The sequence below is a fragment of the Symphodus melops genome (genome assembly GCF_947650265.1).
Source record: "Symphodus melops genome assembly, chromosome: 11".
Lineage (NCBI taxonomy): Eukaryota > Metazoa > Chordata > Actinopteri > Labriformes > Labridae > Symphodus > Symphodus melops.
The window spans coordinates 21,320,616-21,606,627 of NC_136701.1; the positions used below are offsets into that span (position 1 = coordinate 21,320,616).

A 286,012-nucleotide genomic window follows, 5' to 3' on the forward strand; every position below is an offset into this window, starting at 1 on the left:
GTGTGCTTTTTTTTTTTTTACCTAAGCATTTCCCATACTGATGGCTTCATTAATATGCACAGCTTTGCTCTGAGGAAGACAACCCCCCCCACCCCACCCCGGTCTTTGGGCAGTACAATCAACCCTAAGTTGCTCATGCTCTTTGGCTGTGTGTGAATGTGTATGAATGGGATTAGTTGATGGACTCTTTACATACCATCAGTACGGTGTGACTTGTGGTATAAAATCACTTTGACAACTCTATAACACCTCAAGTCCATTTACCACCGTGTGTTTTCTGTCTTCTACACTTTGATGCTGTTCGACTTTAAGGCCATCTGAACACGTTTCAGCATCATTACTGATGAGTGGGAAACATGTCTGGTAAAACGTTATTTGTGCCGTTACATTTTGAAGTCATTTCAAATCATTGGCCATTTTTTTTTTTTTTTTTTTTGCACTTTGTGATTTTTCTTCTGCTCTCCTGCTTTGCTGCTGTAACACTGTAGATGTCTCCGGTTGTTCGATGAATAGAGGATTATCTTATCTTATCTTAAAATGTAACAAAAGCAGGACCAGGTGTATCTTCTGGCTCAGGATGAATCTGTCTGTAAAAAACCCCCCAAAAAACCCAGTAACTCTGCCAGCCAGAGGACGCGAGTAGGATTGACCTCCTTGTTTATGAGATATTGATCGCTGCCATATGAGGAACCCTTGTTATATAACTGCTTCTCATGCAGCCCATAACTGGATGCTGAGTTAATACAAACAGAGGGCCGCTGCATGGCTAACAGCAAGTGTAAGGACAGGGAATGAGCATATACACACACTGTGGAAGGCTGACCAGGAGAAGGGCTGCAGAGCAATTTTTTTGAGCTGGTGTCCATACATCCTGCATCATCAGACATGATGTGCAAATGGATGCAAATCATTAACCTCAGAGGGAAGTTACATTTCCCTGCTTTCCCTCCTAAAGTGTTATTTTATTGTTACTGGATGGCTGGATGACACCGCCACATCATATTATTGAGACATGTGTTATAGTCCCAGATAAAGCTACAACACATGATGCAAAGAAAAAAGTATTCTTTGTTTATACGCCAAATGACAGGAAGGTCATTTCAAACTAGATTAACCCTTTTATGTCAGACCCGGTTAAGTCAACACATCTCGGTTTCTGTTTCAAACGTTGTCGTGTGGGAAACATCATCAGCCGCTGCACTCACCTTCTCGCCTCATGTTCCCCCCCCAGCACTGATGCAGTTCAGAGTTTGAAGTGCTGCATGTGTTTTTTTTATCCTGTTGGCCTTTTGAGTGTGTCTCTACTTTCTAGGCTTTGCATGTGACCGAGTCAAGATCGAATCAGTATAGATGAGTTTTTAATTCTGCCATCGACAGGCGGGGCTGGACTGAGATGAGTGGCGTTGGCCTGGCTTACAGGAGCACTTGGATTGAATTATTGCTCTTTTTCTAAGAACAACTTGGATGTCGTTGAACTTATCTCCAAGTTTTTATCTTGCACACTCTGGCAGTTGTACTGTCCCTGCTGCTATTTGCATGACTGTCATTTGATTAAATTAAAGTGGAGTGCAGCTGTATGTGGCTGACGGATGTTACAGTCCTTCATCTGACCGCTGATGAAATAGACGCTCAGCTCCTAAACATCTAACATCGTGGCGTTGCAACCTTTTCCAGGGTCTGTGTGGTTGAAGCCGTGTGTATCACGTCATGTCCTCTGGGTCGTCTGCATGTGCTGACCCCTGCTGCTCTTGTGTCTCTCTCCGTCCACCTTTCCAGGTTGAATGTGTTTTCCTCCCGCCTCGACACCATGAGTACCATCTCGCCGACGGACTTTGGACAACTTGGAGATCCAGCAGCAGTACAATGACATCAACAACCGCTGGGACCTGGCAGCCGAGACGGACTGGGATAATGAGAACAGTTCAGCACGCCTCTTTGAGCGCTCGCGCATCAAAGCCCTAGCAGGTAGGCTTCAATGTTCAACCGCCGGCTTTTGTGTCCACGGGATGGATAGTGAAGAACACATCTGACCTAAAACACTGGATAACACGTTCAAATTGAAACAAATGCATGAACATGTTTGTTAATGTGGTGAGTCATGAAATGAAAGAAGCAAAGGCAGCTTATTATCACACCATTAGCTTGAATTGATGGACACATTGCTCTGCAGGGCTCCGTTAAGTCGTGCTGAGCTGAACAGTATAATGTGAGTGATGATTCTAACAGCACAGTCAAAATACATCCCCCACCATGTAAAACATTCACTAATACAAATACAAACTTCTACAGCCATACAAATACTGTTGGTGCTTAGTGATGAAAGAGCTGCTACATTTCTCCAGTTCATAGTTTTTTTTTTTTTTTAAGGCCTGGTTGATCATCAGTTGAACTGGAAATGGTTTAAATTGAACTCAGAACTTCATGCCTCAAAAACTGAACAGAAAATGAAGTGCCCACTGAAAGTGTACAAACTCACATGTGATTGTTTTAATGAGCGAATGAAGGGTATAACATGAAGAATGAGTACTTTACATATAAACACAGGGCTTACATTTTTCAGGCGCTGCGCCTGAACTCAGGCGTGAGGCACGTGGCGTGGAATAATTACATAATTAACCCAATAAACACAAAAGAACCGGTTATTTCTATCTATAAATATTGCCAGTGCTGCAGTGCTGATTCAGGAAATGAAAGCTGTCCTGCTATCCTGTGGGCTTGAGTGGCAGCAGCTCGTCAGCATTTGAATGGATAACTGTGCTGTGATGAGGGGCGAGAAGGCAAGGAAAGAGAACCCTCACCTACTCTGCCGAGGTTCTTTTACACCCATTTAAGAATTATCCTCTGATTTGTTCGGGGATATCGAGAAATCACCCAAACAGACATTTTTTTGCCAACTGCCCTTGAAGCAAAAATGTTTCAGGCTCAGGATTATTTTTTCACTTTAAGCCCTGTAAACATGTAGTGGAGCTGTAATTTTGGCCGAATGAATTGTGATGAAATATTTCAGACAGTCCTGTTAGAATTGTATTTAAAGGTGTATGTGTGGGCTTCCTGCACCGTTTATGGAGAGATAGGACAGTGGCTGGAAATCAGAGAGAGATGATGCAGTTGAGACGACACATTTATTTCATCCATCATCATGTTCTCGGCTCCACTATGATCCCTATTTCTTTAAGATCATGAGCAACAACAGTTAAAATCACAGATTGCACGAAGAGACAAAATCACAGGTTGCACAAAGTTACAATAGCCTCTGTAGGTGGAGGTACAAACTTTATTCCCTCCTGTCCCAAAAGGCTCAACTCTGCCTTTATAGGGCAAGACAGAAATACTTCCAAAATGAGGACAAAGGCAGGCGGCTGTAGAGTCAATTCACCAAAGAGCAATAAGCTGTGATGGAATGAGGTGATGAGACTAGACGCTGATCTAGGTCGGATACACTCTTTACAAGTATTTATCGACACTGAAACAGAAAATCCGCCGCCGACAATATTCTCAAAGCTCCATAAAGTCTCTACACGTCAACATGTTTAAAGAACAATCGTTTCATGAGGACATGGACTTGATTTGTTTCCACTCAAACTGTTCACATTTAGTGATCTAAGGGAAACTTATGTCGAAGTATTTTTTAACACGATGCTTCGATCTGTCCTCGGCGTCCTTTTTTACAATTCTGCACTTCACCAGTCATCCTTCCATGTTGTCCTTGTCCATCAGTCCATCCTGTTTGTGTGTTTCTTGAAGTAAGGATGTTTGATCCTGGCGACACATCCTAAAGATAAAGTCGTCTTTTTTTCCTTTTCGATTGTTAAAAACAAAAAAAAACAAAAAAAAAAACTACAGGTTGCAGTATCACTTTAAACCCAGCAGGGGGGAGCAACAGGCAGACAGGCAACCTGACACACACAGAATTTCACACACAGGCAGCAAAAACCTTGTGCTCTTCTAATCTTTGTGCACCACTGTAGTCAAAGTAGCTCTGAAAGATAAACCTCATTTCACTTACAAATCCAACACGACTCATTACCCCGTGCCAACATAAAACACACTTTGACAGTTTTGTTTTTTTTCTTTTTTGCATTAAAATATTTTCTTTCTTCCCACCATGTAATTACATGGTGGTGTGAGTGCTTCTGTGAATACCTGTGATACCATTTCAGTTTGACAAGTATGGGCTTGATGTGCACATTCTTTGACATGCTGGAGCAGTCCCCCCCCCGGCACAACTCCTGCCCACCTTTTACAACTAATCCCCACATGTCAAGACCTTCTGCATCCTGTAAGCTGCTGCTTACTTACACTTGCCTCTCACTGAAACATTGTGCTTTTCTCTCTGTAATATGATCAGCTCATTTCCTGCTTCACACCCTTTACACTCAGATCGACTGCAGTCATTTTACTTTTAGAGTGACAGCAGAGGCTGCCACTTGTTTCACCATAGCAGGTTTTTCTATGGTGAGTAAATATAATAGCATGTTGCTTGAATAACCCTGTATTTACTCCCTTATACTGCGTGGGTGTGTAGCAAGGCAAGCGGTGCAAATTAGCCTCTTTTTTTTTTTTTTTGAAGTGATGGCATGTGTTGCTTTCAAACAGTAGCGTGGTGTTTCTTATAGGAACTTCCCCCTGTATGGACGAGAAAATGTTTTTTTGCAGCATCCACCTGCTTTCATGTTATTTTCTCTCTATATATCCAAATCGTCATCATACGCCATCTGTGATAAAGAAATAATCCCAGAGACTATGGCTGAAGTGTGTCATGTGTAAGTATACAATGAGCTCAGAGAAAACACAGAACCATCAAAAAAAAAAAAGAATCAGAGACTTCAATCTCTTCCTTCTTTTTACATTCATTATACTGAGACTTTGTGAGAACCCGACTTGCTCCAGGGGGATTCCCCTTCAGATCACATATTTACTGTCAGTGTTTGGAGTGCGGTCAGGCCTTCAGCCCTCCCTATGGTTTGAAGACAGGCTTGTGTTGTAGGATGGAGAAAATGTACACGGATAGATCTCTCCTTTCTCCCTCTGGTAGTGCTTTACTCCCCCGACAGCTTCTATCTGCCTCTCCTTCCTCTCCTCTGTGTTCACCACGTCACACCAGACCATCATTAATTATCATTAAGCCCTGTTTACTCTGAGCAGGAGTTTCTCCCACATCTCCCTCTGGCAAACTCTCTCTCAGTTTGTTGTCGTGTTTCACAAGATTCAGAGAATAACTGTAAAGCCTGTCTGCTTTGTTTATTTCCTAATGTGTCTAAAAGACTGATGGCTTTTATAAGGAGCTAACCACCATAAATTAAGATGCTTAATCCAGAGATACAAACCAGCCTCTCTTCTTCATTAGAATCGTAATGTTTGATATGTGCCGAATGGGAGTTGAAATGGCCATCACTGAGGTTGACCACTTCTCTGCCTGTGACCAAAGCATATCATCTGTTCCTCCGAAGGAAGTGTGTTCTCTTTGGATCTCATTAGTCCAGTCCCCCCCCCCCACCCCCCCTTCAATAAAAACCCAGTAACAGAAAGCCTGGAGCATTTTTGTCCGCTAATGAGACCCGTCCAGATGCTCCCAGCTCATCATGACAAACAGATCAAAACAACCCGAGCAGACCCTTTTACCGCTGCCCCCTGACCTCACCAAAAACCAGTCTGCTTGTAAGACCTTTGGCCTTAATCCATACTGTGTTTGCAGTCGTCTGTAATTATTGCACACGTTTGTAACTTAACTGCTGCATTTCTTTGCCGTGTTAATAAGTTGCTGCTTAACTTCTGAAGCGAATGCATTCTCTTTTAATGCAGACTTTCTGCTGATGGTTCCTTGGTGAAGCTGCTTGATCGTTGTATCGATGGAAGTCATGTGCACATAAACAGAAGAACTTAAAAACCGTGATGACTGGTTGTGGTGTTATTTTTCTTTAGTGATGGGGAACCTGCAGTGTAAGCCAGCCGTTCGACCTGGTGTGACGTGCTCCAGAGGACCAGACTAACATAGAGAAAATGAAACGTTTTCCCAAAGCGCACCTTTATTTGAAATTGGAAATATTAGATTACCATATAAAACATTCAAAAGCTCATGTGAGGAATTTTGGGCTGGTTATGGAGGATGCCTCCATGTAACACAAGACCATGAGTGAGGGGGGGTCGATCATTCTAAAGTAGACTACAAACAGCCTTACTGACCTTACATACTCCTTATTCATTGTGAAAGATTCATAGACTAAAAACTTTTTTCAAACTTGAAGGACAAATTCAGAGTGTTGTTTATCCATGAGCAGCTCTGAAATCACTGCAGACTGAAAAATCCTCCCAGGAGCCTTTAAGGGACTTTTCTTTTTAATCATGGGCGCGAGAAATGATTTTATATTTCCGTTCCTAATCTAGTCAGACATAATACTGTTATTCTATAATTGTTTTAATCAAGGTAATGACTCTCTTCCACCCCCACCTTCACCAACCATCTGCCTGATAAATGCGCACACACACACACACACACACACAAAGTTCACCATTTCAAATCTTGTTGAGGCAGGAGGGGGCTTGTTATGTTTCTAAGACTGACTCAACAACTTCCTTCCTGTCTCAACGCCTTATTGAGAGGCAGACCATGTGAGCAGGAAAAAGAAACAGAGAGAGAGAGAGAGCAGGTGTTATCTCAGAGAGTGAAAGAAACGAGATGAAATCGCACAGCGAGAAAACCGGATAAGAGGACTGTCATGATACACCTTCTTGGCAGGCCACACCCCGCGGCTCAGTGGAATTAAGGTGGAGTTGAATAATCCGCCTCCAGCTACACTGACTAAAGAACTCTTAATGGTTTAGTCCACCTCTGCACCTCGTCCCTCCTCCCATCCCTCCATGTTCCTCCTTTGTGCTCCTCCCTCAAACACACCTTATGCAAATGCATCTATGTTCAGACGGCACAGCAGGCTTTGTTTACACAGCTATCCGACCACAGCCGGTTAGCCTCCTCTGCTGCGCTCTGCTCCAGCAAATGCGTGTTCAGGGTTTGAAGGGAAGGCATAGCCAGTATTGTGTTGCTATAACCACAAGGGAGTGCAACCAAAAGCTTTGACTTTGTGCTGTGGTAAGATTTTCACAGGAGGAGGTGAAAGAAGAGAACATTTTGTTCCTATGTTTTGTTTGAAATCATTTTTTTGAGAAAGGAAAAACCCTCCACCCGGGCATCCACTGCTGTGTTTTCATTGGACAAGGTGGGACACACAGTGAATGAAGAAAAGATTAGGCGCCAACACTACAGCATTGTGGTAATCTATTAGAAGAAGGATAGTCCAAGGCTTTTTGGATTTAACTTTTTTTCCCCCCCTCGTTGTGAAGGGTCGGACACTTTATTTCTTTTTCTTTTTTTGTTGGAACTATTGCTTTTACCGTGCTATGCAGGAGACCTCCCATTCATTCTGTATCTGAGAGGACTATATAGGAGAGATCCAAAGCAAAGGCCATGGAGTTGGACCACAGGGACAGAGAGCCCTGCTTGTCCCCAGCAGCGTTTGTTAATCAGGTGCAATACTCCAACATCTTGGAAGGAAGGTTTAAACAGCTGCAAGGTAAGAGTCAAAAGTTCCACGTGGATTTTAGCTGAAAGGAGACATTTCTGTCGGTTAAAGAGAGTAGAAAACGTTGCTCTCATGGTTTGTTTAGATAAGCCAGTTAAATGTATTTGAACACACAAGTCGCCTTGACGTCAAGGATGAGAGACTTTTCTGCTGCTTCTGGAAACAAAGAGTTTTTAATGTGAAGATTGTCGTTCATATTTTTCCTCGAGTGAGCGATCCAACCTTCCCCGACGCTTTGAGCTCTGAAAAATCAATTCTGTGGAAGTGGACTAACGAGCTGGAGCTCTACTGGTCGTCCTACAGCATATGTTCAGTTGTAAATAAGTCTTCAAATAGCTCAGCGTTTTTCTGGCCTGAGTGGCTACCTGTGAGAGACTGAAGACACCCCCCCTCCCAATCCGGTACTATTTCAGAGCTTAATGTGGAGAGAGTAGAGGAGTGCCATAGTAGACGCTCAGTAGGCTTCAGCTCAGCTCTAAAGCAGGCCAGCAGTCTGGCACCTGATCACTGGGCCACCTGTCCTTCTTATCTCATTACAATGCACAGCTCTGTCTCTGGCTAAAGCCGGTAAGGTCTGTGACGTTGAAATCACAGAGGGCCCTGGTATAACATGCCACCTTGGAAATGATGGAACACAAACTCAAGTTTAAATCTCTCTGTTTAACCCAAAACGTAAAGGATTCATTCAAAGAGAACTTCCTGCAACTCTTATCGAAAAAAAAGGTTTGAAGTGTCGGATGTATATTACACATCTTATTTTGTGACAGCTCCTGTTTGAACAACTTCATAGACGTGTGGTGCATTATGAAACGACCTGTCCTTGTGAGGGTTTAGGCCTCTTGGTAACAGGCCACATGATAAAGTATTTGCAGTACCTGAGTGCTCGTGCTTTAGTGTATGAAACTGGTATCACTGGTGTGCCTGAGGATTGCAGTGTTTTGCCAGCTTCCGGTCCCTCCCTGGTGACTGTCTGGAATAAAGAGTTGTCTCGAGTGCACTTGTGGAGCGAGTCTACTCTCTCTGCATGTTTGACATTCCATCAGTGGACACACAATTTTCACCTCCTGCCATGTGTTTCATCTTCATTGCCACAGATGAAACGACACGTTTGACTCAAGACTTGTCACTTATGCGAGGTGACACCTGAGTAATAAAATCTCCTGACAGCCCCTAAACTCCTCACTTGAGATAATAATCACTGAAGAGATTGTATCTTTTTTTTCTGCAAGATTCCCATCATTGTCACACTAAGTCATGCAGCCTCGTACAGAAAATAACTTTAAGGTGCATACTTCAAAGTGCAAACGCTTCGTGCATACTTGTCTTTCTAACTCGTCAGGCGAGAAAACCTTTACCACACTGTAATTTTAGGGAGCACAGATCTGTCACCTAAATCGTGCTGACAGGACTTAAAACCACTTCCTTACAACACGAGGATTGTGAAATGAGCTGCAGAACTCTATAAGTATGAAATGAATTGAATTCAACATGCAGACTCTTTTAGGTTTAGGTTATTTCTGTGCATGAATTGACTCATGATCGTGTTTGCTGCACACACATACTCATGAAAACACAGTTGGCAACTCCCACTTGTATTTCCAGTTTGTCTGCCCTTGAGGTTCACTCCTTGTGTCCCTCCCTCCCTCCTCACGCTAGATGATGATAGCAGCAGGACTAACAGATCAATACATGTGCATATAAATAGTTTGGTGTCATTACCCGAACTTTAGACAAATGGAATCAATTAAAAAGATGGGCTTGCTCTAATTTGAAATAATTGTCTTATTTTTCTCAAGGTTCGTGCTTTTATAAAATTTCTCAAATCAAAAAGCAAAACAGTTCACTTCCATGTAAAGTTAAAAACATCTTCAATGAGGGATGTGTGTAGAAAATGGAGGAAAAACAGGACTGTAGGTCTTTTTCCAGCCATGAAAGCACTGTACACATGATTCATTACGTGACTCATTGGTAAATGATATCTAACTTGGTGAAGAATGAAGTCGGTAACTAAATAACTACAGCCGAAGGGGACAGGTTTAATGAAACACTGGCCCACATGGTAAGATTGAAGTGAAAGAAAAAAGCGTTATCTGTGTGCAAAGGAACAGGCTTTGTTGGCAGATGGAGGGACAGTTGCTGCCTTTTAATAGCTTTTTTTCCTTTTCTTTTTGGCTCACCCCCACATCATACCCATGAAATCATTCATGACCAATTAAGGGAGCATATACATTATTGCAACGCCTGGCATAACTGTCTGCACATGACGCAATCCTTCTGTCGCAGGAAAAAAAAAAAAAACTCGATGGACTTCATATCACATATACTTCACATTCTGCTGGAGTATTGATTCTGGCACCAGGTACTACAGTGTGTCAGTTTGGACTTCAGGTCTTCATCCAAAGGGTCACTCACCTTACACCCTCTGAGGCAACCACCGCTGACTTCAGTTCAGACTGGCTCCCTGCAGGCATTAGCGGTGAGACTGTTCAAATAGAAAGTACTTTGACAAAGCTCGAAGAACTTTTTTGTTTGCTGTCTAAGCCTTGAAACACAAACACATGAAAAAAAAGGAAAAAATTGAAAAGCTGTCCAAATAAAGTCTGCAACTTAAAATCCTCTTTATGTTCAGAGTTGACTGATTTCAAGCTGCCATACGTAGCTGTGTAATGTCTCTCCACCTCAACAGTCATAACTTCTTCATGTAATTCGTTCTGATATCTTCATTTGTCAAATAAAATGTTTATTTTTTATTTTTTATGCTCAGTCAATGCTTAGCCATCTGGGTCAGAAGCATGTTTTAATCTAATGATTTATTTAAGGATATGAATGGAGACTAGAGGAGATAAACGTCACATTTTGGTCAGGTTTCAAGAGCCGTAGCACGCTATGAATCCAACGTTGAAACTTAATATTTCTAACACTCTTAGTGAAAGCTCGGCCTCCTGTGGCCTGCAGCTGTAACTCAGAGTCGCATTACCTTGGTGAGGAGGGTTCACCGAACGTACACACACACACACTCTCACACACTGAAAACACTTTCTTGTTTGTTCGGTTTTACCAATATTGACAGTGTCCTGCTGCAAGGGCTAACAGCAAAGTGCAGTTTTGGAAGCTTTAGGATAATTATAGTCTTGTTGACATTTCACACCCTGTTTGTGAGCAGATGTTATGGCTGTTAGGTGCCTGCTTCCGGCTTCATTCTCATGGGATTGGCCTTGGCCATTCCCCTCCTCTCCTATCTCCCCCCGTTATCAGCCCCAGCTGCAGATGGTGCAGAGAGCCGTGACCTGAAGGGCATGAGCAGTGCCTTCAGTGCCTGCAGAAAGGGGAAGAAGAGGTTATCCTAAGAAAGCTCTCTTGTCTTATTCACCCCGTCAGGTTTTGTCATTGAATTTACAAACCCTATAAGAGTTGGGCAAAACGCAGTGTCTTGCTATACTTTGAGGCCTCAAACTGTTGAAAGTGTAAAATTAACTCATGCCACATGTGGCAAGGCGTCAGTTTCACCACAGGCCTACTTTCAAAGTTGTACGCGTAAAAGGAGGGCAGTTCCGCTTCTGTAGGAAGGGAAGCTTGTGCATCTGTTTGTGCAGACTTTTAACTTTAAGCTTTTTCATGTGTCGGTGCAGACAAATATCACTGGACAGATGATATGCACAAACTCCATTACTACCATTACTACTTGTCAGTGGGTTGTGCCAAAAGCACATTTTCCAATTTCCAAGTCTGATGAGTTCATAATACTTTTATGTTAAAGAAGCAAATGTACACTTTGCAGTTTTGCATTAGTTGATATCATTGACATCATTAAATAACATTAAATAAAGTACATTTGTTGCCAATCTTCACATTGACTTTTTGGTCCCTAAGAGAAAAAAAAACACGTATGAGTGTGTCCTTTTCGTCAGGATCATCTTTACGTTCAGAGAACATCATGTATCTTTTTTTTTCTCCTGTTCTTGAAACATATGAACAAATACCAACTCCTCCTACAACCACTCATGCATGGGTTGTTCTCATTTTTTGCATTGCTCATGAACCCCATGACATGTCACACCAGCCATATAGCTGACTCTCTGCTCAAACCCCCCACTGATGTCAACAGAGACATGTAATCATCAGCTTACAGGCAGCTTTTGGCTGTCTGAGTTTGGTCGCTCCTGTACTTGTTAAATGGACTGGACTCTGCTCTGTATTCTCAAACATCGAGACTCTTAGAAGATGATGGTGCAGAGTGATGCTTCGTTTAGTTTCTGTTGGGAGCATTTATGCTAGCTAAAGTAAAGTCAGGTTGTTGTTTCATGTGCGTACTCTGTAGGTGTTCGGAAAAAATCAAGAGGTCAGGTTCAGAGGTTTCCTTTAACTGCAGCTCTTCACTCAGGTCGGGAAAGCCCCTCTCACCTGCCATGTCATATTTGTGTTTTCACTCATAGCCTCCGCCTCTTCTTCTTTTTTTTTTACAACTGAAAGACAGAGGGCTGACAACGTCGGTGCCATTTTTAACTTTTTATTGAACATTGACAATACGAGTGGTGTGAAAATGATCTCCTCGTATCATAACGGACTACCGCTGCCTGCTGGCATGGAGAGTTATTTCCTCTCACGCATGTGCTGAACGTACGCGGTGGTTGGATGACGGCTGTAGTCTTTGTTGGTGTGTTCAAGTACAATTTTTTTGGCGATGCCACAGGCGGCCTTTGTTGCCGTTTGCTTGGTGCATAAGGGCCTTAAGGCTGCAGTATTTAAATCCAAATGCAGTTTATACATAGTGCGTCACGAGGGAACTGAATAAAGGTGTATGTTAAGGATTTAGAGACTAAAATAACCAAATGTGACCATTTATCAATATTTAATTAAAATGTTGTATAAATGTGTCACAGTTTTACTGCTTTTTTTTTAATTAATTTTTTTATGAAAACAATATTTAGTAGTAAAATATGAGAGTAATGTCCCCCATACCTTTCTCCCATACCTTTCTCTTGTTTTACACTCCTTGCTAAACGAGAGCAGCTCTGACTCCCAGCTTCCTGTACCCTTTGGCACAGAACCATAATCTTGTCTGTGTGGGAATGTCCAAGAGAAGGTCATTAAAGCAGATTAAAGCCAGCAGATTGATGGAAGGAGTTTACTCATTCTTTCTTTGGACGGGTTGACCAGAGGAACCCGTTACGCAAGATCAGGATTGGTGAGATACAGTAGGTCAGTACTTTACCATGTCGAGGGCTTTACAAGCGTGCTAAAAAGGGAGCAAGGAATACCTAGTAGGGAGAAAGGTGTGATCTGGGAAGAACATGAAACGAGATAAAAAATAGTTTGCAGCACTAAATGATGACCAACCAGCCCATGCTTAGCCCAGTGCTGTTGGAAATGTAAAGTGGACAAAATCTGCAATATGCATTTGTTGCCAGTGTGTGAAGTGCTTACGATGGTGAGCTATTTAAGGATGGAGTCACTCCTTGTCCTCTGTGCTGGACTGATGCCACTGAAAGCCAAAGTGCAGTGTCATGCAACACACCATCTATCCCTCCACCACTAAGACTCCTTTTCGCCTCTGTGATGGACAAACCATGCTGACATTGTATGTGTGTTTCCCACAATATTCATTCAAACCCATTTCTTAGATTTTTCAGGTATGTTGAATGTGCGTCCCTCTAGTAAATTAGGGTGCAACCTCTTATTGAAAATCTGCAGCTTCTCAAGCTGTCGTTTTCACATTTTTCTGCAGCTGTTATGACGACTTCTAAAGCAAGGCATTTTATTTGCGATCTGGTCGCTGTGTAAGAAGCAGCTGTTCACAAACTAATTCAAAATAGAGAATAAACGACTGTTTAACCTAATCTTAAAGCGTAACCTTAGCTGTGGGGGTGGGGAGTTCCAAGTCCATCGCCCAGGTACAGCATCACTCTGTCGGAGACGCTGCTTCTTGTTGGGGGCCGCAGATTTCTGTCGATGAGGTGAGATCAAATGTAAGGTAGCCGTAGCATCAGGAGATTATCTACAGCGTAAACACTGATGGTTAAGGACATAATCCTCAATTAGTGATGATCAACAAACTCTGGAGTTGCTGAGAGCTGATTAAGCGAGTCAATGCCTCAGCGTTTATTCCCAGTCTTACTACAACTTTTCAAAGAAGAAAACGTCTTGTGTATTTATACAGTACTAGAGGAGTACAGAGCCACCAAGGCAGCAGTTCATATATGACGTCATGCTACCTCAGCTGGCTCCCTTCAAGAACAGGTTGACCACTCAATGGCAAACCAGCAACGCCTAGACTTAATCTAATTACAATCTATGCCAGCAGGACACCTTCCGCTCAAACAGCATTCTGCACCCTGTCTGATATGTCAGAAGCCTCTGTGGGCTTTCTGTAATAGTTAACCGTTGTAAAATGGTAGGACCTGCATGACAGTACAGTTTAAAGATGCTCTCAAATTTAAGAGTACTCAGCAAAATGGGAAATGCATTTCACAATAACGGTGTCATCACGATAGAAATCAATCGTTTCTTCTTCTTTTTTTAATTTGTGGCAGAAAAGGAAAACAGGAAAGACGTTTAGTATTCTCTTACCACGTTGTTTATTTTCTCTCAAAGACACCCTTCGTCACTTCTTCAAAACTGATTGACTGAATCTTGTTGAAAACGACCACTGAACCGGGTTGAGAAAAAAGTCATTCTATGGGAGGAAAGTCAAAATGGGAAATCTAAGTTTACAGTTGTGCACATATTTGAATGTTTTTCGTGAAAGGATTTCTAAACTCTAAAAGTTAACCAAGACTTCAGTCCGTGATGTGATGTTATTTTCCGTGAACCTTCTCCCACTGAGTTCATTCATGGTCGCTGCATCTGTCTCCCTTTCATCACCAAACATGAACTTAGCATCTAGGATCCACAAAGAAAGGATTAAGTCTGGAGGCATATTTGCTCAGATTACCGTCAGATACTCATCGTTATCAACACAAGCTTGTTTTGGTGGTTAAATGAGAGAGGAGCAGGACCAGAGACAAACATGTTCAAAATGACTGGACGTGCCCAAATATGCTTTTGAAACATTCAGTAATGCCTTTAACCACTAGTTCAGATCTGCCATTGGTAAACAGTGGAGGAAAACACTAATCACTTGTTTTTCTAGCTCACACACACAGAAGTTCAGGAAGGACAAGAAGAGCTCCAGGACAGTCAGGGCTGTTCAAAAACAGCCCTGAAGGCGTATCTCTGTCAAACTCAAAAAAAATAAAAAAAGATTTCAATCTAAAAAGATATTTAGATGAGATGTTACTCATAGTCCAGTTTGAAGAATTATTTGTGTTTTAATGGCAGGAAAAAAAGACTGTGTGATTTAATCCAACATTTTAAAGAGAGGTTCAAACATGTGATCTGCTGGATGATAGGCTAGGCAAAGTGTGTTTAAAGGGTAGTTATATCACATCTTGCAGCCTAAAAAAAATGACACAGTGCGTTAACATGTGGGGGAGTTGTCCAAATTTCATGGCAGGCATGCTGTGTCATTTCAGCTTTTTTGTTTCCCAGCTAAAAGTATGCAAGATTTGCAAAAAAAACGTCAAACTAACAAGTAATTACACGGCCTGCTTTCTGGAGCTCCTGTTTTTCGCCCCTGTCTTTGGCTCGTCCTCTCATTGTGTAACAATATTGGCAGGCTCTGCAGGTATTTCGAGTGACGTGCGACTTAAGACATCTGACCACATTGAGGAGAAAACAGTCCAGTCCTTTATCTTTTCTTACCGTCACCCATCAGGGTTTATTTTTCTTTTAAAAATACACGAGCACGATTATCAGCATTCATTCAGGTGAGTTCCAAAATAAGAGATCATTTCGACATGGACGGACAAACATTACAGTTGACATTTCCTCCCATGCTCTAGAAACACAGCATTACAAATGTCACATTGTAAGTGGAAACAGCTGCACTGCGTTTGCCTTTATCGGCTGTGGCTGCAACTGATGATAGCTTTGTGTTTGTCTGCCATAATGAGCAAACACATCACAGACCGGAGTCTGTGTTTGACTTGTCCTGTGTTCTTGTTCAGTAGCCTTGTCATTATGAGCAGCACAGTATGAGCAGGGGAGAAGCATTTCTTCTTTCGGACCCCCCAACCAACAGCAGCACTGCCTCCTCCTCAGCGCTGGGTGCTGTCCCAACACGACCAGGCGTCGGGAGGAATGTAGATCCTCCACCTCACCGGAGCTCACCTGGCACAGCACTCAGTCTGGCTCACTGACAACTCTAAATGACAAAGTGATTGTTGATGCTGGAATAATTATTTACTGTAGTACATGATGGAGATCAGAAGAAAATCCAAACTGGTTAAAGCGGATGGTATAAAATAATGACTACAGAGCTCAAACAACAAGAACACTCCTGAAGTAACACTGAAGTAATAGGAGACTATAGGACTGTATGTTCCATAGTGGCTGGGTCAGTGTGATGCCAAAACATGATTCTGTTTTTCTATTGTCCTCGATTCCCAGTAAACCATAAGGGACACATTTCCTGGAGACAAGCGGACTGTTTCTGTCTCAGCTCCAGCCAGCTGAAAACACCTGAAGGCTGAAGGCTCACCTGCTTTAACCCAACAGATCTTTGCATCTTTAACTCGACAGATTTGATACAGCCACCAATATTTTCAACAGCACGGCAGAGAAGCTCAGCCGTCATCACATGTTTGTACATTCATATGGAGTCCTCAGCCATAACGATTCATCAGGGCTGTCTCATGAAACGTATTCATTTGAATACATCGCTGTTACATCGCTGTGACACCGTCCACCTATGATCGCTTGATGTTTGGAGTTAGCACAGTCACAAGTGAAATCTCTTTAGGACAATCATACTGATGTTATTAAGCTGTGGCTTCAAGATATTTGACTGTAATGCATAACACGTCCCCCCCCCCCCCCCCCCCACCAATTGTGTTCCCAAGCAGTAGAACGGCGAGGTACATGGCGAGCAGGATTCTTTGTAGCTGCACGTATAGAACGCTGCTCTTAAGTTTCTTCTGCGGACAAGTGCAAACACAAATGTTGTAAGAACCAGTTATTCCTCAGCCTTGATCCAGAAGCTGCACGACAAAACAAATAATGAAACAATATATTAGTGTAACGTTGGTGTTCTTGCTGGTCAGCGCACTTCAGCAGATGGTGCTGCCAGGAGAAGTGCAACCTCAGCATTTTCTGTCTGAGCAGTGAGCAAGGATTACAAAAAAAACCAACAACACATTTTTACAAAAACAGTCTCAGAGATCTTCAAGTCGAGGCTGGCTGTAAAAAAAAAAAATCACAAAAGAATACGACAGTCCAAAGAAATCCAGATATGCTTGGAGTTATGCTTGGAGCTTCATTATGGGCATTAGTGGAACATTAACTCATTAAAGTATCTATACACAGGACTACGAGTGAGTTAACTGACATGACTATCAGACAGCTGATAGATTCACTGTAGTAGCTCATGACCAGCAGTCTCTTTTAGTGTGTGTCTCTTATATCAAAGGAGATAGACGGAGGAGTAACTGTCAGCTTGCAGCAGATCAAGTGTAACGTCCGGTGATGTTACTCCACCCCACAGAGGTTGTGTGATGTTTCTTCATCTGTTCTTTTTTTAGATGGCAGTTAGATACGAGTTCATTGCATAACACGATGTGTTTAGTCACCGACCAGTTGCTCAGTCATTTGAAGTGGTTGAACATTCATGAAGTAACCTAGAGCCCCCATAATAAAGCAGGAACAGTTATGACTTTCTGAGCTACTGACCGCCTTACGTTTACGACCCTTCAGACACTTTAAATGCAAACAGATGTTTTTAGTTTTTATTGGTTTATTCCACGTGTCCTGCCGGTGATTGATTGGCTTTGTGATTTCATCTGGCGGGTCTCCTTTGAAAATGACAGTTTCCCAACTTTCTTGGCCTTCACTATCTCCCGCTGTTACATGAAGTGCCTTGATATTTGGACCTTGTCTTTTAGCTTGAACACGAGAGGACAGCTTCCAGCAGTAAGCTTTCTGCAAGACTATTTTATTCATCAGCAAGTGAATGCTTTTGACATTTACTTGGTTCATTTATTTATTTAACGATTTAAAACCACATTGTCTTGGCAGTAAAACAAAACAAACATCGAGGTTTGCTTATGTTCATTTCAGTAATAAAGGTAAGAAACAGGAGAGTTTGTGACTGAATTCAGTTTCTTCTTTAGATAATTTCGTTTTCTTACTTCCTGATAAAACTGAAGCACACGAGTTGTGCAGCACGCTGGTGTGTGTGTAGCAGTGCAGGGATGTTATGCAATGTGCATGATACCAGTCACAAAGCAAACATGGGTCTCCTCTTATGGATCGTTCTAGTTCTCGTGGAGTACAGTTTTAAATTCATTTAAAATGTTGTTTTCAGAATGACTGAATATTTGATTCATTTGCTTATTTTCATTGTTGTAAAAAAATAACCTGTCGTTACCACACTTATGTTTCATGTCGGCCTGGACGAGTTCATCTCAAATCAATATCTCGATTAATTGAACATCGATTACATTTAATGAACAATTGTTTCGTTTTTTCTGTCTATGATTAAAGCTGGGATATTTGTTCTATTGAAAGAGTACATATCAAACTATTTGGTGGTTATTTATTGAATATTTTTAACTGAAATCAAAGCATCGCTTGGAATGAAAACGACACAGTTTAGTTTTAAAGTAAACTTCTCCAAAGCTGTACAAAATAAACAACTTAGATTTCTTACTGTTTTTCCGCAGTGTTTACATTTGACTTCTTTTTTGTTCGGTGTCGTCTCCCCTAAAGACAAGGTGTGTCCAAACGATGGACACTGCTTCAATATTGCTGATTGGACGTGTCGCCATGGGACTCCGCCCATTGACGAGATTAAATCGATTAATGAACGTCGATGATTTTTCGATGAATTGCCCAGCCCGAGTTTCATGTCTCTTTTCTACATGTAGCATTGGTTTGGGTTAATTCCTCTGATCCTTCTGTCCTAAAGGTTGGTCTGTGTTGGACGCAGTGTATTTAGTACACCACTAGAACAGTGTTGTCAGAAGGTAGAGGGAGACCTTGTGTCCTAGAAATGAGGTCACCTTGTTAGGTCGCAGAGCAGGATTAGCTTCTTACTCCCCTGGTCCATATGTCTGAGCTGCTGCCACGGCTTAATTTATCGTGGAACTTTTTTTAGTCCCGCTCCAAAAGAGAGCAGCAAATAGCTCATGAAATCCCCTTCCCTATGTTGTGCAATTTTTGCATCGTCACTTTGTTTTCTTGTAAACTCGCATCATTGGAGCAATCAGCAGTGCGCACATGAGGAGAGCCAACAGGAAACTAAAGAGTGTGAAGAGTGAAAACCTCTCCCTAAGCTGTCAACGCTGTGATCCAAGAGACTTAATGGCGTAGCTTATCTGTGAAATGAAGTGCTCAGGACCAGAGCTTAAGTCCTTATGATTTACTGTCACCTCAGTGTGTCGGACAACACCACTGTTTGTTTGGAGACAAATTGATTCCTTATAATTATTTATGTCCCCGACAGCAGCGACGTTGAAGATGTCTCAGGCTTCAGAGTGTTATCTGGGTGACTCCAGCTTCTCTCTCCCCCTGTTGCGTGCTTTGCAGATGAGCGTGAAGCGGTGCAGAAGAAGACCTTCACCAAATGGGTCAACTCCCACCTGGGCCGAGTCACCTGTCGCATCGGCGACTTGTACACCGACCTGCGAGATGGCCGTATGCTTATTCGCCTTCTGGAGGTGCTCTCCGGAGAACAGCTGGTCAGTATGGCACAGAAAGCGTCCTTTTCTATCCTAACTCTGACCCCTTCCCCTCACTGTCACCTTCATATTGCACCACAAGTCTTTTGGATGGAGGATTTCATGTGACTCATTTCTTCTTTCCTAAAGCATGACTTCCTTCTTCTTTGGATCTACTTGTTGTTGTTTTTTCTATTTTAATGGCAAACATTTATTTTGTGATCACTTTTGTTCAAGAATTCTAACACACAGTCTTAATTCTTTTTTTTTTCTTTTTTTGCTCAACACAGCCAAAGCCCACCAAGGGGCGCATGCGTATCCACTGCCTGGAGAATGTCGATAAAGCCCTGCAGTTTCTTAAAGAGCAAAAAGTCCATCTAGAAAACATGGGCTCACATGACATCGTGGACGGGAACCACCGTCTCACCCTGGGTCTCATCTGGACCATCATCCTTCGCTTCCAGGTAACATCCAGTGTAGCCTTGGGGTGTAGCCTTGCTCATTCCACCGTCAGCACAGCTGCTACATTGTTTGACCTTTTTCAGACTGAGAGTGTCTCTGCATGTAGCCTCGTCCATCCTCAGGCAGCTCATAAATATGGTGAAATAGATCAATTATTCTGTCACGATTTAGAAGGCAATTCAACATGCTAGACGTTCACATGGGGCCTTCTTACCGACACGTTTTTATACAATGTGAAAGAAAAAAAGAGGTAAATGTAATTACGTAGGAATGGTGTGCATTTATGTGTATGTCTCTGCTAACAGATCCAGGACATCAGTGTGGAGACAGAAGACAACAAGGAGAAGAAATCAGCGAAAGACGCCCTCCTGCTTTGGTGCCAAATGAAAACTGCTGGGTGAGAAAGAAGTGGGAGGGAGGGCGACAGTACACAGCATAAACTCTGTTAATGCATTAAAGATATATTTGATCGTTTGGGTTATTTCTGGTTTTAATGAAGTTTGTACTGCTGATTCGTTCTGTGTTACATTAATGATTAATGACTCCTGATCTGGTCTTTGCAGATACCCCAATGTCAACATCCACAACTTCACCACCAGCTGGAGAGATGGTCTGGCGTTCAATGCCATCGTGCACAAACACAGGTCATTGACTTCTTCCTGTACTCGATGTGACATACCGTTCCCTGTTAGGCATTATATGCTCACATTTAGATATTGAACAGGTCTTTTTTTATTCTTAAAATCTTAAAGGTGTCAGCCAGACTCTTTGATAAATCAAACAGCACCTGTCGCTGAACCATTTCTCTTCTCGGGGGTGTTTTTTTTTTTTTTTTTTTTGTATTCTTTTTTCTATTTAGGTCTCCTTACTCCTCTCATCCTTCAAAGCAATGAAAGGATGAACATAAAATGGGGAGTAAGATGACCTAGATCACAGAAATAATAACCCATTTATTTTCTATGAAGAGCCATGTTTGGTAACTCACTTGCACACCCTGCTGGTGTAGTGCCATATACAGCACATGTTAGGATTAGTAGTTTGCCTCAAAGCCAAAGGTGCAGCCTTAACTCCTGAGTCAAAGACATCAGCATTGTTTGCAACATTGAATGCCTAACTGATACCTGAGACCTGAAGTCAGTGAGCCATGGTATACCCGTGTAAACCATGACTACAGATCAGGTCTTAATTCACACGACACACTAAGTCTCCCCAGCAGTTAGCAAAAGAGCCTTTTTCTCTTCTCATTCTAAAATATCTGCAGTTCATTATTTTTTAGATTGAAACGTTTGTGAGGACAGTACATTTAAACTCATTATTATTGGTCGTTGAATCCAATTCAGGACAGAATAAGAAATACTAGTCAGGAGCAGCTTGCCTAATCCACTCATGGAAAACCTGTTTTCATGCACATGTCTGTATGTTATTCAATATGATTTGGTCTGTAAACACCAACATGCACTTGAGTTGCACAGGCAGCTGATATTGTACATCGACCTTTAACATGTTGCCTTTAGCTTTCACATGCCACCCAGTGCAGTCTGCACTTATTGAAGCTTTAATTGTTCTCTGGCCTCTGCAGACCGGACGTGATTGAGTTCGACAACCTGAAGAGATCCAACGCTCACTACAATCTCCAGAATGCCTTCAACGTGGCTGAGAAGGAGCTGGGGCTTACCAAGCTGCTGGACCCAGAAGGTGAGTGGGTAAAGCTTCGACGAAAACATGAAGCCTTCCTTTAAGTCCTGCTGACGGTCTGATGCTGCCCACTGAGGCACTAAGCTGGTGTCTGTTGTCCCAAAACAGCTTGATGTTTAAGACTATGGAGGATTACTGGAATTAAATCTATCTTAGACAACACTACATCACGTGTCGGCTACACTGACACCTCAAAAAGCGTGTCCCAAAGACGGTTACAGTTTGGCACCTTTAAAGCTCTTAAATTGTGCTGTTGATAAACTTAGATGTGTTGTTTGTGGATTCGGATGTTTGCTGTTTACATAGATTCAGAAAAGTAAATAAGATGCACATGGATCTTGCTTTCTTTTGTTCAGATGTGAATGTTGATCAGCCTGATGAAAAGTCCATCATCACCTATGTGGCGACCTACTACCATTACTTCTCCAAAATGAAAGCCCTGGCAGTGGAGGGCAAACGCATTGGCAAGGTGAGCTGCCTTTCTTGTGTTTTTTTTTTGTTTTTGTTTTTTTAGTGTGAGTACCGATGTAAATGCTTGTACGCTGTTTTACGACGTGTCTCTTTTGCTTGCAGGTGCTGGACTACGCTATTGAAGCAGACCAGCTCATAGACAAGTATGAGACTCTTGCATCAGAGCTGCTGCAGTGGATTGAACAGACCATTGGGACGCTCAACGATCGACAGCTAGCTAACTCGCTGAATGGAGTGCAGAACCAGCTTCAGGCTTTCAACTCCTACCGGACTGTTGAGAAACCTCCCAAGTAAGACAAGCAACGCTTAAACAGAGTAACCAAGTCAAGGAGCCAGTCCCTGTGATTCATAAGGATCCAGTGTGGAAAACTATTCAGTATGTTAACACATGTGATGTGCGTCTCCACAGATTTACAGAGAAAGGAAACTTGGAGGTTCTCCTCTTTACCATCCAGAGCAAGATGAGAGCAAACAATCAGAAGGTCTACATGCCAAGAGAGGGCAAACTCATCTCTGACATCAATAAGGTGCGGCCTACTTTTGGTTATGTTGGGTTAAACAAAGGCGGCCTCCGCAAGAATGCAGTATTGGTACCCTGATGGCGGGATGTTGTTGACAAACTTCCTCTTTTTTTTCTTTTTTTTTTGATGATGATGATGCAGGCATGGGAGCGCCTGGAAAAGGCAGAGCATGAGCGAGAGCTGGCGCTGAGAAATGAGTTGATCCGTCAGGAGAAGTTGGAGATGCTCGCCGCACGTTTTGATCGCAAGGCTGCCATGAGAGAGACGTGGCTGAGTGAGAACCAGAGGCTGGTGTCTCAGGTAGAGTGAGAACATTGGTCCTCATAGAAACAAAAGGCCAGATATTATGCTATCATCTGACTATTTGTATTCTAATCTTATTCCTGACTTAAACACAGTGAATAGTTAAACAGTGCTAAGCTAACTATTCTCTGTATGTAGGATAACTTTGGGACGGACTTAGGAGCAGTTGAAGCTGCCACCCGTAAACATGAAGCCATTGAAACAGACATTGGGGCCTACTGGGAGCGTGTGGCTGCTGTGGAGGCGGTTGCCAAAGAGCTGGAAGCAGAGGCCTACCATGATGTACGACGAGTCACTGCCCGACGGGACAATGTACTTCGACTCTGGGAATACCTCAAAGAGCTTCTAGCTGCACGCAGAGAGCGTCTGAACGCCCATCGGGACCTTCAGAGACTGTTCCAGGAGATGCGCTACATCATGGACTGGATGGCAGACATGAAGGTACTGCGACTGTTCTGCATTGGGACATTATGTTAGCTTTGTTTTTTTTGTTTTGTTTTTTTAACAAAATGGAATTCAGTTAATCCTCTCATTGCATTTTGTTGTTGATTGACACACGTCACACACGACAGCTTTAGTGACTACACCGAAAAAAGGACCATTTAAAAGCCATAATTAGCTTCATACTGGCCCAGCTTGAGCTGTGCTGCCTGTCATAGTTGGCTTTGCGCTTCAGTCCTTGGGAGTGTTTTCTTCCGTCACGTGGTTGAATTCCATCATGTTTTGATATTATACACAGCTGATCTAAAAAAGCTGGCGTTGCTAAAGGCACTTATCTGATAATCAAGGACACAGAATAGGCAGTTGTGCGGCTCAAATTGGTGGCCTGGGCCACACCTAAAATCTGATTGGCCACCCCAAAAGTTAGAGAACCACTGGTGTTAGCAAACAGCCACCACCTTGATTGTTAAGAGCTTTGACCTCTTCTGAAATATGTTTTTTAGGTTTCCTCTGCATTACTACATTTATAAAAGATAAAAAAAGAACGAAGCTGGGATGGAAATAGAATTTGTCTGAGTTTATTTGTCTCAGGTTGATGAACTCTTACAGTGATTTAGTCATCCATCACCACATAATGAGAACGCTTGTACACAGTTTATCTATGACAGCATTGTCTCACTGTCATCTAATAACTTTCTGCTCAGACTGAATTAATCTTCTCTGCCTTTATTTGAGTAACGCTCTTGTTCATTGTTTGTTCAGGGTTACAACATGTTGTGGTGCCACTGAATATGACTTTAATGCAAAAATGTTACCGAATTATTAGTTTGAAGTCTTCCAGATTAACATACCTGTCAAATACAATTCAATTTGAAAAAGACAAACAAAAATCATTTGCTGTGTTTCAGAGTCGTCTGCAGTCTCCAGACAGTGGCAAACATTTGCACGACGTGTTGGATCTACTGCAGAAACACAATCTGGTAGAGGCTGACATTTCAGCACAGGCAGAGAGGATCAAGGGAGTGCAGGCAGCTGCACAGCGCTTCACTTCCTATGAACAGGGTGAGTTGACTAAAGCTCTGTACAGACCGTGCAGCCTCAGTCCGACCTGTTTGTATCCCACCAAAAAAAGTAAAGAGTTTCATCATTCCTTTTCTGTTCATCAGCCTACAAACCCTGTGAACCAGGACTAGTTAGTGAAAAGGTCGACCAGCTCGGCGATGCCTACGAGGAGCTCGGTCAGCTAGCTGGGAAACGCAGAGAGCGCCTGGAGGACTCGCGTCGCCTCTGGCAGTTCATGTGGGATGTCGGGGAGGAGGCTGCGTGGATTCGAGAGCAGGAGCAGATCCTGGCCAGTGGAGACTGTGGCCGAGATCTCACCTCCGCCCTTCATCTGCTCAGCAAACACGAAGCTTTCAGAGATGAAATGGCCGCTCGCTACGGCCCACTGAGTAACAGCATCGCAGCCGGAGAGGCTCTGGTCAGCGAGGGACACTTTGGAGCTCCTGAAGTCAATGAGAGGATTCAAGACATCCGTGCACAGTGGGCACATCTGGAGGAGGTGGGTGGCGATCGTGATTCTTTGGATTTGAAAAGTGTACAGTAAATGTTTTTGTTTATGTTTGTCTAATGTTCTTGTTCTCCCTCCACCTCAGACCACTAAGCTCAGAGAGCAAAATCTGAAGGAAGCAGTTGCCCTGCATCAATTCCAGACAGATGCCAATGACATGGAGGCGTGGATCATGGAGACTCTTCGGCAGGTGTCCAGTCCAGAGGTTGGCCACGATGAGTTCTCCACTCAAACTCTAGCTCGCAAGCAGAGGGAGATAGAGGAGGAGATCCAGAGCCATCATCCCGCTATTGACTCCCTGCACGAGCAGGCCCAAGCACTGCCACAAGCCTATGTACATTACCCTGAGGTATGTGTGCTTTGTCTGTCATGCTTGTTCAGCGATGACATGCTGTTTGTTGCTCTAACTTCATGTTTACCGCTTTGTGAAGGTGGAGGGCCGCCTACCTGCTATTGAGCAGCGCTATGAAGAGCTGGAGTCTCTGTCTGCAGCTCGCCGCCAGGCTTTGGAAGGTGCCCTGGCCCTCTACCGCATGTTTAGTGAAGCTGGCGCCTGCCAGCTGTGGGTGGAGGAAAAGGAGCAGTGGTTAGACAGCATGGAGATCCCGACCAAACTGGAGGATCTGGAGGTGGTGCAGCAGAGGTCAGTCTTTTGGTTTGTGGAAGAGAAACGTATTAATACAAAATGAAAATACATAATTCATTCATTATGAACTATTCTTAACCCACAAAACCGTAAGTTTGAGAAAATGAAGTTTAAAGTTTGAACCTTTGAATCAGTCCGTAAGAATCTAATCTAATCATGTCATTACATTTGTGAAACCAAATGAATGAAAAATAAATGAGTCAGACAAAAGAAGCCACTGCTTTTTCTTGCAAATAAAAATTTGTTGTTTGAATTTGGTTCAAACTTTTCAGAATGATTTAATTGATCCATATTATTTATGGCTGCAGGTTTGAAACATTGGAACCCGAGATGAACAACCTGGGCACTCGTGTCACTGATGTGAACCAGGTGGCACAGCAGCTGCTGAGTTCAGACAACTGCAACAAAGAGCAAATCCATCAGACCCAAGACCAACTGAATAACAGGTCAGAGCTGACACATTAGGACAAGTTAAACCCACTTAGTTACTCATACACCTATGTATACTTAATGAGCACTGTTGCATTCGAGACTAAAACGTTACATTTGGTTTGATCTCTAGGTGGAAGGAGTTTGAAAAACTGGCTGGTAAAAAGAAACAAGGCCTTGAGTCAGCTCTTAACATCCAGAATTACCACCTGGAGTGTAATGAGATCCAGTCTTGGATGAAGGAGAAGACCAAGGTGATTGAGTCCACGCAGGGCCTGGGCAATGACCTTGCCGGAGTAATGGCTCTGCAACGCAAACTCACTGGCATGGAGAGAGACCTGGAGGCCATTCAGGTAAGGCAAGGTCACATGCAGTGTGTTACTGTTGAGAGAAGGGAATAAAACAAGCGAGGCAATAATGAATCCAAATCCAGGTAAACATGCTGAGATATCTTGTCATCACTTCATCATTTAACTTGTTTTATTTCACGTCTTCGCAGGGCAAATTGGATGACCTGAAAAACGAGGCAGAAAAGCTGGCCGAGGAACATCCAGAGCAGGCTGCAGTGATTCAAGGACGCCTGGCAGAGATTCAAGAGGTGTGGGAGGAGTTGAATGCCACCATGAAGCGGCGCGAGGAGTCACTTGGCGAAGCAAGCAAGCTGCAGGGCTTCCTCAGGGATCTGGACGACTTCCAGTCGTGGCTGTCCCGCACCCAGACAGCTGTGGCCTCCGAAGACATCCCCACCTCTCTGCCCGAGGCTGAGAGTCTGCTCGCCCAGCACGAGAGCATCAAGAATGAGGTGGATAACTATAAGGAGGACTACGAGAAGATGCGGGCAGTTGGGGAGGAGGTGACCCAAGGCCAGACGGATGCCCAGTACATGTTCCTGGCACAGAGGCTCCAGGCGCTGGACACTGGTTGGCACGAGTTGCGTCGCATGTGGGAAAACCGGCACAGTCTCCTGGCCCAAGCCTTTGATTTCCAGAATTTCTTGAGAGATGCAAAGCAGGCCGAAGCTTTCCTCAACAGCCAGGTAAGGAAATGACACCTGCTGCCTTTGCTGGAGAAAAATGCTCTCACTGAATCATGATTTTTTTCAAATGTGCAAATGTACAAATGCATTATTATGCAACTGTCAGAAAAAGTTCAGGACAAGTTCAAGAGTCTAAATTCTCCCTGGTTTAAACTTGTCTGTATACTCCCAGATTCCAACGGTTCTAAATATCCTAATCACATCACTTAAAGCTATCAGGACAAATATTTGGGATTGTATAATTGTACATAAAAAATGTACATTCCTTTCTTTCTGTGTAGGAGTACGTGCTGTCCCACACAGAGATGCCCACCAGTCTGCAGGGAGCAGAGGAGGCCATCAAGAAGCACGAGGATTTCCTCACCACCACAGAGGCCAGTGAGGAGAAGATAACTGGTGTGGTGGAAGCCGGACGGCGCCTCATTAATGACTCCAATGCAAACTCTGATAAGATCCAGGAAAAAGTCGACTCCATCCAGGAAAGGTTAGAGAGCAAGTCAAAGCTGGGGAAAGCATCCGTTTGTTTACATGTATAGTTGAAAGAGTGGCTCATTTAGCGTTCTCCTTCCTTCACTCCAGGCATCTGAAAAATAAGGAAGCTGCAAACGAGTTACTGGCGAAACTCAAGGACAACCGTGAACTTCAGCACTTCCTCCAAGATGGACAGGAGGTACACGTGTTCAAAACAAAGATGTTTCTGTTTTTAATAGAAACAACTTCTTGAACTATAAAACTTGTGTCGATCACTTGTTTCCTTTTATAATTATTAACACTATGCTGATGGATATCATAATGCTTTCTCTTTCTGCAGCTCACATTATGGATCAATGAGAAGATGCTGACTGCACAGGACATGTCCTACGACGAGGCCAGAAATCTGCACAGCAAGTGGCAGAAACATCAGGCCTTTATGGCCGAGCTGGCCTCAAACAAAGACTGGCTGGACAAGATTGATAAGGTATGGTTATTTTTATATGAATTTCTGTCACAAACGAGTAAACACATTCTGAAGATTTTTTTATTTTTTCCAAATGGAAAAAATATTTGACTTTTCAATTGGTAAACCATTGAAATACACAAGATAGTGTTGCATAAAAAAAAAATAATATTAATAATTAAATGGGGACAATAACCCAGCTCTCATCTTGTCAAATATGTTCATAAAGAAATGTAATGTTGTCTTTGTTGTCTGAAACAGGAGGGTCAGGCGCTGGTGGCTGAGAAGCCAGAGCTCAAACCTGTTGTCCAGCAGACCCTTGAGGACCTGCAGCGTCAGTGGGATGAGCTGGAGGGCACCACGCGCACCAAGGCCCAGTGTTTGTTTGACGCTAACCGGGCGGAGCTCTTTACACAGAGCTGCTCCGCTCTGGACGTCTGGCTGAAAAACCTGGAGAGCCAGCTGCACAGTGACGACTACGGCAAAGATTTGACCAGTGTCAACATTCTGCTTAAAAAGCACCAGGTAGAGCACGACAGATCCCAACTTTAATCTCCATAAGCATTGTTAAATAACAGAGCTAGAATAGCATGTTGCGTAACCTTGTGCTTTAGTATCATTAAACTCTAAATGGGATTAAAATCGACAAATGTCTTCTGGTCTAACATCTTTGTCACACCTGGTGTAGATGTTGGAGCACCAGATGGAGGTCAGAGAAAAGGAGGTGGAGTCCCTTCAGTCTCAGGCGCTGGCCCTGACCCAGGAGGACGCAGGAGTGGCTGAAGTCGACGGCCAGCAGAGACGAGTCACTGACAACTTCTCCGGCCTCCAGGATCCACTTAAACTGAGGAGACAGAGACTCCTCGCCTCTAAAGAAGCACATCAGTTCAACCGAGATCTGGAGGATGAAATCGTGAGTCGCATAACCTGACTGACTTCTTCAAGTGAAAATAGTAATGTATTCAAAGTATGTATTTGTTTTGAACTAGGTTTTGATGCTAATATTTAATTTATCTGTTTGTCTCTCAGCTTTGGGTGAAAGAGAGGATGCCTCTCGCAACATCCACAGACCACGGAAAAGATCTGCCGACTGTACAGCTTGTAATTAAGAAGAACCAGGTACAATGTTGAAATCGTTCAGAAGTAGAAAATGAAATTTCAGATGAATTACACACTGGTGCATTCACGACACCCTGTGGATTTTCTGAACCAGACATTGCAGAAAGAGATCCAGGGCCACCAGCCTCGCATCGATGACATCCATAGGCGAGGCATGACTCAGAGCCAGGTGGACGGCGATCGGCAGTCTGTCCTGGAGGAGCGTCTCGTTGAGTTGCGGGACCTCTGGGACCAACTGATTGCGGAGACGGACAAGCGTCACGCCCGTCTCATAGAAGCCAACCGCGCCCAGCAGTTTTATGCTGATGCAGCGGAGGCAGAAGCGTGGATGGGTGAGCAAGAGCTTCACATGATGTCAGAGGAAAAAGCTAAGGTGAGGAAAAAAAGTGAGAGAGGAGCTCTTGGTGCCGGTCGTTTCACTTTTGTGTTCATGAAAAAAAAAGTGACGACTTCCTGTTTTATCTATCAGGATGAGCAGAGCGCACTCGTGATGGTGAAGAAGCACCAGACGCTGGAACAGGCACTTGAAGATTACGCACAAACAATTCACCAGCTGGCCAACAGCAGCCGACTCATGGTCACCAGTGAACACCCAGAGAGGTGAGAGAGCAGAATAAATCCTGATCAGGGTCAACTGTGAAAACGATGAATTCCTCTCAAATCCATTCTTACTCACGTGTTCATCCACACAGCGAGAGAATCACCTTACGGCAGGCCCAAGTCGACAAGCTCTACGCAGGCTTAAAGGACCTCGCTGAGGAGCGCCGGGGCCGCCTCCAGGAGAGATTGCGGCTGACCCAGCTGAAGCGGGAGGTGGATGACCTGGAACAATGGATCGCAGAAAGGGAGGTGGTTGCTGGCTCCCACGAACTAGGACAGGACTATGAACATGTGACTGTGAGTTTTTCTTTTCTGAGTCACACACTTTGGAGACATGAGGTCTCAGAGAGATTTAGCCGAATTAATCATATTTCTAACTCTCGCCCTGGTTTTCTTTCCACAGATGCTCAGGGACAAGTTCCGGGAGTTTGCTCGTGACACCAGCACCATCGGCCAAGAGCGCGTGGACGGTGTGAACGGGCTGGCAGATGACCTGATTGAGTCGGGTCACCCTGAGAACGCCAGCGTGGCTGAGTGGAAAGACGGGTTAAATGAAGCCTGGGCCGATCTTCTCGAGCTGATTGACACGCGCACACAAATGTTAGCAGCCTCCTATGAGCTGCACCGCTTCCATCAGGATGCCATGGAGGTGCTCGGACGTGTTAAGGAGAAGAAGGAGGGGCTGCCCTCCGACCTTGGGCGTGATCTTAACACCGTTCAGCATCTACATAGACAGCACAACACATTTGAAAATGACATTCAGGCCCTCAGTGGACAGGTCAGATATTTGTTTGAAGTCATATCCATGTGAGATTTCGCAGAGAGCCTCGAGTGATGAATCTGAGCGTCTCCTCTTTGACCCTTTTAGGTGAACCAGGTACAAGACGATGCGGCTCGGCTGCAGAAAGCTTACGCAGGGGAGAAAGCGGATGACATTAACAGGAGCGAACATGCCGTCACCTCTGCCTGGGAGGGTCTGCTCGAGGCCGGTACAGCCCGCAGGCTCCTCCTGCTGGACACTGTGGAGAAGTTCCGCTTCTTCAACATGGTGCGCGATCTGATGCTTTGGATGGACGGTATCAACCTGCAGATCGACGCACACGACAGCCCCAGGTTAATGTCATATTAATGCTCACTGGAATCTTAAAGGTTTTCTTATCAAGTGTGTTTAACTTCTTTCCCTCCTTTATGTTTCTCAGGGATGTTTCTTCAGCAGGGTTGGTCATTAATAATCATCAAGACATCAAGTCAGAGATTGAGACCAGAGCAGACAGCTTCACCGCCTGCAATGAGATGGGAAATACTCTCATCAACAACAATCACTATGCAGCTGATGAGGTAATGTACTGCAGCTCGCTTTCTTGATCATTATTTAACATTAGTTCTTTTTACGTTTCCTCGTGTTAATGGATGTTTCTTGACTCACAGATCCGAGAGAAGCTGACCCAACTCCAAGAAAAGAGGGACAGGATTAACAAAAATTGGCAAGACAAGATGGATCATTTACAGATTGGTACGCCTCGCAGTTTATAGAATATTTTCCGCAGGTTGTTTAACCATGAATTAATGTTGTATGGAGAAGTAAAGTGATGGTGCTCATTGTTGTGGACACGACGGTACAGTGACAGTTCGAGGTGTGTAAACAGGTCCGCTTTGAAGGCCTCCATTTTAAAATGCAAAACAAAGACGAGGCTGCCCACACAAATATGACAAGTGCTGATCATGCCAGGGAGTGTTGTTTAGTTCTTGGTTGGTCTTCATGTTGTAGTTTTGTGTTGCTTTGCTGCACAAACACAAGCCAGTGAAATCATTAAAGCCTGCGTTTAGTTTTTGTCAAAGATGCTCTTTTTAAATAATTTCTTGTCCCTCTCTTTCTGTCTGTCTTTCTTGTTGTCTGTCTCTCCGTCTCCCGCCCTCCTTCTCTCTGCCTCTCAGTGCTGGAGGTGCTGCAGTTTGGACGTGACGCCTATGTGGCGGAGTCGTGGTTGGCAGGTCAGGAACCTCTTGTGCGAGCGGCTGAGCTGGGCCGAAATGTGGATGAGGTAGAGAGTCTAATAAAGCGCCACGAGGCCTTTGAGAAACTTGCCGCTGCCTGGGAAGACCGCTTCGTGCTGCTGGAGAAACTCACCACAGTAAGAAGAGAGAATTTAAAAAAATGAAACATCAGGAATGGTTCAAAGTGACATTAAAAAATGATTTCAGGAAGGAATTCCCCTCACTAATGAGGCATGAAGTTTAGATAGCACTACTGAGATCCTTATTTTACAGCTGGAAGAGCAAGAGATCCAAAGGAGGCGAGAGGAGGAGGAGCGAGCCCGACGACCCCCGACCCCGCCCCCCGCTGAAGAAGTTGCACAGACCGAGACAGAAAGTCACGTGCACGATTCTGCAGCCAGGTAAACCACGGGGTTAGCTTTTTTAAATCAGCTGTCATTTTTCTTATTGTCCTTAACGTGTTCTTCACCCCGCTCCTAAATGCAGAACCAGTCTGGACCAGACCACGCTCAACCAGTCGGTCTCAGTGAACGGAGTCCACAGCGACAACGACACGTCACAGGTGAGACACGCGTGTCCGGATGATTCCAGCGTCAGAGCTCGAGCATGAAATGTCGTGTGAAGTCTTTTTTTTACATGTTGTCCGACCTCATCTTTTACATCATGACATTTCTATGTAACAAGTAGAATCACTTTTCACTCGTGATATTTCTGTACATATAATACATGTAGTAACTGTATGTCTCTGTGTCTGTGTGTCGGACACTAATTAACACATGTTTTACACAGAGTGTGTATATTAAGTAATGAGGATACTTTCAGTGTTTATTTAAACAATCTGTTTTTAAAAATGTGTGTTTTGGGTATTATGATGATACATGTTATCAAGTCTCTTGTGTTGAAGCTCTTCTCTTAAAGAATCGGTGCCTCCAGGAGTTAACAGAGAAAAAAAACCTCACGTCAGGAACGCTGGCTTCTTAACATTTTCTTATTGCGTCTTTACCAGCAGTCGTTATCGCTATCGTTGTCAGTGGGAAAGAAATCAGAGCCTAAACGTGTGTGTAAGCCAAAGCAGCCGGAGCGTGTGAGTACAAAGACATGGACAGCTTTGTAGCTCCTCCCACACCCCACCACCCGCCCCACCCGCCCCTTCACAGCCTCCACTCAGCTCCTGGTCAACTGCAGTCCTTTTTTTTTTCTCTTTTTTTTTCTCTTTATGGTGAAAGCCATCGGCTTCTGTCACAGATGCAAACCATCGCTTTATTTATTCATGCACCACACGACGCATGATGCTGATTCATGAACAATGTGCTCTTATTGACCAGGACTGGCGTGATTTTAAATGTGAATGTGGTGGTGATAACTGTGGCTGTGGAAAGTCATTTTTATATGTAGCTTGTTTTAGTCGTTCTCTGTATTTGTAGTCTTTCTATCTGTAGTCCATCCCTGGGCAACTGCAAACTTCTTATGAGCTGATACTGCTTTTTACTAGAGCCACAACAGAGTACTTTTAAAAACTGCCATCTTTGTAAAATAAAACCTTGAGTATGACATCCAGAGGGCCAATATTCCCTCAGAGATGTGTTGGAGTTAAAGCCTTAGAGACTGTCTGTGCTTCGTGGTACCATGTAGAGTGAAGCGTTAATGAAACTCATCATTAAATAACTGCAGAGATGATCTGTTCTCTGCTCCAAAGTGTTAAGTGTCTGTTGTTGTTATTGCAGAACGCACGCTTCACTTATGTGTGCTTATTTTACCTCTGTGTCTTTAGTGTCTGTCATTGTCCTGTGTTATGATGTTGACTGTCTGTGCCCATGTTCAGCTGTAGGTAATCAGTGTGATCAGAGCAAGCCTCATCATGCCTTTCCATGTCTGGCTCTTAATGGTTGATTTTGCTTCTCACTGCTCCTCCAGCCTTGTGTTTCCCTCCGTTCTCACCACCTTTTGTGTTCCGGTTTGAATCGCAGGGCTCCGAGTCGGACTCCGCGAACGGACCGGGTAGGGACAGCGGGCTGGCGTCTTCTCGCCTTGAACCGTCCGCCACGTTACCGAGCAGGGGCGGAGCAGATTCTGAGCCAGAAACCATGGAGGGGATGCTTTATCGAAAACAGGAGATGGAGTCTCACAGCAAAAAGGCAGCTACCAGGTGAGCGTCGATGTAAGGGGAGTTGGTCGAGTACAACAAGTAACTGCTTTTAGTTTCGCTCTTAATCCCATTTCTCTGCTCCCGTCAGGTCCTGGCAGAACGTGTATTGTGTCTTAAGAAAAGGAAGTCTGGGTTTTTATAAAGACAACAGGAGCGCTAGCAACGGCATTCCGTACCATGGAGAAGTACCCATCAGCCTCGGGGAGGCTGTGTGTGAGGTGGCCCATGACTATAAGAAGAGGAAACATGTATTCAAGCTCAGGTATGTCGAGACTTGGCAACTAAAAACCTTAGAGTGAATTTACTAAAACAAAAAGCTTAACCCAGCTAACGGTCTTCTTCCTCTGACTGACTGCAGGCTAGGAGATGGAAAAGAGTTCCTGTTCCAAGCAAAGGATGAGGTGAGAAGTGAAGAACAGAACTGTTTCTGAGGAATTAAAAAATAAAATATATATTTAAAGAAAGAATCATCTGGATTGTTCTGACTGAACAACAATGTCTTGTGTTTTTCACTCTTAAGGCGGAAATGAGCTCCTGGATCCGATCCATCCTTGGCTCTATTCCAGCCGGAGGAGGAGACTCGCCCGGAGGTCCACGGGCGCTCAGTCGTGCCATGACCATGCCTCCCATCTCCCCCAGCTCAGGTGATGCAGGAGGAGTTACCATGCGCAACAAAGAGGGGAAAGACAGAGATCGCGAGAAGAGGTTCAGCTTCTTTGGCAAGAAAAAATAGAACACTTTTCAAATCATCGGCGAGAGCGATACATGTCGAAATTTCAATGAACTGAAGCAGGCACAAATGAATTGCAAACAGGTCCCACAAACACACTGCTCTCAGCGCAGGCCCCGAGGAATTTGTTGACAGCTGCTGTACGTGGCTTAAAGAGAACTTTTCTTTTCTCTTCTCTTTGATTCTCTCCCTCACCAGTTTTATCTGTTAGTTTCTTTTTCCTTCAGCCATTCAATACTTCACAAAAATCTGCACACGACACCCTCATCCACTTTCAGCTGTCAGTAACAAGTACGGCTGGCATTAGCAGGGATCCAGACCTGGTTCAAATCCACCAAAACGTCTTCTTCCAGCGTGAATCATTTCAGTGAGTCTTTACTCGCTGAGCCGTTTAGAGGACACTCGCTGAGAAATGGATGGTTGCTTTCTGTTTTTATTTCTCCTCTTCCAATCTTTCTCTCTTTGAAAAGGATCACATCAGTCTCTCTTTCTGTTCTTTGTATTGATGGTATTAACCTGACCGATATTATTGCTGTTATTATTATTATTATTATTATTTATCTTGCTGGTTTGAAAAACAGACTAATTCGTACGACAATAGATAATCTTGATTCATGTTGTGGAGAGAAACAACTTTGGTTCATCTAGTGGAGAATGTTGGGTTTTCCCTTTGTATGTATTATTATTATTATGATTATGATTTTTTTTTTAGGAATGAGTTTTTGAGGTGTTTTGACAAAAATAAAGCTCAATCAGTTTTAGCTGTTTGCAGTAAGTGATCACAAGTGAAATTGGGAAAATGATATATATATATATTTAATAAGTGGTTTTATTTTTTATTTGATTGTTTTCTTGCCTGTATCTGACTATTTCTTTTGAGTGATCGTTTCTGCTTGATTTTCCATTTTCTTTCTTTCTTTTTTTTTTTTTTTTCTGTACAAAGCAGAGAAGATTAGTTTTCTAGTGTGTGTGCGTGACTGCGTGTGTGCGTGAGTTGTGGTGCTGTGGATTTTGCACGTTTATGTTATTGATCAAACGTGGCCAGATGAATGCTGCTTTAAGCTCCGTGAAAAAAAAAAAAAAAAAAAAAGTGGACAAAATATCGAGGCACAAACGCAGACGAATTTGACAAAGAATGATTTCATACAGTTAGATTTTTCTTTGCTTTTGGGTTTTATTATATGTCAGCTGACATTACCAATGAAGTTCATCGGGACGGTTCCATTAGTTCGGTTTTAAGTCTTCTAACTTGCTGTTCTTTCTCTACTGGTGTGAAGGCATGGGGATAGTTTGTACACAAAAAGCTGAAGCACATTTTCCACAGACTGGGAGCAGGACAGACGGACAGCTGGCAGGTGAAGAGAGGGACGTAGAAGTGAGACTGGATAGGCGGTGAAGGATGCGCGTAATGTGCTACCAGACGTACAGAGGTGTACTGAGCCTTACTTGAACCCACTACAGATACACTGAACCCTTTTTTTACAAGCCCATCCACCATTCAAACAGTCCTGAAGGAAGCCTTTGTAGTACCAAGAGGAGTGTTCAAAATGTGCCCTGTGGCAATGATCTAATGTATGTCAGTGGATTATATATGCAGGTACAATAAAAATCAACAGTAAAACCTCTGCTTTCCGGCGTTTGCAGAGATGGAGAAGTCCTAAATCGTCTCTTAGATGAGCTTTGAGCTTGTGCGTTTATGGCATGACTTCATGTAGGTTTATTCTTGTATGTGTCTCATCTTGCTGTCTTTTCTCCTCTGTGTCGATGTGCTCTGAAAACATGAGATCGCTTCATATTCAGGGCTGGAGATCAACGAATCATATGTAATTGGCATTTATAATCAAAAACCATGATAATGGCAATCAAATATAGTAAATGTTAATAAGTGATAGGTGTCAGCTAGTTTCCTAAATTACTGTACGAGTTTAAAGTCAAACATAAATAAACTGTGAGACTGTAGGCAGTAGTGCAATTTATATCAATAACTTGAGACCATTAGATCGGTTGGTCATCGTTAATAAGTCAGCCACTTAATTTGCCTTTTCTAACTGCCAAAATGCAACAGAAAGTAACGGGGAAACAATTGAGTTTAACAGCTTAATGGATCATCTTTCAAGGAGGTTGCAACTTATCATAACAAATATTTTATTTTTTTTTAATCTTGAGAGGAACTCTTTAAAGCTGGATGTGTGTATCAGTCCACAGGAATGTCGCATTAAACTGAAACTGCTGGAAGCAAACCTGTATTTGGTTGCAGTTTCAACAGGTTGGCCTTATTTTCCAGTCCCAAATGAATGTGGAACCAGTGGTCGAACGCTCAAATCCAAGATCCTCCAAGTCGGGGACAAGAGATACCAGAACATCCACTTAGTGTCTGGAAGAGTCCAGTCAAGGTGGTCAGGACACATGGTCAGAAACCTTCTCAAACTGACCGCCTTGTATCAGTCAGGCTTTGAATCTTGGTTGTATGATCACAGCCTGAGACTGAGCTACAGCGTGGTTACCGAGTAAATAAGGTCATTGCATACATGAGTGAGCCGATGCAGTTAGCATAGATTGTGCAGAATTTGAAGGAGGAGTCATTCTTCCCCGGCGTCTGAGCTGGTTTTAGTGAATAAAGCTACCTTTTCTCGACTCTGGACGTCGAGCGCTGCGTGTAGTTGGTGTTCGGGAGTTCAAGTCCAAAGGTCACACAGTGTATTTTCTTATCAGCTGATTTGAATGTGAATGATTCAAATTAGTTTGGCCAAATTGGTCATGTGAAGCAAAAACATTCCTCTCACACAGTACTGGACATACTGCACATGAGCTGTCTCTCTCTTTTACTCGAACGCCCACATCAAATACAGTACTGTATATTTAATGCAGAACGACCCCGCTGATCCTGGCTGCGATTCGATGTTGCATACTGCATCCTTTTCCAAATAACATTGTGCTACAGGTGAGCTTTGACCAGAACATGGAAGGTGTGTATTATTGATGTCAAAGAGATGAGTTTTTGGTTAAGACAATACTTGTAACTATGGAGTACTTAATGAAGAAAAATAAACAACTTTTACTTGTTAAGTATTAGATATGGGTGAAACAGACTGGTGACAATTTGAGCTTCCTTTTTTTTAGCAGGCAGGATATTTGCTGTCTATAGTGGGAGCTTGTATTTTTTCATCCAGTGGTCTTTCTTGCAGCATTTGATAAGCCTGTCCTCCTACCTTCACCTCTGATTACTTTTGACCAATGTCTGTTCCTTCCTCTGCAATTCAGAGTTGTTAATACCACTACTATTATTAATTGCTATTATTACATTATTGCTACTGTTGTTACTATTACTACTACTGTTACTAATGCAACCTATTGCAAAACTTGTAACTGCTGTCCATTTTCAGGTACGTGTCTGTGATAGCAGACCCTTCCACACGATGTCAGTGTGCTGTGGAGCATTTTCATTACAAATGGAAAATAATGTTTGTTGACTTGTGTATCTACATCTAATATTAGGAATAATAAAACGTGGTTTAATCAAAATGATTATATTGGTGTGTGGATTTTCATGATTTATAAAAAGTACCCATAGATAGATAGATGGATGGATGGATGTACTTTATTGAGCCCAAGCTGGGACATTGTGGTGTTCCAGCAGCAGGACATCAAACACACAGTTAGAAACAAAACAATATAACATGGAATACAAAGTAGAAGAGCAGTAAAAATGTACACAATATAAGAGTAAGAATAATATATACACCAGGATTTACTCCCAGCTGACTCCTGCCCACTTTAGTTTTGTGCCATCAGATCAACTCTGATATGATCGTGACATCTCTGTCACTTTATAATTCATCCATTTTCCAGTGCAGTCACATGGTCAGCAGTCTAAGCAGAGACGCCCAGATTTCCCTCGCCACACTTCAGACACTTCTTCCAACTCTTCCGGTGGGACCCTAAGGCGTTCCCAGGCCAGCCAAGACGGAGGGGGAGTGTGTAGGGGTTGGTTTGAAAAAGGCCCATAGTCTCTCTAGCGTGTCTTGGGTCTTCCCCAAGGCCTCCTCATGGAGGGACATGCCTGGAACACCTCCCCAGGGAGGCATCCAGGGGGCATCTGGAACAGCTGGCTCTTCCTTGATGACCCAAAGCTCATGACCATTTATAGAAAGTATAAATGTAGCCTAATTCTATCATTGCAAAGTACATGAATACATTGTATTGACATAATGCTTATCAACGTCACAATAATGAGGGGGTCCTTGGAAAAATGTGTCACTTGAAAGGGGTCCAAAGTTTTCGAGAACCCCTGCTTTAAACACGGTATAGCCAAAGCCCCACCAGTAGAGGGCGCAAGGTACCCGTCTTGTGTTGCTCTGCCTACAAGTCCTGACAGAGGGCACAAATTACCCGTGTACACTCTTCCCGTGTGTTAAAGCAAGATGGCAGCTGTTGTTGAGAATGTTGTGAAACTGTAAGTGTTGGGACTTTTTCTGTACACACCTTACACCTGGCTCGTTGACATACACCGAGGTGACGTCTTTGCGGCTTTAGTAGACTCTACACCGTGTGGTTCGCTCGCTTAGCAAACACTTCCATTGACTTATACTGGTAAAGGTTAGCACGCGCAGGTCGGACCGTCGTGTGTGTTCACATCATGTAATCTAAGTGTAAGTTAGCAGTACACACAGATTACTTTACTGAATCATGACTTAATGTTATTTAACATAAGCCAGTTTTATATACAATGGATATACTTAATGTATCGTTCTCGTTAAATAGCAACTGCGGCGCTAAGTAGCTAGCACGCTAACAAGCTAAAGAGAGTGAAATTGTGTTTTAGCGCCGATAAATACTTTACAATTAATGCGAGAATGTTCTTCAATATGGTGTCCTCAAAGTTGTTATTCTTAAGAAGTAACTCTTGGGAAAATGTAAAGTTTCCTGTCACCCTGTACCTGACTTTCCTGTACTAAAAAAAAAAAAAAAAAAAACGTGCTTCCACTTCCGGTGATTTCACCTTGCGATAACAGGACGTTTTATGATTTCAATTTAAACAATTAAGATCTGGTAACCATAGTAACATGTTTGCTTGTTCAGCTTTACTGATACAAATTCTATTTTTTAATGGGGGGAAAATACACACTTTCTATTGTATCTGCTGTGCCTCAGGTATTACACAATACTTTAGATTTAATTTTTCTAAATTCAGAAAAAAAAATTTCCACTACTAACCTGTCCTGGAACCGTTTAATCTTTAATATACACTTAATGTCTTCATCCAATAGTTAAATGTACTCATGCTGTGCTTGTTTGCATACAGTTTTAACAATTTGTTGTTGATAGTTTCAGACGTCTGTCATGTGTTTATTACTAATGAACGTATCCAATAACAGTGAAAATGCATAAGGCAACCGTGTCTGTTTAAGAGACATGAAATGAAGCGTCTACTCTGTGAACAGCTGCTGTAGGCTAAGGCCTTTTTTTTCTTTTTTTCTACAACCAGGCTAATCATGTCTCAACAGTTGCAGTCGAACTGAGGAGTGCCTTGCTCCAGGGCAGCCTGACAGCCTCAGTTCAGATGCAGCTGTTGCGCGAGGAGACTATTTATTTATGTCCCGCCACTAAAGGAGTTGAAGAACAAGTGACATCTTTGTAGTCATGAGTCTGTGTATCTGATATTGAAGAATTAGCACACAGCCCTGCTTAAGTGGATTTAATGTTGAAAACATCACACCAACTAACTAACGACTATTCTGACTTCGAAGCTCTCTGTTATTGACATACAAACAAAAGGCACCTCCTGCTTTTGCACTGTCATATGTGCTTTTGTCAGAGGTACGAAGATGTTGTTTATCTGAGGCGGCAGTACAGTTCAGAGAGACAACTTCAAGCTAAAATGACAGAGTTAAAAAGGTGTGAAGTTAGACGGCCCTGTTGTTGTCACACCTGCTGATTGTGCTCTTTTAATCACTGGCTCTTTTCTGATTTTGTGTGTGTTAGGTTGGGAGAGCAGTACTACAGGGATGCAATGGAGCAGTGTCATAACTACAACGCACGGCTCTGTGCTGAACGGAGCGTTCGGATGCCTTTTCTCGACTCTCAGACCGGTGTGGCGCAGAGCAACTGCTACATCTGGATGGAGAAGAGACACAGGGGGCCAGGTGAGAAGCAAAAGCGTGAACTAAAAAAATATGTCAACCCAGCGTGTGCCCAGACAAATCTAGGGAAACCGTAGTCGAAGATGAATGTGTGTGAATTTTATTTTACTTTCTGAAAGAGTTTTGGACATTGTGAAAAACTACAAACAATATAGAGCAGCATCCACTGAGCCGTACAAAATGTTTTTAATGTGAAAACATGATTCTACACATTGACTTGTTTATTATTGGATCCTGGATAATATAAACTTACCTGTTTCTAAATGACTATGCTTTATTTTGCTTACAATGTATATCATGTTGTGGTCATAGAAGTGCAGATTTTTCTATCGTCATAAAGCTGACATGTTCAGTATTGAATAAGATGGCTCAGTGTCACGCTGACGGACGTGTTGTGGTGTCCCTCAGGCATGGCCCCGGGGCAGCTCTACACCTACCCATCCAGGAGGTGGAGGAAGAAAAGACGATCTCATCCTCCCGTGGACCCTCGGCTCGTCTTCCCTTCTGTTAAGTCAGGTAAGACCCCAGCTCATTTTTCCCCATGTCAACCTTTATGTGTTTTTTTTTTCGTTTTCCTGTGTGGCTTAACCCATTTGTGTTTTCTTTTGTAGAATTGGATGTCGGACTGAAGAAAGATGCTCTGTTGTCAGCAGACGGCAGCAGCCTGGAGGCTCTGCTGAAGGGGGACTCTCTGGAAAAACGGACGGCTGCAGAGCTGCGAGGGTCCGAGGAGGACTCGAACCAGAGTGATTACACAGGAGGCCTGAATCCCGCCACTCGGATTAGAAAGGTTGTTTGTTTTCTAAACTTAGGTTTTAAGAGCGTCACAATACCAGAATGTAATTCAACAATGTTAATACTATGACAACAAAGGCTTTTAATACGTTTTGTGTCACGTCGTGCATAATCGCAGACTCACTGTCCACTCTGCGTTCGCTAAATATTTAATCCTATTCTCAGTAAATATCATTTCCCCCCCCCCCCCCCCCCCCCCCCCGAAAAGTATAAAACTTCTTGGGCTTTTGTACTGAAGGTGGACAAACGGAGGTGTGGTGCTCTGTGTTTACGAGCTGCTGACATCACAACACAGAGGCTCGTCGATAAACGGCTCGCAGAAAGCCGAAAAAACCTTATTTCTGTGTTGACACAAGTCAGAGCATAACATTTCAATCACAGGTGTCGATATTATCAATGCACCTCTTTCTCCACTTTGTAAGATGAGCTACAAAGCTCTGTAGACCGAGAAAAGCGAGTGCTGTTCGACCACGCTTTATTATCGGCTAAAATCCTACAAAAACTCCTGAATGTATTCTTGCAGTCGATTTCTGACTTATTTGCTTTCCTGTAGAGAGTAGTTGAGCCGGATGACTTTCTGGACGACCTCGATGATGAAGACTATGAGGAGGACACGCCTAAAAGAAGAGGCAAAGGAAAGGGGAAGGTAAACGGAAGCAGCAGGCTAAAATGAAGCATCCAAACTCTTCATACGTTTTCACCCGCCTGTGTGTTGACGTTGTTAAACGTTTTCGCTCTCAGGGTCGAGGTCCGGGCAGCACGAGGAAAAAACTGGACACGGCAGCCCTGGAGGACAGAGACAAGCCGTACGCCTGCGACAGTGAGTCCGGATTGGGGAGGGTAGAACATGTTAACAGGTGTGATGTTGGGTGTCATGTTTGTAATCCAATCAAAGACTTTGACTGAGCCTTCAGTCTTTATCACCTTCTCTCCATCCTTATCTCTTTCTCTTCTTGTCTCCACAGTCCTTCTGCCTTTTTGTTTTTTTTCTTATTGGACATTTTGAATTAGATTTTTTTTTTCTAAGCTAATCTCGGCTCAGTTGTATTTTACTCGTAATCATTATGACGTCATACGTGTCTTTAACTTGCATTTCTATGTGCAGGGGGGAAGTGCTTGTTTTTCCTTATTCTTCAGTGTTGTCATCTGTACTGCTTGATTTGTCTTTTCCTCTTTTGTGAAACATTTTTCACTTTCAGCCGGGTTCTTAGTAATGACTGACTAAACCTCTGTCAGTCTATTTCCCTCCTGAGTCTCTTCTGCTCTCTCTCTGTCTCTCGCTCTCTCTCTCTCTCTCTCCTCTCCCTCTCTTGTCTCTTTCAGACACTATCAAACAAAAGCATATTTCAAAAACTTCTGAACGAGGTATACTTCTCTCATTCCTTTTTATTCTAATCTGCCTTGTGATGTGTCCTCACTGAATGTTTTTTCTCTCTCTGTCTGTTACCAAGTAGACTTGCATCGTGTGTGGATTAGCTCTTAGTGTAAATGGGGTTTTTTTCTGCACAATTTACTGAAAGGTCTTTAGCTAAGCTTAAAAAAAGGTCAGAGCCACGTAATTATCCAAACTACAAAAATACGTATTCAGTATGGTATGAGCCGTGTCAGTCTAAAAGAGATAAACTGTGGTCTTTGAAAGTGTTTTTCCATCTCAATCTGGCCCTGAACTCCCCACAGATTTAGATAAGCTACAAGCTTCATCTGCTGCTCTTTTTCCCTCTCTGTGCTTTGTCTCGCTTCTTCATGCGTGCTCCTTCACTGTACTAGTTTTTTTTTTTCCCCCCCCCTGTCCTCGTCATCACCACCTCTGCACCTTGTAAAGTCTCATTCCTCTCTCCATGTTTTAGAGTCAGCCCGCTGCTTAGGGTTCCAGTCAGTTTGATGCATGTTTAACCATTTCAGGTCGTATTAACTCTCTGCTGCTGTGCATCACTTGGCATGCTACCAGCTTTATCTGTAACGATTAACTTTTCAAAAAGAACAACAAGAAAAAAGATTGTCAATCCTTGGAGGATGTTTCAAAACATGTTAAGAGAAGTTAACTTTGAGGAAATGAAAATGAGATCAGTTCTGGAATTGAAAGAAGAAGTTCTTTGTCTTTGGGTGTTTCTCACACTCAAACAAAGGTGACTCACAGTTAATCCTCCAGAAACAGACGTATATTTCTTAAGCCTCTTTCACATGTGCTCTCCTGAACATTAGTCCATTGGCCCCTAAGACGTGCTGACGCGTCATTCCCTGTACTGTTGAAGAGGAATTAGTCAAAGTCTCCAGAACACCACTGATCATGGATTTTATTAATTTGTTCCTTGTTGTCATATCCGTTGTGTTTTCTGGTTTTGGTGGCAGTTTGTGGGAAGCGTTACAAGAACCGTCCAGGCCTGAGCTACCACTACACCCACTCCCACCTGGCTGAGGAGGAGGGAGAGGAGAAGGAAGAGGTGGAGGTCAACGAGCCGGCCCTGCCACCGCCCAATGAGCCCAAAAGTAAGCAACCATTTTTCTACATTTCATCATCAGTTCAGAGCAGAGCTGAAACCTGATTCTCTGTGGATGTGCTATATTTATTTATTTTTTTTCTTCCTCAGCTCCAAAGAAAGGTCCAGATGGTATCGCATTGCCTAATAATTACTGTGATTTCTGCCTTGGAGACTCCAAAACCAATCACAAGACTGGCCAATCAGAAGAGCTGGTGTCCTGCTCCGACTGCGGGCGCTCAGGTATGTTCGAACAAACTGAGAATTCATGCTGCTGACAGTGAGCAGAAACCTTTTCAGCAAAGTGAAAGACGCGGTTGTTCCACACGCAGGGCATCCCTCCTGCCTGCAGTTCACTCCCGTCATGATGGCCGCAGTAAAGACGTACCGCTGGCAGTGCATAGAGTGCAAGTGTTGCAACATGTGCGGCACCTCCGAGAACGACGTGAGCACACCCTGCATTCGAAAAATAAGTCTGTGATGGAAGTTACACAACATGCTGAATTGTTCTTTCCCCCCCCCCCCCCCCCCCATTTGTTTCAGGATCAGCTTCTGTTCTGTGACGACTGTGACAGAGGCTATCACATGTACTGTCTCAATCCACCCATGGCTGAACCTCCGGAGGGTGAGTTCACCACACACTGATCAGTTTCAGTTCCTTTCATTTCAGGATGGTAAAATCCTTTCACACATGCACAACTGACTATTTCTACATTGATGAAGTCAGATTAAGAGCGAGGCTGTTTGCGTTGACATATGAATCAAAGATGAAGGAACATGTTTGGCGGGAGGGGGGGGGGTGTAATGCATTTGTGAAAATAGCTTGTTGTCCTTTTTCTGTCTTTTTCCTCACAAAAATTCTAATTAGTCCGAACAAAAACAGCTGTCAAATATCATAGAAACATTTTATGCAGACGATGTAAGGTGATATTTTGAGACTCATTGCGACTCATCCATTTCTATCATGAAGAAAAACCATCAACATCCATCCGCACATGTAGCATGGCTTTCCTTTATAACTTGTTTGGCCTATGGAAATGCATCTTTCAGCCTCTCTGACATTAATTTTCTTCTATTTTGTCCTTCAGGGAGCTGGAGCTGTCACCTATGTCTGGACCTCTTAAAAGACAAGGCGTCCATTTACCAGAACGCTCCACAGTCGTGATGGCCCCCACTTCTGCACAAAACTCATCACTCAACCGTCCCCGGCGGCAGTTTAATGTTTACCCTGAAAGATAGATGACAAACTCGTCTGACGAGCTGACCAGGGAGGGAGTGTGTTCAGAACAGACAGTGTGAAAGAGGAAGTATCCCTTACCAAACTGGCCTCACTTAGTTCAGATATGACTGTTGCACAGTTCCAAGCTCAGATTCAGACTCATCACTTTTTATTGTAACATTCTTTGCTGCACATCTTGAGCAGTAGTAAATTTCAACAAGATATAAAGCATATTAAGCCAAAAGGTTCCTTTCTGTTTAGTGTTTTACACGTGCGCCTACAAAGAGTTGCTAAAAGCTGGTCTCTTTTTTTTTTCTCGCAATGTACTGATTTTATGACTAGAGCAGAAATAGAGCTTGGAATAAAGTAGCATGCCTCTGCTTGCTATCAAAAAAAGAGACATTTTATAATATTTATATATTTCTATGGTATATAATAGTGTTAAATATGTACAAATTGGATATAAGATTATTGGTGCCCATATTACTATAAAAAAAAAATAAAACCATGTTCTTCTCTGGCGCTACTGAAATTAGGTGATTCACTTGATAGAGTCAAAGGGATCTGCTGACACTGTAAATTTGATTTATTTTATTTTTTTAAATCTCATCCACTTCTACTGGACTCCATCATGTAATTGTTAAGGTGGATTTTTTTAACAGTCGAAGGAATTTTAGGGATGCCAGGTTTGACTCGTGGCTTGTCCAGCTGTACAAAGATCCAGAAGTCAACTTTAAGCTTTTTTTTATGCTTTGGAACTTTTATGACGTAGCAGTCTTTTCACCCTGGTCCTGAAGACAGCAGAGACAGAAAGCAGATCTAGCCTTCTTTTTTTTTTTTCCACAGAAATGTGATCATAATCGTTATTCCAGTCAAATGAAAAACAAGTCCTATTTGTATTATCAGACAGTTAAAGGGGATAAAACACCTTTATTGCTGTGTTCTAGCAGTTTGACGATCATGCACCATATCCAATATCTGTTAATGTTGTGACACCACTAGATTTATTTAATGTAACCGACTTCTATTGGACCTTGTAGATGGTCACCTGATGGCAATATAAGAGCTCCTGTTGGATGCTGGGATGACAGGGACCGATGGCAGAGTCACGTTAGGCTCTGATGGAAGATAATGTGCTATCCTGTGCGTCTCCAGAATCTTCTGTAACAGATTGGGGACTGTGGCAGCACTTATAGACGGCTCCATATTGTTATAGAAAGAGATTATAATGTGTTTATGTGTAGTCCTATGGAGAATCGGCTCTCTTTGCTACTGCTTGCGTAGTTTTATTATGCAATGATTTCCTTCTGCGGCAAGGCTACAAGAAAACAGTCTAGCTGAACTGCTTAAGCAGTTACTATACCTCAAACAGAAACAGTATTTAAGGGATGGAGGGATGCTGTGGGTGGATTGGACAAAGGCAGCGCAAACGAATCCTTATGAAATGTGCAGTGTCTGCTTCAATAACTGCAAACTACTGTTAAACAAGTGCATGCTCAGTAATTGTCTGCACTTTCTTATACTACGTGGTTGTCTCAGCATTAGGTCAGCAGAGGTGATGGGATGTGGTGTAATATAAATTAACCATGCTATCATGTTGTTTCAATAGCCGCCTAACATTTACTAAAGCATTACTCAAGTTAACTCGGTTTATTTTCTCATCACATTTAAACTTAGTTCTTTAGAGACAGTGGCTACTAGAATATCTTGCTGGTTGTTTTCTCTTCATGGATGATGTTTGCGTACTTGATGTGTGGGACATTTTGGGACTTAAGTGGATGTTGCTTTCTAGTTAATCCCATGATCCAGTTCTTGACTGAGCCGCTCTCTTCCAAAGCTTGAAACGAAAAGCAAAGCCCATAATGTGATTAAGAGGCAAATAGTGGATTTGAACCTGCGACACTGGATGGTTCAGTCGTGATGGACCCAGCATCCAACTTCAAGGTTTTACTCCGAGCAAAGCCATAAAAAAAGGGGAGTCCATCTGTTGTTGTCAAATTATATTTGTAATATCCCTTTATGGTTTAACAGTCTGCAGCTTTGGGAGAGAATAGTTCATCGAGTTTAAAGAAAGATCATCGGTTTGCAGATTAGGTGAACTCTCTTTGGGTGGAATTTGATTTGAATTGTGATGGAAATGTTTATTTGTAAGCAATTTGTCTTCAGGAAAATAAACTACTAGGCACTATACTGCGTTTATCTGTCTCTCTATCACCATTTCACAACAGCATTGGATGAATTTGTGATGGGTTTGGATTAAATTATCTCTCCCCGTCACACTGAAAAGACTGTTTAGTTGATCGGATAATGTGCAGGACTCTGACTAACTGATTCAATTGTGCATAAAAAAGACATGGAGTTCCTCAGGGCTCCATTCTGGGTCCTACTGTTTGTCATTGTAATTAGTAATCAGCTCCATCTAGTCATCAAATCTTTTTTTCTGGCTTACTCCATTTGATTGCGGTCATGAACCAATGAGCTCTTTCTCATCATTTAACCTTTTAACGCCTACAGCTGCATGTCACGATCATTCAGCCAACAGAAAACAGAAGAAAAGAGAGGAGTTGTTATTGCACAGTTGTTTTTATTGGACTCAAGATACAACAGTTTTCTATGATCTCTTAAGATATCAATTTTAAAACTAAAAATATTCTACCTCAAAGGTCACAGCAGAATAAACGGAACATTCATTGACCACTGTGCAAACACAAGTACCGCAGATCAGCTGTATTCATGACACGTATATTAAGATTATTTCTACATCTGAGTGACCAGAGCTTTAAAGCAGAGTCTTTAAAGCACAGCATGTTAGCATCACAATATTCATCACGTCTCTAAATCTAATAACACGATGCTGGTTAAGTTTAACAGGATCTAAATAGTGATGGTGTACCTCAGGATGCCTCAATCAAGAATATTGGTTTAATTTCAAATTTATTTCCATTTGATTCATCGGTCAGTGAAAGAAAGTGAAGTCTTTATTTTCAAAGGGAAACCGCAGTTTATCTCGATGAGCGATCCCAGAAAGAAAGACGAGTTAAAACTCACGAAGAAGCTCTAACTTTTGAGTTGGTTTGATCTTAGACTCAAGAATAAGTTTAATTCAAGAAGAACTGTTTAATGATCTCTGACTGAACTACTTCATCCTGTATTTATTTTTATTTGGGGCACAGGATTTATTGGATAATTTTTCCCTTTTTTTTGTTTTAAATAATACACCAGTCCCCACTGATTGACTGATGACATTTGGCTTTAGATTCCCATTTTCAGTACGGCATGTAAGTGCTTGAAACACTGGCCAAGGTCTAAAGAAAAGATGCTTTCAGGGCTATTGAAATAGAGTGATAAACATTTTGATCAGAAACAGCTATCTGTCTATTATGTACATTAATGACGAAATAAATTAGAAGATTGAAAATGCAAGATACGGTAATAATTTTTATCAAACCCAGTAAGTTTGAAAATAAAACTAAATAACACTAGTAAAAGACTGCATTTAAACATTCTAGCCTTTTGAAAAACATACTGGTTTCAAACTGTAAACTTGAGTTTCAATTTCCACAGAAATCAGGTTGAGTTTTTCAATGAAGCGATACTAATCTTAGAGCTGAAAAGATTTTAAGACACAACTAGCACTAAAGTGGGCGCACACGATGTGCTCCTCTCACATAATTACAGCCTTCACTGAACAATCTGACAAACTATGCATTCACTCTGCTACAATTATTCACTTAAAGGCAAACATTAAGTATATGTAAAAAGAATCAAAACACCACAAAACTAGTCTCTTTCAGACATTCATTATTGTAAAACTGTAAATTGACCACTTAAAAACAGTAAAAAAAAAAAAAAGTCGACAATAATTATACAGCCATTTGAAGAAAAAAAAAAACGTCAAAAATATCGCCCTTCTGTGGAATATTTAGTCTTTGCTTCATCCTATTGTCTGAAAGTGTCTATATTTCATATTTCATGTATGGACAGAAGAAAAGAAGATATATATTGGAGATGGAAAAGCAGCATATTTTGCCATACCAGACACACACAGATATAGTTAATGTAGACGTGAGGACACAATGTGCTGATCTGACAGAGAAAATATTCCACCAAAGGAAACTTGTTCCACAAAACGTTCAAGAAACAAAACATTGATTGTCGTACCTAAACGTGAATTGTTACTACAAACCTGCACTCGGAGTCATCAAAGTTTGAGACACTCAAAGAAGAACATGATATATATTAGATTTCATAGTTAGAAGTTCTCTAAAAATACTGTAACACTAGTTTATCTCTTTACGTACATTAGCTGTACCAATACTTGCTCATAAGCTGTGAGGCAAAATCATCGAAACAGAATCACCATAATGTGCATTTTCTTATCAGTGTATTCTAAAAGTCTTCTGACACACACACACGCACACACACACACGCAGTGTCCTACAGCAGCTCACCGTCTGTTCAGAGGTGTATCACTGGAGTTCAGTGCTGCATGCAACATTTGAATGCATGTAAATATTTCCACAGTGACGCTGGGTCAGCTGGGATGTACATTCAAACACACGTACGGCCAACAGACAGTGTTTTAAATCTAACTACAGACCAAAGTGTGACATGGCAGATTAAAGATTTTTATAGACCAGTTCATGTTTTTATTTTTATTTTAAAATTGGCCTCTGAAACTATGATAAGTGCATTACATATAAATAGTTACAAAATTCCAAAATCCATTATTAATTTGATAAATCTGATGAACAAAACATTCTATCTGATCTGTGACTTGATCAGATTCTGGAGTTTATTTCCTTTATGTCACGTGGTGGTTATCTCTTTTTCTGAAAATAACACCTGCTACTGTCTGGAACCTGTACATGCTGTGCCGTGCAGCAAAACAAATCAAATCATCGGTCCACTCGTAACTAACTGATAATGATTCTGTGGATACGAGGTGGCAGGTCGGAGCAGGTGTTGTTAATGGGATCTACAATAAATAGGTCCCGTTATTACTCTGCTCTGCTGCAGCTGCTTTCAAAAAATAAATGAAAAAAAGAAATAAATAGTTTCCTCGGTGATGTTGCTGCTTCCCGCCTCTGCAGCTCTGACATCCCTCACTTATTCTCACTGCATGTTTATTAAGAGGATGATGTGCACAATCCATGTTTAGAAACAACAAACAGGAAGTGTGGGGTTTTTTTTTTTTTAGAAACGTTAAGGTTTAGAGACCCTGTATGTCAAAACTTATTTGCTTATTGCTTTATCATTTATTGGAAAATTATGAAGCACAAGCGGTTGAGATCTGTAGCGTGCTAGCTACTTCGCTGGTGAGCTAACTGAGTGCAGCTTTGGGCAAAAAAAAAAAGCAGAAAATGACTCATGTCTAACATAATCGAATAAATCTGAATATATATAATCCAAAGTGGTTATTGGATTCAAAGTGAAATAAATTATTAATACTAGACACTAAACTGTGAAACAATCGAGCGAATGAAGACCAGTTCGATTGTTTTTTAAAAGTCATATTTTTGTTGATGTCCCTTCTATCTGCCATCTCATTTATTTTCATCCGACATATTTAATACTTGGAAGTCTGCTACTCGTGGTGGTTGTGTACAGCAGCACACTGGTGTCACACGATTCTTTAGGCTTCATGAAAGAGGACATGTTAAAACAAAAAGTGGGTACTGAGCATGTGCTGTGAGTGACACAGATGCTTCACATCTGTCCAAAGAAGATGGAGCAGAGCAGGAAGATGGCATAGAGAAACAAGAGACCCAGACCCAGCCGGCGATCCAGCTTCCAGCGGTTCAGATGAACACTCATCACCTGAGAGCAGAGAGACAGGAAGTGTGAGGAAGCGAATGTGACAACATGGTGAGAACATTTTTCAGGGTTGAAAATAATCCAGTTATTATTTATAGGCGTTAATTAACCATATTTGCAGGTCCATAAAGTGCACAAAGATCTCACTGGTTTCATATCTCTCTCGTGATATAGACGTCATCATCGCTGCCAAATCATTTTCCTCACTAGTACCTGCTGAATCCTCATATCAGCTCACCCTGATCTCACTCAGAAATCTTATCAGGATGCTGGCAGGAAAAGTCAGGATTCAGTCAGGGTCCGTTCCCACATTCAGCCCAGAGAGTGCCGTGCTAGTACAAAAAGTTTACTGACTTATAAAAGTAGGAAGCGTGTGCTACCAAACACTTCCACAGTAGACATCATGGAGCAGCTTTAGGATTCATTTGGATTTGTCTGTCATTCTGTACATGTAAATCCAATGCTTTTCTTTAGCATAAACTCTACAGAGCCTAATCTCTGGTTCACAGTGACAATTAGCTACGTAGCTGCTAACTTTAACAGTCAGCCATTTTGTTCTCCACATGTTAATTTCCTTACAGTCAGAAACACAGAAGCCAGCAGCAGGATGACAGAATACACCAGGCCCTTGTTATTTATCGAGATCTGTGGGTAGAAAAAAAACAAACAAAGAGAGGTGTCTGAAATGTACGCTTCGATGGCTTTCTAACACACATCACATCAGTAGACCATGAAAATCACTGACAAAAGGAAGACTGAGGAAGATGAAGTGTTAGCATACTGTGGATCCGTGTTCCACCACAAGGGTACGCAAAGCCCAGGGGAAACCCAAACCCAGCAGGATGTCAAAGATATTGCTGCCTATGGAGTTAGATACTGCCATGTCCCCCATGCCTGAAAGAGAGAGGAGACGTGAAGGAGAGATGCTGAACACACCGAGGCAAAGGAAGAAAAGACAAAAGCTCTCAGGTATAAGATTCAGAATGCAGTTTTGTACCTTGTCGAGCTACAATCAGACTTGCCATGCAGTCTGGCACGCTGGTCCCTGCAGCCAGGAAGGTTATGCCCATGATGTAGTCTGGGATGTCAAGTGTATAGCTGATAATAGTGACCTGAAACATTACATACAAACGTGCGTCAGGCTGTAAATATGTCTTTCAGTTCAGGAAGGGAGCCTTTGAAGATTCCTTACCATCCACACCATGAGGTAGGAGAAGATGGCGATCCACAGGGTGGAGACCGCAAAGGTGACCATGAACCAGCGGTGCCAGCGGGGCAGAACACAGTTAGGCACAGTGCAGTAGAGCAGGAGACCAAGAGGCCATGTGATCACCCACTTCACACGTGCACAGCAGCTTCCTGTGAGGAGCAGATATTTGAATCAAGACTTTCATCAACCATCATGAGATGTTACAGACATTTAAGAAAGAAGCTTTCTCACTCAGCTACCTGTTGGATGGAAACCTACACTAAGTAATAAGTCAGTGCCTTTAGTCCATTTTGATTCAGTAAGATGAATCTCAAGCTACAGTCGAGATCTGCTACCCTCAGATTCACTGTTGCAAAATAAGTGATACATTTATTTTTTTTAAAAGCCTTTTTTTTATGTTTTTTTTTTTTTTTTTTTTTTACTTATCACTGAACATGAAGTTATGGAAAGAAAAATCCTACTGACCTGTTTCCCATGTGTGTTTTGACACATCGCTTAATTACTAGTTCTGCATCTCAATGCGACTTTACAGTTTGTTTGTATCTTAGTGAATACACACTGTGAAAACATTTTGACAGAGTTTACCTCTAAACAATTCTAACCCTTACCAAAGGCAGTGATGTCTTTGGAATAAGAATACTAAAGAGATTGAGCGGGTGGATTGAGTTACCTCCAGCTTTGCCTTCAGAGGGTCAGACTTCATCATGGATCACTTTATTACATGAAATGTCTTCTTCTCCGGTAATTCCCATTACAATGCTGGGAATTTCTTTTGTGCTTGATATTGCACCTCTGGCTCTCACATTAGACTTTTAAAGAGAGCTCATGGATTTCTTGTATGCAGATGATCCATTTTTATAAATGATCCCCACAGAGTAATAATTCTACAGTATGGAGGAGGAATGTTGTTGTAGGTTAATTCTACTCGCTGGTTCTTCCTCACCTGGTATACGCACTGGACTGAAAATACCATCTTCATCATCCTCCTCTTCCTCTGCCTGGCTCTCTCCAACCCCAGGTTTGTCTCCTGACTCTGCGTGTCCCATCCCGTGTCCTCTGCCTCCGTTCTCCAGGCTGCAGGAACCCGTCCTCTTCAGGCTGTTGCTGGTCGACCCGGAGCTGGCCTCGCCGTCCAGCTGGCTCTTTGACCTCTGGATCAACCTCTGTCTCTGGGAGGAGGAGAGAGAGAATCCATTCACAGCATTTCCAACATGGTGACCACTAATGTTGAGCTTGGGCTTCAGAAACCCCTGAGTGACGACGACGAGACACGTTAAGTCTTTTACCTCACTGATGAGCATCCGTCCAGCCATGGAGAGTCTGGTGCGGGGGGAGAAGTGAGGCGTGATCATGATGCGCAGGCCGGCATCAGAAAACGACAATTTGTGGGGGTTGAGAATGAGAAGCTCATCTACCATGACGACCGGAGGAGGATCCTGACCATTCGCTTGGCCTTCGAAAGGTGGAAACACAGGCACCATGACGTTTCTTTAACATGAGGCACAGTTTAAAAAGAACCACTGTGCAGACGTGAAGCAGCATCGAAGAAGCTCCTCAGACCTTTGTTGATGAGCACCATGGAGGTGTTGCAGGCCGAGGGGTCCTCTCCCATTTTGTCGTCTCGGTGACCCTCTGACGCGTGGCAGCACGGCCTGGAGCTCCTGACCTGACGCATCGCAAACGCCCTTATCCGGGAATTGAACCTGCGAGCAAACATCCCAGATCCGTTTATTCTCACATCTGCACACAGTCAGACTCCTCGACAGTGTTTAGACATGACGACTGAGGATTTGGTAAACTTACTTCATGATTATAATATAGATTCCATACATGGTCATGAGGAGCAGAGCCTCCCACCTGCACAGAAAGAAGCACAAGTCGAAAGGTTGGTGGCTGGAGCAGAAGTGAACCACGATTACAAGAATGAAAACTGCAAAGTAATAGAGAATGTCCAATGAGTCATATTTAACATGAACAGGTGTTTTTCTTATTTCAGGATAAGCAGTGAGAAAACACTCAGTTATCCTGTAGAGTTTGAGTTTATGTGGAGAGCGCAGCAGCGTGCAGGAGATATAACCAAACAAAAAGTCCAGAGTGAACTTCTTATCACTTCTTATCACTTCTAAACATGATTATTCAAAGCTGCTGCGTCTACAGCTGGACGCCCGAGACAGTTCAGCATGTAACATTATGAAACACACTGAAATCAACATCGTCGACCATCAGCATAAAGATGAAGTATTACGTTGTTATCATTAATGTCTGTCAGGTTCAGCGATTTACTGCCTTTTTAAAAAAATAAAAATAAAAAAAATAAAAATTCTCAGCGAATACTCCCAGAGAAGTGGTGCAAAACACTGTCGAACACACACTACTTCAACGTGTTCAGGACGAACGTAGGAGCAGAGGAGGGAGGCAAAACGGAACGAAACAGAAAAATCCTCACAAGTGCTCTAAACTTTTTCTTTTTTATAAAAAGTTCCACGTTGCAATTTAAAGATATTTGAGATGACACAAATGTGTTAATCAGTGTTTAAAAGAGAACAGTGCGGTCCGCCGTGGATTCAGGTTTTTGGTTTATTTCATCAAAGTAAATCATAAGTCTGTTATTTCACGCGACACCTTTCTACATCGCCTCGAGACGGGACAACACACGACCACACTGTCTTTATGGAGTTATACATTCAATCAAAAAGAATATTATTGTAATGAACTTTAACTTTACTTTAGGCTGAAGAGAAAAACTCCACATGAGAGCTTAGAAAGGCTTGATGACTCCTTTATAAAAAGTGTCTGCTGCAGACCTCCTCTTGAGACGCAGCACTAAGATAACAAACAAAAAGACAAAAAGAAGCAGCTCTGTGTTCTCCTGAAGCACTTGAAGCTCATCAGCAGCTGTTCCTCGTAGCCCAGACTGACCTCTACTGCACATGTGAAGACCGGATCCTCACATGATCCGAGGATGCAGTCAATGGAGGAGAAACACTCTCTTTGTGTTCAGAGTGAAATACACCAGACATCGCTTGGCACACTATGATTCAATTAACAGGCTCCTATATATCACCCAGGAATCCTCCGCTAAAGCTGACATTAAGCGCATGAATAAATCCACCCTTTCATTTAAAGCACCGACACGGACAACAATGGAGAGCCTTCGTTTTACAAAGTAGAAAACATTCAGGACGGACAGCTGAGAGCAGCTACAGTAAGGACGGGTTGAGAGTTATAAATGAACCTGTTGCTGCACTAAATAAGACGACCTGCATACATTTTCTGTGTTTAGTCAATCCTCTAGTTTCTCGAGATCAAGACTCATTTATATTGTATTCCCTCTTTGGTGTGGCCGAGGCAGCATGGTGGTCTGACCTGACACATCATCACACCTATGACCAGCCTTTTGATTTGTTTTGTAGATCATCAGAAATGTTCCACATTATCACAGAACTGTGACAAACGAGACCGTTATGAGAAAATCAGCGTCTCTATCCAGAAAAAATAAATCATCAAAATATGATTAAACTCGACATTTGTCTACATAGAGCTTTTGTACAAAATCAATCTAAATGCCTCAAAGCACTAAATAATACATGTGGCTGCTCCAAACAAAGTTCATCTAAATGTAACCTGTTCCCTGTCACCTCTGCTGACTGAAAGCAGAATGAAGAATCAATCTCTCGTTAGCGCTCAGATCCAAAGTCATTGAATGTTGCAGCTGATGACACCTTCATGTTCAGGATCATAAAAGCAGGCACTACGCCTGTGTGAGGGTCACTTTGCCTTCAATCAGAGAGAGGACAGTAAACAATAATGCGTACATTATTGATTCAATACTTGAACTATTCCTAAAGCACCTTGTTTTGTACTCACCAGACAACTATGGCATCATAGATAACCTAGAAAGAAACAAAGCAGATTCTTTACCAATGTAGGAGCCTTTCAAATCTTGACTGATATTGGTCTGATTATTTGGATAAAAAGCATGTGGTCTCACCATGATGAGCGCCAACACAGAGAGGATGTAGTAGGAGGAGTCTCTGAAAAGCGACCACCATGTCAGCACCACCGTCTGCAGAGGAAAGTTACAGGTGTCAGGTGTTTCCATCGAACAGAAACGGCTGCATCAGAGTGTTTCGTAAAGTTTCTCCCACCTGTCCAGCAAAGATCCCGCTCAGGCCGATGATGACCAGGATGTTAAAGACAGCTGAGCCCACGATCGTACCCACGCCGACGTCCCCTTTAGTGATAAAGACACCTAGGGGAGAGGTGTAGAGGAAGACATGTTTGTGCTTTTAGAATCTGGCTTTGTTTTTCTTTAACGTGAGTTAAGTCTGTGAGTCTGTGGGAGGTGAGTCATCTCACATCTGTTTCTGTGGGCTCATTTCTTTTACTTGGACATGTGCAAGCTCACAGAGAAACTCACATTAACCAGATCTGAATTTGGAGGCTCTAATCTCCAAGAAAACACCTCAAACAAATTAAGGAAATCCCCTCAAAGATGTAAAGTTACACTCTGCTGACATCTCCTGGATGATTGTGGCACTGCAGAGACTGGGCGATCGAGAACACATTCCAAATAAAGGTCGGAAAAAAGTCTTTTTTTTTTTTTTTTTTTTTTGGAGCACACTTTCCCAAAACTTCCACAACGGTGACTTGGTCCTGATTGTCTGAGGCACTAACCAATGAGAGAGGTGAAAAGCTCTGGAGCAGAGCTTCCTGCAGCCATAAACGTCGCCCCGGCCACATCTTCACTGAGCTGCAGGTTCTGAAAATCAAATTAAAAAAAACACCAGATTAAATTAACACTAAAACAACGATCTCTTGAACTCCGCTGGTTCTGGTTGCTGCTGTTCCCTCACCTCAGATATTTTCTCGAGGGAGGGGACAAAGTAGTCGTCACAAACGATGGCCAGTGCGTAGAACATGTAGATGGCCTGGAGAAAAGGCACATATTTAGCTTCTTCTAATGATACTGTAATATCTCAGTGTGGTGAGTCAATAAAGTGGTGTCAGGTGACAGTGTGTGAAATACTCACACATAGCACATGCAGTAACACAGCTCCCTTCTTTCTCTGCTCCTTGGTGAAAATGTCCTCTGGAAACTCGTGGATGGCTGCGGTGAAGATAAACAGAATGATGAGCATTTCCCCAACGAAAACATACATTTTATTTAATTTGCTATCAAACACAGTAACATTCAGCCAGCTGCAAGATCATATTTGTCAATGAAGAGTAAAAAATAAAAGCCTGAATTCAGGGAACGAGTTACATGAAGTGTCAGTCTCATTATGAGCATCTAATTACTTCAAACTGACCAGAGCGATGCAAAAAAAAAAAAACTAGGTGTAATGCTGAGTGCCTTTGTTTTTTAAGAAAAGGTAAACCCACATCATCATCATGGAGACACACTGGTTGTGTTGCAGTGAAGACTGAGACAGGAAGTGAAACTTGCAGCTGCTTCCTTTCCTTCCCCGAGTGTAAAAGATTTTTTTTTTTTTTTTTTAACCGTTAATGTCGACTCGGCCTCTCTGTATTCCCCTGTCTTTAGAACAGAGAGCGTGGAGACTGGGGTACATTGCCAATTTACAACTCTGAGCCGAGCCAACTCAAACTACAGGGGAGGGTGGAGCTATTAATAGCTCCTCTGCTGTGTGAGACAACAGTGGGTTGACATGCAGACAATGAGTACAGTCGTCGGCGTGCACGCTGCGCGACGGCTGCATGCTATCTGAACACCAGAGTGCATGAATCAAGAGAGGGTCTCCTGTGAGCGGGGGCTCGTTGACTCCGAGGTGTTAGAGAGGAAGAAGAGAAGGCCACACGGGCCTGAGGAGGAGAGGAGCTTTATTTGGCTGTGTTCAGTTAGAAAATGTAAATGTTTGTCTGCTATTGTTTACACATTTGTGTCCATGCCAGAGAGCAGCACATGGTTTGGGATTGCCTGTCGAGATGCTCGATGTGCTGCTTATTGTGCAACACTTTCAAGACCAACAAGTGATTTAGTCAAGACTTCTTTTCCAAAAGAATATTACATTTTCCTCTTTTAGAGAACATAATAAAACTATTTACACATCAACAACACATCCAAAAATGCAGATGATTCATCATGACAGAAAGACAATAAAGCATATTTCCACTAAAATACAAAAAAATTCCACATCATCATAAACAGCTTTGACATTCCTCCGTAATGAGTCGACTCATCTTTTTGGCTCAGCAAAACTCACACTTTACCATCAAAGACATCGTGTACTTTCTATTGTAATTTCTCGAGGTCTTTCTATCCATGGGTTCACATTGCAATGAAGGAAAAAAAAAAGAGGATACATTCAATTTAAAAAAAGTATTTTTCTTGAAGAGGAGAACATAAAGGACAAAAAAGCACAAAAACTTACTAACTATTTTGATTAAAATGTTGTATATTAAATATCTGAAGGCATTACAGACGAGCGTTCAAACTTTCTGTCATCGTATCCCACAATAGATGCACCCTGAATGTGAAGATGGATGCTTTGAGGAGTTGCTCTGGTGAAGGCTGTTGCTATGGCGACCCTCTCCCTGGGGGCTTTTTTTTTTCCACGGGTGGCAGAAGAAATCTGAAGGCAGGGCGATTACATGAACAGTGAGAAAGGGGGGAGGTGAATATGTGTTTCCCATGGTCAGGGTTCATGAAAGATTAAAAAAAAGAAAAGTGACAGCAGCTCTGGACCTCAATGTCTAAAAATATTTATTTTCCCTTACAAACCCTCAGGAGAGGTCTGAGGGGGGGGGGGGGGGGGGGGACAGGCAGAGGGCGGGTTAGCTGAAGGCTGCCGGACAGTAGGGATACACAATTAATCTCAACTTGACTGTTGTCTTTATTCATCACTATATTTAAAAAATGTTTTGATGTAAACAACTAAAGCTTTCTTACTCTGTGTGACACAAAGGCTCCACCTGCAGACAATCTGGATGAAGAAAGTTTAAATTTAAACGAGCTAATTAGTTACCCTCAGAATAAGATAAGATTGACTTTATTGATCCCTGGGAGGGGAAATTGGGTGTTTACACTCTGATGAACATGCTGCACACACACATAGTGCCTGTCCATAGGATCCTGTTTGTGCAGGTGTATATTTCAGCCTAACGGATGTCAGAGTGACGGAGCTGGCGGAGGGGGGGAATTCAGTGCCTTGCTGAAGGGCACCCCAGCAATACTCAGGAAGTGGTCTGGCTTCTCTCCAGCTACTGCTGCCCCATATAACAAACCAGTTTAGTGGTAATTATAACTTTTGGGATTTAATTTGGATTTAGGAGAAACATAAACAAACACAGGTCTTGAGTGAATCATTGACAACAGCAGAAATCAATTAAACGCTGCATTAAAGATTTAATACTCATTTAATTGTTCTTAAAAACACTTCACATCTTTATTGCACATTGAACCCCGTCATCACACTCACAGCGTTTATATGTTTTTTCCACATTGCGCAGACCTACTGGACAGGGATAACCTTAAGTATGCTGTTTCTTAACACAAGATCGGAAACTGAAACACCCACATCAAAGACGATCAAACATCTGCAACCACCTGAGTCATCCGAAATAAAAGCCAGATGTGCCATCATCTTTGCAGACCCAGTAGTTCTGCAATCAGAGAGGTGAGCAAAGATCCAGGCTGTTGTGTAAATGTGCGGTGACCCTGACAATAAAAGACTTGATCCTCCCTGTTCTGTCCTTTAACACATGACATTACAATAAACTCCTTCACAATAAAGCTGATTCTGAAACTCCCCTGTATGAAGCAACTGATACATCTGGAGTCATAGATTAGAAACTTCCACATGACGGGGAGAACGTGAGTTATTGTTGCGTACGGAGGCTGTGTGTTTATTCAAAATAGAAAATCAGTCGTCTCTAATGTGAAAACTGATCGAGCAGTGGAGATTGAATCGATACCTCACAATCCAAAATGTAAACGTTTGAGTGCCCGTGTTTGTTTAGAGAGACAAAAACATCTACAAATTAAAACATCCCTCTCAAACATGTCCAAACTGTGGATCACTTATCGACTCTTTACGGAGGATATGAACGCCTTCGTATTAAGACTCCTTATTAAGACTCCTTATTGAGTCTGCTGAAAAATACAAACAGCAATATCACTTTCAAAAAGATTGGACAGAGGGACAGTCCCCAGCCTGAAAAAATAAGCAGTTACAACTCAGAGAACTTGCCTGTTATGTTTCTACTGAGCCATTTGTTTAAATGTTGATTTTAGTTAAGAACATAAATAAATCATCTGTCATTCACAGGCCGTATCAGGAAACATATTTGTTCTCCTCGAGCTTCGTCAATTCACTCATCGTTTTTAAAATCTTATACTGATTGATGGATCTCCTTTGTTACATGCTAATTAAGTGACATTAAATAATAGATGTATCATCAGTGTAGAGGATAATCATTGCTGGGGGTTGGTGCAGGATTTACAACAGAAACGTACTCAAGAGATGGAAACAATACTTAAACTCCACACTCTACCATAAAAGCCAGGAGGTTGATGTTTAAAGAAGAAAGTGTTTGCCAAGAGGCCGGGAGTAAATCTCCTCTAATGTCTCTGCTTGTAGCCTTAACACACAGAGTGTCTGCTGGAGAAAACTTTATTAGCTTTTAGTTGAGTCCACGCCAACCTTTAAAGCAATGATAAAACATTCCTCCTCATTCAAACTGAAGTCCGGCTTTAAACAGTAACTCGTTTATGTTGGTGTTATTTTTGATCATGTAGTAGAGACTGATAGCAGTAGGTAGAAAATGCACCTTTTATTTTGGACTGATTTCTGTTCAGAATAAAGATGTCAGATCAATAAATTATGCTCAGCAGTCGAATAAGGTCGAAGTCAAGCAGGAACTCTTTGAGAGAGCGTTAGAGTTGAAGGCTGCACTACGGTATACAGTTTGTGAAATGAGGGGCTGAGCTGTCTGAGAGTCGATCTGCTGCGGGGGGGGGGGGGGGGGGGGGGCTTCAGTGTGGATGAATGAAGGGGCCGGTGGGCGGTGCAGAAAAATGTTATCGATCTGGCAGTCAGTGGGGTTTCATGGAGTCAAGCTGAGGAATCGACTGGAACGTCGAGTAAAGTCAAACTAAACCATCATTGGGAGGATCGAGCAAACACACAGACACACACACCCACGCACTAACACACGCTAACACACACTAACACACAGACCTCTGCAACACGCCTGCATTTTTCATGAGGAATCAAAAAATAAATATTTCATCCAGGTGTGTAATGTAAATTCAATTATGCATTTGTTCTTTGATTTGCTTTCCTTTGAGGCAGTTTGAATGCACGTCTGATGAAACAACAGCAGGGCTTCAAACCGCTCGCCTATCAATAACAGCACTGCACGTCGTGTCTCACACGAGAGAAAGAAAAAGACGCTGCACGTGTTGAGTTATGTCTTGTCCATCATCACCTCCTTGAGCTCTGTGAGGGAGGAGGATTTAAAAGACAAAGTCTTTAACCTCTGCCTTTTATGTAGAGTCACTTTAGTGGACAAAAAGGGAGTGACCAACTTTACTCTGCTTCAAATTTTCCACAACATGACTTGATGTTTTCTTTGTGCGACATCGACAATCCGACCAGCGTGACAGAAGTCCCAAGACTGTTCGAAGAAAGTTTCTGTCACATAACCTGCCAGCTTCTCTTTCTTGATGCTTTCCCATAAATGTTGCTGTGGAAAAAAACTATTCTCAGCTGACCGTCGCCTGCCAACATAAACAACATAACAAGCCTGGACGGCGACACACAGTACGAGCCTTTTACCTCATTTACATCACTTTGATTCATTTGCCCAACACCATCGCCACCCCGAGCCCTCTCCTCTCTCCCCTCGTTCTATTTTTAGGCCTTTTTCTTTGCACTTTTAATGCTTGAAAGACAGAATTGACTGGGTTTCAAAATTTAGCATTCAGTTGCCTAGCAACAGCATTCCCCGGAGGCAGGTCACACCGTCTCCATCTTGTTATGCAGTGTAGGGATGAAAAGAGGAGAGAGCCTGAGGCTGGATTTTACTGTGCAATACTCAAGATAATATCCTGCGAGGTCTGGGCCCGGCTCTCTAATCACACGACCAGTTATGTAATCACTTTCAGGCAGCATGCTGAGGAAGAGGACGGCACTCACTGCTGGGTCTAATACTACCTGTCCAGCTTCTTCCCCCCCACTGCTCATCTCAGGTCAATTACCACAGTGAAGTATCCAGCCTGAGGCACGCTGGTGCCTTTGTGAGATATAATGAGGGAGATCTGTTCACAAAGAAACTCGATCAAACGTTAAGTGTGTTATCAGGTAGAAAAACACAAACAGCTGTGTTGAGCACATTTACAGAAGCACTGGCAGAGAGACGCCGAGTCTCATCCCAATTTTGTTAGGAAACATTTCTAATGTAATATCACAGGAGAGGATGTGCTGACAGCTGGGTGCTTGTAACATGTTCATTTACTGAATGGTAAGATTTGTTGTTCCTGAAGCAGAACAAATGATTTATTACCAATTGTACTGATCATTGAAGTTATTTTTTAATGAAATATCGGCTCTTGCATAGATATTTATCAACTATGAAAAGTTGCTTCAGCCGATCCAAGAAGCAACCCTGAAGGGCTGAGAATGAAGCCAAAGCAACAAAACCTGCAATTCCTTGGCTGACCACTTGAGGCTGACTCTGAAAGCGAGTCAATTTCCATTAAACATCATCGTATACCGCTCACATAAACAGCAAGATTTAACATGTTTACAGCCTGTTGCAAATGTTGTTAATGTTAAACAATGGAGGGTGTTTTTAATGCACATATGGGAGAATTAATGTAGCGTGCTGTTCAGGTTTTAAATTACCAGGCCATCCAAGAAGTTTGTACTTTAACTTCTTCAGTGAATGTATTCGTAGATGGATGGATGGATGGATGGATAGATAGATAGATACTTTATTGATCCCGAGGGAAATTCAAGGGAAATTGTAGTGTTATCTAAGCAGTTATCGTATGTGAATGGTGAATGGTAAAGGATGAACAAAATAATTGTGTATATCTATCTTTAGAGAGATATCGGCCAATACGGAGATATCAGATTTTTTCACTCCCCAATATCGAGTTGTCCCAAAAATGTCATATCATTCAGGGCTGAATTTTTTTTAATGTACATACTAAAGCTGCATTCTGCAATATTTAAACAGTCAATCATATCATTCACTTTTTATATTGGCTGTACAAAAAAAGGACTATTCCAGCAGCATGCTGCTTGTCACTTCATCTAACGCCTACTCCTAATGAGGCATTAACAGATGACAGTAAATACATCAGAAGTCTGCTTTCTGATGGTTTGGTCATCAGTATTCGTTTCAGTCTGTTTCATAATGTCTTAAAAAAAACTCCTCACAGAAGCTTCATCTGCTCATGAAATATGTCTGAAAAGGTTTTCTTTGTTTCCCAGTGTCATCTATCTCCACATCCTTGAAAGATTTGAATAATTCATCGTGTGTGTATATTATTAGGAGGCAGTACACCTCAGGTGGTATTTAGGAGTGTGGTTCTAACAGGCTATTTGCATGATTTATTATTTACATAACTGTATTTATACAATCCCATGACATTACGCTTCAAGTTTTATACTCTGACCTCAACAATAGCCATGTAGTTAGCATATTATGCAGCCAATCGCAGACAGCCTGATATAATTAGCACTGGAGTAAATGCAAATGATGTGAAGATGCAGCTCTTTACTCTGTCAGCTAGGCAAAGGATTCTTCATTGAGCAGCCTTGTTATTGTATCTACTGTACTCCGTGTTATCTCCCCACACAACAATAAAGAGATTTCCTCTCTGGTCTGAATTTTTTATCATAAAACTGTCAGCGGTGATGAATGTCAGCCAAGCAGCTAATCAGCCCGAGAACCAGAGGAGCAGAGCTTGTAGATTGTCTCTGTGTATTCAAGCAACAATCACGAAGAGCAGTTTGAATCTTTTCAAATTATTTAAGGAGCAACCAGGACTCAGAAATCACATTTCTAAAATCTAATCTAAATCTCAGTGCAGCAGCCTCCTCTCATACATCCACAAGATTGACACTGACTATACACTCCTCCACGACGAACACACAGTCCCACGTGAGCTTGAGTTCACCTGCAGAGGAGAGACTCTACACCACATGATCAACAATCCCATAACCTCCAGATGATCATGAATTAATAAATCAAATATTTTAAAATAATACAGCCTCAACCAAAAATGACTCAAACCTTTATAAAGCTTTGATTCATTGCTTGAGTTACTGTTATTAATGTTGCCAGTCGATCAGTGCTGTGCAGACTCTGTCTCCATAATGACATCATCCGCAAAGGGAGGGTTAGGGTTAGGGTTAGGGTTAGAGGGAGGTGGTGACACATTGTCCATCTTTATATATTCTCAATGGTTTGATCGAGAAAGCAAACGACGATTGACTCACCTGCTCTGGGCTGATCCAGGCTCTGGTTTTCTGGCGTCTCCTGCATCAACCTGCGAGTCCATCGCAGCGTCCCATCGTTCACGTCTGGGTGAAACCCAGAAGACGTCTCCTCTGTTCCAAAACAACATCAGAGTGAGTTAAATGCAAAACCAGTTTCAGTTAGATCCACACATTATCTCCACAACCTCTACAAAGTTGTAAGTAAATGTCAGAATCGCTGACATTCAGGGAAATTAACCGCCAACTATTTTAATCCTTCAAACATCAAAATGTCAAACATGACCTGGAACCAGTTCCTCAACAACGAAACGTTGCTCCTCTAACACGACATTTGAAGACACGTCATTGTTTTGTTTACCATCTTTCACTGAAGAATAAATTAGTGTTAATGAAATATACCAAAATACATATTTAATAAAATATCATACTGAGCCAATACAAGAGCCAAGGTTGTGTCTAAAAAGGCTGTGATGGTCCAATAGTGTTGAATCCTATACAATAACACAAAGTCCTTTATGATTACGGCTTTATAAAAAACTCAAAGAAGTCGTGGCTGTGCTTTAGTGTCAAATGACTTTTTGTTGATCAGATAATCTATTTCAGCCAGGGCGAGTCTGCAGAGGAAAATAAACATGAGACAAAAAAGAGACTTACTTACTAAAATACCCAACATCTCAATGAGATAGTCTGGGTTTCATATTACAAACTATTCACTTGTCCTTAGAAAATCTTCCCCCCATTGTTGCCTCATTTTTCACATGCAGTAATTGTCTCCAGAGTTATTCTTGACCCAGCAGACTCAGGCTTCATGTTTCTGGCTCAGGGAGATAGTAGCTTGTTCTGTAATACGGTCCATGCTGCCGTCAGCTGTCCTGAGCCATCAGCACACACATCTTTATGGTGTTTATTTCAGCCCTGGATTTCATTCCTTGATGGCTAATCTCTGTGCGGGTATCAGTTTTTACAGCTCTACTACAGAAGTAGCCGAGGAAAACTCCCCACAGATAGATCTGTCTCATCATCTCTATGACAGAAGAATGAAAAATAGAGATCAACCCCCCAGCCACCCACAGCGATCGTTGCACTAAGTGCAGGGAAGATAGTGAGGCGGTTATTACACTTTGTACTTCACACCGTTCTTTTATTTGAGAGGCAGCTTGGTGTCTGATGCATTTGGTGATTGTCAGGCGCTGTAGTGTCTCTTTGTACATTACACCTCAATGAGCTCATTTCACGAGGGCAGCAGTTCGTGGCTGAGAGGAGACGTGAAGGCTTTCATGTCGAGGCATCAAGAGGAGCTCCACTCATTGGAAATTCAAAGGGCTTTCAGAACAGACAGTTCTGCACCAGTTTCACACCTACAACTGAGGGATGGCTCCAGCATGCAAACCAAATCAGGTCGCATTTGAAAAGGGAAGCAAAAACTATGTTCTACTTAAGATGTATAATTTCAGATTAACATTTCATGGACACATTTTTTTTTTTACTTCTTGACAATTTAAAGATTGAATGGTAAATCCATGACTGTCTTACACTGACTTACCGAAAGCTTTGATCTTGTACAAAAGAAAAATGATTCTAGTTAAGAGTTCCTACACCAAGATCAAGTCATTACCAAGACCAGAGAGTGTCAGGACCGAGAACAAATCAAGACTTTAAGGTGCTGAGACCAGAACCGAACAATAAACTCACTCTATGATCACTTTAAAGAAGAAAGGAAAAAAAAACAAGCTCTTTACCTCAAAAAGACTCACATTTAGGTTACAAATGTTTCAAATTGTAGAAGAGCCAACTTACAATTCATGATCAATTTATTGAGTTCTCTCTTCATCTGGATCAAGTAAAATCAGTATTAAACAGTGAGAACAGGGACAAAGGTGACAGTTTAAGATCAGTAACGACTTGAATATACTGACTCTTTTTTGTCTTTTCTTAACTAATACCCTGTGGTTTTGCATTGGCTTCATTTTTTAACACCACAAGTTACAGCTTGGATGAAACATCAGAAGACTGCTTAGATGAGAGAAAGGTGAACTCGTCTGGATTCTATCAAGGTCAGTGTTTGGTTCAGGTGTAGTTTACCTTCAACAGTGTTTCCCACACTTTGTCAGGCTCTCTCCTTTTGGCCAGTGTCAAACTTTATGACAGTGTTTTACTTTTTGTGATATAAGGCAAGACGGTTTAGCTCTACAATTATGTGTTTTATTGAACCAAAAGATAACAAGCTCACAGATTTTCCATGCCCCGACGACTGTCTTCACCCTGACCTTTGACGAGAAGTTACGTATAACTTTGGTGATTCATTGTTGAAACTTTATTGTTCCACCAGATAAGACCGTCTGCTGCAGGCCTTGAATGTAAATATAGAGGAAATAGGTTACAGAAGGATCAGTGACGACAGCTGCTGAAACTTGAGATGTGGTGTTTGTATGAAAATATTTTAATCCTGCTGCCACATTCCTCAACATAAACACACTGGACCATTGCATTAATGAAAGTGTGTACTATAATTCATTATTCCTCTATCTACACAACAGAATTATATAATGCAAACTTTGGGAGCCCTCCATGCTGACGCTCTGTGTGACACATTGTTGGGATATTTGGGATAATTTTTTAAGTGGGACGGGGAAAAAATTCTTGTTGCAACACATGGAGTGAACAACTGTGTCCCTTCTCCCACCGTCACATAAAAACAGTTCTGTATTTCTGAAGGCCGCGAGGGAAAGAAGAGTCATTTCAAACATGAAATTCCAAACCCTCAAACTATCATCTGTTCCATTCAGGAAAGTACAACCACTGTTGCCTCCATCATAGCAGAAACAAGACATTTGATCCCATCAATCAAACACTGACTGGACGGACCGGCTTCCTGCGCTCTTACCCCAAACAGATTCACCGCCACACAAGCGAGACTGCAGTCAGTGGTAGTAAATATCTTTGAATGAAATCCTCTTTCTTTGGTGTTTTATCAAGGTAAGCACATGTGCTTCTAAAATCTGTTTTTATATTCAGCCCGTGTAGAAAATGTCACAATGTCTATCTATATTTGATCTTAAACAGTTCAAAATAAAAAATAACAGCGTTGAGGAATCTAAGGCTTTCTTCAGACTGCCGCCTAAATCCGATTTTTCCCCACATCAGATCAGAAGCTGATCTAACTGACTGACTGTCCACATTACAAATTGCAAGTGACCAGATCCAATCTGCCTGTCCGTACTGACATCGTCTGATCCACATTGGTTTCTATGGTAACAGGTTAAGCCCAGAAAATATAACCTGTGAATGATCACAGAGAAGTGTGTCTATTTCTGACACAAAAAAATCTTGTGGAGCAGTCTGCTGTTGTTTTGCTCCTTCTTTGTTTTTATTCTTGCTCTGATCTAGGTCGTCGTTGTTAGTGTCCATGGTCTAACACTGCGAGTGACGCAGAAGACACATTCGGATCGCATTAAAAACCAAGATGATCAGATTAAAGCCGATCTGTGGGAATCAGATTTGAATCGCATTCTTCTTGTGTCCAGACTGGCAAAAAAATAAACGACATACAATCTGGATGTGCTAAAAATCAGATTTGGAGGTGCAGTGTGAAGAAGGCTTCAAAGCTTAGATCAGAATAATGTAAATCAGAAATACTGTTTTCCCAAATAAAAAAGAAATACAATTCACTACTGACTGAAGTTTGATTGTGGTTGTTCTGATGATCTAAGTTTTAAAAGAAAAAGACATATTTATCTTCATCACTTGCTCCCAGTCCTTCTTTTAAGCCCAATACAGACTGCTATTACATGGCGAGATATTTACGTCACTTTGACTTCTCGCCTTCAGTCTGCAGAGGCGTAACGGGGGGAAGAAGTGGTCCGTCTTCTGACCGTCTTCGGAGGTAGTAACAAAAGTGTTACAGAGGCGAGACAGTATCACCGGAGCCAGGAGGCAGCACTGTGTGTTTGTGCATGGCTGTGGCTGTGTGTATGTGGAGCACCCTTCATTTCCTCTTTTTGTAATACCTTCTATGACTTAATAAAACGAACAAACCATCAATCAAACACTGCTTAGTTTCCTTTAAAAATACTATATATACAACAAAATGTGACCGAAATTATTATTCTTGTTTTATTCTGGTGTATAAATACAAATAGCTTGCCTTCAGCTTATTCATGCTTGGTTGGTTCCCTTTTGGAAGGCATCAAAGAAAGCGTTTTCACTCTGCTGATTAGCTCCACATCCCTTTTAGCGTTCATGCTATAGTTTTCCTTCAGGTTATCCAGCCTACAACGTTACAGTCACACACTCAACACTCTCACAGCATTGTTTCTTGTCATAACAGGTGATAGCTGCAGTGAAAAAAAAAAAAAGCTCTGATAAACCTGACTGTATGGCCACATAGCTAATGCAGCGGTGCATTACAAGCTTATAAGTAAGGGAAGGGAACAATATGTTTACCTGTAGGTACAATTAGTAAATAGAGGAAAACATTCCCCCATAAACCTTAAAAAATAGTTGAAAGCAATACTGAGTTAAGAGAGGGGGGATTACAGTTGTGCTAACATTGCTTTGTGTTTGTTATAGCTGGTCCAGCATCTGCTGCACTATTTTGGAAAGGTCATTTATCAAAAATTGGGCAGAAAACACTTTTCTTTTATCAGTAAACTTCAGGGAATTCAGCGTGCTGTTAGACATAAATGACAAGAACACGTACAGTACAGGGATCTTCGTCTGTCAACACTGCAGTTTCCACATGTTTTACACACAAAGAACGGCTATCTCTTGTAAATTCCTGACTCTTAAGGTCCCGATCAGAGAAAGGAAACATCAGTCAGGTTTCACAACAAAAATATGAATAATTCATTTTCTGTGCTGTAAGTTCAGCTGTCATGTTGGTGGTCTGAGTTTATCATACTTCTTATTGTCTCCTGTTATATTTGCTGCCTCTGCATAGTTTTATTCTTAGAAACTGTTCTTTTGTAACATTTGCTAATTTTGCAATACCCAATCCAATCGGGGGGTTTTTCTTTTCTTTTTACAAACACAACAATTTGGATCGCCTGCTGAGTGTTGGATCCACACATCCATAAAAGGTTCTCTAAGCAGTGGTTTCAGAACGGTACAGTATGTTTTATTTACCAAGTGTTGTGACAGTAACCTGCCTGTTACAAACAGCAGACCACATGCTTTGCCTTGTGCTTTTTCGGATTCAGTCTGAGCTGGCCTTTCAAATATCCTCTTTTGGTCGATTGCACGCTCATAATTCAAAGGTGAAGTATAAATATTAATGAAAGGGCATATTCTCCAGGACACTCTGCAAGTAATACCAGGGTAAAACCCCTCAGTCAAACACACTCCTGAAAGAGCAATACTCAGTCATTAAAACACATGCATGGAGTGTAGAGAAAAAACATCATTGACGCTGAGGCAGCTGACAAGTGTGTGACAATGTGTGACCAAGCCAACAAAGACAATGACAGAAAAAAGAGCTGGAGGGAGGGATTGGATGTCAGGTTAACCACTGCTGCTGAAATCTTTAACTTCATACAAAATAATAACCCTTACTCTGGTCTTTGATGGACTCGGGTACATATGAATTTTATAGAAAAAAGAGGAGAGTGTATGCACATGAAGTGCAACAAAATTCAATGAATTCTTTTAAGTTCACACTACATGACCTTTTATGGATGCATTGTACTCAAAGAGTCAATTTAAACAAACAAAAAAATGTAATCTACTTTGAGAGCAGATTCAATTCAAGGGAAAATTTAGAGCCAGGCTGTCAAAAAAATGAATCCTTATCCTGCACATTGTAGCCTATTTCTGGTGAAAAACCCTTTGAATTCCTGTTAAAGTCAGGACTAACCTGTAACTGAACTTGTTCAGTGATTGGATTTACACTTGCCAAGGTTTGAATGAGTTGTTTGCTTTATGTAATCAACAACCTGTCACCTCCCTGCATGCAGTGTGAGTTGGAGGACAGAAGCTGGGAGATGGTAAGCAACAACAATGAACCAGATTAAAATATTTAGATCAGAGCTTCAGCTGTCACACAGGCAAACAGAACTCTGTGTATAAGACTGCATTTTTCCCTAGACGATGTTAAATGTCATTTCTAGCAAACACATTTTGATTGATAAATTGAAACATTTCTGTTTTAATATTTGAACCCTTCTGCATGATATCTATATTTAGATCGAGCATCAGAGGGGAGGTATGTTAGATCTTTGCTCAAAATGAAGATAAAATAACCACACGATTACACACCAAATAAACATGCTTATTCAACATTTTCTAACACCATAGGTTACATATTTTTTACCCTTTCATTATACATTTACATACATTTTTTTTTTTAGATTCTGACGAGACCAGATTATTCTTCAAGAAAATGTTTGATTCTAACTCAGGAAATCAAACTTTAAACTTAGCATCTAATTATCTCAATTTTAATAATTGCTCTGGATTTCTGTTTTTCATGTGGGATACAATCATTATCCTACAGTGCAGCTGTCATTTATAACGGATTGTATAGTAGGCCAGTTATACTTTTAAGCGTGTTTTCAACTAAGTTTTTACAAATATATTTGGAATTCAGTTTCCAGCATCTATTTTATGTTGTCTGGAGGTATAATTGTTGTGCATGCGCGCGTGCAGACGGGCGCGCGCAGGTTGTAATATCGGGCTAAAGGTCTCACCTGGTGCTTGGATGACCTGAGTGAGCCAAATGACAGCGAGCAGCCCGACTCCACAGCAGCAGAACCGCTGGAAGGGCCGCCGGTTCCTCGCTGCTGCTCTCATTCCTCAGCCGGCCGCATTTCCACCCATACACATCTGTTGCTCTCTTCTTGACACTTGTTTCACACTTCCCTCTCTGCTAGCAGCTCCGAACAGACCAACAAGCGACTTCACTGCCAAGTTGTGTCCAAAAAAGAAAATCTCCGCAAAGACCAGCCCGGTTTCCCCCCCACCACCCCCCCTCCAGAATCAGAGCAGACGCGGAGCAGCTTCTTCACTCCGACAAGCCTCGGGGTTGCATTTAGCGAGAGGACGCTTGAATAAAGCTCCCTGCGTTGTGCACAGCCTGAAAGGTCGACAGCAGATCCCACAGTGAGCTACAGCAACAGGAGGCGACATGCTCTGAGCTCCGTGTGCCTCCACTCTCTTCAGCTCTGTCTGCGACTCTCTAGTTTGGCCACCAGGCGGCGACAAACTAAACAGTACGGGTTAGAGGAAATGACAAGGTGTGACAGCTCAAGCATCTTTGACTTGTGCCCCTTGGCTGAAATACTAACATACAGTGCTGGAGATGACATTTCCGTAGAGTTTTTTTTCTGATCCCAGAGAGCCTCGACGCTTGATCAAATGTTCCATCCCTCCCTAATTAGCACACACACACACCTGATTAAATGTTGATTGGCTGAACACACCTGGTCCAGCTAATTAACCGTGAACAAAGCAGGAAAAGCTGTGCAGCAGTTCAGTGTCACCAGTTTTACCAACAGAACACTGCAAATACCAGTATATGAAGATACTTACAAATATATTTGCTTATATTTTTGCTATTGTATGTTGTATAATATATTAATCTTGTCAAACTGGATCCCTTAAACACTCTGGTACAGTAGGCGGTTGTATGCACCTTTAAAGTGGGTTTGCAATATGCTAAGACCACCTCATGTGAAAACATAATTATCTGGTTTATTTGCAGTGAGCACAGAGAACCTTAAAAATAAACTTGGCTATATTTGAATACATTTGAACCTTCATCCTGCTCCCCCTCTTTGTCTGGTTCTTGATTAGCTGAAGCATTTTCCAGTATGGCGACCAACATTATAGGTCTTCATAACACCTCTTCATAAACCAATCAGTGACATCACTGAGACTATCTGTGTGTCATGGTGTCTTGAAAATGCCTTTATCATTCAAGCTCTTAAATAAACGACACATCGTGGTAACACAGAACAATCTCTTATAGTTTCCAGTCTCAAAGATAACACAGATGACATAACCATGACATCATCGTGGTCATTTTTCACAAAGCTCCCCCAAACTCTTCCAAAGAGAAGTTAATCTATAACAAGTGAACTCAATAAGTAATCATAAATCTGTTTTTCCACATTTTCGTTGGAGTCTTGCATTTAGTGTCTTGGCTTAAATTAATTTATACGTGCACAAACTTAAACTCTCTCTTTTTGAGAATAATAATTAATTGTCCCTTTTCTCAAAATGGATTTAACTTTCCAACAACCTGTATGTTCAGTTTATAGATGAAATAAGCAAAAAACAATACAATATTTTAAAGCGATTCTGACTTTAAAGGAGGTTTTCCTCAGGGTCAAGATAATCAAATCTATCTTTAAATACAGTGGATACCCTAACACACATTGTTCTTAATGGATGAGGGCAAGAAAGTTATAAACATGTAACTAGTTTCAGTGCAATCAATAACAGTGATTTAGTTGAGGCTGAATGGGAGGCACTGGTCAAACTTAATCCAGGAGATTTGAGTGTTTCTATGATTATTTGATTTGTGGCCTTTGTGTTATTTATTGCATTTAACTGCTTTCTGTGCAGGTGTTGTCTTCCTTGTGTCACTCCCTGCAGCCTGCACACAGCAGGAGAACATTTTGAAGCTTCCCTCCTCCTGCGAGCTCCCACTCACAGAACATGTCCTTTCCTGACACTTTATTTAAAACACAGTGTTACTATTAGAAACATAAACAAGTGTAGGGTCTGCCAGCAGGCTGAGATGGTTTGTTTCCAGCACATTTTAACTCAAGACACATACTCTACATGTTATAATTAGACAAAAAGGAGAGGAGGCCATCCAGAGAGAGATGATGTGTTATAAAGGGAATTTTCTCCAGTTATAACCTTACAGTTGTGTTCTCTGTGTATTTTTCCTTTTTCGTGATGGATTATCTCATTCTGTGCAGGAATTACTGCAAAGAAAACTCTGAATGTGAGGGAACTGCTCTTCTGTCTGTTTAGGGAAACACGGACTACTTGTCACATGGAGACCTTCCAGAAACAGGGTGAAGATTATGAAACACTCTTCACTGCCGTCTGCTAATAATCCACCCTCCCAGTTCTTCAGAAAGTACAAAAGTACACACAACCTTTGGCGTAAAAAGGCATGTACTGTTCACTTGAAGAAGCCTGGATAATGTCTTTTACTAAAAATAAAGACCTCTGTAACATTTCCAGGTCTGTCCTCTCGTAACTCATTCTTATCTGTTAGTTCTGCATGAGGAAGTATCAGCAAAGGGCTTTTTAGTGCAACTTAAACTGATCCTTATCTGTTTCCATAATAACAAATCAATAACCAGAAACAGAATCAGTTTTATTGCCAAGTACATTTACATACACGAGGAATTTGTCTTGGGGTGTTGGTGCGAAAGAAAAAAACCAAGCTAAAATACTAAAGTACTTAAATAAAATAAAATATGAGAAGAAATTACTAATATATACAATAGAATTAAAAACATGTCAAATATAAAGAATAATAAAAAACAAAATGTAATTAAAAAAAGAGTGTCCATGAGAGAAACTAAATGTAAAGTAAAGTAGGCAGTGATGTAGCGCATAAAGACTTGACATTACTGTGGTGTTTCCTGACTGACACCATAAGGCGTTGCTCACCAACCAATACTTCACTTGCATCTATAGCTTTTTATTTGCTCATTATTCTTTCCAAATGAAACACTTCACAATATGTGTGTCTACTTGTGAAGAGCGAGTAAGACCTTGAAGGGGAGAACTCTTCAGGTAACAACAGTAAGCCTGCTGAGTCCTGATATGTCTCCTTCTTTAATGTTTAACTCCACAGTTTACGACATGAGGGCCCCGGCTTTGTGATAAATATATCATTGACTTGCTCGGCTCGTTTTTTTTATGTTGTACATAAGTTATTAACTGGCTGCAAGCTTTGCAGAGACTGTTGCTATTTCCATAGAAACATGTTGAATATGTTTAACTTTGTTACTCTCAGTTAATTAATTTAGCAGAACTTGTATATGTTCAGCTTTTAAATTAAAAAACTCAGATTTCAGCCCATAATAGTCTGGAGAAGAGGATATTTGGATGCATTTCTAAACACAGAGGGACTGCTTGAGAATAATATTTGAGTATTAGTAAGTGCAGATGCTTTTTCTATTGATCCATCATATAAAATCTGACTTTTTGCTGGAAAACAGTAACACTGGAGATACACTCACACTCTGCCTCATCCACGTGTTGTATATAGAGCAACACTGGCCTGGCCATGTAAACGCAATATACAACCCATAAGTCTAAACACACACACACACACACCAGCACTTGGCCTCAGTATTTACAGAACACGGATGAGTCAAACCGGTGTTGAGCCCTTAAGCTGTGGGTGACACATTGCTGCTCGTGAAGCGTCCGTCCTGCACTACAACCCCAAATAAAGACATAGACTGCTGATTGTTGTCATCAGTCCTGCTCCAGGTGTCAGGGCCGGGAAGATGAAGCGTTTTTTTATTTTTTTTATTTCTGTGGTTTTGTTTAGGAAAACCTTCAAGAGAACGGAGTCCTGGAACATGTTTGTATTATGTTGTCGTGCTGTATTATGATCAGTGAAAAAGCTTTTAAAAGAGTATTTGTCTTTTGTCACACTATTTCAACCCAGGGAGATGGGGATCCAATCAGAATCTAATTCTAAAACCTTTTACATTTCCCACCTAATCTGTAAAAGACTAGACTAGTGTACATATGCTGAGTCTGAATCTTAGTGAATTTCTTTTATTTAACTGGTAATGTCTTTTATGTTTCCCTGACATGATAAAAGTGTTTTTGAGCTCTATTTATGTCTGTGTCTTCATTTGATAGTTTAAAATAAATCAGTATCAAGAGAGAGATCGATATGCAGGGAAGAAGAGGAGGGTCTGACTCAATCCCCAGCCCGCCCCCTTGAGGACTAGAACTTTGACCGAGGGGCCTTAAACGCTAAACCATGCAGCAACTGTTGGTAAAAAGTTTAAAATGACAATTTTCTGTCATTGCACATTGAATACATTCAGGGTTCCTTGAAAATGAATATCTCATGATGTATTGAGATATTTTGACTTTGCTCTAGCGCCATCATGAGGTTGACATTTGTGATTGAAGTACAAACGTTCATCAGCTGGACACAATCGGATAAAATGTACACAATTACTAACATGAATGTTTCAGAATGCTTTTTTTAGGTTTTGGGGATCTTTTGCAGAAATCAACTTAATCAGAACTAAATACAACAACAGTTGTTGATACCTCGGTCCGGCAGAACCTTTCTGTGTGGAGTCCAGGTACTCCAGCGTCCTCCCACAGTCCAAAGACATGCTTGTTAGGTTAGCTGGTGACTCTATATTATCAGCTGGTTGTCTGTCTCTACATGTCAGCCATTTTATTGACTGGCGAACTAGTCCAGAGTGTCCCACTGCTTCTCGCCTAATAACGACCTTGCATGGGATAGGAAACGGATGGATATTAGTTTGTGACCAATTTCTTGAAAAAAATCAATGTCATTCCTGTCAGCTGCACTCTTTGTTTAGTACAAATGTAAGGAGGCTAACGTTAACTTCCACTGTTTGTTGTCTGGACTCACTGTGTTTTTTTTTTTATGAAGACATTTAAAGCTAAGCATGATGTATGATAGCAAAATGATAATCATACTTGTGAGATTATGGCCCGATAATGTGAAAACATGAACAAGTTTAAAGGGAAGTGGAAGGGTAATTTAATCAGTCAGCCTTTTTTGCTTCCCCATATGGCCAATGTGGGACCATGTCAGGACAAATGTATGTTTAACAGCGAATATCACTCTGCTTGAGTTTTAAGGGTGAAGGACGAATCCTGTTGCTGCTCTGCTTGCTCAGCTAATCTCAGTGACAAACAGGATGTTAGACTGTCTCTTTCTTGTATCTGGGCATTTGGTCTGTCGTTCATTATGCTGCCCTGGGCCTACGCTTGAATAGCCACCACTGACAGTGTTTTAACTTCAACAACTCATTAGAGATTCAATCATAGCTTTTCTGATTGTTTTCCTTCAAACCAAATTCCTTCAACAGCATGAAATTAATTCTCAGACTGATATTACGAGCAGTGTTAAACTGCTAATTCATTTTAGATCAATAATCCTGTATTTAATAGACCGAGCAGGGACCACGAAGTATCGGATCCATTAGTGACGCCGTTTGATTGTGAAGAGAAGAGTGTTCTTTTAATTCTGGGTTTTCTTGTGAGCAGCAGGATTGGTTTACACCTGAAACAGCAATAAAAATCCCTCAGCAGATCTTTGGCAGTAGCAGCAATGGAATAAATCCAGGCAACTGAACTTATCTTAGATTTTTCACAAATACAAATAAAGCCTTTCCCTCTCATACCAAAAAATGTAAATGCAATTCCTGTAGTACAAAATAAAGCAGATTCCCCATGTTCAGCCTGCTAAAATTAATGTTTAAACATATTTCTTGTGACTTTATCTCACTGACATTTACAGTACAGTCTATTCTCTCCCAGCCAACAATCTGATTTGTATTCTGTCTGTGATATATATTCTGTTGTACATCATGTCAGACCTTCATACTGTTTCTTCCAGGGGCTGCTTTCACCTCCTCTGCCTGCACTTTAACAAGACAAGGATGACACTTGTTGAGCGTTTGTGAAACTCCAACAGTAATCTGGCAAAACATAGTTAAAATTTGAATTCAGTGTATTTGTATACATTCTCCTGTGTCACTATTACAACACAGTTAGTAATGCAGATATGCTTGAGGGAAATTGTAAAAAAAAAAAAAAAAACGTATTTTTATGAGTACACAAAAAAAAAAATTGCGCGACCTCTCCTGACCCCGCATCACTCCTCTCTTCCTCTCTTCCTCTCCCGGTTTAGAGGACAATTTTGGGAAAAAAACAACCTATACATAGTCACTTTATTTGACTTGTTTCAGTTTAACAGTTTAGATATTATGCCCAGTTGGAAAAGTGTTTATTCACTTGTGCTTGTGAACACACACACTTCAGCGCAGAACTGTTTGTCATTGCTCCGCACTCACTCTGCGCTAGCTCCTCCACAAGTACAAACAAGAAGCATTTGCAGCCTAAACTTGACCAAATGACTTCAGGACCAAAATTAGTAATTCAACGTCTGATAAACTTAGAAATTCACTCGTTAAATGGGTTGCTCTGGAATGTAGAGCACTATTAGTGGTAGAAGATAAGGGGTTAGAAAATGTGCTAAAGGTAGCAACGTGTGATCCAACTTTCCAACTGCTGTGCAGAAAAACTAATTTCAATCAGGATCCAACAGCTTTATGAAACTGAGAAGCAAGTAAAAGTGCATGCATTGTATTCATTCATCCACTAAAATCCATTTAGATTGAAAAGTGTTGCTTTTTAGGGCAAATACTGTGATGCACTTAAAATACGATTCATTTCGATTAATTAATTAGAAAGCCCTGAGTTAATTAGTTACATTTTTTAATCATCAGTTATATTAATTTATAATAATTCATCGCTCCAAGCTTAGGCTGTCTTTATCTCTTTAAGTCTTAATGTTTATACTGTACCTATTTAAGAATATTGTTAAAGCCCGGATGGATGGATAGATAGATAGATCTCAGTCAGTCCTCTCACCATTTGGCTGTATTCATTTTAATCTAAATACAACTAAAACTGCCCAGAAATAATATTTTTACACAATATAAATCTAAGCCTCACTCATAAATGACTTGATAAAATCAATACCTAGACAAGCTAATGCTACTGAGGATCTGTCTGTATCAAACATCCTCCGCAATATCAATGCAATAAGATATCAATAAGAGTCTAATTTGAAGTTTTAACATCTGATGCATGTTGATGAAGCAGGTCTCGTTAGTGTGTAGCACATGTCCTCCATATTGTGTTTCCTTCTCTGAAAACTGCTCTTCAAATGATCCTCCACAGATTCTCCATTCAGGAGTTGATGGCTTTGGGTATTTTAATAAAGAAAACTGAGAAAAATAAGCAGTAGCATATTTTTTGAAAAAAACAACAACAACCTAACGTGCCACACTAGTGATCGCAAGGTAAGTTCTGCAAGTTCTCAAGGTAACAAAAAACTCTCCTTTGTCAACCAAATGAAAATTGTTGAGTTAAATCATCTGCACTTTCTTTATGTCTTGTGACCAGACAATAGCTGCTGAATTCAAAAGCAGAAAAAAGGCGCAAAATAACAGGAAGTGCTCGTCAACTAAAAACTGGCTAATTCTATTGAATTGGATTCATTAAAAAAATCTTATTTAGAATTACATAAACATAAAGATTATATTTAATGCAACCAAAATAATCAGATACTATCTTAAATCATTTTTGTTTGAAAGTTACTTAAATAATTGCCACAAAATCAATGAAACATTTATATGGAATACATTTTATCAGATATATTAAGTTAAATGTACCCCCCCCCCCCCCCCCCCCCCCCAGCAATTTTATATGGAAGATAACTGTTTAATAGGGATTTAATGGGAATTCTCTATAAAGGCAAGAAAGAAAGTGGTTAAATGCTAAAGTTAGGTGCTGTGTTTTCCCAACTATGCTTTTTTTAATGAATTGTTGTCCATCTGTTTTTTTACTTAATGATCTGTCAGATTTTCTATTCTGGATGACTTCCAGAAAAAAAACTTCCATTTCTGATCCCTTCTCCCCACGATTCAGCCACAATCAGATTTCTTTTGTACTTGGATTTTCTGAGACAATTTATTCTTAAATATTTAAATACCAAAATAATCATCCCATCAGGGAAGCATACGTCATTCAACACATTCATTTCAACTTAAACTCCATTTCAATGCATCATCAGTCATTTTAAACACCCTTTACCTTTTTTAGTTCACTATTAAAAACCATATATTCGTCTCTTTGCTTTCCTGAACAATCAGCGTAACTCATTGAGCTTCAGTTATTCTTCAGACTAACAACACACATCTTTCATTATTATTATCTGTCTTTTCTCATTATGTGTTGCTCAATGACTTTTCCTCACATTGTGGATGACAGACCAGATGTTCAGATCGTCTCTTCCACATAAAAACCTCAGTAAGTGCAACCAATGACAAAGAAATAAGATCACTACGCTGGGTTAACATACATTACATTTTCAGGTAGGCACAAAGTCAGAGAAATAAGCCTTGACATAAAACCGTATGACCAGTTTGACCATCACTCAGTAAGGCGTACCTAATGGTGTTTAAAGACCTTATTAAATATGTAAGAGCTGTAGCTGAAATAGCTCAATACTAAAATGATAAGAACATGATTTGCAGATAGCATTTTCTCATTTCTTGTTGGGGTTTTTTTTCTACAAAGAAACAAAATGTATAACCAAGTACACCTTTCCTTTCTGTCCTATTTCACATTTTTCTCTCCACACTTCCCTCCAGTTTAAACAGCTACAAGAAAATCCACATTTGCATGATTAATAAGTTACATTTTTATACATACACACATACAGAAGGGGAGCTTGGAAATTGCTTGGCACATTCTCATGCTAGACCAACCTCCTACAATCTAGATAGCTATACAAGAGACACAGTAAAATGGGTCCTCTCACTCCAGCATCTCCCCTGGTCAGTCATGAGGCTTCAGCATGTACAGGAGGTGAAACAGGAGCCTGAATGGCCACGATTTAAACACTTTGTCTGCATAATCATCCTGCAAAAAGGAGGGTGTACACAACCCAATGCACTAAAAGTAACATAGAACAGTTCAGCTGTACATACAGTATCGTCACATACTGATAAAGTTTAGATTCATAATTAAATCTTTATATACTGTATCTTAATATGCTGGTACCAGGTATTCACAGTGACTCTAAAAGAAAATTACAAGAGGAAGTTTACACTAGTAAAACAAGAGTCTGAGTGACTGGCGAAACGTTTGGCATCCCTTTTTTATCAGTTTGTGGTTGAGTCAGTTCAGTTTGATTTCTCTGGGATCAGTAGAGCTGCCTGGGCTTTTTCGTTGGCACTGAGGAGAAGCAGTCAGACTCCTCTGAACACACGTTTTTTTTTTTTTGTCAGCAGCAGTGGACCAAAAAAAAAGAAGTGAGGTAAGGTGGTGTGGGGGATGAGATCTTATCCACCTTCTTACATTGAGCAAGACATAACCCAGGCATGTGAAGTAGGCATGTGCCCTTTCCAGTGCTCATTTCACCTTAAAAAAAAGTGCAAGAACGACACAGAAACACACACAAACACACATCAGATATTTTCCTTACTGCTACCACTCTTAAGCCATACTGAACGAAATACTCACTGAATCATCCGCCAAACACAAAACATATTTCAATACAATTTTCTGTATTTCACTATTACTTGAAGGTGTTGTTTTCAGACACCTAAAGCTATGTTGCCAGCTGAGAGAGAAGCTGCCTTTTGGGGGCATTTAGTGGTTCAGGCCAGCAGGAGGAGATCTTCTACAGTATGGCTGCTACAATAGTGAGGTTAGAAGAAAACAGCTACATGGAAGGAAGCTGTAGCAGCTCTTTCCTGCCATTGTGTGTGTCTCTTCAGGAGAGGTATAACCCTTTTCAGTATCACTCTAATACTGTGTAATTACATACCGTACCTCCAAGAGCAACAAGCATGCTCAGATTTTGTTTTTCTCAGAGGGAATTCCAGTTTATGTCCTTTTTTTTTAATTTATGTTTTTAAAACCTTCTCCTGTTAAACTTCAGCATTTCATAAAATACAGTACTTGTGAGAGAAGAAGAGGGCAGAGGATGATGTCCTTACGTAACAGACCTCACTCTGAGGCATCTCAGTTACCATCATTACATCTTTTGAAGTAGAAGGCCGTCTCAAGAGTCGGCATTGTCACGTTCCCTTTTTTGTACTTTGTGACACATCAGCTCTCCCAAATTATCAGCGCCACACTCACACACTGCGACTACACGTCTGGCAGAGAGGATAGCAACACTACTGTTCACATATATTATTGGTGATATATATTTACACTTTTGGTCATTTCAGATGAGACACCACCCAACATGCTATACAGTGTCTCTCAGTCTTAATTGCAATTTTTTATGCAAGTGCTATTCAGCCCAGCTTGTCAAGTATTTAAGCAAGGTACAGTAAGAGATGCACACACACACACAGATGCACACACACATGCTGCGCACACATCCATCCATTGCACGAATAGAGAAGCACTCTGGCATAACAAACCAACCCAACAGCCTCAGAGCTGCACACTGGTCAGTCTGTGAAGGTCATGGGATGCTGAAATTGTCCCTTTTTTTTTTTTGTCTTGTCTTTTTTAAGAGTTGATTTGCATACTCTCTCACCAGCAGGCAGGTCCAGGATTCAGGATTGAGACTGTGATTACACACATTGAGGAGGATATGTGCGTGTTTGTCTAGATTTTGCAAATATGAAAGAGAAAAATGAGTATACTGAATGCACAATCATGTTGTGCGAGTTGCATCTCTCTGCTGATTTGTGTGTTATTGTGCATGCAGCGTCGGGTCTAACAGGGCTTGTTGACGTTGCACAGCAGCTCGGTGACTTTGATGAGGCGAGCCACCGTGCTCTGAGACTCCTCCTGCAGCCGCTGGTTGTTCTGCCGGAGGCTCTGCACCTCAGCCTGCAGCACCGCCTTGTCCTCTTTCTCCTGAAAGACATCGGCACACAACAAAACAAAAGCCGTCGCTCAGATCGCTGTGGCAGGAACGGGAGGGGAGCGACAGGTACAGCGGTGGCTTTAAGGTAACTAGTGGGCACACATAAATACAGAGCTTGAAATAAAAATAACACAAACAGTGCAGAAAAGCTCACTGCAGTGGGGCAACAGAAACAATAATTGTCTGAAGCGACAAACTCTAAATGACAGAGGAGTCTTCGCTTTAGGGTTTTATGCTGCTGAAAAGACTGACCAAGCATCGTATCCCCTGTAATAGGTGCAGGGCTGCAGTTAATGATTATGTCATCTTTGAAAAATCTCTTTTCACTGATCAATGTAAAAAAAAAAGAAGAAGACATTTTTTTATAACCAAAAGCTTAAGGTGTCGTCTTTAAATTGCTTGTTCTGTCAAACCAACAATCAAAAACCTGAAGATATTATACGCACTGTCTACAAACACAGAAAAGTATGGAAGCCCTTATTGGACATGCATCCATACATTTACCGATTTTCCCTTGAGATTAAAATAATAATAATACATTTTATTTGTATTTGTAGTTCATTTTAAATGTTTTAAAATGGTGTTGTCATCTTGAAATAACAAGGTAAATAAGACAAGATCTTTTGGGAAACAAAGGGAGTTACTGGTCAGAAGAGAGTGAATAAAATGGATAGATACATGTCCATCAGGGCTTCAGTAGAAAAGCAGAACATCTTCAAATTTTAGTAGCTGGATTCAGAGATTGTTGGATTTTTGTTATTTCAATATAACATACAAATACTCAATTAACAAAATTGTTCTTTATTTTTGCTGATCAAATAATCCATTAATAATTTAATTGCTGCGCCACTAAATGTAGATGATATCATCATTTTGACAGTAAATAGATTTAAATGATAATGTGATTAGAAAAATATTTTAACAGATAAATTGAAAATTAAAAAAGTGTAGTTGCAGTCTTTATAAGTGATTTAAAATAAATAGAAAAGGTTCCATTTCATCGTCATAAATAATATGTTTATATGAAGAACACAGAAACACATACACCATTTACAATCAACACTTCTAAACACAAAGTCCACTTGTCTAATGTCGAGGGACTAACTCTACTCACAAGTGGACTTTGTGTTTAGTCTAACGTCCGACACATACAGTATTCTCCATTTCAAATAAACATCACTTACAAAGTTAAGTTGAGTTGAAATAGAATTAGAAAATACTAATGACAGCATTTGAAGAGTTGACATAAATACAATTTTAAATATCATATTTGAATATTCAAAAAATCTACAAAGAGTATTGTACAAATTTACAATCAAATGCTAAATAAATAAACAAGTGTTTGTTGTATTTAATGCCTGTGAGTCAGCTGTGATTGGACATGCTGAATGGACAGGAGGATTTGCACACGTAAACAACATGTTTGCATCAGGAAATACAAGTCGTCTCGCTCCGGAAAACTAAAAAACTAAACAAAAAAAAAAAAAAAAAAAACTTTTTCCTACCTGCTGACTCTCCCCTGGAGCTCACTGAAAAATACATTACAGAGACAAACATTCATGAAAGTCAAAGCACCTTTTGCAGGTCATCCTGCAGCTTCTTCAGCATGGCTTCCAGCTGCGACACTTTCTCTTCGAGGTGGCCTGGAGAGTCACTGCAACAAAGAGCAGCAGTCACACTTTGTCAGAAAGCCATCACACAACTTCAGCCATCAACGTTTGAAAGAGGAAACTAAAGAATCAAATAGCTGAAAGCCAATCAAAGAAAGTCTTCACTGGCTTTTCATTAGTCAGTTACAACACCTCCCTTCATCTCATACAGCTTCAACTTTCCTATTTTCTGATTGGCCGTTGACTTGTGTGTCACTGTGGCAACCTCACCGCTCACTGCGGTCTTTAATGTAACCTGTTATTCTCGCAGATCAATTTACAGTAATTGCTACCCATTCTTTTGGCATCCCATGATGCAATGCTTCTGTCCACAGATAGGGACACATGCGGTCTGATATATAAAGCGTAAAGCTTAAAAATAAAATGACATAATACAAGACTTTCTATCAGATATTATACCGCTTTACGGTCCTTCTCTTGTGTCCATACGTTTATCTGTATAATAAATATGAAGCCAATCACATTCCTTCTGATTTGAAGGATAAGGCTGCGTCTTTTATCTTCCAGGTTGGTTTGCAGCTGCCTTGTTACCCAAAAGTTGCTTACTGTATTTAAAGGCAGAAGTGACAAAGGTTGGTTTTGTCACAGAATATAATCACAGTGTCGCTCTGCCATTCAGCTATGAAGACAAAAATCGCACAAACATAAAGACATTTTCAACAGTTTTCATATTTATTCTCCAAATCTTGTCGTAATTGTTAAAACCAGAAAATCTTGGGGCGAAGGCCAGTTTCACAAAGATGCTGCTGCACAGTGCTGTACAGTGAGTTGTGTAATAGTTTATTTGTCAAGCTGGAGACTCATCGGTGAAAGAGTCATCAATGCTGACCTCTACAGTACGAGTCATGACAAAATCTAAGTGACTAAGACCAGCAGACTTGGACTGATAACATGCTTTACGTCGGTGTTTGCTCACATTTTATCGACACGTTTTCTTTTCATTAACAGTTTTATGTTTAGATGCAGCATGGAGGAGACGAGTGAGAACAAAGAAGGCAACAAGGAGATAAAGTAGGAAAGAAAGTAGTGGAGTGGGAGTTTTACAGAAAGATGACAATGACAGTGAGTCAGACATGATGCCTGTATGTGTGTTTGAACGCTCAGAAGTGGATCGTTGAGTCAGCACGAGGAGGAGGAGAGAAGGCATGGCACTGACCAAAACACTCACATGTAGCTAATAAAGTATGAAGAATCAGGAGAGGACTGAAGAGCTGAGATGAGGGATGTGTGCAGAGAGAAAACCAACAGGTTGAACTGTCTGCTTCAAATGACTGAAAAGCAACCCACCTGTCTTTTGAGTCTCTCGGCTTGCCGTCTGTCTGGTCTGCTCCGCTGGGGTCTCCAGCTTTACGGTCTTTGGATGAGAAATGATCCACATTAATGTCAATTAAATATTTACACACAAATACAAGAACAGGTGATGGAGATGAAGTCTACAAGTGTTTCGAGTCTTTTGCTTTAATAAACTTGATATGGCCAAAATGATGCCGACACCTAGAGATGACACCCAGAATAACTTTATATCTCATTTCCTGCTCTTACAGCCTGTCACAAGAGAATTAGTTCAGTAGGTACAAGTAATAGGGGATAAGTCGACATCATCTCAAACGTGTTTAGTCTGGTTTAAAGTCAGTGCAAAGCTTTTCACATGGGAATAGTAAGCTTGAAAGTGAAAGCGTTTTTTTCCAATCTTATCTGAAAATATCATCAATTCTGAAACAATGGACCAAAACAATGAAAATCAACCTCAAAGTATACGTGTAGAGTGTCAACAGACTGTTGGTCATGTTTTGATGAAGAAGTGCATTACTTTTTCTATTCGATTTGGAGGTAAACATTTCTTTATAACATTATCGTTTGTACAGTAAGAGAGGTGTGAACGTATGAATAGTCCCTGACCCTCTCGTGACAGAGCCTCCAGGATGCTGCGGCAGGCTGTGGCCAGGTCAGCTATGGACTGCCACTCCTCCTCCGTCGTGTCTGTTGTCTCTGAAAGAACTGAGAAAAGGAAAGAGGTTGAGTTTTAAAATCTGACAAGCTTTCTCGTCTAAATGCAGAAAAATATCACGTAGCAGGGACAATACGGCAGCTACAGTTACAAAGAGCCACCACCGGGGGGCGCTGCTGTGTTAGAGCTGATCAAAGTCGGGGCCAGAGGGGTTAGTAGGACAAGTTATGTTGACTGTCACATTCAGACAGTTTTCACTGAATTATGGATCTGACTTTGCAAGAAATGTTCAAACTCATAAGGCAGGAACTCAAAGCAGCGAGACGCTGACATACAGTCGGTGGAAATAAAATTGTTGGACAATGAGCTAAGTGAGTTTGGGTGAAATCTTGCATGAATGCCGAATCCAAACATTAAAAAATGACATTAAGGATGCTTCAACTGTTCCTTCTCAAGATCCTTCAGTGTTTTGATTCCCATCTTTTAGTTGAATAAGTGCTTTTCATGACCCTGACGCTTCCTGAGAAAGAACAAGATTTCAAACAGTCAGAGGTATTACATGTCGCCCCCACAAAAATCAGAAGAATCTAATGAAAGGATGAGCAGTGCGCTCTTCTGGAGCTTAAACGATGAGTCTCATAGTCTCAGCGGAGGCCGAGCAGATGGTGGAAGAGGGGCTCCTTGATTTGGGGCTGCCTAAAACTCCACCCCTCCCACCACCCATCTGTCCCCCTTTTATCCTGGGCCTGGCAGGGGGTGGCAGCAGAGCAGGGGTGATATTAGATTAGTGGGAAAGGGGGCAGCATAGATAAAAGAGGAGGGACAAAGGGGATGCAGAGGGGAGCAGAGGGAGGATAATGAAGAGAGGGTTTTAAGGACAGAGAAAATCTCGGGGAAAAAAGGAATTTGAGGCTTAAATCACGCAGAGATGATTTGCTAACATGTGTGATTGTTCCGTTTTGGCTTCATTTAAGAGTTCATGTCAGCGGCTGTGTGAGAGGGGGAGCTTTGTTTTGCGTAATCAGGGTCAGAAAACCACCATGTTGTCTTTTTTTTTCATTTCACACGCAGCTACCATGCCCTTTGTTAAGGGATTATAAATATTGTACTTACATCGATTTCATTAAAAAGAAATGTCAGGAATAGAGAAGTCCTTACTCTTGGTGATGGAGTTATGAAGGCTCAGGGCTCGTGAGTTTCTTTCAGCTCGGTCCACACACGACAACCGGGAGGAAGAGTCACTGGCAGAAGCTTTGTCATCTCCAAAGTCAGCCGACATGAACTGAAGACACGGAGACACAGAGGAGAAACGACAGCGTCAGAGAGGAGACGGAGTGCTGAGGAGAAACCAATCAGATGATCTCTCGTCTCTGTCCATCACCTGCTCGTCCTCCAGGGGAGTTTTGGGTTTGACAGCCAGGATCAGATCAGGTGTGGCGTCCCTCAGCTCGCCCACATTCTCGTAAATGTGTCGGTCGCCCTTCGGCCCCATGTTCTCGTACACGTGCCTGTCAGAAGTGCCAAAAAAAAACAAACACAACCTAAATCTGCTGTTGATGCTTTGTGACATTTTTTTTTTATTCAATCTAGAGGTCAAAAACAGAAAGCAGCACTTAGAAAAGTAATCTCCAGGACGGCTTGGATTTAGCGCCTGATTGATGTTTGTAATTCTGAGCTGGCGAAATGATCCGTCAAAAATATCACATCTGATGCAGTTTCAGTTAAATTATTCAGTTCTGTGTCCGGTGACAATAAAAAGCAGTCACATTCATTTTGGAGAGCTGCAGAGTTTAATATCATCCTCATGAATATTTTCTTCATGCACAATTTCCTCCTCAAGCTGAGGCCTTTTTGTGGGTGAAACTAACCAGTGAGCTTGAAACTGCAACACTGCTGCTTTTACACGCCGTGTTTCCCACTTATTTGGAGATTTGGGAAGGACCTCCTTACTCACAGAAAATCAAAGTTAATAGATAGGAAGGCTTTGTCCTACCTAATTATCTCTCAGTTATTGTAGTCTGAAAAAAAGCAGTCTTGTCATTTCACTTCTTTTTTTTCTTTTTTTTTTCAGGACTGAAGAGTTGAAGATGTGCCATCCAGTGAGGAAGGTGTCAAAGGTTTCACATGAAAAGAATGAACACCTCAGGGACTTCTTTGTAATATTAAAGATTTTAATTACAGAACTTCGGCATTAAGCGAGCACACTTCGGTGACGCACTGCTTCATGTCCTCTCTCTGTGACTCGTCCTTTGCAGGAAAAGTGACGCACTGACTCAGAGATTAAATTGTGATGAGTCAGCTTCAGCTTGAGGATATTTTCAGCCATGTTGGATGATTTAAGAGCTCTTTCACCTGATGCTCTCCCAATCTGCAGCACTCACTAGAATAATTATAACACCGTTGAATCTTTGTTTCTTTTTTATTTATCCTGTTGCTTTATGAAAACTATAAACTGTATATAACACCAACATAGTCTCAGTTTCATCGTCCATGTTTTTCTAAAAAGGCTCTTGAATTTCATTCTACAGAAATAAAGTTAGTTTTCCAAAGTTCAGTAATAAGAGGGGAGTCGTGTCTGTTTTTTATGACTCTCTCACTCAACTGCAACAACCCTGAAACGTCTCCACTCCGTCTTCATTCTGTGTTAAGATTTATTTCTGTACAACATTGTTGGCTGGTCCTCTCTCATAGAGGTGTGATATGCACTGGAATATGTTTTATTTCTAAAGCTCCACCATCACACTTAACTGAACTCACATGTTACTCAAACCAGTTAACTAGGAAGCCTTCATGTAATCAAAACTGATGAGTTATGAAAAGAAAGAAAATCTAGCCGGTCCAGTTTTGAACAAAAACTAAATGTGCTGTAGAGATTTATTTCTGCTGTAAAATGATCCTTTTAATTTGGACTCTAATAAGGATTTTTTTTTCCAGGAACCTCTTTCCTTTGCACTTCTGCCTTAGCTTCATCTTTCAACAGCAGCTATTATCTTTCGATCAACACTCACCCTTTACTTGTATCCCCGTAAGATGTTCTCTCCAATGAACAGCTGCGTGTGAGCTGGGGGCCGCCATCTTTCTCGCTCTGATTGGCTGGTTGGTCCTGCAGGGAAGTGGCCCGTAACAAAGGTAAGCTGGGCGGTATGAGCAGCGAGCTGTGACTCCTCTCACTTTGGCCTTCATCACACAGTTGCCCTTCGCCCTCCTCGACCTCCATCTCCATTAGGTCCACTTCATCGAGCCCGCCAGCCTTCAGCTTATCCTCCACTTTCACCTCTTCTTCCTCCTCCTCCTCCTCCTCTTCATCATCATCTTCTTCTTCCCTTTCATCGAGCACCCAGGCCTCTCCAGACTGATCCTCACCGGGTTTACACTCTGCGTCTTTGATGGCTTTCTGGTAGAGCTCAGAGAAACTTCTGCAGATCATAAAAAAACCAACATACATAGCCGGAAGGATTTAATCACCATCTCTTTTCTCATTAAACTGTTGAGTCATTACGCCAAAAACAAAGACTAGACAGAAAAAAGAGCTATATTTGTCTGAGCTTCATTTATATTCCTTTGAAATCACAGTCTCCATTTTCTATGAAGACGTCTTTGTGACAATTTGTGCTTTGTTGTCACAGAGCAAGCGTTTCAGAAGTGAATATAAATAAAGCATGGGGAGTTCTCTGAGGATGATTCTGCTGCCAGCTTTGAAACGTTTCTTTAAAGTTAACCAGCTTTATTTATATGTTTTAAATACTTTTTTTTTTATTATTATTTGAATAACTCTGTTTATGCCGTCTGTCTGACTTCAAAGTGTGCTGGACAATGTGTGTCAGTGGGATTAAAGGTCATCAGGAGTCAGTCGTAGTGACACGCCGTTAAAAACTGCAGAGCAAGCCGTCACACCTCTCGTGTTTGTCTTCTCGTCTCACTAACCCCTTCCTTCTTATTCCCTGTCAACCTCTCTTTCACCCCCTCTGTGGGACTCACGCTGTATACCCATGAGCCCCTTCTCCAGTCTTACTTTGTGTTTGCTAACCAAAACGTGCTCCCCCCCCCCCCCCCACCACACACTCCTCCTCCTCCTCCTCTGCTTCACCCACCTGCGAGGCTTCCCGTTCTCGTCCGGTGGGATGACAGTGATGTGGATCTTGTGCGCAGTGCGGAGCAGCCTGGTCCTCTCCTCCGAGCTCAGGTGAACCAATGAGTGTCCGCAGAGTCGCACCACGCGAGCCCAGAGCTGCAATCCTCCGCTCTCGGCGTAACAGAACCTCTGCAGCTCTGTCACAAAGCCCTCCTCGTTCATGAGGAAACCCGGCTGCCCAACTCCATCACGCAGGGGGGTGACCTCAAAAGCCTCGCACCCCCGGGTAACCAGCTGCAGGAGAGAAGAAGAGGATTTTTTTATTTTTTATTGCTGTGATGTGCAGGCTTGCAAAATGTACTTACAAATATGAATATCTGAGTTCATTCCAATATGTAGCACTTTGGGCTCACAGTGGAGATTTTACATAAACAATAATGAACATGAATGACAATGAATTGGCAAAAAAAAGAAGTTGACAGCAGGATGAAGACAGTGGGACAGCGGTGAAAAGAGTTGACACTTATGTATTCTTTAGTTTATCATCCTGATGTATCATTATATTATCATCATGCAATTTAATTATCCCAGAAAACCTGATGATGTGTTATCATTAGCCATGTGTTTGTATAGTACGTTGTATTGTCTTATCCTATCGTAATGCGAATTAATCTACGATTCCCAATCCTACACCAGCACACCAGAAAACTACAAATCCCACTGTTGCATCCAACAAAGTGCTCCGGATGGAAATAGAGCAGCAACTTGAGTTACGAGAATATTAAATCAACAGCACACAGTGTGTAGTCTCCTGATCACCCACCTCTAGTCTCTGCACCACCTCTTTGATGTCCTCCGCCTGGCTCTCCATCGCACTTATCGACACGGACTCCCCTCGCTCGTAGTAGATATCCAAACACGGGCCGCCATCTTTCGCCTCCGTCACGGCCTTCCACCCGATGACATCTCGACAGGAGCAGTTAAACACCACCCTGCGAGTGCACCTCTCTATGAGCACCACGGACTCAGCTGACACCCCCAGCAAACAGGGCAGCTTGTGCTCCCCCACCTCACAGTCATCTCCCCCACTGTTGACCATCACGGCCCACACCAGCGCCCCTGCACTGTGCAACTCGGCCCCTTTGGCGCCCTTCAGCTTGTCTTTGCGCTTTCCTCCCAGAGAAAGCAGGGGGAATTTGGTGGAGGAGTCAATGGGTGTGGTGGTGACATAGTTTTCAGCCAGGTCCTTCAGGTATTCCTGCCGTGTACGGGTGGCCATGGAGCGAAACTTCTCAGACTTCTCTGCAGCGTTTTCAGCATTCACCGCCTTTGCCAGGAGAAAGTCTCTCAAGGCGGGCGAGCGAAGAAAGCGGGCACCCTTGGGGAACAGAGGACCAAACAATGGCATGTCTTTAGAGCGAGTCACAGCCACCCTGAGAGAGAGAGAGAGAGAGAGAGGGGAAGATGAGTGACAAAAAAAGCAGAAACTATTTATTTCCTGTTTTTATTTTTGTCTCGTGCAAGACTCTGCACGATCATATTTTTTTGATCATTCATGTCTTAAAAATGGCAGCACTTTTGGGCACGTGTAATCGTCTCTCTTGAGACCACAGCTTGTTAAAAAGTCTCACGTCTCTTTTGGAGCATGGGAAAAGATTTCTATATTTTGAACTGAGTGCAACACTGAGTGATTGTATGATCACACACCTGTAATAGGTGTTGTCGGTACAGGGCTCGTGAACCTGTACGATAATGAAGACGTGCTGAAAGTGAGAGCGGATGGACTTTGGCGTGAAGGGAACGGCGCCTGGCTCCTGGAACACGATTGTCACGATGTCGTTGCCGATGTGTCGCTTCCTCAGCAACTAACAGAGAAAAGGAGAGTTGTGTTCATATCCATAGCAACAACTAATGAGGATCAAAATAAACAATAGACAGTAGCCATTAAAGTTGTCATTTAAAATAAAGACTGTCCCTTTAAAACTCAGCGTTGATGTCATGTCCCTAAAGCTGAGTGAAATAAGTGCTAAAATAATCGGCTTGAACTGCTGCTGTTTGGATCATAATCCATCTTCAAACTTACTGTACAAAGTCTTGAAAAGTTTTAGCATTTTTTATTAGATGAAATGAAAGATTTTCTGAAATGAAAAAAGTTGGAAAAGAGCTGAAACTGCATTACAGAAGACACAATAAACTGAATTATTCGAACACATTTTGAGCCGTCACCACACAGAAGGCTGTTTTTAACTCTGCTGTGTGTATTTTAAGCTAACCCTTAAATCTATGTTAACATTTCATGTCTGATGTCTTGTGTTGTGCGTACATTAAGCAGACAGGCTGGAGAGCAGGCATTCCTGGTGGGAGTGAACACTGGGGGGCAGGATTTTCATGTCATGCTTGTTGTGATGCACAGAATCTTTTTCTAAAGCATCTACCAAAGCCTGTCTGTACCAACACAGACAGGTTGTACCAAGACTGATACATTTTAAGAGGATTAAAGTTGAAACATTAGAGAAAGTTATCCTTCTTTATCTCCTGCAGAAATTCTGCTTCAACACAAATAAAGGGGTCGGTAAAGGAAAACACCTTTGGGTCCTTTTTACCTGCTGTGTGTTGTTGGCTGTGTAGGGCAGCATCGTGGACACATGGAACATTATCTCATAGTCCTGGTAGCGCGTGTAGAGCGAGTGCGTCCCAGTTGAGTCAGCTGCATAAGAAAAAGACACATAAACACACACACATCACATATAGAGATTAAGCAAAAATCAGCCAACGTCTCTGAATGAAAGAATAAACTCAAACTGTCAGAGTCGGGGTGAAATGTGTCCTATTTACTGTCTCGGCTGCTCACTGAAGAGAAAACAGCTCGGAGATAATCAGCAGTGACTATGCTCTTTTACAGGCATTACTCAGATTACATGAGGCTAGATAGCAGTTATCTCAGGCTTTCAGTGGTGCACTGATGCCCTTCGGGATAATGGCGTCAAGGTGAGATCCTGCCAATGGATCGAGGCATGGTGTGTGTTTTCAGCTCACTCTTGTTGTCCAGCTGAGCTCGGTATTTCTCCCAGCCCTTCAGGCGCACCCGCTCCCCGAGCAGATCCAGAAACTCCTCGAACGCCGGCCCCGAGCTCTCGTTATTGTACATGTCCTCCTCGGAGCTTTGCCCAGCCCGGCAGTACATCACGCCAACCTTTCGCTGGAAATTCAGCTGCAACAGAAGACAGTTTATTATTCATTTATAAAATCCACTGATGGTTATAGTGACGATTGTTTTGATGATGTTGTTTCTTTAAAGCTACTTTATTTGGTAGGTTTCTTTTGTTACATGTTTTTCATGTCTATAAAGCAAGCATTATACCGTGAGCTCAGTTAAATTATTCCAGCTCTTAAGACAGAGTTCATTAAGGCTCCTTAATGCTTCAAAACCAGAGTTTAAGTTGTTTTGATCCTTTTCTGGAGGTCGGCCTAAAAGGTGAAGGCAGAGGTCATCTGGAGTTCGGCTAAGGTTCACATGTCAATACTAAGACTGTGTTAGTAGGATCTTTATGATCTTTTACTTTTGCAAACATGAAGAGTTTAAAGATGATCGATTTCTTTTATTTCTTTTAAGTTTCAACATTTTTAATTATTAACTGAAATAAACATGGACACGGATCAATATATTAAAAAAATCACTCTAAAAAACACTCTCAAAAGGAACAAAAATGAGACCAAAGAACATTTTTTGCTGCAGAAAACACAGTTCACAAGTGAAATCCAGACAAAAATAAGGGACTATTTACAGTGCAAATAGTGTTATTCATTAAAACGTAGCATTGTACAAAATAGGCTGCTGAGATATAACGGTTGCAGATTATTGCAGGATAATATAGATCATTGTTTGAACAGTATAAAATAACTCCCCTCTCATTAAAGCCAATGAGAGGGGAGTCTAGTACAGACTGCTACAGAAAGGCCTTCAGACACCAGTGGCTGTCCCTCAGGCTTATTGAATAATATTTACTGTGGGTCGACTTCAGCTCCACCTCTTTGTCTGCTTTCGTATTAGCCAGTAGTTCGATGGAGTCATCTTTTCCAATATGGCGGTTTTTAGTGTCAGCAGATGTTGCTTCTTACTCACCCCCTGTTCGTCGAGCTTCAGCAGGGTGTCTCGGACCTTAGGGGAGTTTGAAGCTAAGCGGAGGCAGTGCAGGTTCAGCTCAGGCATGATGAACTCCAGAAGCCTCTTTGGAGACAGGCCTCGGGGGGTTGTGTGTCGAGCGGCAGAAGGCACTGACTCCTCCAGGATGGAACCTCGCAGTGTCTTCATCTGAGGAGACAAGTCACAGTCATCACATCCAGTCGAGTCCGTCTTACTCTCACTGAACACAAGGAGAGCTTTAAGAAAGAGAAAGGAGCTGGTTTACCTCGGTGGTGCGAAAAATGATTCTGTAGTTGTACTGAGCTCCGCTGGATCCTTCCTTCTCCTCGCGACGGAAACTGATCGCAACTGGACCGAGGCGATCATCCATACCGAAGAAGTTCTGGTGTTCTGAGATGACAACAGAGTCACGTAAACACAAGAGAGGAGAGCAATAATGGTAGTGCTGCAAGAGGACATAAAACTGGGACCGAGTTAAAAATGGTGCAGATCAGGCACTCAGTGAAACAAATTAGGAGGGGCTTGAATCCTATATTATTTAATCTTTAAATATAGATTATACAGGCCAAATAAAAACCGAAATAAAGAAAATCATGTTGTTCGTGTATGAGGGTCTGTTATTTGTAATGTTAATCTGTTGGTGAGCGTTTCTGTTTGCTGTGTTGTGTCCTGTCACTTTAACATTTCTTTTATGCATTTTCTAAGTACCTGACTGACTGATGCTCGGCTGGCTACCTAGTTCAGACATCAACATCTAAAGGCTTTCAATTCAGTGCTGCACACGACTGACATGACAGGACTGAACAACAAACAACAATCATCCAGCTTTTTAAACTCTGACATTATATGAGACTCCGGATGTTCCACATCATCAGCAATGGTTGTTTATAAGAAACACCGATATGATGCTTAAACCCAGATTTGTCTGGTTCCAAGGCTAGTCTTTCTCACCGTATGACAGAGGGGGACCTTTATTACTCAGTGCACACTCAAAAGGTAAATCTGGGTGTCTATTTATACAGCCCATCCAAGAGCATCAAGAAAACTTACTTATATATTTGTCAGCTGAAAAGATGTATTTTCTCTTTATTTGTTGGGACAAAGGATAGAGTGAGATTATATGGAGCAGTAATGACATGCACCAAAGGGCTCGTCAGGGTCCTACCCAGTGTGCTGAGGATTAGACCTTTGTACATCAGATGTGAACGCTGACCACGGTGCTTAAACGCCGCCACAAGCGAGACAGAGTTGATTTTAATCTCTGTGATATAATTCCAACACTGACATGGAATAAACAGAGTCAACAAGAACTAAAGACCCCTTGTGCTTCACATACCTTTCATGTAGAAATATTTGCGATAGTAATGGGCTCCCAGGTCTGCGTGCTCTATGAAGTAGTTGCTCTTGCCCTGCTGTTGGATATGACTCTCTCTGGGCTCCTCCAGGACTGAAACTGCATCATTGGGGGTCCGCAGACTTGACCAGAGTCCCCGCCTCCCCTGGGATCTACCCAGACCCACCTGCTCTTCTCCTCCAGTCTCATTGCGGAAGTGTGGGCAACTAAGCAGGAGCTCGTTATCGTTGCCGTCCCCTTCATCCAGCAGCAGTGACTGCTCAGGGTCATCTGTGTTCCCCCCGTTGCCTCCCCCGCCCTGTGCAGGTGAAGATGGGGTGGCCTGGGAGAGGGGCCTCAGCTGGGAGGCAGCGGAAGCCCCTGAGGTGATGTTCTTTTTCCGTCCAATGCTGTCTCTGTTTGTGGCCGCCTCCGTGAGGTCAAACAGGATGCTCTGGACGTCATAGTGGGCAAAGTTTCTCACCCAGGCTCCGCCCCCAATGTTATCATACGGGCCTGGTTGGGGGATCTGAGGGGGCACAGGTTTGCTCTTCTTACCCAGACCTTCAGGCTTCGGAGGCTTTGCAGGTTTTGGGGATTCCCCGGTGGAAAGAGACAGACCCCTAAAGAACCCATCAGGCTCTGGAGGATTGCCCTGCAGTCCTAAAAGCAGGAAAGGGTCTTTGAAACGGAGGGCGTTTGGACTCAGGGGCCCCTGGTCTGCAGAGCTTCCCTCCTGTAGTTGAGTTTGTCTCTCCAGTGAGGACAAGCTGCCATATTCCCTGTGCAGAAAAACACCTGAGTCCCCTTGAGCCCCCACGCCTGCTTTCTCACCAACCACCCGGGCTGCTTTGCCCCCAGCCTTTCCGGAGGAGTCCAAGTCCCCCAAAGTTACATCGCTGTTACTTCTCTGCATGATGTGACCCCGGCCCACAGATCGAAGCCCTATAAGCCCCACACGGCTCGGAGTGAGGCTGTCTCCATCGGCTCCATCCACCTCCCTCCTGGGCGGCCACTCCACCACATTAGCTTCACGTTTGTGATCAAAGTTAACTGTAGCTATCGGCGGCCGCATGTTCTGACGGCGAAACTTGCGGATGAAGAGATCATCTGACTGCATGGTGCCCTAGAAACTGACTCCACTTCTACAGTTTTATTCTCCAGAGCTTCTTGCTCTCCCAGTTAAATCTGTGTCCTGGTCTCTGTGGTGCTGGTGTGAAATAGTGTGAGTGCTGTGCAAGACGATGAAAAACACAGCTGAGTGATAGCAGCAAATCCAGAACTCATTCACACCACTTAAGACGGCTGAACTTTCTCAACTCTTGGGCTCCCATAGACGTCTTTTCGAGGCGCTGAAGAAGTCCTTAACGTGTGACAAGATTTGAGAGAATATGCGTCATAGTTTTGTTGCAGGTGTGCGTATGTGTGTTTTGGTGGTATTCCAGTTGTGGGGTGCTCCTTCCTGCAGGGTAAGGATGTGAGGATCATCACTGGAGCCTGACTTTGTATCCTCTGTGCAAGAGAGGCTCTGTCTTTATCAACCCTCCGAACATGGCATCTATTCGTCTGCACCCTTCAGTGCCTGCTGCTTCCCTTTTGCCGTGGTCCACTGCCCACCTGCAGAACAAAAGAGAAGAAATGTCTTCTTTCAAATTATTCACCCAGACTGCCATTTTCCTCATCCACAGCTTTATATTCAACCCATAACAGCTTGACAGTGAGTGCACAGAATCAATTTGTGGCGAAGAAAGGCTTTGATAAACAAGCTTGAAATGCCAAGAATAAAGCGGTGAGCAGGTGTGACGTGTGTTTTATTGTTGAGTAATGCCTTGTACCTCTGTTTTTTCTGTTTTCTTTAATTATTACTCTTTCCTTTACACACTTTCCGTTCCATAGTTTCCCAAAATAGTATCATAGCCACCACGTCCAGCCTGCACACGCTCACAATAGACAGCATTAACACAGGGGAGGGGGCCTTCCTGGCTCACTGAGTGTGTGTCAACATGCAAGAGAAATAAGTGTAACAATCGCTCACCCTTCACATACGTTCACACACAAACACACCGTTTTTTGTTTCTTTACTCCTGCACCAACATTCAAAGGAATACATAAATAGCAGCAACAGAATCATAAATTATTTTCGATCAGCTGAAGACATTTTTAGTTTAACCATGTCAAAGGAGGTTCAGAGTTACTAGTAGGTAACATTTTTCCGTAGAGTACAAAAATGTGCTTCCCTTTTTTGAGACCAAATACAACTCAGTGTTAACAGTTTTGCAAGAAACTTACCCTCCAAACATTTCTGTTTCACGCAAAAAGATCAGCCGCTTTCTGTCCTCCTTCGTTCTCAAAGCCCGGTCTTTGACCGAACTGACGTCAATCAACCCGAGCTGAAACCTTAACGTCGCTCTCAATACGAGCACGAGAATAAGAAAGTACAAGGCTTCTTCCTGTCTAGCTTTTTCTCATGCATCTCGTCGCTCGTGCTTGCAGCCTACAGAGCAGGTGCAGCGGTGCAGAGCTGCTGCTACCAGAAGAGCTCCACACACACACACACACACACACACATACGTCACAACATACAAAATGTTATAGAGTAAAGTGAGGAAGTCACAAGAATCATTGTTTCCCGTATTTGCTCTCACACTTTGTCCAACGATATATCAGCGAGACATTTGGCTGTGAAAGGACTTAAAATGCAGATAATGAGAAAATGTTTGAACGACCAGAGGTCATCAGGAGTTTCAGTCTCGCGACAAGTTATGTTTATGTGTATTGAGGTTTTTATCTGCACCTAAATTATCTAAAAATATTCTCTGACATTTTAGTTGGCCACTGTTAACAGGAAGTGGTGCTCACAGTCGGTTTCTCTCCAACCTTTGTGTTCATTAAGCTGACGATTAGATTAAAAGGGGTCGTATTAGGCTTTGTAGCACATAAATGCTAAATGGGCTTGAGTAAAGCCCTTCTCTAGTTTTCTGACAACTCAAATCCCTTTTACACCGTAGGTCACTTCTACCCATTCACACCCTGATGGCAGAGGCTGCTATGTAAAGAGTCCATCATCCCATCCATACACATTCACACACCGCCAATGAAGCAGAAGGAGCAACTCGGGGTTAAGGGTCTTGACCAAGGACACTTTGGACACGTGGTCACAGAAGCTGGGGATCTGTGATCTAAGTGACAACCATTTTTACCACTGAGCCACAGCCACCCAAAAAGCTGTAATAGTTGAATAGTACATGGCAAAGCATTTCTTCAGTCTTCAGTGCTGGTTTTCTCATTATTATCAATTATATCAATCACTGTAGAGTGCAGACAAATGGATGCCATGTTAGGAGTGTGTGGATCGAGACAGAGCCTCTCATACACAAGCGTTTCTGGTGGAGCACTAAAAGATTTATAGCTTGATGTTTTCAACAATTTGCATCAACAATAACATTAGGGTGGGAAAAGCAGGGTAACTCTCTACAGCATTCACTACAATGGCTAACAATGAACAATAAAGGGATTGTGCCCTCACTGATAAATTGCAATCATATGATACATTATGATATCTGATTAACTGCATAATACAAAATGCCACTGAAAAGGTCAAGTGAGGGATTCATACAGTATATTTATTCACTGCACTGCAATCTTCATTCTTTAACTTCTTTACACTGATATCAGACAATTATCCAAATGTATTGTTCATCTTCTTTTATCACACTGTCCACTTCTTTATTGGCCCCTCTAACTTCTGTTTACATGACCCTCCTTCATGTAAAAAGCACCAACACAAGGAGTCATGAAGTAGTGTCACAGTGACTTAAGTTGGCTTAAAAATCTGTTCAGAACTTTCTAAGAATTGTTTTCCTTAATTAAAAGTTTGATTTTTAGCACCAGTGATTCAGTAATTGTGATCATTGGATCAAACATGCATGCATGTCATGCATGTCAGTTTAATGACAATATCACTTCCTATTACCATGTACACATAAACAGTGGTTCACATAGAGCAGTCTCTGTGTACTGTTTGAGTGATAGCACAGCTGCTGACATTAATACCCTGTTCATGCATGTGGGAGCCTTCAAATGATCATTCTGCATGTGGGCACAAACGATGCTTGTATATCTGCAATCATCTGCATTGCTTAACAATGTCTTGATAAGTGTAAGCAATCAGTTTTCTCCGCTGTCTCAGAGTGGGAGTGCAGATTTTTGGCAGCAGGTTCTTTTTTCGGAAAACCACAGATTGCCATCATGTTGTTCCAACAATAAACTGAACCACCAGGATCTGCCAGAAACACTCCTGCTCTCCACCGACACACAGCTCGGGCTGAACTTGGACACTTATCACTCACCACCTCTAACAAATCACATATTCCTGAGCTTCTGAAGACCCCCAACCCATGAATCAGTTCTTGTTTCCATAGCAACTGGTCTGGTGCCACCCTCTCGCAGTGTAGGATCTAGTCCACCGGGGCTTTACTCAAGGCTGTTTACTCTGCAAAGTTTTCTTTTTTTCCATAGACTCACCAACTACTGAATATGTTTGAAGTGACCTTATTCCTCAAGACGAAAACAACAACAGACAAACAATTCTCCTCTCATGGTTTAGCCGCTTGCTAGCACTAGAAGATGATTGCTAACTAACTAATTTCAAATAGGTCAAATTACATTTAATTACAATAAATGTTGTATCACCAAAGTCATTAACAAATATTACATTAAATTAAACCTTTGTGGTCGCAGAACAAAAAGAGGACGCAAATATTGAATTCACCATAGCCAAAAATAAAATTCCAACATGCTAGCCAAATGCAAAAATGGCAGGCTTCAAAATAAAAAAATTTAAAGTTAAAGTTAATCCAATTATGTTGACACACTGTTAGCATGCAAAGACACTCAAATAAAAGTCTGGATATGGTAAACATTACTTTTCCATATCAGCATTTTAGCATTGTCATTTGCTAAAATGTTAGCATGTTAATGTTAGCCCTGAAGTGAAAGCAAAAACGTGTGACAGCTTTTGAGCATTGTGAGCATATCTCCTAGTATAAAGTAAATGTTAGGGTATCATGCACTTTTCAGATCAAAAAGAAATAATTACACACTTAAGGATGCGCAATTAAAAAACACAGCAGCATAATTTTATCTGCTTTTAAGGAGGAAATCTCTTTGTATCTCGTTTCAAACTCAATGTATTTTATTTGTAATTTAGATCTACCTTCATCCTTCAAATGATCGTTATGCATGTAGGCACAAATGATGTTTGGAAATCTCCATTATTTGACAAAGTCTTGATAAGTGTAAGCAATATGTTTTTGCCGCAGAGTTTTGGCATCAGGTTCTTTTTTTGAGAAACCACAGATTGTAATTTGTGTATAGAACAAACTTTAATGCAGGACTTTTATTACAGACCTTTCTGCATGATTAACATCCACACGATGAGTGTTATGTTTCAGTCTCTATCATTACAGTGAAGTTAAATAACGTCTGTTTATCACCGTGTAAGAGTAATGAAGTTATTCTCCTTATATCAGATTATATGCAGAAACAAGAAAGATCTGGTGAGTATTAAAAGAAGAGTCCTTTTCTTACCATGAGTGATATATCTTCAATCAGTCGTCATGAGTCAGGTTGGTTTTTTTTATCACACAAACCGCCACGTTAATAGTGACCTTTCTCTCTGTCTGTTACAAAAGAGAAGTGTGTCATGCACCTTACGTAGAAGTACAAAATGAAGAGGAACTGAAGTTGTCACTACCCCTTCAGCATTCACTTCAATTAATTTGGGAACTTATTGTATTCTTGGTGAATTTCCTGCTATAAGCATTAGCCTAACAATTTAAATGCAATTTTACATCCTCCATACACAAAGGAAGAGATGCTTTATCATACAAACAAACAAGTCTACCGCTTGATAAAAAAAAAAAAAAAAAATCCTCCCCAGAAACAACGCATAAATGATTAATAACTGGCTTGATGTTTTCCCAGAAAATTTCTGACCGAGGAGTCCTATGAGCTCTATCAGTCAGGAAAAAACTCAACCCTAATATGATCATGAAAGGATGATTTTGTAATGGCTCGGCTGACTGAGTGGCAATAAAAAAGAAGTTAAGAACATTATAAAGGCTTTTGACAAACAGCACAGGGAAGCTTATTTTTCTTCACAAGCTTTGTAGAGCAGCTGCTTGTGCTCAGATTGTAAACATGGCTTTAGCTCTGAAGATGATTTATCTCACTGTTTGAAGAGGAATATCATGACTACTCATTCTGAAAATGTATGGGCCTAGCAGATTCTAACTGTATCTTTCATATATTTCCCAGATGTTGTTGTTTATCTGTACACAGTGAGTGATGTTATGAAGATGAGAGTTGTTCATAATAATAATAATAATAAAAAGGGGTGTGGCTGATCTTACTGACAGGAGGGCTTGTTGTAGCTATTTGTCAGCAGACTTCAGTTTCATCTTGTTTCTCGTAAATTCACAAATTCACTTTTAGACAGTATTTCCAATATGGTGAACACCATCGATGACCATGAAAAGTCTGCTTCAGGAACCAAATGGGTGACATCACTGAGATTTCGCCCATGTATACAGTCTGTGGTTACACTACGTTATTTGATGTCATGACTAATAGGTTATGATTGACAGCTCGGTTGACAACTCCTGCAGCACTTTGTCCAGCGGATCAACAGAATAGTCTTTGAACTTTCCATAATTGTGAGTGTCTGCTGTAAATCAACAGAGGAATCTGCTCTGGTATTAACTGTTATAACATGTGAGGTCTTTACTATTTTATCGTTTTGATAATCAGGAGGGGCAAGACATCAAACAATGTGCCGTGAGTCTACTGCACAACTTCAAGAGCAATAAGTCAGCGCCTGTCAGGGATATTTTTGTACAATGAGAAATGTTGAAGAGGTGTCGTCCATCTTTATATACAGTCAATCAACCACACATAACATTTAATGGAAATCATCTATGACCCCTGATGCCCCCTTAGCCACAGCTCCACTGACCCATCAGCAGACACTTGGACCTTGCACTGAGCTGGTTAAACCATGTAATTTGATATGCTTGAAGTTTCACAGGGGTTTAATATCAATGATGTTGTTGTTTGCAGATAATTCAGTAACATTTCCATATGTGCTCTGTGTCCTAACTGTCCCTTCTCTGTCTTTCAAATGTAATGACTGAAGCTGATTCACCACATAAATCATATCATAACTCATGTCATAACGTGTATTTAAATGGTTGGACTGATAAATAGAAATGGCCAATTTACAATAATTTGCAGACTGTGTCGCCGGTTGAAGTAATAGATGATAAGCTGGAAGATGCAGGGTGTTTTTTGTTTCCTCTGCTGCAGAATACGTACTGTGGAGATGACCTAGACTTACAGCTCATGCTGCAAATTTTATTTGGAGCAAATCAACGAAAACACTCGGCACTGGTCTCCCTCTCTGAGAACGTCAATAATGCATGTCGGCAGCAGTGTTTAATCCTGCATCTCAGAGCTTAAAACTCTGTTAGCAGCCAGTGGACAGTAATGATTCCAGTATTGTGCTCACATGCTGAGGATAAACTAGACTTTATTTTAGTGCTAAAAAATCAATCTCTTTGTGTGCTGAGCTCCTGTGTCAATCAGAAATGATGACAGAGTCAGGTCAGCCTTAAATCCGCTCAGCAAAAAGGGAAATGTGAAATTAGACATTGCAGCAGCATTATTTATCTGCTTTAAGGATTATATCTCTTTGTATCTTGTTGTTGGGAAGGATTTGATTTTTTATTTGCACCAATGCAGCTCAAGGTAGACATTTGTTATAACTGACAACTATGTGGTTCTTTTCAATGTAGAATCCAGGACAAGGTTAATGGGCCTCTGGTGAGCGCTGAAAGGACACCAAATGAAGTCAAAGGACAGAGGTATCAAACAAACATGGTTTTGGGGAAGTTGTGGTTACTTAACTTTTTTTGTGTGTGCTGCTCATGCAAGTCTGCGTCCTGTGAAACAGGAAGAGATGACTGACTTCTGAACCCTGAGAGGATGAGTGTCGTCATGGTTTGTACTCCACACCTCCAAGCCTACAGCGGACACTGCAGCGTAAATGAGAGGACACTGAGGTCGACTTTATCCCAGTTCATGTGTTTTTAACATACAGTATTTTTTTATTCCGACATGTTGCACTGAGAGTAGACCTGCTTTCTCTTTAAGTGACCGAGCAGAAATTGGATTAACAGTTTAGCAGCAAGTGGATGTGAGGAGAAACTAAATCGGCCAGCTTTTCTGCACCCTTATCCTCTACATCGCATCAAGTTGCGTTGACTTTTTGGCAAATTCATGTGGTGCTCGCTGATTTTTCCTCAACAACTTGAGAGAGAAGTCCTGAAATATACTGCATGCCAAAACATAGTTAGGAAAGTAGTCTTTAGATCTGCAGCATGCTAAGACAGGGGACAATAATATGATGTGTGAAGATGGAGAAACAGTTACTAAAGTAAATAATACAGCAACATGCATTTAACAGAGCAAGAGTTATCCCTTCTTGAAAGTCTTTTAAACTTCCAGTATTCCAGTCTGGAGGTCAGCTGCTGCAGTATAGTGTCACTCTCTATCTGTATAGTTAAAAGCCACCCTGCCAATTCTTAACCACAAACTCTAAATCAACTCTTAACAGTGATTGATTTGGGGAAATTTAAAGCCAGACTCAGTCTCACTCCTCATTGATCCAGTTACATCTGAGATCAGGTTGCCTCACTGTACTGCAGCAGAAAATGTGACCTGTGATGCTTTTAAGAAACTAAATGTGTATTAATGTGTCTGGATCTGATTCCAAAAATGAGTTCATTTTAATGCCGAACACTTACTCTACGTATCCTGAATCTTTCCCTGCCGGTGCAGCCCACTTTCAGCACACTGCGGACAGTGAATTGGGCCGAGTCCAGGGGCCGCTTAGTGGATGGTACTGCAGCACTCTCTCTCTCTCTGTTTCTCTTCTTTTTAAAGTGTTTTATCTCTCTTTTTCATTGGAACACTTTGCAAACGTCAGTCCGAGCTATTGGTCTCCGAAGACACGTAAGCCTGCATCCCCAGCACCTGGTTCTCAATTTAAAAAAATAAGATAACAGTCAAGGCGAAAGAAGAAAAAAAAAGCGGTTTCTGAAGAACCTCGATAAGATATCCAATATTATGGGTATTATTTTACAGCCACAGAGACCTGCACTCTTTCTAAGCTACAGTTTGATCCAGTGATTGATAATCACTCTGTCCCTGCTGTGCATACAATTCTCCCCATATCTTGGCTTTAAAAATCACAGATGAATCATCCCTACCAAATTGATTTTTTATTTTTTATTTTGCTCTACTGATGTTTTCAGAGCACTTTAAGGTGATGCTGACAGATAACAGAAGGGCAATTACATCATCTGGTGGTTATTTTCTTGTAAGTGTCAAATGAAGCATCAAATCCAAGCAAATGAGAACCTGTGTTATCTATTTTTCACTTGCCTGTTTTATTACAGCACATGCATGCTAATTGGATGTTGAAGAGTTGTCTTAACCACCAAACATGTCAGGAAAGAGTCACAGTAGATCTTCATTTTCTATCTCAAAGAGGAAGAGAATGAAAACATTTTAAATGGTTTAAATGTTGAACGCTTCATTCCAGAAATGGACCAATCAAAAATAAGAGCTATAGGAAAATGCAGTCTTTGTGTGCATCAGCTCTGCTCTATAGCTCTGTTGTTATGTTATATATATGGAGGTCAGGCCTCCCTCCCGGCTCTGCAGAAGGATTAAGCTTCATCTCCACACAATCATACACCTTTAATTTCAAGGACAGCTGCTCTGCTCAAAATGTGTCCTTCAAAAAAAAGAAAAAAAGAAAATAAGTCTTCAGTCTGATGAATTATTAATAAGGCCGGGTGAAAAGGGGGCGAGGGTTACTGCAATGTTAATTATTCATTAGTCTGTTGCTCCCTTGTCCACTCTCGGACCATCGAGGATGCACACGCAGACAAACCAGAGCTGATTTGTTATGATTTATATCTGAGTCTGTCTGACTTCTTTGTCTTGTAGTTGCGTTGAGAACACATGTCCTATGACTTCAGCGGTGTCTGCTCTGATTTCAGGTCATTTTTGGCTATGCGTACAAAGAGACGTCCTACAAAGAGTTCAAGCTGCTAATCTGTAAAAGACTCAGCGAAGCCAATCGAGCAAATCTAAATGTTAAACTAATCAGTGCATGTAGATATTGTTTTTTAACTTGTTTGGAAGCAGTGAGCCTCCCCCCGTGGGCAAATGCAAAGAGGAAGCACGCTCAGAAAAGCTCCTTCTATAGTATTGTCCATATTAATACCTGACTTCCTCTAATAAATAAATAGCACAGCCATAAACTGATGCACTGTTAAATATAAGCAGCATTGTTTCCAACAGAATCTACGTGCTGCTCCGCTTCAGTAAAAATAAAGTACCAAACTTTTGTGACTATTGTTTGACATGTTATTCACTGTGACATCGACACTGTGTGCCAGCAGAGCACCGCCACTTCCTGTGTGTGTGAAAATACACCTTGTGGCAGGCTGTGTGTGTGTGTGTGTGTGTGTGTGTGTGTGTGTGTGTGTGTGTGAGGGACAGGCAGAGAGATTCAAGGCCTGAATGTGTGTGTGCATGTGTGTCTTTGCTGACTCTATAAAAGCCTCATAGATGTGACAGGAAGAGCAGCTGCCCCTCTGTGACTGCCCTGAGTGTGTGTGCATGTGTGTGGGCGTGTGTGTGACAGGGAAAGGAACTGACCCTCAGCCTTATGACTGCGTCTATTATGTTGAGATACAGTTCACGTTTACTCCGCTGACATTGGGGTAAGCCAATCTGGAGGTTTTGTGGAAAAGATATTGACTAAAATTGCTTTCAGATCTGTTCCCCTGTATACCGTTTCTACTTTGAGAGGAAGAGTCTCTGACCTCCTCCTCCTCCTCACTGTCCGCTGTAATGTCGCTGAGTGCCCATGAAATGGCTGCAGCCCTTGAAGTACCCGCACTCATCCCTATTTGTCAGCTGAGAATCACTTTTTATGGGAGTAAATCCCCAGAAGCTGTTCGCCGTAACTCTAACTAAGCATTAAACTTATGAGTTGAGGGTGATGCAGTGGGGAAAGGCTGCACTGTTTGAGCCTGTGTCCATTATGGTGATGGTGGAAACAAATTGGTATCATTATTGAAGAAATGGACTTCAGTCTCTTGTTGACTCTCAAAGCGAAAGTACCCTCAGAACATCAACCTCTACACAGCTTTCTTTGTGTTTTTTCTTTTTATTATACTGTTCCAATTATTCCTCTTTACTCGGTTTCCACCCTCAAGTACAGTCATTTAAAAATGCTGCAATGGTTTGGGATCAACACTGGTCTTGATACATTTTTAATATTTCATAGTCCTGCTGTAAATTGGTCCCAGTGTTTCTTTGTGTTGTTTTAACGGCTGGAACTTTTCGATTGTTCAGCACTTTGTTCACCTTTTGTTCATAAATGTTCTTAACAATCACCTTAGTGTTGGATTAGAAACACGACAATACAATCATATAACCAAGAGTAGCTTGACATCAGGCATTCTGCAAAAAATTATACTCCATCCATATTTGTATAGTTATTTTATTAATATAGTGTCTGATCATTACCCAAATCATTACAAACCCCAAGGCTAAGAAGAGAACACGCACAAGCAGCTGTGGTCAAGCAAGTCTTAGACTTAGACTTAGAGAGGGAGTGGAGTTATGGGAATGAAGTGGAATACCAGAGAACAAATAATAATCTCTAATTCTCTTTTTTGGGACTTTCAGCTCGTTATTTATTTACTGATATATTTTTAAAAAAGGGGGCTGGTTTGGTCGCACCGACTTGTTTTGTTCCAGCTCTTTGTTCAGGTTGGCGTGACGTCAGAAACTGCACAAACAAAAGTATGCCATGTTGCATTGCTTTTTGAAAATGATTCATTGATGCGTTGATGAATATTGTGACAATTCTACTGAACAGTACTGATGCATTAAGATGAAAAAAATAAAACAAAGCTGGAGATAAGATGTGTTGGATCCATCACAGCTGGTACATTGTGAAGTCTTTAAGTTGAGTAAAAGCTTGAAGCTACAGAGTTGAATGTATAAATACTTCACATAAAAAAAGAAGAATTAAAACATGTTAAAACAACGTCCGATGCACCGACTATTTCTGCACAAATCTAACCAGCACTTGCTGCATTAGCACGCTCGCTTGCCTGTTGGGCTTGTGTCATTTACACCGGCGGCTCTGTAACTTCTGACCTACATAAAAACGAGCAGATCATGCACCAGTATGCTAACCGTGGTGATGCAGAAAGCGGCAGATGTACTGCTGTCTTTGTGTGCGTCGGCTTTAGTCTTCAGAAGGAGCTGGTGCGGTACACTTGTGGCTTTGCATTTGCACTTGTGAATGAATCGCTCAGTGCGTCACTGCCATGCTGAAATGCCTGGTATGAATTAATATACGAATGTTTGCATGAAATGATTCACAGAGACATTACAAACAGAGTTTATCAGCGTGTCTCTAAAGCTGACTTCGTTATTCCTGGACGTCACTTTTCTTCAGGTATTAGATTAACACGTAACCTCTGCGACTGCCGAGCACATATTTGTGTCACAATAATGAAGATGACGAAGATTGAAAGAGGTGTGAAGGGGCTTAATTTAAACGAAAACACGAGACGTCCACCTCCCCTCCTCTGCTTCCACCTCTGGCGCTGAGGTCACAGCTCTCAGTGAGTTTCTGTGTGCGGTCGCTGCCTTGTGCTGTCGCACTGAAAGTGTCTGCTCAACCTGCCCTCTCGCTTCTCTATTTTTGCTCCCTAACATTTCAAATGAAACATTTGAGGTTGCAACTTCCTCCTCGTATCTGCGAAAGAACAAAGACGCTCTTCAGTGGGAATAAATATGTTGATAATCTCTCATACATCAGAAGACCAGTATAATCGTGAGGGCAGTTTTACACTCTGCTCAGCGTGGGATGTTTTCGGCCTTTTTGATCACTCGCTGCCGTGCGTGGCGATGAAGTGACGTGGCCTCAGTGTGAATGGTCTCTCCTGGTCTGCTTTCAGTGGCTCTAAATACCCTCGAGTGCACTTCTCCTGTAATAGCAGCGTGAACAATGAGAAAGAGCCACTGCACCGCTTAATGGTTTAATGTATGTATGACATAACTGAGTAGGACAAAAAGCTCGAATGGGCTTCATTGTCTGATGCAATCCTTAATTTATTTCATACATGTGTGTTATCTAAATAAATCAAAATCAATGCTTACATTAATACGACTCAGGAAGGCTTCAGCTCCCACTATCAGTGTCTTATGATCTTTCTTTCACGCTCCAATCAAAATATACATTTCAAAAACCAATTCACTTCTTGAAATGGGTCTGAAGTATCAATCATCAATAGTGATTATGTGTTTTGTGCGACAAGTACCTATGTCTTTGTTCATCCTTGTCTTCTCTCTCGAGTGGATGATGGGTTTCGTGAAAGGATATTAATGACGATTATTCCTTTGTGTCATATTAAAATTCTAACTGGATTGTTTTGTGCACACACGAGGACTTCTAAAATCATTCAGGGATGCTTTTATAGCTGAAATCTTTCATAGATACTTTTACTTTTTACAAAGACGAGGTTTCATTCTCAATATTATCAAAATCTAACAGATTACTCGGCACTCCTGTTTATCTCAGATGAGTGAGTCATTCTCTCTTTTCTCACTGGTGCGACTGGACAGAATCAGCCCCAGATAAAACCAGCAAGGCCTGATCTTCAGTTAAGTCCAGAAGCCAACGGGGGACAGGTGACAACACATAGCCCTCGCTAAGAGGATCCACCCAGAGGCTTACTCTGCCAGCATCATGCCACCCGACGAGGAGAAGGCTCCGCCTGTCCAACTGCCTCCCTCACTGAGCCCCCCCACGGGGGGGCCTGCCGGGGTGTAGCCAGGCAAAATGGCTCCAAATGAGAGGAAGCCTACAATGCTGAGTCAGACCAGAACTAAATCTGCCTGGTAACCCTCCAACATGTCGGTCTTAATCTTAATGAATGAGAGTAGAAACAGATAAAGTCACTTTGCTCATGTAAGTGCTTGAATCAGAACTTTTGGTTCAAACTCAAGGTGCCTTTAAAACAGCCTTTCCCTTCCTCATTTTGTCCAGCGTCGACTGCAGAGTTTAACTGTTGGAAGCGATTTGTTCGAGCTGAATCGTCCTGAGAGAAGCAGGATAAGTGACGTGATCTAAAGTTAAAATCTTGCAGACAAACCGCAACAGGAGACATCAGTTTGATGTGTGATGTCCCCCACAGTGACTCAAGCTCACTGAATAACTGTGTGGGGCTGTCACCAAACTTTATCATTCATGCACACAGAGGGCACACAGAAAAAATCATCAGTGTTTCTAGATCTTTCCACCTCACAACAACGACAGGTTGATGACTACAGTCGGCATAAACAAAGAGCGAGGGAGCATTAAGGATTATTTTAATGGCATTACCTCACTGCTAGACAATAAGATCCAAACATGGCACACTCATGTACGCAGGCAGGCTCTCCTGGTGCTTGTTCGGTGGAGGAAATAAAAGTAGGCCGATCGATTCAAGAGTCTCCTCTGACTCTGCTCCCCTCCTACTCAACCTGGAATAGTACGAGTCCCACACAGGCCTCTCAAAGGAAAACACACCCCTGGGTTGTGTTTTAATGCACTATGAACAACAAACCCCGGGCATGTTGACTATTTTTATGATCATTTGGACATTTCTGATTTCATCTATGCACTTGGACAACTAAAAAAAAATAGGGCCAAGTTTCACATTTAAAACATTTAAAATAACAGTTAACTCCTTTTTGACTGCTGAAGTGACGAACAGACTGAGTGTTTTAAGACTAAAGTACCAAAGCTTAGTTTCATAATGTTTTTTTCTAACAGTGTCGAAACAGGTATCGACATTGTTCGACTTTTACTAGTGTTCTTCTCGAGGTTAAAAAACCGAGTGTTGTGACCTCCGTCTCAAAAGAAACTTCACAAGAACTGAAGTGTATCAGATGTATCACGAGCAGATCAGACTCACAAATCAACTCTTCTTCCAGACAAATGAAGAGACCAAAGAGATTTAGCACCAGGTACAACATGATGCTAATTCACGTCGGTCTGGATGTGTATTGGACAAAGAAATGACAATATATCACATGTGATCAGAGTTGCTTTAACGATTAAAACTGTGCAATCAATAAGAGTAGATAATATTTCATTATAACTCCCAGTGTCTTTGTCTATCTGCTGTTATTCACCTTTTATGTGACACCTGTGTGTCTAACACAATTACTCCAACAGGCCGTCTGTCTGTCTGTCTGTCTGTCTGTCTGTCTGTCTGTCTGTCTAAGATGCAGAACGGCTTTATCAGACCATCATGGAAACAGGACTGTCTGTCTGGTCACGATGTTAAACATCTGTTTTATACTGATAAAAATGAATACAAAAGGAAGCATTCAGCTATTTGAAAAAGCAACAATTGTTCAAACCCAACAAACCGCTCACTCTCGTCTACTTGCACTCTGTTAATTTATGAAGTGAGCAGATCAAAATTAGGAGCAGTGTAATAAAAAATCATAAAGTTGTGGCTGAAATCTCTTATCTCCTGTCAACACTCACATCTCAAGATGAAACTCTGAACACTGAAACCACACACGTGATCGTCTAACATGTCACTGAGATGATTCCAATGGAGGAATAATGGAAAGCAATTGGCGCTAATAGTTTAACTACTTCACCAGCAGAGTGAACGTCTTTCTGCTTCACTTGTGTAAAACATATTTTGAGTAGAGTGGGCACTCAATGAAACGAAAATAAATCGATCCTTCTTTTAAGCAAGGAAGCAAATTATGGACAAAAAGAACACAATGGCGTACGTTATTCTGGTAATGGTTAGCTTGTACACCAAATGTCATTACTTGCAGCCGCTCTATCGGTTATTACACAAATCCTCCAGATAAGGGCCAACTGTAGACGTAGATCTAGCTGAGAATTTTACTATATTTGATTTTCACTGTTAATGCAGTACAAGGTCTACAGCAGCTGAGTTGGATGAATGGGCTGCATACTGTTCGCACAGTTATGTCAGTTTTCCTCATGCAGACATACTGAGACAATAAGTGGAGGTGCAGGAGAACGTGGCGTTGAGTTGAAACGCATGCACTTTAGGATTGTGATTTCAAAGTTGACCCTGATGAAAAAACATCCCTCCCTCCTGCCAGCCTCACCAGGAACACAAACACATCAACACAAAGCCACTAGGTCACGTTCAGCCCTCTCACATCCTTCCTTCCATCACATCAGCTCCAACTGCATTTATATTGTTTAAAATGCTAATGTCAACCACAGTGAGCACCACACTGCACGAGGAGCCGCGCGGCTCAATGTAAATTAAATGGCCCGTCCTTTGAGTGCACTGGCTTATGTAAGCCGCTGCTGCTTGCTCCCCCCCACCCCCCGCCCCCCCAACCCCCCAGCAGCTCTCCATCCCTGCCTTTCTTTCCCTTCAGCAGCCTATCCATCCCATCCCCTGAAACCCTCATGTCTCGTAAACACACATCAGCCTCGTCCTAAATTAGAGGGTGCAGGAGGAGAGTAAGGAGGGTGCAGTTTGGGGGGGGGGGATGGGGGGGGGTCTGACTCCCCACATCCCTCATTTTCTCGGCCACCTTGAAAACAACACCCCAATTCCGGTGGTGCTTCTCCATTCCATCATTGTTTGTGCTCTTTATCACATGCAGCAGTGTAACAATGCTCCTCATCAACACAAATCTACCGGCACACTGATGCCCTTTTCTTGATCTTATAAAGACGAGCATAAAAAGGCATCGCCTCAAATTCATCTTCTTTTTGTTCCTTCTTTCTCTTTTTCATTCTCTCAATATCCCCCCATGCCTATTCCCCCCCCCCCCCTTTCCCCCCCAACCTTGCCCTCATCTCTCTGAGTCCTGCAGCCACGAGCGCTCCAGCACAGCACTGGCACCAGGCAAGGTTTTTTAGCAGCCGCCTCTTCTGGGCAATGTCAAAACACTGTATTTTGAGACAATCTCTGCCTGCCTGGGTTGGAGAAGTGCAACACAATGGAAGGAGACACAGGAAAGATGATGGGGGGGTTAGTGTCGGGAGAGGAGGAGGAGGAGGAGGGAGAGGAGGGGAGGTGGTGGTGGTGGTGGTGGTGAGGCCGTGGATAAAATGCGACAAAGGTTGTCAGCTGGATTCAAACCTATAATGTTGTGTGTAAAGGAGACGTTCAAGGCACCTGAGTCAAGTGTGTGCAATCAATTTCTCCGAGCTGACATCAACAAAATGGGTTTAAGAAGAGTAAGAACGGTGACATGATAATGATAAACCATTATTCCATCTCGTCTGCTGCTCACACACATTGTCTCTGACTGGATTGAGATTGCCTGTACGGAGGTATGTGGCGTTCGCGGTGTGCACCATCCATCTATCTAAATTCATTACCATCAGAAAGAGGACACAGAGAGGCTGGAATGTGAATTCCCCGTTAGCCGAACACAGTGAAAGAAAAGGCTTACCTCCACATTTCAGCTCCGCTCGACCCTGCCTTGTTTCATCCTGTTTCTCTCTGCCGACTCCCTCCCCTGCTCTCCCCATGACAGCATTTTTCTGCTATCTATCTCCACGGTGAGGCTCGTTCTCCTCCTCCTCTTGCTTCAGTTCCTCCTCCTGTCTGCTGATCTCGCTCTCTCTCTCTCTCTCTCTTCCTCTCTCCGAAAATAAAATTGAGAGAACACGCACACAAATAAACACACTTCCTCGATCTCTGTGGCGTCTGAACCGGCTCCTCTTATTCTGTTGTTAAAGTCAAGAGGCAGGTTGATTTGTGCCGTCCTCCTCCCTCTTTCTCTTGCTGATTCTATTCCATTCACATCAGACTAAAGCCAACCCCCCTCTTTCTCCTCCTCTCTCTCTCTCTCTCTCTTGCACACACACACACAGCTCTACCCAGCCTATCTCCCCCCCCCCCCCCCCCCCCCCTCCTTACCCCCCTCATCTCCTTGTCAGAGCGAGGTTGAGGCAGCGACGGGCAGCAGCAACCACGGGGAGAGCTCTGTGTGTCTTAAACTGAACTGCAAAATGCTTCAGTTGCAGGACTGAGAATGTTAAATTTGTGCTGAATCAAACATCCTAAAGATCCTCCAATAATAACATGACAAGCACGTTTGAAATGAAGCAGATTAGATGCTGATGCAATGCTGTATCAAGATAGTCAAACCCCCCCCCCCCACACACACACACACACACACACACACACACACACACATACACACTATTTCTGCATCATTCTCTTTCTCTTATATTCAGAAAAGGAAACACTCTGGCAATCAAACAGTCTTCATTTAAAGTCTCCTTCTTGTGACATTTCTGCACGAGTGAGATAAAGGCTTCAGGAGCAGACTCAGGGGCAAAGGTGAAAATGTCACAGTGTGTGTCTGTGTGTGTGTGTGTGTGTGTGTGTTTGACAGTCTGTTTATTTGCAGAGACCTCTGTGTACTCCCCAAACGTAGCCTGGGTGGGTTGAGACCATAACAAACAATCAACCTGCTTCTGAAACAATGAAGTACAGCAGTGTAACAACAAAGCTGTTTTTGTTTGGTCACTGCTCCATCTTAACAACAAACATACCTGTGAGCGTTCTTTTCCAGAGAAACATCATGATGTTCAGAGGAGTTGTGCGTCTCAACCTGCTGCAGCGGGATGAAGTGTCCAGCACCATCCCCCTAATTACTGTATGGAGTGTCGTCCCGGCCGTACCATATGGCTGCGTGTGTTAGCAGGTCAGTGGCTCTCCTCTGGTCTGAGGTTGGGTGGGGGCAGGGGAGGAGAAGCAGCCTGCGTTGCTGGTGTGTGTCTTTAGGAGATAAGGAGAATAAAAACAGAGGCACCAGTTGATACAGAGTTTTCTCAAAAACAAGTATTCTCCTGTGTGTGTGTCGTGGTCAAGTAGAGTTCAACTTCTTTAAATCAGAAGAATTCAAACTTTGTATTCATGACAGATTAGTTAGAAAGTTTAAAATTATATAAATATCACCAATACATTTTAGCCAATTGATGGAAATCTTATGAGCACGAGCTGAAGAATATCTCAGCTTCTGTACAGCGGGCGCTTAATCACTACGCCAACGGTGGTCTTTGTATTTATTTTGTAATCATCATCAACAGCAACATCACTAACATGCTCTGAAGCCTCAAACCAACATGTTTCCCCCAGATGTATCCCCAATGTGTGTAAAAATAAGCTTCTTTTTTTTTTTTATATAGTATTGATGCTCTTTATACTTCTAAGTAAACTCCTTTTTTCACATTTTATCATATTCTGAATTTTATCAAATAGTTTGGACCTGAAACCCTTCTGTTGTCGTTTTGGGACCAGAAGGGGGTTAAAGCTCCAGGGAGGAGTTTTTTTTAGCTTGTTACAAATCACACTGAAATTAACGCTGATGACTTTAAATAACCTCCACATGCAGGAGATATCATTAGTGAGGACATTGATTCTTTCCATGCGGTTATTTTGAATTCCTGTAAACTCTGCTGCAGGGTAGGTGTTCAACAAAAAGATTTAAGGCACGCTTCAGAAACGGCTGTTGTTTCACCTTTTTTTAATGGCAAAGATTCATGGTGTGAAACATTGCACTACAAGATGATATTTTTTGGTTAGAAAACAATATGCACACATGGACAGGAAAAGATCGACAAAGAGATAGCTTTGTCCACAGGGGGCGCCAAAACCAACACGCAATGAAAGTTCCTCACAGAAGCTTTAATAATATCAGCAGCAACAACAACTGATAACCCACGCTCTAACCCTACTCAATATGTTAAAGATACAAACTTATAGTGACATGAACTAGGCAGAGAAAAAATGAAGGTGATGTGATCTTTTATTTTAACTCTGTTTCTTTTTGCTATTTTTTTTTTATACTCGTTGACTTCTTTTCTGTTTGTTTGTTTTTTAAAGTGTTGACAAATGTCACCACCATGGCACCCGTGGGCGGTGTTCCCAGGCAGCTTTGGGCTGTGCTCGACACAGAAGGAACAAACTGTGAGCCTAAATCGATCTCAATTAGACAGGACCAGCAGGTGAATCTGTTCCTGACGTGAAGATAAGACTCTGAAGTCAAGGATGTCAGAGCAATGGAACAGTGAAAGGAGCGCAGAGCAGATAACATCTCCGTTTTAAATCAGAGGATATTTACCTATTTTGTCTTTTTTTGATACATTTTGGGGTTTTTTTAAAAATAAATTTGAATATCTAATCTTTTCTGTGACTGGCAACGCTTTGTTTTTTGCAGTTATAATTATTATTCTTTTTCCATTTGTCATGATTTTTTTATGTCTTGTGTGAAGCACTTTAAAATGTGCTATATATAAATAAACCAGGCTTGATATATTGAAGGTTTAATTACTGCTTGTTCAATAAAAAAATATAAAAAATGAAATAGAAAAGTCCCAGAGTATATATCCTGTGTGACACTTCAACACATCCTGCACTTACAGGTACAAAGGTTGTTTATACATGAGTTTTCATTGAGCATGATTTGTGAGGCCTGAGCTTTTTTTTTTTAAATGTGAGTCAAACCAGAGGTCATCTTGTGAACGGGACTTCACGAGGATCAGTGCTGCAGTGACACCAAGTGGATATGTTCAGCTAAGACTTTAGCAAAGAAACTTTTCTCCTCTTTTCATTTCACATTTTATGAGACAAAAACTGGAATCAACACTGGACAATATGTTTTCCTCAACATAAAAAAACAAACAAGTTTCATTCATAAAAATCAAGGCGAGTAAATTGTAAACAGAATGCTAGACCTCCATTAATGATTCATACCATAGTTCATATTATTTCTTCCAAAGTGAAAGCTTTTAATGGATGGCTTTCAAAAATCTGAGCCAATAATCTGTGCAATGGCTACACTCCAAAAGCAGTGCACATTAAGGTTGTAAGCAACCGCAAACAAGTGATCTAACTGTTATGAGAGTATGTGTGTGTAGGTGTGTGTGTGTGTGTGTGTGTGGGGGGGGGGTATATTCATTATGGAGATAGGAGTAGATAGAGTCAGACTGTTTGTGCGCGTGCGGTGGGGGGGGGGGGGGGGGGGGGGGGCGCTACCGGGGCCCTCTTACTGTTTTTTATATACAGGGAAGAAAAATTATTCAATAACAGTTTTCCTGTTAGATTAATTTAATGTCAGAGTATACACATAAAGCCAGAAACAGAAGAAAAACTTACTTCTTAGAGGTCCAGACGCTGTCAGGAAGACTTTATAAATGAGTGGCGTTGAGGATTATTTAAAAGGACGTCAAACTCTCTGTCTTCGTGGAGGCTGCTGCAGTGACTCTTCCAGACACAGAGAAAAGAAGCCTGATGTGGAGTCTGGAAAAAAAGTACGGCTCACCTGTAGATTCATTACAACAATGAGAAGACAAAGTTTGATCAAGAAACGTTTGTAGGGCAATATAGGTAAACCCTGTAGCTTGGGCAGCCAGACTTGATCACCTCAAGGTGTCCTTCTCCTGTCCAGATTAATCCACAATCTTGTTGGCTGAAACTATTGCTGTCTACTAATTTTAGACATACAGCAATATTTTGTTTCCCCATTAACTAACGAATATCACTCTAGTTTGACTTCAGCCTGTGGTTTGGTTAAGTCTAAAGACTCACATGACATATACAATGTCGCCCCCTGGTGGCCTTAACATAAACGTTCTTCTACCTGTCGCTGCTGTGTTGTCATTAAACTTTATTGATTCCCTCTTTGTGCAATTCTGTTTCCAGGTAATAATCTCCAATAGGTCTTTTCTGCTCTGGTTTTCTATTTTACAGACTTGAGTACCTGTATGCTCGTGCACACATTCGTTTTGCTCGACTTTACCCGTTTGGTCATCTTGTACTCAAAAGGAAAAAGGCAAACAGGAATGAATTTCACAATCGCTCAACAGCTCTAGAATAAAAGCTTTTTTTTTTCCCAGATCAGAGGACTCCTGAATGTCCCTATACCATTTCGTAACTTCAATGAATATATTGTTTTTATTTGTATGCACAGGTGACGCTGGGACTAAAATACTTATTAACAATAATGAAGGATGAAATGTCGACGTAAAGACAAATTTAAGACAAGTTTAAGTTTTCTTATTTTTTATCAATTCAACAAGTTCTCATATCAAACGTTGAAATCAAACCCTCCACTGTGTGTCACTTAAAGATATACTAAATCATTTCAACAGCGACTCTTTCACATGAAACACAAAGTACAAACTGAAAGTCATTTAACATTTTCACATATTTTTTTTCTGTTTGCATCGTTCAGCCAGTTAGTTTATATTAAGTAAAAATAAAAATTAAAAAAAAAAGACAACTGTACACAAAATTTACATTCCTCTAACAGTTCAACATGGCTTCTCGTCTTCTAAGCTATTTCTTTGTACAATCAGGTCCAGTATGTACAGGTACAGGGAACGTGTTTAACTTAAGGAGTTGATTTGTCTCTTTGCACACTGTACAGACGATCATGGACGAGGACAATGTGAGGAAAAGAAAAAGAAGAAATGATCGTCTGAATGATCAAAAACAAAGAGCACAGCTTCTCCATCCATTCAGATGAAAAGGAAATGAGGAACAGAGCTTCTTCTGTCAGACAAACACAAGGTGGCTTTTGTGGTTTGTGAAATTATTACAACTGAAGGTCCAGATGGATTTTATTTCACTGAAGGAACGTATTCTTTCTCAGGATCCACATCTGATTCTGAAGGTCACTAAACTTACGAGCCGATAACTTAAGGATATGTTGACATTCAGGCACTCAAAGGGAATCATACTGAACTGACTTTAAGAGTGGGGCTCAGAATTTGAATATTATATCGATTGATAAGGAGTGTAAGGGCAAACGTGACGTTAATCAGTTTATCAGAAGGGTTTGTTTCCAGAATTATTCATGACTGTCTTAAAATCCTGAGTTTTCAGAAGGAGAGCATTTTGAGGGATGTTTTGATGCTTAAAAATACGAGATCCCAAACAAAAAAAAAACCACTTCATTTTGGAGTGTGAAGACATTTACCGAGTGTTAAAGGTATCTTTACTTAATTCACAGCTCTTGTAGATAAATGAATAAAAGGAAACGGTCCCACAGGGAAGCTTCTTGTAACATAACGCCATACATGTGGAACATCTAAATATTTTTCAGCAAGTCATTTGACTCGACTTTTTTTGGCAAATAAAAACAGATTTAGACAAAATAAAAAAGGTTTTAGGGGCAAAGAGAAAACAGACATTTGTCTTTGAGCAGTTGAGCGGGTTCGACACGAGTCTGGATTCACCAGAGAAACTAAATTCCCTGTTGTTGTTTTTTTTAAAGAAAAACACCATCTTTTTTCCATAATTTAGTTAGTGTCAGGATTTAATTTACACATTTGTTACCACATCTCACTTTAAATGTCACAAACAGGATCTTGTGGACTGTAGACGGTGTGCTGTGTTTTCTTGCATTTGAGCTTTCAATCATGTGATGAATATTCACAATAAAAGTGTACAGAGCTTGAGTGGATTGTTTTTGTTCCTTGCTTCTTTTCTGAAGAGCAGTCCCTTCAGTGTTCAAGGTTTCCATTTTCTTGATAAAAAAAAAAAAAAAACCTTTATCTGATCCACAGTGTGCATCCAGTCTGTGATCTGGACTTGAGAGAAGGTGTTCAGTGAACCAGGTCAGGACTCTACCACTTGCCCCTCTTGCTCCAGTCTTTAGGTGTGAAGTGGAGACATTTTGGATCTATGCGTAAGTGTCTTTTCTGCATCGCTCTTTCATGGCCGTCCACGATGTCCTCTGATAGAGTCAGGATGTACTGACCCTGGGTTCAAGAGACAAGGGGGACACATTTTTAAAACTGGAACACATTCAGTTCTCATGTTCAGGAGTGTACTGCAATGAATAGATTACAAAAAAAATCCCCCCCCTGCTTACACACAGCAGACAGTTTGTCTTCATTAATCAAACTGATTCTTCTGAATCCCACAACACACTCTGTACATACAGACGTAAAACATGCAGACAAATATCACTTCAAAAAGAGCCTCTGTGGTGACCATGGACATGAAGTACCAACGGTGTGAGAGAATGTTTGGGTTGCTTAGCAACAGTCGAGTGTCAGAAATTAGTTGAGTTGGAAAATCTTTTGTTACTTTCTCTTATCAACTGTTTAATCAAAGGAATATCGCAGCAGCACAACATCTCGTCCTCTGATCCGTCAACACTTCCGTCAGCAATGGCAGTTTTAAAAGAACACGTTTTCATTTCATTTTACCAAATCCTGCAGTACACCCGTTCAGATTGTGTTCCTCACCTTGTAATAGTTGATGAGGTTGAGGTACTGAAGTGTCGAAATGACGTCTTCTTTTTTTACACTGGTGATCTCGCTGATTTCACTGCAGGTACAAAACAGAAATCAAACGATCAGAGAGAACCGGCCATGAAACTCCCGTTCTGAAAGGTTGAGACTAAAATATAAAACAATCACACACTTAATGGTTATCTGGGGTCTCTCTCCGTTGTCAGGCTTTAGGTCCATGAGAATCTCCAGGATGGTCTGCGACCAGTACGAGCGATAGGACAACAAGCCGAGGTCAGAGAGCGGCTTCTCAGGAGTCCCCGTCTTCCCTTCGACCTTGGACAGCTCGTAACCTGAGAGCGAGCAGATTATAAGCACAGATGTGGCTTACACAGAAAACGACCAAAGAAGGGAGGAAGTATGAACGAGCTAAATCTACTGAGCACTTACTGAACTCAATCAGCAATTTGCCGTAACCTCTCCGCTGATAGGGAGGCAACGTCAGGATGCAGGCGACATTATAATCTTCAGTCGACTCTTTCTCCTGCACAGACGAGGACACGTTTAAGATTGGGAACCCTCGACATAGAAAGGGGAACGTGTCAGAGACGTATTGAAAGGTTTTTGGTACCTTAGAGAAGTAGCCAACTATGTGGAAGCCTTTGGAGTCGTACTCCGTCATAACGTAGAAGAGGAAAGGGTCTGTGTCGTAGTACAAGGTTTTATGGTCCAGGAAACACTTTGCAAGTAAACACAGGTTCTGGGAATAATTCTGGAAATAGAAGCAAATGCATGAAAATGAACAAACACAGCAAACATGTTCATGGAAAAGTGTTTGATCATGTTGTGGACAAGTTTAGCAGAGAGAAAAATGTCCTTTCACTGACTTTGTTTTTCCTGCCGTCAATCTCAAAGAACGAGATGGTGCCTTTCCGGTAGATCTCGTTGCCTGGAGGATGTCTGAGATTACATTTTGTCTGTCAGAGACGATGCACACAAGAAGACGGAGGTCAATGTCGGACAATCTAAGCAGCGAGAGATTAAAGGCTTGGGCCGGTGACACACTAAGGACTCCTACCAAATGCCTCTGCAGACACTTGAGGCTCTTGAGGTACTTGAGACAGAATTCACAGAGGTAGAGGATGGGCAGCGTGGTGAGCTCCTGTGGGTACGGGGAGAAGTACCAGGGCTTCAGCCTGTGGCGTCCCAGCTCGATGCACTCGATGTTTTTCATCCGGGTGACGATGTCGTCATGGCTGCGGTCAGACACCAGACTGCCCGTCATGCGCGGCGCAGTCGGGATGCCATCCGAGCTGTCCTGGGAATCCTGGTGGGGAAAAGAGCGGACTCGTCACACCTCCGGGTCAAACACATTTCATAAATAGACTTTACGTATCTGAGACAGTTTGATCAGAATCACTAAACGGCACTGAGGCACAGATCATTGAGACAGTAAGAATCAACAAACGATAATAAGAAATAGAGCTGACCTCTGGTGGTGGCAGAAAGACACTGGCACTCTGAGGTTTGTTATACTGCAAAACCTTTATCATCTAGAAGAAGAAGACACAAGAACACGGGCAATAAATTTAATGTGAGCGACTCTGAACTGTCTGGTTGAAGGACAAGTTGAAAGCTAAATGGAACTTGTAGTTTTAGTACACTTCAGGCTGCGTTCACCAGCGGCCAGTGAACAACACTGTCAATCAAACAGACAGGTGGGACAATAGACTGAGAGAAGAGAGAAAAAAACCCCCCCACAAACACCAATGTTAGAGTGATTGACCTCCGTCATCACAAGATGAGTTTGACACCTCTGAGGTTTAAACACATTCAATTGTTTTCATTGTGTATAAGAAGTACGTTTAAATGCACGTCATTAAAACGGACCCAGCTATGATTAGCACACACGTCGAGCTACATCCAAAACCTCCGAGAAGAAATTAACTTCTACGGTCTTTGCTTGGTGATGACTGATCAACATAAAACTCTTATAAACATCACAAATAATTAACAACATTAAAAAATAATTCAATTTAATGGATGTACTGAATTTTAAAATTCATCCCTTCATCTCAAAATGGAAAATAAACACGGGCTAAAAACTCAAGCACAAAAAAACAAACATATTTTCTGTTAGAAATATAATGTTTGAATACATTTGACCATTTGGTCACTGAACACATCACTGAATGACTTAAATGTAATTTGTTCTTCCACTAATGAGTAGAATCAGTAAAGCTGCACGTCACCAGCATACATTCAATGATATCGGATGGATCACATGTAGGATAAACAGAACATTTCAAAAAGAGGAACTGTTAAGAGGGCCAATACCTCGTCAGGTCCTCCACAGTTAGCTTTCCTTTTCCTCCCAGGCTGTGAGGGGATGAGTCGCCGAGCTGTGCCGTTCTAAGGTTTAAAGATCATAATCAGTAAAAAACAAAAAAAACAAAAAAAACAGACGATGGGTAACGACTTCAACTCAAAGACTGAAGAAACCCAGAGGATGGTCTTTACCGTCGTGAGCGAGGAGAGCTGTTCATGGTCTTCGCGGGACTTGAAGGTGTTGGTCTCCCTCGCAGCAGGAAAAACAGATGCCTGAGAGGCTTCAGCTGAACTTGGCAGGGAGGGCACGGGGGTGACCGGGGGTACCTGAGTCGCCACGGGGACGGCTTCTACTTTCCTCTTCTGCAGCAAACAAGCAGGGTTAGATATTCAGCTTTAAAGGAGAGCGCGCACAGACACACACATCCATTTATATCACCATACCGCACTATGTGCTACGATTCAAGTCAGTTTGACTTTTCAAAAACACAACGCCACAGTAAAACTGCCTGCAGTGTTCACTGACATGAGCTCAGACTGTCTGTCTTAATAGCTAATGCACATCATTAGGATTCAGTTTGAACTATTCCCTATAACCTCCAGGTGGAACTAGTGTTCATTTAGCCTATTCAAACCTGGTATTAAGATGCAGCAGACTCTGGTCAGCTGTTACTGCACTGGAGTTACAATTAAAAAGAGTCCTCACGAGGCTTTTTCCTCCAAATGTGCCAATTAACATAATATAATAATTTAAAATAATAATCAATAATTTCAACATTTAACCAATTCATGAACAGCATTTTAAGTAAACGTGACTTAAATCAAAGATCTGCAGAAAAGGAAAGCTCATTCAATAAGCCATTTTATCACCACATGAGAGACCACAACAGAAACAGAGAAGGCCGGCTACCTTGACAGATTTGAAGCTCAAACGCGGCTTGACAAGTCCAGTGCAAACACCTGACAAACATTTGGATACACTGTTTGTTAAATCACTTCCAGATGTGATCTGCACGACTGGATCATCATCTTCTTTTTTTGTGTCGTGGTTGTTTATTTCCTGATTTCCATGCAGCTCGGCATGACTCGATAGCTGTGTGATCACACAAGACGCATGTTAACACCAGGTTCAAACGAGAGCTCAAGTCATTTGGAGAATGGCTCAAATCAAGTTGTACCGGTGTGGGGAGAGTTTTGCCTCTGGAGGGAGCGGTGGCAGATGGGACGTTGAGATCGAGACTTTTCCTCTGAATCGAACAGAAAGAGAAGGGAGATGGATACATGTCACTTATTTACACACTCCGGTTCAGACTTTGGTTTTTATCTACATCATCTTTTCAACAACAAAACGTGAAAGTGCAAAGCTGCTCTGGAAATTAAAAAAAAAAAAAAAATCTGTTCTGAACGAAAGAAGCTTCAATACAGAAAATCGAAGAATAATAACAGAATTTTCAGTGTTTCTTTAAACTGACAGACGACTTTATAAAAGTGGTTCAAAACCTGTCTGGTGTTCTGTGTTGTAGCACTTAATGTTACACTTTATTTTTTCTAGTTGACGCACTCAAACTTTCTGTGGACCGCTGAACACTGAAGAATTCGCCTGGTTGGGAGTCACCGCACAACAAAACTTCTAAAATGTTCCGACAGATTTATCCTCAAATATCAACGATTGACTGAACATATATTCCTTTAAAAAATACACAATGTGTTATTTGGTAGACTGAAACCAGTAACTGTCTTATACGAACTAAAAAACGATAATGTGGGGAAGAAGCTGAATCATGACAAATACTCTGCTCTACTGTCCACACAACAAAGAGCGTCTGTGAGCTCTTCAAAAGTCTACTGAAAACTCAGACTCAAAATGTAGATATAGAAATGATAGATTCGGTTACCTCACTCACCGCTTCTCTCTCGGGTGAACTCGGACGGGAGCCTGGAAGTCCATTCTTGGTTGGCGTTTTCGCTTCTTTTTTAGGGAACTGAAGCTTCTTCATGTCCAGCCTGTCTCCTGTGACCCACTCATCCAGGCGCTTGTTGACTACAAACAAAAGTCACATAAAATTATTTGTTTTGTTTTTGCTGTAATGCGTCTTTGTAATAGTTCAAAGAAGTCACAGAAAACTATACTCACAGTCGATGTAGTGGACATAGTAAAGCTTTCTTGAAGAAGCCTCCTTCACACTAAGAATTTCAGCCAAAGCTGCAAAATCCAAAAAGGAGAGAAAAGTCAAGAAAAAAAACCTTCACTGTGCTTTGATTACATGACAAGAACATTGTTACAGGTTGCCATGTTAGGATGATTTATCAAAATGCTACTCAGCTGTCATCAGACGAGTGAAACGTCTTCATGCAGCTTTCGCCTGACTAAAAGATTCAGACGAGCTGAAAAATGTCATATTTAAATATCAAATGGAGCCCAAAAAAAAGCATCCACAAGCTTGCAGATGTTGTTCATCCCTCCCCCCTCCCTCCATCTGACAGCACTCACTGTCACAGCCCTGCTACATGCTGCTGCATTATTCCTGTGAAAACCAAACGTGTCAGTGAAGGGAAATGAAGAGGAATTATTATTTCTGGTAGCTGGTTGTCTGGCTGTAAGAGGGGCCCCAAATGCATTTTTTTTGCCAAGGGCCCCAACAGACCCTAGAGTCGCCCCTGCATGTGTGACAACAAATGAACGTGTGAAGCGTTATAACAACAAATGAATAACGCTGACATGTTTGACTACTTATTATTTATTTAGTATTTCTAGCCGAGGTTAAAACAGATAAATAGACTTAATGTGTTCCCGGTTTGTGAGGTGATGTTTACCGGAGGCCGTTAGCCGTTAGCGTCCGGTAACAACAGCTGAGGTTCGCCTCTTAGCTTTAGCTAGCTTAGCACTGGAGGGGAAAAACAACCGGACGATACTTACGCCATTCGTCCTCGTGTTCTTGGTTTTTACGAAGAACGGGGAGGCGACAGCCCTCGACGATCTCCACCTGTATAAGACAAACGTGCTAATTAAATCCCCTTAAAACCCGGCCTGTGTCTTCAAAAATGAATATTACATCTCTGGAAAACCTACCGAAGACGAGTTGTCCGCCATTTTCGTCATCTGAGCGAGCAGCAGCAGGGTGTTGTGGGAAAATGCCGGTCCTTGCTAAAGATGAAATATAGGGCAAGATAGTGCTCCGAGATCACTCCAGGTAAACTAACCCGGAAGACTAAGAACATTTGTCTCGTCTGAGAGGCAGGGGAGATAAGTGATCAGACCATAGACTGTAAAAATAAAATCCAGCAATTTATGAAGAAGAAGATCCTCCTCCCATACTACAAGAAATTTAAAAAATTGCATTTATAATAATAATAATAATACATTTTATTTCACAGCGCCTTTCCAAGCACTCAAGGACGCTTTACATTGGATTAAATACACAATACAAATAAATACAAATTTAAAAAAAACAAGAGACAACTGGCATAGCAAAAAAGGAAGTGAAATTATAGTGAATAAGCACGAAACGGAGCGGATACGATTAATATTGCGCAAGTGGAAATATGCAGATCGAGTGATGTTATTAATGTGGGAGTGGAAAGAAAGTGAGCTGTCGAGTACGACACCCAGACTCTTAACCTGAGGGGAGGGGGACACTGTGGAGCTGTCAATAGTGAGAGAGAAACTGTCAGATTTGGATAGAGTGGACTTAGTGCCAACAAGAAGAAGTTCAGTTTTGTCATTGTTTAATTTAAGGAAGTTAGAGGTGAACCAGGATTTGATTTCAGAGAGGCAGAGGGTGAGGGAGGAGGGTGGGAGAGTGGAGTTTGGTTTACTCGAGAGGTAGAGCTGGGTGTCATCCACGAAGCAGTGAAAGTGGATACCATGTTTGCGAAAGATATTGCCGAGGGGGAGGAGGTATATGATGAAAAGGAGGGGCCCCAAGACGGAGCCCTGAGGCACACCTGAAGTGACGCTGTAAGGTGAAGGACTTGAGCTGAATGAACTGAGTGCGGCCAGTGAGGTAGAAGTGAAACCAGTGAAGGGGGGTGTGTGATAGATAGATAGATAGATAGATAGATAGATAGATAGATAGATAGATAGATAGATAGATAGATAGATAGATAGATAGATAGATAGATAGATAGATAGATACTTTATTGATCCCGAGGGAAATTCAAATTGTGTGATGGCTATGGAGGAGAGTGGAGAGAGGGTGAGAGACGGTGTCAAAGGCCGCACTCAGATTGAGGAGGATGAGGATCAATTATTTAGGCAAGACAAGTTTATTTATATAGCACATTTCAACAACAAGGCAATCCAAATAAATCCAGCATACAAGCATCCTGGTAAATGGAAAAAACTACATTTTATATAGTCATGCTCAAATAGAGAGATGCAAATAATCTGTAGTACATATTGTCTAAGACATTGTTAATGGTTCAGCCCTGAAATTTTCATTGTATATATTTAAGTCAGCAGGGGTCCCTCTTCTCTACAAACGACAAAGGTGTTGTATAGAAACATGTGTCCTCCTACAACATTTTAATCTGTAACATTAATTGGGGCTTAATGAGATTACTTAAAACAGACAGATGCAATCCATCTGATTAACAAATATGGAAACATTTTAAAGTTCAGGACTCAAACACTTGTGATTTAACATTATTTGGTGTTCTATATCTACTTCCTTAATGACTCCTGCTGTTACAATGCCGATCCCTGCCCAATATTCGTTTTCACCTACAGCCATTACAGGTGTAGCTGAAGGCCCGAGTCTTAAATCTAATTCCCTGATCTCGCTCTACCAGTCTTTTAGGATCTATGTCCTGTGAAATTTAAGAGAGCCCCAGTGTTATTAAAGCTATCAATCCAAGTCCCTGTTGGAGTCTCAAAACCTTTTCTTTACTAACTTCTCTCAGTTTTTGCATCTCATTAAGGCACTACATAACCAGGTAAGCAAGTCTGAGGACCAAGAAGAAGAAGTTCCCCAGCACTATGAAGTCCACATACAGCTTAGCATCCTTCACATCCAGCAGCTGCAGGACCTCCTCTGGCTTTTGGAAATTACATAACATGCCGGGACACTCCAACTCTGACCGGTTCAATGCATATAAGCTTTTTTTAACCTGCTTCAGTAAACAAAGAAGCCAATGTTAAAGCAATTAACCTCCCTCATCATACTTCATTGTGCCTGCAAACCGTGCTTCTGTGCTCCTCAGCACTAACGCAGCTTTCATTTGATTAAAAGAGGTATACCATTAATACCAGTGTTTAAATATTTGTCAATGACACAGGACACAGGTCGAGGTGGTGTTCAAATGCCTTTATTATAATTTTAAAGCTCCTGTGACTGGAAAATGTCAAGAAAAAATAGTTTTCTGCAGCATGCTGTTAATTGCTTCATTTGACATCTGTCCAGTAGAAGCATTTATAGTCAAAACTACAATTTTGAAATAATCATGATCGTGCTTTTATGGGTCATATGGAGGCATCACTAGTTTCAGCCTGTTTCATATCAAGTCAAAAATCACTCACAGGAGCTTTAAAGTTAAAATCAATGTGTAAGGAATCACTGAGCAAAGGGCAAAGGTTATAAATGATCTTTATTATAATCCTTGGAACAGCGTTCAGTATACAGAAGTTGCATTTTTTGAGTTGAGAAACTGTGAAACTGTAAATGATGAACACATAACTTCAGACAAATATGAAAAGAATAATTTGTGTTTACCAGCCTTTCATTTCATTAGTCAAGTTCAGTCAGACAGTCATAGCTTCTGCTTATTTTTAAACATGCATGACCGAGTATCAGGTGATTGTGACAAAAGGGTGATATGGTGATAGGATAAATAAAACTAGAGAAAAGAGTGCAGGGGGGATACTACATTTGAGCACACCTTCAGTATCTGCATTTAGCAAAACCACCTCCAGAGCTTATTAATACAGTTCACACTTTGTTATGTAGTTCAAATTAAGAGACAACTATCCAGTTTGGCCTTTTGAGTCAAATTTGATCCGATCTGATTTTCTTTCTATTCTGGAAAGTGAAGCAAACGTGGAAAAAAAAAATCTAAAGAAATATGAACTTTAAAAAATGTAAAATTTAGAAACCAGAACAAGCTCTTTTCAAAACACCCGCACAAGTCTGCGTACGACATAACATCCCTGCGAAGAGCACGTCCCATTTGTGTCGTCTTTGTTACCACAGGCCTTTAGACCTCAGGCCAACACTTTCCCTTGACTTGTTAATGACTTCAGCCCTGCCTGTTATCTCTCCTTTGTTCTGGAGTTGGAGCTGTTTCTTTCCTGCAGTAAACAGCACATTTGTCTTTAAACCAAAATATGTCATACTTGAAGACCTTCTACCAGCTCATGGCTTTTGACATCATTTGCACAATGCTCAAAACACAACAGCATATTCTTCACATATTTGTTTTTTTTTTTTTTACGTTTCCCTTTTTTTCATGTGAACCAGATATCTCGACCGAGTCTGGATTAGAGCAGCCTGAGAAATGACCTTTAAAATCCAATTTAATCCTTTAGATGGTTCTTAGAAGCAATAATAGGACACAACAAAAACAAAAAGACACACACATATGGAGTCACATTTTCTTTTCATGATATGGGTCTCATAGATAGAAAGTACCTTTAGATGGTTATTGCACATAATAAACTGTGAGGAACAAAAAGACTCAAATGAAATTCTTAATACAACACATATATAAAGTGACCGATGCAGCAACAGTGGGAGGTATAGCGATGAAACATCACAATGTGGACTATTGCTATTAATGAAAGAATCCAAACACCTACAGCTGCACCCTTCTCTTTCACATGAAGCACATCAGAACCGATCGGCTCTCTTATTCAGCCTGTTCTTATTGACGCCGCCAATCCTCACATACACTTTAATACATTGGGTTGAATGTCTCTCTTTGCTGTCTTTCAAGCAGCATGTTCCTCACACTTCTTTGCTACCTCACTTCCTGATCCCTTCATTTTTATCGACACATCCGATTCCAGAAATTCCAAAAATGTTCAGCAGAAAGCAGAGGATTTGCATCTCCTCAAACATGGCTGGATACGTACATTTGCACGAGGAAATAAAATCGTTATGCTTTACTCTGAAATTTAATATTTCAGTAATTTCATTCCTTAAATGAACATGCAACATTCGGTTGCTGTTTTCCCGTTATACTTGCAACAGCACTCATCACATAGATATATAAAAATAAAATGAAATACATGTAAATAAGAATAAACATACATTGAAAAGTGCAAATGTACATTTGTTTACAGCATGGCATATTCACTGTACAATCATTGGTTATATACTCACATTATTTTATGTATTATAATAAGGATTACTAAGTAGCATAGTTTGAGTAAGAAATATTTCATAGCAAGTCTATTTGAAAATATTTGCATTGTCCTGTGACAAGGAGAGGCTCTTCTTAACATTGTCAGGGGGAGTGTGTGTGTATATGTGTGCGTGTGTGTGTGTCTGTGTCTGTGTCTGTGTCTGTGTCTGTAGGCTTTATGTACTTGTGTGTGTGTGTGTGTGTGTGAAAGTGTACATTGCAATAAGGAGTACTGTCTGTGCAAACAACAAAGCAGAGGAAACTGAAATCATTCTAGATCAGAGGCACAAAAACTGCCCAGCCTGCAATTCAAGTATCTAGCATTGATTCGGACAACACACATCTGTCAGACATCAGCAAAGCAGAAGGAAAGAGAAGGAGAGGAAAGAGGGACACTTCATTTTGCAGCTCAGACAGGAGGCAGCTAAAGAGTGGAAACAAGCAGTTCAAAGAAATGGGTCAAAAGAGAGACACCATTTTGACAGACACTTTTTTCCCCCCTAATAGATCAGGCTATTGCACCTCACTGGAAACACCTTCCTCATGTCGACCAGGTATGAAGACAGCTCTCTGCATCAGGCCGGAAACAGCAGTCATGCTTACTTTCACATTTTGCTCCGAATGACTGAAAAAGTTGGTGCAGACAAAGTTGTTTATCAAGGAGCAAAGTGCCTGCTCACAGGGTGAACTCATAACAGTCTTTGTATGAGGCACTCTGCTTGACTTGACCCTTTTACAAATGTTTGATCCAGGTTCAAACCAACAGCAAGGTAGGGCAGAAGACCTGCAAAAAATGATGCTTACCATTTATGGAAAGCATAGATAGTCATTCCCTGGCAGTTGGTTTGTTTTGTTTTCCATATGAAAAGCCATCATTTCAAGGATTCCTGATGGTATAATCCTGCAGGAGAGCGAGAAACTTAACAAAGGTTTTCTGGTGCTGACTGTTTCCGGTTGTTTTCTAGAGAGAAAAAAAGAGGGTGTCCATGTTGAAATCTTGCCCCTTTGGCATCTTGATGGATGGGTTACTTGTATGGAGAAGCTACACACTTCTGCACCAGGATGGTAATAATGGCTTCTCCAACAGCTGGATGCTTTGGCTCATGATTCAAGTAGCACTTTCATGGCCGAACCCACATTTTTCCAGTCTTTAAGAAACATGCTTTCATTAATTTGTTGGGTATTCTGTGTATGTGAGGTGCAGATTAACAATATTTTAGAAGGGTAATGGAAATCTGAAAAATACTATCTTTTGGCAGACAACCATGAATGGATATGAGCAGTACAGCAATCTGCAGTCTGGACCATCTTCTGTCTTTATTAACAAACCATTTTAGAGTTGATATCATACTGTACTGTTTGAGCGATGCTGCAGCACAACTTTCTGATGAATTTCCGTGCTGGACTTGTGTTTGTCTTTGAACGTGTTTGTGAAGTAGAGACAAAAAAAAAAGAGACTAAATGATTGCTTCAATCTCAAACCGCCAGAATATAGGCAAGCATTCAAGTCTGCTGCTACTGGACCTCTTGACTTAACGCTCTGACTTAACTTTGTAGCGCAGAACCAGGTAGGTAGCAAGTCTGAGGACCAAGAAGAAGATCCCCAGCACTATGAAGTCCATGTACAGCTTTGCATCCTCCACATCCAGCAGCTGCAGGACCTCCTCCGGCTTTTGGAACTTACACACCTGGCCGGGACACTCTAACTCTGACCGGTTCATCCCGTAGATGGAGAGTATCACTCCCTCAAAGCCGTACCTGAAAGAAAGCATTATTTTAGAATATGAAACCTCAGGGTAATACAAAGGAAAATATTTCTAATAGATTCCAGGCACAAAGACTGAAAGCAAACAACGAGTTATTGCACTGTCATAGAAAGATGAACGGCATGAAGTAGCTCCACGTACCTGACATAGGAAACATAGGAGCTCCACTGTAAGTATTTAGGAATGGTGTCAAAGTTGACAAAGAAGCCAGAGAAGAGGAGTACAGGTATGGCTGTGACCGGACCCACAAAGGTTGCAACCTGAGGATAAAATAAAATGTTCATTTTTTAAACTGTCAACCACTGCAAACAGACTTCCCTCACTGCAATGTCCAGAATTCATAAATGCGCAAATATTTTCTTCATTAAAGGTAAAACTGATTGACATTCACAATGTGCCCATCAATGGCTTCCATTTTATATAGCAACAGAATCTGGCTTGTATGTACACAGCTCAAATAAATTCGACTTCTTTCGTGTAGATCTCTGCCCTTTCACCATTCTCTGCTCAAAAGCAAATCGTACATGTAAGAGTGGCCTAATGTCTGTGACCAGTGCAACATGTCAGTGCCTGTTGCATGGGCCATTATGGCTTCATTTTTGTTCAGGAGGAGGAAGTCCATCTTTATATACAGGCAGTAGTTTTCAGGTGTGCCTACCTGCAGAGATGTGGATGCAGCTCCTATAAGAAGGCCTAGGGATTGGGCTACCAGTGCCGTGGATGTGGACAAGGCCATAAAGAGCAAGAAACGAGCTGCTTCTGGAGGCTGATCAGTCATCCAGTACACTATACTACAGTAAATGATGGGACAGAGCACCTGCAAAAGAGATTTGAGAGTGAAACATATGCTGCACGATTCTCCAAACCATTGTTTGCTCCATCGTTTCAACATTACCTGGAACGGTATATCCGCCATAGTTTTGGCCAGGTAATAGGCCTTCAGGCTGTACCAGTAGTTGAGATGTTCTCTCATAAACACACACATCTCGAGAGGAACTGTGGAACAACAGCAGCGTTAAAAGACTTTCCACTTCATCCAGTTAAACAACAAATCAATGTTTCCAGTGTCTCGGTACACTTACAGGTCAGGACGGTGGGCATTAGTGCGGCAAACATGAGGAACAACATGGAGAAAAAGAGGAAGCCAGTGTTGTTGAAGACCTTACTGGCATCATTTCCAATGTTGAGATAAAGCAAGCCGATAAGAACCCCGATACACAAATGGGACATCACCCTAAGGTGGGTCAGCACCTGGAAAACACACAAAACAAACTCTACTCAGAATCCCTTCAGTCATGTAAGAATATTCAGTTTAACCTTTTACATTCTGTGTTAGTGCAGGAATAGTATTTATTTTACCGTGTCCCTGCATATTGTGATGAAGGTTCTCTTGAAGAGGATGCAGAACTGTGTGAATGAACTCGTGGCAAAGCTATGTTTCTCAAGAGTTCCTGTGTCCTGTGGAAAAAAGACAGAGAGGGCGGGGAGTTAGTGATTTAACAAATACGGACACAAGACAAAAGTAAAAAAGAAAAAAGAGCGAGAGATAAATCACAGCGAAATTCTGACATAATGCACGACCCCTTGGCACATCCTCCAAAACTTGCTATTCAGAATCTTAAAGGCCAGATGCAGGAATGAATGTTGACAGCAGTTCAGCCTGGACTGAGGGACCCATAACCTTCTCCCAGAAAAGCTGAAACTCTGAGTGAAGAATGTGGGTCGGATCCGAAGCTATTTTCTTTTCCTGTCTGAAAACAGGCTGCTCATAGAGTTCGTAGAGACAGGTATTTTTAACTTCTATGATTCTCTACAGATACTGAAAAGACGAGCGATCAAAGCAGCCTGTTACGTCATATCTATCCAAATAGAGATGGTGCTGCTAAAAATGAATGTAATTGGAAATGACCTGAGTGGCAATGTGCTTATTATGTTTTCTATTAAATAAATGTATATATCTCTTAGGTTAATTAACTTTCTCTTGTTCTGTTTCTTTTCTTAATGCACTTTTGTTTAAAATGGTCAAAACGACACATTTTGGGATTGTTTTTTTTTTTCTTTCTTGGAGCCAAGAAAGATCCAAATGCCCCTCACTAAAGAAACCGTTTCCCCTTCTCCTAACAATGTAACAATGCCAACACTGTCTGCAACAAACTCCTGATGACAATAATGGCAGGTGTAAGTACACAAAAAAGCTGAATGTCCACACCAAAGGTCATCATATAATCAGATCTTAAAACATGAGGAGGCATGTACAATGTCTGTCTATAAGAAGTGAAAACACAGTAATGTCTTTGTCTGTGGTAAAAGTTAGTGGCTGATGTATGCAAAGAATGAAATAAGGAAGAAACAAGAAAGGGCAACAGAGAGAATCAATAACCTGATCAAATGTTTAAAGGAGTGAAGCTGCAGAGAGCTTTTAGTGGTTTAGATTTACAGTTTTAGCATTTAGCCGATGCTCTTATCAAAAACAACTTATGAGGCTGAGAAAGAGCGATGGAGAGGAAGCTGAGACGGGCTGAGGAGACAGATCGATGGAGTCGAGGAGAGGAGGAAGCTTTTGGGGAAGAACAGGTAGTCCCACTGACAGGCTGAAGGGTTTTTTTGTTTTTAAGTAACTCAATCTACTGGGTGTAAAAGCTTATTTGAACTACTTAAATAAAGCTGTAAGATGGAAGAAACTAAACGCTACTTTATTCTATCTAATTAAGAGTTTAAGAATCATTTCTATCAGACAGAGGTTTTTTATATACTTTCTAAGAAAAGAGTCATTTATCACAACAAGCCACAAAATGATATTGATGAATTCTGATGCAGTTTCCTATTATTGAGCAAAGCTTTGAGGTAAGTGAAAGCGTTCTGTGGCTGTAACATTTTTCCATTAATATAAGGATATACTGTGTAAGTATAAAGGAGGTTTAATCGATTCTGGTATCACTCACACTGTGACATTGAGAGGGACAGGAGGAGTCACTTTTGTCCTTGGAGTTCTTCTTGCCCTCCTCAGAGCACAGACCCCCCTGGACCGCCTCGAACAGCACTGGATTCAGATCCCCATACTCTCCTGACGCCACCTCAATTACTACAAACACAGAATAAATGCTGATGAGAACAGAAACACACACACACACACACACACACACATGAATTCATTGTAGCTGAAGGTGTTTTTGTATCTTACTGAAGTCAGCAGGATTGTGATATGTGGGACAGTGGAGGCCCAGGTTCTTCAGATACGGGATGAGGTAAGGGACGGTGCCCTTGTATATGCACTGACCCTGACTGAGGATGTACAGCTGGTGCAGGGACACAGGAACAAAGTCACCAACATAGTTTCCAACACACTGACTGAAATGAAGAACTGACATAACAACGGCCTTTTATCGACTGCTGTGCTGCTCGCCGGCTGGACAAAATGCATCACGCTAACCTGTAGCCTGGTCAGAGCAGCAGCTAATGGAAGGCCAGACATGTCAAGCACTCAACTTTACCTTATCAAACATCTCAAACAGCTTGGCACTGGGCTGATGGATGGTGCAGATGATTGTCCGTCCGCCCTGAGCCAGAGACTTCATGAGGGAGACGACCTGGAAGCAGGACGCGCTGTCCAGACCACTGGGAAGGGATGCAAGACGGGCCAAAAAAATCAGTCAGATATTACATTTTATCTGTATTAACTACTCAGATTCCAATTAGACGGGTAATCACTAACCTAGTTGGCTCATCAAAGAACATGACAGGAGGATTGTTGACCAGCTCAAGGGCTATGGCCAGTCTTTTACACTGACCTCCAGAGAGACAGTTGGTGCGTGTCTGAGCACACTCCTGGAGACCCAGAGCAGTCAGGATCTCATCCACCTGACAACACAAACAAAGCTAAGTGAGCACATAACTACCTTTGCATGCACGCTCTGCAGAAATGTCAGGAACATTCAGGGCAAACTGCCCCTGTCGTTCCCTTGCATCAACATTGTCATAATATCAACAAAATAACAAAGAAGAAAATACTTGTGAACTGGCTGTTTGGATCTATATAGGGCAGTTTTTTAGAGTCAGTCATCTCTCAACTAGAAGGCCGGGGGTTTAAACTCCAGCTCCTGCAGCCACACGTGCAATGTGTCCTTGGGCAAGACATTTACCCCCAAGTTGCTACCCAGCTTTGCCAGCGGTGTATGAATGAGACTAATTACTTCTGATGGTCACTTTAAATATAGTAGCAACCCGCCTGGCCTCAGAGTCCATTTACCATTTAGCTAAAAGTATTTAAGTGAATGAAATATTTAAATACTGTCGAAGCATGGAAATCTCTAAATGGAGATGTATTTCTGTCGCCAGAAAAGCTGATGCAATCAATTCATTCAGACTTACAAGTTCCTTCTTAACCTGCACACTCTCGCTCAGCTTCAGATTGGCAGAAACCTAGAAGACAGAATGCAGTAGAGTAAGATATTATCGATCATAAAGATTTAATGAGGCATGAAGAGGGTTTTTTTATTTTTTGTCAGATGACCTCACCATCATGGCCTCCCTCACAGTGAGGTGTGGCAGCAGCATGTCATCCTGCATGATGTAGCAGGACATCTTCCTGAAAGTCCTCAGGTCCCTCGGTCGACCGTTCACCATAATCTGTCCCTTCATGCCCGTCTCTCTTTTAACCCACAGAAAAAAAGAGGTTTTCAGCCATTTCCAAACACTGAAATGATTTCAAGCACAGATAAGAGAGATAATAATCTGCACAACCCCATCAAATCCCTAATCTCACCTGTACCCTGCCAGAATATTCATCAGAGTGGATTTCCCGGCTCCCGAAGGCCCCATGATGCCAATCAGCTCTCTGCTGTTGAAACTTCCAGACAGACACTTGAGGAGTGCTTTGTAACCTGAAAAAAAAAGGCGGGGAAAACATATTTACACGAGTGTTATTGGTCTGTAATTTTACTATATTTTACCAAATGCCTCCCAAAAATGTTTAATGTACTCTGCTGCAAAACAATATGATTATCAAAGACAAAAATGGTTCTTTACAAGAATAAACAAATATTCGATATTCTGTTTGTCTTTGCCTGGTTACCATTTTGAAATGGTCTATGTGCTTGATCAGTCTTTTAATGCACCAGACTGAACCTTTAAACTCGGTTCACTGATTCTTAAAGTGGATGATGGTTATGTAGATAGCAAGCTCCCAAAGGGAAAGCCACAAGCGACTCAGTCTGAAGAGCAGCAATCCCAGACAGCTAGCAGTCTGGCAAATATTCTGTGACAAATAAAAATCATCAGTATTTGCAGGCTACAAAGACTAAAGCAATTATCTAAAAGCAACTTACAAAAACTGCTGGAGAAGAGGAACAGACGAAGAAGTGAACGCTTTAATCAACGTCTGGGTTAAAAAAGGATTCAAGGTGAAGCTGTCTGGAAAAAATAAAACCCTGAAGGATTTCGAGGACTGTAGGAGAGCAGCAGAACACTGAAGTTAAAAACTTAAACTAAAAGAAAATGTATGCATACAGAGAGATTTATGATCAGGACACCCTCAATGACACCAACAGAACGACGACAGGCATGCCTTTCCTGCACTGGGTTTAAAAAGGATCATATGGTTTATGAAGCCAAAAGCATTTATTAACCTCTGCAGGACTTGAAGCTAAATGAAAACCTCATATAGTGGGTAAAAAGGGCTATAAGAAGCCTGCCTCGATCTCTACTCACAAAATTCTCAACTGTCTGCAGGGGTGTCACAAGCTCTGTAATTAGGGTCTCAGCAGAGCTGCTAGTCCCCTCAAACCCTCACTAGTCCTTCCCACACACAAACACTATTACATCAGAAAGTCTCATCTCAGACAGCCAAGCAGCCTGCTGTCAGTGAAGCGGCCCTGCTCCGGCATGTGGTGCATACTGATGATCTAACACACTGCTGTAGGTCGCCCTTAATAATGGTCTTATCTGTGTAAGGCTGCAGGAACATCCAGATCACCCAGTCTCATGGGAGCTATAAGTCTATCACATCAATGTCTGCTCATGACACCACAAAGACATACAGACTCCACAGCTTGTGACAATGTATACAGTGATCCCAGAATGTATTCACACCCAAACTCAAAGTATTCACAGGCATGGTTTAGGTGGGGTATAAAGATTCCTCAAACTGAAGCCTCTTACAGAAATGCATTGTCAAACCAGTTGCAAAATAGCGTGAGTTCAGTCAGTAAGACTATAATTGCCTTCACAATCGGGTTCTCATTCATCCCTTTTTGCAAGCTTACTCACGCTTCCGCTGTCATTCTCGAGCTGTCATTCTCGAGCTGTCATTTTTGGGCTGTCATTGGTTAATCAGCTGTCTCATCAGTTGTACTGATCTTTCCAATCGCATAGTGTTCCTCCCTCATTTTCAACCTACCTGCTCCCCTTTTACATACGATTCTTTCTCTGCCTTAGTTCCTTAATGCTGATGTTTTTGTGCATCCCTCCACCTCCCCATCGTCGCCTGCAGTCATCAGCTTCACCACCACCAGTGTCTGGACTTCATGGTTGGATTTATTCTGTTGATTTTAAGAATTGTCATTCTCCAAACACATCAACCACCCCATAGAGTCCAAGTGCCAGTGGCAATTTTAGAGTCTGTCGGGGCCTTCAGCAGAATTTCCTTGGGGGCCCCTCCAACCAGCAAATAACTCTTCATTTCTCCGTGCCAACTTGCAGAGCATGTAGTGGGAGAGCTGAAAAAGGGGGCCACCTCAGAGAGCTTTCCTAATGTCAATGCAAAATGCGAACATTTTGATTTTGAGTCACTGCTTTGGTTCAAAATTTGTCAGCCCTTGCACCAAGCACCAAAGTATTACTGTCAAGTCACATTTCCATGTTATTCATAGTATCTTAATTCACTAGTCTCTCCTGATTGAAATGTTTCACTTATGTATATATGGAGATGCTTTCTTCTTTGCACACTCAGTGTTTGTTTCATGACATGCTTACCTATATAAATGCTTTATTAATCTAATCTTAAAGGATATTTACAGAAGGACTACATTACCCTATACTTAACTTGATATAGCCTGGCCGTGGTAGTAGTATATTGAAAAGATTAATTGTGTCACAGCAACATATCTTCTGTGACATTGTTTGAATAATATTAGTTTAACAAGATACTGCCATTTTTTTATTACATATATTCCTCGTCCAACAAGCCTGGGGCCTATACAATAAACTGTAAATATTGAGGGGCCTACATTTTCTACATTGTAGTTAAACCACAGGCTGTTTGGCTAATAGCAGCTAACGTAGCTCTAGCAGCTAACCTCAAGGAGAAAAGAGGACCACGCTTTAAGTTCGCTGGTGGTAAGCTCACAAAAGCAGATATTTATATTAATATTTTTTCCAGACTTGCAGTACTCTACCTTAAGCTGACATCTCTTGAGGGAATTTATCAGACTTCAGGCTCCCTAAAGCCACAATAGCCTCTGAGTTTTTCTAAAGTAACCAAGTCCCACAAAGCTACAACTACACCTGCTAGGCCCAGGGCTACAAAATGTTTTTAAGGTAAACGAATGTCAAAAACGCTCTAAGTAATTTTGTACAATCTGCAACATTGTACACAGAAATATAACACAGAGGCACACTTATTCTTTACTTATTCACTTATTTTATAACTAATTAAAACTAATTCTGCCCCTCATGAGTTGCAAAGTTTATTTTTTTCAAATCTAGCCATCCAAATAAAATCAAGGTTGGAATTGAAAGATAAACTGTAATAGAGGAGTTGTTCAAATTATTCACTTTAGAAAAAAAACAAACACTAAATGCTATTTACAACTTTAATTATGTAAAGTGTTTAAAAGTATCAGGAATAACTGAAATATTGAAAGGGACATACTCAATGCAGGAAAAATGGCCGTCTAACTGTTGTTACTAAGGCTACTATTTAATCAAATTATTATTATTCATACATTCATGTAGGCCCAAGCACAGTTTTACATTCATTATGTAGTTATGGTGGAACTGATTTATAAGGTCGTTTGGTCCTGCAGCAAATGATTTATGTCATTATGGATTCATTTTTGAATTTCCCTCAGGATCAATAGTATCTATCTAATCTGCCATATACTGTATATCCTTGGTTTCTCTATTGATGGTTCACAATTTAAGAGACAAACACCCATCACAGCCACAAATTTCAGCTTTAGAAAATATATTGAAATATTAAAAGTGTATGGACCATGACATGACAATTAAAATACTTGTCAGTTAAACATTGAAATTAACTAGAAAAATGTATCAAGCTTTACATATGAAGTGAAAGTAGAGTTGAAGTACTAGTTGGCCTGAGATAATAAAACTAAAAAATCCTCAAAATACCTCAAACTTGTACTTATTTATGTTTATGTGAAACGAACCACAGACTAAGAAGCACATGCATGTAATGGTATCTATTGTTACCACTTTCCTCTTGCTAACAAAGTCAGATCATCGATGCAGATATGCAGTTAACAGTAGATGACAAATTGAAATGCAGAAATCACCCTGAGGCACGGCAACATTTCCCCTCTGTCCCTCCCTCTCTCCTCTCTTTCTGTGTTTCCCCTTCAATGGCTGGTCTCACATTTCACCTGGAGAATACTTCACAACGGGAGGAGAATACCCTCCACACTGAAAGCAGGTCACAGCATCCTAACAGGGATCAATGGCACGTATAATACAACCTACAATAAGACCTTGCAGGGAGAAGGCAGATAGCTTATCAACAAACCTGCCTGGACTATTTGAGACCAAAAAAAACCCCCGCTGTTTTTTGTTCTCGTTTTCAAACAGCCATTTTAGGAATAATGTGGTGTGTGACAATAATTCAAAGACTAAAACACATCCTTTAAAAATGAGATCAAGGGTTCAACTTGTGGTTGATTCTGCAAGTCATCCATTCTCTTCCTCTCTTCTCTGTACGAGCTGTCATACAACTCAGCAGAGACAAATACAAGGATGTGCCATAAGCTATGTAAAAAGATGGACTATATGACAGTTACCCCAAAATGAAGCTAAAACATTTGGAACTTTCTCCACCTCCTACATGCTAACAGAGGGGACATGAGTCATGATATAAAATCAAAAGGACCTCAAATAGATTTTTTCTTAAACATGGTTTCTGTCCTTTCATGCATTCATGCTAAACTTTTAACTTGTTATTTGATGCTATTACAAGGCTTAGCATGAATGCATGACTCATAGCTCTATTGACAAATGAGGCACCTGCAGCGTTGTGGTCAGGATAGAGGATGAACATCAAGAGAAAATGTAAAGAATACTAACACAGGAGTAAATGAACTTTTCTTAACCCAGAGTGTCCGCTTCAACACAGGATTCTGTTATGCGGTGGACTGTACTGTCCTAAGGGGCCTCTGCTGTTTTAATAGGTAAGCTAAATGTGTGTTTTGTTCAGCGAGAGATGCAGAAACCTCACCAGAGTAAACTGAACAACTCTAGATCCGAGTGACCTCACCAGCGCAATATGTCAGCGCCCGTCGTGTGGCGTATTTAGCCTTCACCTTTGTACAATGGGAGGAGGTGTTGACGTGTTGTCCATCTTTATATCCAGCCAGTGACTAACAAACGGTGAGATCATGGGTTGAGCTCATTGTTCATGTTGTACATCATCCTTTCTCCTCCTCTCTATCCACAAGCTGTATAATAATTACAAATAATTCAGCAGAAGCGATATAAAAGGATGTATTTACCAAAATGAATTTATCTGTGACTCCAAAAGCATACAGCAGAACAACAGCCTTAAGCTCACTCTTATTACACCTGTTTTGTTTTTTAGAGCTTTGATCAGGCAGACAGGCACTGCAGAGAATCAGCTCTCTGCTAAGCTTACTAAATGAGACATACACATACTGACAAGCCCCTCTGAATAAACTACAGCATGGGTCAAATACATGGCGAGTCGCTGATATTAAAGCTGGGTGTGGCTTGTTGCTTTATGTGAGTGGCAGAGGTTATTGGAGAGGCAGTAAAGCAGGATGTTGGTGCTGTATAAAACAGGGGGATTCGCCAAGATTGAAAAGTGAGTAGAATGCAAAGCATTGTCTTCATGAAAGACACGACTTAATTAGTAAAAGCTGAGACACTTCCTGTTCACACAACGTCGGCCTGATGAGCTGAGGCGCCCAGAGACAACACAAACAAGAGCACAAACCCCAGTTTGATTTGATGAGGGAAAACGTGCATCATCAGCGCTCAAACAAAAGCACTTTAATGATCACTGCTCCCTCGCTGTTCCTTTGTGTGTGTGTGTGTGTGTGTGTGTGTGTTTTTTTTACACTATTGATACATACAGGAACTACATACAGGCCTCTCTCACACACCTAGCAGGCTTTCAATATGCACATCAATTTTCCACAAGACTAAAATAACACAGTCCAACCGGCAATGCATCATTTATGAACTCTATATGTTGAGAATGTATAAACAAAGGATTCCTCTGAAGAATTACTGAATCCTTTTAGCAGATATTACTAATTATTGGAAGATTGTTCATCTGAAGGTTGGTAAGTTTAAGGCTGTTCATCATTCATCAGAAGATCAATCCTGCCTTGCTGCCACCGCCTGCCATCAGACAACAACAGGGAAAAGAGGAAAGCAGTGTGCCAACCTGTGAGTGTAAATTATTTACGTCGTCTAAACTCTGCTGAGCACAGCAAGGCTCACAGCCACACTGCCTGCTTCAACATGGAGGGAGTCTGCAAGTGTGTGAGGACTGGGCAGGGCTACACGTGTCAGAACAACAGAGCAAAGCAGAAGAGACTGAGGAAACAATATTTTTCTGAACTGTCACAAAATGCCTCTCTGGTAATATTCTGTGCTCGAGGTATTGATCGGTATGGGTGGTGCTCGCCTGCTCATCCATCATGTTTACTACAGTACGTGATCTTTGCGTGCAGTACCTCTCCTCCTCCACCAGGGACCCTCGCGGATGGTGTAAGAGAGCTCGTTGAACTCCAGGTCGACAGCAGAGCGGCGTGGAAGGTGTGAGAAGCGCTGGGCCTCGGTGATGTGGTTCTCCACTTTCTTCAGGTGGACGAGCAGTGGCGCCTCCTGAGGAGCTCCACCGGGGAGTTTAGTCTCCTCCATGGGGATGCTGACGGAGCCCGGCTCCAGGGTCCTCTCAGCCATAATGAATGGCTGCAAAGGAGGACACACAACACTGTTTCTTTTAACTGTTAATACCACTGCATTACTTCAAACGAAAAAGGGGCAGTCAGACATTATGTTATCATTCTCATACAGCAAAACCTTTAACCTCATGACACTGTGGCCTACATGCAACTACCATGAGCTAACCTAAAATAAAATGGCAGGCTGCGCAGATGTGTGGACACAAAGGTGCTTCTGTAAAATGATTTTAGGAAGACTGAAGACATTATCTTAAAACTAGGTATTGCACTTGATCTGATTACAGATCTATCTCCTGGAGGGGCTGCTTGAGAGGAACGAGAGTCTGCATGTGAAGAGTCGAGGTCTGGTTTCAGTCCTGCAGCACCCTTACTGCTGATCCACATAAATTGCCTCCTAAACTGAAGTGTTGGTAAAAGCTTGTGAAGCTGCTGCTGATCCATAAGCTTTACATTTATCTGAAACACATTGTTTCACCCATAACATCAGCAGACTGAAGATGTCAGGATATCTTCAGAGTCATGTTACAGTCTAATTCATGGGGTCAAAGTCAGCAGCGATTTACCAAAACAATACCCCAGCACTTATACATTAAGAGGATTATGTGCATCATTTAAATGAGTCTCTTAAACTGGCCTATTTAATAATATAGTCTAGTTTTGGATAAAGAGTCATAAAATCATCAGCTAAATGTTTGAGGGCTATATGGTCATGTTTGAGGAAAATGATAGAAACAACAGATTGTAAAAAAACAAACAAACAGAGTATGTCTTAAAAGGTTTCCATCAAGTGGAATTACCTGATAACATTCAGTGATCTGATTATTTAATTAAGTACCATTTAACAGAACAGGTTCATTCTCACTGAATTAGGCCAAAATATTCCCTAAAATTGCTTGACAGTTTGAACCTCTGAATTTCAGACGTAAACAACACATGAGGGAGCACACATTTACACCAATGTGTGTAAGCTGAACTGTCCAATCAAATCTCAGAATCAAACATGTAAAGCAAACCTGTGGAACTCTCTGGTCACTGTTCTGTGTCCATGACCTATACTCTGCATGTCGTAAAATACCTTCATGAGAAGAGGAGCAGTGAAGAAAATTGACTGTGACTTCTATTGACCACTATACCATTAGTGAATTTCCATTACCAGCCTGCATTTAAAGCTCTGTAAAAAAAAAAAAAACCCTGACAGGCTTTAATGGCCTCTTAGTCCGATGAAGGACTCCATGTTCTGTCATGTGCGGCCCAAAAGCCAGAACACGTGAGCACACGGACACACAGGACAGTTAAAGTCTGCTACAGGGCTCAAATATGGTTATTACATGTGTTTGATAGTGATGCAGAGGTTTTATGCTCTGCAGTGGCTCTCAATGAGGATGAGGAGGCTCCAAGCTCTTTTAAAAGCACCTGTTAACGACAAAACTGATGAAGATGAAACCATGACACACAGTGCAGGCTGGAAATGGTGAGTGTGGGAAAAAAAAAAGTGACTTCTTTCATAAGGTGGATGAGTCATAAATGAGCCTGTTCTGAGTTCACACACAGTCAGCCTACTGTGTTGCACAGGTACATGCACGCACGCGCTCATTGCACATACTTCTTGTTGTGTGTTGAGATGAGCAGGTGAGCAGGTCTGCCCTGGTTTCTCCTCTCTGGGTCAGAGTAACAGTGCTCAAATGTTGCCTCTGGTTAAAACAACACAATTCCTCCACATCAGAAGGTCCCACAAACCCAGTCCCAACCTGTGCAAGAAAAACAACAACAACAATATGCTCACTGTGCGCCACAGTCCAGGAGAAATCCGCTAAGATGCATTCAAGGATCGAGCTGTGTTCCTCTTATCAATATGTCTCGGGGTGCGGCGCACATCGTCCCGCATCCACTACAGCAACTCCTAAGATTAAAATCATGTCCGGCCTCAAACTAATGACTGCATCCAGAAGCATCGTCAGGGGATCAGGACTCCTGTCATGGTTTGCTTTTTCCTATACGATTGTCCTTACATCCATCCGTCTTGTGCGCGTACACTCCGGATACTCGCACACATCCTCAGCAGCACCGATGATTACAATGACAATCTTCAGTGTCCGACATCAAGAGTTAAACAAAAAACAGGCGAGCAGTGCTGCAGATGCTTCAGCAGCAGTTCGGTGTAGCAGCAGCAGCAGCAGCAGCAGCAGCAGCCGTGATCCTCTTACCGGTTTGGTGCGTCTGTGTGGTATACGCACGCCGGTCTGGGATGCAGGGCGTTGCTGGCAGGATGCTACTCAAGGAAAAAAAAATACAGTTTTGGCTTTGATCGCTTACTCCTATAATCCAAATCCCGTCCTCATGTTTTGGAATGAATTAAATTTCAGAAAAAAAGAAAAGGGATAGCCTATTTTGTAAAGGCAGTGTAATAGTTGATCAAAGACACATTTTACATCTCTGTAAAGACATTTTAATGATGTGGTGATTAAAGGCTACAGCCACTGACTAAAGTTCAAATTACATCTCAGTTGATGAATACTAGTCCAATCAGATTGACTGATAGAACACGTTTCATTAAATTCGATGCCTATTCAAACCCTTTAATACATAGGTATTTCATTTCCCTTTTCCTTGACTGCATAGGCTGCTGTCCCATAATCATTTGGGAACAATGAGGCCATACAAGCTTGGGTATGTGTTAATTTTTTTTCTTTCAATTTCTCACATTGCCTCTTCATAGGCTACCGATAATCGTTGCCGGCTCCATCTCTGTTGTCATGTAAACATGTAAAAGGTTTTTGGTGATATTTTCACTGTCTCTTTAAAGGCCGCACCTGCGCAGCTGCCTGGTGCTGATGCTGCAGTGCCCGGGTTATTTTCGGTAAAACCGCCGGGGTTACTCGCGTTCAAGCGGGCCCTACATGCCTTACATCACCCCTGAGAGGAAACCGAGACCATTTATAGCCAATCGCACCTGCCTCTTAATCAGACTAAATTAAAACGAGCACTCGTGTCGCAGCATGAGCATTCATTCCGCACAGAAACCCATCTCTCTCTCTCTCTCTCTCTGTCCGTTCCTCTGTTATCAGTCTGCCTATTGATGTTCATGTTTTCAATCTGGATCCTTCCTCTAGACACAAACATGGAGGCAAATCTAAATCTGGATCCATTACCCTGATTGCAATGCTGCAAATTAGCAACTACATGTATTTGATGCCAAACATACAGGGGGTTCTTCTTCTCATTATAATATTATTTTCAATGTTTCTCAGCTTAAACAGATACCGACACAAATAACATTTAAACATCTTTTATATTTTATGAATATAGGCTAATTGAATGCACATCTTTTCTAGTCTGTCCTAGTATTCCATTTATGCAGCATACATTCATACTCTTCATATCTCTAAAATTTCTCCACGTGTATCGGCATACATTGATCATTGATTTTTCTTTCCACAACTAAATGCATTGGAATAATATATTTATTATGAATACTTTTCTTTTTAAAACATTATTGTCAGAAAATATGTCCCTTACATTTTGTCATCTTTCACTTAATTGTCCTCCTCCCTGTCTTTTACTGTAAGCTGTTTTGATAAAAGCTGAACACATCTTTGGTGTGAAGAAGACAAGCCATCTCCCAAATTTAAACTAAATCATTGTGTTTCCAGTGAATGTGTGGCAAGGCCATTTTCAGGCTTCATTTCTAAGACTGCTATACCTCGATCTATTATTGTACTTTAAAGGTCTAATCCTTTTTGCATAATGTGATATTTTCCTCGACCTTTCTCCCATTCTCTGTAGAATATTACTTTGCATACATAAATTATCTAATGATAGCTGCTGTTCTCATTCATGCCTTCTGAGAGACCACGAGACAGATCATCAATCAACTGACTGATCAAGACGTCACTGTAAAGGTAACAGTGATTCAGTGTTAGCTATGTGCTGACTGTTACATGTGTGAGATCAGAGCAAATACTCATGTTAGTTTTAACATGTGAGTGTGCATATCCACTAAATGCTGCAGTACAGGTGTTCTTTGCTCACACATTAAGGAACAGTAAGACACATAAGTATCAAGCTGCTGTTAAAAGGCCATCTTTGAGAAATCAATGGAAATAACATGAACCAGCTTTTCTTCTTTCATTGTTTTTTTTTTTTACTTTGTGTATGCATCGTACAAAAACTAAATAAACCAGAAAATAAATTGTTGTTAATAAGCAGAGATATTTCCTGTCAGACTGGCTGTTTGGAGTCCAACTAAAGCTCTGCGATAGAGGAAGGGGAACTGCTGGGTGCTCTAGGAAATGCAAAAGGACTTTTTGTTAAAAAAAAATTCTGATTAGATTTTTTTTTTATTGTGTCATGCATAAACAATAAGCTCAAACAGACTCACCATCAGTGAGATAAAGAGACCAGAAACCAAACGTTGACACTCAAAGTACAATCATATTAAAGCTCCTGAGGAGTTTTATGCTGGTAAGGAAAAATAAATGAATACTGATGCCTCTGATATTTTTAAGCAAGCAATGGTTAAAGACTGCTTTTAGGAGTCCTGAAGCACCCTCAGATTTCATCTCAGCACCCTGAAATGTCAGAGGCTGCTCGCCCACCAAATGATTGAAATCTGACAAGTATTAAGTAAATATCTTAATTTTAATTTCTATCTATCATTTTGAATAAAGATTAATTATCCTTAAGGATGTTTTCAGGCTTTAATGAGTTATAACTTATAAATAAGTAAGTCTACTCTAATGATGTAAACATACTTCTTTACTTTAACCTAGGACCCAGCATTTGGCTTGTTCCCTGTAGAGTATGAATGGAGAAGCAGGAAGTGAGCTCAAGAAAACGTACTGGGAGATCCTGTCTGAGAGCTCAGGAGAGAACAGCAGGCCTAGTGTGGGTGAGTGTCCTCCCCAGAGTTGAATGCCGCAGATAAGAGGAAGACTTAGGGAGCTGTAATGAAGCAGGAGAATTGACTGTTCTTTCACTTACTGCCAGATGTCCCTGTGTGAGATGATTCTTAATTTGTATTGTTGTGATGACTCAAGCTGTGTCTGAAAAAAAACATTTAGTGAGATCTTTGCAGCTCCTTCTGAATCAGGAATAAAGTGAATGGATAAATAGTGATATGTTATTGTCCTGTAAACTATCAATGCAAAATATACTCACCAGTGTGTTACTTAAAGAGTCTGAACTGAAAGAATGTGTAAATGAACAAAACCAGAGTTTCTGATCCAAACTTTGAAAGTTTTTAAAACCAGACTTGACTGCTATAAACATAAACACATGATCATATAAAGTATACTATTAACGACTGTACACACCCCTAATAGACTTGGGCCAGAATAGTATAGAAAAGAATAGTATAGACCAGAATGTAAAAGAACTGGTCAGATAAGAGGAGAGCAGAATACAATAGCATAAAACGGAAAGAGGTGTGCAATAGATTGGAATATAACAGAATATAAAGTAAATTTAGAAAAACACACTCACCCTCAGTAACTTTTAGGGGTGCTGAATCTTCAACCAAAAACTCTATCAAAAGCATTTCAGGAAAGCACAACGACTATCTGTTTCTGCAATAAGGAGAGAACAAGGTTGGACGTTTAAGATTTTGATTTGCTGTCCTGAAATACTTTCAATAGAATAGAAAATAAAATAATAAAACTAAATATGAACCAGAGAAGAAAAGAACAGAACAAAATAGACTAGCATACATTAAATAGAATAGTATAATGGAATAGAAGAACATAGAGTAGAATATCATAGAATATGATTTATTAGAAAAGAAAAATAAACAAGTAGAATAGAGTTCAATATAATAGAACAATATAAAAAAATGCTTTACTGTCACTGCAAAGACGTACAACAAACTGGAAGTTTAAACACTCCGAGTTACTCTTCAGGATGTTTATTTTTGTCTTTATTCTGTAATTCCTGCAGAGTGCAAATCAGTGCAGAATGCTTTGACCTGATTTCTGAGAATCAACAGCACCATCTAGCGGCGAACAGGAGCAGTGTCGTTTATCAAACTACAGCAAAACATAATAAAATTAGATAAAAACATCGAACAAAAGTTTGAATAATGACACCATAGCTTTTAGAATTGCTTATAGAAATAAATTGAACATTTCCTATATCTCGTATAACAAGTCACTTGTTATTTCTCCAGGTTTCCTCTTTGAGTTATTTTAAATCTATCATCAAATCTATCAATAAAGTATCTATCTATATCACTTTGGACTTTAAAAATTAGATGGGACATTGGAATCGCATAAAACTCAGCCGACCACATCTAAAAGATAATGAGAAATGTCACATGTAAGGATTTGCACTAACCATTGAAACAGTTTTGTATTCGCCCTCTGTGATTGGCATCGTTTGTCAGTTCAGGGAAATTCAAAATCTGATGAGAAGAGTGACAAATTATTTTCTGCAGTCGTAAAAAAACAAACAAAGGTCGAGTAGAGGCTGTTTACTGCTGCAGCCTGTTTAAGCATCGACTTCAGATAGGCCAACAATTGTTTCTTGTATTCCTTTGAAATACACGAGTCATCAATTCACATTTGAATAATCCATTAGTAAAAAAAAAAATAGTATTGGAATTATCAACAAATACTGGGATTTTATTTTGAACAATAAATCAGATATAAGAAAGCAAATAATGTATTCTATGTGTACAGTTCATCCAGCTGATGAGACTTTCACAACACTTAACGGCGTAACGGCGTCTCAAAACCCAAAGCTCCTCCATCGTAACAAGATTAAGGTTTCATCTCCTTCCAGCACAGATGGACTGAGAGGAGGAGCGACCAAGCACAGCGCTTAATCTCTGGGGTTTCACTTCCCTCTTTGCTGGGTTTTTTAAAAAAAATCTTTATTTCTTCCTTTCTGTTAGAGATGCAAACATGTTACGCAGAGCATGTCAGGTGATCCATGGCAATGCTCCTCTTTGAACAATCGTTCTGACACAGAGAGTTATTAACTCATTTCATTTTTTCTTTCCTTAAATCATTCAGCTCATTTCAAAGTTCTGCCTCATGTATCATTCCCTGCTGAACGATTTGAACCTGAGCCTCTGAAATGTTCTCGTCTTTGTGTAAAATCCAAAAGAGAGAACCCAAGGAGTCATTGCTAGCTGTAGTTGGCCAGAGTGATTCAATTAATGACTTAGAAAATCCAGATTTCTTCCACTGATTTGTCCGCACAGTTGGAGGAAGCAGCAAAACATGTAGTGGCTCTTCAGTGTACAAGCTGTCTGTGTATTTCTTCTTCATTCAGAAATCTCACAGTATACTCAACATGTTGTTTCCTCCATGCGTTAGCCTGCAGATGCTTAAAAATATGAAGAGAAATTTGTTTTTAAAAGACAGTTCATTTAGGTACAAAGCATGATTTCACCACATACCACATTCCCGAGACAGAAAGTTGCAGGGGGGGGGGAATGTGGGGCAAAAATACTCACCACATGATAAAGCGCAGTCACAAATGCAAGGGACACACTGTGCAAAGAAGCGCTTCCAGCCAGTCTGCTTCTTCGTACAGTTGTCTATCCGAGAGCAGCCTTGTTTTGGGGGGCCGAAGTAGCTCTTATTGGTGCAGGTGGAGTTACATGTACTACTTAATTCCTTTTCACTGATTTCAATGCGGCCCTTGGGACACATTCCTTAAGAGAAATAATGTGATAAACATTAACGTTGTATAGTATAATAAGATCTTTGTGTTGTTGTTTGTCAGTGTTAACTCACTGAGGCACATAGGTTTTGGGGTCCAGAGGCCGCTAGCCTGACAGGTCCTGGTTGGATTTCCCAAAAGCATGAAGCCAGAGCGACAGGTGTACCTGACCACAGAGCCCACCCACCAGTCGTTACCGTATAGTACTCCATTATAATCCACATCTGGCCTTCCACAGTTAACTGCCATATAAGGAGAAGGCAAAGGTCAAGACCAAAAGCTCCATGACGGGTTGATCTGACACAGTGACTTCATTGTTGTGCAAGTCTTACCTCTGCACAGGGACTTGTATCCGAGCCAGCAGCAGCTCGAGTCTCCACAAGGATCTCTCCTCAGCTCCTTGTGCCGCCCCTTACAGCCTCCCACACAGATGGGGGCTGTCCCAGTCCAGTAGATGTCATCGAGGAAATCTGGCTGAGGCATCCATTCTGCCACACCTAAAGAACATCATTCTTGGTAGCTTTTCATAGAACACATCACGAACATTGTGCAACAAATAAAACATGCTTAAATTGAAAATGTTTTGAGACCATGATAAAGAAAATGTGTTCTATGAGAATCTGTAACTGCTCCCACAGAGAAAAAAAAATCATTAAAACAATTATTCGTAAGAGGTCTTACCACTACCTTCCACCTCCTTATTCCCTCCAGGCGACTGAGAAATGGCGCTTTGTAAACACCCAAACAGCAGCAGCAGAAACATCTTCACTGTGCCAAACTTCTGTTGCATTCACTTTGTAGGAAAATCTATGAACAGAGTCCCGGCATGTTCTACACATTACCTCTGCAGAGTCAACAGGCAGGACTTCATTAGATGTTGCCCCAGTGACTGCAGGATGAAGAATCAGAGAGCAGGAAGTCACACTAATCCTCCTGTGCTGCCTAATCTTCTACACACAGGTAACGCCACTATGATGTGTGTGTGACGCGGGGACTGGATTCACTCACTGTGGTCTGCAGGGATTTAATCCACGAACATCACCTGAGACATTCAGAGGATCAAGACATGAGCAAAAAACATGAACACAATTAAAACTGGTGACCAAATTGTTAAGTTTACAGATAACAAGTCTGTTTGCCTCCCAAAAGCTGTCAGTTAATTAATGTCTGTTCTAGTATCAAATAGCATCCAGCAGAGGGCGCCATATTTGAGGTACAAATTGTAAACGTCCATAGTGCCGTTTTTCCTTTCTTAGCGACTTATAAATACACAAAATAACAATAAAATACGCCAATAAGACACAAATAAAAACAGATAACGGATAAAAACAAACTTTATTGAAGTTGTAGGTGAATCTTCAAAAAGCAATCAGAGGTAGGCCTTCCTCGCTGGTCTCCACATGTTGGTAAATATTAAACTATCCTTCAAATGTTGTGGCAGATATGTCTCTAAACATAAGACAAACTACCCAGCAGGCAGTGCAGCATTAGTATCCAACTGTCTAAGGGCGTGACGGTATGAGATACAATGACTGAATTGAAAATGTATGTATGGCACACAGGATGTCAACGACTCAACAACAGTAAACAGAGCAAAGTAAAAAAACATGCCTCACCTAATATAGGCTCATAGTCAATGTCTGTCATCACAGAGCACAAATAATTTGATTAAGACTTTTAATTTAAGCGCCTCTCGCTCAGGTAAACATCTGAATTCTGCTCAGCTCTTATAAAGGTTTCAGGGCACAACAGGATCATCATCACGTTGTTCTTCTAGCTGTAAAAACGCACTGTGCTGGATTGTTGGGGAAGTCAAACCACCTGCATTCCTTGCTGCTGAGCAGAATCTTGCATGATGGAGTCCTCCGCTCCGGTGAGAAAATAAAACATCTGCTCCTCAGCACTGGGAGGCTCCTCAGTCCTCTGCTCCTCGCCGCTGTCCGATGGCTCCTCAGTCCTCTGCTCCTCCAGCAGCACTCCTCGTAGTTCTTCCTGTAACTCTGAAGGAGCTCCCCCAAAGTCCCCTTCCTCCATCTCCTGACCCTCGGCCTGCCCGCCGTCCTCGTCGTCCTCAGCTTGCCTGTTCTGTCTTTCCCTCATCAGCTGCTCCGTGAGTTCCACGCTCTCGTAGCGAATCAGCTGCAGCCGAAAGAAGCCGTCCTCGTGCTTCTTGTACCTGACGGAGAAATAAAGAAACCATCAGGGCATGCGACGCCGCCACACTCCTCACATCCCACATAACTGGACTGAATGATTTGTCGATCTTATATGTACCTGAATCTCGGGTGCCCAGAAGGCCATCTGAACTGGTGCTTTTTGTGCAGATGAACGGTGAGGTTGTTACCTCGGGTGAAGCACTGATCACACACATGGCACTTGTAGCAAGGCACGAAATTCCCCTGATCACAGAGAGAGGAAACACTGGGTTTTTTCTTACACTGAAACTGCCTTTTTAGATGAAATCAAAAACGGCCATAGACTGTGTTTGTCACCTCGTGCTCTCTTTTGTGGTGAATCTTCATGGTGATGAGTGTACGAGCGGTGAAGCCACAGGCGGGAACGTCACAGCGGAAAGCCGGCTCGCTGCTGTGGGTGTCCAGGTGTTTACGGAGGTCCACCAGATTCTTGCAGCTGTAGAAGTCACGTTTAAAAAAAAAAAAAAAAAAACAATTATGAGAAAACACTTTTTAAAACACTAATGTTTCTGACATTGCATCAGTTCGGAGTATGCGTTACCTGTATTCGCAGTATTCACAGCTGTACGGTTTCTCGTTGCTATGGCGGAACTTGATATGGTTACGCAGCGCAGAGGGTGACGGACAGGTCATGTCACACAGCGGGCATTTGTAGTGGCTCACTATCCCAACAAGAAAGAGACAAAAGAAGTGATGAGTGGAAATTATCTACAATCATGAAGAGCTGATTTAATTTCCTTTCAAAGCTCACTCATAAAGGCACTAACTCTGATGCTCGAGTCAAGATGAAGAAATCCTCACTTCCAAACACAACAATGTCACAACAGAGCCACAAATATCCCAAAGTTATTCACGGGGTTCTGGAGAGTTGAGACTTTTTAAGTTCATGTGCAGACTCAGTATATCACAGGTTTTATGGGACCAGCGTACCAGTCTTTGAATCTGATTTTAAACAGATATAACATGGAAAACCTACAGGCAAGAAAGGGTTAAAAACATGCAGGTGAATAGAGGGAGGGACTCACCATGAGTTCTCATGTGATCTCTCAGGAGTCTTTCTGTTGCAAAGCGTTTGGAGCAGTGAGAACACTGGAACCTCTGGCCTACAGCACACAAAGCACGAATTACTACATGCAAATGTTTGAACAGAAGGGAACGTATATTATTATTTGTCTTTCTCCTATAATAGGAATTTTTTTGTTTTTGTTTTACCTTCTAAGGCGCTCTGTCGAATAATGTGGTCAAAGAGCTTGGTGTTGTTAGCGTACATGCCCCCACAGCCTGGACATGCCACTATCTTCTCCTGCGTGTGGCTGCGTAGGTGCTCCCGTAGTTTAGGACGCCCTTTAGCGGTGGCTTCACAATCTGTGGAATGACAGGCTCAGTATTTGGACTCAACAACACATGGTTACAAAATAGCAATAAAATGTACTTTTACAATGTGTACCTTTCCATTTGCAGCGTAAGGGGATTTCACTGTCTCCTGCTGGTAGGTCTATGCACAGGCTGTGCATCTCCACATGTCGATAGAACCACTCGGGGTTTTCATATGGTGGTTGCTGTTACAAATATGCATCGAAAAGATGTAGACTAAAACAGCTGCAGAGAGAAGTCTCATTTAAATGCATCCCAGTCCCATCAACGGATATAAACAAAGTACTTCAGCTTCCATACTCAACAGTATGTGAGGAGCAGGTTAAACACACAAAACACTGTCAAGTTATCTTGCCACGCTCCCATCAGCTTTACCTCACAGTCATCCCAGAGACAGATGAAATTGTCGGGGATTTCAGGGACGATGTTACGGTTTTGGTACCCGATGGAACAGGTGCCGATCTTGGGCTGAGCATCGAGTACGTGCTGACCCAGCTGCTTCAGCTTCGTGTGATAACAGTGAAAGAACAGATGTCTTCGTAACTCCTCAGGACCCTCCACAGAGCAGAAACCACAATCTCTCCAAAGGCAGTTTCTCTCCCCTGGTCACAAAAAGAAAAGAGCTACCCATTAGTGGATATCAGCTAGATGTGTGGAGTTTAATCATCTTGCCTTCAGTCTGGTTTTCAGAGTGTCACTAAGTGAAACAGAAGCTCAGTTAAATAATGTTATTGCACTGGGTAAAGGCAGTAAATTGTAATAAATTCCCATACTATGAGGCATGCATTACACTAGCTTAAAGAGCAACTCAAAAGAAAACGTCACATCCCACCAGTTTGTAACCGATGTAAATCCCAGATAGATACTCTTGCACGTTTTCTGGGCATGTAGTGAACTTCATCCATGTGTATTTTTCAGTTTTAACTCTGAGGCTTTTGGTAAGAAGCCCCATGGTAAAGCTCCTGCTGGCCACAAGTGTCCTTTCCTCTGTCACTAAACTTGAAAGAAGATTAATTCAATTTGGGATGGTGATTGAAAAAAAAATATATATAATTCTGTGCCTTCATTTAACTTGTGGTTGGGATAATTGACACATATTTTACACCTTGAAAGACTGAGACTAAACACTGAATTACCAAAAGAATATGAGCTCCTGAGGACTGGCTATTGTATAAAACCTGACTGTGCAAATGTTTATGTGAACATATATATTTTTTAAAACCCTGTACCCTTCATAGCAACAAATAAGGTATGATTAAGTTACAATCAGCTACAGCTCTTATTACAGACATACAAGCCAAATACAGCTATAATATGGACGATAATACAGGTAACTAGAAAATAAAAAAAGATTACCCTCTGCTTCCTCCTGGTCCTCCTCCTTCAGGTGACCCTCCGCGTGCCTGGAGAAGTGATCCACCTGAGTGAATGACTCCTGACACGAGCTCCACTCACACACCAGTTTAAGGGCTTTCTTCCGGATCCGTTTGTTTGGAGGCATTTTTTTAGTGAGGCCGAAAGGTTTTTCACCAAACAAAACTAAACTCACAAATGTCCCCTATCTTTAAACATGGCCTGTCATGTACTGTAACCGTTGCTAGCTAACACCTGCTGCTAAGGTAACCGTCTCCAGGGTCTGTCAAATGCTCACGAGCTCTAAAAAAATGACTCCAGAAACATTTTCTGGAAACACTTTAACAAACGAACAAACGTATTAAACTCCAATAAACTGTCACTAGATTACGAATTGTTATGTAATAAATCGCTGTTCAGAAGAAGTCAAGAAGAAATGTAAACAGTGAAGTCGCGGCTATTCCAGAAAACGCGGGTGGTGTGCGTCTTTAATCGTGTCCACTCAGAAACAAGTACACTTTATATTAGTTCCGGATGTTTTATATTCCACCTCAACACATTTCTGTTGACTTCAGGTTTTTTTTCTGACTTTACTTAAATGCAATTTTGAAGTTGAGTACTTGTGCTTAATCGTATTTATTATGGCTATCTCATTGGTTCCCAAAGTAGGAGTCAGCATGTTTTTACAGTCTGTGGTCTCTCTGGACTCATCTGAACCACTCTGTGGACCCTCAAGGACAGGGGTCACCAGAAGCCCTCCAAAATAAGGATACACAATTAAACAACAATTGTTTTTAACCCATTGTTTTTAAACTATATACCAAAAACTAGATAACTTCCAATAAAACCAAATTATTAGGCCTAAGTAAAATGAAAATGAAACTGTTTAAAAGTACTTAAAATGTAAGTTTACATAAGACAGCAACAATGTTCCTGTGTTAGATGCACACACACACTGTATAGATTTTACGTTTCGTGTTACTATATCAAATAATGGTATGGTTTGTACGTGGTTTTATTCTTTTGTGATGTTCTTTAGTACCACATCAAGGTGATAATTATGAAACATTTCCTTTTGGTACTTTCTCTAGATAAACACTCATTTACCAACAGATATGTTTTCTATCCCAAGACTTTAATTTTGATGCATTCATGTAGTATTCATACTTCTAATTAAGGCTCTGAATACATCTTCAACCACTGAAAATCATAACGCTGGCACACAATTTATATTACAATTTCTCAGCTTTTATTTCTCAATTTAAGTCTCTCATCTCAACAGTAAAGCTTTTCATTTGTCTTCACATTCCTTTACAAAGTAGTCCAGTGCCAGTTAACTTCACATAGATTGGTGTTGAGGAGGAGATAGCATATCAGCCATGAAAATATAGATGTGTATCCAACAATACCAAAAAATGGTATCAACAGTCAGTTCTCAGTATTGTGGCCCAGACAGACTTCATCTATTAAAGAATTTTAGTCACTTTTCAAACCATCATGGGACTAATAATTTCACTTTAATTTTGCTAATTTCTTCTCTAATTTTTCTGTCCCAGACTAACTCCTTAAGATCGTGTTCACTGATAATAACCTCTTTATCATTTCACTGCTCTTCTTCACAATCACCATTGTGTGCGTTTGTTCAGAGGTAAAAAATAAAATAAAAAAAGTATGACAAAGATGATACTAACTTTTCTTCCATGCGGCATGTTTTGATGGCGATGCAAACTGCAGTGCCAGTGGAAACATTTTCTTTAAACCATTTTGATTTCAACAGCAGATCCAAGCAACAGCTCCCTATGGGAATATCTGCCTACATAAATCAGTTATCAAATGGTAACAATTAGGTAGCAGTAAGCTTCTGATTCTGGTTCCCAGAGAAGGATCATAACTCATCTCACCTTGCTGGACTTTCCTGTAAAAAACAAGTATGAAAATATACTTTCAGAGAACAGGGAACGCATTAAAGGCCCAGTCAAAGTTTCCTCTTCGATTTGTTGTAACAGAACCAAACGAATTGCAAACATCTCTGCAGCTGCAGCCTGACCCTTAGTTTGTCATGCTTACATGTGAAAAGGTTATCTTTGTGAAATATAGTTTTAAACTGCATCTCGAGTTTGAGGCAGAAAATTACCAGTGAGGTAATAAAATCAATTAAAAGGCAGATGAAACATAAGCCTTCAAAACAAACAAAATCTTATATTTTCAGTCATGGTTCTCTCCTCGTTCTCTGGGAGACATCTACACGTCGTAGAAGAGACGCACCAGATGATAACGGATCCCAAAAGCCACCACACTGCCCATCACCTGAAAGACACAAGAGCGAGCATCCAGTGAAAAGTTCCATACTTAGTCATCGACTCACTCTGTATTTGACAGAGAGGAAGGTGTTATGAGATACCTGGATGATAAGCATGATGGCTGTGAGGTTTCTCTCATGAGTGGGACCGAGTAATTTCAAAACCAGATTTATTAAAGTCATGTTGTTGCATTCAATAAACTCGTCGTCTCCCTCCTGGGCGCGCCGCACCTCCAGCAGCTTCAATAACTCTGCCACCTGTTGAGGAATAAAAGCAATATTATTGTCAAAGCTGCAGGCTGGAGCCTTTGTCTATCTCATACTGTATGTGTTTATCAACCCAGACAAACCCACAAAATGCATACGTGTTACTGCCTTGATAGCCTTGTTACTGTTGCCTATTTTACACATTTTTGAGCCATTAAAAAAAGGAGAAACAGTAAAATGAACTGAGTGAAGATATTTATACAGCCACATATTTTCAAATTTTCTTGTGTGATACAATTATTAAATCACTGGTGCTGGATATAAATATGTTCCTTTCTCAGTGGGATCAATGTGGTCAGGTGGGACAGAAGTGAAAAGAAGTTGACAGATGAAGCTCAGTGAGGGATTTAACTGACACCAAACGTCAGTGACTAAATACATCAATCCTGCACGGTTTCATGTAGGGGCCTTTTCTTCAGTTAATTGGATATTCTAAGCACCATTATCTGACTGTCTTGTGTTATCTCAAATATTGCAGAGTCATTGTGTTGTGAAGCTATCAATTAACATAGACCAAGAATTGTGTTGTATTGTTCAAACAGTGAAGTTTAAGATGCGCTAAACTGAAGGTATGATCAATGATGGTGCAAGATATGCATCAGATTTACATCAGAACTACACGATGCCAAAAAAGACAAAATGGCGAGGCGATCACTAAAGGCTTTACCTGCAGAATGAGGTGTCCTAATTTCGAAAGGTCCTTTCTTTTGAATTTAGAGTAGCTCATCCACAGTTTGCCTGTCTCTGGATTCAGCCTTTTCATCAGCAGTGACATTTGGAGAGAGACAAAAGGAAGAAAGGCAGCCGCAGAGAGAACATAACTAGCGTGAATGATGAATTAAAAGATATGACAAAAGCTAAACTCCACAGGATCTCACCTGGGGAGCCGATGTCTAGGGCAGGGAACGACGTGAAATAGCTGAGGCAATGAGTAGACAAAGTTAATCACTTGGGGAATAAAGAACAGTAGCATTGTTTTACTGAAGTGACCCAAGATGCCGACAACAGCAAATGTCATCCCGGCAAAGTAGCAGAAAGTGTCTCCCACAAACACAGATGAAGGGTACCTGTGACAAAAACAGGTTGAACATGAGGTTACACCGTCCGCAACAAATACTTTCTCTCAAGCAGCCTCAGTTTTTTTCATGTATGACTCACCAGTTGTGGTAAAAAAGTGCTAATGTCGTGAAGAAGAAAGGTATCATGAAGTAGAGTGAGAAAACGTGGTCGTCGCGGAAATCTCCTGATAAAGGACACAGCACATCAAACCGAGCGTTACTATTCTGACTTCGTTCAGCGGTTTAACAACAAAACAAACACTTCAATATTCAGTAAGACATCAGATCACGCGGTGTGGTGGATGTGATCGGTCATTTTTTAAAGAAACAACAAAAACACTCACCGCCGAGCTCAAGCAGGTTGAAGATGATGATGGAGCCGGAGATGAACAGCGCTTGACCCGATTCGATGCCATTGATGCCTGCGAGGATGTTTATGGCATTTGTGCAGAACACTGCCAGCATTCCCATATAGACGTAGTAGAGGATACCTGCAGACGATCAGAAACGATGAGGAAAAATGTTTGAATGACAGAAGGCAGCAACATTTACATTTCCACATCAAATAACCAATTCCCCAAAAATGTTGATGAATTATTCAATTCCTACCTGATTCAACTTTACAATATGATAAACATTATGATAACAATAAGAAGTGCAGTAAATCACAACTATTAAGGAGTTCATATTTGCTATTACTCACTTTTTTTTAGCCTTTTTCACCTTCATATTGTTCATTACATTTGTGTTTGAACCATCGCCTTACTCAAGCCCTAATCAACCCAAATTGCATTTTTTTTAATCACCAGATTGGCACAAATTAATCTGAGAGGATATTTAGCTTGAGCTTCATCTAACATCATTAAAAAGCCTTTTACAGCAATATCACCAAGGCGGCCTCCACCAAATAGTTATATTTAAATGTTTGCATGCTGAGGGAGAAAACATAGCTCGGTTACAAAAAGAAGAATTTTCCTATTCACTGGAGTAAATTCAGACTTTTGCCAAGTGTGTTTTTTGTGAATATTCATATCACAGTGATGATGAAACTTGAGTTTCCCCTCAGGATCAATAAAGTATCCATCCATCCATCTCTAAATCGTGACAGTTAATGCACAGCCTTAATTTGAACAAACATTTACACAGAAAGTGTTTTTTCAAAATAAAACAACAGCTAAATGTTTTCAATTAAGACTTATATTTTAACTACTTTCCGCCACTATTAGTTGAAATTAGTTTATACACTATATAATAGTTTTCTAATAGTGGCTCACCCAGATCCAAGTGTAGTCCCAGCAGGACTCTGAAGGGCTTGGGAACTACAATGACCGTGTTTCCGAAGTTAGTAAAATAGACCATGAGCAGAGGCAGGGAAGCCATGGTGGGAAGAAGGAGCTTGTGTCTCCACTGCAGGTTCAGGACATCATCAGCAAAGCCCAGGAAGATCATGCAGCAGATGGCCAGAAGTGCTCCGATGAGCTGCACAAACTGATCACACAAAAAACAACAAGACAGATTACAAATCTGGGTTCAAGATTTCACATTCAACACACTGAATCTTGTCGTCAAACCCACCTCATTGTGAGGGAATCCTGTGCACTGATCTCCAACGAAGCAGCTGAGGAAAGGCACTGGGATGAAGCAGAAGAGGATGATGAGGAAGACCGTCCCACTGATCACCCCCTGGGACTCTGGACTGCATAAGAGGGGGGACAGGAAGACAAACAGAGCAGGAATAAGGGCAGGAAAGAGTCACACCAAAGGTACCCTGACCAAAGGTTTTTATCAAACACACATTCATGGATGATATCAGCTGATTGGGAAAAACGGAAATGACTCACACTTCCTTTTTGTTTGTTTTGTTTAGGTCCATCCCGTACAGTCTGGCAGAGATGAAGTGGTCTTTGAAAGCAGGAATGAGTTTTAATGTGGCCATGCAGCCTAATGCAGACATGAGGCAGTTGATCACCAGTGGTAGGATGGGCACAGGTGACATGTTTGCAGGTGTGTCAGGTTTCTGACAGAGCAGACAAATCAATGTTTAGATAATCTGACTTTGCCCCTTTGGGCGGTCGATGAACGAGCTTCCGTTGTCTTCACGTCGGTAAAAAACACGTCATATCGTTATCATAAAACAAAGTGCGTAATCCTTTTTTATGAAGTCAAAGAAGAGTGCGTCCATAAGTCTCTCAGGTAGTCCATCACATGTTTCATTCTGGCGTTATTGTTGTCATTTTCCACAAACTGTGTTAACTACACGTCTGTCAGAGTTCCTCTTCTTCCTTCTTTGATTCGGTTTGATAACTGGCGTGACGTCACATTACCGCCACCTACCGGACAGGAGGGGAAATGCAGTTTCAGACTCTCTTTAATAAACGATACAGTGGTTGAATTAAAAGCTAATTTATGCTTAATGTAATCTATTTGTTACCTTTCACAAAATATCATGTACGATACAATACGATTTTTAAGTCTCATAGTGGTCATTGTAATCTGTAAAGAAATAATCAGCCTTTAAAACAGCTTTATAATATTATTTTATTATTATAGATTTTAAGTGTGCCACTACCAGAAGCAGACATGCGATTTTCTAATAACTATATACTATCAATATGGAAGTAATAAATATTAAGGTAACAATTGAATATTGTATTTAAGTAAATAAGTTCTCCCCAAAAAATGAATAAAATCATACAACCAAAATTTAAAAAGACAAGTGAACCCTGCATGTTGCGTAATCGCTGAAAAATGAGAAAGTTTGATTTGAAAACAAAACAAAACAAAACATAAAACAAACAAAAAACATTTAATTCCAGCTCTTATTCTGAAGGTCCCCCTCTTTTGTGCTCTTGTGTTCATCTCCCTGCCTGCAACGCCACCTGCAGGCCTCTGCAGGCCCTCGTCATTATCTTCGTGGAGAGGCTGGAGCATGGTTGTTTGGATAGGTAGGAGCGCAGATTTAAATCCATCGGAGTGAGAGGCGCTGTGACGGAGAGAAGGTTTGTTTTGGGGTGGACAGATGACAGCACACACTCACACACGCATCACTCGACACGCCGCCGATGAACCTGAGATGGGACACACACGTCTGCTGTTGGCAGCGCTGCACAACGACACGGAGCCAGCTTCACCTTACCGATGTCTCGCTTTCGATGACCTGCAGCTTACACCTCGGACTGTTTGAGTTAAACGGTACGTCATGCAGCCCGGTTCATCTACAATTTAATTTTTGCTCATTTTTTCTCGAGCATGCTGCTTCTCTTTAAAATGCATGCCCAGAAAGTCCACGTAGTGTGAACGCGTTTGAGAAAAAAAAGCGTGTGATCTCTGCTTTGAATGCAGCAGGGAGTGCTGTTTTATGCGTTTCAGAACAAGAAAATGATCACTGTGCATTATCCATCTCAGCGTGTCCTTTCACCTTAGTTATAACTTGCACATCTATTGAATCAAGATGACTCACTGACTGCTGTCACTCACAGGCTAAAGGAAGCTGACTGACAGTCCTGATATTTCCATCCGGACCTGGTGATATGAGAGGCCTCAGGAGACGCTGATGGAGCTCCAGGAGTTGGGCTGGCTGTGTCTGGTGGGTCTCTTCCTTGCCTCCTTGCTCATTGTGTTGGGATGGTTGCTCCAGTATTTGGTGACCGTGCTGCGGCTGTGGAGAGCCAAGAGAGCAGCCAAGCAGGACGGACAGAGAGATTCATCCTGGAAGAAAAAGCCCCCCCAGGGCCAGACTGGAGGTGTTTGGGACTTCCTGCTGAAGCTCCGCTCAGGCCAGGGTGGAGGTCCCACATCTGAGGCTGGGGTCAAAGGCTTGTTGACCTCTCTGTTTTCCTTTAAGTCCTTCAGGGAGCAATTCCAGAGGAGCTGGGTGAAAGCTCTGAATGAGCAGGCCTGCAGGCACGGGGTGAGTTAAAGAATTTGAGATCTTTAAAGCATGAGGAAGTAGATGGTGTTGCACAAATTTATAAACATGATGCCAGCGTGTAGAGAAACACGCCTAAGGTTACTCCACTAAGCAAGGAGCATAAATAGTTAAGCAAGGGTTGATACTGCCAGTGTACCCATGCAGGCTGGAAGTGTGTGTGTAGGCAGAAAGGTGGAGGTGTGGGAGTTGGAGTGTCTAATCGGTATAAGAGGATGGGGAGCAGAGGCTTGCGTAACAGCTCTGAATCAATGCACATAAGAGTGGAGAGGCAAAGGCAGGCAGCGTAGCCACAGTGTGAACACCCACGCCTCTTAAAAATAGTCTGATACCCCTGACTGTGGGGGGAAATGGATGTGTGCGATCAGTAGGAAGAGGCAGGATCAGACAGGGAAACTGTTGTCTTACATTTTCTGCTGCATATAACCTAAAGCAAGAAAACTATTACTGAGAAGAAAGGCTTTTTTCCCCCTAAATGATTATCTGCACTCTTGTTTGCTGTGCTGTGGAGGAAGACAGCTTTCTGTGTGCATCAACACCTCAGCTTCACACTCTACTATTGGGTTCAGCGTTACTCACAACTGCAGGCATTTGGCAGTCCAGCACGTGTTAGAGGCTTATCATAAGTTGCTAAAGGTCTTCCCCCTTTAAAGTAGCTCCTTTGATCCATGTGAATCAAAGCCTGCCACACAGTCAGATGTTTCCTCTGAGCGCTGAAAGAGGAGACAGATCCTCTTCTTCCACCCCCAATCCACCCACCCGCCCACAAACTGTGTGTGGATGCTGAATGCGAGATGAGTTGTAGGGGAGTTTAAAGGGGTCAGATTGACCCATAGGGTGAACGTGCACAACACATAAGATTCTTGATTCATTCAGGGTCAGCTCACCTCGGCTCATTAAAATGAAAGTGAAGCTACAACATGCTCTAAAAGTAAACATTAACCAGCGTGTTTCGGGTTTTAGCTGATTGAATTCATAACAGTGGAAAACACAGTTTTAATAATTACTGAATGAGATACTTCCACTTTTTCACTGAAGTGATCTCGATAAGTTAGGTACCTTTAGGCGGAAGCGGTTTACAGTGAAGTGAGTAATAAATAGCCCAAGACATGACTGAGTCAGTGCTTTAAAGTTCATCCTGAGGAAAGCAAAATAAGATCATAAAACAAGACGGAAATAAAAGTCCATCAGTAAAAACCTGATCAATATAAAAATACAGAAGAACGGCAATAAAACCCTGCTGGTAACATAAAGTTATATCCGTGTTGTTAATTTCAGGTGAATCACTTTTGTAAGTTTTGAAAGTTAACATCAGTTAAGATGACATAAACACAAATGATTGTGTTGTCATATACACTAACTTTGAGTAATTGATTGACAGTGTGCACTCTGCTGGAGTTGGAGGTCACTTGCATGAAGAGGAGCTGAAAGAGCTTCTTTGAAGACCGTGATTTCTTCGCGTTCATGCCTCCTTGCGTGAATCCCTCATGCTCTCTAGGTGTTCTTTGGGAATTTTCTCTGCATAGCACATGATGTGTTGGTATGCAGCATCGAGCCCGCTCAGCTCATGTCTGTTTTCATCAAAGTGCTGAATATTTTTTGTTGTAAGAGATCAATAAACCGGGGGCTACTGACTCTCTTTGACTGATAGTAAATGAGAGCGTGCCACCTTAAAATGACCCAATTAGTGACCTTCGTTGCTCTCGGTTACCAAGAAACTCCAAAACCTTGGAGTGAACCTTCCCTGAACTTAACCCTGCCTCCCTATATGAACATTATGAACTTCTTGTAGGTGGGATATAAATATTAATGTAACAATAAATTACATTACAAGGCTCTTAGCTGAATTCACACATTTGATGACTACAGATTATTGCTTTAGAAATTAGATTACTTTCAAAGGTGTGTGTGATTTTTGTGTTTTTGATTTGTAAGACCCTCATACCTTCACGGTTCTCTGCGTGTTTGATTGATGATGACTAGACTTATGAAGTGCTTCACAGAATCACCAGATACAGGGCTTTTAACCCACAGTTATAGGCTCTATTTGGTTTATTCTAATATAATTCTCCAGACTTTGTAAACACGTCGGTGTTTGAGGAGACAGAGACAAGCTGCATGTGTCCAATATGTCCGATGTGGTGTTTAGTTTGTGAAGTGAGCGCGTGAGCCAAAGCTTTCTGAGCACATTCATCACAATGAAAAATCCCCGAGTCATTGTTTATGCCTGCAGAGCAATCTGCTCTTCTGTGTGTGTCTGGGGCATATGCAAATCACTTGTGTGATTGTTAATAAAGCTCTGAACTTAAAACTGATTTAACATATCACGCTAAACGTGTCGCTAAATAGAAACAGGACAACATATGAGCACCGACGTAAAGACTTCATCCTTGTCTTCACAGATGCATCAAAGGTCAGAGTATTGTTGACTCTATAAATGTTCATTTATAAAATTAGAAAAGTAAACTAACTCTGTCTTTACTGCTGAGACTCAGAGCTGTACTTTTCACCTTTAAACCTTTGTGGCAAATATGAAGTGTGACCGTCAGCAAGTCACTTCACATTCTTTTGTCACCTCATGGGGTCGTGGCCAATTTCAAAACAGCAAGTTGAGCAAATGTCCAAACTACCGTCCTATACAGTCTCATCTAACGTGCATCTGATGATTATGTTTCAGCATCAGAGCAAACGTGAGCTCCCCTGGAGGAACAACAGCGTGATGAAGATACGGCTTCAGTGTCATCCTGTGGGGATTAGCAGAAAATCCTTTATAGCATTAACCTAAGTACTTGTGTGGCATTAAAGATTGATGCTGTGGGAGGTCTTAAAATAATTATGTTGAAATTCATCCAAACAAAGACAAGTTGAATGAGTTACAGTTTTTTCCCCCCCGTCTCCTGTTGCAGTAAATTAAATGTCTTTGACATTAAGTTTTTGGCTCGTCCAAAAAACAATTGAAATTGTTCTCCTACTTCTCTCAGATTAATTTTCTGTGAAATTTATTTAATATTTTGAATCAGAAAACACACTCAGTATAGCACAAGTTATCACTGAAATTCATCATGTTATTATTGAGCCTTGGCCGGAGGTAAGCTGCATGTTTTAGTGCGACAGTAATGACATCACTGTCAGGGCTCTGCGAATGAGAGAGTAGTGTCTGAAATGTTTTTAATTGTGCTGAAAGATTGCACCTTATAACTGACAACATCTAACTCCCTTTAGGCCGACTGTATTGGGGGAAGGTAATTGATTTGGGACACAACGTACGTTGTTGTAAAAGGTAGCATTGACTTCCAGGTGTCATGTTGTCAATGTGAAGTTGCCAGGCAACCAGGGGACAATGATGAAGTATTTTTATTGACTTAATAATTAAGATTTCATAAGTGTTAGTAGCCTAGTTTAGTTTTGGGCTGTTTTCATTGATACCCGATCCTCACCATCCTCCTGGACCAGTCCAACCATCAAAAGGGGCTGTGCAAACACGGCTAACTTACAGAGTTACACTAATTTTGAGTTTTATGTCCTTGGAGTTGAACTTATTCTGAGGGGAGCCGTGGCCCCTGAAATCCAGTATTCAGAGAGAAAAAAAATGAAAATAACAAAAAAGGACAAGCTTAAAAAAAGGCATCATGGGGCCGATTTCATGACAGCAACATTGGGGGATGTTACATAAACATGGAGAGCAGCAACAAATGCTACAAGAGAGAAAGTATCTCTGTCTTCATTTAAGAAACCTAGTGTGGAGATTTTTTTTATTTTTATGTCAAAAACATAAATGCCACATGATAATTATAAAGTGAGTGGTTCTGAAAGTGTTGAAGAGACATTAATTGGCTTAAGATACAGATTTGATGAGACATTTGCAACCTTAGGGGGAAAAGCAGAGTCTTGATGCAGCTGGGGTTTTTACAGTCTAAAGATATACCTAGTCTATAGTCTTTGGCTCCAGGCTTTGTCTGAGTTTCTTAAATGTGGCATGCAATGACATCCACTTTATGTATGAACACACAATGTACACGCATGCACTTAATTACAGGATGGTAATTTCCATGGAGTCACCAGTAACAAGCTGCACCTGTCATAAGCATATTAAGTGTATACCTCCAGAGGTTCATTTAAATTAACACAAGCAGTTAAATGTGGTTTGCACACGTTGGCTCCACTCAAACATTAGCCTGTCACACAAAGAAATTCAAGAAACAAGAATCTTATCAGGGGCATAAAAACTACCCCTGCATTTTGATTTGCATGACTCAGCTGCTGTTGCTGAAAATGTGTGTTTGCTGATGTATTACTGTGGGAGTCTTTGGATTTTATCTTGCCTTGGCAGGACTGGATATGGAGCTCCTCAGATGTCTCTGGCTGGATTAGTTGGTGCATTGAGCTTGAAGGACTGCCCTCTTCAGACCAGCAGATCATAATCGTATTGTCAGACTCTTCCTGCTTTTGCAGCTGACGCCTCATGCCAAGGGTTCAGTGGGTGGTACTGTCGAGGAGGATTAATAGAGCAATCGAGTGTGCATCTGCAGGGAAGGAAGCTTTGAGTCCATTCACAATCTGCAATTATACTGAGCATGGTGATTAGCTAGAGGACACAGTTCACTTCTTCCCTCTCTGGCTGGGAGCTGCTGGTAGATGATTAATGCTACCAGTGATTATGCTCAAGTAGATTCTTCTTAACGACATAGGACATCAAGCACTCTGCACTCATTTGCTTCAGTCACAGCTGACTGATTACTTTCTCCAGCGAGTTTGACTCAAATGACTAAAATTGACTTTATTCCCACAAATCGTAGTTATTTATTGGCCACACAGCTCCTTTGACTCACCATTTAAAGTGGAGACACACACTTATCAATTATTCTAATATCAATTAGTTTATGAAAAGATCCTAAATGCTTAACAGAAGTCCTTACATTTTTGCGCGCCATTTCATAGTTTGAATGACTGTATTTGACAAATAATGTCACATACAATGGCCTGCTAATATTAAAAGCTAGCATCACTAGTTAAAGCAAAGGCGAAATGGCTAAAACTGCATGCTAAACTGTTATGAATTAGACGACATACATGCTAGTGTAAGTATACCTAAAGTGCAGCATAGTTCTTTAGCACCTTTTAGCATACTGCCATTGTTTTGCATTTAGCATGCTAACACTGCTAAGACATATTTACATCCCATAAACCACATAGCCAAAGTGGGAAAGAAACAGAAGAGTGATAACTTTTGTCATGTTGTCAGAACAGTGGGCTTGTGTTTGGGCTAACATTTTTCCCTAAAGCTATTTGGAAATGTAAACATTAGATGCTTGATCAGTTTGGTTAAATAAAATGTATAAATGGCTTTTTCTACACCACAGAAGTTTGTACCTTTTCACAGCCAAAACCTGAAATACACGCTGCTATTACAGAAGGCATAAAGGAAGATGAGGGTCAACAGAAGCCACAGGGGGAGTGTATTTCTGGCTGACCCACATGCTTTTCAGACAGCCGGACCCAAAGGGTTGACGCTGACGAACCTGAAGTGACACTGTGGATGTCCTCAGGAACGGCGTCTCTCCAGAAATATCTTTAATATACACTCATGTGAACAGGGGTGGTTCACAAGGACAAACGTGTGGTGATGCTGCTAGCTTTGGCCTCTCCATGATAAAACAAGCTCAGTTGCTTCTGCCAGGAGGATACTCAACACCACGGAGCACCAGATGGCTATCAAGAGGCCAATAGATGCAAAATGTCTGAGTAACCGTCTCTTTGAAGGAAAAGAAAGCCAATGAACAGCTGAACATTTAGATTCTCTCGGGCCTTTATGAATTAGATATTGGACTGACGGCGCAGATTAAGAAAATATGGTTGGGCTCGCACAGTTTCACTTTGAAGACATTCAGACTGATCTATAAGAAAGTGCCCGTGTACTCTATGCACCCCTGATAAATGAACACATGCATCCATAAACTTTAAAAATTTTCAAGCTAGCACCATGGTCAACTTAATTTGAAAAAATTAAATCTTTCAATTTAAAATCTTAATTTAAAAGTGGTGACCATAAGTGGTAAAAAAAAATAAGGCACTTGTGAAAGTGCAAAAATTGCACTCAATTGTCCACTTGAGGCAAGTTGCAAAAGCAAAGAAAACCCCATTTGAGCCCATATTAAAATACCTATTTGTACAGCATAAACATTTACTTTTTGGATCTGAAAACAGGTTTGGTTCTTATTAGCTCATTTCTTTACCTGGAAAAGGTTTAAGAGGTGGAATAATTATATTAAGGCTAAGAGCTTTGCATAGTTAGCCATATTAAGGATATGGCTGATTTGACAGACAGGCAGGAGTGTTGTAGCTGTTTGCAAAAAGGATGGACTTGAACTCAGCCAAATCCTGTTACTGACCTTAAACTATAGGATCTGTTTGTGTTGCGTTCATTGTTGGTACTTTGTTGGCTACATGACAAGCTAGTGGAGCTGGATGGACTTGTTTCCGCTAACAAGATATTCTTTGTGTGCTTCTGGATTAGCCAGAGGTTAATTTGAGTCAACATGTGCAGTATGGCAGCCGCTATCATCAGTTTCATAATTCTACACCGATGGCTGGCATCATTCAGACTATGTCCATGTTGTATACAGTCTATGAGTCAACCCCAAAGAATACAACTATTGGATTAGAGTTCAGCCCAGAGAGTGTTTGTTCACAGCAAATAATATCAGCACCAAGAGCCATAAACAACCCAGACTTCAAAAAAATCTGATGACATAACCTTCCCTTAAGCATGCAAGAATTTGATTGACAAATATTGGCGAGCCTCTGCTGCCATGTGTCCCGAAGTGATCTGCAAAATGATGAGGTTGTCTTTATTCTATATGTCATGCATTTGTTTGGTTTAACATAGAAAGTGACAAATCTAAGCCGTTAATGTGAAGTGACTCCTCTCAGAAAAATGCCTCTGGATTGGAGGGTTTTCGGTATAAATGTTGTCATATTTGGAGGACGTCTGGTGGTCTTGTGGTTATGTGACTTGCAATAATAGGTGCAGTAAATGCGGAATGAAATGGCATGTATAGTTAGACCTGAATCACATGCCCTCTCCCTTTTCCAGTCTACAGTCTATATAAATAATACAGATTTTAATGAAATCTAAATTGCAAAACAATGGTGTTACGTTATAATTGTCTTTTGCTCTCTTTATGTCCAGTCCATTTTTGCAGAATATGCTTTCACAAAAACACTCTGACATTTAGGAGAATTCTCTCACATCCTCTTGCCAACTCAAATTAGCCTCACAGCAAATATGCGGGTGGTGGTTGACTGCAATGACACAGCTTTCACTAAAGCAACATCTACAGAACACGCACAATCACAACCACGTGATTATTGGGTTTCTCCAAAGCCTTCACAATCTGAAATACATCACATCATATTTGTTCTGCACTCTGGATGTAATGAACGGTTGGGTGACTTAGCAGTTTTAGAGGCTCCAGCCAACCGAGGTAAACACAGCCGGTTGTACTCTGTGGTCATGTGACTGCAGTGTTGGTCCAGGGAATCTACGTAAGCTTGCAGCATTGCACTTGGCTTTTTGCCCTTCTGACTGGAACACACACACATACACATACACACACAGTACACACCAGAAACTTTGTTATATCATCCTTCCACCTCTGCCCCTCCTCCGATGTTGTGTGTGATAGTGATTGGACTTGGACCTAGGGGAACATATGCCCTGACAATAGGGGATTTGTGTTCTCTGGCTTGTTTCTCCTGAGACAGTTAAAGCCGGTGTCTGAAGCAGATCTTCTGGCACGCTCACACGGTGAGAGTAGGCCACTGGTGTTGTCACGTTTCCTTGTGAATCTTGTCTTACAACTGAGACAATAATTCCTCTTGTTAGGGGTCTCTTCCAAGTCTAACACTCCCACAGTAAAAGCTGTCTGGCCTGTAAGCATGACTAAGCATTGACCGATGCAGTCCTGATACTGATGGGTGAGGCACAGGCTCGGTGTACTTTTTTTTTATTAGCCAGATCCAGACAGAGAATCCACAACTTCAACACTATAATAGAAGCTTATATTCCCTAGCAGTCTCTAGTCAAACATATGTTGTAACATTTTTTGCCAGCACCTTCAGGCAGTATTCATCCGAGTGCACAAATCCACTGAGCAGCCTGGAGAAAAAAACCCAATGATGCTTTGCCATTTATTGAATATACAAGCATTTTTGCAGAAACTGCTTATTTATATACACATTATGACACGTCACAAGAGACGGTTTATTAACAAGAGTGTTATTATGACGCATGAATAATCTTTCTTCACCACAGGATATTCCTGTTTGGCCAGAAATTGGGAGAATGTTCTGGCTAGTAAAACTTAACCAGGAGTAAATAAACCTTTTTAAAGGCAGGGAAAAGGATGTTCATGTACTGTGATAAATAGAAAATACAAATATTCATAGCTTTTTTTTAAATTATTACTTTATTTCACCAAAAGTCAAGCTACCAAATATTAAGAAAGGAATGCATCAAGCCATAGAACTATGGAAGAACTGGAAGTAAGAAAGTAATAACTAGTTCAAGTAGTTCAAGTAATTCCACCATGTTTTTTTAGTAAAAGTTGTGTGAGAGGGGAACCTGTTGCTGTACATCAGATTTCTTATTTCGACAGATTTTTCAAGCCGGCCATAAAAAAAACCCAACAAACACAAACATTAATTCTGACATGTGACATATATCTGCCTCCTCAACATACAATATGTTGCAAGAAAGCCAGTGTCACACATGCTCTTCCATGATGGTGTGGTCAGACGCAGCTTGTTTGTGTTTATAGCTACAGACACATAAACTGAAATAGGTTATAGTCATGATGATCAAATGCAGGATCAGAGCGGATTTCTGGCAAGAGTTTGCAGACATGTTCTGAGACTTCTTTAAACTTGTTGAAAAGCGATGACACATGCCTTGGCATCGGGATTGGTATTGGGAGGGAAAAAATGGTTTCAAAATATTGCTTCTTAAAATTTTCATTTAAGTTGAAATATTAGCAGTAGCAGCAGCTTCCTTTTTCGAATTGACCAACGATGCAGGAGCACAGTGACTACCAGCTAACCAGCTGCATGAAAGGCTGCAGACTGCAGTACAAATGATTGTATGTCTATCCTAAGTGTCTCTTCTCACCCTCTTATGTAATATTGAGGATATTTGTTCTCCTCCCCCGTCTCTTCCAGAGCTCCATCCAGATCACTTTTGACAGCAGTCTCCAGCTAACGGCTGCCTCTGCCATAGATAGCGTGACCTGCACTGACCAATCAGCGCACAGGATGGTGAGTAATCTAAATGTATCATGTTCATTACCACATACAGGAATTAACATCTGAAGCTGACATATTTAGCCACTCACCCAGTAAATTTTAATTAGGGCAAGACATGACATGAACAATCCTGGCCCAAATTTCTGTGTCAATTAAGCTGCCGATGAAGACGCATTTTAATCAAAGGATGTGTGATAGAAACAAAAGGAATTTCGCCTTCACTCTTTCAGTGTCGCTTCTTCTTGTTTCACAGGTGTTACACTGTAAATGTTGGGTGGACACGGTGACATTTCCTGTGACCGTCACTCAGCAGTCACATGCTGCCGTTTCCATGGACACCTATCAGATCACCATAGCGCCTACTGTGGCACAGGTATAAAAGCTCACCACCTGGATTTTTGCAATTTGCACATTCGAGGGGAAGGCTTCGAAAACAAATGTTAATGACGGAGGTTCATTTGCATTGTTATTCAAATGTGTTAAAAAACCCTTCACATGTGATGCAGTCAACACTGTCATGGTCATGTGATGAGGGATTTTTTTTTTTATAGTTTTATTGGTTATGACAATCAATATCCTCCTGTTTATTTCAGCAGTGCACTTATGTAATAGCCGAATGAAATCAGAATCAAAGATCATCATCAGGGGGAAATGTGGCTGTTGCAGTGGCTCTTATACAGGACATAAGATGAAGATGTATATGAAATATTAAACATGTAATAAACAGAAGTACAAAAAGCACAGAGAACTTCATAGTTAGGATTCATGAAAGAAATATTGACCAGTTTAGTTCCAGTTTTGCACAGAGGCAAATAAACAATGAATAATGAAGGAGTTTAGAGCAGCTGACAGTGAAACAAGTCCAGGGTCCGACATCTGACAGTCAGGGGGTGGAGTTAAAAAGCTTTTTTGCCCACTGGCAGGATTGACTTCCTGTAGTGATCTGGGGTGCGTCATGGGGGGATGAGGTTTGAACTGAATATGCTTCTGTGCTTTCCCAGTACCTTTTATAGAGGGGATGGGTCTTATCATCAAATATGCATCCTGGTCATGATGCTCCCATCTTTTTCACTGATTATGATGTGTTTTATGTGTGAAATATGCTATACGTTTTACATGTGAATTGTTGTTGGTTTCATTTTTATTTTTCACTGATTCTCCTGTGGAGGAAGCTTAATATATGCTACACTTGGAAGTCTAAGACAAATCCCCAGCGGCACAATACAGTTTATTAAATCCCACTGCATTGCATAGACTTGCATGCCTCCTCCATGCATGGTTTTGTATCGCTTTGCATTGCATGGTATGGTATGACGCGTAGATGGAACAGCAGCCTCCTCTCTGAGAGTTCACTCCCACATCTTCTCTGGCCTTGCGGATCAGTTTGTTCAGTCAGTTCACATCTGCTCCCGTCATCCTGCTGTCGTTGCACCCAACAACAAACAGGATTGCGCTGGCTACCACAGATTGAAAGAACATCCTCAGCATAGTCCTGCAGATGTTAAATCCTGCAAGTGGTTCTCAATCTGAACTTAACCCTTTCCACCATCTAGCATTAAAAGAAAGTCTTATCACCTGATTAAAAAAACTGTGAGTTTTACTGTGAAATGTTCCCTGATAGTTTATAGTGTAAAATATCTTTCAGATGCTCGTGCGGTCTGCTTTTCCTTTAGGAGGAAGAGGCCTTGTTTAAAATGAATCATCAAAAAAAACAACTGGATAATTAGTTGTGAGTTCCCTCTCAATGAAGCCACAGATCAACACTAATAAACATTATCTTGTTTGTATTCAACACCTAATAATCAACAGGACCACTTAGTAAAAAGTTTAAGGGGGTTAATAGTGATTGTCCTTAATACAAAAAAGAGAGAGTGTGGCTCCGTCCTGTGCTGCTCCGACCCTAAACTCACCTTTCTCCTGAGATTAAAGACATTTAAAGGCACAGTTACTAGGAAGCGACATTATATTCACCTACCTGCCTTTTCTAAAGTTATTGAACTGATATAAATGCACTGTAGTGAAAGCAAACTGTAAATACGTGGACAATGTTGCCTCTTTTTCTAACATCTTCTCTCCCTGTCTGTCTGCATCAGGTGGCTGTGTTTCTGGAGGAGATGGCCGATGAGGGTCTGCTGATGTCCTGGACTCTTTCGAAGCAGCCGTCGTTTAGTCTGAGTGTGACTCCCTGCAGGGTGCAGCGACAGGTGAGAACGTCTGATACTGATCCCGCTGATATGATATGCCGGCCTCATGCGGCTCTGAAAAATTAATCAGACTTCCACGCAGAGGCCGTGCACATTCAAAACAAAAAACACGCATTATTCAAATGCTTCATCAATCCCAGTCAACGCGTCATGTTTTGCATGCGAGTCGCTCTCCGCCTCATAACGCTCCTCATGAGTCACGGAGGAAATGCCGTTCTGAAAATAGTTGTATAAATGTGTGCTTACAAGCCATGTAATGGCTTTTGTCTGAGAGAGAGACAAGGTCTATTAAGGAGAAAGATACATGCTGTTTGTCTTCTGAAAGAAAGAAAGAAAGAAAGAAACGGCTCTCGGGGATAACCACTCAGAGTGATGTCAAAAAAATAAAACTTTCTATTTTTTCACATTAATTGCAAGCATGAAATATTCAGTGTTCAGTTCCCCAGAGGTGCAAGGCTTCTTGAGCAAACAGCCGTGACAGTTATTTTCCTATCTGTGCTGCTTTGATATTATTTTAATGACAGTGATATGAGACACAAAAAAGTGATTGAAAGACCCAGTCTGTACTTACCTTTCAACCTCTCCTGCTCCAACACATCCCCAATTAGTAATACTTGTTCTTCTTCTCAGAGCCCTGAAGGTGATGCCGACCTGGACACCATTAAGGGACTGATAGAGGACACTCTGTTCAGCTCTCAGCCTGCGATGGTCCTCAACCTCAAGACTTGTGTGTCCTCCTTGGTAAGAAATATTTAAGTTGAAATAAAAGGGTTTATGTTTTATGACATCATGTTCTTGCTTTGACTGAATGCTGTATTCATCATCCTGAGCTTGAACTAATTTGCTGTGGTACCCTTCTTTCTCCATGCTCCTAGGCCCCCATGGACCATCTGTCTGTGGGATTAAACTCTGCACCCCAGAGCGTCTTAGTGAGACGACTGCTGCTCCGGCAGCTCGGGGCGACCTTAAGTAAAGGTCAGACGTTTTCCCTCAGCGTCAGATCATATCCGTTCGGCTTCCTGCTGATTGTAGAGGTCTCACTGTGTCTCTGTGTGCGTGCAGGTCATTTCTTGAGATCAGGGGAGCTGTGCTGTGTCCTGAACCTGGACCAACCCTCCACAGAGAGGTCAACAAGCTTCCTGTCTGTGCCCAGCAACCCAAACACCCCGCTGGAATGGAGCGAGGAGATTTCTATGTGAGAAGGCGTCAAGCTTTTGTGCTCTTCCTGCCAAAAAAAGGCTCTGACATATTTTCTCTTTATCAGTTTCTCATGTTGAGGTGAAAAATTCGAACTCATAGAGATGCACTGGTAGAACAACGTAATTGGCCGACATCAGTCCAGTTAACAAATATAGGCCTGTCAGAAAAAAAAAATGGCCTTCAGGAGTGTCAAAAGCTGATGAATATCTGTTGTGTCACATCAAAGTAGAGAAGGTAAGCTCATATAGTGAACTGCTGATTCGGAGAGAGTCTGTTCTAAAGCAGGTTTTTTTTTTTTAACATCATCTCTAAAGGTTCAGCGACCTGCAGTTTGTAAGACATGTTCCAATGACATTTCAAGAGAAGGGATTAAACCAACACAGTCAATAATTTTCATGCTGTTAAGTACAACTAAAGATTTCCAGAAATGTGAAAGGAGAAATCTACCTCAGAAAAAAAGTTGCAATATTCCTTTATTTGTAAATTCTGGTTTCCCGTTAAATCTGACATGTGTTTTTTTCCCGTGTGTTGCAGGGAGCTCGGGCTGGACACCAAAGAGTTGAGGGTCAGACTTCTGGAACGAAATGGAAAAAAAGAACGTAAGGCACTGCTGCTTAGCAATTTACTACTGGCTGCAGTTCAAAAGCCTGATCAGCGCGAATGTTTAGACTTCTTAAGCAGAATCATTGATGCCTTTAATGTGCTGTTGGCAGGCTGTGACGGTCTTTCGTTGCGTTTTTGTAACGTATAAAATGTGAAAGTGCTAAAGAGAACGTTTTAATGCTTTTGGATTTTTCTAATCTTCATTAGAATTTCTGCCCGGCTACGCCTCCGTCGTCTTTGACCTCTGCCACAAAGTTCCCACCGGTCAGCACACACTGTCAATCAGCCCCGGCCACGGCTTGGCTCCACACGCTACAGTCACAGCAGAGGTGAGTGAAGAGACGCAGCGCACTCCTGTAAAATAATGGAAAAACACTTTCAAAGCTGTTCTCATGCTTTGAAGTGTGGCGTTACATCATCACAGTTTATTATCTAACTGAAACAAAGATTCACTACAAAGGCAGAGGCAGTGTTGTATAACAGCAGCCCATTGTCATGCCGCTGACAGCTGTCTCTGCAGACTTGTTGCCTTTTTTTCCCCTTCTTGTGATTTACATATTTTTCAAAGACAGCAACACAGCAGCATCTGCTTTATGCCTTCTGGCCAATATTTACATTAACACCACCTGTTGTCCTTTACATCTCCTGTAGCTTGTTATACCCACACTGGTCATCAAACTGAAATCATCCCTGCAGGTGAACATGTCAGTTTAAATAAAGCTCCTGGGTTTCAATGAAGTTGAAAGTCTTTCCCTGAAGGCGTTTATTCGCTCAATGAAAAGTCCAAAGCCATACATATTCACATCAATTGTCGTTGTTTTTTTTTTAACTCCTCCAGCTGCTGTACGTTGAAACAGAGGAGCCTCGCAGCACCAACCATGCTTTGCCCCTCCGTTCCTCTGTCACCCCCACTAAGAAAGTGGATGTGGACCGAACCATCATGCCAGATGGAACCATCGTCACCACTGTGACCACCGTTCAGTCTCGACTCAAACTGGAACGCAGCCCAGGTTAATCTGACAAATAATACAATACTGCATTAAAAAACTCCATTATGACTTAATGGCTGTTCACATGCAGCGTGGCTCTTTTTTAACGTCTTCTAACCTTGTTACAAACAATGTGCACAACAAAAGAGTGTTGTGATTGTATTGAAAGTGACTTTAAAAAAACGCTGGGGTGCATTTCAGGTGAGTCTCCTCTGCGTACGCCATCCAAAGTGGAGGTGACGGAGAAGAAGCCCACCATCCTGTCAGATGCCAAAGGCAGCCCCAACCCCAGCAGTGAGTTCAGGCTGGAAGGCCAGACGTTGTTTTACATAACAGATGTAAAGTAGGGTAAGCAGCAGGCCGCTGTGTAACATGAGAGGAGAGAAATGCACCTTTCAGCAAGCATCATGTCCTCTCTGTGCAGGAACTCCTGCTCAAAATCCTGAGTAGTGCTTTACTGCTGCAACCTGCCTTCTTGAAAACAAGAACTAGGACAATATTTAGTCTCAGAAAATAAACAGTGTTGAAAATAAGAATTTAATATATGAAAATAACATATAGTAACTCTTAGAAGTTTGATAACATTTTCAAATTAAAGTGCACTACAATCCAAATCTAAGTTTTCATTTTGAACAGTGTTTCACGGTGAACTAGTATAGTGCTGATTTACATATTTGTGTGTCGTTGCTCAGAGAGCAGCCGCCTGTCTAATGGCCTGGATCCCGTTGCAGAGACGGCTATTCGGCAGCTGACGGAGTCGGCATCCAAAGCAGCTCGGAAGACCCCAACCAAAAGGAGCACACTGATCATCTCGGGCGTGTCCAAGGTGAGAGGATTAAATCCTTGTTTCAGTGCCAAGGCTTACACTGACACATCAAAATTGATGTAAATGTTCTTTTTTTAAATAGTATATTTAAATAAGAGCTACATTTTAAATTGTCTTTCAACATTGTGGAGCTCTTCAGTGGGAGGTCAACCACTTGCAGGTTTTTTTTTTTTTACTATTTTTACTGCTACTATAATAACAGGTAAATACACCCTACACTTAAAGGAATCCCAGAATACAATGACAAGAAGGTGAAATGACTTTAAGCTAAATTTAGTCCACATGCCCAACCCCACATAGGGCCACATTACGGCAGGATGAGAGTTCTCTGACCTGATTCCGTCCTGAAAGCCTTCGGCAATGTATTCAGTGCAAAAGGCTGCACTGAGAGCATGATGCAAAATCTGCAAAATATATATATATTTTTTAAAGGGCATCGTTTCATTCATTATGTCTATTGCTCATTAGGTTCCGCTCTCTGAAGATGACTGTGCGCTATCCAGCGGCTATGCTGCGGCCATGGATGCAGCCATGCATGGCAACCATTATGGTGCTGGGCATTACCAAGATCCAGAAGAAACCACACCCTCCGATGTGTCAGAGCGGCCGTCTGTGGACGATGTGGAGTCAGATACTGGTTCCACTGGTGCCTTGGAAACACGCAGCTTAAAGGACCATAAAGGTAACTCAGGTGTCCTTGTTTGTGATTGGTCCACAGATTCAAGGTTTTATCTAATGGCATGTGTTGTTATGAAAGTGTTAATGAAATATTTCAGTTATAACAATACTAATAGTAACATTAACATTAAAACAGATTTATGTATGAATGTATGTATGTATGTATGTATGTATGTATGTATGTAGACTTGCTCATAGGCACCCCTGATTTTGGATAATTGAAATCTATGAATAGATTTGTACCCTTTATTCTTTGAAAATTTCTTTTGTTACTTTTGCACTTTTTGTCATTAGTTGAAACATCTCAGTGAAGTTATAAAATCCATCATACAACTTATTTTATTGCCTTTTATAATTTCATCAGAGATTAATTCACAGGCTATCAGATATAAGTGACTCTGAAGTGATGTTGCTGCTGCCCTCTGGTGGCCTTTTTGCAGCACAAACCCAACAGACCAAATGGATGTGTGAGGGGATCCATGCTGAACTGTCTTGAAAATCAGTTTGATGAGCCTTTTTCTGTTTCATACTGTATACAGTAACTAGCAGTCGATTGATTGGCTAAGGGTTTTTAGCAAAGTCTGAAAAGTGCATTTGTAGACTTACATTTTGACACATTGATGTGTTCTGTCTGTTTGCTGCAGTGAGCTTTCTGCAGAGTGGGTCGAAGCTGTTATTTCGCAGAAGACATCGAGAAAAGGAGTCCTGCCTCAGCCAATCACATGAAGACATCTCCAACATGGGCAATAACTTTGCTGCTGCAGCAACCAGCAGCCGTAAGAAGTCTGGCAGCTTTTCCAGGCGTCTCATCAAGCGCTTCTCTTTCCGCTCATCAGGAAAAACAAAAGGCAAAACCACTACGACCAACGGAGGAGCAAGCTCTGTGGATAACTGATAAGCCAGTTAGGACATTTTCTCATCTTGACTGTAAGGCAAGAATCCAGTCTTTGACAGGGTGACACCCCAGGTGGGTTATACACCTTGAAATGAGGATACCTCTGGGAGGACTTTCCTCTGGAGAGAACGAGATGAAGCTTCAGGGCAGACATCATGAAAAATCAAGTAACTCATTCTGTTTAATTTGAGAAGAGATCTTCCGCAGGGTCAGTGGGAGGTAAATCCTGTCGTTGCATGGAAATAACTCATGCACAGTTGGAAGAAGAATTACAACAGGGGTTTGAATACCAAAACATGTCCTGATATTATGTAATGACATAAAAGGCTAGTAAGATGCTGCTGGTTGCACTTTGGACTCTTAAGGTTGTTTTTTTGTTTTTTTAATTTTTTGAAACCACACTGTAAAATTCTTGGGTTTTATAAAAGTAATTTATTATTCTATGGATCTCATGAAAAAGTGCTTTTTATGTTACCTTCCCAAAAAAGTAATCCTAAGCCCCTTTTCGACCAAAGGTCTCCAGAACTTAAAGGTTCAGGGACTTCTCCTAAAGGAACTAAAAGGTTCATGTTGCCCGTAGATAGTTGTCAGCGTTTCCACCGGTGCCTGAAGTCCAAGGAAGTTTATGCAAATCAGGCTGTTTTTCTTTGAAAATTACTTATTTGATTAACAGTAAAAGGGAGACGAGTGCTGTGTTAACTGTGTGGAAAGAAGAAGAATTGAACTGGAAATTGATGTACCTTATTTCACCAAACTCTCCAGAAACTATTGTCAAAAGTCCCTGGACCTTTAGAAAGTAGATAACTCCCAGCAGGATCTTCTTTAGGGGTTGATCCTCTACCCCAGAACTACATTTGTACCCTGGTAGATTCGGTCGAAACGCACTTAGTTCTTTAAAAAGTCCAGAGATCTGGGTTATAATGCCTCCAGTCGAAATGGGGCTTATAGTTGCATTACACTGTAAAATAAAGACATTGTTGTGTTTTTCCATGCAAATGTAATTTAAAGCTAAAAAAAACAGTCACACTCATGCTGTTACTTTCTGCTTCAACATCGCTTTTAGAATATTTGTCAATATTGTATCTTATATAAGACGCTAAAAAACAATATATTTACTGTACTTTTTCTTTTATGAAAGTACTGTCTGTACATCATAACACATTTTAGTTTACTTTTAAAACTTCAACTACCAGGATACTTACCTGACCAGCTGTTTTTTGTTTTTTTTAATTTTGATTTTTCTTCTGGCTAAAAAGAAGAATGATTTACTACTTTACATGTGGCTTCTGTTGGCTCCATTTGAGCCAAGTGCATCACAACAATTCATTAAGACTATCGTCACGCTCATTTGGAGTTTTCTTATTGCAATAACATTCATTAACTTGCATATTTATTGGGGGTAATGCCTCACAGGGTTGCAAGCTTTCATTTGCAGGAAATGCTTCACTAATAATCTTTAACTCAATCATGCAAAACTTATCCAGTAAGTACATATAGGAGCATCATCATGTTGTATTTCTTCTTAAATACATGCAAGTCTTACATGATTGATAATACTGGAAAGGTTCGTCTGTTAAGATTGGGGGGGGGAAGCAACATTGAGAAAGCATTAAGAGATTTTCTGAAAGGGAAATATGAGTAACAGGACTGTCGCAGTTTGTCAAGAGGTGATGGTAGGAGTTATAAAACGAGTACACACTCAGGGCTAGAAATGAAACCGAAGCTATCGACTTGATTTCAGAGGAAACCCGCTGTGCCCTTTAAAGGCACACAGAACCAGGATGTAAAAATGTACATAGGGTTTGGGGCATTTGTGTGAAACAGAGAAAATATAGAAACTGCATTTTTATTTGTTGGACATCAGAAGAAGAAAAAAAATATTCTGACTAAATTATAATGTGTTTTCTCATGAATAAAGGGAATTCTTTTTAGGTGATCACAGAGGTTGAGCCACTGCAATCCCAAGTACCATGTGCTTTGCAGCAAACTTAGTAATTGTCTGAAGGCCCAATCTATATACCGGTACTGTCTATTGCCAGAATGGGGAAGCAGATAACGGCTGATAAATTTAATTAATGTGTGATTTCTGTTGTTATATTTGAAATGTGTAATTTATTAAAAAATAAATTATTTTTGGAGCATCACTTCTTTGAAACCAGAATATGGGCTACTTTGGATATTTCATTAAGGAGTGGCACACACACTTTACCCTGAGGTTTTGCGTTTTAAACAGCAATGCAATTTACCTTTGATGCATCTGCTTTTTTTTATTTATACTGAGGTGTGTCTCTTTGAGGATTTTATTTTCACATGCTGCTTTGTTCAGCTCAAGAGATGCTAAATATAAAGATGATGACAATAAATACATGCATACCAACCAACTCCTTTCTCTTGTTTTAGATATTTCTGCATAGCAACAAACTTGAATGCCCTATTCGTATTCAGTTTAGGCACCTTTTGCTTTTCTCATCCTGCAAAATTGAAAAAAGCGCCAAAAACGAGTTGCTGGAGGGAAACCTCAAGATTGGTGTTTTTTATCCGCCTCTCTCCAATACGACCCATTCACTGCAAAGGAGGAAAAACTACAGCCAATCATCTTTTTTTCTTGATAAAGGCCCATCGTGATTGGTTCGACGCGTGGAGAGACGCCCTATAAGTCATTTCCTGTCTTTGAGCTTTGACCTCTGAGAGCCAATCATAATTGGCTTTATTCGCCTCACAAGCCAATCACGTCTTAGGGGCGGGACAAAGACAGTAGTTTATATCCAGGTCGTGGCACTACAGCTTCCACATCGCTTTCGATTATCGTAACGCACTGCTTAGTTTGGGAAAGATAAACCAAATTATCAACCATGTCTGGAAGAGGCAAAACTGCAGTAAAAGCCCGCGCCAAGGCCAAGACCCGCAGCTCCCGTGCCGGGCTTCAATTCCCCGTGGGCCGTGTCCATCGTCTCCTCCGCAAGGGCAACTATGCTGAGAGAGTCGGCGCCGGAGCCCCCGTGTACCTGGCGGCCGTGCTCGAGTACCTCACGGCTGAGATCCTGGAGCTGGCCGGTAACGCCGCCAGAGACAACAAGAAGACCCGTATCATCCCCCGTCACCTGCAGCTGGCTGTACGAAACGACGAGGAGCTCAACAAGCTGCTCGGCGGGGTGACCATCGCCCAGGGAGGCGTCCTGCCCAACATCCAGGCCGTCCTGCTGCCAAAGAAGACCGGCCAGTCTGCACCCAGCTCGGGCAAAGCGGGAAAGAAGGCCTCCTCTCAGTCTCAGGAGTATTAGCTCGATGGCTAATAACTTGTACTCCCCAAAAAGGCCCTTTTAAGGGCCACCCACCTCATGGAAAGAGCGACTCCTTGTTCATTGACGCTTTGTTTTTAATTTTTGCAGCACATAACTTAATAAACCCGCTTTTTTTGTAAATGTTGTCCTACTTTTACTTGGTTGCCCAGGCTACAGAATGCTACTGATTAGTAGCTATTATGCTATTAGTAGAATGCTATTGTTTTGCAGAGCTTAATGAGGAATGGTTAGTTAAAATGGGCTATTGTTTTATTGCAGGTTGTGTTTAGCTTGGGGAAACGAAACATGGCCACACAGACCAGGCTGCTATTGCTCTATTCTCAAATGTGCACTTCGTAGTTTCTGTGGAAAAATGAAAGTTGGAGAAGTGTGTTTAATGGTCCCTGTATGACTAACACGCTGCTGCAGAAGTTAATGTTGGGCCTCGAGTGAAGCATGAAGGTGAAGTTGTCCCCCTGCTGGCTTTTTAGCTTCTAACTGTGTTGCAGGGACCCATGTTTTCACTTGAATAAAGTCTGCATTTCAGAAAACGTAAACTAGAACTGTAAAATCTACCACTTTAAGGTTTAATTTATACTTAATCCTGCAAGATGAAATTCGGTTTACACTGTTTAATGGACACATAGGCATGCCATACACACTAATGCACTATTCTCAGAATGGGGGGGGGGGCAGTGTAGAAATAAGTTTAACACACCAACATCAGAAGTACTCATTAACCAGTAGCATTAAAAACTCCCTGACGTGATTCAGCTGAACTGTCTCATTGAAGGTAGGATAGCAAAGTTACATTTCACTTTGTCCTCCATCTAGGTCGAGTAAAAACAGATGTGTAGAGGTAAAACAGAAGTTAGTGTTTGTGCATCCATGTGGTTAGAAAGACAGTAACGGTTGTATGTGTGGAGCTCCAGGTGTTTCCTTGTTGTGATGATGCACGTGGTGCTTTTGATGTTATTCATGTTACTACCACAAGTGTCTTGTTTGGTCTGAAAATAATCTAAAAGCGTTTCCCTGCTAAAAATACAGATGTTCTCTGAAAGATTGGCCTCTGACATCTTTGACTCAGTGCAGAGATGCATCAGGATTACTGAAAAGGTCTCTTGTTTAAAGCAGGAGACAAATGCTGGTTGCAAAATGTTTTCCCCACTGTGTTTAAAGTCCATTGTAAAAACAGTTAAAGCAGAACTGATAGCTAATAATATAGCTAATTTAGTCAACCACATCATCCTTTTGTTGCCACTTTATCCTTGGTTACATTTTTAATATAGCTGCGCTGTCATTGATGTACTGCTCTGTGTGCCTTTGATTTGCCCCAGGGAACAAATATATATATTTTTAAATTATATTTGAATTAATCCTGATTTAGATGAGCATGGCACACTTTACTGATTTCACCACCAGGGGTCATTAGTTTCATGTCTTAATCTTGGAGATATGTCGTGTTGATGTCCATGTGATTTTAATAAGAGTAGTCTAGATCATTTTCAGTGCACGCATTGTTCTAACAGGTATTTAACTTGTCAACATAATACCAAGAAAAGACAGGTGATTACTTCTATTTGGAAATTAAGAACTTGAATATCACTTGTAAAGCATGGTATGGGAAGGTAAACTATCTGATACCCTGTCTTGAGGATCCATCAGTCCAGGAGATGTTATTTATTGTCCTCAGAGCTGCACATTACAGAGCAGCTGATATCATCCGTAACCTTTCCACAGGAAAAGAGCATGCAGATATTTCTGTCTGCTTTGATTGTTTTATTACTGGGAAAAGCAGCATGACGCAGCGAGTTTGAACTGATCCCAGGACAGGCTGAACCAATTACCCGGGCCTTGACGACGTGTCCAACACCAACTGCCAGGCTAAAAATTCCACCCTGGGAGGAAAAACCTGAGTGTCCGTTGGCTGTGATGACTATAATTTACTGATTTGCACTCTTTTAGAAGGCTCTAAAATGCTCTGTGTTTTTCCCCTCAGCTGTTTGGAGCAGAGCAAAGCAAACACAGAAATTCAGTTCCTCCTCAGTGTATCTCTGTTTTCTTGTGGCTGTAAGGTGTTTGTGTTATTTCACTCACATAGCAGGGATCTGAAGTCACAGATGCAGTTGGTTTGGGGAGAGAGTAGGACATTTAAATGTCAGACAAACTTAAGCTTTCCCAGTGTAACCATTCTGGGGTTTCTTATCTCATCGTCACACGTTTTCCATGTTTTAGTTCATGACAGATAAAAATAATGAGCTGGAAAATATCTTTGGAATTTTTAAGAAAAGTAGGCCTAGATGTTTTAAATCCGTATGAGCAAAATATCAGAAAAGGTTAAATCCTAGGAAACAGATATACTTCAAAAGCAAACAGTATAGGAGACACGTACAGATACAGAATGAGAGCCAAGTTGATGGGGAAAAGGAATGATGAGTGGGGAGAGAAAAAAGGGCCGGAAAGAGGGGTGGACCCGGCAGAGAGATGCATGTGTGTGGATGCAGTGAACATTTCACCCACAGCGGGGTGAAGGACTGACAGCATATTTCCATGCTGGAGGGACGAGAGAGAGAGAGAGAGAGAGAGAGAGCTGGGAGAACTTTCTCAGGAAGAGTTTGGAAGATGTCTGGTCTCTGATGTTTTTATCCTTTTGGACTGAATCGTTCAACAGACTAGACGATGGTTGGAGCCAGTTCTGGTAACGAGAAATGTAAATAATGTGTGTGTATGTGTGTGTGTGTGTGTGTGTTGGAAATGTACAATAGGTGTGTGTTATGAGCAGATAATGGTGTTGTAGTTTATACTTTACAGCCCGTGAACCTTTTATTTCTCACTCTCAGTGCACTGTGTGAGAGAATTCACACATCTTTATGGTCATTTTTGCAACTTTTTATAACTGTCTTTGTCAGCTATTAATTACTTATATGACAAGGAAGAAACAGGTGTAACTTATCAGTTTACAGAAAATGGATATTTTGCGCATGGATAACTTTATATATGTGTGAGATCAGGTGTACATTTTACCTTTTAAAGTGTCAAAAAACATCAAATTAAAACCGATGTGGGGACAAGGATAGGACTCATCTAATCATTACATGTTGTTTGGTAGTGTATGTCTCACTCTCCTAATGTTTGGCTTGATACGTTCTAAGAGACAAATGGACAGATGTTGAGAAGGAGACAGCACATCTGTTTGGTGGGAGACTCAAGGATAAGGTTTTGGGAATATCCACAGCCTCCTGTCTCCTGAGGGAGATTTATTCTGGGTTTGTGAAGTTCTACCTTATTGAGGCTCGCTAATCAAAAGATGTGCTTTCTGTACATTGTGATGACTTATTATTAGGAGTATAACAGGAGTATGCAAGTGTTATCTGAAGCAGAGCAACTCCTTTTAAAAATGGAGATTTAAAATGCTCTATTTATACTCACACATTGATAATTTAGCTGTCTAAAATGATATGTTAAGATATACAGTATACAACAATGCAGTAAAATAAGACTATAATAAGAAGATATAATAAGAAGATAAGAGAATAATGTCCTGCAGTTATCTTGATCTCTGCTGCAGATTTGTTGTTAATGTGTATAAATCTGTGAGTCGGTCTTTACCACTGCTCCTTATGCAGGGTCCTCTCATCCTGGGTTGAGTCTGTCAGGCATGTATCTCATGTTTCATTTGAGTTCAGGTCAAGGTCAGGGCAAAAGTCATGTTTGGGTCTGTCAAAAGTAGCAGAAGAGGAAGGATTTGTACACATGGGAGGAAGTGGGGACTTGGTTCAGAGCATGAAGTGAATATTAGTGTGTTCTACCTGACTGCACGTTTGCATTCCTCGACCTGTTTACTATAATTTCATGACCAGACTTCCTGAGTAGATCTGCAGACATCTGTTGAGAAAAAGCCTGGCAGCGCAGAAGATTGTGTATGAACATTCAGATGACCAATCTGAAACTGAAACAAGACTCATGATTTAAGACCAGTTATGACATCTTTACTCAAACTGGAAACTCGTCCAGTAGTGATTGAACTCTTATCATCCTCCCAAAGCGCTCATAACCCGTTTAATGTGAAAGAATGTCTGTCAGGCGTACGACCAAGAACATCGAACGGGGAAAACAAGTCATAGTACTGGCAATCAACAACAGACAACTGATAATGATCATTCATCCAACTGGATCGTTTGCATGATTTAGATATCAGTCAAAGTGATGATCATTTTATTATGAACTTTTTCACATAACTTATCTGGATATGAAAACAATCTGAAATTAATACCAAGGCTGCTGTGTGACCAAACAGGGCCATCAGTGACAATAAAGAGGATTTATTTAGTAATTTAATTTTTATAGCACGTAAGCACCGCCGCAGGGTCATTTCCAGCACACTATAAAAACATCCTTTTTCTTTTTTTTTTTTTTCAATTTCTGCCTCAAATATTCCCGGTAAATGATACGGTATATTGTAAGAATAAAGCAGGAAGAGAAGGGAAAACACTTATTACAATGCACTAAAGCAAAGGGTAGACACCTCTTTGTCCACAGGGGGCGCCAGAACCAACACAAACGGAGAGTTTGTCAAACTCTCTGAACTTTCTTGAGTGACGTCACCATTTTGTTCAGATGTTATTTCAAGTGGATTTTACTTATTTGAACTTATCTATCCATTCATTTTGTTTCTAAACAAAAAGGTACAAACGCCCAAGAATACACGATAGGGTCTTTAATTTGATGTTAAAACATGTGGTAACCTTCCGCTTTTCAAACCCTTTTAATAAATAATATTATAATCATAATATCATATCTATCATGGCTATCATTATATGTATAATAATTTTACCTTATTGAAACCAATCATTTCAATAATTAATCTTCTTCTATGCACATGCTCAAGTTTAAAGATAATAGGAAAACGATGCAAACTCCTGAATTATGCTTCTGTAGGTAAGATGATGTTGCAGACCATAATAGTCCTTTTAAATTCTCCTTGATAAAACAACTTATTAGGCTTATTTGTGCTTCAATACCTTCTTCTCTGTAGCTTGACTCAATTATCTACTTTAGATTGACATTCAGTAACTTTTAACCCCCTCAGTTGTTACCTCCACGTCACCACTGACTCCAAACATCAACCCTCCTCTGCAGACTTTTCTTCCAGTCCATCTGGTAACTTAGCTGCCACTGTTTGTTTGTTTGTATTTTCCTCAGTGACTCCTCTTCGTCTTCATTTCCTCCATCTCTTTTCTGGCCCACCAACCATGGGAAAAGCCCGGAAAGATCAATAGTGGAGTCTTTCTCCCACTCTCTTCCACTCTCTCTGTATCCGTCTCTGGGCCGAGTGGTTCCTGTGGGACGCCTGAGAAGAGGGCTCACATGTGTTTGTTCACTTCCTGTGGAGTGTAGTAACTCTCAATCGCATCATGTTTTGATATTTCAAGCAAAGAGGGTGCTTTATAATCCATCATGCTCAGTCACATTTTCATGAATTGTTATGCAATTGTTTTTTTACAGTGGAAATACCCGCTCTTTGGTTTGTTACATCAGTGACTCAGAGCAGGAAGTTATAGGACACAGGGTCCTTTCTATCTCCTACTCCTACACAGTGTTTTTACTCCCTCCTTGGATCAGACCCTAAACACCTGCTTTACTGATACACAATGTCACTACAGCCCCTCTGATCATTTGCTGCAGCCTACATGCTTCAATGAATGGAAATCCTGTAGGAGTGAATACATCTGTGAGGACGATCTGATCTTTGGCCTTATCCATATAAATCATGCTTTAAAGGAAGCCATGAAAAAGATGACCCAAACAGGAGTGAGAGCTTTCATTGAATTCTTCAATTTAAGGATTTTTATACACTTTTACAATTCACAAGTTAACAGACACTTTTATTCAAAATGACGTAAATTAGAGAGTCACACAATCAAGGCTCAAGAGGAAACAATGTCAGTAAGAGCAAACGAACAGCTTTGAGTCCAATTGGACGCTCAGGTGCTGATAGGCAATGCACAGAGGCAATGCACAATATTGACGCCTGCTAACAAGTATAGAAACCATCTTGAAATCATCGATATCAAACAAAACCAGTGTGAGCATCATCATCAATAATATCAAAACCATATTCATTATCGTCATTAAGGTCGTCGGTATTCAGAGCTGGGTCTTTAGCTTTTTCTTAAAGGTGCAGGGAGTTTGTTCCGCCACCAGGGGGCAACAGAGGAGAAGAGTCTAGTTAGAGTCTTGTTATAGAAAATAATTACAAAACAAAAAAGTGCTTGAAATATAAATGGTAGTAAGAAACATTAAGCAAGAACATGGGAAAAGTGAGAAACAAATGTATATACATATAAACAGATTAAACATACATACCTATAAATGTTCTGTGCATACATTTTCTAGTCACAGTGAGGACATCTTAGATAAATGTTCAACAACTTTTTGGGTGGCAAGTGCAGATGCCGGGTCCCCCTCCGCTGCTGCGTGTCGGGGATGTAACTCTGCACCGGGATGAGGGAGGAGAAGGGGTTGGGAGGAGGGAAATAGCAGAGGAGATCAGTGAGTGAATGAAAAAAGCTAAGAGCCAGACATAAACAACCATGTGGACATTGCTCTATGGATTAAGAAACTCCAGGGATACGAATGGATAGCTGTTATCTGGAGGAGTTTGTAAGAGAAGAAGAATGGTAAGAGCTGCATGTCTAAATAAAACCTTCTTTGTGTTTGAAGGACTTCTTTTAAAAAAGATTTCCTATTTTTATGTGGCACTTTAATAAGAGTCTCTTATGTCACTCTTCACTAGGAGAGGATATTTTTCTTTTATATTTCCCAGTGTTAACTTAATCTAAGTAGAAATCATTTCTCTTTTAGAATAGCAGCGCAGACTGTGTGGCTGGTAGTGTCTATTTTCAGAAGCTCATGGCAGCTCAGAAGGACATAACTGCCCCTGTAATGACAGGTTACAGTGCAAGGCCCTGCATTTTCAAGCTTTAAAACTATTCTCCGGATTGGGTGTGTACGTTAAATCACTGAGGCTTGTGGGAGCAGGAGCAATTGTGTGTGTGTGTTTGTGTGTGAGTCAGACAACCAGAGACACATTTCCATGCCCACTCTCCGCTCCTGTGTCTGGCTGCGTGGCTCAAAGAGGGCCAGTGTTGACAGGCAGTGGGCTGACGGCAGAGGCGTGAGGGGTCCAGTGTCAGAGCTGAACAGAGGGGACGGTCTGTTCTCTGTGTCACACTCACACACACTGGATGAGATTGTCAGATATGTGTGGTTCCAGCGGTCGGTCTGTGGTGACATCAGACGTAGAGAGAACGTCCTGTTGTCTTTTCCTGGGCTAAACTTGGAGCCAAGCAGCTGTGGAGGGTTTTTGACCTTTTTTTTGGTTTTTTTTTGTGAAGAATTTGAATGATCGGTGATGTCAGAAGCAACAGAGAGCTGAGGCGTTTCTATTTGATGTAACAGTCATGTGTTGTTGTGTGACAGGGCTGATGTGGTCATTTCCTGAAGAGTCAAAAAGCAGAATTAATGAAAAATGCAGGTCAGGAGGTCTTACTTTATGAACAAGGAAGTAACCTGTATCAGAAGCTTTATTCACACATGCACAAAATCCTGGAAATTCCCTAACATTTTTGGGATCATTTGACTTTTTCCAGCCAGCTCTCTTGTCAAATTTGGTCAGTCAGCTGATATGTGAACGTAGCAGGTAGCTCATATGGGTGGGATGATGTTTGTCCACTGTTTCACTTATACTGTGATTACATCTATGTACATGGCATATGTTGAATACAAAACATTAAAATTTTCTCTAAAATGTTGTGGAAAGTGCATGTGTGAAAGGAGCTAAATGCTTTTCCTGACAAAGTCCCAATTTCTAAACTGCAACCACCACAAAATGACATGAGGCAATACATCTGTTTAAATGCACACACAAATCCACGTAACTGACACAAATACAGGAAACACCCATATAATGAATGTGCTAGAAAATCGAGCTTTCTTTTTAACTGGATTATAAAATTCAATCTAAACCACATCAGTCATCCATGTATACAGTATGTCTCACTGGATTATTTTAAATTTAACTGACTTGATATTAGGAACCATTAAAAGCTCATTTTGAACCCTTAAAGAGACACTTTATGTTGGTTATCTTCAGTTTGTTGTGTCTAAAGACTAAGATCATTGAAGTCAAGGTTTCGTCCCTAAAATAAAGAAACCTACAGTTTCACACATCATCTCCGTTTGCTCCTTGTAGACAAAACAGATACTAGATAGAAAACTTGTGTGTGAAAGTAAAGACACAAACTTTTAGAAGGAAAACACAGTGAATCATCTGGTGTGCGTATGTGTCTGTGTGATTGTTTGAGGTCTGGTCCTCGCGGCTTGTTCTTACCCTCTCGTCTGATGTGAGCGCTGATGAGCAGACAGCTGGATGTAATCTGCAGCATCTGTCTGCTTATATAGTGTTTGTGTCTGTGTGTGTGTGTGTGTGTGTGTACATCTGTGTAGGCTTTGTGCATGAGTCACAATGAGTCATGACGGTCTGATCAGTCCCCTGATGTGCTGAGCAGGGGTTGATGAAGAACCTGAAAGTCACATCTGAGTAAAACTACAAATCTCACCCCAGAAAAATAACTTTAGACGAACTGAAATCCAGCTCGTCTAAAGTAAAGTCTTAAAGCATTTGATCTTATATACTGTATGAGAAGTAATTTTCTTATATTCACTTTACTTAGGCACTGAAAGTTAAAGGACACAGACATAGTGGGAATAAAAAACAAGAGGTCAGAATTTTAAGAATACTGAACTTTATGTTTCACTATAAACCACTTTAAAATTCGAGTCATTTGGAGAGAAACAAAGGTCGCCCCCTGGTGGAGGAACAAACTACCAAACTCCAGTCCTTTTGCATCTTTAAGAAAAAAGCTAAAGAACCAGCTGATATTGATCATGATGATGGTATTGTTGGCTTAGACCACCACATCCCTCCTGATTTCAGGAAAAGGAAATGTAGTGGAGTAGAAGTGGAATTTGACAGAAATGTTATGTATCAAAGCACTAATAGTTCATGACATTACACCACTGAGATTACATAAGTGTGGGCTAACATGCCATGCTTAAATGTTTAAAATCAGTCTTTCATTTTCAATCAAGACAGACATCAATGTTAGTGTTATGATGGATGGCTTTGTGTGTCTGCTTTGGGTGAGACAATTACCCACTATAATGGTTTGGTCACATGGGCTCATAAGTGGGGCAGGCTGGTTTCTAAGGACAGCTCTGTTCCCATTGTAGTACAACTGTAGTAGCTGTATTCCCAAAGCCCCCATTCATACAAGGCTCCTGTCTCTCTCTCTCTCTCTTACTGTGTGTGTGTGTGTGTGTGTGTGTGTGTGTCTGCTACAGGATCTTCATGTGTCAGATAACTCTGACAGTCCAGCCAACATGGAGCGCATCAACAGGACTAAAGTGGACCAGGGGAGACAGATGCACCAGGTCTTACAGGTGAGTCATCATGGCTCTCTCTTCAGGAACTGTTTACAGCTGCTACACCTCAGATTATATCACTGATTAATGTTACCATCTGCTCTGACTCAGACTAAACTGTTATATAGAGATAGATGTATTTACAGTGTAGCTGTATCAATATTAATATCTGTGAAATGCAAAGATGTGAACTTTGCAAGATTAACTGGGGTTCCTCAAAGAAAAACAGTATTTGTTGCATTCCTTACCTTTAATGCCCTGTAATAAAACATATCACTAAAATGACACAGTAACACCTTTTAGTGTTGGATAAACATTTAAATTGCACATTAGGCTTCTCACATGGGGGTACTGGTAAAAGAGTATTTACCTGTGCAGGTTGAATATTGTAGCACCTCATTTATCGCTGAAAAAAGGCAGTCTGGTGTGTGTGTGTGTGTGTGTGTGTGTGTGTATATATATATATATATATATACACACACACACACAGACATATATATATATATGTCTGATGTATATATATATTGTTTTTGCTTTATTTGGACCAATAAAAGACACTCCTTCAAGGTGTTAGATCCATGCTGACGATGTTTTCATCTGTATCTTGGCAGAGCACTCCTTTAGATCTGATTGAGACAAGCAAGTCTCTCAGATTCCAGGCAGAGCGCCCCCACCTGGTCAGTTTGGGAAGTGGACGCTTGAGCACAGCTATAACTTTGCTTCCACTGCAGGAAGGTAAAGACCTGAGCTTGTGTTTACAGCTTTTGGACTGTTTATTTGTTTGTTTTTTTGGATGGCTGAAAATCAACCTCTTTGAAACTTTGCAGTTTATTATTAGATTTTTTTATTTACTATGTGTGTCTTCCTTAACGTGCTAAATGATGTCCCTAAGGCTCTAAATGTGTAAAGCACTTTGAATGACCAATGTGGTTACACTTCAACTTCACATGTAGGAGTTTTCAAATAAAACTTTATTGACAATTCAAGATCAGCGAGAACACGCAGATCAAGCTTTGCAATTTGAGTAAAAAGTATGAGCTGAAAATTCATGAGCTTTGCGTGTTGTGCGTCGTAAACTACTACTACAGTGTGAGACGATCCATCGCAACATTTTGAACAATCGCTCAGTGTAGGCTCGGCTTCAGAGTGGAAGTCGTCGTTTGATTCATCACAGTGAACATCATATTTTGTTTCATTTTCTGGATTTCTAGAAAATGAGCCTTTTATCACGACAAAACCAGCTTTCTTTTTCCTAGATAACAAGAATGAAAGTAAGATGTCGAGGAAACAACGGAAATTAACTCTCTATAATGGTCATACCCGCGTACTCATATCAAGAAAACGAGATACATGAGGAGATATTTAGAAAACCGGAACTGACTCATTATCACAGAACAAATGAAGTAAATACGTTTGACATAGGTTTTTTTTTAGTATGTAAAGACGCTTCCATCAGCACAATATTGTCAATAACTTGGCCGTCCTTTAATCAGTAAGACGCTTGATGCTTTCGAACAATCGTGTTGTTCCTCAAACTTTACCGCAGTCTCAATTACACCCTCATGTGTGATTGTGTCTTGCACTTAGTCCAGACACCAGCCAAGAGGGTGTGACATTAGTACCATAGAGAAAATCCTCCTGGGTATTTTTCTCTGCTGTGTATCTTCTCTCACATTAGAAGACATAATGCATGTGTTTCTGTTGGGTTCAACCCCTTGCACTCGGGCAGCTGTATGAAATAGTAGTTACATTAAATCTTCCAGGCTTAAACACATCTCCAACAGCTGCTGTCCATCATTCAATCACATCACGTGCTGACTGTATTTGTGACTCTGCCCACATGGCCTTGACCTCCGAGACGACACCTTCACCTCTGGCTTCAAAGCAACCTAAGAATACTTCATACGAGTATGTACACAGCTCTCCGGTAACTGACGCTGAGAAAATGTTTTCTCTGGTTGCAGGGAGGACCACGCTGGGCAGTGAGGGGACAGATATCCCTCTGCAGGGCCCCGGGATCGCAGCTACGCACTGCTACATAGAAAACCAAGCAGGCAGCATCACACTGTACCCATGTGGAAATCAGTGCTCAGTGGATGGGCTGCCCATCACAAAACCACATCGCCTGACACAAGGTAGCTCTGACAAGAGATTTGTATCATTCACACGTCTGTGTTAGAAGATGTGTTTAACTTCATCTCTTAAAAATAAAGTTATATAATGTTTGGCAAATGACTACGACACAGTGAGAGGGACAGACGCACAATGTGTCTACAAAAGGAAGAGATTGAGTCAAAGTTTGTTTTTGCCATGTTGGAGAGGATGTCAGTATGTTTGTTTTGATAGTGGAAATATTTCAAAAATGACTTTGATGGAAGTCTGGTACAAACATTCATGGTTCCCAGAGGATGAATACTGATGACTACACTCATTCAGTACCAGCAGAATTTCAAAGTGTGGATTTTCTCGACATTCACAAGATAGTTTAGCACCAAATTTTAAACAAAGATTCATTTCCCTTTGGCGATACCATGAGCTAAACATCAGTCATGCAAAATTGCTCGAAAGCAAATGTGATCTCCCTTGGAGTTAACCGGCTTTGACAGCACCATAATCAGGTCAAACATTTTATAATTTGACCCATGTCCCCTTGTTGTTAACACTGAGCAGGTGGAGTTAATGACCTGCACTGCAGTCAATAAGTAGGAGGAGCTTCAAACGTCTAGGCTTCACTTTTGGAGAGCTGTCATGTAGTCCATCTTTTGTATACAGGTTGTTATAAATATAATGACCTTATGATTTAGCTGAGAGCTAGATGTACACTAATGAACTGCTGCATGACTAAGAACAACTGACTCATCTAACTTTAAGACCTCTGCATATTACTGTACTTAATACATTTACATAATCTGCCCTCTACTGAGTATTACATTTGTTAAAGCTGGACAAAAAAACACAACACTGGGCTTTAAAAACAAAACAGCCCCATGTCCTTCCAGTAATATACTTCCTTACATACGATAAAAAAGTAAAACAGTCCCACCCCTTCTGCCCCCTCGCTATGGGACCGAAGCCAGCAGCTATAGCAGAGTGTCATTTGAAGCTGACGGCTGGCGTGTGTGTGTGTGTGTGTGTGTGTGGAGGCAGCAGCTGCTCAACAGGAATACTTCAGGCTTTGCTTCTTTCTGAGGACGGTGATGAAATACTGAATAAAACAGCTTTGGAAAGGAGGAAACGGTTTTATCCATATCATAAGGAACAAATCTGGACCTTTGACTTCACTTTGAAGGGTGAAATGAATATTGAGCTTCCAGTGGAATATCAACAAGTGGAGAAACCTCCTTGTATGACCCTCGGGGAACATTTCAAACATTGTTGAAAGGCACCAGGAATTCAAGGAAAGAAGAAGACGTTGATTTAATTTGTCTCCATTTCATTTAATTACATGTGAGTTTACAAAGATTAACTTAAGTTTACTAAAGTTAATAAACGTCTCCTCTCAACAAATGAACAAGTGTTCGAGCTCTCTGCTATGTTTGTTTCCTCCTTCTTCTCTTGCTAGATCCTCGCCTTAATTATCTCGTTTATCAAGCTGAAATGTGTTTTGAATTCAAGGCGTGTTAGAATAAACCTTTATTTATGCTCACCTCCCACCGTACAATAATCGTGATTTGACATGTGCGTACACACCACTGACATCTTTCCCTCCTCGTGGTCCGCTCTCCTTGCAGGGTGCATGCTGTGTTTTGGTCAGTCTGCTTTTTTCCGCTTCAACCATCCAGAGGAAGCCCTGCGGATGAAGAGCATGCTGCCTGGAGGGAGTCAAGGACTGGGCAGCACAAAATCTCATCCTAACGGTAAAAACTCTGCTGTGGTATTCAGAGAACCATCTCTGGATTCAGAAATAAACTGGTCAGTACTAATTGTGTTTGAAGGTTGCCGTTTCCTCAGCAGTTACTTTCTTTGGACTCAGAAAAAGTTCGCACTTATAGTCACAGGAGGCCTCCAAAACTTTGTATGAAAAATCTTCATCATCTCTTGTTATGAAGATGACTCCATGTTATCCAATAAGTTATTTTACTCTGTCCACATTAGTCCCAACTAATGTTAGTTAAAAACACGCTCAGAGAAAATGCAGAAAACATGATAAAAGATAACTGAAGACACTGAGTTTTGCCTTAAAACAGAGGAAATGAACAATTGTTGACACTGACTTTACAGTTTATATTTTTTTAAAAAGAAGCTGTATATCTTCAAATTAAAAAAATGTAATCTAAGTTAACTTGCTCTTGACAGACACATCTCCAGTAGAATCGGTTTGGAAATATTGGTCACCATCCTTGCCATGGTGCAGAAAATAGCTTGTTCAGGACTAATTATCTTTGGCCTACATTGTGATCTAGTTCATTTTAATCTCAACCCGTGACCCCGTTATGACAAACGGTTGTAGTCTTCCCTGTTACACCTACATTCAGATGATGTTACATAATCTTGCTGTGAATGATATTTAGAATCCATTCTCCAATGACCTTATGTGTTTGCCTGTACAGTAAAAGCCAGCGCGCCCCGCCCTGTCTGTGTATGGCCCACTCTTTCCTGACCAGGCCCTGATTTCATCAGCTCTGTATGAGATACACGACTGCAGCTTTATATTTAGCAGCTCCAGATCCCTACAGGATTATGACAAAACTGAGAAGCAACAACATCCCGACTGCTGGGTTTGGTTCATACATATGGGCTCTGCGACATTTATCACTATTTAAAGTGAACCACTGAGACACTGTATGTGTTAATATGTGCAACAATAAGTCCAGGCATGTGTGTGTTTTACCTTAAACGGGCAAACCTGCTGTGTTCTACAGTCCTGACCTGGGGTGAGGTAGATGTCACTGGGACACAAGACTGACAGATCCCTCCCACGGTGTTTGTTTATGTGTGTTTTTGCAACTGCCCTCTCTAATTATCCTCACTCACAAGTGTTTCTGTCTCCCTTCAGACATCCACAGTGTCCTAAACGGGAACTATCAGTCTCCTCCAAGTAATGGAGACTCTAAAAACAACAACCTAGCAAAGAGCCTGCAGGATTCTCTGGTGCTGAAGGCCTCCTCCTCTTCAGGATCCAAACTGCCAATACGTCAGAACTCTCCTTCAAACATGCTCAATGGGAGGAACGGCTCCACGGCAGAGGACGCGTGCAGCTTTCGTGGTCAGAACCTTGGCAACAAAACCCCTCCTGTACCGTCCAGGTCCCCTCAAATCAACAACGCTCCTGTCCCCCATCCACGGAGCACACTTTCTGTGGCTACAAGCGGTATGAGTGAAGGTTTGAGGGCCCAGGAGAGCCCGAAGCTTCTTAGGAATGTAAGAGCAGAAGCAACACCGAGCCCCACACCCAGCAGGGGGTCAGGACACAGCACAGAAATCTCTAAGATACCATCCCCCGCCAAATTTTCCCCAGCAGCTCCATCCAGCCCACGAGTGAGAGGTTCCTCCCTGCAGAAGAGATCGCCCAGTCCCATGAGAGATTTGCACCACTCTCACGTAGATGTCCCTCAAAGGATCAGGACTCCAGAGCCTGCTGGATCCACAAGTCTGAGGAATCCTCCTCCTCACAGTCCTTACACATCCCGCAAGGGGACTCCAGGATTGCAGGGCACGGCTTCTGTTCCCGAGAGCCCCCAGGGACATCGCAAACTGCCTGCGTCAAAGGCTGAAGCCATGAGGGTCATGTACGCCCAGAGTCCATCGTCTCTCCCTGAGCTGGAGAGGCAGTCTGGAGGGAAGCAGTTAAGACCTGGAGTTACCATGTCAGGACCCGGCTCTATGTCGGGTTCATCTCCATTTTCAAGTCCTCGAGGCCAACGAAAGACCCCCTGCTTGACAGGATCCTCAAGCAAGGACCAGAGTTTTACAAAGCCACATACTCGGGAACGCAAAAACAGCATCTCTAAGATCAGTGACAACGAGGATGAGCTACTGGAGTACCACCGCTGGCAGAGAGAGGAGAGGCTGCGGGAGCAGGAGATGGAGAAAATAGTAAGTGATGCTCGTGTTATGTTTTCAGTTAAAGATCATTTTTAGATGAGAGGGACAGCATGCATCTGGATGCTGATTTGAAGTGTCCCTGTTGGACAGAGGGTAAAGGTTGGGTGTTTCAGGAGGCGGGAGACGATATAAGCAAAGTGCAGCTCTGCACCCCTGAAAATTGCATGTGTGAACTAAAAACGGCCACATTTTTAGGATCACTTTATGTGCACTTTTTTTTAAATCTTCAGCAGAAATGGGGGTTGTTTTGATGTTGTGGCTGCATCATGTTATATTCAAGAGAATGAACAACAAGTGAGTGGGCACAAAGACGGGGTTTGGCATAATCAAAATGATTTTGATCACAGCACATTGAAGTGTTTTAAAGTTGTTTTTGTAGTCGGACCAGTTAACTAGTTTGTTAACTGTTTGTTTGTTAAGAGTGAAAAAAAGTTTTTCGTCTGTGCATGTTGGAAAACACAACATGACCAGCAACAAGTGCAGTTGACTACCTTAATGAAGGACATGAAATCAGTGAGGTGAAGAAAGCGATGAGGCTTCTGGCGCTGCAGACACCGTGTCTGCCTTCAGATATCTTGTCTAAGTCTCCTGGCGTTCTGCCACCAGCTCATCTCTCCGGAGCATTACTGGCATCATGGGCCCATGTGGCCCTGAGTAACGCGGGGTGAACATTCTTCCACATGTCTTAAAGTCCAGAGCGGAGGGTGCGGCTGGATGTTGCTCAACACGATATTTATCAAAAGTACGAGGTGATTTTTCATTCTAAACTTGACCTGCTTGACTAAACGCTCTTTCCTATTCGTACCCACACAAGACCATCGACTGCATTCTTCTTATCCATCATCAGCCCACACCTCCATTCTTAAGCCCCCACCCCGGCCTGCAACTGACAGCTGAAGGGACCACAGGGGGGTGGGGGGGACAGGGAAGAGGAGGGTGTGAGTCCCAGCCCTCCATGTTCACAGACTATTTCAGGAACCAAAAGGTTTCTTGTAACAAATAAGAGAGTTACCGACCGCATGCTTGTGAGCTGGACTGACGGGAGTTTGACTACTGTGGATACAGTTTGTGTTGAGTCACCCCGCATGTTCAGACAGGGGTCAGCAAACACAAAAACAGAAAAAGAAGAGAAGACTGTTTTTGGGGCCTAAGACGTGTTGAGTTCTGTTTTGGTTTATGATCTGTAATACCCAGTTCGCCACATGAAAGCAAACAGTGTCCCATGCAGATCCTCTTTTGTCAACCTCATTGGATCGTTTGTTGTCAGGGGAGGCTTTTTCAGGTTTTTGATTGTTCTTGTCCCCATATAATATAAACATCTGCACGACATACACACATAGTGCATAAACAGGTGGACTACAGAAAACAGATGAAGCATTATCAGCCTTCTTAATACAGTATCAAAGCATCTTTAAGCTCTCTCTTATTTCTGTGTCAGTGGTTCTTTAGATTCATTCACACATTACAATTAACAACCTACAAGCTGGGTTGTAATTTTCTATATTTTGGGTCCTAGAATATTTTCTCGATTTGTTGGTGTATTAGCCTTAAAAGAAGCCCATCGAGATGATGAACTCGAGACCTTTAGAAGAGAGACAAAGGGAGGATTTCCTCTCAGTGAACTGAATGCCCTACATTAGACACACTGCTCTCTTGGCACAGTTGGCAGAGGTATGCTTGTTGATGTTTTTTTTTGTTGTTGTCGTTATCTCAGATAATTGAGCCGAACATACACACAGGGATAAAGCTGAACTTTCAAAGCCTGCTGCCCTCTCACCGACTCTAAAGGTCAAAGCTACTGTAGGCAGGAAGCGATATAATAGAAACGTTAAATTTAGCATAGGTTCTCCTGGAAAGAGGCCAAACTACTGACAGCATAGTGCAAATATTTGTATTTCATGCGAGGTCCCGCTAAATTAAGAGGATTTCTAGGGATCCGTTTCATAAAACTTTAATATTTTGTTCTTAATAAGGTAGAAAAGTTTATAACAGTGTTACAATATTTTGATCTTAAGTGAAAGTCTGAAGTTTAGTTTAATATGCTGTCGTCTATTTTTCATTGCCATTTCTGATTTTCATCATGGAATGAACTAGACAAACAGTTCAAACCTGCCCCTGTCATTTATTGGACACTTAAATAAAGGCTTACGAGTTGTTGTGGTTATTTTAACAGCCTGAGTGAATCAAAAACCAGACAGAAGAGGGATGGTTTTGGAAAGAATAAGACTGCAGCAGAAATCACGAGGCACAATTCTGTCTCGTCTTTCCAGATTTGTAATCATTGTCACACATCCTGCGCTGTTTTTTTTTTAGATTCAAGTAAAAGGCCTATTGTTCAGATTAATTTCAAAGACAGTCTGGCCTCAAGCTGGCACAATGTGGCATTTGATCAAAGTAATACACAACCACAATTAAGAAGAGTAAAAGGAAAAACACATCTCATAAAAGAGCAACATTCAAACTATTTCTTATTAAAAGGTTTTCATAAACAGCTCCCGCTCTGACAGCTTTTACTATGAGCCCCCTCCTGAGAGGCAAACTACATCAGCTTCTCTTCAGCTATCCGGTTACAGCCGTCCCGTGCCAGTGTCTGAGGGACAGCTGGCAAAATGGGACAATGTCAGCCAAGGACATGTGAAGCTAAACTGCAATGTGATCCTTAATGTAGGACTGCATGCTTACCTCCTCTATATCTCTGCTATAGGAGCGACAGAGACTGGAGACCATCCTGAATCTGTGTGCAGAGTACAACCATGAGGACAGTGCTGTGGAGCTGGCTGAGGTGGTGAGGAGAGGCCTTCTGGGAGGAAGCTGCTCGGACACAGGAGCGGGGATGTCTCTTCAGGGATTAGACCGAGCCCAGAGGGTGACGGAGAACGATGAAGAAACCCAGAGAGAGGAGTCCAGCAGCACAGAGAGCACACACCAAGAGGTCATAAACACTCTCACATAAGTGTGACATTGAAATGAAGGATTATCTTTCTTTTTTTCGTATGGCACGTTTATATTTAAATCTTTCCTCAGTGTGAAGAGCTGTTAGTTGGGCAAGAGCAAATCTACCTGGAGGAGGAGAGGAGCAGGGTCCTGGCCCGGGTCGATGATTGGAAGCAGAGAGTCAGTGAACTGGAGCAGCAGCTACAAGAGACCAAACAGGAGGTGGGAGCTTCTTTATGTTTGACATTTATTTAGTTGGACAGTGCATGCTCGTTTGCAGAGTCTGACCCTGCATGTGTCTGTAGGCGGAGATGGAGCAGGCGCTGCTGCAGGCAGAGCGGCGGGCAGAGCAGGAGCAGGTGGAGGCTGAAAACATAATCATTTCTCAGCTGCAGCTCAAACTCAGCCAGCTGGACAAGGCCACCCAGAAAGAGAAGGACAAGGTGGGACAGCCTGGAGAAAAAAAAAACTATGTGATGCAGTATGTGCTGTCGGTTTGCACGTAAATGTAAAACCTGAATGTAAACCGCTGTTTGAATAAGTTAAAACTCACTCCTTCGTGAATGTACAGTCTTCATAAATCTTTCGATATGAATCTGCTTTTTCACTTTCTGCCTGCCCTAAAGCACAAAGCACAAACTCTCTTCTATTTGAAGCATCCAACACTTCTTGGGTTTAAAGATATGTACATGACTTAAAGCTGGATGGATGTGGAAAACAATTAAACGTTCTATTCAGACATGCACATAATTTTGTCTGCATTGTAACCCCTAACACCCCCCAACAGCCTTACATCTGCTTTATTCCCCTAATTCTTTAACTGCCTTGTAATAACTTTTAAGCTCGGCTGCATGGACTTTGAGTTGTCTGTGACTTTTTTTTTGGTTCTCCCTCCATTGGTGTGTATTTGTGCGAATGCGTACAAAACTGTGCGTACATGTGTGTCTGTGTGTTTTTAGGGGAGGGCTAATGTGTCGGCTGATCGGAAGGCCCTGGAAAAGCAGAGGAATGAGTACAATGAGCTGAAGAGGCAGTTTGATAAGTGCCCCTTGTCTCTAAGGGAACAGTTACAGGAGCAGCTCAGCAGGGTCAGTGTTCTCACGCAGCCCACAGGCTGGCAACAGTGAGTTATAATATACCAGATACCACAGTAGTGTATGACCTGCACAGAAGGCCACAGATATATCAATGACTCGTTTTACAAGCGCTTGGAGTTAGTTATACATCTGCAGGCTGTGCATTTCTCTCTGCTCTTGCTCTTCTTCATCTGAGCTTTAAAGGTCTATTACTTCTGTGCCATTTGTTATTCAGTAAGCAACGCTTCTGAAGCTCCAGCAGCTTAATCACTTTCCTCTTTCTTGATGCTTACAAGTTTAACTGCTGCATTAATTTTAAATTAATCCCATTAACAGCTTCGCCATAATAGTTTGCACATCATTTAAAATCAATGATTTAAGTCACACTAGCAACCTTGAAGTGTAAGGTAGAGATAAGGCCTGTGTTTGTGTCTGTTTCTCTAATTGTGAACATATCCCATCAAAACACCAAAACCAACAAATTCATCTTAAAATACTTTACGGCCACTCCAGGTCTCAGATGGACTATATGTTTAGGACTTTTTCAACTGAGGATTACAAGGTGTTCATATACAGCATCAGTACTCCGGAGCAGGCCCACCCACAGAATTGACTGGGCTCCCAAAAGGTCAAGTGAACAGGCCCTCCACAGGTGTCATTAAATAATATGATTGTACATGTGTCGGGTCATTAGTGTTAGTGCTAACCTCCTAGCTAACATCCGCTTCCTCTACCTGGCTCTGATCAGCTTTTGGAGCTTACTGAAAAACATTTGCTAACAAGTTAGTTTGCGGATCAAAAGCCTCCTTTCTTTCTAGCTTCCTGACTTTGTGCAGGTCCCGGGGCCCCCCGGACAACTTTAACGTCACTGAAAAAAGGGTTCATATCCTTTTTAAAAGACTGGTTCTCCAATACACGATGAAACAGGCAAAACATAATAAAATGTGTTTCTATGTTGTGTTAATATGTAATGCTGAGGCACCCCATGTGTCTGAGGCCCAGAAAGCCTTCCCCTTTCCCCCCCTTATGGGTGACCTTGTTCCTGAGAAGGAATATATTGCACACGGAAATAAGTTAAAAAATGCATTACTCAGAAAGTGCTACGTGAACATTGTGGGTTTTGGTATTTTGATGAGATCGTGTTAACTTGAAGAAAACTCAAGAACACTACCCGTTTCATTCTTCGGTAAGTCTACTGCATATTTGACTGAATCAAGAGTGTAAATAACTTGTTTTTTACATCCATATGTAGAAAGCTGAAGCTCTGGAGTCTGGGACCAAGCAGTTTGAGGAGCTGGAGTTTTGTCAGCTGGAGGCAGAGAGCAGTCTGGAGGAGAAGAAGGACATGCAAAGCTCGCAGCTTCTCCAGGAAAGAGCCGAGTATCATTGTAGTGTGGCCAAGAGGAAGGTAGGAATATAAATAAAACAGAGCATGCACGAACGTAGGTAAAACGTGTTTACCAATATGTGAATGGAATCACATCAAGGTGTGGCATCAAGTAATTTCACTTGCCGACTTACAGGAGAAGATGGGTGCTCTGGAAGCCCAGGTGAAGCAGCTGGGGTTACAGGCAACTCAAGACTGTGAGAGGATTGCTAAAGACAGGACAGTGACCCTGCAGCTGTTACACAAGGTTAGCCTTTAAATGCTAACAAACCTAGATTTTTCAACTGCTAAAACAGGGCGAATCAATATGAAATACTTTTAACTGTTTACACGGTTTTACCTTTTAGGAGCAGGACAGATTGTGTGCTCTAGAGAAGAGGTACCACGGCATCACAGGAGGAAGAGACTTTCCAAAACACAACAGCAGCATGAAAGAGGTGAGCAGGAACCTGTGAGACATCGTTAAACACTAAAAGAAAATTAATACTTTTTTTAAAACTGAGATAAACTTTTCAAACAGGAATTTCTTCACATCAGCGAGCCTGACCTTGCTTATGCGGACGGTGCTCCTCATAGCCTCTGTCCCTCCTCTGCCTCTCACACCCCCTCCCCTGAATTATATCCTGTTAGACCGCAAGAGGTAAATTCTGGCAAAATGCTCGTTACAATTTATTTTGACAAAAAAAAAAAGATAAAAACACCTTGTGCTCTACTGTGCCTTTCTAAATAGTTGTTTAAGGCTTTTACAGTGTCTTGGTCACATGGTGAATACTCTAAAATTAAAGAATAATTCACTATATTCACACAGCAGCCTTTCCATTTCTAAGGAAAGGAAGTTCAATGGTTATAAAATGTAAAACAACCTGATTCCAGTCGTTATTACTTACATGTTCACAGATTGATTGATGCAAAATATATGATAAATAAAATCACCCGTTCTAGGACAAACTTGACAACTCAAACTCATTATCAATGTCAGGTTACAACAGCTAACGTTAGCATTCAACCACTTCCGAGCTAACGTTACTGTTAGCTGGCTAACACTGACGTTAGCTTGCTGTATGATTAATACCTTCCATAACGTGTCATGTTATAATTTACAGGCTGGTTAAATCAAACAGTAGCCTAATATTAGCCAGTTATATGGAGAAATGCTTAAATTAGCCATTTTCTTTTAATCTATCAAATATCTAGCGGTATTTAGAACAATTTTGCGAAATAGTAATAACATTATTGTAAGCTACACAGGCAGCTCGAAGGTCTAAAATTTAAGTAATGTTGAATGTGGTTAAATGCTAATATTAGTTGTTAGTTTTAAATCTATAATTTGAACTTCAAGTATGTTTTCATATCTCGTGGATTTTCATTGTAAATTGTTTTTAGTTGTGTATTTGGCGTGACTAAACTGCAAAGTGTCCTCTACATTCACATAAAAAATAGTGGCCATGTGAGTGGCCATGTCTAAATGTATGTAAGTTATCTATATTACTTTATGAAGCAGTGATTCTTTAGCCATCTTATCCCTGTGTGTGGCCGTTGGTGCAGGAGTACCTCAGGCTCTCTGATATCTATAGGATGTACGGGAATGCTGCTCTGCAACCTCACTCTTCTTCTCCTGCTGCTCTCCATTGCCTTTCCCTTGCTGTGGCTCCAACTCTGCCATGTGAGGTAGACGCCCTACCTACTCTGTTGTGTTTTTTTAATCTTTAACATTGAAAATATCTCAACATATTTTTGCTATAAATTCAGCTTCTTAACTTTCTATTTGACCTTTTTTTTTCTCTTTCTTGTTTATGTGTATCTGTGTTGACTGGTCGTATGTTTGAAGGAGTACATCACAGTCAGCCAGTTAAGCCAGATCTTTGGGATGCAGAGACTTGATCCCCCTGCTTCCTCATCTACTCCATCATTCCAACTTGCCTCCTCTCACTCTTCCTTCTCATGCCACCAAACTGCATGTGTTCCTCCTTCATTCCTGTCAGCACAGGTTTGTTTTTCTCTCTGCTGATTGGTGGGCCACATGTCTCTGGCAACACCGTCACTACAGCTTACTACTCTGTCATGTTTATCTTTTCTATCAGCTTGATGCATTTGGCACTGATGCTGCTCCTGTGCTCCTCTTTGCCTGTTTGCTTGTCATCACCTCAGAGCCAGCCTGAACTGAGCAGGAATGTAATGCCTCCACTTAACCTCGAGAGCTGGTACCAGGAGATCATGTCTGCTGGGGAGCAGTCATGTCCTCCTCCACTGCCTGCAAAGACTTTTTCCACACGCAGACAGGGGCAGGTACATTCTCCACTCTTTCTGGTCTATTCAGACCGTTAGTTTTACAGTGTCTTGATAAAGGGCACGAACACAGGTCACATGAACTTGTACTTCTACTTTCTAATCTCCTGAGTAAGGTGATCTCTTGTGTCTTACTATCCACATTTCATAAGACCGTAAGGCCCTCTAGTGGAAGAAACAGGACACGTTAAGATGTGAACTTTTCCTGAAGTTAATAATTTCTCATGATGGTTTAATTAAAGCACTGGCATCAGCCACCAACTTATACTTTAATATTATGGAATGTATTTCTTTCTTGTTTCACATCTGGGTCCTGTCATAAAACTATTTGTGCTGAAAAAATTATTTGTAACCACCAGTGACTTTTTGTGGACTAAAGAGAGAAACTAAATACCAAAACTTATTTAGTGGAGAAAATTGAATACAACTAATAATTTGATTAAGGAGTTTGTTTTCGAGCGCTACGAACACGTGTTAATGAATTGGATTTACATTTTACTAAGTGCAGTGCTAAAGGTAATACACTTGGCTACGTTTTACCTCTGTCAAGATGAGTGGAGCAAGAAAAATAAAATAAAAATCGAATCCAAAATGTCAGTCATTTTTGTTTTATAGAAAAAAAACTTGCAGATTAGGACAGAAAGCAGAAGAGGTTAGGATTTTATTTTTGGAGCAAAAGCTATAGTTTCTTCTCACTCACACTCAATATATATATATTTTTTTCCTCAGCTATTAAAGTCCAAATCAGACGGTGAGGTTGGACAGGCAGCACTGTGCAGCGCTGCAGCTCTGTCACACTCAGGCGGTGCTGCTCATGACAGAAATGCATCCACCAAGGTCAGCAAATCAGTTCAACGCACATACAGTCAGTCATTTTTTAAAAAGTACTTAAATTAAAGATGCTGTTTAATGTGTCTTTTCAGGGGCTGCAGTTAATGCTGAGAGAGATGTCAAACCCATTAGACATGGAGTCCAGGAGACAGTTTGTCCTGCAGAACAAAGGTACACCAGTCCTTCAGTCCTGTCTCATATTTATAACAAAGTGGAGCAATGGATCAAAAGTCGTCTAAAGCCATTCAACTAGATTCAATATTGGTAATTGCTTGTTAAAAGTATAATATAATACAGAATTTGTATTTAATGCTGAATATTTTGCTCTTGAATTGCTACCCAGACAAGAAGAAACATTTGACAACTAGATTAGATTTGTGAAAAAAAAGAGCATCTCCATAAAACATTTTACCAAATATCCATTTATTTTAAACTTAAAATGTTGGATTAAATAAGTCCTTTATTTGTGTATTTTTTTACGAGCCTCTTGTGGACAAGATGTTGAGTGTGAAGTTCTGTTCAGAGGACTGGTAATGGTCTGTATGTGGATCAGGTTGATCCAGTACAGATTGTCTTTGAAAAGTAAAGACAATGTAAAATGGATTACCTGATTCTGCATAGCAAAACATCTTTCCATATTCTTGTCATTGTTTTAATGGATTATAAACTTTCTGATCAGCCCAGTGTGTGGAAGGTCTACTTTGTTTTATCTGATTAAAATGGACCGTAATGCAAAGACTTGTAACAGTCAGTAGAGGGCGCTGTGAGTCTATGACTGCTGTCTCTACCTGCACAGATCTGTCTCCTACAGTCCATCACTCCATCCTCCATCATCAGACGCCACCCAGTGGAAGCCAGGCGTACGACACCCTGAGCCTGGAGAGCTCAGACAGCATGGAGACCAGTGTCTCCACTGGCAACAACTCCGCCTGTACCCCAGAAAGGTGAGAGACTGGGAAATAAGCAATTGGCTCTGTTTCCATGGGAACACTCAAGTCTGCCCCATCTCCAAGGAGAAGGGTCACTGTGCTTTGTTCCCGTGACAGGCTGTTTTGTTACATGTCTGCTCCCGGGTCTGCTCATACACTGGCTGTTGCCATGCCAACTGTTTTAAGTTTTCAGTTAGTTCAAAGCTTCAGTTTAGAGCTGCTCAAGGAGGATCTTTTGTTTTGTCTGCATCTCCTCCTGCTGTCAGTGTTTGGTTTCCAGGCATGTATGTTTGCACTGTTGTCATCACACACTCCTCTCCCTCTGTGTGTTGTAGTGCCTGTGGGCTCGAGGCCCAGAGGATAGACGAGATGGAAAAGATGCTGAAGGAGGCACAGCAGGAAAAAGCCCGGCTGATTGAGAACAGAGTGAGTGTCCAAACTGGGCCGAGAGTGGATGTGTAAACCTCTTTCTTACATGGATGCAGACATTAACATGCAGCCAGCTGTCACACACAACTTTCACTCAAATGAAAGAGAGAAATAACAAAAAAATAATTATAAAAATACATGGGGCATATTAACAACACTGGAAATAAAAATGACTAAATGTCATACATATCATATTTGAAGTTTTTAAAAGGTGAGACAAGATTTTTTTTCTGTCTGTTTGTTCTGCAAGTCGGTGGGATGTAACTACAAGGAGCGTGTGTTTCTGTTCATCCAGAATTGACTGGGCCTTTTGAATAAAAGTATGAAGTATTTGATAAAGTCCTCACAGACATAGAGACAAACATTAGTTATAACAAGTTATATTAATAACGTTCTACACTTTAATTCCTGTTTAGGTTTTAATAGAGCTGCATGATTTTTTAATTAATGAATTAGTCTATTAATCTATTTTGATTATCAGTGTCTTTTTATGATTTTTCATAAAGCATTTTTTATAAAAATAATTATTGTCATCATATTTAATCAAATGCTGGTAACTTTAAATTTCAGCTGTATAGATTAAATTGTTGTGGAAATATAGCCAGCAGATTAAAAAGATTATGTTCAGGTGTTAAACTTGTTTGGTTTAATCGGCTGGAGTTAAGACTGTTTATGTGCATACATATCGGGACGTACCACGATGAAAATGACATACAATTATTAAACTATAGTTTACTGCAGGAAACTTTAGAAAGAAAGACGTCAAAAACTATTAAATCTTTTTTTTTTTAATGTTCCTCTTTGTCAAAGTTGGTTTCCAATCTTTAAATTGGTTAGGACATTTTGTATAATGGTGACATCATATCATCCCCAAACCCAGCAGCTCCCAGGAGACTTTACGAACTGTAACTTTGAAACGTCACAGAAGTCTCGGGTCTCTCTTGTTTAACACATTAAAAAAAGCACAGAGAAGCATTGTAAAAGTGAAATGAAGTAATAAGTTTGTTTACCTTTGTATTATTTCTACATGTTGAAATAAAGCAGACCTGTATGTAAGTGTCTGAAAGCTGCAAAGGATCATTTTACATCAGCAAAGCGTACTCTTCTATATACACACTAAAGGGATCTATTTTACAAAACCCTGGATTGGGACTTGAATTCTCCAGTGCCACTTCTGACGCTCACTCACTTTGTATTGCAATATTTGCCTTCCATTTACATATTGTCCCCGTCTCCCTCCCTCCCCCCCTCTGTTATTTTTTCTTCTCTTCTCCCCATCTGCTCCTCTGTCTCCTCTCCCAACGCTCCCAGGAGAGGGAGGTGCAGGCTCGGCGGCAGATGTTGGAGGAGGAGCGGAGGAGGCGAGAGGAGGCAGAGAGGAGGCTTCTGGATGAGACGGCCCACAGGCAGAGGCTGGTGGAGGAGGAGGTGAAGATGAGAGAGAAACACTTCTCCCAGGTCAGTGGAGCAGCGGGAGGAGACGGGCGGCGGGAAGAAGGGAAAAGGGGAGAGGGAGGGAGGGGACAGTAGACTTGGGGGAAAGGATGAGAGGCGAGACACTTTAGAGAGAGGCTGGGCGTATGGGAAGATCAAAGATTGTAATGGAGAGGAGAGAAAGAGGAGAGCGCATGGAGGAGGGTGGAGAATTTGAGAAGAAGAACAGAGAGAAATATGAAGGAGGGTGAATACAAATATAATGAACACATATCAAAAGCTTTAATCTCGACTAAGTGTCTGTAATTACTAGCTCACTATGGTACGAGTGATGCGAGTAAACACAAATCCTTTAATCATCTACTACTGAAACACGACGTTCAACTTATTGTAATTCCTGACCTTCTGCTGTCAATTTGTTTTAATGATTGTTTGTGTGCTGAAAAAGTTCTCTCATGGGGAGCAGTTTAATCAGAAAGGATTATCTCTCCACTCTCCAGCTCCAGTTAGCCTCTGAAAAATCATACCAATATGATTCTGCTGTTTCTCTACAGTCAGAGTTGTTTATCAAGAGCAAAAAATAAAAGAACAAAAGTGCCACACATACAGTGTATATGTACAGTATATAGTATTAAATAAGTCACTGAGTGGTGAGTTGTAATTTTTGTGACAGGCGTTTGAAATGTAGTGGCTCATCTTGTCAGATTGGAAGATCTGGAAAAACAGTGAGAGTGTGCTGATCTGTTCAGCCTCGCTCGTCCTGTTGGGACAGCATGAAGCGTCCTTGGTGAATCCTTCCAGAGAGACCTGTGTTGCTGCTCAGGCTGCCAGTTTGATGGTCCAAGGGTAAAAATGCCCTGAAAAAAGTGATAAAATAAAAATAGATATATTTGGTTTGCTTAGTGTTTACTCACTAACTAAAAAAATGGAGAAGAGGTTTTTCAGGTTTTTCCAAACTCATCCTACCTCTATTTCAGTCCCTTATTTTGCTCTCATTCTGAGGTGAGGTAAAACATTATTCACAGAGCGTTATTGTCACTTTATATGGTTAAACGGAGGTGTTTGCTTTTCGGCTGCAGTTGTAGCATCTGGTTGCTAACCCAACAACCTCACTGAAGTTTCTTGCTTCATTGTTTGCTTTAGTGGCATAAAAAAGAGAGATTCTCAGTTATTTTCCTTGCAGTTTTTTTTCTCCAAAAAAAGGTCACTTTGTCACGAAAGACCTCCCATATCTTTATCTTCAGTCACGTCTTGTTTACAAGCGTTACAGGAAAAATCGTAAATGTGTTTTTCACAGGCCCGTCCGATGACTCGTTATCTGCCAAACCGGAAGGAGGAGTTTGACCTGCGTTCCCATGTGGAGTCGTCGGGCCACAACATAGACACCTGCCCCTTCGTCATCCTCACCGAGAAGATGTGCAAGGGTCACCTGGTGAAGATGGGCGGCAAGATCAAGTCGTGGAAGAAACGCTGGTTCGTTTTTGACCGTCTCAAGAGGAACTTCTCTTATTATGTTGGTGAGGACACAATGACATGAAAAACAATGGGCACATTTACTCAATGTCATACGTTAAGTTTAGCTTAATAAGGAAGTCTCATTGACATCCAGAGAAACCTCGAGAGAAATCTTTAGTATTTGAGAAGAATCAATCACACACTGACACAAAGGCTGTAATCACAACTGAAGAAAAAGTAAAGTGCAGGATTATTAGATTTATTCTTGTGCCGTCAAAACATTTGTATTTTTATTTTTAATCGCCAACTTTCAGAGGTTAATCAAATTACATTTTTTTAATATATAAAAATAAAAACTATTAGGCTTTTATTTTGACATTTTTTAACGTCTTTAGTTAAGAGTGCTAAACTTGCTGTTTAAATTATTTTATTTTGAAATAAAGTTAGGACCTTCTGGTAGATTGAAGGTTAAGAAATGACTTGACGGCTCAAAGGTAACAAAGGTCAATGTTTGATGTCATGATGGATATTACTTGTGACTGATAGAGAGACATTCAAAGATGCAGCAGTGTCGTTCTTTTTTAATCACTGTGACTACAGGGAGACACAGAGGAGACTTAACTGAAGGAACAAAATAACATACGATTAATCGAGATTAAAAAAATGGAAGCGTTTAATTCAGACCTTGCTTCTACTCTCACTGATGTCATAAACACACTGAGCGAGGAGTCGTGAAGAAGCGACGCAGTGAGTCAGAGTGGCAGGAAAACCTGTTAGTGCCGTTTTTATTAAATATAAAGATCAGAATTCACACCAGTGATTCAGTGTTTATGAGTCAGGGTGATGGTATAATCCCAGATCAATATCTTGTTCCTACCTTAATAGACACAAAGTGAACGATAACAAAGTGAAGGATTAATGTATGCAGAGAGCTCAATGAAAAGTGAACTCCACTCAAGAGAAGTACTGGAATTATTTGCAGCTGCTATAATCACGTTTTTGAAGGATTCCTTTTCCCAGGATCTGGAGCCATGATTAATCTGAGCTTTAAACTCAACTATCTTCTCAGCTGGAGGAGGATTTCATTAATATGTCACCTCAGTGACAGTCAATGAATCCTCTCAATGTCTGCTGAGACTAAATAGGAAACTTCATTTAAAGGAAAACAGATGTTCCAGCGTCAAATGCAGGAAGTTAGGGGAACATGAAGACTTTACTGAAGATGAAAAATTGTCACTTGTTCATGTTAAGACACTCACAGGTAGAGCAAAGAGAAGTGTTGCTTTCAAAAACATTGAATCTAATGTCGGTTTCAAAAAGTAAAAATATACTGATCGGTCACCTGGAGGTCTCCGGAGAAAACACACTGGACCAACTCTACATAACCAAGTTAATAAGCACGTTTATGTAAGATTACGAGTATGAAGAAACAACTTTATAACAAATCAAATCAAATTGGTAAAGACAACAAGCGGCTTTAAAAACTGCCGGAGGTTCCCGCTGTTGTTGTCTAAATTAGGGACGTGCCCACTAAACACAAGATGAATTTTTTTTTATTGATATTCATGGTTTTGTTTTTGTCTCATCCTTCCTTTGACTCGGTCTTGGTTCTGGTTGATCATTAAATGTCTTGGTCTTGCTTCGTCCTTGGAGCACTATGGACTCGAGTATGTCTTGGTCTCTGTTAAAATAGTCTTGACGAGAACCTTACTTATTTTAATTTTTTTTTTAAAGAAAATTAAACCTGAACTGATGTACCAGTTTAATCGAAATCTATTTCTTTGTTCGCAAATTTGCACAAAATTTCACAACAGAAGCACTTTTCTCAGCAGGTTTCTTCCCTCCTCATGTCTTTGAGGCCTTAAAGTAAAAGCCTCGCTCTCAGACTTCTTAATACCCTCTGCAGAAACACGACTTCACAGTATGATAAGCCCACAGCATCACGTCACATCACATTATTTATATAAAGCATCATTTAGTGTTCAAGTTCTGCTCAGCTCGTCCTGTTGAAGTTTCCAGTTTTTGCAGATTTCGCTAACATAAGAAGTAGCTCATGTCATGTGCTCATAAAACTCATAAACTTTTTGTAAAAACTTCTTGCGGTAAAAAAAACGCCCAGACGGGATTTATTCAGTTCAGCCGACAGCAGTTCTTCACTTTGCTGTGTTTTTTTTTTTTGTTTCCCAAATGAAACCAGAGTTCAGATCCAAGCAGCGTTTGTTCACGTGGAACCAAACACTCATTAAAGCTGCACTAAGTGAAATCTTCCTCCTTGTGTTCAAAACTGAAGTGGCTTTGTGATTCACGGATATCAGACTGTCCCCTGAATCTGAAATGAGCACAGTTAGTTTTCTGAATAATTCACGAGCGTGTTTTGGCGACATTGTTTTACGTTCCAGTTCAAAATAGGATGCAGGGATATTTTCATTACGGTTGCCCCTCTTCTCCTTTCTGCTCCATCTCTCTCTCCTCTCACTTGCCTAGCCTTTTCACCCTCTTACTCCTGACGAAGATGATGGTGATGATGGTGATGAAATAAGATGCAATACTTTCTCTGGATGTGTTTTTCTTGGGGAGGAGGCTAGCTCCTGGCTTGTTCGTGACTAATAAAACGAAACTCACATTTCAAAAACATTTATCTCATTACTAAGCAGATTTGACTTTTGGAGAAGGGGGGGAGAGCGGGTGAAGGTGTCAGACGTGTTTCAAAAGATCGCCTTTAATTGTTGCTGGATGTTTATTCTGTAGCTGCGTGAGTATGAATGAAAGAGGCGGAAAGGACCAGTGTTTGTTTGGACAGGAGTGGAATACAGACACTCGGAAAAAAAACAGATTTTGCACAAAGAAAAATGACTTCAAATTAAAAAAAAAAGTCGGCCTCTCAAATGTGAAAAAAGTTCCTCACAAAACTGGAGAAACCTTTAAATGTAATGGCTAAGTCCTTGGAGCTTCATCCGTCTGCAGGTTTTTATCTGAAACAAAACAACAAACTCAGTTCTGACTTTAAAGACGCTCGGTGAATAAAGGGCAGCTATCCAAAGGACTGGACAGAAGCTCTGACCTGCTTGAAGGGAAATGTTATACGAAAAGATCAAATGAGACAAACTCCTTTTTAAGAGTTACAGAAGAAGAAGAAGAAGAGGAAGTGAACATGCCGGCAGGAAAAAGTCTAAAGAAAGACGGAGACAATCCAGAAAGTGCGAGTGAAGAAAACAAGTCAGATTAATAGGATTTAAAGACTGCAGGCATCGCTGGAAATAGACTCTCCCCTGTAATTAACTTGTGCTGCTCATACCTATTCATGGGAACAGAAGCTCAGACCTTTTGTTCTGTTCAGCTGTTTAGTGGTTTTTTTCTCTGTACATTAAAGTTTGTGTTATTATTTTTCAATCAGAATACTTACATTAAAACTTAACAATGAAGAAAAGAGCAAAAAAAATAAACATTTCCTCCCCATTGTTGCCAAACAATCCTCATTTACTCAAACGCATCTGAAAAATAATTTAACAAGTGCATTTTTCAGAAACATACATAATGTGAGGTTGTTGTTTTTTTCCACTTAAGACATAAGAAATGTTTCTAGAATTTAAAATCAAAAGCTCGAGCAGGTTCTGAAAAGAGCGATGGAGAATCACAAACTTCCTTCAGAGAAAAAAAAGTCATGAGAATCTGAATCGACTTCAGTGAACTGAGCTCTCAAAAAACACTACCTTAAATAAAAAGATAGAATAAGAGATGAACATAATAATGAAGATGTCATTATGTGAAAGATGGTTGATATACATGAGATAGAGAGTTTACAGTATTTGTATTAAAGGTGTGCATGAGGAGGATACTATGACAGTATTTACATGATGAAGTTATTGAACATAAGTTTGAAATAGGCGTGTGTACGCTCACAGAGGAGGTTTGGATTCAGGTTTCTCTCACAGAGACACTTCTGTTTAACATCCAAGCTCTTCATATAACTTTAGTTATTTTATTCTTTCATTTTCTTTGTGCTTTGTTCAACAATAACGATTTTTCTGTCTAGTTTCCTATTGTTTTATTTATTACAAAATTTCAGTTTTTTAATCTATTTTGAAAAAAATTTAAACAGATAATTTGTGCTTCTTAAGGAAATATGAGTCACATTTTATGTTTAATATTTTTCTCTGTTTGAGAATTTTTTTTCTCTTTTATGATAAAAAGATGCGAGACTTTCAGAACCCGGTCGTGAAGCTCCAGTAACACTTGTAGTGTGAGGATCGACTTTATGAGCAGATTAGACTGACGGCTTTCAGCTTGAGGCCTTCATCAGGCTCATCTGATGAAGACAAGGAGTTAGAGGGGCGGTCTTTCCGGCGAGGAAATAAAGCCAAATCATTGAAATTAAATTTAGATAAAAAATGAGAAGCATTTACAAATAAATTTAAAAGAAGATAAAAAGGTAGAAACACAAAACGTACTAAAAGGTGCAATGTCAGAGTTGTGCAGATTTCTCCGTCTGAAAGGAGACTTTTTGTTATTTGACTGAAACAAACATGTCAAAGTATCCGCACATCAGCGGCTGACTGTGGAGCAGAGGCTGACAGAGGTCTTGCATCAGTACAAGAGCGAATGTTACGGGTCTTAATATTTCTTCTTCTTCTTCTTCTTTCAGACAAGCACGAGACCAAACTGAAAGGACTCATTTACTTTCAGGCCATCGAAGAGGTTTATTACGATCACCTGCGCAGTGCCACAAAGGTAAACAAACTTCCTCTGTTACATTTAGAACTTCATGTGACTCTTCGTCGTCTTTTGTGTGGATGATGCTGCTGCATGTTTTTAGTCTCTTCAATCACTGAAGATCAATCTGACGTCCTCGTTGTAAATGTTCACATCCCTGAAAGACTTTTAAAAATATTGATTTAGTTCTGACTCCGACTGTTATTCACAGGATAAAAATCAAAATGTCAAATTAAATATTTTAATCACATAGCACATAGAGAGTATTTTTAAAGTCGTCACTGTAAAACTGGAAATTCTCTTTTTCTTTTTCTCTTTATTTTGGACTCTTAAAGAAAGATACACATAAACTTTGATCTTTGGGCCATTTTATAAACCTCTCAACCTGTTTTACATGAATGTGTTTATTTACTGCATTTGTCTATTTGTTATGAAGGAAATGTTTTTTGATTCAACATTGTTACAAATATATTATGAATAGATTTATTTTTACTTTTTATAACTTTAGTTTATTTTGTAAAACACACCTAAGTAACTTGTGATCAACTAGACAACATAAACCTGGATGAGTTTTGTCGTCACGTGTCGTTCTGTATTCTGTAGTTCTGACTTCGGTCTCAGATGGAAAAGGATCAACAGGTGTAGCCTGCGGTCTTTTGGTCTTTAAAACGTCCTCCTTTCTCTCTCTGTGATTCTCCAGAGTCCAAACCCGTCTTTGACCTTCTGTGTGAAAACCCACGACCGCCTCTACTACATGGTGGCCCCGTCTCCAGAGGCCATGAGGATCTGGATGGATGTCATAGTAACGGGAGCCGAGGGCTACACCCAGTTCATGAGCTGAGGGACCAGAGGGTGACAGATGTGGGGGTCGACTGAGCGAGCAACCGGGCGCCTGTGGGCTCACCTGAGCAGCTCCAGGAAGGACCTGAAGCCTGATGGCGTGGAGCAGACAGACGTTTGAAAAGATGAGAGCTTTCACAAGACGCCTGATGCCTCTGAGCAAATGAGGGTAAAAGGACTAAGGCTTTGTAAGAATACGTGATATTTATCTCGCAGACAATATTAGAAGGAAAATTGTTTGAGCAACCTGCCGATGGTTTTATACTCAAACAAATTCTGTAAACAGAGTCAATGATAACATTCAAATACACATTTTTTATATGCAGATGGAAATAGAGGACGATTTTACACCCATGAAGCCAGTCTGTGCATGCAGTGTCATCACTCTAACCGATGCCTTTTTTGATACATTTATCATTTTGTCCTGTTCTCTTTTTCTCACATGAACAATAATGTATTTGTATTTCAAAAGACTAAAAAGTTAAAAAAGTTAAAAAAATAAATAAATACATTTTAGGAGAAAAAGATTTTTAAGCTATTTTAAAAAGCTACTCATCATCTGAACATTATTGGTGCCAAATACTTCCTGTAATCTCTTTTGTCAGAATTGTACAATTTAACTGTTAATACGACGTGATATATTGTTATAAGCTTTTTATTCACAAGAATAACGCAGCATTCATGTTTCTGTATTAACCACGGAGATATTAAAAGATGAACTATATGCATTTTGAAGAAAAAAAAAGCATCAATTATAGTGAAAAAGATAGTGTCTAACTAACCTGCCATGAATAAAAACATCAGATGCGTCTGTCGATTTGTTTGTTTGATGAGCTGCTTTGTTACTCACAGATCGGCTAGAGCGAAAACATTAAATAACAATCCTTTTCTTCTTTCTTTAATTAGTGTTCCTTGCAAACAAGCTGCTAATTAAATAATCTCCCTCACCCTCAACAGCTGTGAACATCCACTCTAAAAATGAGGGCACACAATAGGTGTTTCCTTTCTGATCCTTCTCCGTTTACACAAGAACATGCGGCTAGTTGAATTAGCTAATTGGTTAATTAGCTCGGATTATGTGTATGGGAAGTATTACAAGTCAAACCCCATGAATGTGTTTCTGGCACAGTGTAATTAAGGATGTGGCCCACCCTGCTCTATTAGAGACCACAAGGAACAAAAAAAAAAAAAAAAAAAAAAAAGGAGTGAAATTACATGCAACTTAACATGCATGATTCAACATTGAGAAATTTGAAATCATGTAAAAAAAAAAAAAGTCCCCATAAACAAGTTCTTCTGCGCTGAAATATATATTCGCACCCTCTGTATCTGTTGTGACAGAGAAGAACATGTGCAGACGGATAATTATGAAGGACTGGGAAGCTTATTAATTTACCGCAGGAGTCACTGGAATATTTAACAGACATGCAGGTAATCATGGAAACACACGTTGCATCTGACAAGAACAGATTAAAGTCAGTGTTTGACAGGTTTTTTTTTTTAATTCCCCCAGTTTGAAAAACATGTTGTGCTCAGTGATGTTTATACAAACGAACATCCAGTTCAGTTCATTACAGGTAAAGGCTCCTGCTTCTGTCTGGCTGCAGCTTTCTTTGCAGTCGTCGGGGGTTTCTCTGACCTTGGGAGAGATTTCCACTCATGGTGCCACGCTCACTATCTTTAAAGTCTCTGCTGCAGCCGTCTGAATAATAAACAGATCTTTAAGAGGCCCGGTGTGAGCTCATTACCACAGTGATGAGCAGGAGTGACACCCAGTCTTATTGTTAGTGAAATATTAATGAGCTTTACTTTCACTGGCCTTTCCCCGAGGCCTTTAAAGCTCAAAACGAGATGGTCGAGATGCGAATTAGCGCTGGTCTCACATGTGTTTTGTCAATATTAATGGGAAATATTAACCTTGTCTGAAAACAAGCTCAAGTATTCTGATGAAATAGAGATGTCTTTCTGCTATGAGAGCGGGTTCATATCATTGCCTGTCAAACACTTCCACTTTTACACCCTTCATACACTCTCAGCGCAGATATTTGTAATTTATAAGTCTTCATATCCGCATGTGAGTTCAGAGTAATTTAGGAGATTAAAGAGAAAATTCTGCTGCCCAGCCTCAAACATGCCCACACACACACACACACACACACACACACATGTAGATAGAGAAGATGAAAGAAGCGTTCACTAAATGCATCTGATGCACAAGTGAAAGTTTCTCTCTTTATGTTTACCGCTTTGAACAAATCACAGTCACGCTCTTTGAAGGCAAACTAAGATGACAGTTGTTCAATTCAAAAACATGCCACATACGATGTACTGTATGAACTTCATTAAGATACAATAAAAGAAACGTGTTTTTCAGATTTCATGCCAAGCACAACAATGAGGGGGGAAAAATATCCGGAGGGGGAGAAGAAGTAAAGCGCAGCATGCTGACCTAATGAGGCCAACAAAAATATAGATTGTGACTGCAGCACGTGTGGGATATGATTCTTCTTTACTGAACCAACAGCAGCCATTAAAGGGAATCATTTGTTAGTGTCACCGCAGAAGGAAAACTTGATATAACTGTGTGTTCAGTCCCATCAAACCTCAGATAATACTTTAAGTGATTAATCTGCCGAAGAGAAAAGGTGTCACAGACTTTCTCTCTGTGGAGGTGTAAACACAAACGTATGTTAAATCTGTAAATACGTGTGGATACACAAATCTAGATATAAATGTTTGGATTTCACATCTTTATCAGCCCAGGGTTTTTTTAAACAGCACAAACAACTTAAAGAACAAAAAGTTAAGTGTTATTTTGACACGTTGAATATACAAATAAAATCACAAATTGTAGTTGTACTGAATCCAATAATACCAAATGTACGATTTAATTTGATTGTTTTTAAGCTACATCCATCGATGTAGCATAATATTTCAAGTTTATAGAAACAAGGATAAACTTTTTTTTTTTTTTGCATTTTACAATAAAACAAACCTGACTAAATAAAGCTCCCTTGGATCACATTTTCTAAAACTCTTCTGTAATCAAAGGCCAAATACACTCAAGTAAAAAATAGTTAAAAATGTAAATGAATAACTCCAAAGCCAGGCCTATAGGGTTTTCATTCACTTCAGTATATACAGCATGCCTTTGAGGAGTAAACATCCACATCAAACACATGTAAACACACGTTCACACACACTCATAGAGAGTTAGTAAAGCCACTAAGCCCAAATTAAAAAAAAAAAACAAACATGTTTGGTGTTTGAAATGCAGGGGCAGCTGTATTATTTCACTTTTCTGGTTTGTTTCAAAGTTGGCTGTAACCAAAGTTACACGGCGAGTGAGTTACTCAGTTAAAAGGAAGTAAGGGGAGATTTTTCTTTGGAGAACACTTTGCATGCTGATGGGATCTGAGATTCAGGCCGATGTGTGTCTCCAAAATAACTGAGCATAAACCAGAATTTCCCCTCAGTTATTAATAAAGTATTTCATTCATCCTGTCTCTTTCATAAACCTACACCCTCTGCCTACACACTAACACTCACCTCTGAGTGTGGATGGAGAACAGGTTATTTAACCCTTCGACTTCTGCACCGATGGTGTCTGACTGGACAGGTTAATTGTTCCTCATGGATGTAAAAATGTAAAAGATAACAATATATTCTGTATCTTATTAATCATTTTCAAGCTGTGAATTAGGTAGGCTTCATGAGTTTGATTGTGTTTTATATCAGCAGGAACTTCCAACACCTGAACTATAAGTATCTTATAAACAATATTTAACAAAAAAGAAGAAAGATTGTTTTTACCTCAAATGGGCTGATTTGTCTTACTGTAATTTATGTTGCTATCATTATTTGTGTGACATGAAAACATGTATACACAAAGTTCATGTTTCATGGGAGTGAGGGAAGTTTGTCCTCCTTTCTCTGATCCCTCCACCTTAATGAGGCTGCTACATTCAGCTGAGAGTGTGCCTTCAAACAAAGTCGCTGGATAAACACAGCCTTGACCTTTGACCTCTGTTTATCTTAATGTTCGCTTGTGAGTTTGGTAATGAAGGAATAAGTTCAACCGGTGATTGAATATTAAGTCACTCAGAGATAAAGCTATACTGAATATGACATGAGAATAGACTGATCAATTAAATTTAAGTAATTTAAGTATTAGGGTACATTAAGGCTGATTAATTCAAACTCAAAAGGTAGCATTGAAATGAACTAAAGCAGCCTGTAAAGTGAAACAGAAGGAATATGGGCTGGATGAATGTCCATTTAAGACTCAAAGGTGACAGACGTTTAGACTCTGGGGTCTAAAAGGCTCTGCGGAGCTGCCTGACACAGTCTGAGTGCTGTGAATGACACCGACCAACCATGAGGGACGCATTCATTTAAGGAGCTAAAATTTAAAGTGATGCACGAACGGTCACTTCAGGTGAAAATATCTTGACCTCCATTATCACAATCAATATTTTAATATTGTCTTTCTCCTGCTATTAAAACATTAAAAAAAATCATGATTGAAATGTCTGAATGTAATATTTTCCTCCAAGTATTTTTTTTTTTTTATTGAACAGCTCATTTTCCATTTTCAAACTTTGACAATGTGAAGTTTATTTCATGTCAGGTCTGAGCCTGTTTGGCCCTGCACGCTGTCATTCAGAGCGAGTTAGGCGAGATCTACTAAAAACTGTGACATCCCAAAGGAGAACAAAATAGGAGCTGTAGTCCTTTACATCAAACACTTCTAATTTACCATGAAGTCCTTGAGGAATAGTAAATAAACACAACCCTGTGACTGACTGCATCTGATCATCTTTCATGGCTGAATGCAAATAGCCTCGATAACTTTCACGATTGGAAATGATATTACACTTGTCACATTCAGGAGGCTTGATTATCTGTTTTCCTGCCAAACACTGAAGAAACAAACAAGAGTGATTTGTAGGCTCAACGCACACACAAAAACATCCCCCAAATCTCCTCTGAGAGGATCCCATTCACAAGTCGTAACTGAATTCCATGTTTTCATCGTATGTTCAAAGAGGGGCAAAAGTTGAGGACAATAAATTCTGAGAGAGATGATGATGAAATGATGGTGAAACCCTCACTAACGTGCCATACGTGCACTTGGCATGCAGCATTGACTTTTCTGACTTCTCGGCTCATACACAATATTCAGACAATGATTTGGATGCCAACTGATGGACAGCCTTGCCTCGCGTTAGGAATGATAATAAACCAGTGAATCACACTTCTAATTGGCAGAAAGTTGACTTGTCTTCTCACTCACTTGTTCGTTATGAAGCTTGGTTTTTTTTTTTTTGCTCCTCAGAACTTTTCTGGATAAATGTAGCTTATCCAGATTTTGTTTTGAGGCTGCGATGTCACTGGATTTCTGAAAGCCTGACGGAAAATTAAAGGTGTTTTGCTGTTTTATTAACACATTGTCCCCTAAATGTGGTGAAGGGAATTGTACTTGATACTGGAGACTATATGGAAATGCAGCAGTCCTTTCATGAGAAGCACCTTGGATTTCTCTCATGATTCGCAAAGCCCTCGGTGGACCAATTAATACCGACAGGAAGAGCTGTCAGCGATTTCCTGAGAGACCCTCCATCTTCACCAGCTTCTTCTATCTCAATCTGGTCTCCATTACAACTACATTTATCTAGATTGCATCAGGTTCCCTTTCTACAAATCGTTCAAAGCTTTATTCATACAGCAGCTATTACTCAGTGGGCATTTTGCTGAATAGCTCAGCTGAAACAACACTGGCCCTTTAAATGACTCAGATTAACAGAGTCCATACACAAAGTTTTAACCCCAATTCAATAGAATTTCCCGTAAACTTCCTGTAATTTATCTCCAGTCAGAGTCCATGCCTCCCTTTGTGTTAGAACAACTGCTCTCTAGCCATCCTAGAGAATGAGATCATGTGTAATCAATTCAAGATGCACGTTTGGCCTCTTATTCGATGTAAGGACATGCTGTTCTGTGGACAAATCTATCACAGGCTACACACTAGTGTCCCGTCAATATGCAAATTCAGCAGAACTGCAAAGAAGCCAATTGGTTTTGGGAACATTTATAATGTCACAGAGAAGCAACTCAGCAAATGAGATGGAGGACCTGTTTGGGGAAGGAGGGGTGTGCAAACAGAGGGGAGGTGGAAGGAACACAGCAGGTATGGAGAGAGAGAGAGAGAGAGAGAGAGAGTCAAGAAGAAAAAGAGAGAGAGATGCAAATCCCATGGCAACAGCAACCCGAAAACAAGTCTAAAATAGGGGGCAGTGTCCGCTATTACTATAGCAACAGGAGAACAGCACATTCAGTGTCAGGATTTGCTGAAAGGAGATAAAAAAAAAACATATATTTATTTATCCCCTAATTGATTCTGACAGTCATTAACTTTACATTTAATTGGTTGTGGTATCTGTGTCTCACTAAATTAGCCATGATTCGGGTTTTCTAGATGTACATTAAAATAAAATATTCAGCAAATGGGAAGATAATGTATCTGTCATTTCATCAAACAGTGCTTTACCAGTGTTGATACAAACATTGTTTATGAATTTATGGATTTGTTTGGTGTTTATTATTGATATAAAGAAATACAAAAAGATGAATTATACTTGGAACTTGGAATTACACAATAAGATTTTAAAATAACATGACAATATAGTAGCAATTCATCCAACACACTGATTCCCACTGTAGCGCTGAGTGAATGCCAGTAATAATTACTAGACTTTACTTTTACTTTTACTGGCATTTTGTTCAACTGTATAATTAGACAACACTTCTCTCCACGGACGTGATAACCACAAGCTGCTCTTTATTTAAAAATAGGCCTGCATGAATGCGCTCAGTGACAAAAAAAAAGAAAAACCTGCAAAAAACTGCAGCACAGATATCCACGCCCGGTTTGTTTACCTCAAACATGTGCTCAGTCTGCACTGCAGGAAAAAAAAGACAACAACACAGTGACGCGGTGCCTTGCCTACAACCGACCAATCAAATTTCACATGCACCTGCTTCCAACCAATGACAACAGGGCAGTTGAAGCACGCGCAGCCAATTGCTCTGAGCGCGGAGTACTGATGCAACGGAGATGCAACAGAGTGCTACAGAAAAACAAAGTGAATCAAATAGTCCCTCTCCTAAACAATACAATGCCACGTAGTAGTGTAACATATACAGCTTTGAAAGTGTATTGGTGTGTTTTGAAGCCATGTCCAGGCAAACATAAGTTATCAGCACGTAATGATGATGTATTTAAACAATTACAGGGGCGAAGTACGTCCTAAAATAATTTAAAGATAGGCTACATAGGCCCCTATTTGTCTGCAGCACACTTCAGACAGCAATTAACGCAACACCTAATTGAGTAGCCTATTTTGACCATTTAAACTAAGGGACTTACATTACGTGCTCAGAATTTCCCTGCCCCATAGAGTCATTAAAACAAAACAATTTAGTGCCTGACTTCAAACTTCAAAGTCGGGTTTAACCCGTCGTTTTCCGTGAAAAGTTAGGTTTTTAACAGTACTGGATTATAAGTATTCGACATATTGGAAAAAATAATAATTTAAGGTCGTATATTTTCTTGCACTTTGTCCATAACCTTTACCTTCTTCGTCAAGAATTAATATAACTTGGGAAAAAAAGCACCAAGGAGGCACTAATAGTTTGCTGAGCGGAGCAATGAGTTTTTGGGATGTCCTTCGGTTGCACGCGGAGGGAGGGGGCGGAGGGATCTACGCTGAGCTGCACAGTTGTGTCCCGATGACGCAGTCGGTTGCTAGGTGTGAATGGACTGATGCTTTCTCACAATTAAAGCTGCTCCTCAGTTTACAGGTCGACCACAACAAAGCAACAACTCGTCCTTGTGTTGTGCTGTACCGGACATTTAGAGCTAAAATGGCTCTTTGAACTCGTTAAGTGTTTGGACCCGAAAAGAAGTCGTGCTTTGCTTTTTTGCAACGCACCTCCAAGAGCTCAACACATTTCTCTGCAATAATGGAGTAAGTCAGACTCTGTTTACTACTACTGTGCCAAGTTTGTTTTTGTAGTGGTGCAGTTATCAGGCTGTTGAATTTGCAAGGGGTCCTTTATTTGTCTGGTTTCTTTGTGTTTATTTAGTTGTTAATGTATTTTACCAACTTTCATTGATGAAGAACAGGTGTGCATGAGTTAACAATAGATTATTGTACACTGTCAGGTATGGTAGTAATGTTAATTTATAAGGCATACTCTATAGATCGAGGTGAATTTACAACTTTTATTTGTTATTGTAAGATTTTCCATTTAATTCCACCTAAATGTTAACGATTAAGTTATTAAGTTGAGGTGAATAGTTGTGAAATAACATGAGGAAAGGATCAGCTGATCTGCATTAATCCCGTTTAATGATCAGAGTGACTCACTCAGGTGTAACTCTGGTGATCCTTGACAACAGTTTGGCCCTTGACAGCGTCACTGGGTCCCACGTGTTTTCTTTTTTTTTTTTTTTGCATTGAGGCAGGTCAAAACCCAAAGGACACAGCTCTAACTTTTATATAACAGACTGCCATTTGATTGGATTTTTTATTTGTTATCAAATTTGTTTCAGGGATTTGGTAATATATCTGAACACACCATGTACACTACATTGTCTGCAGGTTTGTGGTTGTTTTCCATTGTTGCTCCTCCATTAACAGATTGAGTCACGTTGATATACTTGCTCAAGGCGGCATGAGCGACATTCATGATACCATCGATCAACTTTTTATTGTCTCTGCCGAATATCTCTGATCCCTGTTTGTGTTTCCCTCCAGGTTTCATTATGCTCACCCTGCCCCGCTCTCTGTGGCCCATCTGTCATATCCCACTTGCGCTCAGCATATGCTTGGACTTGGACTGAATCAAAGCATCAGCAGACAAAATGATGGCAACATCAGCTCCTGTTTGGAAGAGTCTTCGTGTCTGCCCGGCAGACCCCCTCGCTCTCTCTCACCCACAGGCTAACCACAGCCAATCACAGGGGTGCAGGGGGGAGGTGTCAGAGGAGAGTCAGCACTTAATTGGTGAGTTGCAGCGAGCACGCTTTTTTATATTTTTCCCCATTTCAGGTGGGCTCGGCACTGCAGTACATTCGTCCTTCCTGAACAGTAAGTGATAAACTAGCTACGTCTGATATATCGATATGCTACAACTGTATTTTTTAAAAATCTTACTTTGCATTTACTGTTATTGATCGGATTAAGTAGTGAGGTAGCTGTTTATGTCTGATGACTGGTATATTTTTTTCACGATGCATGAAAGTTATTGCTCAGCTGTAATACTTTCTTTCATGAAACAATTCGTAACACTTGCATTTATTTTCCCTCCTTCATAGGTGATGGTCTCACTGACTGGATGACGGAAGAAGTGGATTTTTCCTCGTACCTCCCAAACCCTCCTTCCCCTCCCTCCTCCACCAATGCTTCCCTTCCCCCTTCACCCCTTCACAATGATATCCAGGTGCCCTCTGACTTGGAGGTCATGACCTCTCTGCTGCAAGAGGAACTCGCTCAACTGGAGGACTACTTCCTGTCTGAACCACTGCCGGAGAAAGTGCCCAGGTTGGGAAAATGCGACAGGGGTCCATTGCCGACGGGACCTCAGCCGTTCACTCAGCTGCCATACGCAACATACTCATCATCCAGCCAATCGGAATCCAGCCCACTCCTTGTTACCCTGGCAACCGGGGAACTGGACCTGCTGAGCATCTGTGGCGGGTCCATTGGGCGATCCAAAATTTCCCGACACGCCCCGTACAGCTGCAGTCGCCCCAGTGGGTGTGGTAGGAAACGAGTTTCTGACGGTGTGAGGTTCAGTGAAAGCTACGATAACAGTTTGTTGAGTTCCAAAGGGAATAACTCAGGTAACTCAGCGGTGAGCCTTACAGGTAGCTACGGCTGTGTGGAGGACGAGCAGCTGGTAGGAAAGAGCTACTGTCTGGGCAGTGCAGTCGAGGTCAGGCGATGTGCTGTTCTACCAAAAGAAGACAAAAACTGCTGTTTCAGTCAAGATGTCATAGGTGGTGCAAAGATTGTCGGTGGTGGTTTTGGCTTTGGTGGCTCACTTGATGTCCAACATAAGAAAGAGGATCTGCTGATGTACAGCATGAGGGAGGTCAGCGGAGGCTCTGCTAACAACGAGGTGCTGAATAGTATCAAAGCTAGCGTGGAGGTGACAAAAGCGAGTGTTTCATGGAAGTCTGAGAGCAGTGAAGGCTGTTATATTCCAGCAGCACCACAGTCCGAGGCCTATCACAGCTTCTTAGGCAACATCAACGAACAGGTGAAGTCAGAGAGCCTGCAGATAGCACAGCATGATTTGCACTGTAACTTCCTGGAGGATCAGGGTCCAGAGTGTCTTTTAATGGCGAGGGAGAGTCTGAATCTGGAGACATTAGGGCACAGACAGGCATGCAGGCTGAAAGAAGACCACTGTGCTGTGAAATACGAAGTGGACATGGTGCCAGCTGAAGGCGGGGAGCGCAAACAGAAGAAGAGAGATCAGAACAAAACTGCTGCTCACAGGTACAAATCTTAATTTCTGCTTTATGAAATGTACTTTCTGAGATTTGTGAAATCTGCATTAAATCGTTTTTTCCTCATGCAGGTATCGCCAGCGAAAAAGGGCGGAGCTAGATACATTGGAGGAACAGTTGCATTGCCTTGAAGGGAGGAACCGAGAGCTGCGGGACAAGGCAGAGTCCGTAGAACGTGAAATCCAATATGTCAAAGACCTGCTGATTGAAGTTTACAAGGCCCGCAGTCAAAGGCTAAAGCAGGACTCATCAGCTTAACACCAAACTCCTGCAAGTACATCAACAGCAGGCGAACAGGGAAAACGTTTGTGTCTTTAAGATTGTCCAGAAAAGAATGTTTATTTTTTTTATTTTTTTTTATAATTTCATGACAGGTTGAATAAATGCATGCTTGACTAATGTGAATTATTTTTACATTTTAAATCAACACTGTATCCAATTCTTCCATTGCTTCCGCAACTCTAATCACTTGAGCCTGCATTGTGGCATTGCAATGTTTTAAATGACAATCATTTTCAATACAACTCGCACTGCGTGAATCTACTGATTTAAATAGGGTTATTTCTTATGAAGTAATGTTATTTATAACACAGGTTTAATGTTTTAATAGCCTTACATTGGAATTGATGTCAGCAATAGAAGTTAGTTTGGTTTTTTTTCGATTTTAAACATTTATTTAAAACCCTATCATCCTGTTCAGTAGTTTAAGTCTGGTTTGTTGTTGCTGTAATTATATCAAACAGCATCACTTCTTTTAAATTACATTTTCAAACCAAATGTTTTGCATAAAAAATATCAATCCCCTGAAAGAGCAATTTCTAAAATTTGAATTGTAGTCAAAGATGACTACGATCTAGCCGCTGAAATACAGCAAAGTGTAGCATGTTATGGTTTTAACATTGGCGATACAAACTTCAGGACAAAAATGTGTAATTCATGTTTAACTGTAATTTGATGTCTCTTTCTTTGTTGCTTAAGTTTAATCATTGTCCTTACTCTGGTAGAAACAGTGCTCTGTCTGCATTAGGTTTGGTCCCAAATATTTTCATTCCTAACCTGTGTTGGCCCAGCAGTGATTGAAAATAATTATACAATTTCATATTCTCTGACTAAAAGAGAACATTACTTGCACTTTTTGAAAGGTGGACACTGATGTGTTTTTTTTGTTTGTTTTGTGGCAATTTGTTTATTTAATTCACACAGAAAAATATAAAATCTACTTTGCAGCTCAGGATATGCAGTTTGTCCTTCAGTGCTACAAATTTCAGCAGAGGATTCATGTCAGGACACTACATACTTCTGTTCTTCATTTGAGTTCCCTGCTGTGGGTTTCCCTGATGTAAAAACACTTTTTCTTCTGTACAAACATTGTAACTATAGTGGAGATTTAGCACGCTCCCTCTGCATGTTTTTCTCACTCTCTTGGAATAGAAAAAGTAGAATTTCAGAACAAGTCGGGGACTCTTTATCTAAACTGCTTGTTAAAGCAATACGTTTTTCTAGGCCTCTGGCTGATCTGCACTAATTTGTAACAACTTTTGTATGTTCAGGGAGTGGAGTGTGTTCGCCTTTTCTTTGTAGGGATTTACCTAAAAAAAATCTCATTAGATAATTTGTGAAGGCTTTTGCAGTGTTAGCGTTGGTGTAAGATGATAATGTCGGAATTATTTTCCAATTGATTTGTATTTTTTTTGCCAAGCAGTCAACCACATGTACTGTTCCACATGCCTATACTGAGGGAAGATTTATTTCTATGCATATTTATTTTAAGACAATCTTGGATAAAAGCGTTGAATAACTGATATTTATTATGTTTGTTTAGTTTGAAGAAAAAACTAAATCACGTCACATTGTTTGAGCCCTCTGCGGTGTACTATCAGCTGCGATTGTGAAAAACCAAAAATGTGAACTGAAAGCACATATTACCGCTGTGTAATTTTATTTTCATTTAAACTCAAATGCACATTTCTTCTGTGTGACCGCAACTTCTTTTCCACATTAAATATAACAAGTCGTAACTCAGTCCGTGTGTTTCCTTTCTGACGGTTTTCAGCAAGTTTGGGGGAATTGACTTAAAAAGATGAATGATTGTTAATAGAATCGCAAGGCTTGTTTTGTGTAATTGTGTTTTTAACCCGTCATTGTTTCTTTTTTTTTTTTCTTTTCTCTTTTTTGACCAAGTCAAGAAACTTGTGGGCCTTGGGAAAGCTGCCATAAATTCAATCTGATTCTTCCGCCGGTGTATAACACAATTAGGCTGCGATGATCGGTGGAGATATAAAATCAAAATCATTATTCAGCCCTTCGTATTTATTTAACGTCATGCTGTGTAATTTTAAATATATTTTATAACATTTAAAAAAACATCCGAAAGACAAAAAGCGTTCTCCGACGCCATCGTAGTATTCCGTCAGGTAAAAAGGCCGAAATCAAGTCCACTTGGTTCATGTAGTCCAAAATGAAAACTTTGACGTTCTTAACAATCCGCACAACCTCTAAAACAATCAGTAAGATTTGTTCAATATTCAAAAATAACTTCACAACAGCACAAAGTGTAACCCTCCGCTGTCTGAAACACTACTTTTCTGATACAAAAACTGAAGCGGCTTCGTGATTGGCAGATTGAAGAAAAAGACCAACTAAACAAACTGCTTCTGAAATTATTATTTAAAAAAAAAAAGGTAATCTATTTTTTTTTCTTGGTTACATGAAGAGAATAAATTCATCACGATAAATGAAAAACTGTTTTAAACACCTATTTAGGACATTTGGTGGCATAAAAGATGTTTAGATGAAGACAAAAAGAAAGCAGTTTCTTTGAGACATTTTGATGCATTGTATCAGTCTTTTCACCTTTTTTCCTTTATTTGAAGAACACACCTTAAAAAAATCATTTTTAGACTGAAAATGTTTCTTCTCTTTAATTCTGTTACAGCGCCTACAAGGAGAAAGTAGCAGTGTCAATAAAAGAGAAGTATTATATACAGCTGACATGGAAATCTGCTCTCACTCACAGTGAACAGGACGCTCACAGCTGTGCAATGAGCTGCTGATAGTCACAGTGTGCAGGAGCATGCTGTGAAGCCTCAAGAAGTTTATCACTGGCATTCTGAGATATCAGGACCTGCAAGAGAGGCAAAAGAAAGTAACTTACTATCTGTATTTGTGGCGATAGTGCCAGCATGTGCACAGGTGTATGACAATAGGGCGTTATGATTATATTGATTGTAAATGAATACATAGTTCACAAGACTGGTAAAAACACGCAATAGTGTGAATTGTTTTCTTCCATTTAAAATTAAATATACTTGTGTAGCAAATAAGTTGTAATTGTACAATGACGCCTGCAAACTGTTATTCAGGACTATGAGTCTGTTTCTGTCATGAAACAGACTCATAGTGTCAAAATCTGCCCTCCTGTTCTTTTCATCACCTGACGTATTGCGTCCTGCTGGCTGTACATTTGCAGGGTTGCTATGGCAGCTTGTCTCACTGCATTGTGGGAATCCGTGCATGCAACCTTCAGGAGGAAGTTGGCAACGTCCTCATCCAACAACAGCCTCACTGCACCTTCAACACTTCCCAGGTTTGCCAGGGCGTTACAGCAGTGACGACGTGTGAGGGCGTCAGGGTCAGTGATCAGACAGGCCAACATGGCTGTTGTCCTCCTGGCTTCCTCTGTCCATCTGCTCGCCTCCTCCTTGTTCAATCCCTCTTCTTCTATGGTAGTCAAATCTCCTGTAGCCTTTGAGTGTGTCCATGAGGGTTTATTTTGTTCCTCCTCTTTAACCCACCCTGCCGTGTCCCCCACTTTAAACCCTGCTGCAATGTGTCCCAACCAATTTCCAACTGCCCTGCAGGCCGTCCGACGAACAGGCACGCAGGGATCATTGAGAAAATCTATCATGCTTCCAAATATGTCGGGAGTTAGAGCGTGCGGCGTACTGGGCCTGAATGGATCTAAGTGTCCTAAAAGTCTGCATGTTGCAGCTCTGATGTCGTCAAAAGAGTGCGACAGCGCCCCGTGCAGCGCTGAGGCCTCCAGGTGAAGCTGGAAGAGGGAAGGTGGAGGAGAACAACGGGCCACTTGTGACAACAAGTTTAGGAGCTCCACTGCAGAATCCCACAGCTCTTCTTCCTGCAGCAGGTCAGTGAGCAGAGAGCTCGCAGTTCTGGGAGGCAGAGCCGGACTTTTGGTTCCAATTTTTTGGGGTGACACAAAAAACCCAAAGTCACATTCTTTGAGGCGGGAGACAGAGCACTCGGGGTCACACAGGAGCAAACGGCTCAGCAGGCAGAGAGGCATCTCTAACAGCAGAGCAGGAAGAGTTTGAATTACCTGCCAAAGCACGAAAAACAAAATCATCCAGACAGCCTGTCACAGATCAAACAGCTGTCAACAAACAACACAACGCTCTCATAGGAGGCATTAAGATGTACAGCGGTGTGTGTGCCTGATGAGAGCCTGTTGCAAGAGTTATCATGTGTTGCATCAGAGAAATATGTTTATCTGTAAGGTCTCTGTTGGAGCAAGTAAAGGCCCTGACCTGCAGGAGGCTTACAACGACACCACAACTGTCGTACAGCTGGATGATGGTGGACATGGTGTGTGAAGGAAGGTCCAGGGCGAACGGGAAACACAACAAGAGGCAGCTCAACACAGACAGGCTGTCGTGACTCAGATCCACCTGACATCTCCCAGGACTGCCTTCAGCAAACAAATGAGGACTGTAGGGTATAAAATATGCTATTGTTAGCTTCAGACCTAGTGGCTGTGCTAGTGCAAATACAAAGTTGAGTTAATATCAGGAAATCTGAACACCGACCTGTTAGTGGGCAGCAGCTGGCCGAGAGTGTAAACACATCTTGATTGGCAGTCAGAAAACAGAGAAATACAGGAGTGGGGGTCTTTGGTGAAGACGTAGAGGGCCACAGACAGAAAGAAATACAGCCCTGATATCAACAGAAAAACAGTTTGAGGATAACGTTATCTGTCTCCGAGTATATCGTGTTAAACAGAATATATACTGTATATTTACCTTTCTCTGAACAAAAGTCTGTGTCTGGTGTTGTCCCTCCTAAAGAAGTACCAATTCTCTTCCACAGATCCAGAAACAGTACTTGATCTAAATCTGAGGGTCCAGGGACGTTTTCATGCTGTTAAAAGTGTGTGTGTGTGTGTGTGGGGGGGGGGGGGGGGGGGGGGAACATAAATAAATAATAACACAACAGAGAAAGATACTGTGACTTGTTGAATACATTTTCGCTATGTTCTGACCTCAGTGAGTTTGTGCAGGAGTAAAGACAGGAGGCCATCACTCAGTCCCCAGCCAGAGGGAAGAGGAGCGGAGGGCTGTCAAGTCAAAGGAGTCAATCACTTTGCAAGGATGAGTCAAACGTTGTCATGTTTATAACTTCTTTCAGAGATTCAGTACCTGATACGAGGTCAGGAGCAGGTTTTTCAGCAAGGATGTGAGATTGTTCATGTCAACATGGACATCGACACCATGTTGAACGAAAAGAGACAACACAGAGGCAGCCAGAGGCTGAGGAAGGGATCACACAATCATCTGATCAACTGTCAAGGTAACTTTTAAAACAAAACCAATGGCTCCAATCACTGTAGACTGTGTATAAACTAACATCAAAGAGAACTTACTTCCAAACCATTCAGGTTTTGTTGACTGAGAATTCTGATGAAGGGCTTGGTGAACTCTTCAAGTCTACCATAAGACAAGAGATGATGAAATGCGATTGTTAAATAACTGCAGTGTATGTCTAAATTTAACTGTAAACAAAATGTGTTACAGTGAAGAAAATGAGGAAATAATCCCACCTATGCTCTGCCTCCAACCAGTCGCAGTGCTTCTCCCAGTACATCACAAGCACAGCAATCATTTCTGCGAGTACAGAGACACTCTGTGGTCTCTGAGCAGGAAAAGAAAGTTCAAATAAGTCTCCAACAATGCTGCAGGAATGACAACAAATTGAAAATGGTTCTGTGTCTGAGAAATAACCTTGTTGAATTTTGAGTTTTCTACCACGTCACGGATCAGGTCAAAGAAGACGTGAGGTAGTCCAAGTTCACAGCAGATGTGGTACGACTTCTCAGGGTCAGAGGTCAAGATCAGGTTACGTAAGACCTTTAGCGGTGGGTGAATCTGCTCTGTGACATCACCTGCTAACTTTATGAAAAGAAGACTGATGTCAAATTGTTGAGAGGTTAAAGCAACGTTATGCCCTCTTAAAATGTGGGCTCGATACCTGCGCTTTAAAAGCCAATATCTTGGATTTCAGTTGAGGTACAATGTCACTGTAGTTTAATAGATGACACTGCTGGCTGCTTGGATCTGACTCTTGAATCAGTTTCTGCCAGTACTCCTCACTGTCATACTGGAAGGAAAGGAAATGAATGACACAATTAATTTTAATGAAACATACATTTTTATAATTACAAATTGTATTACTACAAAATAATATATATCCTATGAAAATGGAAAATAGATTTTAAATTGACATTCAGAGTTCCTATGAGGAGTTTTTAGCTGGGTCGGAGGTTTCCACAGAAAAAGATTGTCAGCTTTCATGGAGCACTCACACTAGATAATCACTACAGTGTGTTTGGCTAGTGCGAGTTCTCCACACAGTGCTGAAGCACGGTACACTTCCTTGGCCCTAGCATGGCTGGAAGAGGAGGGCTTCAGCACGGTATAGGGCAGCTGGGCCTAGTGTGAGCGTGCCCCTTAAATGAAAGCTGGGGGAGTTATTTTCACCATAAAGAACTTCATTCACATACACAGGACAAATATGCAAGTCGATAAAGGAACCGCTTTGTCTACATGAGCGCCTAGAATCAACACAGACTGAGTGGAATGACTAACCTCGCTGCATTTCAGTACTTGCCGTGGCCCGACTTCTACAGATGGGAACTCCTGCTCGTAATCCATGCTGATCTGACCCCTGCACAGAGAAAATCCCAGAACAATAAAAAAGCAGATCACCTGGTTTTAGTGGTAATGTTTGCTTATTATGAAGCTCCACAAATACCTGGCTTTTGATCTCATGCTGGCTTGATTCTTTGGGTTAACACTTTGATTGTGGGTCGTCTTTAAACAGGGACTTGGGGTAATAGCGATATCAAAGGAGGAGGGTTTTGTTCTTGGGGATGCTGCTGTCATTGCAGAGTTGTCTTTTTCACTTTCCACACCATCATTCTTTCTCTGTAATTGCACACAGAAAGACTTTGATGTTCTCTCAGATTTCAATGTGACTAATTTAAGAATAAAATATACTTTTGTCACTTACTTTTGCAGTGTCACTGCCTGCCTCCTTGATCTTAATGCCATATTCCATCTGTTCCCGGACCTTCCGCAATAATCTGTTTTCTCCAATATTCGGTACCGTCTTTGCTGCGACTTGTTGAAGTTTTAGTGCCAGTATGTCTGGGCTGGGTGTGACTGTCAGGGGGCTGAAAACATCTGGGTCTGACAGCACTGTGCCAACACATCGATACAGGGATAACAGTGAAAATTTGACATCTAAATAATATCAGATAACAGAGCAGCATCCGGCTTATTTGAAGAACTTTCACATTTAATCAAAGGTTTTATGCTTCACCTGAAACTCCATCAGCTACAAAGGGATGGTGCAGGAGGTCTGGCCATGACAAACGCTTCTGAGGGTCTTTGGTCAACAACCCTTTCAAGAAACTCTAGAAAAGCAAATATTACAAAAGCACATCAGGCTTAAAATGTCAATATGTTATCATCTGGCCATGTTTGAAATTCCATCCTTAAGTTGCTGACTTGGACCCATGGATGACTCGACTGTGGTTTAAGAGTACCGTGCAGGTGGGGCTCATACTGTCTGGCCATTTCACGGGGTCCCTCACTATGAGCTGGACGAGCTGGAAGATGGAGTTAGTGTAGAACGGAGGCGCCCCCGTGTGGAGCTCATACAGGATGCAACCCAGCGACCAGAGATCAGCAGTGTGGTCGTATGGCTTCTCCTCCACCAGCTCAGGAGACATATACAGAGGTGTTCCCTTTATAGAAGTCAGCACCAAGGTGGACACACTCATTGCTCGAGCAAACCTTCAGAAAGTTTAAATACATGTTGTGATTATTGGAAAGTATTGATACAGGGGCTTTATCAAAAGGATAATTACCATACTTACCCAAAGTCACACAGTTTCACCACCCCACTTTTCCCCAACAATATGTTCTGTGGTTTCATGTCACGATGAAGAATGCGATGGGAGTGTAAATAATACAGAGCTGAGACCAACTGGCAGGCAATCTCATGCACCTTTTTAAGAATGAACAAATAAGCAAATGTTGTTGATAAAACATGTAATTACTGTTTGTGTGCATTTGATATTTCTGTGCAGTGAAAATGAATACCTGGCTTTCTGGTAATTGCCCATCATCCTCAAGAACCTGAAATAACTGGCCTTCTGCATACTCAGTTACAACCACAACCTATTACAGAAATATTTTGTTAAGTTATTTAAAGTGTATTTGATGTGGACATAGCAATTACAATTACAAAGGATAAAAAAATTAAGATAGAAGGAAAGGAAAGAGGTGAAAACAAAGATCAATAAAAATAAAAAAAAACAAAAAAACAACAGACAGATAAACAAACAAAGAATAAAACAACAAACATATGCGAGCAATTTTCCACGTTAGTTACATACTACAGAGAAAAACAAACAAGTTATAAAGCAATGCTGCTCACCAGATTATTGACCTGATCAAAGAATCAGGAAAGAATAGCATTTCTGTTTTCGGTTCTGAAATGTGTTCTTTGTATTTAAGATAGGACAAGATATTACGTATTGATCCGCAATGGGGAAATTCGGGCATTGCAGCAGCAGCAATACAGAAATTAAAAAAGTCCAAAGCCGAATAAAATAGTAACTTAAATACAATATGAAAACTAGTAGAAGAGGATATATACAGAACACTATACATAATGGGGTGAACTAAACAAGACAATGAAGAAATGATGTGCAGTGAATGGCAGGTTAAAGTGACCAGTGAAGATGTGATGTGTGATTAGAGGCAGTGAGTTATGTAAACAGCAGGTTGACAGTTATAAAGTATAATATAATATAGTGCAATAGATACAATTCAATTATATTTGTGTGCAATGTACAGAATATACATATAATAAATGAATATAGATATAATATCATAATAATAGTATGATAACAGTATATCAATATTATATTCTACAGTGCAATGAACAGAATATAAGTATATAAACTATAATATAAATAAATGTAGATATTTCTGATTTAAGGACAGTATACATACCGCAGTTTCTGTTTCAAAACTGTCATAGAGTTGGATGATATTTGGATGTTGAAGGTCCCTCATGATCTCAATCTCCCGCTTGAGGCTCCGCAGCTCCTTTTCTGAACGACCCACTTTGTGCATGAATTTCAGAGCCACCACCTGAAGGAAAGGAAAGACACAGACTGCGGGTTAAAACAAGTGTTGGCCACCTGAACTAACTTTTTCAACAAACAATTCACGCAAAAGGAAGCTTACTTACTTGGCCAGTGAATCGTTTCCTTCCCTTGTACACTCGGCCAAAGGATCCTTCTCCAGCCAGCTCCAGTACCTGATACAAGTTCATGTCGCCGGAACACGGGGGGCTAACTTACAATAATGAGACACAAAATATGTGTTTAACAAGAAACATGCACGGTAATAAGAATGATGTAGGTTGTATGATGATGTTATCTTACCGATTTACTTTCGTTGTCAACAACTTTCTTGATGTGACACAAGTTGGAGAGCAAGTCGAGTTGCCGTTTCCCAAAAGTTAAACAAGACAAAGATATCTTACATGAAGCAGAGCTGGTAGTTTCGTATTAGTAATGCAGGGCGGTTTAATGGTGCACTTAAATAAGAAATTTTTGTTTTCGTATATTTTTAAATGTTTTATTTCAAACTGTTTAAACCGGCTCTTGCTTGGACAGCCCCCGAAGCAAGGGTCCTTAGCCTAGCAACCACTGCTGCGTGCATGGCAACGGGATGAAATGAGAAAACAAACGAGGAGAGTGACTTCACCTGAAGAGGGCGCCACACCCAGGTTATCAACACATTTAACACAAAATAACTTCATTTCTCCCTGATGCCTTTTTCTTTTACTTTTTAAATCTCTGGTAAGAAAACAGCTCAGATACAAAACTTTATTTCAATTAGTTTACATAGTGTTCACTAAAAGTAAGTCACATTTAGGTCTATACGTAAGAGTCTGTGTACTCGTCACTGTCCATCCATCCATCCATCCATCCATCCATCCATCATCGAGCTGAAAATTACCTTAATATCCATAGAACATAGAATACGTTAGTAGGCTAGTAGAAGGAGGGGACTTTATCTGTCCACCATAAGGCACCGCGCTTTGTTCAGGGATGTTTGGGGGGAAAAAATAATCTCAGATAGGCCTATAACATGTCAGTTTATTTCAAAGGATAGTATAATTACTACATGATCTCTTAACAAAGCTTTCATGTTATAATTAATAACTACAGCCAAGAGTCAATTAACCTCTTGTTTTTCCCATAACATACCATACCATAACATAACATAACATGTGGCGTGGAGTTAATCTTTAAATGAAGAGTTTTGCCAATGATCCGCTTATCACTGTTTTGCACTTGTGTCATTTAATTATTATTTATTTAACTGTAAAAATAAGTACAATCATTTTTGTGTAATAAACACACACACACACACACACACACACACACACACACACACACACACACACACACACACACACACACACACACACACACACACACACACACACACACACAAAGATCTCAATTCCTTCTGGTGTCCACCAGGTGTCGTAGTGATCAAACTACAGAAATTTACCTAAACTTTGCATGTAAACCTATATTGAACCAGAGTAGCCTGATATTGCTCTTCGGGACATCAGCTACAATAAGCCCCCCTCATAGCCCCCAATAGCCTATGAGGCATATTTATGTTGATCACCTAGTTTAATGCGTTTAACATCTGCAAATTATCAATCTGGTTGAAAAAGTGAGATTTAATTTAATTTAAAAAGTACATTTACGAAATGCTGTATAGATCTCTATACGTCATGGAGCCACATCGCATACAGACTGGACGCAGAGGATCTGATAATTCCTCGCAGTGTGTTGGAGTATGATGATAGGCCTGATGATGTCTGCTCAGTTTCAAGCGCAGAAAAAGTCTGAGACGCGCATCCACAGAGCGCCTCCAAAGACTGCCCCCTTCACCGGAGAGATAGAGTTTGTTACACAGGGCGAAAATGCATAAAGTCCACAGAAGGCAGCAGTCGACTCAGCACACACACAGACAGGTGGAGAATGGGACTGGGTCATGACCAGGAGGAGTTTGCACTGAGTGGACTTGTAAGCTTGTTTTAGAGTCCAGCGTTGTGGATTATGCTCTTCATCATCTGTAGCTCTCACCGTCTCCATTGAGCTATCAGATTGCAAACAATTTTATTTCTCCTTTGGTCACTGCATTCTTTATTGAGTGCAAACATCGTCATGTTTATCAGAGCAACTTTTCTCCTCTACTTTGTGGTGACATTCTTAACACTTGCTCGTTGCATGGAAAGTGAACTTTGTTACCCGATTAGATTGGATAGCCACAACCATGACAGGAGGTACTCTGACAACGACGTGGACATCGTAAATGGAAAACTTGTCCTCAAAATAAAAGCTTTCGCACAGGAATTAATGATCGATTTACAGCAGGACTCTCATTTTATCGCTCCTTCCATCTCTCACCAAGACGCATACAGGATCTCCAATACCGACGCGACAGCTGGCCTAAGCCGGTGTTTTTACTCCGGATATGTGAATTCAGACCCGTATTCTTATGCTGCTTTGAGCCTCTGCAAAGGTTTACAAGGTGCATTTGGATTTCAAGGATGGGAATATTTTATCACCCCAGTGCAAAATGACACCACAAGCGCAGAGAGCGCGCACATCATCCGGCGCAGAAGCAGCAACAACCTGAAGCTAAATTCCACCTCCCGGTGCGCAGTGGACAGCGACATCAGTCTCCAGCTTGCGCAGTCATTGGAGAAATACAAACGACTGGGAGATTACAGAAATGTCACCGAAACGATGCTGAAGAAGATGGGGAGAGCCAAGAGGTTCGCCTCGGTGCCAAGGTACGTGGAGACGCTTGTGGTAGCAGACGAGTCCATGGCGAAATTTCACGGAGATGACCTTAAACATTACCTTCTGACTCTGATGTCAGTTGCAGCGAGGCTCTACAAGCACCCTAGTATTCTTAACTCCATTAGCATCACAGTGGTGAAGATCGTGGTTATATCTGAGGAGGACAAAGGACCGAAGGTGTCCGGGAACGCGGCCATGACCCTGCGAAACTTCTGCACCTGGCAAAAGAAGCTGAACAAGAACAACGACAAGCACCCGGACTACTGGGACACGGCAATCCTTTTCACTAGACAGGTAATAAAAAAATGACTTTTAATTCACTCTACAGGGTCTGAGGTTGTAGGGGAGAATGAAAGGCGTAATTGCCCACTAAAATGCGTAAAGTGATTTTTTTCTTCTAGAAAATTAATAATGTTTCTTGATGTTATTAAAAATGACAAACACATATTAAACGGTACAAGTCTATTTGTTGTTGTTTACATGTATGTTTGATAGGAGCTCTACCTTTAGACACGAGATGACTGACTTTCAACAAACTCTGCAGAGTCAGTAAAATTGTTTTGCTCATCAAACTCATGCTCATGTTCTTCACCTCTGGTGAACTTACTGAGCATGCATTCAGAAAGTCCAATCCACCAATACCCGTACAGCTTTAAGTCTGAGACTGGGTCACTTAGGAAATCACTTGAGCTGAACAGAGGGAGTCTTGATTGCTCTTCATGGATCCTCAGAGGGCAGTTAATGGACTTGGAAACCACCTCTGAGCTCTCTGCACTCCCAAGTATTTGGCGGATAACACAAGGTCAGAGATGAAGTCACTGCTCACACTCATTGGTCAAAGTGTAAAGCACTGATGATTAAACTAACTGGAGTTGGGCAATGTTAAGCTCAACTCGACATTAAAAACTTGAAAAAGACGCATCACCCTGCCAGATAACAGATGAAGATAATTTTGGATGTCCTTCACTTTGCTGTCAAAAGGTCATCTGCTGATGCAATTGCAGCTGTAAAACCTTCACTGCCGATCTCAAATATAACACAATAAGTGACTTAATTACCTTTGGTAAATATTGCTAACATGACAGAACACATGATTATGTCTGACCACAAACCAAAGCGAGTTTAACCAATTACTTTTAAATATATAAGAAACCTCTGCACCCTCAGGGATGCAACATTCGGAAGTGTCTTGTTTCTCTCAGCCCTTCCCATTCCTCCTCCAGCTGTGGGTTTTCCAGTCCTACCCTCCCTCATTAAACAGGCCCCTGAAGGGAGAGATGGTGTGAGGGGGGGGAGTGATGTTGGATGAGGTGGTGCCTTTGCATGTCAGAGGAGTCATTCATGTTTCTGCCACATCTGTTCATGGGGCAGTTCTGCACAGCTGCAGTCAGCCCGCATTGCTGCATCTTTACAGCAAATTATTCAATCTTTCATGCACTTCCTGTGTCATTGACTCTTTATGCTGTAAGATGTACTTATTGTATATTAAGGCAATAAATCTTCAAACATAGGTATAGTAGTGTTTTCCATACGTCCCATTCACACATGCACAAAACTCCTTAAACAGGCAAGCTGTAAACAAAACTAGCCATATCATTCACCCAAGCTTTATCAAGACTTTTCCTACCTTGCCCCCAGTTTCATTTCTGTTGAGCTGATGTGGGAATGCAGCAGGAAATATTTATGAAAGTCACTTTGATTGAATGGGAGGTGTTTATGACATCTATATCTCGTGAACGATGCAATCTCCATGCACATAATTAAACTGCTTGATTCTGTTTTCCTTTCTGCTCTTTCCCCAACCTTTCACAATCCCATCTTCATACATGGAGGAACTTGGGTGTGAACACGTAACTCAGTTAGATTTTAGGGGCAAGAGTGCATGTGCGAAAACGGCTATTATAAGACGCCCAACAGGCGAACTTGTTAACCGTAGCTAAGATTAGATGACCCCATTCAATAGTAGACCTGCAGTCAGACAGTGAGTCATCTGGTTATAAAGTGCTATATAAAGCAGAAAGACACACATCACCATTCAGTCACTGCTAGACTTAACATTGTATTGGACTGAATGACGTCGTGTAGCAACTTTGACAACTTGTACATAGAATTTCTGTATTTCAAAAGCAGGTTTAACAGAATAAATGCCACCAAAAATATCTGGTCTGTAACTCTTAATTCCAAAGTTTCCAACTTATTCACTTAATGATGCAAGGACAACTGACATTAATGATTATTAACTGTAAATATTGTGACAGTACGAGCATGCTGAATAGTTTTTTCAACAATTTTCAAATGTGTAGAAATCTACAAAAATATATAGGTGAAGCCATTGGTCCCCATTTATCAATACAAACGCCTGTTTATGTGCACAAGTAGTAGCCTGCATACGCTTCAGGTATCAAACTGTCCATTTACATAACATGCACAGATAATGGAGCTTTTTCTGCTAAGCAAATAAGTCAAGTGAACATCAACAGCTGTCTACTTTTTAATTCTTGACTTGGTGATTCAAAGTTAGTCACTTCAGTCAGTGGTGCTGTTAAGGTTCACCTCGGCTTTTAGTGGGCATCCAAGACACATCCATTGTCTGCTGTTTACAGTCCACAGAGTAATTTGTTGGTTTTATGAAGACCAACTCGGTGTTGTCCACAGGCAACTGTGGTTTTCTTTAAACTTCCAGCCAGCATGATTGTTGTGTAAAGAATGTTTACTCAGTTCATTAAATTACACAAAAAGTTCATTGTCAGCAGCCAATCTGTAAAAGACTAAAACTAACTGTAAATCTGATGTATTTATGTTTCCCCTGGGAGAGAGAAGGTGGTGGTACTTTTGCTCACAGCGTGTTTGTCTTAACTCACAAAACAGGTAATAGGCTGGGAAAGAAAAAAGTAGACACACATATGTCCAGGCGTTTTAAACTGTGTGAACTGCTGCATCAGGCCATTTTTTCCCCACCTTGTTTTTAATTAAAAAAGTACAAACTGAATCTCTTAGCAACATAATAATTTGAATAATGAAGCCAAAACACAAAATGTAATCATCCAGATGTTGTTCAAATGCACTGAACTGTGCATAGAAAATAAATTAGAAATATAATTGGCTGAGATAACTCCATATTGTTTTTAAATTGCACAAACACAAAAAAATGTTAAGATAGATGACAGATGTGGGAAGTAGGTCATAGCAAAGAACAAACTCATTGACACGACTGTTTCTTCTCTCCTGTCCGTCTTGCAGTTCTTTTATTTTCTTGCTCCAGAATGAACCAAACCTTCAGATGTCGTCTGCACATGAGAACATCTGGACTAGATTTGCACCGGCCAACTATTGCGGTTCTGCGGTTTATTCTAGGAATGATTTGTCACAGCGCTAGAGGTCTTCACTTGGCACAGAGTTGTATGTATAGATTCACAGCAGCAGACGATTTAGAGGCTGTGTGACGTTAAACCAGTGCTGTGCTTTATCTGTTAGCCGACCGCCATTGGTTTTCTGTGTTTTTTAGGTATGTAGAGACGGGGCTGTTTATGGACCGAGCAAATGGGCGGTTCTCTGTGGCAGTGAAGATGATGTCCTGTGATTAAGAGGTTGAGCTCCAAATGGATACTCTCTAAGATTGGGTTTGAAACCATTGTGGTGGAGAAATAGGTCATCTGGAAACTCTGCTCTGTCTGAGTTATGGAAATGTTGCGATGGGGACATTTGCTTTACGTCATGGAAGAAGGTGCTCTGAGCACTTGTGCCTATATACAACACTTTCAAGGCTGTTAGACAGAATGCCTTGTTAACAGTAATGACTCTTTTCCTTATTTAAATAGCTTTGGCCATGGTTTCTACTGTTAATAATAGCACTGTATTTATTAGGTCTGAGAACAAGGTGACAGATTTAAAACCAACTCCTGACAGTTTCTGAATAAAATACAACTTCATTAGTTGTGAAGGAAATTCTTCATACATAACTCCTCGATTGTTCCCAACTGTTCAGATGTACTGATGCTAAATTGTATTTACATGTATGTTGTCAAGGATCTGTGTGGAGCCTCCACCTGTGACACTCTGGGTATGGCGGATGTCGGCACTATGTGTGACCCTAAGAGGAGCTGCTCTGTGATCGAAGACGACGGCCTCCCTTCAGCCTTCACAACTGCTCATGAGCTTGGTGAGCAGAGTTTGCATCATCCAGAGTTTAGAACACATTAGCACCAAAACTACTACTGCATTTGTAAGAGAAATCTGACCTCTCCATTCCTGTCAACAGGACACGTGTTCAACATGCCCCACGACAACGTGAAGGCCTGTGAAGATTTGTTTGGGAAACTGCAGGATAACCACATGATGTCTCCAACTCTGATCCAGATCAACCGCACCAACCCCTGGTCCCCCTGCAGTGCTGCCATCATCACTGAATTCCTGGACAGCGGACACGGTGAGTTCCAGGACCTCTGACCCTTGTGTTTGACTGCAAACAGCCTCAAAGTGTGTTTGAAGAGATGGGAACTGTGAGTACTGCTAAAGGAAAATAGTGGTACAAAGACTGTTGTTGCAGCAGAAGGAGCTTTGATTTGGTTATTTTGCCAAAAACGACACGTTTCAAAGTGACGCAATCTAGAGGAATGGTGTTAGAGAGAAGTGGCTTTGCCTTCCTCTCTATCTATGTGTGAGGTATGATTCTTCGTACACCGGCGCGACCTGACAAATGTCTGTACAAACTGTAAACACTTAACATTAAATATTGCAGTTTCATGGGTCTTATAGTCTTTCTGACAAACTTTCTTCAGTGTGTGCACTAATTTTAGTTATATATTAAAAGCAACACACAAAGTATGGAAAATTAACTGACTTTTATGCAGTTTAAGGACTTAGATTTTTTTTTTTTTTTACTTAATTTTCCTGTGCTGTCAGCTTCTTGGTTTTCAATCTGACTTAAATCATTTGAAGCAACAGCAAGTTGGAGTATGATTTAATTTCAGTATTCATGTGCCATCTGCCTAATCATCTTTAGTACCATGGTCAGTAAGAAGACTTCCAAACACCAAAAAGAAATGTATTTGGTTGGATGCAGATTGTTTGCCAAGCAGGCCAGACCACAGGACTTGGCCTTGGAACGATGCTAAACGTTTGTTTTAAAATTGCCTCCACATCTGTCTTAAATTAGAGGGCTTGTTCTGGAGAGAGTCACCACAGTGGTTTGGAAAGCGAGGTGTATCTGCCCAGTGATTCCCATGCAGGTTTGCTCCAAATAGACAAACTCTTGATACTTTCTGAGTCCATTTCATAGATGATCTTAAACAAAAGAACACAAGTGGAGACACAGGAGAACATTTTCAGCTTGACAGGGAGTGATTTCTTACGATGTTGTAACTTGGTTTCTCCAGGCTGCCTGTCATAAATCGTGACTTCAAAAAGCAGTCAGGAAAAAGAAAAAAAAAACACGCTTCCACATGTTTGAGGAAATTTTCATAAAGTTCTTCGTCCAAAAATATGTGTAACCTGCACGCACGCACGCACACACACACACACCACACACACACACACACACACACACACACACAGGAAGATGGCTATTGTTTTGATAATTGCCTTTTGGAAAGAGAGAGAGGAAATATGAGGCGAGGTTCAGCTGATTCAGTGAAGAGTGACGTGATTATATATTATTGTACTATTAGGTGTGTTTCAGTTGCCAAATTTGCTGTGAAATGGGAGGAAATTTAACAAAATTAACAGCTCATTCGCTAACTGCTCTTTTATTTGTTATGAATTCACAACAACACCAAAGGCATAATAAACACTGTTTTCACTAGTGAAAATGACCGGTTTTAGGTGTTTCTTCTGAGTGATAAAAATCGTCCTCCTGGAAACCTTCTCAACCAGTAACTTTGATCTTTCATGTTTCCAAGCACCTGCTTGTCAAACCCTTTCTATTATTAGGCTGTTCCTGGAAAGGTTTCTGCGCTCCGTTTGTGTTAAATGGAGTAAATGCCTTTGACCTCTATGCTGCATGCTAGCTGCAGGCCAAGCATGCAAAGTTAGGGTTTAAGCTCAAATCTTAAAGTTAAAGATGATCTTGTGTAATTGTATCCTTGAAAATCATGCAACAAGGGTGGGACTGAACGAAAGGTTGTGGGTGTTTGGGGAGCAGTTAGAGGATGGTTTAAGGGTGGGTGGCTGTATGTGGGAAGCTTTTGTTATTTACTATGCTTATGTTTGTGTGTATGAGTCTGTGTGTGGTACGTAGCATGCACTGCATCAAGAGGTGGTCTTCCTTCAAAGAGCCAAAATCACAAGAGTAATTGTTGCAAACTACCCTCAACCCATAATGCCACCCACCCTTTCACAATACACATACACAAATGCACAAACACATGCACGCACGCACACACGCAGGATAATGGAAATATTGAGGCATAGGAAAGCCCTTTAGCTAACTGTGTCTCTCTCTTCTAGGGGAGTGTTTGCTCGACCAGCCTCAGAAACCGTTGGTGCTCCCTGACGCCCTGCCAGGAACATCGTACAATGTTGACCGTCAGTGTGAGCTTGCGTTCGGAGAAGGCTCAAAGCCCTGTCCTTTTATGCAGCCACCGTGTGGTCGTCTGTGGTGCACAGGAAAATCCAATGGCCACTTGGTTTGCATGACTCGCCACTTTCCATGGGCTGATGGAACCCACTGTGGGGACGAAAAGGTCTGCGACCGTGGGATATGTGCCTATAAACAGCCCCAAAATGTGAAGGTAAGGACTTTGTTCTTGATAGCAACTTAAGAAAAATCTGTGTGGTTATTCTTTTTTTCAATATTTTTTGTTTTTGTACATATCCAGGTCGATGGGCGCTGGGGTAAGTGGGGTCCTTTCGGTTCCTGCTCACGCACCTGTGGAGGCGGCGTCCAACTTTCTAAAAGAGAGTGTAACAATCCAATTCCATCACATGGGGGTAAATACTGCCAAGGGGTTCGGGTTAAATACCGCTCCTGCAACCTGAACCATTGCCCTGACACAGGTACGGGTTGTTCAAAACAGACAACTATGTCCAATTGCATTTTTCCCCCTAGAGCGTTCCCACCTCTCACCTCCTGTACACTCCCTCTCTATCTCTCTCCCATCTGTGTAGGTAAGACTTATCGTGAGGAGCAGTGTGAGAACAGTGGACAAAATTTCAACAGTAACAGAATTGCCCACTCTGTGGTGTGGGTGCCAAAGTACTCTGGAGTGTCCACCAATGACAGGTGTAAACTCATCTGCCGAGCTAACGGCACCGGCTACTTCTACGTCCTGTCACCAAAGGTAAACAGCAACACGTCAAGCACATTTTCTGCTTTGACTGAGCAAATTTAAAGATTATTTGATTGGTGATCAGACAAAAGTTTGAACAAGTCGAGGTAAGGTTTTGAGATGTGTAAACATGGAGGAACATTCAGCAGCCTCTGGACTGTGTGCAGAGAGTGAGAGGAGGAATGAAGGAGAGGCGGGGGACAGTTTAGCTCATTTAGATAGCAGGGTGTGGAGTGATGTTTTGCAGCAGTCAGACCAAGTTCACACTTCACTCCGTCATAGTCTAAGGAGGAGTAGATAATAGCACTCAAAGGACACATAGTGCAACTCAGTGCAATTTACCTTCCATTAAAACGAACACGACAAAATACTGGCAAGGATAAATACAAGTCTAACAGAGCCTGAAAACACCAGTTAGGAAAAGATTCTTAAATATGTACAATAATATAAACCATGTTGAATACAGTAAACAAAAGATCAAAGGCTAAAAACAAAACATTTACTGAAACAAGAGTTTTAAATGGATACAGATAGACTCATTTCGCTGCATTTGGACTGGAGTGTGTTTTAGTATGGCATCTATTCTTATTCTAATTTAATGTTTTTGAGGACTGTATGGTTAAGAGAACACATGAACAGCTAACTCTAACATATGTTTGTACTTTCCAGGTTGTGGATGGAACTCCGTGTTCTCCAGACTCCACAGGAGTGTGTGTCCAAGGCAAGTGCATCAAGGCCGGCTGTGACGGAAAAATTGGCTCGAGCAAGAAGTTTGATAAGTGTGGAATCTGCGGAGGTGATAACAAGGGCTGCAAGAAGGTGTCGGGACTCTTCACCAAGCCTGAGTAAGTAAAACCCACATCATCATTGGATTGCCTCATCATTACTTACTTAATTGTGATTAATGATCAGCTTCACTACACTCGCTAGTACATGCTGTCATTGACTGTAATATGTTCTGACTTTCAGGCACGGCTACAACTTTGTGGTCATGTTGCCAGTAGGCGCAGCCAACATAGACATCCGTCAGCGAGGCTACAAGGGAATGATGAGTGATGACAACTACTTGGCGGTAAAGAACAGCCAGGGCCATTACCTGCTCAATGGGAACTACATTGTGTCAGCGGGCGAGAGGGACATTCTCGTGAAGAGCAGCCTGCTGCGGTACAGCGGTACAGCTGGCCTCTCAGAGACCCTGCAGGTTGTGAAACCATTGGGAGAAACCCTGACTGTGGAGGTGCTATGTGCAGGCCAGATGACACCTCCTCGCATCCGTTACTCCTTCTACCTCGCACGTCAACTCAAGGAGGACAAAAATCTGAAGAAAGAGGGGCGTTTGAACTCTCATAACAGTGTCTTGGCGGAGGATGGTGTCAAGGAGAAGGTAGGTGACATCCTGAAGAAGTCCTACAGTAAGGTGGATCCTGTTCTTGGGAAATGGATATCTTCAAGTTGGGACCAGTGCTCTGTGACCTGCGGCAATGGTATCCAAAGGAGGATGGTACAGTGTCTGAGACCCGATGGGAAGCCAGGGATGGACTGTGATCCTTTACAAAGACTTCCAGCTACCCGAGTGTGTGGAGACCCTTGTCCTGAGTGGTCTCTGGGGCAGTGGTCGCCTTGTTCCAGAACCTGTGGGAAGGGCTTCAAGAGACGACCATTGCAATGCAAAACCCAAACAGGGCATTTACTCCCCAGGGACCACTGCAAAGGCTTACGCAAGCCACAGGAGCTGGACTTCTGTAACCTAAGCCCTTGCTAATAGCTTGAATTTACAGACTAAGAATAATTGTTTTGTTTTGAATGAACTGAGTTGAATCCATCTGCAAATATCAAACATACCTTGAATGTCATGTGCAGGTTTTCCACCTGCATCATGGGACACTTGGTTGGAAGAACTACAAGAATATTAAAAGGTGCAGGATGAATGCTGGAAGATGTTGTTACTGCCATCACTCTGGTGATTAGATAGTCAAATGTTATTTGGAAAATATCTTCTACAGACAGTAGATTAAAAAAAAGCAAGTTACCTAATGAGTCTGGGACCATTTTCAACTCATAACATTTGAAGTGCAGGTTTGAAAGTTTTGGTTCAGGCTTCCAAAGGGTTTCCATCAAGCCTTTTGGTTGTCCAGGAAATACTCGTTTATTTTTTCAAGAAGCAAATATACAAGTATTGACGTTAAACCTTTTATAAACTGGACTACATGGTAATGCCCATGGGCTGCACAACACTTTACACAGAGAGGACAATGTGTCTTTGCTCAACAGAATTCTCATCGATCATGTAGGTTATTTCTCTAGGTGTCATCACTATGATTACACTTAGGATACAGATAGGGATTTCTAGACTTGCATATTTGTGGATACTGATTTGCTCTTTGTTTCCAAAATTTCTCTTAAATTATATTACACCCAGACTGCCCTAGAAATCTTCTGGAGCTTGTTCACATGTCCAAACAGCAGGAGACTATCCCTGTCAGGTGAGAAGGGTGGATATCAGGAGGCAAGACATCAAACATCAGAGATCGCACATGCAAAAAAAATGATGTTTGTTCATTCCTAAAACATTTTATAGAAATCTGTTGGTTTACAGCTGCAGAAAAAGTTTAAAACAACGTTGAACAAGTTTCTGCAGTAAGCCATGTGTAACTCGTTGAACTCTCACAGAAATAGACTATGAAGATGTATCTGGCATAACCCTTTTTAAACTTGGAAGAAGCCACCTGATCTACAGACACTGATTGTGTGCAGAACTTTCGCGCACCAGTCATGCAAACAATGTTAACCCGATCTGAAGTCACACTGGTGATTTCAGGGCAGATCTGACTAAACGAAGCGGGACAGGAAACAAAGAAGAGTGGTTTTTCTCCCTGTCGGCTCGTTGCTTCCAGCTCTGTGACTTCATCGTGCTGCTCCAGACACTGTACAGCTCATCGTATAGACTCACTACCACACTCACATGTAGACACACAAGGGTTTGATTCCTGCCCCATGTGTGCAGCATGTTTCATTCCCTCACTTCCTTTATCATTCGACCACAACAATGGTCTTCTCAGTTCATAATGTTCTGCCACGTTAAGTCATGCCTGTCTGGCACAGTTAATGCAGATAATTTATTATAAATGAAACAATAAAGCAGGGAGGTTAAGAAAAAAACTGGCAGCTCTTCTATTATGCTGTACAGGCAAGTGTTTTCCTGGATCTCCCTGTTCAGCCTGAGCCAAGCTGTTCTTTCTGCACACTCAATGAAATCCTGTTATCCATTATATTCTTGTTTTGTTTCTTAAATGGGCCCCATTGTCCAGTCTAACCTTTAACTAAACGATGGATCCTGGCAGGATTGTCACTCTCTCTTTTTTATATCAGCTTTTGCACTTTGTACAGCAAAAGAAACGTATGACCTGCATGGACTGTGTCGTATACTATGTATACATTTATTCAGCTCTGTGCGAAAAACAATGTAAATATGTTTTTATCTTTTTTTACACAGGTATTTGTAGGCCTAATGTTTCTGATTTAAGTATATTTATTCAAAATAAAGCCTTTGATGAAAAGTTTTGACTAGTATTGTATTGTGTACTTCTCTGACACCATTTAATGTCAAAATCAAGGCCTGGTCATATACCAGCACATTTACCACAGCTACATTTTAGCCAGTATTAAATGTCTTCCAAAGCAAAAGCATTGCTTCAAAGGTAGATCCATTCAAACTTTTTAAACCTGGACCTGCAAAAATTGTTCTGTTGATCAAGATTTCACGAGTGTGAGCACATTCTCTTGTGTGCTGGAAATGTCTGTTATCTATGCAAAAAGAAAGGACCTTGACTCAATTCATGTCTTTGTTTGGCTTTATTCTTCTGCAGCAAGAAGCTACAGAGCTTCAGAGTGTCACGGCAGTCTTCAGGAAAGCTCAAAGTAATCACAATATGCTTGGGTCTTTATACACATGCTTTAGAGAAAAACCTTCATGCCTAATTAAGAAGTGTCCAGACTATCTTTGATATTTCGTTTTTTGTGAGAAACCTTGGTACATGCAGTATGGACTTAACAAGAACATTACTTATTAAATTATTGTTGCATTTCTCATGCGAGCTGTGAGAAAAACATGTCCTCGACAGTAAAGCTGATTTTTTTCCCCATTACACTAGAAAGCCATGACTCACAGTAACAAGATAGAAGGCTTTACAACAAAAGCGCAGATCATACTGAAAAGGTGTTATGTCCTTTAACACCTTTTAAAAGGTGTAGTAGCCTTCACAGATCATTTTGCTGGGTAACTTCCTGGACCTCTAACCTAATATAGATGTCAAAATTGGAAGTTCAAATGCTTCATACAAACCATCAGTGACTCAGAATTGGAGAGGACTTCCTTAATAATGTGAAAAACATCTGCTCACATACAGCAAATCAATTTGTTCCTGGGGCTATTTGACACTTTCAGAATAAAAGCCTCCAATGATCACTGAAGTAAATGTGAGAAAATGCTATCACATCTAAACAACTTCAAACAATTTCTGAAAGGACTTCATATTATCATTTTAAAAAAAGGAAACTCTAACACTTTCGATCAGTCTAGAAACAGGCATAGAGGCAACACTGAGCAATAAGCCTCCTGCCATACACATCATCGCAATGGGACCACCTTTCAGTCAACCAAATTGTGCCCCTAATTATACATATGGGTAAAAACTTTTAGCTTTATAAAAATTAAAACAGATCACCCATTGAACATTTTTAATGAATGAAGACCAAAACGGTTTTTCATATCAAGTTTATTTCTGTTGGGCATTTTAACATGTGCTCTCATGGGCTCTGAACACAAGCATTTTGGAGCCCTCCAACAATGAGAGCCAATGGTCTATGCAAGTTATGCATATACATATATACGATTTAAAAAAAAAAAAAAGTATAAACAAATTGTTTGCATACACAAAAAAAATATAAATATATAGATTACTACTCGGAAGAGAAAGTGAACCCATGTTGAATGAGGCATACAGTAGCAAGGGTCAGCATTGAAGTTAAACATTAGGTACAGAGGAAGTGTTGGCTAAAAATGATGTATGCATGCATATGCCCATGTTTTGATCTTTTTTCTGTAAAAGATCGAGATTGATTACCAGCTGTCACATCTGCAGCTACAGTGAGTCAACATGTACAATGGGTGGCCAACATGCCTTGTAGCTGCTCACTGTAGCCTATAAAATCTCATCTTTATTTCACGGTCAACATTTCAGACATGCAACTACAGATATTTTCCGCTGCTTGACGTGGACTCATTCTGCCTGTCTGTGTCCACAACCAGTCCAAGAATGCAGCTGTGTGAGAAGGTGGAAATTTAGCAATTTTGACACGATGACTCATGCATGTCTGGGGACTGAGGAAAAGGTCAGAGTCTAGTTTGGGAGGTCTTATGTCAGACATTTTTTAAAGTTTTTGGAATAAAACTAATACAAAGAAGGCTGGATACACTGACCTACATATGAGCAGATAGAGAAAAACCTGGAGCATCGCCAATGGAAATATTTGTTTTTTTCCCTCTAGATGCCTCTTGCCTGGGTTTTATGGTCATATCTAGTTGCAGGTTTGATGTCTTTAATTGAGCTGGACTTCTTATCATAAACAATGTTTGACTTTACCAGCTTTACCAAAATGAAGTTTTTGATTCGGAAAAATAAATCTCATGGACTCAGAGGCCCAAGTTATATTTGAACTTAATACCATGGATAAAGGATCTCAGTCTCTTAAACAGTGGGAAGTTTATATAGCTCAATACACAGTTCAACAATTTGCAACGAGAAAGCTCCCATGCAGGACGAGTCAGGAGGGAAAGAGGACTCAGACTGTCACAAGACTGAAAGTTGGGTGGTAACCTTTAGGCGTTTAAACAAAGTGTGGTTTACAACAAGGTGCTTCTTTTATAGTTGGAAAAATGCTTGAAACAAGTTTTAAGAACATGTAGAAAGAAACAAACTGTGCAATTCTTTGTCAGGCTTATTTGTGAGCTTCCATCAGTGTTTACACATCAATGGTGCCCACTGTTCCTGCTCTGTTAATAAATGTAATTATGTATTTTATGTATTGTATGAAAACAAAGTCGACATTTTGGGTTGACCTCCAAATAAAGTATTTTAGGAAAATAGGTTGAACTGATTTTCTGCATCCAAAACAAGTCCCACCATTGAATGAATAGACAAAGATTGTCTGTTTTTGATTTTATTTCAGCTAAAAGAACTTCTTCTTTATCACAACTGCTGCAAGAGATTAAAACTGAACCACAATCTTAACTAGCTGGAAGAGTCAGCAGCATATCATTTTATTACCGCTTAAAAAACAACATTTTTGCACATTCTTTTCGTCCCCCCACTAGGAAAGGCCTACCCCTAATTACTTAAACCATTAAAGACCTAAGGGTTCCTGTTAGTAATTAGGATGAGTAGCCCAGTGACATCTCTTCTATGTGGTGTGTTGTGTCTGATATGCAGCAGATTTTGTTTGTGCAGCTTTTGCTGAGTCAGACAGACTGCATGCCACAGACCATTTTAAAGGTATCCACTCTGAGAAAAGTGCTTTGTACACAGTCCATGTGATTGTGAATGGGCACATGGGAAGGCTTAATAAACAACCTAGTTAATTCACATCTCGAAGGATGTCTGCTGACTGCAGCATGGAACAGGATCCGTCTAAAAAACAACAGTGATGACAGATCCACAGCTGACCGCTGCTGATGGAAAATATTCCAACGATTCAGCTTAGGGTAGCTCATTAAAACTGAATGTATCTTCCGCTGACACATTCAGGTTTATTGAAGAGTTGTGGCTTTCAACCCGTCAAAAGCAATTCTACAAGCATAATGAATTCCTCTGTGACCTTGTTGACCTCAAAACTTTAAGCAAAGAGTATTGATTCCACCCTTGTATCTGTTTACTTAATATAAAGCTACCATGGGTTAACATAGCTTTGAAAAAATGCAGCCTTCAAATAGAACTTGTAAAGTCGTGAAATGATGCCATGAAGTATTGTCCCACTCATTGACTTAATGTATATAGATGGATGGTGCATTTCCATACACGAATTAAGCCAAAATACTCCACGTGATCTGCGCTGATACTGTGCAAGTGACATGAGCTTGTAAAGCCGGGGTATTCTTCCCTTCTCCTTTTGTCACCAAAACGTCAAAGCAGGTTTAAGAGGGAAGCGCATTTAAGCTGTACCGTTTGTCTTTTTGTCATGTTTTTCTCTACTCGGACCAATTCAAAATCCCAGTGCAGCTCTTCCTGGAGTTCAGATGGTAATCAGTAATCCTTTAACTTCTTCCAAAGGCTTTTATTATGAAACATGCACATGACTTCTGGACTTTAAAAAAAACTAAAAATGTCAAATCAATAAAAAGGTCTGAACACTTAATCAAAAAATCTCTTGTCTTATGCTGATGATGATAAAGTTTCTGGCTTTGATCTTTTGTTTTTGGATTTGAACGTTCAATTTGTGCAACAGGCACCGAGAAAAGCAATCAATTTTAGAAACTGTGGAAAAACCTGTGTCAGGGTAGCTTATTAGTATCTGGCTAAGATGCTCAAAGATCCTTTTAATGTTTGAACTTTTCTCATGGAGGAATGTTGATTGTATTTGAATAATATCCTGGGACTCCCATCATTATTTCTCTGTATGTTCAAAAAGGTTCCAAAATTGGAAATACATCACAGTTAGATGTACTCAACTTTTGTTACAGGGGTGTCAATAAAGTAAAAGTAAAAGAGTCCAGGTGATTAACTGGCCTTCCTGCTGTCCCCATTTGTAACCCATTGAAAATTGTTTCACAATTATGAAGCCTAAGATACGACAAAGGACACCAGATAGTTTACAATAATAAGAATGGTTAAACATTTCACTTTCAAAATAAAAGCGATTGGTCCCCTGACCTCCCAAAAAAATGTAATGTTCATGTAATTTTCCAAAAGCAATGCTGTTTCTCACTTATTTAAAATGTTGTCTTTGTGCATTGAAAATCATCAGACAGAGTTTTTATTTAAGAATTGGGGCTGTACTTGATGGTGTGTGATGGGTATAGTTCTGCTTCATGGCAGAGTCAAGTTTTGTTCTTATGACAAATTTGATGTGTCTGTTTAAATTAAGACGGACAAGAACTTGAACGCAACAGTTGTCATAATACACATCAGTTCATATGTCGATATTAAACAACACAGCACAAAACTCCTGTAATGCAGCCAGCTGAGGATTGCTTCAGTGCAGCCGTCTGAGAAATAATTTAATGTTTCATTTCAGTTGCTCATCCGAAGGCAAAACCATAGGACGTAAATCTGGGGTTGGATATTCCATTAACTCTAATCAAGAGGTTTTTAAGGTCCCAGAATGAGGAGAGAGATTAAGTAGAACCATCTGTGTCTTTACGAGAGGGGAATAAAGTGGATATCCAAAAGTAGAGGGGCTTGTTTAAGAGTTCTGAAATTTATTCTTAACACTATAATTTGGATCACAAAGACACACCCGATGTGAATGAGAAATATGGACTCAATCATTGGGTTGTGATCAAAGTCACAGAGTGTATACAGAATACTGCAGGAACTCTGGCTGCTCATAATCCCAATCATAGATGTTTTGGGTGGTCTGGCTGCTTTGCGTCCTTTGTTTAACCTTGACTCTGAGATAGTTTGACTTCCAAAATCGTGCCCAAAAAAAGTCCAATGTTGGCAGGACACAAAATGAATTTGGTTGTCTTTTTTGTAAATGAGTGCAATCTGGAGAATCGCATCAATTCCACGTTAATAAAGAAGTGAAGGTTTCATTTCCTATTTTTATCTGCAAACCGTATGTTGACCGTGTCGTCCGGTTTCAACAGGAAATGCTAATGATACCAGCCATTTGAGAGAAACAATACAGCAAGTTTTTCCTGCAACATGTTAGAGGTGTAGACAAATAATTGGCTGGTTTTGAAATGGAAAGTTTTATTTGTAACTTGGCCCTGAACCGAGACTGATGGAGAAGATGGAGCACAAGACAGCTCCCCAAAAGTGAGCTCCCCCTGCTGACTGGCTGCACTAAACCTCATAAACTCCACCCTCTCCATGTTGACAGATTATACAGAGGTCAACAATGAAATCATAATACACACCAAATAAATATTTCTCCAAATGTCTTCTGTCATTATTATTAGTTTGTATCGTGCACACATGTCCAAGTGTTCGTCTCACAAGCTATTTGATGCTTAAGGGCTAAAACGCCACGATTCATATCGCTCTTGACAGATGCCGTTCCTGCGTGTTTACTGGATTAGCAGAGTGACAGACAACTTCTCATAACTGTAATTGTTGCTTCAAACAGACACAAATCTGTTCTGCTTTGAACTGTGCCAACGAGAGGATTCTTTGTTACTTATAGTTAAAAACCTTAATGTGTGATTTGGTTAGCAGAAGACGCAGGAGTCAGAGACTATAATGTCAGTGGCTGCAGATTTGAAGCGGTTTTTCAGTGAGATCAAACGCTTTAAGGGACAGATACATATTCTTCACTTGACGTATTCAGCTCTTGAGACGTACACCTGTATTTGTGTTGACACAAAATTGACTTGCAGTTCAATAAGCAGATCCAGATAAGGACAAGGATGTTACATAAGACCTGTGCAGGTCTTTCTCTCTGGTCTTTCTGCTAAACACCTGAATACAACTAGAACTCAGATAGGAGGAAGGGGATTCAGAGGAGCAGGTAGAAGAGAGAGGTTGGTGCACACTCTCTTTAACAGCTTGGGGTGTTTCTCCATCTTGCTTTGTTCTCTTTTTCCTCAAACAGGTATTTATTTATGTACCATGTGCATGTTTAGATTGCTGAATTTTGCTTATTTTAGTTTGGGCTTAAGTTTAGTGGTAGTCCTGTTTTCAGTCTTGTTCTTTTGCTTATGAAAATGACATGTGAGCCACAGGTCAGTCTCAAACCCATTGCAGCCTCCATACATGGGGTGCGAGCACGATGGCGCCTCTATCTTTTTCTATGTTCAATAAAGCTCCGGGTTAAACCTTTTCAAACCTGTGTGACGTCCCTGGGTTAAATATGTCTCCATGTTTTGAGCCTGAGTTTAATTATTTTGGTTCATATTAGAAAAAGCAGCACAAGTGAAAAGTTTGGTCATCAATCTGAATCGAGTAAAAACATCAAATGTCCCAGATGTGTCTCTTTCTCATTTACTTGCAAAGTCTGACAGCCATCAATGTGTGTCCTGATGAAAGACCAGTCACATGAAAAACGTATCAATAAAAAAAGGAGCTTTGAAAATACACTTTACAACCACAAATTTGGAAAAATATGAAGTCATAGAAATGTATACAGGAGTTTTGTTTCTCCCTAAGAACACAAAGCAGACACCACATTTGATGGATTGTTTTCAGGTGCACCTCTGTTTTGTTATTGCGTCAGTCTCTGCAAGTACTTAATTTATCAAACCAGCCGCAGATCCTCCTCCTCCTCCTGCTGTGACACCCAACGATCATCTTTTTGTGATGAAAAATATCTGTTTTCTTTCCTAAAGCTTCCTATCAAACCTGAAGAAGATCAACAACTGCACCATGGCTGAGAGCCAGAGGGCTTGAAGGCAGATGTAAAACAACCCGTAAATGCTCATTTGAAGGGGGACAGGGGGAAAGATGTAGACAGGATTTACAAGGAGACTTACCATAGTATTTCATGAGCTGAATGCCTGTATGACACTTTCCTTAAAAAAAAAAAGCCCTTCACATTTCTCAGTTAAATGTGAGACTCTTAATAACTCGAGGTTATCGTTTGTCTTGTCATTTGATTCGAGGAAAAATATGTACAGACATAAAGCAAATCACAAAAAAACTGGGGAAAAACAATATAATACGAGTTTAATTGGCACTAGCACGTCATGGTGGTGATAGTGCTGTGAACTCTGGAAGATGTCGAGAGCCTGTGGTTTGATGATGAAATAAAGAGAAGAACTCAGTGTTCCTCCTCGAACTGAAGGCTTTAAACCGATCTATTTTGAACGAAGAACAGGAGACCAGACTCCTGATTTTCATTTGCCCTGAAGGACATGCATGCTAATAAGCTCAAAATAACATGCTGATGTTGCTAATGAAGCTTTAACACTTGCAATGTTCCACATTTAAGTCAAGCTTCATGGTAGAATATAATAATACCATTGCAAAATCGAAACCAATGTGAACGTCTTGTCTATGCGTAAATACATGACTAGAAGCATGGGACACATTTAGTATTTCTTCGACTCTGACAATCTGAAGATTATCAAGGGATTCATGTTTATCCCACTTGTCTGTGTATCATAATTAAGTAATATGAACATTAAAGAAAGGGTTGGTCATTTTAGAAAATTAGCATGATTTTGAAAGTAGCATTCCCTCGGTGCTCAGTCTGCACCCACCACCTCCCCTCTTTGCTCCCTCAAAAGCCACGCCCCTCACTGACATGCACAAGCACTATTGGTTCAGAAGCGGACCTCAGCTCATGCTTTGAGTGTGACCTCGTGCATGCACGGGGGAGACAGGGAGGTGTGATTGGTACCGTGTGACAGACACTGGTCAACGTTTTTACAGACTTACAACGGCTGCAGTTACATTTTCTTTGTTCCTTTTACAGAGCACATGAATTATGAATGTTTGTCAGGACATAAAGACAATTTCAACCAAAATCTTAAAATGTGTTTCTGGAGAAAATTACCAACCTTGAATTTAATGTTGCAGCGGTTTAACTGTGCTTAATGAGGTCATCCAGCAGAGCAAACAACACATTGTTTAAAGTCGTTATGAATCAAAGCTGTGGGCTTACTCCAAAAAAAAGAGGTATGTTGGATGAACTAGAGCTGGGTAGTTTGTTTGAAAGGGGCAGCAAAGTTGGACTTACTCAACAGTATGTTAAAAAAAAAACAAGATTTATTGCTGATGATCGCCACAATATTGCTGCAAAGATTTTTTGGTGCATTAGGGACTAAACTGATCAACCAAACAAACAGACTGACTCAGCAATCCATAAAACCGTATGGCTGCCATCGCTCGAAATGAAGCAAGAAGAAGGGAACCACATTAAGGTTTGTCATGGAGAAGTAGAGTGAGATTTAACGAGAATTATTATAATTGATCAGAAAGTAAACTGTGGTCATAAACTCAGTCTTGATCGGTAATTACAGTTAAAAAGTTATTAAATTGTGGTTGACTGCTGAGTAAAATAATCATAACCCTATTTACTTAAGATGGCCACATGATTATCATTTTGCCATTATTCTATTACATTATGGCGAACACACCAACTTATTTTCATTAGTAAGCCCCTCCAACATGCTGATGTGGTTGTGCCGGGGAAACGTCGAGGGATCTGAAAGAAAAACGTCATCTTAACCCAGGTCCAAACATTTAACGTTATGAGCTGATTTCTCACAAGGTTGTCATAAATACAAGTGGGACTGCCAAATATATCACCAAGCAGAGCACAAACCAATGAGATTGTTTATGAGAATGGCTTTTGTGGTTTTTCCACATGTAACAAGAAGATAATAATGATTCTATTACGTGTTTGCCAGGATCATACATAATCACTGAAAGTGTCAGTGTCTGATCCAGTCAATGTTGCCCTTGAGCAGCAGCGTGAATCCAAAACCAGCTGCTGTTTGACGACACCACCGCTGTTTTGAAGCAGCACACCTCCAACCCCTCTCCGCTTGCATTCGCACAAAGGAGTTCAGAATTACTACACACCATGAAAGCACCATTAAGTGGACTCCAGTTTTTTCTGGGATAGCAAATATTTTTGAGTTACTTCAGACTGATAAACAACATGAATCAGATACATAAATAGATTCTTATGCTGTTGCTAAACTTGGGTGTATTAACCCCTTTTCAAGCTAATCAATAAATCACAATTACAGACTGTATAGCTTTTTGTTACTCTTGATTTGTTATCTCTTTGCTGCTCTCTAGCGCCACCTTTCTGTCTAAATATCGTTATTTCTTACTGAAAAATACCATCATTCAAATGCAGAACTCAAGGCTTCAAAAAGGAGCCAACAAACCAATATCTGTCATCAAGGTTTACAGTTTGTATGCACAGTAGTACTTTGTTATAAATGCTTCAAATATACGTTGGATTGGAAGAAGAGAAGAAGTAAATCGTATCGAATTTTTCCTAATTATTCTTCACCTATTTCAAATAACAATCTACATTTGGTGGCTGCAGAGCACCAACACAGTGTGGGAGGTCAGGAGAACAATAGTCAGATGTTTGATTTATGAAAGAGCATTCAAAGAGAGAGAGGCTTTTGATTTATCCCACTCAAGCAAACATCTGAGTTTTTGTTTGAAACCAGTTGATGATCTTAGACGCTTTGGGGTTTTCTTTCTTCTGTTTTTTTTCCCTGCAGTAGTCCTTGTTTTGCTTTACAGTATTTTTTGTCAACACAGTGGTTTTTGTGTGGCCAGCATTTGCTATTGCCCTGGGGCAACATACTTGCTTGTTATTCTGATGATAAACCACATTTTTTTTGTCCTCAGAGAACATACTGGAAAGAATCCTCCTGTTTGTTGGCTCCCACTAATCGTCTTTGATGACCCACTTGGGAGATTGTTGACATTCATGCATAGAACATGAGTTTAAAAAAAAACCCAACATAAAAACAAGTTGGCTGAAAAGTAAAAATCAGTATTATTGTTCGAGACATTGTCTTGCAAGTTTTTTTTTTTTTTTAAAGCACCAAGCTTTAAGAACCCTTTAAGGCATTTTGTTTGAAATCCATTTTTACAAAAGCTTTGATGACAGAAGCTTTGGATAGTTGGATGGTTCAATCAGGGTTCATCAAAAAATATCAGATAAAGGATTGAACAGTTTTGTTGGGTTACAGGTTCATCAATTTCACTTGTTTTAATAAGGAGATTTGTAGTAGCAGACTCTTGAATGCTTCAAGTTGTGATATTTAGGTAACAGAGCGCCATTGCAAGCATTTACTTCAAGAGACAGATGAGAAACAGCAGTTTGGTTCTCTAACGCTTTGTAAAACAGCCGTTCAAATAGCTTTTAATTACAAATTCAAAATGCAAAACAAGAACAAACAAGTTACATGCCAGCAGCTGAACTCATACACAAAAAACATGACATTTAGGACATTTCAATTTATAAGTACAATCAAAGACTGTCAGCTTTAGTTCTGTGTACAAAATCAATCAGTCAGATACCGGAACCTCGAGTCCAAGCAGGAATCTTTGCAATGAACACACAACAATATCTCTGATTTACTGTTAAAAACAATGTTCAATACTTGGAATGATTGAAAAAGCATGAATGGACAGTGTATGCTCTGATTGAAAAACATATACAGTATATCCTATTTCACACATGCATATAACTCCTGAAAGATTCATGAAATTATCTGAGTTTGCTCCACGTGTGTGAACACAATCGACTTAATTTTCAGTCCATTTGCATCTGTTCTTAATTCTCCTTGTAAAACCTCTACAAGAAGTCAGAGTGAGCCGAGTTGTGCACTCAGCAGGTAATCAGGAAATTTCTCCTGGAGCAAGTTGACGAGGGTTATTACATTAATATCCCGTGACCACTGCGCCACAGGTACGATTTTCCTGCACGACACTGCTTCATGCTCTTTTCTGTAGTTTTCCACTCATTTGTTGATACTGTGAATACATCCCGTTACACATTGAAAACATTGATATAAAAACTTTCATCACATTTGCAGCACCCTTTACACATCATGTTCTGCCTCCTGAGGCACACAAACCAAAACTCAATCTCTTTACGTTCTCAATTTCCTCGGACATCAGAGATAAAGCTGAGTGAGAAAGTAAAAGTGAGATTGCATGGTTGCTCTTTTATTTCATCCCTGCAGCTATGAGGTGATGTGTTGGAGCATTGTGGGAGCCAAGTTTAACATTAGCTGCTGTAGGATAGAAATATCAGACATTTGTTCTGTTTTATTTCAAACATCCCCTGACCCATGGGTGCACAAATGTTTGTCTTTGTCTAAAGCAGGGAGTAACAACATAATTCAAAATGTGCGGCTTTATTCTCAGCAGAGAAAGATTATGCTTTATTAAGCCTGTTTGGACAATAATGCAAAGATTTTAGAGATAAACTAATCTCACTCTTCTAGCCTTATCTATGCTGTCAAAAGTATAAACTGCACAGAATCACATCTGAAGCCAGGAGCAGATTGCAACTGTAAAGTATGAGTTGCAAAGGGATTTTTATTCCTAATGTATTAAGGTGACTGAGTGCTGGAAGGACGTTCCCAGGAACATTTCAACATTCTTCTGGCTATGTTATGGTTTGGAGCTTTGCCCTGCTGGCCAGACTCCTTGTGAGCTTTCACTGCATTTCAGCTTGATAAATGTCCCTGGAGAAGTAGGTCTTCGGGTCAGAAAACCCTCAACGACAGCCAGAGTTTCTGCAATCCACGATGCTTTGTTTCAAAGTATAAACTATGATTGATGTCCATGTTTTAGTCGAGAACCTGGGAATGGTCCCTGGAGTCAAGGTCGTGACACAGTGGGCTGGGAAAGTGTTTTTGGGGGAATGAATTTGCTTGAAGACGTTGAATTCCAATAAACAACATTCCAGCTACGAGGGCGAGCTTGCCATGAAGACCAGCCGGCTATATAGTAGAATCAAGCGTACCCAGAGTTTTAGGGTCCTTTTTCTTATACATGTTAATTTATCTGGCAGTAGCATACTCACAAAATCAACAAAAGTTTGGTATATTTCATGAAGAGCTCTTCGTAACTCACAACACTGTCCTTGTTGGTATTAAACATGGACGAAGACAGAACTGAATTATAGTTCATTTTTATACTTAGTTTAGAATGATTATTGTGATATGCTGAGTCATCAACAAAAGCCTCCACACACAAATCTCCTCTTTTGAAAACAATGGAATATCGAGTGTAATGTTTCAAAACATGAGTCATGTTGTTTGAGCGTCTTATTGAAACTTACAGATGATGAATGTTGACAAAAGAAACTTTAAAATTAAGCAACAAAATGAGGTGAGGAGGGACGAGCAAGAGAAGATGTGCAGGTGTGTGTGTGTGTGTGTGTGTGTGTGTGTGTGTGTGTGTGTGTGTGTGTGTGGGTGTGTGGATGAGAGAATGGAAAGGAAATTAAAGTTAAAGTTTGAGAATAAAGCCTAATCAATTATTTATAAACTTAATATTATATAAGTACAGCGCCATTCTGTTGGAAACACACTGGTTTTCTTGCTGCACTGGCATCTTTTTTTTTTTTTGACTCATTATACAATTTAGGCATTTTGCTTTTAATATCTTACAATAAGTTATGAAACAATTTCAAGCAACGCTTTTGTCTCTCATTAAGTCATTCAAGGAAAACAGTAAAGTGTTCAGTAAATTAACCTTGGGAGCGTTCGTTTGATTGTAAGTCTCCTCAGTAGACGTCAATGGGTGACCAATGAAGACGGGCAGCACCACATGCGGGCCATTTTTCAAAACTTCCACCGTATGTCGAGAGCTTAACTCGAGTACTGTGTACTGTAGGAGTGCAAACTCTACAGAGCCAAATCAGATAGAAAGAGCAACACGACTGTGCAGAAACTGCACGTTATCGACTTTGCTGAACGCGATGGATACGCATCTTTTCTTCCCCCTCCTGGTCTGGCTTTTGTAAGTCACAGAGACATTATATGTTTTATAAACAGCTAAAATCTCCTGACAGGAGCTTTTACTGAGCTCAGTCTTTGAGGCTTTCACCTTCTGTTTTTTTTGTCTCGCAAAAACACAATGCTGCCGCCAGATGCCAGCTTAGTAATGTCTGGACTATTTATTGAAAAGGTTTAATAGTTAATAACAATAATTTCAGTGGCATTTCAAGACAATATAAAATACTTTCTTGTAACTAAATACCACATTGAACAAGATCAACAGGATTTCACAAACAGTTTCTTTGATACAGAGTTGAAAAGTCTTTCTAAAATAAATTCGAAACATAATTAAAAGCAGACGTTTAATTCAGATATTTATTCATTATTTTGTGATGGCTCATGAATTTTATAGCCTCTCCAAAGAACTCATCCACTGCTCGCATGATTTCTGTTTGCAATTTATTCATCACAGACACGATTCTCTTCCAACGATAACAAACGGCTTTGTTTCCTCTCAAAACAAGTGAACCGTCTCTGTATAACATAAGCGTGTTTGGAGAGGTCGCTCTAATGTATAGTGGTGGGTGAAAAGTTCACGTTCCAGCCTGATAACATCAACATGACTGAGACCTTTTAGTATCATTTCACCGCTTCTGTGTTTTTGTTTTAGATCTGTTTTGTGATGTCAGAGCACGCTTCTCATCTAATCGTTTCATGCAGCCTATGTTGTGTTGGTTTTTGAAGCTCATGATTATGAAAACATTTTCCAGCTTTCTTAGTGAAAAAGCAAACAGCAAACAACACTGTTGAAAAATGTTCTTGCTTTGCTTTGGAAACATGGAGATTGATTCAATATAGTTAGAGTTACCTTTGGTTTCTCTAAATTGAATCATTTAAAACAAATACATAAAAAAAAAATCACAGTTGTCTCCTTTCTATCTATGTTATATTTGTAAATAAAACTTGTACATATGTCTCGGTGTAAAATACAAGTAGACTAAAACATATTGAAGAGTTTTGCTACATTTGTTTCTTGAATTTAAATCACTCAACACAAAAATCTTATCTGATCGTGGTCTATTAAACTCTTGCCCTTGAGTAGCTGAGTTGTGTTCAGAAGCTCTACAGAGGCTTCAGGCCTCGTCCTGCACTTGAACACAAACAAGAAGATCAAGAAAAGCAATAGTTAGAGAGAGTAAATTAGCTGGGCCTGCGGGACCTGTCACCGTTCTCACTTTCATCACAGTCAAAGAAATAAATGTTGAAATGTGGAGCTCAGGGACACCTCACTCACAGTGATCAATGAGCAATGTCTTCCTCCTCTTTCCGTCCAATAAAGCAAAAGCTGGAATGCAACATTATTAATACAGATGATGTTCAAGCAGCCGGAAAAGTCGGCAATAAAAATGCAGACAGACAAAGTGTTCCCAAACACTGCAGAGAACTGGAGTAACATTTCTTTAATGCTGAGAAAACTCCACTTTTAATTTTATCTTGTACATAGAATATTATTTTCTTCTGACTGCTGAAGGCAATAACAATCTGGTGGTATTACTGTAATGCATATAAGTATATGGATTTTTGACTCCAGCACTGCTTATAATGAGTGATAGTAATGTCCCTTTGTTATCTGGACTGCAGATGTTTCCACTAACCCTTCACATGCTCGCAATCTGTAGGGCCAGAAACATGCCGCCCTGAAAAAAAAAAAGAAAAAAGGTATTTGTAGCTATGTTTGCACCCTTTGTTCAGAGCCCTTTTTATTGTTTGGTTCTGGTTGATTAAGTGTTGTAATGAAAATAATGTGGTTAATCTAAAATGTCAACATAACCACAAAGGGAGGGAATTTGATAAATCCGACGAGTCTCTTTTACAAATTGAACTCCATCTACTAACAATCAATCAGCTGATTGTAAAGCTGCATTAAGTTCTTCAGACTTTCCTCCAACACTAGTTCTCTCCAAAAGTACAAGGGACCATAACGATGGGCTTATCCTGCAGTTTTAAGGCAGACAGACTGAGCAGCAGGTGGTTTGACATGTTTGGAAAATGTTGAAAATCCACGTTTAAATATTTACAGCGCTCCACAGAAAGTATTGGCTGTTACACACCATCATACATCCTTTAAGTTCAATATTTTGACACAAGGGATAGTGCATGGGATTAAGGAAAGGTCTTAAGCTGATTCACCACTGAAAAGTTAAAATGTTTCAAATAAATTATGTAACTGTAAAAGTGTTTCATGCATTTAGAATATACTTTAGCAGGTCACTGACATGTGAACTTTTGTAAAACAGGTTACGACATTTCCAACGTCTCCAGACTGTATTGCACAATTTTGACCTCTTTAGACACGGGTGGAAACTCAGCCAGCAGACGTAAACCTTCAAGTCCCCTTGAGGAGGCGCCTAGACTGAAAAATCTTTGTATTTTTGGTGCAAACCAAACAACAACCTTTGGTATTGAAGAAAAGTGAAGTAACTGTGAGGAAGAACTGCATAAGTTACAAAAATGTATGTTCTTTGAGTGTCCACTTGAGGCTTTCTCCAGTCACTAAAGATTAGAGCCAAAAATAAGATATTCTTTCTGGTTGTTTTTGTAGTTTCCACTATGGTGTCTGCCATCGCTGGCCGAGACAACTCTTTTTCAGAAACCAATAGTGAAGTCACTGAACACATCTCCGTGTTTTATAGTCTATGGTGAAAGTAAGAACTGCCAGGTTGTCTAACAAATTAATATGCTGACACATTAATGAGGCTGTGTGTTGTGCATAAAAAAAAAGAACATGCAGTGATGGACTGAATTTGTGTTTTTAAAAAGAGCACTCTTCAGAGTACTTCAAAGGGCTTATCAAGCGCACACATGTCTGGCAGGATGTATTCATCTCTTTATGTCCTTCACTCGTCACCCTGCGGAGCTATGACCTACAGGCTCTGTCTGGATGTCTGCCAAAGGCGTCAGTCAAAGACGCTCGAAGTTCATGTGAAGCGGATGTGGATGTCTTCATTGAAGCCATCACAGCAGCTCAGGGTCCTTTCAGCACACAGACATCCGGGCTTCCCTTCATGCAGGTGTGGTTCTGGGTCAGAGCTGGTCTAACAGATAAGGTGATCACCAGCTGATGAGTTCATTTCAACACAGGACAAAGCAGTAAAGCCACACCCTACAAACAGGAGACCTGCCCCTGATATCCTGACATTATACTGCCTTGATTTCTTTTTGCCTCCGATTTTGTGATCTGTGGTTTATGTTTAGTTTAAACTGGGGCATGGCGTTAAGAGACTGTTTATGTTGCAGCTCAGGAACAATGTTAAAACACTGAGAGGTAAAAACGTTATCTTATGTGTTTTATTTTTGAGGAGCTTTTTGCCTTGTCACAATGTGCAGATAACATGGTCTAACTCTAATATGATTACTATGGAGCTCAAAAGTGACTGCTCACCTTTTTGGTCCCTGAAGTCAATTTTTACATTCCCATGATTTTTCACAAAATCCTCATATGAAGAGATTAATGTGTGAAACAAAGACAACCAGGTGCAACTCGTGAGTCGTGAGTGAGTGAGTTTTGGTGACCACCAAAACAGCATTAAAAGACATTTCAAACAAACACCTGGCAACCGATCAAAAGATTTGAGAGATTATCAGCTTTCAATCCAAAAATTACAAGTTCAGCATGAAGGGTAAACATTTTTATTGTTGAAGCGTCCATAAAAAACTGACTGATGTATGCATGACGTAGCTTCTTGTACTCACTGTTGCCAACTGTGCTGTTAAAGGTTATTTCAAGGTAATTTTCAATAGCGTCCTTTTACATGACTTATAGAATAAATCTTTAATGTCCACTAGAGATGAAACAGTATGGAACATTCATGCAGTGAATAACACAGAAAACACTGCAGATAACAAAGACAACATAGCATATTGCAATGATGCACCCCTTTTGATGGGCAGCAATGTAGCAGCAAGAGTTGAGGTTATGTACAAGACATCCACAAGACATCCAAAAAAGGAGGCCAAAGGAGGGAAAATATTCGTTTGGTCTGTGAGCAGACAGCAGTTCTGCAAATGGTTTACTAAGTTGGCAAATGGAAGTTAGGTAAGCAGACTTGGCTTTAAGAGAATGTTTTCGGGATCTGTTTCTGAAATCTGGATAGTAACACTTAGCTGAGGGTTTCTCTGCTTCCCTTTTTTGGAAATGTTACATTTTAAGTGGCGAGCAGAGACCAACATGAGAAGGTGAGCCAGGTAGCGAGGAGAGACACTATCCCACCTTTTTGTACGAAGCCAACAAGTTGAAAACTTGGTTATAGAAGAAGAAGAAGGATGATATAGACCAATGTTGAAGTTACAGCAATTAGCAGGATGTTGATAGAATTTAAAAGCAGCGGCTGCGGGACAGAGATTAGGACGTCACCGGTCTTCCTCTCAGAGATGACAGCAGGATTTAGGCAGAGAGAGCAGAGTAGAGTGGTTAATGAGGTCAAAGTGGTTTAAAACTACATTTAGACAGGGTACAAATACACTTAGAGAGGGTAAAAAACTACATTTCTTGTGGTTGTTTTAAAGAGTTTCTCACCAAACTTTGAGAGAAGTGGGTCACTTTAGAAGTGACTCATTGACTGCAGTTGCAGTGGGACTTCAAGATGAATTATCCATTCAAAACCACAATAGCATAAAAACTGGAAATTGTTCAACTTTTTTGTTTTGGCCGTTGTCTCTATGCCTACAGCACGTAATTATCATCCTGCAGGATATCCCGCTTTTACCGTCTTCCTCCGAGTCATTGACTGCCCCACTGGAAAGTGGGACAGAAAAAAGCATGAAGCTCAAGCTGCCACCAAAAACCTGATCGTTTGGGTGATTTGTTCAGGAGTTCGTCTTGCTGTCGGTGTCATGAGGATTTTAACTCAGAATATTTACAAAGTCAGCACACTGTAAAGCAACGTTTGTGAAATCAAGCTGTTTCATGAAGCTGTTTCTTCTGTTACAGCTGATGTTTCTGATAAGGTTCGTCTTTATCTGCGTTGGGACATCTATTTCTCCACTAAAATGTTGAAACTGAAAAACGGCAGATGTCAGTAATACTTTCCTCTTTGAGCCTTCAGGGCACACGCACTATTAAAAAGTGCCCAAACAGATCCATGGTAAAATCCCACAATACTGGTCTGCTGGTTGTGATTAGGAATATGTTATTGATTGTGCAGAGCTCCTTTGCTTTCTCTCTACATTACTCTGTATCAGTTATCTGTTGTTGTGACATTATGACTTTATTACAAACATCAGAGTCTCGTACATAATAACTTCAGATATTGAATATTCAACATAATAACAAGTGAACTTTATGTGACTTCCCAAAATGATTGCTTAAGATCTACTTGGGATTATGACACTTGATGTTAATGTTGTATGGGACAAATTATCCAACGGGTCGAGCCAACAGTGGGAGGCTCAAACATCTTTAACTACTTCACAGTGACGGCACAGTCAACACTGCAGGAACTTGAACACTCATAGCCTCGATCCAGACTTCTGTAGATTGGCAATGTCACACCTCAAGTGTACATTTATAAGATTTAGGTACCACGACTACATCTTTTCTATAGCTCAAAAATAACAACAATGGAGCACATTTGACAGTAAAACCAGTAAAAGCTGCATGAAATTATATATAAGATTCTTGTTTTGATATGAATTCTTGTGGACATTTACAGAATTATCATAGTGAACCTTTGATGAGCATTTATAGTATTCAGTAGAAAATATATAGATACAGATATTCTCAGAAAATACAATATTCATAACGAGAGTCAGACTCCTCTTTAGACCTACAGATCAGCCAGTTCTTTATATTTGCTGGATAATTGATCAATTTTTTCTGCATGTTTTCATCAGACAGTAGCTGTGTCATGATTGACCCCAGTCTGAGGACGGCTGAAGTGTTCTTCGTTTATTTCATTGTTTGTCTGCGATCATTTGTGTTTGTATGTAAGTGTGCGTTCTGTCTGAGCTCAGAACAACAGCTTGGGTCCAGAAGGCCCCAGTGATCCTCATGGTGCCCCCGCACTCCTCCACCCCCAACAAACATGCACATACAAGCACACACACACACACACACACACACACACACTCAGCTGTGAAGACTGGGCCGACATCACTCCGCCCTTTACCCAGTGACTCATTCACAGAAAATTCTTTTTTTTCCCCCTCCTCATTTCTTTTTCCCCCCAAGGCTAAAGCCATCCATTGTATTTAGCAATGGCCTTCAAACAGCTGGTGTAACTCTGATTTCTTCTGCAGAACATTTACACACACATCAAGCAGCAGCTTATCACTATTGTGCGGCATTTAGTCATCCTGCATTAATCTTCCTTTGTATGAAATCATATTTGTGACCGAAGCACTAAACCCAGAACTCTTTCAAAAAATTATAAACAAAGAAAGTTAGATTTACTTATCCATTCAAATATATCGAGATATTTTGTTTCTGTGGAAATGTGCAGAAAGTTGACTCCCAGCTTTTCCCGAACAAAGAAAAAAACCTCTGATGTTGAAAAACAAAAAAACCATCACTCAAGGTAAAAATTGGATCTCATACAAGAATGCCATCAGAAACAATGCAAGGAATAGTAACGTAAGCTCAACTGCACTATCTGCTCTCTGATCTCGACTACAGTTTAGCACGCAACAGCTCCAACCACCTGCAAAACTCATTATCTCGCAGCAAATTGGTTCCACATGGAGGGATGCACTCTGTGTCACATAAAATGGAAATCTTGGCATGACATTGTGTAGAGGACCAAAAAAATGTGGTAAAACCGTGTGAGAAACATTGTTGGAGAGCAGCGCCCTGGAGGGAGCTGCGTTGGGTTTTGTGTTTACACTGCAAAGGAAGTTAGAAATCTTTGCTAAACAGTATTTGTGGCACACGGTTTTCATCAGAGGAGCCAAGAAGTTTAGTGTTTCTATTAATCTGAAAGTACAGTACAGGTGCAGCACATGCATTTGATTGTGAATACATGTTCTTGTAATTCTACCTTTAAGAAACCTTCAATTACCTCAATAAAGATATTTTATAGATATCCCAAAGCCTGTGTGGGAAGTATACCTGATACTCTTAATTTCAGTCACAGACTTCGAAGCTGGTAGTTGCTTTTGAGTCTGGGGACATTTACCCTCCACCATCTATTCATCTGCAGGTGTGAATCTGCCCTCAGGTCCTATGAGGTTATGGTAGAGGGTTTAAGTCTGAAATGGTCCAACATCAAAACAAACAATCATGCTGGTTGTAACTCCTTTCGATGCACGGCAACACAGGAAAGTTCTTTATGGAAAAAATGGGCGTTTATTGATGCCTTCTTCTTCTTTCACACCATCCACGCCGTGAGAACTTAGAAAATACAATACGATACAGTACACCAGACAACGGTTTAGCATCACTAAACACTGAAAGAAATGAAATTACAAAATACAATACCTCGTTGGCTGCTTGTAACGAAAAGATGTTTTAACAGAGACTTGCTTGAAGTTTCGTACAATTCAATGAAATAAATGAAATCTTTTGCAGAGCTGAAGATAACGATCTCATGCCTCCTTTCTTGCATGTTCTCTCATCATTTCAGTCCGTGGGGGGGGGGGGGGCGGGCGGGCGCGTAACACCACAACATTTGTTCCGCCTTGCAACACAACCAAAACAATACACACACACTCTCTCCAGGAGATTCACAACCACACATTTGCAATAGTATTCTTTAATCTTGCTCATCGTGAACTCATTTACAGCGACACTGGTTGTTTTAATGCGAGTGGTTGCAAGTTAAGATAGAGAAAACTTCACCCACTCCGTCACCTATAGGTCATGTGTGATTGCGTGTTTGATTGGCCTGTAGCACCCTTCCTAAATCAGTCAATCCTAATGACTATGTGTGATCGGATAAGAGGTTATAATCAACTGGTTTCAAGTGCTGTACTTCCCAAAACTTGTAAACTGGAGTTTCCCTCTAAATTAACAAATTTGCTCATTCTTCAGCAGGAGGGCTGAGTCATTTACATCCTCCTCTCCCTCCGCCATATTGTTCCATTTTCATTCCAAACATCCGTAAAGCCCACAGAAAATGTTGTTGACTCAAAGGCAAAATGTACTTTTCAGATAATCAACACTTGGCAGAAAACCACAGTAACAAAAATCGTTCCTCTGATCACTAGCACGATAGTTCTTTGTTCGGATGTGACATCCATCATAGATAAATCCTGACATTCATCTTCTTGGAAATATTCAAACAGCTGTTATTAATCCTGTCTTTGATACATTAACATGAAGTCAAACAGCTGAGGGAAAAAAAAAACAGTCCGCATTTTTAGATCTACATGAGAAGTTTGGTGGAGCGAGTCCAATTCAAACTTGTTTTCTTCACTCAAATTTGGATTTTTTTAAAGGCAGTTTTCTGGTATTTCCAAAAATATGTGTATCAACATCTTATATCAACACGATATATCTCATCAGATTTTGTGATGTGTTTCTAGTACGAGAGGTAAAAAAGTGAAATCAAGCATCGTCTTACGGCCTTTATGTGGTCAAAACTTAAAGCATAATGTGTGTTTTCACTGCTTTAAAATGAGCTCTAATGTACGCGTCTGCCGAATTATATTAAGGATCTCTGCAAGTGCGAGGGCAGCAACTTGATACCAAAAGGAAACGTCTGTTAACAGCAGGGGTTGTTTCGCTAAATGTAGCCCAGCAGGACTTTAAAATGTAAATTACAATGAAAGAGTAACTTTCCTCACCTCCGAGTTTGTAAATGTTGCATGTTGAGTTGTTTGCTTTTAAGGCCAACAAAAGTAATCCTGCGAGTGAGAGAGAGTTCATAACTTGTACAAAATAATTCCAGAAGTCCCTTAATTGTTAAGCTTTAGTCCTTTAGCTAACACCAACGAGTGAAAGTGAAAACATAAATGCAAATAATGTTCGTGGATGAAAATCTGCATGATCTCTTTCAGGATGACATCACAAAGTTCTGGATTTAATCACTTTCCCAATAACCTGCACACATAAATATTTTAGGAATAAAGAGTTGACAGATGGTGTTCTTCATCCTTTTAAGGAGACATCATCATCTCTGTGAGAGCTCTCCAAGCGCATACACACGCGCTGTGGTCACATATTGAGCAGGCCTCAGATGGTAACTGAACTACATTTTTCCCATGAGTCTCTCCTCCCACATCTGAAAACCTCTGTGGATGGTGGAGACACTGACCACAGCTGTAATGAGAACAGCTGTACCGAACAGACCTTCTCACAACTGAAGTACCCTCAAAAGTTAAACCACATCAAGAGAAGACTTGGATATAAGAGACATGGTAATGTCAGATACAGAGGAGGCCTGAAATCATCGCCATCACAAGCAATCAGTCAGAGTCCAGTAATTGCTTCCTTTTGTTTGAGTACAAACAAGAATAATTGACAAAATCTTTCAAACTTTCATAAAGCAAAGATTCTTGCTTTCACAATGCTTTAAAGTCAAACCCCCCCATGTGTTGACTTGTTCTGTTAATGTCTAGAATTATCCATCCATAGCTGCATTGTTTATTGTTAAAGGATCATGAGCGGCTGGATCCCATCTCAGCTGACCTTGGGCAAACTTTTAAACCCAGAACAGGTCGTAAGTGAATCAAAGAGCTGACAGATAAAGGCAGACAAACACTTAATCTTACATTTAAACCCACAGGCATTAAATAGTCAATTAACAATACCAGCGACCATGACATCTTTACGAAAGGCTGAAGCTATTCAGCAGTTTCTCAGAGAGTGGCAACAGCGTTATCCACCTCACAACCTCGCTGCATATTTAAAAATATTATTTTCTGATTTTATGAGGAACACAATAATAATAATAATAATAATAATAATAATAATAATAATAATAATAATAAAGTTTTAAGTCGATATTTGATGTGAAAACCTCACTGCACGTCCTCTCCAATTCCATCAATGCTTTCATTCGTCCCAGTGTTGAGAGTCCTGGTCGGTGTTGCTTCAACCCCCTCATCTACTTCAATAATGAAGTTTCTTCCTTCAAGTCAACCTTCCCCAACCTCCTCCTCGCCTTTGCTCCGGGCAGCCAGGCCTGACAACTTTAACTTCCCAGCAGTTTGAATACCTTGAGGAAAGTTATCCCTCCATCAGAAATCATCTCCCAAATATGCTGATCAAGTTTCACTAAATCAGTTTTGTAGAATTTTTTCCACATGCTGAAAAGTTATGTTTTTGTACAGACACACTCCAGTTAGGAAGAATCTGTCTTTTTCTGTTCTGATAATCAGTAAAATGCATCAACTTTAGAAAAGGTTTAAACATTTCACCAAGGAGTGTCTGCAGTTATCTTTTGGTTTAACAGTTCATAACACATGCTTAAACTCCCTGCTAGAAGTTCTTCAAGCAAGCACAATCTAGTGGATGTGGACATCATCCAAGACTCGCAGCTTTGATATTTCCCAGAGTAATTGTTAAAACAGAGAGCTGGTTTTACAATATGAAGGACAGCTGCCAGGAGTGATGAGGAGGAAGGAGAATGTATGTTTGCAATGAGGCCATGAAATGGGGCAGAGAGGCAGAAAACATTATAACCATGTTGGCTAAATTGTAAAAGAATGAGAAACATACAGGTACATGTAACCTTGGTTGCTTCATGCAGAACTGATCGTCAGCAAGAAACATGTCAATGATCAATTAGTCAATCTAGGTTTGGGCCTAAAGAGAGAAAGAAAGAGCTAACAGGGCTAACGATACTGCACACCAGTAACATTGACGGTATATAGATTTTGACAACATATCTTTGACTCCTTCTGTTTCATCAAAGTGAAGCCAGAATCCCCCCGCCCTGACAGTGTTCACATATTAACCTGATGAAGTCATTTTCAGACAAAGTTGCGCAGCAGACTTTCCCTCAGTTTTCACACCAAAACAAACATTTAAGCAAATGATAAAACAGCAAAGATGACTCAGGTCTGCTTCAGAACAGATGCTTAAGTTGGTTTAAAGCAGACACTTGCGCTTACGGAAAGTTCAATGACTATTGGGTTACATTTCCTGACCCCAATACTCGTCCGTTTTCCAGTAAAACCAGTAATCTGTTTAATTTATTAAAAAAAAAATATATATAACATCTTTAAAATCATCAGTTCATGCACCTACGCAGAGATATACTTATGTGAATTTCAAATCCCAGCCTATCAGAACACCTCACTATTCAGTTATATCAAACCGAGATATTTTTTTTATTTTATAGCTTAAATATCACAGATCAGTTTATGAACACATCTGAAGTACAAGTCATAAAATGCAAAATAACAAACACAAACCTTCACATAATGCACCCGCAGCTTCCTCTTTAACGTTGTTGGTTGACAATATTTGTGTTATCCTGAATCCAAACCATATTATGATTTTGCATGTGGGTGGTTTAGTGGTTGTGTTTATAGAAGAAAAGTCTTACAGTTAAAATGGTTTTATGCTCATATTTTGTACGTTTTCCTATAGATGTGGTTGCTGCAAATTTCCAATTTGTTTGTGGAAGAAACAGTAGGAAGATTTATAGTTGTTGGAAGTTTTCGTTTCAAACACAGTTGAGTTGAGGGTAAACATTCACACTTGAGGTCAGTGTTTCTTTGCTAAATGAAAGAGCCAAGTTACAGTACGAAGCTGGGACATTTGGAGCCATGCAAACAAAGTTATAATGATCTTCATGAGTGCTAGTTGGCACAATAATTAACACTGATAGCAATGACCATTGGAAATCTAACTTCTGATCTATGACTTGTAAAATGGACACATACGTTTGTATAACCGTTCAGGTTTAAACCTACTGACTGTTTAATACGTTTTGGCTAATTCACATTTAGCTCTATATGCAGAATAGTGAGATTCTTCTGGAGCATAACCTAACAGGCATGTGAAACAACTTCTTCTGCTGATAGACAAACAGCAGCTGCATCAAACAAGTTAAAACAGTTTACTCCAGACACATACTGGGTAAATCCTTCACACGGTCCAAAAGGGACAGACTGTCCCCATCCGGTTAATAAAAGTTCTCATATCATAGCCTGATTGGATGGAGGGTATTAGCATCATGGAAAACACTTCTGAGCCAACAGAGCGCACTTAAGCTCTGGAACAATAAAGTGTCCTTCAACTTCGGATATAAAACTGTACTTGGACATAAAATACATAAAAACCTGAAGTTATTTTCTTAACATCAGCGTGGAGTAAAGTAAAATCAAATGACTGAGGGGACGTCTGCCAATTCTTCATGAGGGATTTCTGTGAATCTTTGTGTTCGTTTCAAGAGATTAGTTTTATTTGCCTCCAGGACATTGAGTTCATAAAATCGATTTCACACAGTGTCAATAAAACTTCTGGTACGGATAAATTACAGATATAAGGGAGACATTTTTTTTGCTGTGGAGTTATATAAATGATTATTTTATTGGTAGCTTTTTAATCACACATTTTATTTGTATCACTGATTGTGAAATACTGGATTACGTAACGTGTTTATATTTCAACAAGATTACATTTCTAATAACAGCACAAAAATAACCATGATTCTTCTCCCCTCCATACTTGTAACATAAGTCATCAACGACTTTCTACTATTGTATTGTAGCTACATGTGAACTGTTTTGGGGGATTTGTCCAATGTTTTTAAAATGCGTCCACTGGTTCAAACTTAAAGTGGCCATGTTACGCTCTCTGTTGTAGCTGTAATGATCTGTCTGACACCAGGTGACTTCAGGTACTGTCTCTTCACCTGTCTGGATTATAAGGCCATATGAGGAGTTTGGTGACTTTTTATTGTCACAAAATCACCAGGGTAACAAAAAAAAAAGTGTTCAGAGAAGTTGCAAACTAAAGACTGCAGGACGACTGGGACATATGTGAATACTCTGCCAACGCTATGATTATCCCTCATTGTGACAAAATGTGTTACTTAAAATACAGACAAGCATGAAACCTCATCTTTAAACGAAACAGAAGAAGCGTTCGTGATGTTTGAAATGAGCATCATACTCGTTCTGAACATTGTGTTTTTCTAGAGATATGGTGATTAACAGACGTTTGTAATCAGATCTTGAAGGGGAATCAATTGTTGTTCGTAAAATAAAAGATGAGTCAAAAGTTCTTCCACCGCATTAGTCAAAACAACTTGTTGAAAAGAACAAAAACATGGAGAGCTAAGACATGATGACGCAGACACATGATGTATTGCTCTGAGTTAACAATGGTTTTGCGACAATTCATGGCACATCATTTAAAACCTAATATTTCATATCATATTAGGTATTATCAAATCTGTTTGTCAGCCTGAAGAATGAAAAACATTTTGGAAGAAATCGTTGTTTTGTTTTTTTTTCTTTTCGAAGAATCCAGTGAAACTCTGACACGTGCTGACAAAGGGTCCAGGCATGGAAGACCACCGACATTGAGGGTACGTGACGCTTGAAGTACAAACACCTGATGTTATTTGCTCGGATAAAAACAACTTGAACGTTAAAGCTTTACGGGCCTCAGATGAACTGTGGAGGGGGAAATGAAGAAGAGCTGTAAACAGACATGGGGAGTATCACAGGCCACCATATGGTTGTCCAATGATGATACCACATACTCCAATGTAAAAACACTTACTCATACCTCCGTCATAGCCTGTAAAAAAGAACATCCACTATTTGAACAAGATTGCCGTCATTCATGCATTGAAATAAGTATTCACACTTGTCTACATCCATATCCTTTGCATGTAAGTGCATTATACTGTATAAGTATATTCACTCCTGAACGATTTAATGCCTCCAAGCGAGCTCTGACATAAATCGACGAGGTGTCCGTTTTGTTCGGAGGAGAGCAGCTCTAATTAGAACCAAAAGGCTTGAAAGCTGCCAGTGTTATACAGCTCTGCTTTCGCCAAAGCTTGGCGCCTGTGAGCTCAGCACAGCCTGCAATTTGTGTTTCATCTGCACCATCAGAGCAAAATGAGAAACATGGCTCCAGGCATGTCGTACGAAGGAAATGTAAAAGCTGGCTCGCAAAAAAGACACGAGTTGAAAAGACTTCCAAGAGCAGTTGTGATGATTTAATCAAGCTCCACAGAAGACACTATAGAGTGTAATTCATCTTTATGAGGATGACATCATTTATTTATAAAATAAAATGCATGCAGAGGGGCGTTTGCTGTTATTTACCAAGCATATAATTACACATGAGGTAAGTTTCTGATGTAAGAGCTTTTGAGTATAAGGATGGAGTCAACAGTTTCAGGTGTGCGATTGCCGCATTGAAACCGAAATTGTAACTAAACTGTGAAACTCTTTTTGAAACTATACATCCAACTATTTTGCTTCCTTTGCAGATTGTTCTGACACGACTTCACCAACTACTAAGGTGCATGGAGAGTAAAGGTCAGTAAAGAATCACGTTAATCGAGTTGATAGATAGATAGATAGATAGATAGATAGATAGATAGATAGATAGATAGATAGATAGATAGATAGATAGATAGATACTTTATTGATCCCGAGGGAAATTCAGGAAAATGTGATGTGATTATTTGAAAATGTGATGTGATTATTTGTACGTTAAAAGTTCTAATTTAAAAATAAAATAAAGGATTTTATTTCATCTCCAGAAGACATTTATATTCAAACTAACAAATGATCACATTTTGTTAAGAGCAATCTTTGATGAAAAATCTAAGAAATCATCAAAATCCTCTTTAAACCCCTCATAAGCACTTTTTTTATCGGATAAGCAGAACAAGATGCCAAAATGTGGTTATTTACAGCAGGCTGCAGATTAGACTTGGATCTGATACATGCACAAAGCATTAGCACGTCTCCCTTCTGGAGGATCTTTTCATGGGACTATTTATCTGCTAGATTGTGAAACTCAAAGGTCATTTGGGGACTTTGAATTGAAACAAGAGACACAGACGGATGCTGTTTGAGCTTAAGATTCATTTATTGTCTGCCTTGCAGGGAGGCTACAGATGTTCAGCATCACAATGTAATGTGGTTGAAATATCTTCAGGGAGGAGTGACCCCTCGGTCTGTGAACAGCTTCCTGCTCTAAGGAGGGCAACCCCACACATGTCCGAGTTAGTTTTACTGCTTTTCACAGGAAGCCCCTCAGGCGATGCTCTGCAGGTGACCTGATGGAGCCTGAGGAATCTTACTTACTGTTGTTATACACCAACTCAAGTCTGTGCTGACTCACTGCTCACTGTTGATTCTGTTAATCCTGCATTTCATTGACAAATACGTAATGTTTGCAAAAGCTTTATTAGGCGGCTTTGGTAGGAAATTCCCAACAGTAAGAGTGTCTCCTTTTTAAGGAAAGCAGGTAAGAAAATACTACACATGGGAATGGTCAACAACTTTTGAGGTTGATCAAAGAAGGAAATTTAACCCCTTGTTGTCAGCTTAAAGGACTGTAGTGGTCTCTGAAGTACATACAAGTTAAGACAATCAATTGTCTGGAAGCATGTTAACATAGCATTGTGTTTTATCAGAACCAGAATCTTATTTGGGATGTTTTGGACAGCCAGGGTATTTTCTGTGATGAAGAAACATTGCAACATCGTTATGATGAAGTCCAACAAGGCAGGAAGGAATGCAGTGGTCAGTGTGTACACGTGACAAGTCAGTAATAAATCTTAAAGACACAAAAAAAACGTTTGGAATCGTTTTAAATCTGATCATGCTTCTGGCTCTGTCAGGCGGCCGTTCAGCGATGCTGCCATGTTGTTAAACTTCGTGCCAGACATAAAAATATTGTTTCTTCCCTAATTACATTTAAAGAGTGGGGTTTGTATGCTGAGATTGTTTGAAAAAAGCCACACAGCGTCACAGAAGATCTTTAAATAGTCACAAAATGTAATCAATACGAGCACATGGATGTTAGCTTTCCTGTTCTTCACTATGAGCGCAGAATTACGTGATGCTGGAATGTAATGTGTAAAAATGGCTTGCCAAGCCACAGAAACAAGTGCATGTGAGACAAGAAATTAGCCTTTGCAACATGTGGTTAAGGTTGTAAATTATTCACAGGTTAGTTAGGAACGATTTTGTTTTATAGTGGAAGTAAAAAGTAAACGTTGTTGTTTTGTGTGACCTTTTTGTTGATGCCTTTTTGCCTTTAATAAAGACAGGACAGTCTTAAAATCTGAATGGCCAGCCCCAAAACATTTTTTGTCGAAGGTGGAACAGCTTTTTGGACTGTGTTGCAACAGGTTATTTGTAGACCCTTTTGTATTACATTAGCATGTCTTTTTTTCTTCAGACATAAATCTTCTTTTTGAGACTGTAAGGATTTCAGTTACAATGATGTACATGTTGCCACTCTGTATTTTGAAGTTCACCTTGATGGTGTGTATGGGATAATAAAGCTCGTTTGAGAAAATGTTGTTAAACGTTTATTTTGGCAACTCCTGGAGACAAAGCTCTTAGCTTCACATTTTTTTGTGCACAGGGGCTCCACAATTGTCCACTGGTTTGTGCTGTTTCCCCATAGAGAGGTTCCCAGTTCAATTCCCAGTCGGACGGGTTTGCATGTTTTCCCTGCGGATGCATGGCTTCTTTCGTTTGGCTAATTGGTGACTCTACAGTACATTGCCCGAGGCGTGAGCGTGGCTGGTTGTCTGTCTCTTCATGTCAACCCTTTGATAGACTGGCGACCAGTCCAGGGTGTACCCCGCCTCTCACCCTGAGGACAGCTGGGATCAGCTCCAGCCCCCAGCGACCTGAAACAGGAAAAAGATGAATAGATGATGGATGAAAGGACATGTAGTGTTTGTTTTTTTTAACAAAAAATCTCACCTTCCTTTCTTTGTTGAGAATCTTTGACCTAGATTTGAAAACTAAAGGAGGTTTTGGGAGCATGCCGGTTTCTCTTTGTCAGAAACCAACAGCAGTAGTTTAAGGTATTAAAAGGATTAGATAGAAATGCTAGAAATGCTCAAACTTGTTGCTGATGGTGTTGTTTGCTCATGTGGGTCACATCAAGGCATCAGTATTGATAAGAATCTGTTTCACAACAAGTTACAAAATGTCTTATATAAGCTTTAAATATCAACAAGTTATTACATGTGTTGTTACTGTGTGGTTGAGCTTTACTGGGCTTTTAAATAATTCACATTTTTGAGTTAAATCAGCCAACAAATAGGGTTGAGACTCCATTTTTAAACAAAGTGAATTTGAAAAGTGAAAATATGTTCAATCTCTAATGCCAAGCTTGAAAGCTACTGTTATATTTATTGCGTGAAATAATCCATAAAACTGTTCTCTCATTGTTGGGTTAAAACACGTGAGTGTTCGGCAGCAGGAAGGAGCTCTATAACCCAACACACAATCAAGGACGCCAATTTTAAGCTCAAACTCAGCCACCACCCTGATGACATTTCCTGCATCGCCATGGTAACAGAGTCCAGTGTGTAAAATCTGTGTCCAAACTCTGGCAATTAATGGTCACTAACAGCCAGCAAGAGGTGGGAGCCAACATGTCATCAACCACGAGGCCAGCTTGCACCCCCGTTTCTTTTCAGTAACCTGCTGGCAACAAAGCTCGGATTCAAATTCTTTCAGCAGCCATCGTGTGGCGAATGCATCTAGTCTAGGCCTGTTTAGCCACAGATGATGCACTGACAGATATAACTCTAGCAATAGAAAACACACATGTCTGCAGTGGTTCTCCCTGACCCACATCCTTTTCCTCCCAAACGTCCTGTGAGGGGGGAAAAAGAGGATCTGCTGGAGGGAAGTGAACACTCTCACAGGTGTTGACAGAGCTTTATGTGGGGATTACATGAGACAGGAAAAACACAGGACTTCAAACCACACTTCAAAGAGTCAACATCATTGACTTACATTACCTGTCTGCATGCTCATACAAAACTGTGCATCAAGACAAGTTATGATTTCATCATTATATCATGACTTCTTATCAGATGTGAGTTTCAACTTCCCTCTTTCAAGTTACCGGATTAACATGTCTGATTTGTTATTGAACACATAGTGAGGGGCCCTGCTGTTTTTTCCTCCACCCTGTGATGTATTAATCTCACATATTGTTTTCCAGTTTGTCTTTTTACTAGTGTTGTCACGCTAGGCTGTCAGTAGGCCTTGAGTTCTGTGTTGACGAACTTCGAATTTAGTGATGTAGTGTTTGCACTAACTTGTTTTCTTCTACAGAGGTATTTTGGTGAAATCTCTTCGGTATGTCTTACTTTGAATGAAAGTCCAAGTGAAACTTCTTTCCCAATCATGCCATTACTTACTCAACATGTCGACACCTAAAAACACCTGCTTGCAACCATTGCATGCCACTGCTTTATCGGTCCAAAACTCTTTTGCCCTTCCAGATGAAACACCTGAGCAGTAACAAAGGTTCCTACCTTACAATATAGAAAATCATGACTCACCCTGAGTTGACCTGCACAAACACCACACATTATATTAATCAGCTCTACAGTAAAAGTAGGAGAATATTTTTGTAGGAGGAGTATGATCAGTTTTGGATACATCTGTTTTACCCCTGATGATGTCGTTCCTTTGGCCACATTTGTTCACTTGAGGTTTATTGCTGAGTGCGATGGAGACGGGATTATAATCACTAAATCCAAATGTTTCTCTATATTTGATTTTGTTTCTCTGCTTTTTATTTCACCATTGGAATAACTGACAGTGGGAGTAAGTAAAGGCAGCAGCAGAGATCAGATAATAGACACCAGGAAACCAGCTTTTTTCTTTATTTCATGATTACATCACGGCCTCTGAATTGTTTGGATTAAGCATCAATTTCATTTTATTGCTATGATAGTGATTATAATGTGGTTTACTCCCTGAATCCAGCACCTGTTAAACAGATGGGCGTTTAAAGAGTAAATCTCTAGTTTTTCTTAGTATGGATTTGTTTCTTCATTTATGAAAAAAATACACAAATCCTAATGCCAGTCATGTAAAGTCCTCACTTGGGTAAAGTTTGATAAATGTTTCCACTTTTGAACCCAAATTAAAAGGCACTCGAAGCCTAATGTGTCGTGGCCTGATGTGCTGAAGATGTTTTTATGAAGTGAGCCAAGTGGTGGAGCACTGGCAATGAAAAATGAGTTGCAGTTTTCTATCTTGGAGGAAAAGAAATAGTAGAAAAGAAATGTTTGGATGCAGTAGAGCACCATGTAAGGACATTTCAGACTGAGGGAAACTGATGAAAAACACCTGTTAGTAAGTGCAACAGACAGACAGGTTGTCAGATAGTTCTGGTACTGTCATCAAGCCAGCACACTCTCAAGGTTGTTGCCCTTAAAAATGTTGGCTGGTTTAAAAATATCTCCTGCAATTATCTTCAATGCCAAACGTTTTGCACTGGAAGAAGCAACAGAATCCGATGATATGATGACAAGTTATACTTTTAATTCCAAGTGCACAAGTGCTGTTGATGTGTAGTTTAACTTATTTACAGTATCAGCATTATAGCAGAGATAAATGTAACAGAAATCATGACTATTTCAATATGTGAATAGAGATTTCCCTGGACAAACAAGATAAACACTTCATCATCTTCTGGGTAAATCCAGAGTGAGTTTTCAGGAGTTTTGTGCATATATGAATCGAGCTTATGACTGCAATAAGGTGAATTTCATTTTGTCTCTTTGTGCACTCTTTGTCCCTGCACACAGCCACTGCCCAATAAAACATTGGATGATACTGCTCGCTTGACAAATGGAAACCAGAACTCTTCTGACACCAACAATCAATAAATTTTACCCTTTGGTGGCAGTAGAAAACAGTTAGGGGATAACCAAAGTCAGTTTGACTCCTCCTCTGTGGACCATTAATGTCTCTTACAAGTTTCATGGCAATCCTTCGAACTGTTTTTAAAAAAAAGCTGTTTCAGACAGATGAAGGATCTTAGGAGACAGAGAAATTACACTAACATGGCCAAAAAATAAAAAGTATCAGATTCCATGTTGTCCTCCCATTTTTTAAAACACCAGCTTTAAAATGCATTATTTGTTATCCTTCAGGGAAAGACTGTGTGTTTATGTGAATGTGCGTGTGATTCCTGGAAGACAGCACGAGATGAACAGAGCTCACTCCTGCAGTTCAAAGCACTGAGTGTCTCAGGATTAGTGGTTTTTCTTTGTTAACGATTGGAGGACTCGTAAAAACCACAGCGTCCCGCAGAGTTAGTCAAGCTGCTCTGCTGGTGTTCTTAAACCACTCCTGTCGAGCCGCATACACATTATTACACAACAACTCTGGGAGCATGTCTCAACATTTCCAGTCTTTTAATGTACACCTGTGAAGTGTAATCCTACATAAAAATATTACATATCCCCTGTCAAATAAGTTAAGATGACTGGTCTGCCATAAAACTAATGTCTGAAGTCTGCGTCTGCACTCAGCAGGAATTAAACACTCGCAGGTCCAAATCTAGGAGATCTTAAAGGCCAAGAGCACTTGTGCCACATATTAATACTCTAATCTATAACATGAAACACTCTCATAACACAGGAGACATAATAAACTCAAAGGTAGTGTATTATATAATTATAATGAAGGTCTTTGAAGGGGACAGCTGCTCATTAGGCCACATAAAATCCTGGTTGTTGACAGTGTGTATACGACCTGCTGGTGGGAGATTAAATACCTGAAGCATTACTTCTAATTCACTCATATGGAGCAGATATGGATAATGAATAACATGTTTGGCATAATTATTAAACAACATATTTTTAGAGTGTTATGGTTTTTATTTATGCTCTAAGTGAATAAATCAATCAATCACTCAATACCACGGTTAAACTAAAGCCTATAGCTCTATTCACGCATGTACTGTATAAGGTCTCCTTATAAACTTCCTGCAGTTGTCTGTGTTAGCTGCAGGTTTGAATCATCGACAGTATGTAAAGATGCACAGCATGTCTGTATCTTCACCTGTTGTATAAATTAAGGTCAAAATATGCTTTTAACGAGCACTGAAATATTGTGCTTGTGGCTTCATTTGGACGTGCACAGAGGGGAGATGGCTAGTGCAGTATTGATGCCAGGCCCCTTCCACACACTACAGATAATACATCAAACATCCATCAGGTTGTTAAGTCTCTTCGTAAGTCACGCAGGTCAGAGGACTGCCATGGGATTCCTGCAGAATGCAGATAGCAGAACCCAAAACTGGTTAAGCTTGATGGAAGGAACCGGCGCTTTCTATACTGCAGCCAGTCAGCAGGGGGCGCTCTTAATCGTTAAGCTTCATTTCAGTGCGGCTGTTGCTGCATCCATCTTGCTGTGAATGCCAACCGCCCCATTTTTTCACCCAGACTGTAGTCCAACTTTTTCTTGCTACCACTCCAGTAAAATCTTGCACGAAGTTTGAATGAGTTGCTGTAAGAACACAGCAGGTCAATTCGCCATAAGCAAGTGGGCAGGAGGAGATGATTGTGACCACCAATTGATACTTTGAATATGAACAACTACACAAAGCATTGAAACTCTGCCGCCTTGAAGGACATTTGAGAGGGCAGCTAAGGAAGATTTCAGGGGTAGGGTGTACTGAACTTTGCATGTCTGAAAGGGGCGTATAATTCACAAAAATGAGAACACTACCAAAGTATAGTGAAAGAAAAGCAATGACAGTATCCATGTTCCATATTGCTATTCACTTGTTCCACCATTTGTAGACTCTGATCTCTTCAACATTTCCATTGCTGTCTCAGGGGAAAAAACAGCAGAGGCGAGTTAATCTCTTGAATCATGTCTTGAGTTTCTCAGCCATGTTGTTGTTGCAGATTGACGGGGCTCAGCACTTTGACCCCCAGGGAGGTTCCTGGAGGTTGACTCACCGCCACATTGTAATGGAGTCAGCATCCCCTCACAGCAAACCCCATTGCTGCAGCACATTTCCATGGCTTGGCAGAAAAACAGCCATCAAAGCAAGAAAACCACACTTGCTCTGGAGCGTTCCAGTATCTGCAAAACCCCCAACTGGAGGATCCCATCCAAACTACACCCTTGAAACATGGAAGGCTGTCCTGGAGGTGAAATATGACCAAGCTTGTATTTGGCTCTCTAAGTCTCTTTGTTTAAGCAGCTGTAATCTAAATAACTACACCTTTGAGATATAACTTGTATATATATCTATGTTTCACGAATGGGACGACTTTCTTCACTGACAAGTTATGTATTAAATTTACACCAGTTATTATAAGTATGTTAATGGTGCATTTGTAAATAAGTTAAACAGTTGATATCAGTTTGGTCTTCCTTCTTTGACAAACAGGTGCTGTTCAGTAAATGGACTTGAGCTAGTATAGCTCTTTTACACTGCATGTCACACCTACACATTTGCATAATAATGGTAGAGGTTGCTACGCCAAGTGCATTAGATATAACTTATACCATCCATCCATATGCTATCAAGGCAGCAGGATTATAGGTCATTAGGCCGTTGAACTGTCCCAATATAAAGCATTGACTGACTGTTTTTACAATGTTGCAGACAAAAGGGGACCAATCATTTTAAAATCAAGGAAAGGACTTTTTGTGGTTTACTTTACAACAATTAAAGCAAAGAAAGTGGTTTAAAGGTCAAAGTTTGGGTTTTCAGACTTTCTATATTGTAAACTACTAATGTTACATAAACGCTTCCTTTTTCTAAAACTAACAGAAATGGCATCAATAGGAAACAACCGTCTTCTGTTTCAGATGCTGTTGCATGTCAAGCTTTCTGTTTTATACTGTGTTAAGCTCTTTCTGTATGTAAGTCAAAGTCCTCTACAGCACATCATTACAATTTCATTTTAAATTTATTTTTTCCTTCTAAGAACTTCCAGTAGTGTCTTACATTGCTAAGTGGAAATTTGAAGTTGTGGTCACAACTAATGAAAGACTTAATATAAACGACTGTAACT

General features: G+C 40.9%; 15 protein-coding genes across 34 annotated transcripts; 7 read left to right on the plus strand and 8 right to left on the minus strand.

Annotated features, from left to right (window-relative positions):
- Window positions 1-1,807: 1,807 nt before the first annotated feature.
- Window positions 1,808-37,959, plus strand: sptbn2 (spectrin, beta, non-erythrocytic 2; the record flags this gene model as incomplete). The annotated part of the gene is given in 40 exon segments (XM_079355513.1): window positions 1,808-1,834; window positions 1,836-1,965; window positions 19,200-19,351; window positions 19,621-19,794; window positions 20,098-20,189; window positions 20,356-20,436; window positions 21,372-21,487; window positions 21,844-21,956; window positions 22,061-22,248; window positions 22,368-22,485; window positions 22,621-22,779; window positions 22,921-23,223; window positions 24,132-24,285; window positions 24,390-24,784; window positions 24,879-25,142; window positions 25,225-25,436; window positions 25,748-25,885; window positions 26,002-26,221; window positions 26,368-26,904; window positions 27,186-27,388; window positions 27,484-27,574; window positions 27,716-27,862; window positions 28,103-28,366; window positions 28,530-28,754; window positions 28,871-28,960; window positions 29,055-29,333; window positions 29,430-29,560; window positions 29,653-29,857; window positions 29,964-30,338; window positions 30,429-30,673; window positions 30,760-30,898; window positions 30,989-31,073; window positions 31,496-31,692; window positions 31,829-31,956; window positions 32,042-32,117; window positions 32,562-32,639; window positions 33,523-33,701; window positions 33,790-33,963; window positions 34,060-34,102; window positions 34,222-37,959. Coding segments are annotated over 40 exon segments (7,140 nt in total). The 3' UTR covers window positions 34,435-37,959.
- A 732-nt stretch (window positions 37,960-38,691) lies between these two features.
- On the plus strand, window positions 38,692-47,250 carry dpf2 (double PHD fingers 2). 3 transcript variants are annotated; one of them, XM_079355524.1, is made up of 12 exons: window positions 38,692-38,884; window positions 40,414-40,574; window positions 40,980-41,087; window positions 41,183-41,361; window positions 41,920-42,012; window positions 42,108-42,186; window positions 42,690-42,731; window positions 43,716-43,853; window positions 43,955-44,086; window positions 44,176-44,288; window positions 44,387-44,468; window positions 44,932-47,250. In XM_079355524.1, exons 1-12 carry the CDS (start codon window positions 38,853-38,855, stop codon window positions 45,006-45,008), a joined length of 1,236 nt encoding a protein of 411 aa, XP_079211650.1. In that variant the 5' UTR covers window positions 38,692-38,852; the 3' UTR covers window positions 45,009-47,250. The 3 variants fall into 3 exon arrangements, with proteins under 3 accessions (XP_079211650.1, XP_079211651.1, XP_079211649.1); XM_079355525.1 differs by lacking the exon at window positions 42,690-42,731 and having other exon boundaries at window positions 38,700-38,884; XM_079355523.1 differs by lacking the exons at window positions 38,692-38,884; window positions 42,690-42,731 and adding an exon at window positions 40,082-40,326.
- LOC306831418 (sodium/potassium/calcium exchanger 3) lies at window positions 45,648-71,914 on the minus strand. Of its 2 annotated transcripts, XM_079355522.1 has the most exons (17): window positions 71,246-71,914; window positions 64,563-64,673; window positions 57,123-57,199; window positions 56,946-57,020; window positions 56,767-56,851; window positions 56,238-56,341; window positions 56,081-56,155; window positions 55,957-55,982; window positions 53,893-53,946; window positions 53,650-53,792; window positions 53,376-53,542; window positions 53,033-53,258; window positions 52,072-52,238; window positions 51,877-51,991; window positions 51,661-51,773; window positions 51,459-51,524; window positions 45,648-50,882 (listed from the first exon to the last, which is right to left on the minus strand). In XM_079355522.1, the coding sequence occupies exons 1-17, from the start codon at window positions 71,346-71,348 to the stop codon at window positions 50,772-50,774; spliced, it is 1,818 nt and encodes a 605-aa protein (XP_079211648.1). In that variant the 5' UTR covers window positions 71,349-71,914; the 3' UTR covers window positions 45,648-50,771. The 2 variants fall into 2 exon arrangements, 1 of the variants encoding a protein (XP_079211648.1); XR_013780082.1 differs by lacking the exon at window positions 51,661-51,773.
- A 9,297-nt stretch (window positions 71,915-81,211) lies between these two features.
- On the minus strand, window positions 81,212-113,436 carry sipa1 (signal-induced proliferation-associated 1). Of its 3 annotated transcripts, none has more exons than XM_079355510.1 (16): window positions 113,005-113,436; window positions 95,392-97,005; window positions 94,321-94,445; window positions 94,035-94,223; window positions 92,948-93,122; window positions 92,515-92,618; window positions 91,619-91,776; window positions 90,735-91,344; window positions 89,931-90,205; window positions 88,848-89,255; window positions 87,221-87,347; window positions 86,998-87,121; window positions 85,791-85,889; window positions 85,179-85,245; window positions 83,797-83,875; window positions 81,212-82,211 (listed from the first exon to the last, which is right to left on the minus strand). In XM_079355510.1, exons 2-16 carry the CDS (start codon window positions 96,506-96,508, stop codon window positions 82,068-82,070), a joined length of 3,801 nt encoding a protein of 1,266 aa, XP_079211636.1. In that variant the 5' UTR covers window positions 96,509-97,005; window positions 113,005-113,436; the 3' UTR covers window positions 81,212-82,067. The 3 variants fall into 3 exon arrangements, with proteins under 3 accessions (XP_079211636.1, XP_079211637.1, XP_079211638.1); XM_079355511.1 differs by lacking the exon at window positions 113,005-113,436 and adding an exon at window positions 97,678-97,869; XM_079355512.1 differs by lacking the exon at window positions 81,212-82,211 and adding an exon at window positions 82,235-82,310.
- Window positions 113,437-118,854: 5,418 nt separating this feature from the next.
- LOC306831777 (histone acetyltransferase KAT5-like) lies at window positions 118,855-125,335 on the minus strand. 2 transcript variants are annotated; one of them, XM_079356010.1, is made up of 16 exons: window positions 125,205-125,335; window positions 125,052-125,118; window positions 124,269-124,337; window positions 124,039-124,175; window positions 123,313-123,381; window positions 123,045-123,227; window positions 122,327-122,497; window positions 122,144-122,218; window positions 121,297-121,359; window positions 120,885-121,133; window positions 120,694-120,783; window positions 120,438-120,578; window positions 120,257-120,350; window positions 120,000-120,159; window positions 119,822-119,903; window positions 118,855-119,329 (listed from the first exon to the last, which is right to left on the minus strand). In XM_079356010.1, exons 1-16 carry the CDS (start codon window positions 125,232-125,234, stop codon window positions 119,195-119,197), a joined length of 1,815 nt encoding a protein of 604 aa, XP_079212136.1. In that variant the 5' UTR covers window positions 125,235-125,335; the 3' UTR covers window positions 118,855-119,194. The 2 variants fall into 2 exon arrangements, with proteins under 2 accessions (XP_079212136.1, XP_079212135.1); XM_079356009.1 differs by having other exon boundaries at window positions 124,030-124,175; window positions 125,205-125,334.
- A 3,056-nt stretch (window positions 125,336-128,391) lies between these two features.
- On the minus strand, window positions 128,392-144,785 carry abcg4a (ATP-binding cassette, sub-family G (WHITE), member 4a). Of its 3 annotated transcripts, XM_079355084.1 has the most exons (16): window positions 144,184-144,785; window positions 144,004-144,091; window positions 142,170-142,407; window positions 136,004-136,121; window positions 135,757-135,889; window positions 135,610-135,660; window positions 134,954-135,099; window positions 134,733-134,856; window positions 134,423-134,537; window positions 134,184-134,323; window positions 132,601-132,699; window positions 132,324-132,492; window positions 132,137-132,237; window positions 131,900-132,058; window positions 131,383-131,501; window positions 128,392-131,233 (listed from the first exon to the last, which is right to left on the minus strand). In XM_079355084.1, exons 3-16 carry the CDS (start codon window positions 142,396-142,398, stop codon window positions 131,008-131,010), a joined length of 1,929 nt encoding a protein of 642 aa, XP_079211210.1. In that variant the 5' UTR covers window positions 142,399-142,407; window positions 144,004-144,091; window positions 144,184-144,785; the 3' UTR covers window positions 128,392-131,007. The 3 variants fall into 3 exon arrangements, with proteins under 3 accessions (XP_079211210.1, XP_079211211.1, XP_079211209.1); XM_079355085.1 differs by lacking the exon at window positions 144,004-144,091; XM_079355083.1 differs by having other exon boundaries at window positions 144,004-144,785.
- A 4,208-nt stretch (window positions 144,786-148,993) lies between these two features.
- LOC306831550 (complement C2) lies at window positions 148,994-151,310 on the minus strand. Of its 3 annotated transcripts, none has more exons than XM_079355708.1 (5): window positions 150,905-151,310; window positions 150,395-150,559; window positions 150,137-150,304; window positions 149,854-150,054; window positions 148,994-149,723 (listed from the first exon to the last, which is right to left on the minus strand). In XM_079355708.1, exons 2-5 carry the CDS (start codon window positions 150,543-150,545, stop codon window positions 149,710-149,712), a joined length of 534 nt encoding a protein of 177 aa, XP_079211834.1. In that variant the 5' UTR covers window positions 150,546-150,559; window positions 150,905-151,310; the 3' UTR covers window positions 148,994-149,709. The 3 variants fall into 3 exon arrangements, with proteins under 3 accessions (XP_079211834.1, XP_079211833.1, XP_079211832.1); XM_079355707.1 differs by having other exon boundaries at window positions 150,750-151,310; XM_079355706.1 differs by having other exon boundaries at window positions 150,744-151,310.
- A 68-nt stretch (window positions 151,311-151,378) lies between these two features.
- Window positions 151,379-155,492, minus strand: hinfp (histone H4 transcription factor). The gene is made up of 9 exons (XM_079355704.1): window positions 154,988-155,492; window positions 154,007-154,233; window positions 153,705-153,816; window positions 153,470-153,622; window positions 153,283-153,360; window positions 152,799-152,919; window positions 152,555-152,693; window positions 152,337-152,461; window positions 151,379-152,238 (listed from the first exon to the last, which is right to left on the minus strand). The coding sequence occupies exons 1-9, from the start codon at window positions 155,130-155,132 to the stop codon at window positions 151,875-151,877; spliced, it is 1,464 nt and encodes a 487-aa protein (XP_079211830.1). The 5' UTR covers window positions 155,133-155,492; the 3' UTR covers window positions 151,379-151,874.
- Window positions 155,493-156,210: 718 nt separating this feature from the next.
- On the minus strand, window positions 156,211-160,938 carry dpagt1 (dolichyl-phosphate (UDP-N-acetylglucosamine) N-acetylglucosaminephosphotransferase 1 (GlcNAc-1-P transferase)). The gene is made up of 9 exons (XM_079355894.1): window positions 160,450-160,938; window positions 160,184-160,304; window positions 159,883-160,096; window positions 158,953-159,099; window positions 158,709-158,793; window positions 158,429-158,617; window positions 158,218-158,305; window positions 157,386-157,541; window positions 156,211-157,291 (listed from the first exon to the last, which is right to left on the minus strand). Exons 1-9 carry the CDS (start codon window positions 160,602-160,604, stop codon window positions 157,226-157,228), a joined length of 1,221 nt encoding a protein of 406 aa, XP_079212020.1. The 5' UTR covers window positions 160,605-160,938; the 3' UTR covers window positions 156,211-157,225.
- Window positions 160,939-161,447: 509 nt separating this feature from the next.
- On the plus strand, window positions 161,448-181,612 carry c2cd2l (c2cd2 like). Of its 2 annotated transcripts, none has more exons than XM_079355892.1 (15): window positions 161,448-161,800; window positions 162,088-162,518; window positions 171,753-171,848; window positions 172,090-172,209; window positions 173,930-174,040; window positions 174,671-174,781; window positions 174,916-175,015; window positions 175,103-175,235; window positions 175,775-175,839; window positions 176,051-176,172; window positions 176,682-176,853; window positions 177,034-177,126; window positions 177,525-177,658; window positions 178,127-178,340; window positions 178,981-181,612. In XM_079355892.1, exons 2-15 carry the CDS (start codon window positions 162,162-162,164, stop codon window positions 179,229-179,231), a joined length of 2,079 nt encoding a protein of 692 aa, XP_079212018.1. In that variant the 5' UTR covers window positions 161,448-161,800; window positions 162,088-162,161; the 3' UTR covers window positions 179,232-181,612. The 2 variants fall into 2 exon arrangements, with proteins under 2 accessions (XP_079212018.1, XP_079212019.1); XM_079355893.1 differs by having other exon boundaries at window positions 177,564-177,658.
- Window positions 181,613-181,957: 345 nt separating this feature from the next.
- Window positions 181,958-182,649, plus strand: h2ax (H2A.X variant histone). Its single transcript, XM_079355895.1, has one exon. The coding sequence runs from the start codon at window positions 182,084-182,086 to the stop codon at window positions 182,510-182,512; it is 429 nt and encodes a 142-aa protein (XP_079212021.1). The 5' UTR covers window positions 181,958-182,083; the 3' UTR covers window positions 182,513-182,649.
- Window positions 182,650-185,051: 2,402 nt separating this feature from the next.
- Window positions 185,052-217,171, plus strand: phldb1a (pleckstrin homology-like domain, family B, member 1a). 8 transcript variants are annotated; one of them, XM_079355515.1, is made up of 25 exons: window positions 185,052-185,222; window positions 191,918-192,016; window positions 192,610-192,733; window positions 193,963-194,133; window positions 195,730-195,855; window positions 196,995-198,034; window positions 200,748-200,975; window positions 201,068-201,199; window positions 201,283-201,420; window positions 201,937-202,065; window positions 203,306-203,461; window positions 203,577-203,687; window positions 203,788-203,877; window positions 203,961-204,080; window positions 204,986-205,108; window positions 205,269-205,427; window positions 205,589-205,726; window positions 206,456-206,563; window positions 206,650-206,728; window positions 207,354-207,501; window positions 207,822-207,912; window positions 209,227-209,373; window positions 210,647-210,866; window positions 215,447-215,532; window positions 216,215-217,171. In XM_079355515.1, exons 2-25 carry the CDS (start codon window positions 191,957-191,959, stop codon window positions 216,353-216,355), a joined length of 4,065 nt encoding a protein of 1,354 aa, XP_079211641.1. In that variant the 5' UTR covers window positions 185,052-185,222; window positions 191,918-191,956; the 3' UTR covers window positions 216,356-217,171. The 8 variants fall into 8 exon arrangements, with proteins under 8 accessions (XP_079211641.1, XP_079211642.1, XP_079211640.1 ...); XM_079355516.1 differs by having other exon boundaries at window positions 185,052-185,210; XM_079355514.1 differs by lacking the exon at window positions 185,052-185,222 and adding an exon at window positions 188,999-189,192.
- Window positions 217,172-224,117: 6,946 nt separating this feature from the next.
- On the plus strand, window positions 224,118-228,954 carry atf5a (activating transcription factor 5a). The gene is made up of 4 exons (XM_079356428.1): window positions 224,118-224,384; window positions 225,177-225,425; window positions 225,737-226,925; window positions 227,008-228,954. The coding sequence occupies exons 2-4, from the start codon at window positions 225,284-225,286 to the stop codon at window positions 227,192-227,194; spliced, it is 1,518 nt and encodes a 505-aa protein (XP_079212554.1). The 5' UTR covers window positions 224,118-224,384; window positions 225,177-225,283; the 3' UTR covers window positions 227,195-228,954.
- An 888-nt stretch (window positions 228,955-229,842) lies between these two features.
- stk36 (serine/threonine kinase 36 (fused homolog, Drosophila)) lies at window positions 229,843-236,975 on the minus strand. 2 transcript variants are annotated; one of them, XM_079356690.1, is made up of 22 exons: window positions 236,694-236,975; window positions 236,498-236,600; window positions 236,257-236,397; window positions 235,339-235,416; window positions 235,113-235,243; window positions 234,780-235,029; window positions 234,554-234,647; window positions 234,242-234,429; window positions 233,984-234,156; window positions 233,818-233,896; window positions 233,201-233,329; window positions 232,954-233,121; window positions 232,773-232,864; window positions 232,596-232,659; window positions 232,372-232,482; window positions 232,215-232,289; window positions 231,976-232,093; window positions 231,763-231,889; window positions 231,484-231,664; window positions 230,370-231,275; window positions 229,951-230,060; window positions 229,843-229,874 (listed from the first exon to the last, which is right to left on the minus strand). In XM_079356690.1, exons 2-21 carry the CDS (start codon window positions 236,579-236,581, stop codon window positions 229,965-229,967), a joined length of 3,285 nt encoding a protein of 1,094 aa, XP_079212816.1. In that variant the 5' UTR covers window positions 236,582-236,600; window positions 236,694-236,975; the 3' UTR covers window positions 229,843-229,874; window positions 229,951-229,964. The 2 variants fall into 2 exon arrangements, with proteins under 2 accessions (XP_079212816.1, XP_079212815.1); XM_079356689.1 differs by having other exon boundaries at window positions 236,498-236,604.
- Window positions 236,976-237,676: 701 nt separating this feature from the next.
- Window positions 237,677-249,966, plus strand: adamts15a (ADAM metallopeptidase with thrombospondin type 1 motif, 15a). The gene is made up of 8 exons (XM_079356691.1): window positions 237,677-239,438; window positions 243,171-243,303; window positions 243,403-243,570; window positions 245,589-245,872; window positions 245,960-246,137; window positions 246,249-246,421; window positions 247,079-247,254; window positions 247,379-249,966. The coding sequence occupies exons 1-8, from the start codon at window positions 238,503-238,505 to the stop codon at window positions 248,169-248,171; spliced, it is 2,841 nt and encodes a 946-aa protein (XP_079212817.1). The 5' UTR covers window positions 237,677-238,502; the 3' UTR covers window positions 248,172-249,966.
- The last annotated feature ends 36,046 nt before the right edge of the window (window positions 249,967-286,012 follow it).

Excerpts from the sequence above, each read along its gene's own strand:
- dpf2 (XM_079355523.1), top strand. The coding sequence starts at position 40,232 with ATGTGCTTTTGTCAGAGGTACGAAGATGTTGTTTATCTGAGGCGGCAG. Across the intron at positions 42,013-42,107 it reads GAGGCAAAGGAAAGGGGAAG|GGTCGAGGTCCGGGCAGCAC; the intron begins GTAAACGGAAGC and ends TTTCGCTCTCAG. Across the intron at positions 43,854-43,954 it reads ACCGCCCAATGAGCCCAAAA|CTCCAAAGAAAGGTCCAGAT; the intron begins GTAAGCAACCAT and ends TTTCTTCCTCAG.
- LOC306831418 (XM_079355522.1), bottom strand. The coding sequence starts at position 71,348 with ATGAGAGCAGCAGCGAGGAACCGGCGGCCCTTCCAGCGGTTCTGCTGC. Across the intron at positions 53,947-55,956 it reads TATGATGCCATAGTTGTCTG|GTGGGAGGCTCTGCTCCTCA; the intron begins GTGAGTACAAAA and ends CTTTCTGTGCAG. Across the intron at positions 53,543-53,649 it reads CATGGTGCTCATCAACAAAG|GCCAAGCGAATGGTCAGGAT; the intron begins GTCTGAGGAGCT and ends CACCTTTCGAAG.
- sipa1 (XM_079355510.1), bottom strand. The coding sequence starts at position 96,508 with ATGCAGTCAGATGATCTCTTCATCCGCAAGTTTCGCCGTCAGAACATG. Across the intron at positions 93,123-94,034 it reads TGAAGCTCGACGAACAGGGG|CTGAATTTCCAGCGAAAGGT; the intron begins GTGAGTAAGAAG and ends CTTCTGTTGCAG. Across the intron at positions 85,890-86,997 it reads TCATAACTCCATCACCAAGA|TTCTTTCAGAGACAACAGAC; the intron begins GTAAGGACTTCT and ends TCCTTTTCTCAG.
- LOC306831777 (XM_079356009.1), bottom strand. The coding sequence starts at position 125,234 with ATGACGAAAATGGCGGACAACTCGTCTTCG. Across the intron at positions 124,176-124,268 it reads CTATGTCCACTACATCGACT|TCAACAAGCGCCTGGATGAG; the intron begins GTGAGTATAGTT and ends TTTTGTTTGTAG. Across the intron at positions 121,134-121,296 it reads TCTTTCTGCCACCACCAGAG|GATTCCCAGGACAGCTCGGA; the intron begins GTCAGCTCTATT and ends TTTCCCCACCAG.
- abcg4a (XM_079355085.1), bottom strand. The coding sequence starts at position 142,398 with ATGGCTGAGAGGACCCTGGAGCCGGGCTCCGTCAGCATCCCCATGGAG. Across the intron at positions 136,122-142,169 it reads TCCCTGGTGGAGGAGGAGAG|GTTACAAAGCACTCCTCAAG; the intron begins GTACTGCACGCA and ends TTTTTTTTTCAG. Across the intron at positions 132,238-132,323 it reads AATGCCCACCGTCCTGACCT|TTCCTCTCGAGATGTGTGTG; the intron begins GTAAGTGTACCG and ends GTTGTTCCACAG.
- LOC306831550 (XM_079355706.1), bottom strand. The coding sequence starts at position 150,852 with ATGCAACAGAAGTTTGGCACAGTGAAGATGTTTCTGCTGCTGCTGTTT. Across the intron at positions 150,305-150,394 it reads ATACAAGTCCCTGTGCAGAG|TTAACTGTGGAAGGCCAGAT; the intron begins GTAAGACTTGCA and ends CTTATATGGCAG. Across the intron at positions 150,055-150,136 it reads CCCAAAACCTATGTGCCTCA|GAATGTGTCCCAAGGGCCGC; the intron begins GTGAGTTAACAC and ends ATTTCTCTTAAG.
- hinfp (XM_079355704.1), bottom strand. The coding sequence starts at position 155,132 with ATGCCTCCAAACAAACGGATCCGGAAGAAAGCCCTTAAACTGGTGTGT. Across the intron at positions 153,817-154,006 it reads GTCTCTGGGATGACTGTGAG|CAACCACCATATGAAAACCC; the intron begins GTAAAGCTGATG and ends TATTTGTAACAG. Across the intron at positions 153,623-153,704 it reads CTTACGCTGCAAATGGAAAG|ATTGTGAAGCCACCGCTAAA; the intron begins GTACACATTGTA and ends GTCATTCCACAG.
- dpagt1 (XM_079355894.1), bottom strand. The coding sequence starts at position 160,604 with ATGTCACCTGTGCCCATCCTACCACTGGTGATCAACTGCCTCATGTCT. Across the intron at positions 159,100-159,882 it reads GGGACTACACTTGGATCTGG|GTATCCTCTACTACGTCTAT; the intron begins GTGAGCCACTAT and ends GATCGTCTGCAG. Across the intron at positions 158,794-158,952 it reads CAACCTGCTTGAGCTCGGCG|GAGATTTCCGCGACGACCAC; the intron begins GTGAGTGTTTTT and ends GTCCTTTATCAG.
- c2cd2l (XM_079355892.1), top strand. The coding sequence starts at position 162,162 with ATGGAGCTCCAGGAGTTGGGCTGGCTGTGTCTGGTGGGTCTCTTCCTT. Across the intron at positions 174,041-174,670 it reads CCTGCAGGGTGCAGCGACAG|AGCCCTGAAGGTGATGCCGA; the intron begins GTGAGAACGTCT and ends TCTTCTTCTCAG. Across the intron at positions 174,782-174,915 it reads AGACTTGTGTGTCCTCCTTG|GCCCCCATGGACCATCTGTC; the intron begins GTAAGAAATATT and ends CCATGCTCCTAG.
- h2ax (XM_079355895.1), top strand. The coding sequence starts at position 182,084 with ATGTCTGGAAGAGGCAAAACTGCAGTAAAAGCCCGCGCCAAGGCCAAG.
- phldb1a (XM_079355514.1), top strand. Across the intron at positions 206,729-207,353 it reads GTTTGTCCTGCAGAACAAAG|ATCTGTCTCCTACAGTCCAT; the intron begins GTACACCAGTCC and ends CTACCTGCACAG. Across the intron at positions 210,867-215,446 it reads GAACTTCTCTTATTATGTTG|ACAAGCACGAGACCAAACTG; the intron begins GTGAGGACACAA and ends TTCTTCTTTCAG.
- atf5a (XM_079356428.1), top strand. The coding sequence starts at position 225,284 with ATGATGGCAACATCAGCTCCTGTTTGGAAGAGTCTTCGTGTCTGCCCG. Across the intron at positions 225,426-225,736 it reads GGAGAGTCAGCACTTAATTG|GTGATGGTCTCACTGACTGG; the intron begins GTGAGTTGCAGC and ends CCTCCTTCATAG. Across the intron at positions 226,926-227,007 it reads AACAAAACTGCTGCTCACAG|GTATCGCCAGCGAAAAAGGG; the intron begins GTACAAATCTTA and ends TTCCTCATGCAG.
- stk36 (XM_079356690.1), bottom strand. The coding sequence starts at position 236,581 with ATGAACTTGTATCAGGTACTGGAGCTGGCTGGAGAAGGATCCTTTGGC. Across the intron at positions 235,417-236,256 it reads GTTTTGAAACAGAAACTGCG|GTTGTGGTTGTAACTGAGTA; the intron begins GTATGTATACTG and ends TTTCTGTAATAG. Across the intron at positions 230,061-230,369 it reads AGCAGGACGCAATACGTCAG|GTCCTGATATCTCAGAATGC; the intron begins GTGATGAAAAGA and ends CCTCTCTTGCAG.
- adamts15a (XM_079356691.1), top strand. The coding sequence starts at position 238,503 with ATGTTTATCAGAGCAACTTTTCTCCTCTACTTTGTGGTGACATTCTTA. Across the intron at positions 239,439-243,170 it reads CAATCCTTTTCACTAGACAG|GATCTGTGTGGAGCCTCCAC; the intron begins GTAATAAAAAAA and ends TATGTTGTCAAG. Across the intron at positions 243,304-243,402 it reads CACAACTGCTCATGAGCTTG|GACACGTGTTCAACATGCCC; the intron begins GTGAGCAGAGTT and ends TCCTGTCAACAG.